The following is a 268,964-nucleotide window of genomic DNA, read 5'->3' as shown; positions in this document are numbered from 1 at the left end:
GACCAGCAGATAAGCATTCTCTGAAAATGTTGGAAACATCCCACCCTGAACCTACTGAATGAGAAACTGCATTTTGACCAAGATTTCTAGATGACTTGTATGTACACTGAGGTTTGAGAAAGCAGTGTTTTAAAGAATCTGTGTGTTCTTTCTGCCTGCTATATGCTTATGTCACTCCCAATACTTTATCCCTTGACCTGTTAATTCCTACCATCCTCCAGATCTCACTGCAGACATCACTGCTGCTGGGAAACCCTCCCAGACTTTCCCTCACAACTACAGGCTCCGCAGCACCATTTGATAATATCTCATACTTAGTGTTTACTCTGCGTTCTAGACATTATGCTAAATGTCTTACCTGTATTGTCTCTTTCGTTCTTCTATAATGCTCTGAGGTTGATATTATGGGATGAATCGTACCTCCCCAAATTCACGTTGGCATCCCAGCTCTCACAGGGTCTTTAAATTGGCAATTCAATGAGATAATTTGGGTGAACCTTAATCCAATAATGATTGTTGTCCTTATAATAGGAGGAAATTTGGACACACACACACACGCACACAGGGATGACCTTGCAAAGATAGAGCGAGAAGGCAGTCATTTGATAGCAAAGAAGAGAGACCTCAGAAGAAACCAATCCTGCCAACACCTTCATCTCAAACTTCAGGCTTCTGCAACTGTCCTGTTGTTTAAACTACACAGTCTGTGATAACTTTGTTGTAGCAGCCCTAGCAAACTACTACAGTAAGCTATTATTCTTTTACCAAGGTAACTGAAGCACAGGAAATTTAATAACTTTTCTGAGTTCGGATGGCAGTAAGTGGTCCAGATCCAGACCCAAGCAGTCGAAGGCAGACTCCATGATCTTCACCACCCCACATGACCTGAGCACACCTTGGTTACTCCCTCCAATTTTACCACTTAATAAACTCTAATAAGAGAGACTTTTCATGTGTCCATAATGTTCCTCTAGATCAGTGATTTTCAAATGGTGTGGTATGACACACTGGCGGGATGTTAGGTATGCCTTGAAAATTTTTAAAGATCATTAATTAAATTATTTTTAAAGGAGTTTAAAGCACAGTAAGCATATTCTTTTTTTAGTCTTTTTTTTTTTTGTCAACGTAATTTAGGTGTGCCATGGAAGTTTAACTACAGGTTCTAGTGTGCTGTGAGATAAAAAACATCGAAGAAACACTGCTTTAGACAGTAAGCTCCTTAAAAACAAGGGCCATTTCTTGATTGCAGTGTGACCAGCACCTCGTTCAGGGCCCTGTATGGAGTAGCCACCCAATGTGTATTTGTTACATAACTGGCCATTGTTTACTCAACACATTCCACCCAGACCTCTCCTTGTCTCTCCCCAAGCTGAGTGACATCACAGGTGTTTTGCCAGTGTTTTGATGAGAATGGGGAGAAAGTCATATTTCATTCTATTCGCCTTGCAGATAAGAAATTAAGGCAAATGAATAACTTCTCAGTGACAACGATACTGATCATTTCTTATGTTTGGTCCATGTATTACAATTTTAAAAATATTTTCAAGTACGTGATGACGTTTGACTCCATGATCTGGTGAAATGGATGGGAGAGATATCGTTCCCAGTTCAGAGACGAAGAACAGAGGCTCCAAAGAATGTCCTTTTAATGACAGCATTGAACAATGAGGCAGAAACACAAAGGCAACACATCTGTCTAAGACTGGGGCCCTTGCTATCCCACTCATTTAAATTCCACTAACTTTAATTAGGCAGAATAAGCCTGATGTCTGTTGAGATTCTGAACTGTGGGTATTGGTAAAAAACAGTCTTTCTTAATGAAATCAAAGGAGGGCTAAGGCTTCATTGCACATGACAACAAAAGGGAAGCTCTGGGGACAGTGACATGACCTATTGGGTCTGTGTTCAAACACTATACGCCATTGGCCACATTCCCTATGTCTGGGTCCCATGGCTCAGTCACCGCCACTTCATTTTTGAGACCAATAAGAATAGGAACCTAGCATCTTAAAAGAAAGTAGAAGGAAGAGGACTTGTTGTTGTTGCTACGTTAAAAAACACTCTAAACATAGTTGCTTAAAACATCGCACAACGGGGCGGCATCTGTGGCTCAGTGAGTAGGGCGCCGGCCCCATATACCGAGGGTGGCGGGTTCAAACCCAGCCCCGGCCAAACTGCAACAGAAAAATAGCTGGGTGTTGTGGCGGGTGCCTGTAGTCCCAGCTGCTCGGGAGGCTGAGGCAGGAGAATCACGGAAGCCCAAGAGTTAGAGGTTGCTGTGAGCTGCGTGAGGCCACGGCACTCTACCCGAGGGCGGTACAGTGAGACTCTGTCTCTCCAAAAAAAACAAAACATTGCACAACGGTGTTTGGATGGAGCTGGAACAGTGCAGGGGGAGGAGGGGTACAGAGTAGGAAACCCCTGGAGTCTGGCCGGACATGGTTTCCCCATAGTCTCCTTTGAAGCTGGTTTGGTGGTCCTGCTACGATGTCTCCTCGGCCAGGTAGGCTACAGAAGCACATGAAGGCGTTAAGGTTGAGCTTTCCTGAGAGCACAGTGGAAGCTGCCTTACCTTTGATGACTTCAATGTCACGTAACATTTCTACCCCATTTTGTTGATCTAAACAGTCACAAAGCCCACCCAATTTCAAGACAACAAAGACCCCATCTCTCCATAGGAGCAGTGTCCAAGAATTTGTACCACAGGGCCCATGGTAGGGTGGGAAACCTGTTTGTGTGAATTTAATTTCCCGTGTACGTGGGCAGTCGAAAGGAAGAGTGCCGAGAACGTGTGGAAAGTCGGCACACGCTGTTGGCGAAGTGCTTTTCTGCTTGTAGCCATAATGAAATGAACTAAGAATATGCAATTACATATAATTAGATATAATTAAAATACAGAGACACATCTAAAATAAAGGCCTAATTAAGAAGCAGGGAAACTCACAAGGTGGAATGTCAACAATGCCAATTCAGTGATTACTATTAGGGTTTATTTTATTGTCATTGACCCTAAATCAGGGTCAGTGTCCGATGAAATAATGAGGCAAGCTCAGTGTGCTCTCAACTCTTCATCAACCTCCTGGCTTCCCATTTCCTCTTTCCCCGCACTATTGAAGTGAAGCTTTATAGATACTTTTAAATGTGATGTATAGTGTTGTTTCCAATTCTTCCATTTTTTATTTTTTAATAGACAATGACACCCCTTCCACGTCCCCTCCCTTATTTAATTTCTGCTCCTTTGCTTTCCTTTCTTCTTCCTTTTTTCTTTTTTTTTTTTTTTTTGAGACAGAGTCTCACATATTAACCCTCGGTAGAGTGCTATGGCGTCACAGCTCACAGCAATCTCCAAATCCTTGGGCCCAGGCGATTCTCTTGCCTCAGCCTCCAGAGCAGCTAGGACTACAGGCACCAGCCAGAATGCCCAGCCATTTTTTGTTGTAGTTTGGCCGGGGCCGGGCTCGAACCCACCACCCTCAGTATGTGGGGCCGGCGCCCTACTCACTGAGCCACAGGCACCACCCACTTTTCTCTTCCCATCATGCTTTTCTTAGAGATGACCACAGGTAAGGGGATAGATGTACAAATATCACCCAATGAATGGGTAAGTAATTATAAAGAGAAAAGCGTGCCTTTTCAGTGGAGCTCTCTGTGATGGGCACCGTGGCCGAGTGGTGACATTCCGGGCTCCTGAGGTGACGTGCTAAGAGGCAGGTTTCTCCTGGGGCATGCTTTGCCTGGATAGGCATAACCTGAATCTCAACAGGAGGAAACTATTGGACGCGTTCACAACGTGGGGCATTCTATGGGCCACTGTGCTGGACTCTTCCTAAGAATTCAATGACATGAACAAAAATAAATAAACAAATAAAAACAAAAGTCAGGAGGACCACCCCAGACAAAGAGGCCTCACAGAACTGGCGTAACAACCAAATGAGAGGCAGGCATGTGGCTACATTGCCAATTTTTAAAAAATGCTACAAGACACATTGGGGGAAATGTAAACATGGATTGTACAGTAGATGACGTTATTGTGTTAAGGTCGATTTTCTTAGGTGGGATGATGATGATGTAGTTCAGTAGGAGAAGGCCCTCTTTCTTCAGCAGTGCATGCTGAGATATTTAAAGATGAACTATTACAATGTCTGCATCTTCCAGTGGTCCCAGGAATATGTATACACGTGTATTTATCATGTATAATGTGTGTTTCCATGTATTTGTGTATATACAGATAGCTACAGAGAGACAAAAATGTGGCCAACTGTTGACAATTGGTTTACTTGGGTGAAGAATTTAAAAATGTTTATCGAAGCTGGCGTAGTGGCTCACGCCTGTAATCCTCGCAACTTTGAGAGGCCTAGACATGAGGGTTGCTTGAGCTTAGGAATTTGAGACTAGCCTGAGCAAGAATGAGACCCCCATCTCCAATAAAAATGTTTAAAAAACCAGCTGGGCATTGTGGCGGGGGCCAACACGCTTCTTCGAATAGCTCTTGCACAGATGGGCCCCCGTTGTCCATTCTCACCTCCCCATCTGAAACGGGCCCTTAGCAAAAGAACAAGTTATATAAATGTTGCTCCTGAGCAGAGTTGAGAGCTATTTTTAAACTAATTAAGAGCTCGTTGATTAAAAAAAGTTTGTATTAATTTGTGAAACCTCTAACACTAGCCAATCCATGGGATGCCAGATGTGTGGACTAATTACATCGGAGCACAGCTAATAAAATGCTGCAGAAATGCAAATCGCTGGGATAGCCTGTCTCCCCAGGGAATGAACAAACACAGTTGGAAAGTCTTTCAAATTCAAGACAGCTCCTATTTTGAGGGTTTCTAGAAGTTGCAAAAAAACCCTTAATGATTAAGCTAAAGAAGCTCAGACTCATTAAAGTACAAAAAAGTTTAAGAATAATTATGCTGAAACACTTATGTTTTAAATGTGTGGCCCTTTAGGAAAAACTCTCAGCCAAGAAAAATAAAATGTGAAATTTGCCTGAATGAGGCAAGTGTAAAGGATATATTGTAATCGCACGTGTGAACATTTTAAATAGTTAAAAGAAATTGATCTTCTGGAGACCAAAATATCTAATAGTTTCCTTCTTGGAAAAGAAGATTTCGAATGAGGAGATTTTTTTTTTAGTTAATTTAGTTACTAAAACAGTCATCAAAAAGTATATATTTTTCAAAGTAATGTGAATATACTTTGTGAACATCTGTAACACATGCTTTTTTTTTTTTTTTGTAGTTTTTGGCAGGGGCTGGGTTTGAACCTGCCACCTCCAGCATATGGGGCCAGCTCCCTACTCCTTTGAGCCACAGGCGCCGCCCCTGTAACACATGTATTTAAAAAAATTTTTTAAATGATTAGATGGTTGAAAAGGTATATATTACCCTTATTAGCATAAAATCTAAAAACAAAATTTAAACCATGTAAAAGTAACTAAGCCATTAATAATGTGTAAAAGTATTTCTGTTCTCTAATATTAAATTGTATCTCTCTCCAAAAAGCTTTAGGATGAGATTTTCTACTTTAATAACAAAAGTTCCTACTGATGAATTAGAAGGAACGCAGAAATGCAAATTGCCAACAATTAGTAGTCAGGGGACGGCTTTACAAAAAAAAAAAAAACCCACCTGTGTTAAAATTTGAAGTCCAATTTAAGGAGTTTTAATATTTTAGTAAAAATAAGTACAGAAAAATACACAAATCCACATTTTAAGTTCACTTAATACTCTTAATAAATTATAAAGGTTGGTTAAAGAGATAGCTATATATATATGAAATGTGCAAGAGATGTGTGAGTTATATAGACTTTATGAGGCCCTAGGCTCAAAACTAGTGCAAGTTAAATATACCTGGAATGGTAGTTAATGTGTTAAATCCTCATTTACCTAACTGATGGTCTCCCTTGTAGCCAGCATAACCTAGAAAACCTGTAAAGGTGTGCGGAAGACATTAGCAAGGGCCACTGCCTCCATGTGGCTCAGATTTCAGCACTTACCAAATGTCTTCTCCTAAGGAAGTGTGTGTTTTCAGAGCAGGTCCTACCTTGTCACACAGCACCTCTGTCATACACAACAGAGACATTAATATAGCCTGTCCATGGTTCCAGCCTGGAGGATAACTTCAGTCTACCCAGCACCTCATTTTTGGAGCAAGTTCTTGTGGCTATAAGACAGGCTTCTGAGATCATTTACAAATTTTACTATCCCCGTCCACGTCAACATTTCCCACACATTTCCCAAAATATGTCAGGATTGTCAAAACCAAATTGGCTCACCTAGTGGGTGGAATTGGACTGTCTTAGCCTTCTCCTCCATCTTTCAGACTCGTGAACATTCATCCTCTTGAACAAGAAAAGCCCTGAATCCTTATCAAAGAGCCCCTGGGCCGCATGGCCAGGACTTCCTGGTTTATGCCTGTGGTCCCAGTCCTTATTCACCCCCGTCTCCTCCTACCCCATCTGACTCTCAAAAGTGCTCCAGTTTGGATGATAATCGCCCTGACTGTAAGTTGGTACACTCTGCTATTTCCACTTTTGTGAAAAATCACACCAAGCTGCCCAGTGTTCTCATCGGCAAGTTGTCCCTATCTGGAGAAAAACCAACATGCAAATCCCAGAGAAAGCGTATTTGTTCTGCCTGCTTCTCCTCAGACTACGGTGACCCCACGAGTAGATCTTGGGGTGCCCAAATTAATACAAAATAATTTGCAGTGAGGATCCAAGTGAACTTTGTATCCCAAAAGTAAGACGCTTGAATGGTACCATCTATAGGTTATTAGAACTCAAAGTCTGTCAATATGCATTCAGTCAGCTTGGTGCTCGTAGCACAGTGGTTATGGCACCAAGGCTGGCGGGTTCAAACCCAACCAGGACTAGCTAAACAACCATGACAACGGCAACAACAACGACAAAAGAGCTGGGCGTTATGGCAGGTGCCTGTAGTCCCAGCTACTTGGGAGGCTGATGCATGACAATCGCTTAAGCCCAAGAGTTTGAGGTTGCTGTGAGCTGTGATGCCACGGCATTCTACTGAGGGTGGCATAGTGTCTCAAAAAAAAAAAAAAATGCATTCAGTCAAGATGCAAACATAGGATCTACCGAAGGAAATCATCCAAAATGGGAATGTTTTTGGTTATGGAGAACCTAACAGAAGACACACAAGTTGTTACTCATTTAAGGCTTTGTAATCTGTCTGTGCCTACAATCCTGATACTCCATCATTTACATCTAGACTTAGTTCTCTTCACGGATGTGTTGCTTCAAATCATGATGCCTATCTAGAGATAAAAATGTATAAGAAGTGGGCATTAAATGTAAATGCTACATTTTGTACATGATTTGTGCACCCTGAGAAAGGACATTTCATTTGCAATTTTCAGCAAAGACTATGGATATATATGTGAAGTGGGTGACTCTTCAAATTGTCCACAGGATGAATACAGATGCTCGTGTATGATGACTACAAAACCAGGCAGTTGTACTTCAACATTTACAACACTGGCCTTGATAGTGATCCAACAGGGACTAATAAAGTTAAGAATTTTGCTCTTGGCCAGGTGCTGTGGCTCACATCTGTAACCCTAGCACTCTGGGAGGTCAAGGCAGAGGGATCTCTTGAATTCAGGAGTTTAAGACCAACTTGAGCAAAAGCAAGACCCCGTCTCTACTGAAAACAGAATAATTAGCCAAGGGCGTCTATAGTCCCAACTTAGGAGGCTGAGACAGTAGGATCCCTTGAGCCCAGGGGTTTGAGGTTGCAGTGAGCTGTGATGACACCACTGTAACTCTAGCCAGGGAGACAGAGTGAGACCCTGTCTCAAAAAAAAAAAGAGAGAGAGAAGATTTTGTTATATTATAGTGTTTAAGTTCTCCGTAAACAATATTTCTCTTACCCCCTGCTTCAGGCCTCCTGGCCCTCTGCAGCTCTGTCGTCTGCAGCTGAGTTGAAGTCACTGCAAAGTCACACTGTGCATGCATCTATAGGGATCGTTTTGATTTAAACTAATAGCCTTGAGGTTGAGCATTTTATTTTAGATGGAAGACTTCTCAAAGGTGATGGGACAAACAAATGGAAATTCTGCTGAGTCCTTTTTCCTAGACATCAATGCTTAGGATTTTGAGACCTTGTGTTTGTGAGGGGAAAAAAGGAGCAGCTTTTTCAAGTTTTGGGCTGGTGTTTGGCACCCTCTGGTGGACAATCTGAAAACAAAATGATCAGATACCGGAAAGATTAACAATATTACATTGTTATAACGTACCATGCCTTGAGCTAAGCCTTTTGTCCACATTACCTCATCCTTGCAACTACCTGTAAATTAGACATATGATTCCAATTTTACTTACAGAACTAGCTCGGAGAGGTCAAGTAGACTGATTGCAGCAACCCAGGTAGCAGGTGGGAAGGTGGCTGATCTGGCCTCACTCCAGAGCCCCAGCTCTGAACCTCATGGACGCACTCCCAGCTCCACCCCTCAGAGTCTGGGGGTGTCCACCCCAAACTGCATTTACAGAACTCTAGTCATTCGCACAATTGTGATAGTAAGATCTAACTGTAATTTTTTGATGTTCATTTAAATGGGATTTGCTGTCAAAAGTAAACCACTGTGGCTTGGTTTGTCACAGTCGCTGCTTAATTCATGCTTCTTCTGTGTCTTAACATGTTTTGGCCACAGTGGCAACAGCTTATGGTAGAAACTCCCACAACTTAAAGAACATTACCAATCTACTTCAGCTGTTATGCCCCAGTGAGCTTAGAATCACTAAATTCAGGTGAGCCAGTTCTGTGAGTACTGCGGGAGTTATCTAATTTAGTGGTTTATCTATGTGGACATCTCCAAAATCTTCAGAGGAATTGTCAGTTGCCACCATGACTGGAGGGACACTGGACGTCCTGCCCAGCACAGGTCACACAGGTGGAACCAACCCAGGTCTCATAAGAATGTCCAACCTCCCGGCAGTCGGTGCAAGCTTCACTCTATGACGGCATTTCAAGTTCAGTGCATTGGCTGTGATATGTCCTCACCCTCACATCTCAAGTCATAACAGGGAATCCTTTTGATGCTGCGTTCATAAATGAGGCCCGGCTGACTTGCAACAACAACCTCCTTCCTTCCTTTCCTCCATAATCTATAATATATGTTAGTATTTCATCCCTACTCAGATAAAAGTATTTCTTCTTTTTCCTATCATACGCAAATCATACAGCTCTGTTAACAAACACTGGCTGTTACTCCTCTGTCCAGCCAGAGCAAGAGCGACACCCCATCTCAACAAAAAATAGAAAAATCAGCTGGGCATGGTGGTGAACATCAGGTACTCTGGAGGCTGAGGCAGGAAAGATCAAGAGTTGGAGGTTACAATGAGCTGTGATGATACCACAGCACTCTAACCAGGGGGACGGAGTGAGACCCTATCTCAAAAAAATGAATGAATGAATGAATGAATAATACCTAGGAAGTTGCCCTACATATGAAGATCAAAAATAATTAACTGATTACAGCAACAACATGGCAATAGAATCAAGTTTGTGTTTTACCTTTTGGTATTACAGGGGAGCCAGAACCCTCTTCATATCTGCTCCCTGCATCCTTCTGTTTTTTTATTACAGCCTTTGCTTCTTGTTTTTTTTTTAGAGACAGAATCTCACTTTATCGCCCTCGGTAGAGTGCCGTGGCATCACACAGCTCACAGCAACCTCCAACTCCCGGGCTTAGGCAATTCTCCTGCCTCAGCCTCCCCAGCAGCTGGGACCACAGGCGCCCGCCACAACGCCCGGCTATTTTTTTGTTGCAGCTTGGCCAGGGCCGGGTTTGAACCTGCCACCCTCGGTAGTAGTGAGTAGGGCTGGAGACTACTCACTGAGCCACAGACATCGCCAGCCTCTGCTTCCTCATTGGCTACATACGAGCAGGGATTGCTCTCTGCCTTCTGCACCCTCTGAATGTCCTGACTTCTCCATAGAGACTTTTCTGACTAAGAGCATCCTTTTCTCCCAAGGGCTTCACCAGACCTCTGATATCCTCAACTGGTGATTTCCGGGCTTTTATGGGCATAAGCGTCCAGAGGGGAACCCACGAAGATCAGAGCTGGCATTTCTAACAAGCTCCCCACCTTGGGAAGTGCTGTGGCTGCTGGAATGGAGACCACATCCAGAACAGCAGGACTCTCAGACCACACCGATGGTTCCCAGACCAGGCTCATCACCACAGGTATCTGGGCAACTATTGAAAAATACGGCTCTCAGCCCCTGTGCCAGACCCAGGCTAGCATAGCAGCTGAAAGCAGAGCCCAGGAATTGGGATTTCCAGCATTCCAGATAACTCTGTTAATTGTCCAGGTTTGGAAACACTTTCCAGAACAACAGCATCTGACCTAATGTTTTGGCATGTCAAGGTGTTATGACTTAAGTTGGAATTTGTCTTCAGAAGCAAGCACCTTGCAGGCCCTTGCTAACCTCCGGTGATCATGTTGTTTTTTTCATGCTTACGCCAGACTCCAAGAACATTGTTTCCTCACACAATCGCAGGACCAAAGCTGATGGAGAAATGGTCTAAAAACAATCTTGTGATGTTAATATCTGATTGGTGTGTATTATACATCTCTTAAGATGATCATGGAGCTGCCAGAAACCCAGATTGAGACATTTTATTTCCACGTGATTTAACAGTGAGGGCTTTGAAGTGTATTTTATGAGACGTTTGTGTTTGCATAATTATGAGTGTCTTGCATTTTCTTGGGCCCCTCTCTGTGACTCAGTCAATGGCTGCAAGTCATCCTGGCCCAAGAGAGGGCAATGCTTGGAGCAGTCTCTGCCCCATCTCTGGAGAATGTGGTGGAGGGAGGGAGAGGAACTAACAGCAGAGGAGAATCCCCAAATCAGATGCCCTTGCAAATACAAAAATGCTTGAAAACATTTTCCAAAAGAGCACACTGGAGCACCACCATGAGGCAATGCACTCATGTCCATCACATGTCACCAAGCAGTGACATCTGGAGCCGAGAGGGGAGCACCCTGTGAGCATCCAGACTGGTCACTCAGGCTGCTGAGAAGACTCTGGCAGCGCTGCTGGTACACAGAAGATGTTCCACAGACAATCTTTCTTCCTGCCAGGATGCCATGCAGTCACAGGTCTGCGGTGTCTCCAGGCTCAGGTATGCCCCAGAGAAAGGCTCCTCTGATTTGTGAAGAGAGGTGAATGGTTCTCAGGGGGGCTTATGCTGCACAGGGGGCTGCTCTGGGCTTGGCTAGTTGGCTCCAGCAGCAGGACCCGGAGCCCCAGGAGGCAGCACAGGGGAATTTGGTTCGCCCCATCTTCCCGGCACCCAGCACAGCGCCTCACGCACAATGGTTCCTCGGTATAAACTTATCCATTGACTGACCCTCGAAATAGTGACATGCTTTTTAAATTCTAGAGATACTTTAGCTTATAGCCTCCTAACTGCCTCTGGCTTGAGCAAAGGAGAGTTGGGTGAAGTTGGACAGGGTGCCCGGTTAGTACTCCGCCGTCTCCTGGAGTCAGGTCTTCACAGGGAGGTGACAGGGTGCCCGGTTAGTACTCCGCCGTCTCCTGGAGTCAGGTCTTCACAGGGAGGTGACAGGGTGCCCGGTTAGTACTCCGCCATCTCCTGGAGTCGGGTCTTCACAGGGAGGTGACAGGGTGCCCGGTTAGTACTCCGCCGTCTCCTGGAGTCGGGTCTTCACAGGGAGGTGACAGGGTGCCCGGTTAGTACTCCGCCGTCTCCTGGAGTCAGGTCTTCACAGGGAGGTGACAGGGTGCCCGGTCAGTCCTCCGCAGTCTCTTGGAGTCGGGTCTTTACAGGGAGGTTTTGTTTTTATTTGATGTCATGTCAAGCACATGTTTTTATTCTGACGCTCTGACATCTTGTGGCTTTCCTGACAGTAGAGGGACTGCCCCTCCCAGGGTTTGACAGTTCTGATAGAAAGGAAAGAAAGAACTCCCCAGAGAGCACCCGCATTTCACATGCAAACCAGCTTTCCCAGCCGGCCACCTCCTCTACTGAGCTCCCACACTCGGGGCCACTGTCACCAGGGACAGGCTCCCCGTGACTAGGAACAGCTCCTGTGCCCCAGAGCTGCTGCAATTATTCCCACTAACCAATCTTGACCTGCTCACCCTGTGTCACTTGTTCCTTCCACAGTCAAGGTCCCTGCCCACAGTCCCCCCCCTCCCCGGGGCTCCCCATCTGCTGTGATGTGACGTGCCCTCCTTCCTTGTCTCAGAACTATAACAAACTATCTTCCCAATGGCAGTTGTTTTCTGAATAATACCTGAATAATAATGAAGCCTATATTTCACAACAAACGTACTGCACAGTGGCAGGACGTAAGACTCATTTGCATTCAAGTGTAGGTCCCGAGACAATTTCCATTAACTAGAAAAAAATATTTCGTAGGGATAATAAATAGTGTAGCTTATCAAAACTGTTTAGATGCCAGTGCCAGTCGGGATTCAATCAGATGAGCAGAGACACTCAACTGCTTATCTCAGTAGATTCACTACCCGGATAGTTGTATGGCAAACGGCCTTGGAAGGAAGTGTAAATGAAAATAATAATAATGAAAAAAATCAAAGAATTTTAAAAATTAATCATGAGGTTTATACTTTGGAGAAAGGAGAGATTTATTTCTCATAAGAGAGAACTAAACCAGCCTCCAGAATGGTGGTAAAACCCATTTCTGTGGTTCAGGCTACACAATCTATGGCAACATGCAAAGTGGCCATTCCCAACATGTTGGGTAGCAGAACCCCAGGCTGAAGCCAGGCACATGTGAGTCGGAAAAGAAACAAAGTATATTTTATTCTGATTGAGAGGGTTATAGATACATATTTAATAAGCTATAGGAGCAGTCATGAATATTGATGACTTCTGAACTCTGTTTCAATTTGTCTTTGGGGTCCCTGTGGCCAAGAGGGGTCCCTTCAGTTACCATGGAGCTTAGGACTTTATTTTTAGTTCATAAGAGCAATAGTGTTTCCCTCAGCAGCAAATAGCAAGTTTGTTTTCTGTCTAATATGAAAGTGTCCTCCTCCAGAGCAAAGTTCAGACAAACTTACTGCCCACTGTGAAAGACCTGGGCTTCCTAAGCTTGAGCTGCTTCTCTGGGAAAACCACCCGTGCCTCTGCAGGCAGCTCCTGACCCTTGCCACATTGCCCTTCAGGACCTGAGACAAGGGAGACAAACACAAACGTTGACATTTGGTTACTGCTGTTGTCATGAGTAACGAAGTCCTTTGTCTCTGACCCAGGAGTCTCTTGTCTTCTGCCAGCAGTGGTAAATGTGTGGCAGGCTGAAGTTTTAGATTACAAGTATGGGGAAATCTCAGACTCTTCCCAGCTCCTGAAAGTTCCTAAAAAACAGAAAGAGACTTGTTCCTCTCTCTGTCAGCGCTCGGTGACAAAGGCCTCCTTAAGGGATCACTATACACTCAACCTCTGGAGGGCATCAGGAGGAATTTGAGCCAGGCTGTTTGTGCAAAGAAGAGCTATGACAAAATGAGCCATGGAGGCCCCACCATCAGCGAGCCAGACCAAAGAAGGGACTCCTGGGAAAGGCCCTGTGTTCATCTGCTCAGGCTACATAACAAAATGCCATAGATTGTATAGCCTGAACCACAGAAATGTGTTTTACCACCGTTCTGGAGGCTGGAAGCCCCACGTTAAGGTGCCAGCAGATTCATGTCCTGGAGAGAGCTCTCTTCCTGGCTTACAGACAGCAGCCTTCTTGCTCTGTCCTCACATGAACGTTCCTCTGTCGGTGCGTACAGAGAGATGCTCTGATATCTCTTACTGTTCTTGCGAGTTTACACCAGCTCTATCAGATTAGAGCCCCACCCTTGTTTAATCTTCATTACTGACCTAAGGGCCTATTTCCAAGTACAGTCCCCTGGGTGGTCCAGGGCCTCAACATGAATTTTAGGGGCACACAGTTCAGCCCAAATAGCTGTGAGGTAATTAGACCACATTCGCCCTCAACTTACAAAGACAGTCAAGCATCTGCAACCATCTGCTTTGGGAAAAAGGAGCAAAAGGCAAGTCCCCAGGAAGACAAATGCAGAGGACTCAGAAAGTGCCAGCAGCCTGGGGAGGATACTGTCACCTTTCCCACCCCGTCTGACTCTCTGCACAGGGGAGCCCTCTGCCCAGCAATAACATGAGTTGAACAGGAGAAGAGCTATCAGTGTACAGACCAAGCTCTGTGTGCTACAGGGAGAGGAGGAGTTGATTCTGGTGGGGAGTCAGGGAAGGCATGAGAAAGGTGGTGGCAACTGTGCCTTCAAAAGATAAAGATGCGTGGGTGGCGCCTGTGGCTCAAAGGAGTAGGGCACCGGCCCCATATGCTGGAGGTGGCAGGTTCAAACCCAGCCCCAACCAAAAACTAAAAAAAAAAAAAAAAAAAAAAAGATAAAGATGCGGAGAGAACATTCCTGACGTAGCAAGGCAAACACAAAGCGGCAGGGAAGTCCAGGACGTCCATTCCAAGATCGGTCACTTGGCTTGGTCAGAGGGCAGAGCCAGTGGGGGTCGGAGCTCCAGAGGAAGCTGATTGGAACTGGAGGACAGACGTCCTTGGGTTCCAAGCCAGGGAGGTGGGAACATTTCCATAGAGTGCTGAGCGGGAGAGCAGTGAGCTCTGCGTTGTGTGTGAGGAAAACTGGAGGAGAAGTGGCATGGGGGTGCAGCGGGGGGTGAGGAGAGAGACAGAGACAGGAGTTGGGGGCTGCCACAGCACCTCTGTGTCATGCAGACTCACGTGTTGAAGCCCTAACCCCCATTCCTCAGGATGTGACTGTATTTGGAGATAGGGTCTTTACAGGGTAATTAAGTTAAAATTAGGGTATTGGGAATAGGTCCTAACCCAATCTGACTGGTGTCCCCATAAAAAGAGATGAGGGTACCACACAGCTGTGTGAAGACACAGGGAGGAGATGGCCATCGGCAAGCCAAGGAGAGAGGCCTTGGGACAAACCGACCTTGCCACACCTCAACCTTGGACTTGCAGTCTTTAGGACCATGAGGAGATAAATGTCTGTTGTTCAAGTCACCCAGTCAGTGATAATTTGTTATGGCAGCCCCAGCTAATATAGCCCAGGAGAGAAAATGACAAGGAGACCCACCTGAGAGACGGTGAGGACAGCTGACCACAGGATGCTGTGATGGCACAGGGGATTGGGCAGGGGGTGTACCAAGGACAATGTTGGGGCCTCAAGCTGACGGTCACCCTGAAGAATGAGCCAAGCAGGAGGTGCCTGGAGCCAGGAGAATGCTGTGTGCCTCTGACTGTGTTGAGTCAGCGTTGCCAGCAGACCACTTGGGTGATCGGGTCCTGGCGGTGGAACCCTCGTGATGGGACTAGTGCTTCGTAAGGAGCTGAAGAGACCAATGTTCTCACTTCCCACCTTGCAAGCACATGGTGAGAAGATGCCATCCATGAACCGGGAGAGACGGGCCCTCGCCAGACACTGAACTTGGCAGTGCCTTGATATTGGACTTCCCAGCCCCCAAACTGTGTGAAAGAAGTTTTCATTGTTTCTAAGCCACCCAGTTCTTGGTATTTTGTTTTGGTACAGCAGCCTGAAATGGACCAAGACGTCATCTCTCTGCCAAAAGGGGACCCAAGAGAGTCAACTTGGAGATGAACCGAATGATGGATGGGCAGCCAGAAGGGTATGCCAGGGCCTTATCAGCAGGACTGGTAGGCCAGGTAGAGATGGCACCAGAGAAACGTCAGGTAAGTGCCCCAGAACCCATGAGGGGGGACAGGTGGGCAGAGTGCCCATGATGCAGGATTAACAGCAGCAAATAGAAGCCCTGTGTGGCTGGGAGCACATCAGAAGCTGGTTAGCTGGGTCAGTCTTGGAGATGAGGTCAGTAAGAGCCTTCCAAATGCTAGTAACAGAGGCGTCCAAGTACCCACCAATGTGGGGATACTCCATGGGAGAGAAGTCAGCTAGGCAGAGCCACAAAGCCCCTTGATGCGTATCTGGAATATTTTCTCCACTACAAAAGCAAGAAAGTAGTGCTTATGTGCTTTCCAATATGCATAAAGGACTTTTGGTGCATCCGACAGATATCTGGTGGTGCTCTTAGGCACCTGCAAGCTGCAGAGTTTCAGATGCATTCCTCAGCTAAGTGGAGTTTCTTTCCCATTGGAAATCTCACAGTGGCAGAAGCACAGATCTTTACTAGGGCGGCAGGCTGCTGGCAGGGTCCCCCCGAAGGCTGCTATCCAAGGAAAATACTCTGCTGGGAAGTTTTGGGCAACATGGCTTCATGTGCTCATTTATTTCACACCCATGTTTCAGGAACATTCTTTTCTGCTAGAAATGTATTTTCACCCAAGATAATAGATGAAAGTTGTGAGCTGACTGCAGTTCCCAAGTGACACCAGCAAAGTGTGCTGGGTTTCCTTCTGAATCCTAGCGCCTCGGTTTGACTTTTCCATCTTTTCCTGTCTCCAAGGAGGTAAATTTTAAAAGAACTCATCATGTGTATAATATACCTCTTACTCGCCTTCCTTCCCCCAACCTTTGTGTGGGAGGAGGCAGAGAAACTTTAGATCCCAGTCCTTAGAGCCAACTTTATTCTCTACCTGCAGGTGGATTCTGTTCATCCCTGCGTCCTCCCCCTTCCTACCTGGACTATGACAATGCCCTCCCCTTCTCCAGGTGGCTCTGCGATCTTCCGTGACATGTTATAATCCATCGTCTGCACTGCAACCAAAGACATCTCTCTAAAACTGCAAACTGTGATGTGCTACACTCCCACTCCTTGCGGGGTACACACTACCCGCTCATGGCGGCTTTGGTCTCTCGCCCTCCCGCCCTTCTCCCTCAACACTCCATGTGGTTTCGAGTTGCTGTACTCGCGCGCATGGTTATTCTGTTTTCCTCCCAAAACTTTTCCCTCTGCATCCACCTGGCAAACTCCTGGACGCTCTTTGGGACAAGGCTCAAGCATTGCTTACTCTTGGAAATATCTCATCTCCTCCCAAGCTGAAGTGATCACTCATCTGAGGCTCCCTCGCCAACCTGGCACCATCCGGCCCCCCAAGTGTCTCTGATGTCTGATATCTTCCTGGTATGACTGAGTACTTGGTTACAAGGACTCATCCTCCTTTTCCTTGCAACTCTAAAATGAATCAAAGTTGACTTTAAAAAAAATACTGTATATTGATTTGAAAAGGATGCAGTTGGCTCGGCGCCTGTGGCTCAAGCGGCTAAGGCGCCAGCCACATACACCTGAGCTGGCAGGTTTGAATCCAGCCTGGGCCCACCAAACAACAATGACGGCTGCAACCAAAAAATAGCCAGACGTTGTGACGGACACCTGTAGTCCAGCTACTTGGGAGGTGGAGGCAAGAGAATTGCTTGAGCCCAGGAGTTGGAGGTTGCTGTGAGCTGTGATGCCACAGCACTCTACCCAGGGCAAAAGCTTAAGGCCCTGTCTCAAAATAAATAAAGAAAGAAAGAAAGAAAGAAAAGAAAAGAAAAGAAAAGAAAAGAAAAGAAAAGGATCCAGCTGTCTGGTGGCAATAGTAAGTCCTAATCTTTGTGTTTATTGGAAAGATCATTCCAAGTCAACAAATAACTCAGGGACTATTCACTCTGACAGATGCTCTTCTGGGCATCTAAGTCACCCAAATCAACTAAATGTCATTCCTTCCATGAATGCATATACAGTTGGACAGTGGAGACCTGCAAGGACTGTCACTGATACAAAACGATCTCTATTCAGGGATAGGAACCACATGCTGTGTCCAAGCCTCTCAACCATGGCCGTGTATCCAAATCTAGAAGTTGTTTTAAAGATAGGCATGTTTTGGCCTGTCTTGGTTGTGTATTACTGCTTAATAAATTACTCCAAAACTTAGCAGCTTCAAACAGTGGTTGAAATGTTTGTGATATCACACTCCTTGTTGGGAGTTGAGAGTTTGGAGCATTTGGCATCCAGCCTTGGTGCTGGCCCGGGAGCCTCTCACACAATTGGGGTCCAGCTGTCAGGAGGGGCCGAGTCATCTGAAGCCTTGACTGAGGCCAGAGGATCTTCCGAGACAGCTCACTCACATGGTCCCCATGTTTCGCTGCCTCTGGCTATTAAAGCTTCATTGGAGAGTGAGATTTGGCACCAGTGAGAGAGCTGGTTTGCAGATCAGGAGAGAATATGGGTGAGACTAGTTAGGAAGCAATGGTGGCTCCTTCTTAAAACAATGATGGGGACACAGAAGCAGGGACCAATTTGACCAACATCACTGAACTCAGGCAGCGGGAGAGATAATCTACTGAACTGGGAGTTGGAGAAGAAAAGGAGAGAATATGAATAAACCTTAAAGAAAGGTTATAACTATTTTCTTACATTTTTGCTTGGGAAAAGACACAGGTGACTTAGACTTAGCGTTGTATGTGTAGAGACTCTTGCTGTGGGTTGGGGAAGCCACGGGATTCTGCCAACCTATTTCCCCAAACTCAATGCATTGTTCCCGACCCTGGGCCTCAGCTCACTGCCCGTCTTGCTCCCGCCTTCATTCTTTCTCACATTGTTTCTGGCTGATTCGTGTTAAATGCAGCACAGTCCAGTAATTTATTTGTTAGCCTTAGTAGGGCTAAGCCTTCCAGGCCTCACTGTCCAGCACCAAGAGGCTTAACCAGGATGGTTTCCCTCCCAGGGGAGCTCCAGAGCCAAGTGTGAGACCATTTCCTTACACTGTACATTCAATGGTAGAGGGTCCACACTCTACTCTGAAGCCCCCTCTGATGTCTTCAGCTGTGGACTGTTACATTTATGTGCTGATTTTATCTTTTACTCTCTAACCTAAAACCTTAATACCATACTCTAGAATGTTAGCCTGGGGGGATAGTCACCTGGGGCACTTGTAGAAATACAAGGTCATGGGATTTCCTCCTAAAAGGTCCTTTTTAGTCTTCCTGGAGTAGAGCCAAGAGAGCTCCTTCCATGACAAATTTAACGACTCAGCCCTTGTTCCAGATGGTTCCGAGGAAGGCGCTTCTCAGAGAGAACCGCGCCGAGAGGCAGGGCTGCAGGAGGCGGTGGGGACGCTCCCTCCTCCTCTGCGCAGTTCCGGACCCGGAGGAAAGGCCCGGATAAGCATTTGGTGGGGCGGTTGGCTCTGCCAGCACCTCTGTGCAGCAGGCGCTATTATTACCCCACTTGGCAGGGAGGAGGCTGAGGCTCAGAGTGATCAGCTGCTCCAGGCAGCCCAGCTAAGGCTCAGCTCTGCATCGATCCGCTCATTCATTCCATGCTGGACACTCTTCCAGGGCCAGGAGGTGGCAGAGGAGGGATATGAACCCAGAACTTTGAGATCAGGGTCTTTACCACGATGGCACAATGTCTCCCTAAAATACTGTGACACAGTGGCCGTGTGTGACCTAGCAGAGGGTGTAGGAAGAGAGGAGGCTCCATTTGGCTGGCCCAGGCTGTACCTGGGGCCCAGGGTGGTGCTGCTGAGCCCTGTCAACCTGCATGGAGGGGCAGGGCAGGCAGGCAGAAGGTGTGGGAAAGGCCCAGAACCGAGGATGGCACCTGCCAGAGCAGGACACCCTGAGAGTGGAGGACAGAGGCGGGCAACACTCCTTCCTCCTTCCTGACACCTCCTGTGCCCTCTGTCTCTCTCTGCTTCCCTCTCCAGCCCCCCTTTCCTCTCACTTCTCTGTTGATCATCTCTCCTCTCCCTCTCTGGCTCCCTGTTCTGGGATGCTGTGGTCAGCTGTATCTCCCAGCTCCTGCAGCTGGGGCTACTGGGGACTCAGTCTCATCCCCGGGTCCCTGGACCAGTTGTAACAGTTGACAATGCAATATTGCTCACCTGAGCTCGGCCCACCCCAGAGTGTCTGGCTCAGCCAGTCTGCGATGGAGCCTGAGAACGTGCATTTCCAACGAGCTCCAGTTGCTGCTGCGCCAACCAGCCCAGCAACGGGGCCCTGTTCCAACTGGTCCCAGCCTAGCTCCCCTCAACCTCTCGGTTACAAGAGCAGGAGGCAGTTTTTTCTTTTCTTAATAGAAATCTGATCATATTTCTCTCCTGCTCAAAATCAGTTATTGTTTTCATCTTTGTTGACAGGGTCACATCAGGCCTTTGCCTCTCTCCCGCCTCGCACGCTGGCTGTGTCCCCTCGAACCCTCACTCGCTGACCCTTCTCTCCTGCCACTGAGGCTTTGCTCATGCTGTTCCCCTTGCCCCTGTCAGGTTTGACTCACCCCGGGTGTCAAGACCCTCTTGGGCACGGGCCTGCAAGTCTTCCATGTTCTTCTCCATCCCACCCTCACCCTCATTTCCCTGAGCACCCCCTGCTGCAGGCCCTTGTGGCTACCACACTGCCCTCTCGGCCTTGCCTTTCTATCTCCCCACCCCCAACGCTGCCACTCCCCAGTAGACTTTCAGTCTCTAAGGACAGGGACAAGCCTTTTAAACTCCAAGTCTTGGCCAGTTCATACGCGTGCGGGGACCACCCCATCTCTACCCCACAGTCCCAGGAGCCTCCCCGAGTGCGTGCATCCCGCGCCCACTTGTTCATTCACTCTGCTGGGTGTTGGTCACTGCCCGTCCTGTCCCGCACCCTCCTTCTGAAGCACCACCCTCGAGCTATTTTTGTTCTAGTCTCACCAAGACAAGAAGCTGTATCTGAGCCCTTTCCAGCCTCCTGTCTACTGACCTGCCAGCACCTCAGGCCCCTTCTGGGGGTGGGGATGACAACACTTGTCCTGAAATGTGTCCCTCCACTTCCAAGTTTCCAAGATTGGTGGCAACATCTCTAAAAGCAAGTGTCTCAGCAGAGTGAACCCTCCTCATCTGTCCAAGCAAACCTGCTACCCGCCTGGCGCGGAGAGCGTGGGAATTTCAGGGGAGAGGGGGCTGAGCTGTATCTGTACAAAACGCAAATGTTTTTTCCTTGGCATTTTCAGCAGTACATAGCAGCAGGCACTATCTTAAACTCTAGGATAATTTGATCTTAATTACATGGTGTGCAGAGGCACTAATAAGTTTACAAAGCTGCCAGCGACACTAAACACATATGTCTTAGAAAATGCCACCCTTTTCTCTGCTTATTGTAGGACTGGGAAGTTGGGTAATTGTGAACAATTAAGGGGGAGGGACCAAACGGTGGTTCTGGGGACGCCTCCAGGGATGGGGTGGAAGCAGCCAGTCTGGGGGTGTGGGGGTGGCGGGAGGCACCTGAAGGTGGGAAGGTGGCCTGGAGCCCAAAATGGGGGTGGCGGGGTGGAGGATCGATCCATGGCAGCTGAGTGGGATCCAGAAAAGTATGTCAGGAAAGCTAAGTAACGGCTCCTTCTTCCTTCAAATGGATAGGGAGAGGCTGGGGACAGCCCTGAGGGTTTTAGAAGGAAAATCCTGTGCAGCGAATGCAGGTTTTTGCTACCTGCACTTTATACCGTGTTGGGTAGAATGGTAAGGGCCACGGGTCTCCAGTGTGCACATATTCCGGTCCAGCTGTGCCACTGAACAGCTAAATGCCATTGCCCACATCACCATGGTTGTTCCCGGGCTTCCTCGTTGCACAATGGGAAAATCTTTGCCTCCCAGGAGTCACGTTCGCATTGACAGCCACATGCGAAGCCTCCTGCAGATGTCCTGGCATATAGTAGATGTGCAACTCACATTCATCCATTTCTGTCTCTGCCTTCTTTCATTGTGAGTAGATAAAATGCTTGTACTAAGGTCACTTATGGTTGGTATATTTCCTAGTCTGAAGGAAGTACTTGCTCAATCTTTGCTCAAAGAAGGTACAGAGAGTAAGTGCTGTTTCCTACTAACCCGAGAACCTCAGACACAGAGCCGGTAAGTGACTCGGCCAAAACACACAGCGAGTAGGTAGGAAGCTGGCTTTTAGTCATAACCTGGGGTTCAAATCCAGCACGATTCAAACTGGACACGTAATAGGACCAAAGTACAGCGCGGGGCTGGGTTCTTTTCCTAGTCTTTGTCCTGAGGCTGCAGTGTTTTACAAGTAAGTTTATTTCAAAGAGAGAGAGGAAAAAAAAGTAAGAAACAAACTCCCCCAAAGCTGAGGGCGTGTGAATACCAATTACAGGCTTCTTTGGATAAAACGCAAACTTTGCTTCTGTGATGTGTGTGTTTAGGCAGATTAAACTCATGTTTGATTACAAACCCTGGGATGAAAGAAAAATAAATATGTTCACGAAGACTAGGAACTCCCAAAGGGAGGAAGAAGAAAGAAATCTCCCGTTAATACTCTGATTTCTGCCAGCTCTAGGACCATGGCATCCGGTGCTCAGAGCCCTCCATGGGCGGCCTCCTGTCCCCAGAATATGTTCTCTCCCCGGCATGGAGCTTACAGCCCTCCCGTTCTGTCTGAGTCCCCGCATTTTCTGCCTTCCTGTCTCCCACCTCCCCCTCCTGCACCCACGCCTGAGCCGCGCACCAGCCTGCCAGCTGGCCCTGAACACCCCCTGAGCTCCCGCCTTTGCCCTTCCTTTCCTTAACCTGTAGGGAGGTACTAACCAATCTTTAAAGCCCAACTGAAATGTATAAATCTCCTCAAAGTTCTTTCCTGGCTCCTATGCAGGAAATGAATGTTTCCTCCGCAGTCCCAAAGCACTTGGTAGTTTTTCTGTGCCGTTCACTCAAATTTGCCTTTTATGCAATGGCATTTATTTGGGAATGTGTCCAATTTTCCCTCTGAACCTATGGACACCCTCTTGGCCCCACCTTCAGTGTCCTGAACAGAAAATAGGAAACGATGGAAGCTCAGTGAAACATCTAACACAAAGGCCGGGGGGGGAGTCAGGTGTGGTCGAATCACGCACTGGGCTTTTGCACGATTATTGAAAAAGCAATGTGTGTGTTTGAAGGGTGCAGACAGAGCACCAACCTCTACGGTTCTACCCTGGCCGCTTGCTGAATGTCCCATCTGCTTTATAAATTTCCTGTCCCCTTGCAGTGAATGACACGGGGCCGTGTGAATATTCTGGCCAGTGGAACTTGAGCAGAGCGGTTCTGCTAAAGCGGGGGAATGAATGTTCATGTGTGATTATCCAGACCATGGTGGCTGGGATGGCCGCAGGGTCCAGACAGGGTGGTTGCAAAATGGCAGAGGGTAATGATGGATATGTGCCCAAAGAGGGGACTAAACAGTCCTGTGTTAAGCTGCTGGGATTTTGGCAAGGGAAATGCAAAGCCTGGACATTAACACCTCCTATGTAGGCTATCGTGATCATCACACAATGTCACAGTGTGTATAGGTATGAACGGTACCCAGTGACGTGCTTGGCATAGAGTGAGTACTCTCCAAATTCCCTTCTGTTCTCCTATCTGGTGAACTTCAAAAACTGTCCCCGGGGAACTGGGGACAAAGCATTTGTGCTGGGGGGTTCAGTAAAGGTCTGCAGCCTGTGGCCTTGGTGTGAGTGTGGCCCAGACAAGATGTCACAGAGGAAACTGGAGGAGGACAGGCTGGGGTGCAGACACGCGGAGCCTGAGGGTGCCCCTAACTCCATAGCTTGACCTTTGCCTTGGTTGGCGACTTGTATGTAACTTCTTGCTGTGGTGCCAAGGATGAGGGGGATGCAGAGGACTCTCCGGACGCCCCCCAGGACAGCAGGGCAGAGATCCCCCGGGCTGTGTGTGGGATAAGAGGTTGTGAAAGGGGCGAGGAAAGAGAAGGGTCCCATTTAATCCTATTTGTCCCATGGAAGTTTTCTGAAGCCAAACAAAGGAACTCATACCCAATGTCCCGTCTCCACGCAGACCATCCAGGACAGTCTTTATATTCTTTCCATTTTTTTTTTTTTTTTGTAGAGACAGAGTCTTACTTTATTGCCCTCAGTAGAGTGCCGTGATGTCACAGCTCACAGCAACCTCCAACTCTTGGGCTTAGGCAATTCTCTTGCCTCAGCCTCCCGAGTAGCTGGGACTACAGGGACCCGCCACAACACCCAGCTATTTTTTGTTGCAGTTTAGTAGGGGCCGAGTTTGAACCTGCCACCCTTGGTATATGGAGCCAGCGCCCTACTCACTGAGCCACAGGCCCCACCCTTTATGTTCTTTTTTTAACTGGACACACATTTGGCTGCACAGATTTTAAGAAGGACGATGGTTGTTTTATAGTGTTGATGGGGTGGGGGTGATGGGCAAATCATAATCTTGTTAACTGAAATGGCTCAGTCATTCGTGTGAGCTTCTGAAGGCGGAGGCTCTTTGGTAAGTGCAGAAGAAAGGGACTCTCAATCGCTGCAGCCCACCTGCTCTGCAGGCGCGCCGGGAACATTGATGAGGAAATGCCTGGGCGCTGGGAGCTCCCAGGAGAGAAGTTGCTTTGCCAATCCCAAATATTATTCTGACTTGCTTCAGCAGAGCTGAAGGAGGCATGGGGGCGGGAGGCTGGCTGCCTCATGGGGTGTTTTTCTTTTGGGGATCCCAAGTTGCTTCAGAAGCAGAGCTGCTGCTGGGAATGACCCAAGGAGAACAAATAGAGCACAGTCTGGATTCTAATTCCTCCAAGCCCCTGGTCTGGGGACGGCGCCTTGCGGCATCGTGTGCCCCAGCTGCTGAGCTTTAAATTTATTTGAGAAAGGACGTGTAAAGAACTTGCAAATAACTTGAAGCTTGTTGGAGAAATGAAATGAAGTCAATACTGTTAGAATAATAATGGAATAAGGTAGGACAAACATTTCATCATCCTTGCAAAACGGCTAACCGTGATTCTGAGGAAGGATTTGATGGGTATGAAGCTGTAGGTAGAACTATTGAAGTGCAGTTGGGTCGCAGAAAATAATCACAATAATTATAACTGTCTCGCATTTGCGAGGCAGTGTAGAACTCACAAAGCATATTCCACGTGCTTCCTGAGTGCAGGTGGGCGCCCCAGCAGGTGAACGCCCTCAGGACAATCTCCACTTCAGACTCGGAAACAATGAGGGTCGCCCAGGTGAGGGGACCAAGCATAACAGCTGGTAAAATCTTCCTGTTTCAAATCTCGTTTTGGTTTCACTGAACAAAAAAATCAAAAGCAAAAATACGCCGAGAAAAATAACAAAGATAAATGCTCAATGATTACACAAACAGCTTGGGAACAGGTGAGAAACGGCTGTGCAGAAAGAGCCTTCCTCGGGGATTTCTAAACAAATTGTGTTTTGTTCCTTGCTTAAGGAAAGCGTGGTATGGTTTGGTGGAAGGGAGGAGAAATGGGCTTTTTTCATGTGGAAAAATGGAACATGGAAAACTGTAGAGGCAGGAGGCAAGATGGTATTTTGACCTGGTGGGTGGGAAGAGAGGGCTGTTAGGTAAATGAGTGGAAAAACCTCAGACCAAACCTCCGTGACTGGTCTTATTTAAACTCGAGAAGCAGTTAGAAGTCCAGATAGGGTTCTGATGAAGGCACATGGCTGTAGACACTTGAGAGAGGATGCTTATGGTGCCCCAAGACATGAGAGAAGGGGAATAAATTGGGAAACGTGGGGGAGACAGAAATGATAGGTGTTGGTGACAGAACCAACTCCAACGGAGACAGAGTCACACCTGCCACCAGAGCAGTAGGTTGGGGACAGGACAGGTTGGAGACTGATGATCAGAATCACCTAAGAACTCATCTGGTCCTTCCTTCCCACCTGGTTTCAAACCTGCCCGTCCCCCAGATTCCACAGACCCTCTGAAGGTTGGGTGTGCTTTGGGAAAAGCTGTCTAGGAGATTCTCACACAGGGCGCAAAGACAGGGAATAAAGTAAGCAGAAGATCTGGGATCTAATCCACCAGGGTTACCCAAACCCACAGTAAACTGGACTGTGATACACGGTGCTATGCGACAAGGTGGAAGCATCTAGAAAAAGCTCTACAAACTCAGGGAAAAGGGAGGATTCATCTTACATACAGAAGAGGAGGGTCACAACGGGCAGAGAGAGACGAGCAGTCCTCAGTCCCGGTTGCCCATTTCAAACAGCCCGTTAAATCAGACTCCGGGCATGGAGGGTGGAGGCACCTGGGTAGTGACTTTTTTTTTTTTTGAGACAGAGTCTCAAGCTGTCACCTGGGTAGAGTGCCATGTCATCATAACTCAGAGCAACCTCCAACTGAGGCTCAAGCAATCCTCTTGCCTCAATTTTTCTAATTTTTAGTAGAGATGGGGGGGGGTCTCACTTTTGCTCAGGCTGGTCTTGAACTCATGAGCTCAAGCAATCTACCCGCCTCAACCTCCCAGAGTGCTGGGATTACAGGTGTGAGCCACCTCGCCTAGCTGGTAGTGGCATATTTGAAAAGCTCCTCAGGTATTTCTGATGCAACAGGGTTGAGAACAGTTGTTAGAGACAGAAGGTGACAGTTACCCCAGCCTTTGAGGGAGGATAGGAACTGACAGAGACAGAGGCATTGGAATAAACCGCGTGTTAGAGCGCAGGGCAGAGCCCGGCCTGGCTGGGGCTTTGGGTAAGGAGGAGATACCAGGAGATGATGAAGGCCATGGGGGTGTTGATGACGATGGCAGGGAGGCAGGTCCTGAGAGTATCCTGGCACCATAAAAAGTGCTTTAGAAGGGTAACATGACACAACTATATGTTCTACCAATTCTGGAGGGGAGATGTAAGAATTCCAAACATTTGGCTAAACTTCTCTGAGCCACAACCCCCCTCCCTTTTACCTGTGCTAGTGATAAGACCATTGGAAGCTATATGCTTAGTAGCCACAACGATGATTGTCTTATTTCTCTATGACATTTTTGTTTGTTTGTCTTTTAAATAAAGTGAAGAATGCCTTCCCCAGTATCAAAGTGTGGGGTTGTCTCACCTTCCGCCATGGACAATTAGGTAACAAAGTGATTTTAAGAATGCCCATCATGGCCGGGTGCAGTGGCTCATGCCTATAATCCTAGAACTTTGGGAGGCCAGGTTGGGTGGATCATCTGAGCTCAGGAGTTTGAGACCAATCTGAGCAAGGCTAATCTCTAAAAAATAGCTGAGCATTGTGGCAGGCACCTGTTGTCCTGACTACTTGGGAGGCTGAGGCAAGAGGATTGCTTGAGCCCAAGAGACCGAGGTTGCTGTGAGCTACAATACCATGACATTCTACCAAGGGTGACAAAGTAAGACTCAGTCTCAAATAAACAAATAAATAAATAAACAAAAATAAGAAAGCAGTTCTAGTAAATGAGATCTTTGCCCCTTCCTTATGTGCTTTAGTATTAAGCTGAAGTTGGTCTTCCTTATTTATAGTTTTTACTGAATAATTTTATTTCTATTTTGAAATTAAAATGTGAATGAATAACTGGGTGCAGGACCCAACTACAAGAGGGACTCTACCTAACAAATGCAAACATTGTAACCTAGTTGTTTGTACCCTCACCTTAATCTGAAATTAAAAAATGAAGAGAAAAAAATAAATGTGAAGGCATAAACGGTCCATATTTATTAACAATCAGAAACCTTTAAATGAAGTTGATTTTTACATATGTGTTCTTGTTTTTTTTCCCCATCTTTCTTCTCCTCATACAAAGTACACACACTGTTTCCAGATGGTAGCGCTAGTCTAGGGGTGGGTGTAAAGGAAGGCTGAGGGCCTAGGTTACAGGTGCTTGGTTTATTTTTAGACTCCTTGAGTAGATTTCTTTCCTCAATGCCATCTTTAAATGTTTGTTAAATACTCTATAGACTAGGCCTGGGGAGGCCCTGAGATGAATAAGATTTGCTCTGAGCACACCCACTCTTTCTGGTAACTTTAAGATATAAGTAAAAAGCAAGATTTTTTTTTTTTCTATTTTAATATAATGAAACTGGGTGCCAGAAGGGCTAAGGGCCTGGACTGAGGCAAAACAGGAGTGGATCCGAGAGATCCTTCCACCCTTGGAGTGGTGTCAAATCAAACCATTACATTCTAGGACGTGTTTCAGTGAAACCTGAACCACCAGGGAGGAGGTGGCAACTGATAATTTACGCTGCTCTTAAGAAAAATTGACATTTCCATTATGCTATTGTTTGCAGCTTTTAAAGCAGGCACTGAAAAAAATGATAGAACGTGGAGAAGTGGTTATCAAATGTTGGGAATCAAATATCACTTCCTTAACTGTTTGCTGTTAGCAAAGACCAAAATGTTTCAATAAAACATTTTAATAAATGTTTTAAAAATGTATTGGTAAAACGTTTCCTTACAATCTTTTCATGATTACAGACCCTTAAAAAGTGTTAATTGAGCCAGGGATTATTCAATTCCCTATGATTGTACTGATATTTTTTAAATTTTAAGTCTGATGATGATTTTATATTTTCACATAAAGTACCTTGAAAATGCTGAATAATAAAATGCTAAAATCTTAGATTATAAGGAATCCTTCTGGAAAAACCCAAACCAGTAGTTTAAGACTGTTTTCAAACACTCTGACCATATTCTTTTTTTTTTTTTTTTTTTTTTTGTAGAGACAGAGTCTCACCTTATCGCCCTCGGTAAAGTGCCGTGGCGTCACACAGCTCACAGCAATCTCCAAATCCTTGGGCTTAGGCGATTCTCTTGCCTCAGCCTCCCGAGTAGCTGGGACTACAGGCGCCCGCCACAACGCCCGGCTATTTTTTTGTTGCAGTTTGGCCGGGGCTGGGTTTGAACCCGCCACCCTCGGCATATGGGGCCGGCGCCCTACCCGCTGAGCCACAGGCACCACCCACTCTGACCATATTCTTAAGAGAGCCTATAATTTTTTTTTTTTTAGAACCAGAAGGTCTCACTCTGTCACCCCATCTCTTGAGTAGCTGGGACTACAGGCATGTGCCACTGTGCCCAGATCCCATAATTCTTTTCTTTTCTTTCTTTTTTTTGCAGTTTTTGGCCGGGGCCAGGTTTGAACCAGCCACCTCTGGTATATGGGGCTGGCGCCCTACTCCTTTGAGCCACAGGCGCCGCCCTTCCATAATTCTTTATTTCTCAACTCACTCTTAAATTTCATTAAAGCAAAATTTAAAAATAAAGCAACAGCGACATTCTGAACTATTAAACACACAGTTACCCTTTCCTCTCTGTGTTCTTTTCTTCATCTCTGCAATGTTTTCTTTTTTCCATTAGATATAACTGATTCCTGAAACAGGTCTCAATTAATCCAAGTATTATTCATTAACTTAATTTTTAATTTTTATTTATTTATGTATTTTTGCAGTTTTTGACCAGGGCTGGGCTTGAACCCGCCACCCCCGGGATATGGGGCAGGTGCCCTACTCCTTGAGCCACTGGTGCCACCTCATTAACTTTATGTTTTATGTTTTTAAAGTTGAGATTATACCCACAGAGGTACTGAGGCTTCCCCCTTTTCCGACTCAGTCCTGACCAGTTCCCTCATTACTCTCTCGTGGGCCTCTGGATACTAGGAACAGTGTGAGCTTTATCTTGAGGTGGGCCCCAATTAAAATCCTAGCCTTGAGCAGGGCCTGTAGCTCAGTGAGTAGGGCGCTGGCCCCACATACCGAGGGTGGCGGGTTCAAACCTGGCCCTGGCCAAAATGCTACAAAAAACAAATAGCCAGGTGTTGTGGTGGGCGCCTGTAGTCCCAGCTACTCGGGAGGCTGAGGCAAGAGAATCGCCTAAGCCCAAGAGCTGGAGGTTGCTGGGGGCTGTGACGGCACAGCACTCTACCAAAGGTGACAAAGTGAGAGTCTGTCTCTTTAAAAAAAAAAAAAAATCCTAGCCTTATCACTTTTTGGCTGCAGGAATTGGGCAAATTACTTCTCTGCATCTCAGTTTCCTGTGGGTAAAAAGGGAATATTTTCTTACTTTAGGACAGTGGGGAAAATTAAATGATAATCAATGTTGAACTCCAAGCACGTTAAGTAGCACAGAGTAAGTTTTTCTACTGACGTGAGCTTTCCTGACTGTTTCTGGCAAGCAAACAAAAATCTTCTGACCCTGCAGGCCCGTTCCTCGTTTCCCTTTGTTCTAAGTTACAGGTCATGTTCACAGACTCTTCCTCCCAAATCGGACGTTTTCTTTTCTTTTTTTTCCTTTCGCAGTTTTTGGCCGGGTCTGGGTTTGAACCCGCCGTCTCCGGCATATGGGGCCGGCGCCCTACTCCTTTGAGCCACAGGTGTGCCCAAATCGGACGTTTTCAAACCTACATGCCACAAGAGACGCTTCTCATTTCTATTCTTCAGAAAAAGAGAAGCTATATTAAGTCTCCTCTCCCTTGGGAAATGCTCGCTCTCACTTCAGAAAGCAGAACCTTAGCAATTGGAAGTAAACATTTTAAAAGCCAGTTTGGTTGCAATCTTAAGTACATTAAATAAGTAAAAAGTAAATTTTATTAGTGCTGATTTTTTTTTTTTTACAATAGTGAATATTGACGATGGGGGCCCTTATCCGCTGGAGAAGTACCCATGGTGTAAATAAATGGTAAGACCGTTTGCTCTGGACTTTTATGGAATTTCCTGCCCAGCGGCCCCCCTCCTCTGGGAATTCAACCTGAAAGGCATCTCCACTCCCTACCCCACTACCCCCAACCACAATTGATTGGCTCAAGAGAAGTTACCTGAAGCGGAAGCCAATGAGTTCTTTCTCTACAGTTTTTGACTTCAGGGCAAAAGAGCTCAATGAGGATCCCTCTGCTGCTACAAGGTGCGAAAGTTCAGAGCAACAGAGACATATTTTCTGCCACATGGATATATGTGGTGGAGATGAAAGATGGATGGTTGAGTCCTGGGACCTTCAAGCACCAGTCACCCCACCCTCTCCCAAGTGAATTTCCATTTCCCAGCATCCGGCCAGCCTAGGTAGAGGTGGGGTTGTTTTTCTCTTTCTTTTTTCACAGTTTCTGGCCGGGGCTGGGTTTGAACCCGCCACCTCCAGCATATGGGGCCACTACTCCTTTGAGCCACAGGCGCCACCCATTGTTTTTCTTTATTTCAGAGATAGGTAAAGCAAGGTGGGACAGGGACAGACGAGGGAAACTAAGTCCTCTTTCTTTGGGAAGATCCTCTCTGGGGTCATCTACTTTTAAATCAGTCAATCTGTCTACCATAGACTCCAGTCACCACGGGGTATCATTGAAAGGTCTGGAGGTTGTAGCCTGCAATGAGCTATAATATTTACTGGGTTGTCTGCCTTGCATACCATTTGTGGCTCTTCTTTGACTAATTGACTTATGTCATTGATAATGTCAACACCTTGGGCAAGGACCAGGAGACAGAAAGCCTGTGTGTCTGTGTGTGTCTCTCAGGACCTAAGTAGCGTGATATTTCAAGATGAGTGAGATGGCAGCTAACACTTCTTGTTTGCTGACTGCGTGCCACACAGTGTTCTAAGGCTTCCCCTGTATCATCGACTCATTTAATTCTTACTACCACCTACATCGAGGGAGTCGTCGTCATTCTTATTTTATGGTTGAAGAAACTGTGGCTCCAAGGGCCTAAGTCAATTGTCCAAAGTCAAGCAAAAAGTGTGGGGGTGAAGCTAGGATCAAACCCAGGTAGCCCGGCTCCAGAATTCTTGTTCTTGCTATTCATAGGACATGGATTTTCTTTTCTTTCTTTCCTTTTTTTTTTTGAGACAGAGTCTCAAGCTGTGGCCCTCGGTAGAGTACCGTGGAGTCACAGCTCACAGCAACCTCAAACTCTTGGCTTAAGCTATTCTCTTGCCTCAGCCTCCCAAGTAGCTGGGACTACAGGTGCCTGCCACAACACTCAGCTATTTTTTTTTTGTTGTAGTTGTCATTGTTGCTTTAGCTGGCCCAGGCTGGGTTCGAACCCACCAGCCTCTATGTATATGGCCGACACCCTACCCACTGAGCTATGGGCACCAACACAGGGTTTTGTTTTATTTTATATTTTTACAACCAGATTCAGGATGTGAAACTTCACAGCCCCATTGGATGGCTGCACTCCTCATGGGGAGAGAAGGTGCTTTTAGACCTTTTGCCACTATCAGCCCACAGTGGTTCAGGAGCTCAAGTATTGGAGGAGCTCAATTCCTATTACCTGTGGGTTTTTGGAGCAACCTAAGAAAGAGTCCCAAGGGCATTAGCCAACTTGGTTGTAAGAGGTTCTGCAGACTCTGTAAGAATTTCCCTTCCACGTGATAAATATCTAATACCTAATCAATGAATAAATAAATGAGCAACAACTAGTTATAAAGATTATCTGAATGCATAAGAGAAATCTAACATAATAGGCCATGTCGGGGTATAGGGATAGTGACTTTTTCCTGTGACCCTGAACAGAGGGAGGTGGCATCAACATTGCTCACTTGCAACCTCAAACTCCTGAGCTCAAGTGGTCCTCCCATCTCAGCCTCCTGAGCAGCTGGGACTACAGGTATAAGTCAGTATCTTGGGCCAGGATACTGATGCTTTTCACTTTACATTTTTCAAGTTTTTAACCAAACATGTGTACCCCTTTTTAAAATGAGAGAAAGAAGTATTTTTTAAAAGAGGAACATTCAGATTCTCTAATTACCTTGCGCCAGCTTTTATTTTTGTATTTTAGACCCCCAAACAAAGAAATCTTTTAGTTTGTGTGCCCCAAGTGTAAAGTTTAATGTAGATATTCAGTAAATACAATTGACATTCCTATAACAGCCTGTCATCCTTGATTTTAAAAAAATCATAAAATTACAAAATACTGATTGGAACTCTTAAGAACACTGGAATTAGAAAAAATACAGGGCTGGGGTGCAGTGGCTCATCCCTATAATCCCAGCACTCAGGGAGGCTGAGATGGGTGGATTGCTGAGCTCAGGAATTCAAGACCAGCCTGAGCAAAGGCAAGACCCCCTTCTGTACTAAAAATACAAAAATTGGCCAGACACTGTGGTGGGTGCCTTTAGTCCCAACTAGGGAGATGAGGCAAGAGGATTGCTTCAACCTAAGAGTTTAAAGTTGCTGTGAGCTATGATGATGCCAGAGCCTTCTACCCAAGGCAACACAGCGAGACTCTATATCAAAACGAAAACAAAACAAAACAAAACAAAAAAATCCAAAGAACAAAAAAAGATGACAGAAGCAAAGACTTGGAATGTTGGATTAGCTAAGGCCTCTCTGTCATTCCCCGGATGGGTGCAGGGTGGTGGTGTCCCCCATGGTACATACTGTGATCAGGATATGCAACCAGGTACTAGATGGTCCCAGCCTTATGGCCTCATCCTGATACCCCAACACTGCTTGAAGGCAACAGGAAGCCGTGGGTTGAAGGACCTGGCACCACTGTGGGCAGGGGTAGTTTCTGATCTCCATGTGGACGCTGGCTGATGACTGAGAGCCACCCTGTTCCAGCCTTTTTCCATTGAGTTTTGTCCTCTGGGACCTCAGAATGTGACTGTGTTTGGACACTGGGGCTTTATAGAGGTGGTTAAAGTAACATGATTGTGAGTGGGTCCCAATCCAAAGAGATTGGTGTCCTCAGAAAAATAGATTAGGGTGAGGACACATACAGAGGGAGGCTATGTGAGGACACTGTAAGAAGACAGTGGCCTTCAAGCCAAGGAGAAAGGAACGCTGCTGACAGTAAGGCTGGGACTTCCCGGGTCTAGGACTCCGGGACAGCTCTGTTGTGTAGGTCGCACAGTCTGTGCTGATTAGTTCTGGCATCCTTAGAAAACTAATACACATGGGCACTGTCCTGTGTGACGTGCCAGGACTTGACCACATCCTGTAGTGGACAACTCCATGGTGAATGAGGATGAAAGCTTGCCAATCTCGCAACATTAGGACTTGGGATAGACATGTAATCGTTTAGTTCTATTTTAGTTGAAAATAATGAATTATTTCACCCATCGAGCTAACAATATCTTATTTCTTCTATATCTAAATTTGATTCAAACTTGTTACCCATGCACTTTTATTGCTGTGTTATAGTTTGAGGAATCTTTTTGATTTTTACTATTTGTTACTCTTTTTTTTTTTAACGTATTTCCTCTTCTTTATTCTTTCCAGGAAGCTTGGTTATACTGATTTTTTTGTCCAGTGTGTTCAAAACCATATACCGATGTATATATGTAAACACACACACATCTACCAATTTTTCTATAGGAAATTATTGTGAGGAAGTACCGTTATAGAGAAAAGACTTGGAAAAGGAATTGGGAACCAAATCCCCCCGTTTTCAACTGATTCAGCTGATAGACAGAACACACCAACAAGTAGCAGGGAAAGCGATGGAAAAGGCTTTGAGACTTCTCTGATTTGATCAGCAGATGGCAAGTGTAATTTAATGTAGACAAACCAATAATTAATTGGGGAGCAGGGAGGCCAGTCCAATGATGTGGGCAGAAAATAATCCTCTAGCACACAGATCAAGAAAAGGATTTAGGGATTATTCTTGAAAAATCATTAAAACTCTCAGTCTAGTGCCTAGTTCTGGGAACAAAGGCAAACACAGCGTTAGCACAGAAACCTGGAGGTGGCACCTGTTATTTTGAAAAGACCTTGTTTGATCTAGTCAGGAAGATCATCGTGCTGGCAATCGTTATGTAAGAAAGTGATAGAAGAAGGATGAAACCCAGGAATCACGTTTACCCACTTAGACAGGGGGTGCGAATCCCAGTGCCTTCATGGACAACGCAGGTAGGTGCATGTGTGATGCTGGCTGGTGAGACTTTGGGGAATGGTGGAAGCAGGTGGGAGTGGAAGATGCCTCAAGGTTTGCAGATATTCTCTCTCTCACACACACACTGTACCAGTCACCTGAAACACGTGCCTGCTCAGTTCAGCTCTTCGGCTACCCTTGTAAGATCCTTGACTTAGAAAGTTTCCTTTGGGGTCCCCCTCCTGCCTCCTCCCTAGTGTGAGTCCCCGGGGACGCGGCTGTGTCTTACTCATCCTGCCCCCATGGCCTCGTGCATATGACTGTACCCAATGCACACTGGTTGAAAATACTGAGCCGAGGAAGGAGTCCCCCGTGCACGCGGCAGGTGCAACTATAACCGTTAGAACTGGCTGCTGGCAGTGGCTACACCTGGTGGCCACGAGGTCTGAAGTTGCACGTCAAGAAGAGCTCATGCGTGGGCCCCAAATGCCAATTCTGGGCATGACTCAGCCTCGTGGAACCTCATTTGCATGTGGTGTGTAAATTATTTTTGTCCACGTTGTGGATAATTCTGCGTCTTCTCTCTCCCGCCCCGCTCAGCCTTTCCTCGTCCCACATCTTTTCGTCCCTTCTTTAGCATGATAAAAAGGAATGTCTCATCCTGGTTTGCTGGTGCTCTTTCCTTTCCCGCTTGTCTCTTTATATCTGTACTGCACAATATGGGAGACAAAGCAGTCTGAATGAGCGGGGTCCTCAGAGACCGCGATACTCTGCTTAGCAGAGTTTGTGTGGAACTGACATCCTACTCCTTTAAATAGCACAAACTTTTTCTGGCAGGTAATATTTCTAGAATAGATGAATAATTAAAAAGTGCTTTCGAGGGACTTTGCCTAACAATTGCAATCAGTGTAACCTGGCTTATTGTACCCTCAATGAATCCCCAACAATAAAAAAAAAAAAAGGAAAAAAAAAGTGCTTTAGGTTGCTCCTAATGTTTATGTGTTTAAATTCTGTAGTATGAGCTCTCTATAAAAGAATCTATGAAATATATATAATGTATGTAAGCATATAAATGATAAAGAATAATAAAATGAATACCTGGGAATCCAATTTCCATCTAGCACTAGAACACTAAGAATTTTGTCGAAAACTCCTGTATTTTACTCGGTGTTTCTTTCATGCCTGCCAGTCCTGCCTTGAGATTATTATTTTGAACATCAGTTATCACCATATCCTACTAGGGAGGAACCAGGTAATGCCTTTGTCAAAACATAAAATAGGCCTCTGAGTTGATTCCTGCACCAGTCACCTCTTCTCCTTCCTAGGTGGCACTGCTGTGGCATAGGCCTTGGGAGTTTTTATACCACGATGACAGCCCCCCTTCCCTTGTGCCTCTACCTCTGTTTTCACCCAAGGTTGAACCAAGAGCTGCAAGCAGGGTCAGGTCTAGGCAGTTATGGGTTGGGAGACTCAGTCTACAGAGATAAGGAAATATTCGAATCAGTTAGAAATAGGCGGTGGCTTAGTTCTATTTTCACACGCCTCCAAATAGCTGGTAAAATATGAACTGATTCTATTTACCTGCTATTAGTTTCCAACTGTTCTGGAACAAATTGCCATGAATCAAGCAGCTAAGAAAACCCTGCACATTCATTATCTCCCAGTTTCTGTGGCAAATGTCCAGGCATAGCTCAGGTTCTTGCGCAGCTATTGTAAAGATACTGGGTGAGGTTGTGTTCTCATCTGGAGGTGCGCCTGGGGAAGAATCCACTGCCAAGCTCACATAAGGGAGTTTCATTTCCTTGTTGTTCTAGCACTGAGGGCCCCCAACTTTCTGATGGTTGTTTAATGGGGTTTGCACCTGAGTGCTGGGGTTGCCTGCAGTTTTCTTTGCCATGTGAGCTTCTTGGATGTGGCTGAGAACCCATGGGGAGAGTGTCTAGTGCCACTCTGCTCAGACGAAGTCTTACGTAATGTAACACAATTCAGGAGAGTGACATTCCATCACCTTTGCCATATTCTGTGGGCCATAGGTCCTGCCTACACCCCAGGGCAGGGATTACGTAAAGGCAAAAACACCAAGAAGGAAATCACTTAGGATTCATGTATCAGCCTAACGAGGCGCTTTGGAGTAGGAAAAAGAAATCCTAGTTAGGCAGTTATATTTTGGTGGGGTTTCTTCGCAAAGATTATATGTGATTATAATTAACTGAAAGTTGGCATTCTGCTGAAATTTTAAAACCAAATGATGTATAGGGTAGTACTGACTATTTGGAAGAGGGACTTATTTTATTATCTAAATTTTAAACCCTTAAAATACGCTTCCTCAAAGCGCTTTAGTTTAGAAAATTATAGAACAGAACAGATGAGGGAAAAAGAAGTATCTAATAGAAGAAACTATTTGCCAATTTTAAAAAAGACAATTGTTTCTCTTTGGGGCTAGGAAAAATTAATCTGTTTTTGAATATGATTTTTTTTATCAAAAGAAAATTAGTTTCTTCCTGCCTTCACTAAATAAATGTTGAGCCACAAAAATACTGGTTTACAGAGACACAAGTTAATTAGCCCAGCACGCCTACTCCTTCCAACTTCTCCACTGTCATCAAAGCTATTTGTCTAAAACACAAACTTGGTTTTGCTGCTTTTCTAATAAAAGCCTCTGATGAATCCCCACTGCCTAAAGGATCAACTTTGAAGTCTGACATTTATGAAATCTGCAAAATTTGGTCACAGTCCACACTTAGCACCTTCTTTTGTGTTCCTGGCTGCATCCAATGTTGTGGACACACTATATACTGTTGTGAGCCCCAGGGCTCTTTCTCACCCCTACACTTGATACGTATCCACCTCTTTTTTTTGGAAAGCCCAGGGACTTTGCTTCTAGAGCCCAAGGAGAATGATGTATCTGAGAAAGACTTAGCAGTAGATTCCTCAAGCACAGCACCTGACATGTAGTCATTACTCAATAAATATGTGCCTTTGATTCTTGTTATTTGAAATGAGAGATTGGGCTGGGCATAGTGGCTCATGCCTGTAATCCCAGCACTTTTGGAGGCAGGGGGACTGTTTGAGTCCAGGATTTGAGACCAGCCTTTATGAAAAACATAGCGAGACTCTGTCTCTACAAAAAACAAAACAAAACAAAACAACTTAGTTGGGCATAATCGCACGCACCTGTCATTCCAGTCCTAGTTACTTGGGAGGCTGAGGTGGGAGGGTTGTTGGAGCCTAAGAATTTGAGGGTGCAATGAGCTACAACCATGCCACTATACTCCAGCCTGCGTGACAGAGTAAGTCCCTGTATAAAAAAATAATAAAATAATAAAATGAAGGAATGGATGAAGTGATGGCTCCTTATAGCTCCAAATTAAAAAAAATCATTAACATAAAGTAAGAGAATTGTAAAATTGCATATAAATAAATTCAAATACGTTATAGAGATTCTAACTGCCACAGGGTGTCAGAGGAAGAAGATGCTATTCTGTGCTGGAATAGTAAAGGATATTTTTGCTGAAGGAGGTGGGATTTGAAACAGGTATTGTTTGAAATACCTTTGAAACAAATAATTTGAAGCAATGAAAACGAGTAATCTATGCAACTTTATAAGTTACGCAAATCAACATAAAGTAGTGAAGAGTCCTGAACTTAACACCAGTGTCTTAGTACATTTTCGCTGCTATAAAGGAATGGTTGTGGCTGGGTAATTTATAAGGAAAAGAGGCTTGGTTGGCCCACAGTTCTGCAGGCTGTACAAGAAGCATGGCAGCAGCATTTGGTTCTGGTGAGGGGCTCAGGCTGCTTCCACTCATGGTAGAAGGCAGAGGGGAGACAGTGTGTGCAGATCATATGGAGGGAGAGGAGGCAAGAGGCCGGAGAGGTGCCATCTTTTTAACAATCAGTTCTTCAGGTGACTAATAGAGTGAGAAGAGATCTTTCATGAATGCAAAGCCTGACCTAAACATCTTCCATTAGGCCCCACTTCCAACACTCAGGGGCCAAATTTCAACATGAGATTTTGAGGGGACAAATATCCAAATGCTATCAATCAGGAAATTTAAATATTATTCTTTGGACTTAGGCAACTACAACTTGAACTTTACCTTGAAGAACAATGTAACCTAAAAATTTGTACCCTAATATTAGTTTAAAATAAAAAATAAAATATTAATATTGGTTTATTTTATTTATTTTTTGAGACAGAAGCTGTCACCCCAGGTAGAGTGCCATGGCGTCACAGCTCTCAGCAATCTCAAACTCTTGGGCTTAAGTGATACTCCTGCTTCAGCCTCTCAAGTAGCTGGGACTACAGGTGCCCACCACAACACCTGGGTATTTTTGTTGTTGTTATTGTTTCAGTTGTCTTTGTTATTTTGGCTGGTGTGGGCTGGGTTCAAACTTGCCAGCCTTGGTGTATGTGGCTGGCACCATAACCCTTGAGCTACAGGTGCCACCTCAATATTGGTTTATTATAAAAATGTACTGTTGCAGGAAAATGAGGCCTGATGGAGAGAAAGAACACCTGAACACCAAGATATGGAGGAAGGGCTTTATTTCAGCCGATGGAGCTATGGTGGACTAAAGTCCCAAAATGGGCACACTCCCCATCTGGCTCTGTCTTTTCTCTCTTATCTCCAGTCAAGGGCTCTTTGTCCACAGGTGCTCTTATCATTGGTCATTTTGAATCAAGCTGGAGAAGGTGGGCATGAGTTTTTACAGGAGCAGAAGCAAGCATTAGTTTCCAGCTCCCAGGAAGTTAAGGTTCTACAAATTCCTAACAGCTGAGTCATCATGGGGAGGACTTTGTAGGTGTGTCCTTGGGGCTTCCTGTGAGATGACTTTTGCTCTCTCAGACCTTACTTTTCCCAGGTATCTTCTATCAGTACCATATTCATGTAAGGTAATAGGAAAAACTGTGCAAGTTGGCACATAGGGAAGCACATGGGAATTTTCTGTACTATCTGCTCCACTTTTCTGTAAATCTAAAGCTCTTCTAAGAATTAGTCTATTATTAAAATGCAGAAAGAAAAAAAAGATTGTCATTAGCTTTGGGAGGCAAGAGCATTTATGCAATTATTTGTTCTGTAGGGTGCTTAGAACAGTCCTGTGTGTATTACAGCTGCCCAGCACCTACATGTTCAATGGAATCAGTCAGAGGGGTATCTGCATAAACTAAAAAGTTGGAGACACTTTTCCAGAAAGACAAAGGCCCAAGTTAACAAAGTTCCCTGCCCTGACTCATTCCACCTCTGACCTCCCCCTCTGCTCAGGATTTTTGCATAAAGCACTTGACCCTTGATCACATTCAGTTATGCACGTTCCTTCACCCAGCTTTTCTGATGGCAAAGGCTCTCACCAACCTCCACCACCAAGACCAACTTTCTAGGCTCCTATCCGTCTCATCTTTCCTCTCCAGCCTCACCACTTGTTCACACAAACTCTGGTCCTGTCGTAAGCCTGACTGAAGCCCCTGCAGATCCCTGTCTCACACCTACCCTCTCCTGGTCTGGATCCTTTCTGCCCACTGCCCTAACATTTTGGTGAACTCTCTTTCCCCATGATGCCTTCTTCAACTCTTCCCACTCCCCTCCCTACGTCCTCTAATTCTTTTACACTTGAAGTAAAATAAAAGATCCTCAGCATGTCTTGCATCTCACTGCCTTGGACCCCTGCCTCTGGCTGCTCATGATGCCACACGATTGCTTCCCACAGGCCCTGGTGCTGTGACTGCCATTCCCTGCTACACCCCTACATCTCCCCCAGACATTGATTATCTTTCTTTAGTTTCTGCCCTTGTTCACACCATTTCTCTCCACCACGACTGCCACCCTACAGGTAGTCATTTTATTTTGATTCTTGGTTAGTTTTCCCGTGTTGTTATATGCAAATAGATAACCTTATTTTCCCTCTTTCTTACAGAAAATGCAGCATACTCTGCATTGCATCTTGCTCTTTGGTTTAACAAATCACCCTGAAACTCTTATGTCACTAGGAGGAAAATTATCATTTATCAACGTCACTGGATCTTATTGTTGTGTGGATGTACCATCATTTATTTAACAAGTTCTCCTTTGGGTGGACACTTGAATTTTTTCCCTCCTTTTTTCCTTGGTATCATAATAACCACGGCTACCATGACCTTGCGTACTTGTCATTTCTGACAGGTGCATATTTATTTATAAGATAAAGTCCCAGGAAAGGAACTACTGTTTCAGAGGGTTAGGTACGAAATACATAAAATTACATTGGTAATTTTGATAAATAGTGCCAAACTCCCTTCCATAGAGATTGTACCTTTCTGTACCACCAGAAACAAGGTGTGAGAGTGCTTGCTAACATTTCAATTCTTAATATCAAATGTAGAAATGTAGCTTCTAGGGTAGTTCTATTGGAGAACTCTACAGTACTCAAAGAAGTCCTATTTCCATGGAAGTCAGTAAGAGACAAGGCACAGAATTGATGAAGATGACATCCAGCTACTGTGTGAAGCTTTACATGCTTTCAAAATAAGAAAATCTTGTGAAAAATGTATGAGGAAGCCCCTGTATAAAGTTTTTGCTGAGGCCCACCCCCATATTGGAATCTGAATTTTCTGTTTCTTAGATGAGTATCAGCATTATAACAGGGTCCTACCTGTAGCTAAAATGTAACTCTGGCTCGTTCAGAGGTGCAATAGCTGAGTGCCCTAAGGCAATGGTAGAGTAAACAGCACAGGCTTTGGAGTTACACTTGCCTGCATTCTAATCCATAGCTCCCTGCTTCCGAAGGCTGTGACTCTGGGCAAGTCATTTGGCAGAACTGAAGCTATTTTTTGAGACAGAGTCTCACTCTGGCACCCTGAGTAGTGTGCATCACAGCAACCTCAAAGTCTTGGGCTCAAGCGACCTACCTCTTGCCTCAGCCTCCCAAGTAGCTGGAACTACAGGCACCCACCACAACATCCAGCTACTTTTTCTAGTTTTAGCAGGGAGGGGGGTGTCTAGCTTTTGCTCAGACAATCCACCAGCCTCAGCCTCCCAGAATGCTAAGATTACAGGTGTGAGCCACCATGCCTGGCCTAAGGCTGGCTGTAAGGCCATTAAAATGGGAATATTAGAGGTGTAATACCTCTAATCCTAGCACTCTGGGAGATTGAGGCTTGAAGATCCCTTGAGCTCAGGAGTTTAAGATCAGCCTGAGCAAGAGCGAGATCCTGTCTCTACTAAAAATGGAAAAAAATTAGCCAGATGTGGTGGCCTATGCTGTAGTCCCAGCTACATGGGAGGTTGAGACACAAAGATGGCTTGAACCCAGGAGCTCGAGGTTGCAGTGAGCTAGGCTGATGCCACTGCACTGCACTAGAGGTTAGGTGAGAGAGACTCTGTCTCAAAAAAAAAAAAAAAAAGAAATAAAAAAAGAAGACAGTAATGCCCATGCCTTTTGGGACTGTTGTTAAGACTAAAAGGAAACATGATCGGGAGGCTATTTAACCCATAATAGCATTCAACATTAGCTTTCCCCTTTTGCCTTTCTGAAAATAGCAAGAAAATTGGGAAGAAAAACCCTAAGAGCTTCTCAACAGTTGAAATTTATGTCATAACTTTCTTATGTTAAAGTTTTCTTACTTCATTACTATACATGTAAACCCAACGTGGTCTGTTGTTTGGCTTCTTGACTTACATGAGAGTGGAAGTACAGGGCCAAAGTGGTTAACTGACTGAACTACAAAAAGCAGAAATTTAAATAAATTGTTATAAAAAACCCCAGCACTACCACAGCCAACACTGCCAAGTAGGCCTGGGTGAGCACACAGATAATCAGAGCCTCTTACAGATAAGCCCACCTTCATGTCAAGCAATCAGAAAAGTTTCACTGCCTGCTGCGTTGGCCAGTGGGCAATGTATTTCTATTTATTTCGCTCACTCTGTTTAAGTTTGGAGGTTATCTCTATAACACATAAATACATTTTATAAAGATTTGCATAGTAAAATGTAAAATACAATTTTTTTGGCACTTGAAAAGTTAAATTTTGGTTACATGAAGAATTAATTTCATTAAATAATTTAAATTTTCCCTTGTTAACCAATATTAACCACAGCGTCTACTATGTGCTAAGTGTTGGACTTACTTGGAACACTTAATTGGCTCAAAAATTCTATAAAAAAAGTTCCATTCTTATTAGCACAGTCCAGTCCAAGTTTGTTAACCTTTCAGTGAGTATTCAGGACAGATTTTATCATCACTCTAAATGATCTTAAGTTTAGTACCTTCTGGGTTCTATAATGTATCCCTCTTCCAAAGAAGGCAGAATAAAATTGTTGAAACAATAAATGTAAAGTTGAAATCATTTGATGAGTCTGTGAATCTTATATATCTACTTGAAACTTCAATTGTAATAACGCTTTTTTTTTTGTAGAGACAGAGTCTCACTGTACCGCCCTCGGTAGAGTGCCATGGCGTCACACAGCTCACAGCAACCTCTAACTCTTGGGCTTACATGATTCTCTTGCCTCAGCCTCCCGAGCAGCTGGGACTATAGGCACCCACCACAACGCCTGGCTATTTTTCTTTTTGTTGTTGCCGTTTGGCCCGGGCTGGGTTTGAACCCGCCACCCTTGGCATATGGGGCCGGCGCCCTACTCACTGAGCCACAGGCGCCGCCCTGTAATAACGCTTTTGACTCATAAATGCATTTGTCAAACTTACACAGTGAGTGTAATTTACTTAGCTCATTTCACTACCAGATCATGATCTTTCAGGGCACAGAGAAACAAGCATCGTGAATATGCCATTACTGCCTGCTCTCGTATCTCATTCAATAGCTTCACAGCTTAGATAGAAAAATATTTTTTAAAGCACAAATTAATTACACCTATTTCCTAGAAGTATTTAAATGCTCTTTTATATGTGTATAAGAGATACCAAATCTACTTAATGGATTTAAGTAGATATATGTTGGTACTACGCAAATATAGTAACAATAATGGTAATAAAAATAATCACAGAAGTTATCATTTATTTAGTGCTTTTAAGTAGATATATGTTGGTACTATGCAAATATAGTAACAATAATGGTAACAAAAATAATCACAGAAGTTATCGTTTATTGCTTACTACCTATCAGAAATCATGTTAAGAGGTTTGAATAGATTACCACCTTTAATCTGGCCAGAAACTTTTCAAAGGAGGCACTGGTGTTATTTCTATTACATAAAGGTAGAAACTGAAGTTTGAAGAGGTTATCTTGCTTACATTATTCATGCTATTATTTTAGTGGAACTGGGGTCCAAACCAGGCCAATCCTACTCTTACACTTCTGCCATCTATGGTGTTATCCATTTATATTCAATAAAGAAACAGAATCCCCCCCCGTCCATATGCTGAAAGACTCTTTATATACTAGTTATAAATTTTACTATCATAGGAAGAAAATTAAACCATAGTATGAAATAAATAATACAGTTATGTGACTTGTTTCTAAAAGTGGTTGGAATCACTCCCCCATCCCACATCTGAGCTAAAAATTCTCTGAGTACTTTTCCCAAAGTCTTTAGAAGTTTCACCTTGGCACATATACTTGTAAAAAGTTGTGTCTTAAAATGCAGTATACTTTCCTCAGGTGAGGTGGCTTACACCTGTAATCTTAGCATTCGGGAAGGCTGAGAAGAGAGGATCACTTGAGCTCAAGAGTTTGAGATAAGCCTGACCAAGAGTGAGATCCTGTCTCTAATAAAAATTAAAAAAAAAAAAAAAAAGCCCAACTATATGGGCATGGTGGTGGACCTGTAGTCCTAGCTACTCCTGAGGCTGAGGCAAGAGGATTATTTAATTAATTAATTAATTAATTAATTTTTTTCTTTTGGCCGGGGCTGGGTTTGAACCCGCCACCTCCGGCATATGGGACCAGCGCCCTACTCCTTGAGCCACAGGCGCCACCCGAGGCAAGAGGATTATTGAGCCCAGGAGTTTGAGGTTGCTGTGAGCTAGGATGCCATAGCCTCTAGCCTGGGGTAACAGGGTGAGACTCTGTCTGAAAAAAAAAAAAAAAAAAAAAGTAGCATCCCCCCATCTTGCCCTGACACTCCCAAAACTTAACTAGGTGCTATAGTGTTAAGTATTACATACACCAAGGTAACTACTGAAGTTGTCAGAGACATCTTCTTCCAGAGAACCTCAGTGCCATACAAATATTACCTTACTTGTCCCCTTAACATTCTAAAGACATTTATTGGCACTAGAAGAGTTTACTGAAGGGAGAAGTAGATAGAATAAGAAAAATGAGTCCAAAAAATCTAGGAAGGTCAACAAGAGAAAATCCAGGGTTTTTCTTTCTGTCTTTTTAAACTTTGAAATGTTCATTTCACCTGACCAGTAATAACTGTAACCATATACCTTGATTTGGCTTCAAACACACTTGCACTGGAAGATCATTGTAATTCAAATCCATTCAGTGCTGCTTCACTTTTGTAATTTGTCAGCTAAGTTTAAGTAGTGTATTCTGCACCTATTTTTAATGATATAGCACGTTGATAACATTTTCACTCATTTAAAGCCATGTTTACTGACAGACTTAGCACCAAAACAATTCTGAAAGGCACACTTTATACACTTACATAGCTCGAACAAGTAATTGATACAAGTTAAGCCCTGGATAGTTCTGAATTTTCCCAATTAAGGTCACAGAGTTTTTAAATTGCACACTTTTAAAAAAGTTGTTAGAAATATAATTTGATAGTGCAGAAATGAAACTCAAGGTCATAATATTCAATCCTCGCTCCAATATTTAAGCCACAGCCAGGCTGATTTTTAACTGGAGTTTTCTTAATAGAGTGATGGAAACTTTGTTGCAAAATATGTTAAAGTTGTCAGTGACAAGAAAATGAGGGAGTAAACAGAGGTAAGAGAGGAGGAGAGGTGTCTAAAGTGAAGTGAGAATCAGTAAGTTGTTTGTGGGAATCTAAACCCATATGTACTTTTTAGAGACCCTCAAAATAAGGTAGGAATATGAGAGAGATTTAAAAGAAAAAAAGAAAAGAAACAGCCAAAGAGGTGAGACACAGCCATTTAGATTGTGGGGGGGAGAGGTTGTCTAACTACACAATGAGGTCATCCTATCTCCCGGAAGTGACACGTAATCACCTGCTTTGCACTAGCTCCACCCCTTCCCTTAGAGGTCCCGCCCCTCCGCCAGCAGCCGGGAGGGTGTTAGGGGGCGTTTCTCCAGGAGGAAAGCTGTGAGCTGCGACGCTGAGGAAGGGGACCCCAAAACGTCTGGCACTGCCCCCTCCAGGGATCATTTTGGACCGCGTCACTCGGCCCAGCGGGATTCTGAAACGCTGAGGGGTCAACCTGATGGGTTTCGGGGTCAACGGAAGAGGGGAAGGGGAGCCCTGGCGGGGAGAACCCCCCGGCCCCCCGCCCAGCAGCTGAGGCACAGGAGGGCGGCCATCTTGGCCGGGAGGGTAGGGCTGGGGAGCTGCGGGCGCCGTGCGATTGGGGGGCTCGCCCGGAAGTGACGCCGACTACCCGGAAGCGGAGGGGGTTCCCTGGCCCACTCCCCCCTCGTTCGTTTGCTCCCCCGCTTCCTCCCCGCCCCCCTTCCTCTCCATTCGTTTCCCCCCCTCCCCGTTCCCTGCCTTCCTCCCCCCCCCAGCCCGGCCCTCCCCCCCCACCTCCGGAGCTGGGAAGAGAGTCAAGATGGCGGCGAAATCCGATGGCGGTGGCGTGGGGGTGGGCTTCGCCCAGCTGCACAACCTGGACGAGGCGGTGGGCAGCGGCGGCGAGGAGGACGGGGAGCCCGGGGGAGGCGGCTGCGGCGGCGGCGGCGACGGCAGCGAGCCCGGCGAGAGCAGCTCGCTGCACATCTGCCACTGCTGCAACACCTCCTCGTGCTACTGGGGCTGCCGCTCCGCCTGCCTGCGCTCCCTCCTGGGCAGGAAGCCGCGCCGCAGCGCCGCCGCCGCCGACGGGGGGGACCAGCCGCTGCAGCCTCCCGCGGCCGCCGGCGCCGACCGCCGCCCCCCGACGCCCTCGGCCGCGCGACCGCCGCTGCCGCCGCCGCAGGTGGAGCGGCCGTGGCTCGACTGCCTGTGGATCGTGCTGGCGCTGCTGGTCTTCTTCGGGGACGTGGGCACCGACCTGTGGCTGGCGCTCGACTACTACCGCAAGGGGGACTACGGCTTCTTCGGGCTGACCCTCTTCTTCGTGCTGGTGCCGTCGCTGCTGGTGCAGAGCCTGAGCTTCCGCTGGTTCGTGCAGGACTACACGGGCGGCGGGCTGGGCGCCGTGGAAGGGCTCAGCAGCCGGGGCCCCCCCATGATGGGGGCCGGCTACGGCCACGGCGCGGCCCGCGGCGGTCCGGGCGCGGGGGGCTCGGCCACGCCGGGGGCGCAGCGCCTGTGCCGCCTCTCCGTGTGGATCTGGCAGTCGGTCATCCACCTGCTGCAGATGGGGCAGGTGTGGAGGTAAGAGCGCTGCGGGGGTGGGGGCGGGGGTGGCGGGCCGGCCCTGCGCTGGGCCCCTGCGCCCTCCTGGCGCCGCGCGGTGCTACCCCTCGGACGGGCCCGGCCACGCACTTCCCCTGGCGTCTCAAAAAGACCATCGCTTGCTGTGGCTCTCTGGCCACGCCTTTTGGCCCGGGGAGGCCCGGGTCCTGCTGTTTGACTCTCTCTGTCCCTGGTTCGCACTCTGGACTGAGACCCCGCCTCATCTTTTCCCCTCCTCTCTGCAGACCTCTGTATCCCTGTCGTCCCTTTCCCCCGTTTCCCAAGGTAACCAGCCGCTAGCGCCTTTTATCTGCACCCCAGTTCGCGTCCTGGGGCGGGGGTGGTGGTGAGAACCTTCCGCCAGTCGGTTTACGCTCGGTTTTGTCCCCCGGTGAGACATCGTGCCCCCTAACCCCGTTTTCTCTCTGCAGTGGCCTGTATGGGGCCCTGTGGAGAAACCCTGGCCGCCTCTCTTGAGCCGTCCTTTATTCCACGCCCCCCACTCCCGCAACCCCAGCCCCTGCGATTGACTCCAGACTTCTACCCTCTTTGAAGGAAAAATGACTTTTTTGCTGGATTAGACGTGCCCTTTTAGTTGACAGGTGAAAATTGGATAATATGTGGTGGGTGCAAGCATTTGGTGTTGTTAACTCTTCACCACTAGAAAACCAATTAGCCACCTGGACCACTTGCAGATGCTCTTTTTTGCCAGGAGCCTTAACTGACTACCTCACTGGCTAAACTAAGGAAATGATCCCATGAAAACCTTAGTAAATCTGTGCCCACCAACTTCAATCAGTTTGAGTGTATTATGGAAGGAAGGGAGTTGTAGGTGAGAGCATTTGCAAAAGAAAAAACTGTTACCATAGATAAATTACTCAAGAACAAGCTCTTCCAGTAGGTTGCTTCTGTGAGAGGACATTTTGCCTTGACTGCCCCTGAGTCCTAGGCCCAGTGGATTTCAGGCACTCAGCATTTCAGGTAATTGAGGTATACTCAGATTACCTGAAATGAAGTTCATTATCCTTGGAATGGTTTGTCCACATTTCTTAGAATTTATTTAAATAGGAACATTTCAGAAAGTATGAGATTGAATTAAATTTTGAGAGTGAATGGGAGAACCTTGTGCTCCACAGTTTGAATGCAAATTCAGGACAGGGGAAGTGAGGGTGGTTCTTGAGTTTCCCCATCTTCCTAGAGTTGTTTACTGGTGTTTCTAGGTTGAACCAAGAACCTTTTTTTTAGCTGCATTTGTCTGCAGATTTTTTGTTTCCTGCTGATACATTTTTAAGAAAAAAGGGAAAAAATGGAAAAAGTGCTATTGATTAACTTTTAGCTGTTGTGAGCATAACTTGGAGGCAAATAAAATTTTGTAATATGATTTGAGTTTGAGACCTAAATGCATAAACATCCCTAACGTTCACATCCATACTGAATCAGGTGTAAGGGTGTTTGATATTTGGGGACACCTTTTTTTGGTTTCTGGCTGGTAAGATGCAAATAATGAAGGGGAAGAGAGAAAGTATGGGGAAGAGAGAGGTTTTGAAATACTAGTGGAATTTAAGGCCATGTATGTAACAACTAGGCTTCTGTTGAACAAGCTGAAGTCACCTATGTCCGTGTGTTAAACTTCTAAGCATGGGTACTTAGAAAACTGTTGGTGTCAGGTTAAAATTCCTGAGAGAATTGTTTCTAATGGAATCTGTCATAGGCATTTATTAGTAGTAAGCTTTCAGGACTTGAAATCGGAGGTCAGTTTCACAATCTTTTTAGGCAGAACAAATCCTCCCTTGCCCCCAAATTCACCTAAACTTTAATTCTATTTGGGCAATGTAGAAGTCCAGATTTTGGGCCAAAGTAAAAAGTACATTTTAAGTGTATCATTTATAGCTTTTGTAGTTTTTGTAAGGGAGTATATATATTTTTTCTGATCTTCATTTAACTTCTAAGATCTGCGGTGAGATATAGTATATATATATATATATTTAAAAGATGCTTGTGATTTTTGTCTAATTTTTAAAAGTCCTTTTAGAATATACTACTAGATATTTCATAAAGTTAAGGTATTAAAAGACATGATAATTCAGTTAAGTTATTTCTTCTAACATGGCTGTACATCAAAACCAGTATTTACTGAAGAAGAATTTTATTTATCTTTTTCCAGTAGGCTGGTTTCGACTCCAAAAGCTCTCTGAATACCTGCTAGGCATGTTGCTTGCATGGAAATCATTCATATGTAAAAACTTCAGAGAAAGGTTTTTATTCTTTTCTTGTTTTAATCTCTTGGCAAACAATTGCTTGTCAGTATGTATAAACATATGTCTTCTCTGCTTTTACTGCAGGTCTTTTGGGGTTGTAGTTCCCTTAATCATATTTGCTATTTAAACTTTGCTAATTTCATGTGGTCACATGACAAAGATTAAAGTAGGAATTATATCACTTGGGTCACATTTCTAAGAAAAGATTTCAGTTGAAGTTGTATGTTGTCTGCACTGATTCCATTAAAACATGAATACCTGTCTTCACATGCCTTTCTTTTTTTTTTTAAACATAAACTTATTTGACTTTTATTTGGACAAAGCACAATGCCTTTTTAAGATAATTTAGTTTCCTTGGACATTAAGGTTGTGGTGCGCTTCTGTGGATATGCAACTACTTGTATTTTTTACCAAATGACTTTACAGGATTTAAGGAAATATTTTTGGCTGGGCTGGAGTTGGAGCTGGAAGAGTGACTGTCTGTAGAGTGGTTTGGTATCCTGAGCCTGCTTTTGCAGAGCACTCTTGTGTGATTAAGGTCTGTTTAATGCGTGCTGTACCCTCACTAACTGGTAAACATGTAACTTACTAGATGGTATCCTTTGCTCTGTTGTTGGATGCTTTTTCCAGGGATAACAGGCATGAGTCACTCATGCCAGGACTATGACTCACATCAGGCTTCACTTTAGTATAATGTTAATAGAAAGTGAGATGTTTTCTTGGATGGTTTGCTGTTAGGAACAGGTGGTTCAGTTTGCCTATTGCACTGTCAGGGGTAAATTTCTCCTTCAGCTGTGGCCCTGCCTTTGCTGCCATGCCGCCTTTACAGGTGCTTGGTGTACAGTCAGTGCTCCTCAGCACAGCGTGGGTCTTTAACATTTCATCAGATGTCATGATGTCACGGCCAAGTCATTTCTCCCAATTATTATGTGTGTGCACCCTTCTCTTTTAGAGTAAAAGAAGATTTTACTTAACATTCTTTAGAGTTATTTCCCATTTTTAAGGTGAGGATCAACTGCCCATTATTTTGTGGGATGGGGTAGTGTTGTCTTCAGGTAGAAAAAATGTGCCTTCCCATTTCATAATGGGACCATCAACTTGAAACTTTGCAGACTTCGAAAGCATTGCTTTAACACCTGCTTCCCCACTCCCTGCTCCATTTTGAGACTTTGGTATAACATAGGTTCACAGCTCTCTACATATCCAGCCTCCTTCTATACCCCTATATCTGGGGTGCTTAGTATATTATGGTTTTTTGTTCCTATTGACTATTTTAGAACATTACCTGATTCTCGCTGAGAGTAAAATATAGTGCAGCTTATAAAGGAATAAGGTACCTGGGACTTGTTGGGACTCCTAGGGCAGACAGGACCTAGGCGGCCATGGTTTCAGAAGCTCCACTTAAGTAGCCAGGCTCAATGAACACGGGTTGCAAGCTTATTCCATGTGGAGATGGACATTGGATTTGGGAGAGGAATGATCTGATATTACGAAGTTTGTTCCCTGAACGGGACGGTAACAAAGTGACTTGGAAACATGAGCGTCTGAAAGCAGTTGGGGCATCTCGATGGTCCGTGTTTTCTATTTCCTTGAACCCAAGCATGAATCTCGTTCTAAAAGGATTCTCAAATTCAAAGCAGTTGTCTATAAATGTAGCCCACTTCTTTTCCTTTTATGGGATGTAAATGATACTTTCGTGATTGTGTTGTCCGTAAAATGTATAATAATTCTGTTTAATTTTGGAATTATTCTATTAAGGAGGTTTGAGGAAACATAACTGAGATTACAAATGATGTTGGATGAAGTGATGTGTAATGTTCCTCTAGTTCTAAGATTTTGTAATTTAAGAATGGAAATGTTACCTTACGAACAAGGAAACTTGTTTGTCTAGGGCCCAGGGTACCAGTCATAGACACACAAAGAGACTGGGTGCATACCTTTGTGAGTGTGGGAAGAAAACTTTCTATGATCTGCTCATCGCAGGGTTGTGATAACGTCAGATTGTATTATAACTTAATAAGTGTTGTTCATAAACTTAATGAAATTATGGTTTAAAAGCAGCTTAATGGTTTCTTTGTTTTGGGATGGGGTCTTTGCCCAGGCTGGAGTGCAGGGGCAGCATCATAGCTCATTACAACCTCCAACTCGTGGCCTGGAGGGATCCTCCTGCCTCAGTCTCCTGAGCGGCTGGGACTACAGATATGAACAACCATGCCTGGTCTCGGTGGGGTTTTTTTGAGGGGAAACTTAGAGTGGAATTGAGCCAGAAAAAGTATAGTCAAAACAACTTTGAAGAAAAAGAGAACCATTGAGACTTGCCTTGTCAGAAAGTACATGTGCTGTGATAAGTGGACCCTTGTGCTGCTGGCAGAAGAATTAAGCGAGTAGGTAGTGAAGGGGAATAAAGAATCTGGAAATAAACTGATAGATTATAGGTGGCATTTCTAGTCCACGAATGGAAAAAGATTTTTTAACAGATGATACTGGTGCAGTTGACTATCTAATTGTGCCTCTTAGAAACCTGTAAAGCACAGGTTCTACAGAATTAACGATGTAAACGTAACATATTTAGCTGTAAAAACATTAGAAGAAAATGTAGAATGATAAATTTTTTTATAACCTTGTGGTGGGCAAGAGCTTTGGTACCATTAAGGAAAAAGGGGTAGATTTAATCACATCAATTTTCTCCTCTGATTTATGCTCCTTCCTCGTCCCACCTGAAAAAATCTAGAAATAATACATGGTTAGCTGTGGGGGTTGGAAGGATAAATTGAGACTGAGATACTTTTTCAAGGAGAATGAATGGGAAGAGAACATCTCTGAAGATTATTTCTTTCTTTTTCTTCTTCTTTTTTTTTTTTTGCGAACACTAACAGTAAAAACTTGACATTTATGGTGAATTTTCAAGGGAAGGATGACAAAGTGGCTTTAGAGTAGAACTCAACTAGTGATGTGGACATAGTATTTTCAGAATGACCCAGAAACACAGCATCAAAATTATAGAAGTCGAGCATTCCTGAAATCTAGTCCAGAAATCAATCACAACTAGAGGTTCTGCTCTCCGTGGCTGACCACTCCCCTGCCCTGACTACCTGTTTTCATACACGAGACAAGCACTACACGTGTGCATCAGTACAGTGGGCCTCGTTCCCTGTGTTGACCACCTCCAGTTTCTTACCGTCCCTTGGGCAGTCAAGTTCCAGAGATTCCACTGTATCTCATTCTTAATGTTAAAACTTGTAGCAGATTAGACTTTCCAAGAAACTTGTTATGCTGATTTTATCAGCTAATTTTGTAAATTTGCATTTTCAGCTAAAAATGGAACTGTATTTTAAAGTGGTCTCTTTTTTTCAGTAATCTGATATTTTAAGCTCAAGCAATGCATGTATCTATTTAAGCCATATATTTTGGAGGTTTTTCTGAATTGTTTACCAAGATTAATTTCTTTTTGGGGGGTAAGAATCTCAAAATTGCTTAGTGCAATTTATTATTTGGTATGTGTTTTGAAAAGTTCATTTGTAATTTTTTTTTTTTTTTTTTAAGATAGCTTCATGTTTAGGAACTAATTCTGTTAAGTGCATTTTTTCTTTCTTAGCTTAAGGTATAGATTCTTTTGTGGCTCCAGTTGAATTTTTAGTAAAGTTGGGATTTGTTTAGAGGATTCATTGACTATTGTGACAATGACATTAATGTAGTTCTACATACAATTCAACATTAGATTTTATATATGTCTCTTATGGGTAGATCTTGGTGTGTTGTTTTATTTTAATATAGCTTAAAACATACCACGGTACCCTAACCTAGCAGTCCCAACCTTTTTGGCACCAGGGAGTGGTTTCGTGGAAGGAAGACAGTTTTTCCACGGCTTGGGGGGCCTGGGGAGGGAACGGGAGACAGAAGTCAGGTGTTGATGAAGGCTATGGGGTGTGGCTGCAAATACAGATGAAGCTTTGCTCACCTCATGCTGGGTGGGGATACGTTCCTAACAGGCCACAGAACAGAACCTTTCTGACACCAGGGATCAGTTTCATGGCAGATAGTTTTTCCGTGGACAGTGGGAGGGAAGGACAGGAGTGGGTGCTCAGGCTCTGATGCCGTGAGGCCCAGTTCCTGACAGGCCACAGACTGGTACCAGGGGTTGGGGACTGCACCCCTCAGGTATTTTGCCTTTTGCTAACAAAGAATTTCTTGTTTATTTCTTTTCTCTTGATACATCAAACAAGTGGTTTTTAAAATTTTCTTTTGCATACAGTCTTTCTGTCTTGTTTAAACACGAGGAAGCTATTTCTGTTTTATCTTGGTCATTAACAGAGTACGGATTGTGCTTATCATTCATTTCTAGGGAGAAATTAGAATATTCAGTTTTCAGGAAGGTAAATACAACAGTTTTGAAGAAGAATACAGTTTTCTTCATAGCACTTTGGAAAAGAGGTAGAGTTGTTAATGTTTGTTTGCAACGACCACTTGCTCTCAAAGAACCGTAGGTCCCTGAAGCAGAGGCTTTTTCTGTCTTATTATGCTCCTTTTTCATTCCATCTGCAATATACCAGGCAGGTGGAGAAAGGCAGCAAATTTTCCCTATGGCTTGGGAAGCTGCCAATCAAACAGACGGGTGGGGACATGCAGAGCCCGGCCCTCAGAGGGCAGACACGCTCTCCTCTCCCTTCAGGAGAGCCCACAGGGCAGGTAACATGCAGCCTCCAGGCCTTACTGCGGACTGAAGGAATCAGAGCCTCAGGGAGTTGGCCAGGGAATGTGTATTTTCTGTTTAATCTTTATCATGGAAGCTTTTAAGCATGCAGAGAAAATGCAGACTAGTAAAGTGAACATTTATTACCAGTCACCTGGCTTTAGTAGTTGGTAATATAGATATATTTGTGTGTGTGTTTAGCATATATCAGGACATCGCACCTCTGTAAATACTTCTCCTCAAATACAAAGTATTTAGAATAGTTCTACAAAGCTGCAATACCATTATCCCACCTTAGAAAAACTTAACAATATTTCTGTAATTATTCATCCTTAAATCTTTAAGATCATCCATTAGCTCCTTCGTATTCAAATTTGTCCAGTTGTCCCCTATAGTTTCCTTTATAGTTTTTTTTCCCTCCTGTGCAAACAGGGATTTAATAACAATTCATGCATCACATTTAAGTTCCTGTAACTCTAGCACAATCCTCCTCCCCCCTTTTTTCCTCATGCCATTGACCTTTCTGGTAGAGTCCAGGCCGGTTCTTCTGCATCTCATATTTTGGATTCCCTCATGTCATCTGTCCTCTCTATGTCTGGTAAACTTGAAGTTGCATGGAAGGGCTGGATTATATTACGGCCACAAATTTTTGTCTAAAGTACTGCTTTCTGCTTCGTGTTCACATCATATCAATAAACACTTTATACTTACTTTCTCCTGCTGTGAGTGATGCTAAGTTTTATCTCCTGGTTAAAGTGTGACTGCCAAGATTTCTTAGGAAGGAACATTTTTTCCCCTTTGTGATCAGAAATACCTCACGGGAGTCATACTTTGGCAAGGTGTCAATGTCATGGTTCCTAAAATCCTTATAGTTTTAGCATCCATTGAGAATCCTTGCCTGAATCAACTATAAAATTGTTGGTGGAGAATGGTATTTGTGTTTTAAACAAGCTCCCTAATAATTCTCACCCTCTCTAAGGTTTAATAGCCATTGCTGTGCTGGAACTGGGACCTGAAGAATTTACAAAAAAAAAATCTGTCCTAAGAAGTGAGTCTGAATCTAGGTACTGGTAGGTTTTGAATGAGTTTTGGTAAACAGTTAATGATGATAAGGTTTGTTTTGGTTTTTGAGGAGCCGTGATAAATACAGCACTCTCTCCAGGACCTGTGTTCCTAGGTTAGGGTTAGAAGAGGACAGATATGTGATAACTCGGAGGAACTAAGCTGAGCGCTACTGATCGTCAGAATGTGTGACTAAAATTTAAAAAGAGGGGACATTACTGAGGAGGAAAGGGAACTGTATTGAAAGTTCTGTTACGTATATTGTCTCATTCAGTTTTCACCAGTGTTTTGTGCCCATTTTGCAGATGAAGAAGTAAGTTTAGAGGAGTGAAGTAACCTGTGGAACTGGTCGCTGGTGGAGAGGAAGGCTGTGAATGGGACAGTGGGACCTTACTGCTGGCAGCGGAGGTCCCATTGTCTGTGTCAGGAGTGCTTCTCACTGCTGGGAGTCCTGCTGACCGAGCCGGGGGGCAAACAGAATTACTTTGCTTTATTTGGGGACTTTGCTGTTTCGGTTTATTGACGATGGAAGGAATGATATTCTTGAACCCCTGGGGTTTCCCGGCGTACTTGAGACCTCCGGTTTCTAGTTTAATGTACTAAGCTGCACAGAAATTAGAGTAGGTTTATAGCTTGTAGTGGATTGTGACTGAGCGTGGGATTGAGAGGCCGAGGGATGCCGCTGGGTCTGAGTTTAGGCCTTTCTATTCATGCTTCCCTCTGTCCTCTGTCTGGTGCTAGTGGCACCTCCCCACCCTGTGACCTTCAGAGAGGAGGTGTAGGTTCCACCGTGCCCTCCAGTTTTCGTCTAAAAGCTGCACCCGTGCGTCAGTTCTCTGTCGACCTGTTGGAAACACTGACAACAGCGGGTCTGTCCTCGAGGTGGGAGAGTAGTTGCTTCCAAGCCTTTGCTGTGCACTGGAATCACCTGGGAAGTCAAGTATTTGGGATCCACCATTGGAGATGATGTTCCAGGAGGTCTGGGATGGGCTCAGGAATGCATGGAGTTGAAAAGCCTGAGTTTTTTTTTTTTTTTTTAGACAGAGCCTTAAGCTGTCGCCCTGGGATAGTGTGCTGTGGCATCACAGCTCACAGCAACCTCCAGCTCCTAGGCTCAAGCGATTCTCCTGCCTCTGCCTCCCAAGTAGCTGGGACTACAGGCACCCGCCACAGGTCCTGGCTATTTTTGTTGCAGCCGTCATTATTGGTTGGTGGGCCCGGCTTCAAACCCACCAGCTCAGGTGTATGTGGCTGGTGCCTTAGCTGCTTGAGCCACAGGTGCCGAGCCAAAAGCCTGGGTTTTGTGAAGATCCCCAAGCAGTGCCCAGATGAATGAGCAGCACAGTCGATTCCTACCAGTGTCTACAGAAATCATTCTGCAGGAGAAGGAGCATGTGCTAGACACTCTGGAGTTTTTGGTAAACCCAAGCTCCAGGCGTCTTCCATATAGAGGGGTGGCGTGGGCAGAAGAAGCTCTGTAGGTGATTTAATGGGGCCAGGAGTATAAGCAGTGATAGGAACTTTGAACTAGAGTAGGTTGGTGAGAGTGCGTGTTCATCAATTGCTGTTGCCGTGTGCTATGCCTAAGATTTAGAGTACCGTGAAGATGTGTGGCATTAAAATTATAGGACGTAACTGAATATTCCTTTGACTCTAGAGCTTCTTTTGGAAGTTTGAATACTCCAAGGTCATGATGAACACAAATGATCACTGTTGGTGCTCAGAAGTGCCAGGTTAAAGGCCTTTTATTGCGCTTGGAAAATTGATATTCAATCCAGGGTAAATTTTCTGTCTCACATTTTCAGAAATGTTGTATTTGTTGAAATCAGTGCCAAGGATAGGATTCCTAAAAAGAAAGTGGTGAATGAAAGGGAAGAAGTAACCTAATAGATATTAAATGAGTGTCATTAGAGCCCAGAATCTCTTAAGAGAGTGGAGAATAAAAATGACTAGACTAGATTTTGCTTGATAGATTCATGGAGAGAAGGGTGAGGGCAGTGGAGGCAGTGGCCAGTGGAGAGGCGCCTGGGGAGTGTGGGCATGCCCAGGTCAGGGGGAGGCTGGATGGTCTGCTGACTCGTGATGCTGGATCAAAATGAACAAGACGCCAAATCTGTTGTTCCGTTTGGGCAGAGTGCGGCTTTTGAGTAATCGAGCAAGTATTTATAAATAGCCATCTACTGTGTATTGAAAATGCTGCCATTTTGCTCTCTATTGATAGAAGGCAAACTGATTTATGCCTTCCAATAAAAAATTACATGATTTGAGCAATCTGAAATGGTTTGGGTTGGATGTAGTAGGTGAGGGTATTGCCTTTGGGGTGGAAGAAAAGAGAAGCTACAAAAAAGGACTCATTACTCAGTTTGCAGATTAAACAAAAGTTGCCAATGAAGCTGAAGTTAAAAGCAATTACGTTATAAATTTGGAAAAAATAGAGAATTGGAATATGTTTGTTGCATTGTGGACTGTATTTGGGAGTTTCTGCTATTTGTTAGCAACTGTGTAATGCTTTTAAGGTGGCTTTTGAGATGTAGTCATCTGGGAAGGAGTCTGTGTGCCTCTTAAGGGGATGGCATTTGTCAGGCATTTTTTGTGATTGGGGCTTTAAGAGGTGCGAGAGTGGCTTGTTGCTTATTGCTTGGCATCTGCAACCCACTATTTTAATAGTGATAGACTCATATCTACTGTAATGTGAGATACACATTCCTGAAAAACCTCTCATTCTGCAAAATCACACACTAAAAATAACAGGGCTGTGGAAAAAAATAGAATTAAGGCCAGACTACTTAAAACTACGTACCTTTGTAACTAGAGCACTAGGAAAAACAATGGCAATTCAAATAAGGTTACTTGCAGAGTCAACATTCGGCTGACATTTGCACTCAGCATCATACCCAGATGGTTGTAGGTCTTGTTTTATCCTAGGATATGTAGATTCTTATAGATGTCAGCTTCTACTAGAGGTCAAGTTTACCAGAATTAAAGCTCTGCTTCAGGGGTAGCCCTGGTGGAGAGAGCATAGCAGGTACTGAAGCGATTGAACCAGCTGCCCATTACTGGACAAAAGGAAGGTACTTTGATGGGATTTTCAGCATTTTTTTTTCCTTTGCAGAGTTTCTCTCATTATTCGGGGAAAATCTTGCCCTTGATAGCTTCAGAACATTAACATGCTGGGAGGAGTTACTCACCAACCAACAGTACTTCTCCATTTTACTGTATCACCCCCATTTTGCCAGTGATGTGTGAAGGAATCCACGTTCCAGCAGCATATATTGTATCACAGACAAGTTTTTGAATCAGTGAGGGTATGGAGATGCAGCTCTTCAAAATGTCAAGGTTGCATTGCTTTGGGAAGTTCTAGTTGGGAGACCTCCTAGGGTTCCAAGGTTAAGGGAAATGTATCACTCCTGCGTTGTTGGCTTTGTGTACAGTAAAGAACTAGAGAGGGGCTTTTTAACCCACTCTTAAATTCTGCTGCTGTAACCTCGTCGTGGTGTGGAATGTGAGGATGGCTCAGTGCACATCAGCATTTGAACAACATACATGGAGCAGGAAGAGCTTTTAAATTTTGGCTCATTTGAAATGTGGTTATAGTGATGTTTTAAATTGAAATTCATCTAAGCATACAGTAAACAGAAAAGAGCAACAGGAGCCAGTTGTCAAGGAGAAGACTGATGGGTAGAATAAACAGGCGGCTTTCTGCAATATAAACAATCTGTTTTCACGGGATTTTCTCTTTTTTTTTTTTTGAAGGATGATTGGGAGAACTTCCAAATTAAGTATAAGTTGGTTTAATGTGAAAGGCAGCCAATCTACGTGTATGTTAGAGATTATTACAGTTTGTTTTCTCAATAACTAATAACAAAAATGGTTTAACACAATAGACATGTGTTGTTCAGTGTGAGTAGTCCCGGCTCATGGTTGCTTTGACATCCTTTAGGGACTCACCATCCTCCGCATTCAGCTAGAGAGGGGGGAAGAGACTGTGGAGGAAGTATGACTGCTTCTGCAAAGCCCTTGAAGTGACACACTTCACTTCCACTGACATGCCATTGTCAGGGGACTATACCTAGATCAAGGGTGGCTGGGAAATGTAGTCCCTGCCTGGGCCACTAGCTCTCACCCCATGGGAGAGTGAGCCTGCATTTTGGTGGGCAGAGACTCAGAAAGAAATAATGCTGTAGACCAGGTACCCTGCAGAATAACAGAGGCAGGTGGATGTGTGTATATATGTTACAGGTGCATACACACTTATGTAAAATGCTATTGGTTAGGCAGTACAAAAGGCAATTTCCGTTTAAAAATTTGATTGGCTTTCTCTGTAAAGGGTTTTAGGATTTGTGGCCCATGTAAGACTTCTTGCATAGTTCCCTTAAAAATGTGAAAAGCATTCTTAGTCTGAAGGTTGTATGAACACAGACTGAGCTCGGTATTCATTAGTCAGTTAAAACAGGTAACTATATTTAAATTAGCTTTTAAAAATAATAGGTAAGTGTTTAATTATTTTAAGAGTGAGCCGTAGTAAATACATTAAATTAAGATCTATTGAAACAATACAACTAGAGCTTTAAATCCATTTTCTTTAAGTGAAATTTCATTGAGGTGAAACGGCTTTCATGGATTAACTGAAAAGTACTTGAGTTCTCTGCCTAAGACTCGTCAGTGTCCCAAGTCTTGAACAATAGTTCATCTGTTCAGGAAAGGTTGAGATGTCAGTGAATGACATAGCTAGTGTAACTTTGCCAAAACCATGTCCTACAGCTGGGGACCTTATTGGGTGTTATCCCCAAGTAACATGTGACTACTTGGTCTTAGCTGTTAATTGTATAGACCATCAAATGTAATAGCAAAAATGTGCAAAATTGTACTTAAATTTGGAAATTTACTCTAAAACCCTTCACAATAAGTCTTCACTTAATATTGATAAGTTCTTGGAACTCTGGCTTTAAGCAAAACGGCATAACAGAAACCAATTTTCCCAAAGGCTAATTGATATAAATAAGAGCCAAGTTCCTGTGGTGTATTTTTAGTGACAAAAATAATAGAGATGGGGTCTCACTATGTTGCTCAAGCTGGTTTAGAACACCTGGCCTAATGTGATCCTCCCACCTCCACCTCCCAGTGTGCTAGGATTACAGGTGTAAGCCACGAGAACTAGCCCAAAACACTTCTAATACTAAACCTTGACATACACGTGAGTGATGCATACATTTAGGAAAGATGACTGTTTACCTACTGACTTTTAGTTCAGGGTCACAGGTGGCCAGAGACTAGCCCAGCAACTCTGGGCCTGAGGAGGGCACCAGGCCTGGATGGACACCCCTCCTGACAGTGTGCTCTCGCATGCACTCCACAGGCTCAGACTGGGACATCTCTAGGTGCAGGTGAGCATGTGGGAGGAAACCGGAGTCCCTGGAGAAACCCACGTGGATGTAGGGAGGACGGGGCAGAGTCTGCACAGACAGTGGCCCCCGCTGGGAGTCGATATTTTTTTCTCATTAACTTTATAGCTGATGGTGAACAGTACAGATGACGGATGAAACAGTGTTATTTGAGCTCCTACTGTATACTAAATGTGCTGGGTTCCGTCTGAGTTTGTGTGTCAGTAACCCCTTGGGATGGATTAAAATTCTCGACAAATTGCTTATAAAGGTGTTAAATATTTGAACATAGATGCAAAACTGAACCTGACACGTCTTCATCAAAACATGTCAGTGTATTTTATGTTTTTATAGAAATCCATAAAATATTTCTAAAATAGAGGCCTAACCATTCTGGTGTTGGAGTTTTTAACAGCTGCCTTAAAATACCTGTTCTGTTAATTCTGAATGTTAAGTTAGGTTACATTTCTTGGCATTCTTAATTGGCTTTTAAAATAAGTTACTAATAACAGAAATAATAAATATATGTATTTACTTAGAGGCTATTTAATTAAAGTTCCTTTATATGATATCACCACCAGTTGAGACTGTACATAAGGTCTCGATGAGGATTCATTTCTTTTTTAAAAGCCAAAATCTGTGACCTGTGTGGATAATAAGTAATTATTATCTTCAGACTATTGTGCTGGAGAGATTAAACCACACATTATAATTAGAATATGGGAACTGTACATGGAAACCTTTAATAGACTATATGGCAGTAGAGGTCAAATGTACATTATGTATGAGAATTTTTTTGTCTAGTTGATCTTAATATAGTTTTAGCATTTTTAATTATATTTGCTTATATTATCTGGTGCTGCCTTTGACTTTCTCTCACCCTGGAATCATCTGTTGTAGCCAGGGAGCATGACTGTGTGGACTGCAAACAGTCCTCGTTCGTTAGTATTGTAGAAAGCCATGTCTGAGCTTGCTCCAAATAAATGCTATCATGTACATTGTTTCTTAAATTTAATACTCCTGTTAATTTTATAATCCTTACACTGTGTTTAAAACCGTATTTGTGAGACTTTTCAATTCCTAAGCCTACTCGAGCGGACTTTCCAAAAATTAGTGGCCTTTATATAGTCACATTAATCGATGCAGGTCTTGGACGTCTATGGACCAAATAAAAACTAACGTTGTAGTGAAGTTGATTAGCACAGGTGTAACCTTGAGTAATAATTTTTAGAAAAATCCTATAAACAGCATGTCACACCCATTAGTATGGTTGCTATCAAAAAACAAGAAAATAACCAGTGCTGGTGAGTATGTAGAGAAATTGCAACTCCTTGTGCGCTATTTGTGGGAATGTAGAATGATGCAGCCATTATGGAAAGCAGTATGATGATTCCTCAGAAAATTAAATATGGAATTACTTTATGATTCAGCATCCTACTACAGAGTATATACCCCAAAGAATTGAAAGTGGAGTCTTGGTGCTGCCTGTGGCTCAGTGAGTAGGGCGCTGGCCCCCATATACCAAGGGTGGCGGGTTCAGACCCAGACCCAGCCGGCTAAACTGCAACAAAAAAAATAGCCGGGCGCTGTGGCGGGTGCCTGTAGTCCCAGCTACTCCGGAGGCTGAGGCAAGAGAATCGCCTAAGCCCAAGAGTTGGAGGTTACTGTGAGCTGTAGATGTAACAGCACTCAACCAAGGGCAATAAAGTGAGACTCTGTCTCTAAAAAAAAAAAAGAAAGTGGAGTCTCAAAGAGGTATTTGTACACCCATTTTTATAGTGGCATCATTTGCAATATCCAAAAGGTAGAAAAGCAGCCTCAGAGTTCATTGACAAATGAATGAATAAATCAGAGGTGGTCTGTGCATGCAATGGACTGTTATTCAGCCTTAAAAAGGAAGGGAATTCTGATCCAGTGCTGCCTGTACAGCCTGGGTCAACCTCGAGGACACTGCGCTAAGTGAAATAAGTTAGTCACTTACATGAGGTCCCTAGGTGAGTAAAATTCAGAGACAGAAGGTAGAATGGTGGTTGCCAGGGGCTGGGGGTGTGGAGAACAGGAAGTTTTTGTTAATACAGTATGGAGTTTCAGTTTTTTTAGAAAGAGTTATGGAAATGGGTGATGATACAACTGTGTGAATGTACGTAATGCCACTGAACTGTACACTTACATGGTGAACATGGTACATTTCGTTATGCACATTTTACCACTATTAAAAAAACTTAATAATAAAGGCTCCATTTTCATTTCTTCCCAGCTCTACTCACATCGTAAGTACACGAACAAATGAACAAACAAAACCTTTTTCTCTTCCTTGCCCAGGATTGTTGCCAATTTAAAAGAACACAAAACTACTGCTGGGCTCATCCCTCCAGCCAGCCCGTGTAGCTCATGTTCTGGCACTGGGGTCGCTCTCAATTTCGTTACCTAAAAATACTTTAAAACGCCTCTCTTCCACTTCCACTGCACAGCACGACCATTTTCAGGTAAAGAATTAATCCTAGAGTTACTGCTTCACAGTGATACCTGTAATGACGGGTTTGAAAAAGAGAAACCCAGTGTTCCTAAGTCTGAAATTACTCCAATAAAGAACGTGTGTGGTAGTAATCAAAAGTGCTCTTCCAGATTCTCCCTTCTATCCTGTGCTGTGAGTAGTAAGGCCTGCTACTACCTTCTGAGGTCCAAGAGAGCCAGAGGGGCTTCATCCTCCTTCTGGAGCCATGCCCTGCCACAGACCTTCTAACTTGGGCGAGTTATTTAACCTGTCCCTTCCTCAGTTTCTTCATATGTAAAATTGTGCTTATTTTGTGTAGAAAGATCAGAAACAGCTTTGTGAAAGAGAATGTTACTACCTTATAGGATTGTTTTGAGAATTGAGTTACAGGGGTCCTCACACTTTTTAAATAGGGGGCCAGTTCACTGTCCCTCAGACTGTTGGAGGGCTGGACTGTAGTTAAAAAAAAAAAAAAACTATGAACAAATTCCTATGCACGCTGTACATATCTTATTTTGAAGTAAAAAAACAAAACGGGAACAAATACAATCACACTGCCTCTTGTGGCCGGTGGGCTGCAGTTTGAGGACTCCTGGATTGTAAAGTTTCAGGATAGTGCTTGACGCATAAAGTGAGTGCTTCCTAACTGTGAGATACTAATCACAGCTTTTCTGCCTGGCCCACATTAAACATAAGGTTCTTCCTGGCCAAGTTTCCTCTTTTATGTAATTGTCATCCATCCCTCTTTCTATACATACAAAAGCACCTTGCTTACGTGTTCGCTGTGAATTCTCCAAAGAAAGATGTAGCAGTGCCCTTGGGTCCCAGGCAGTGAGTTTCTCTTTTGATCACAGTTATAGCTGGAACTGCTTGTTCTCCTCTTCCCCCCTTCTCACTGTTGCACTTGACTAGTCCTCAAGAAAAGATTTAACAGGCCGGGCGTGGTGGCTCACACCTGTAATCCTAGCACCCTGGGAGGCCGAGGCAGGTGGATTGCCCTGAGCTGGAGTTGAGACCCCGTCTCTACCAAAAAAAAAAAAAAAGAAAGCCGGGCATTCTGGCAGGCGCCTGTAGTCCAGCTACTTGGGAGGCTGAGGCAGGAGAACCGCTTAAGCCTAAGAGGTGGAGGTTGCTGTGAGCTGTGATGCCACAGCACTCTACTGAAGGCCACAAAGTGAGACTCTGTCTCAATAAAAAAGAAAGAAAGAAAAAAAAGATTTAACAGCATTAACACAATTATAAATATGTACCTATTAAATAATTGTTCTCATTGTAAATGGCTCGCGGAAAACTGTAGTCACTTTGTAATCTATTTACATGTTGACTATGCTTGTATAAAAAGACCGCCTATTTAAGAATAAAATTAGGAAGCCTGTCATTTGAAATAGTCTCTCTGAAAGCATTATCTAAAACCAATGAAATCTACAAATGTTTATATGAGCTTTTAAGAAAAATATTTTATTGTGAAATATTATCATTATAGAAGCTTTTGACTGAAAAGGTTCTCAGTCCTGTAGTCAGTGAAGAAAATGTTGAGTGTGAGTGGTTTCATACGCAGCAACCCTGTACCATCCCCTCCCTGAAGACGTTAACCAGCCTTTTCACATCCCCTCCAAACATTACGGACAGGTGTAGTACCATGAACTTGTTTCTGTCAGATCAGAGACCTTCGATGGTTCCTCTTTGTTCATAGAATATAGCCCAGACTCTTTGACCAAAAGTTAACTTACCATTAATGACCAATGACTTGCTTTTTCTGAAGGAGGCATCTGTTCACTTTTGTGACTGTTGTTCCCCTTGGAATGGATCTTCTGCAGCTAAAAGCTTAGTTTTTTTGTGTGTGTGCCACTTAACTCCTTTGGGCAAAGACAAACCTCTCAGGCCGGCGTGGCGGCTTACACCTGTAATCCCAGCACTCTGGGAGGCTGAGGCAGGTGGATCGCTTGCGTTCAGGAGTTTGAGACTAGCTTCAGGCTTTGGAGCAAATAATACTGAGTTCTTAGATCCTTCGTTTCCCCATCTTTAGAATGGGAAGTCCGCCTCCCTGTCAGCAGGTTGCAAGGTTGGAGGAGAGGACGTTGGTGTCACGCTGGCATGGTGTGTGGTTCCCTCTGTGGGAGATGCTCTCTCCTCTGTATCTTCTCTTAGTCTTGGCCGCGCTGAGTGGCTGTCAGCCCTGCAGCTGGACTCTGTCACTCTCCAGCAGGAAAATCTTGGTGCCAGGTGCCAGACTTTGCCCAGCATCCAACTACCTAAAAATTGTCCCCAGGAAGATGGCCAGAGCAGGCCTCTTGGTCTGACTTAGTGGCTTTGTGGGGGGATCATCCTGCTTTATGGAGATGTGCTGATTGCTGGTGGGTACAGTGCTACTGTGTGACTGGGGGTCAACCTCATCCTTCTCGCTGGCTTGAATTTGGGGTGTGGGATGTGCTGTGGGGCAGTATCTTAACATTTAGGGAACAAACCTGATGTAAAATTTGGCTTGACATAATTTTTTTGAACAGTAGCACAGCAAAGGAAACTGTCAACAAAGTGAAGAGATAACCAATAGAACGGGGAAAAATATTTGCAAAACTACCAGTCTGGCAAGGGATTAGTAGCTGGAATACATAAGGAGCTCTAACAGCTCCATAGGAAAAAAACAAATAGTTTGATAAAAAATGGGTAAAGGATCTGAATAGATATTTTTCAAAAGAAGACAGATGGCTAACAGGTATATGAAAAACTACTCAGCATCAGTAGTCATCAGAGAAATGCAGATCAAAACGACAATGAAATGCCATCTCACCCCAGTTAAAGTAGCTTTTATCAATAGCTTTTATCAGGCGACAGTGAAAGCTGGGAGGGATGCGGAGGGTGGGGAACCCTCATTCGCTATTGGTGGGAGTTGTAAATTGGTGCAACTGGTGTGGAGAACTGTGTGGAGGTTCTCAAACAACCAACAGTAGAGCTGCTGTAGGACCCAGAAATTCCACTGCTGGGGGTGTGTCCCAAGGATAGGAATTTAGGGTATCACTGCCTTGTTTACTACAGCACTATTCACAACAGCCAAGATAGGGAGTCAACCTCAGTGTCCATTAATGGATGGATGGATAATGAAATTGTGGAATGCCCAACAAATGATATCCCGCCATTGGCAGCCACATGGATGGGACTGGAGAAAATGTAAGTGCAACAAGCCAAGCACAGAAGGACAAATCTCCCATGTTCTCACTCATGTGTGGGAGCTAACTATTTAAAACAGTTACCTTGCGAAGGTAGTAGAAGGGTGGTTACCAGAGGCTGGGATGGGGAGTAGGGAGGAGGCGGGTAAAGTGAGGATGGCTAATGGGGGCAAAAAATACCCTTAGGTACAACGGACGATGTTTGATAGCACAAGAAAGTGACTGTAATCAACAGTAAGCTTAGGGTATACTTTAAAATAACAGGAGTGGAATTGTCATGTTCCTAACACAAAGAAATGTTAAATGCCAGAGAGATAAACACCCCCGATACTCTGAGTTGATTAATTCACATTCTGTACTTGTGTCAAAATAGCATGTGCAGCCAGTTGAGGCAGCTCCTGCCTGTAATCCTGACACTCTGGGAGGCCAAGGCTGGTGGATTGCTTGATCAAGCTTAGTAGTTCCAGACCAGCCTGAGCAAGGGCAAACCCTGATAGAAAAAACTAGCTGGGTGTCATGGCCGGCGCCTGCAGTCGCAGCTACTCAGGAGGCTGAAGCAAGAGGATCGCTAGCCCAAGAACTGCCGTTGCTGTGAGCTATGATGACACCAGGGCACTCTACCCAGAGAGTAGAGACTCTGTCTCACAAAACTAAAATTACATGTGCAATATAAAGACGTATAACTATTATGTACCCATAATAATGAAAACTTAAAATACAAATACTAGAAAATATTATATACATTTATTTCATAAATAAAGAGATATTTTCGTAAAACCACCACTTTTATCAGTACATTTGAAACTGCTTTTTTGCCCCTTCCACCTATCAATATCATGCTTAAGTTTTCTTTTTATGGGACTTTATTCTTTCCATAGTGAACTTAACAGATCTTTTATCATTCATTATGTGAGATACCACTTTACTCAGCTAATCCTTAGATTCTGATTTTGTAAGTTGGCAGTGATACTGCCCATTTTCCTAATCTTAAAATGCTTACAAAGATTAAAAGAAATGATTTAGACATATGTTGGTCAGTTGGATTAATTAGCCAGGTTTATTTCAATTGTGAAGTTTTTCAGTTTTCAGTTTTTTAAAATTGGATAACTTATAAAGGTTGTATTAAGATGCTAAGTGTAGGGCAGTGGTGATAATGTCCATTTGGAAACATTGAGTGCACACAAGTTGGGGACCTTGTGTAGTAAATTTTGTAAGGCCATTGATGCTTTGTTCGTGGAGGAGTGTACAGTGGAGCTGATCTCATTCTTAGGTGTCAGAAATTAATACTAATTTGTCAGGCTTTATGTGCAAATTGCTGTTCTCTCTCTTGCTCTTTTTCTTTTTTCTTGAGAAGGATCGAGTTGTAAACCTGTGTTCTTGTATTTGTGTTACGCTATTTGTACAGTAAACAAAAAGTGGATCATGAAAGTGCTCATTAACGCCACGGGTGCTGTTGATAGACTGGTGAACGGTGTATTCTTATGTTGAGCTATCATTGGTCTGGTAGGAGAAGAAAGCGTAATGTGCAACTTTTAAAAATCAAATATTGCATTCAAAGTGAAAAGGCTGTCTTCCAGTAGATAATCGGAAGTTTTTTGAGAACTCAGAGGTATCTGAGGACTGGATTTTACAAGTCTTTCTGTTTCCTTTTTTCTCCTCTGTCCTTCTGTAAACTAAATTTTCACTTACCTGTCTTAGAGGGGAGGGGAATCGAAGGATTCTTATTTTGTAACATTGATGTATTCTCTTACCTGGAGAAGGATTTGGGTATTCAAGAGGTGAAAATCTCCTTTGATTGTGCGAGTGGGGCGAGATGATGAGAACTGTGAGAGCTGGAATTGGAAGACCCAGATGGGCAAGGTCTCCACTCTCCAGATCACGTAACCTTTAGGAGCAGCAAAGGAAGCCATTTTGCGCTCTTTCTAACAGTTACAGCCACTTTGCTCCTTACATCAAAGGCAAGAACAGAATGTCTAATTATAATAATCTTCTAATAATTACAATATTTTGTATTCATTTTCTTTTAAAAATCTATTTGAATAACTACTAGCCTTCAGAAGATGTTGGAAAATAGTATTTAGGCAGCAGCTGGCAGCTCCCGGTGCTGGAGTCTGTAGTGCTGTACCCAGGCAGGATTCATTAGTCCGGACAGACACTTGGATTTCCTTGTTGCGTGAGTACGTTCTTTTGAGCAGCTGCTTTGGAAAGGGACGTCAGTAAACATCCCTACACTTGTTTTAAACGTGGGGTTTTTTGGAGTGTCGCTTGCTATCTGGAAGAGAGAAAAGTGAACGGTTTCCTCCTTGGAAGGAAGGTTTGAGATCTCCACGTGTGTTCCTCAAGCTGTCTGAGGGCCCCTCTTCATTTTCGTCCACTGTTGGGGAGATCGACTGTCGTATTCATTTCGTTCCTGCACAGAACACGAGGTTGATAAAAATTGACATGCAGTACCTGGTCAGTGGTTTCATTTTTTAAAGCAAAGGTTTTTCAGTGTTTATTGAAACTTAGCTTTTTTTTTGGTTTTGGCCAGGGCTGGGTTTGAACCCTCCACCTCCCGTATATAGGACCAGCACCCTACTCCTTGAGCCACAGATGCAGCCCGAAACTTAGCATTTTTAAATGAAAGAAATAAGTGATGTCAACAAGTCAGACAAAAATGATGATATGTGTAAAATAAAACAGGAAATTTTCTCTCCATCCCAAGGCCCTTGTGAGTAAGTGTATTAGGAGTAAGGTGCTTTGTCCTTGCCCTACTTTCTCCCTGGGTCTCATCAGGTAACTGGCTGTGAAACTTATGTTGGAGCAGACTTTATTCTGGGGGCAGCAGTGGTATCATGGGACTGGGGGTGTTGAGAAGCGACAGCTGGCCAGGAAGGCTCATTGTCCAGGAGTAACTGGAATCAAGGCGACCACCCTAAGTTGAGGGGCTCCTACACGCAGGGGGTGGAGCTTGATGTGCACATTACCTCCCGTTTCACACACGTGGAGACTGAAGCACACAGAAAGTTTAGCAATTTGCCCGGTGCCCTGCGTCTTAGGAAGAGCTTCTTACCCAGCTAATGTGGCTCTTAGCATGCTGTACCGTCTTTTAGAAAGGAAACTCCTTCCTCTGGAAGCTGTGACGTTTTAAATAACATCATAACCTTTTGTTCCGAAAGTCAGGTAAATGGAAATTACAAATATGTTAATGACTTAAGTGCCAGTTAAGAGATTTTATCTAATTGACTAAATGCATATGTGTAAGTCGGAACAGTTTCACTGCTGCCGGCCCCTTGTGGGCGTGTCCCTTTTGGATTTGCTTTGTTAAAGTAAATATTTCCTCTGTGACTTTTCTGGAGTGTTTTACTCTTGTGTCTTTCTGTAGCCGATATGCTTTCTGGCTCCTGCTAACCAGGCAAATATATTTGGAGATCGCCACCGAGTAAAGGAAAACAAAAGCTTTGCAATTTAAGATCGATTTATCTGGAGGCTTTTTGTGTGGCTCAAAAAAGAAAAGAAAAAGAAAAAATTACCCTGCTTTCGACATTACCATCGTCAGCAACAGTAAACCAAACTCATTTTATTAATATTTGGGGGCAGGCCTGGGTGTGTGGAAAGCACTCAGAGCAGGGAGATAGATGCCACCGTGATAATCAGGTGACTTCCCTGAGAAGCTGTTACTGGGAAAGGGCACCGTGTGAATCTCACATTTGAAAGAGCCCTTGACGATGGCCAAACTGACCCGCCGTGTGTGCCTTCCTGCAGTGTCTCCCTCCATTTGTGTTTTGGCCATTGAAGGACATTAGGTTGTTTCCGCTGTGTGACTGTTCAGAATGAAGTTGTTAGAAGGCGTGTACACTTCAGGGGTGTCCAACCTGTGGCCCGCGGGCTGTGTGCTGATTATTTGAGATCTGTTTTGCTTATCTGTAGTGTTGGATATTGTGAAGAGTGTGCATGGACTTTTTTTTTTTTGGCTCATCAGCTTTTGTTAATGTTTGTATATTTAATGTGTGGTTCAAGGCAGCTCTCCTTCTTCCAATTTGCAGCAGAGAGAAAAAAGATTAGACGCCCTGAACAAGGATTTGTGTGGGCGTGTATTTTAATTTTTTTTTTTTTTTTATTGTTGGGGATTCATTGAGGGTACAATAAGCCAGTTACACTGATTGCAATTGTTAGGTAAAGTCCCTCTTGCAATCATGTCTTGCCCCCATAAAGTGTGACACACTGTATTTTAATTTTTGTTGGACAAATTCTAGGAGCGGACTTGCGAGGCCCTATGATGATTCTGTGTTTAGCTTTTTTGAGGAGCTGCAAAGAGCATCAGTTTTGCACTGTAATTTATTCTTTGTTCAGTACAAGACATTAATAACCAGGAGCTTGTTCACCTTGGATCTAACATCAGCTTCATTAGAAGTCTCAGACTTCCATTTTTAAGCATCTACAAGAGAAATTTTGTTATACATATCTGGGAGATCACAAAGATTGTGTTTCATTCTCCATCCCCTTTTTATGTTAAAAAATTTGTTGCACAATACATTAATATAAAAATACTGTTTTAATCACTTTAATTTTTGTTATGTTAAAAGACACATAGCATAAAATTTGCCATTTTAGCCACGTTTAAACTTGATCTGAGCCAAAAGGCCGTGAAGTGATTTAACCTTTTGAAATAGAGTCAGCCTGGCTGACAGAACTCAAACTCCTGGGCTCAAGTGATCCTCCTGCCTCAGCCTCCCAAATAGCTGGGACTGTAGGCAGCCATAACAATGCCCAGCTATTTTTTTTCTATTTTTAGTAAAGATGGGGTCTCACTCTTGCTCAGACTAGTCTCGAACTCCTGAGCTCAATGGATCCTCCCACTTCAGCCCCCCAGCGTGCTGGGATTACAGGTGTGAGCCATTGTGCCAGGCTGTTATAACCATTTTTAAGTGTACAGTTCACCGGCATTAAGTATACATTTTTATACAGCCCTTGCCACTGTACTTTTTCATTATCCCAAACAGAAGCTCTGTACCCATTAAATACTAATTCTCCTTTCCTCCTTTCTCCAGCACCTGGTAAACTCTATTCTGCTTTGTCTTTGTGAGTTTGCCTATTTTAGCTTCCTTGTCTAAATAGGATCATATAATATTTGTTCTTTGGGGGCTATCTTTTTTTAGCTTAGCATAATGTTTTCAAGGTTCATCCATGTTGTAGCATGTATTAGAATTTTGTTCACTTTTAAAAGACTGAATAATATGGCATTGTATAGATATGTATCACAATTTGTTTATCCATTCATTTCTTGATGGACATTTGGATTGTTTCTGGCTTTTGGCTTTTATGAATAATTCTGCTATAAATTTTTGTGTTCAAGTATCAGCTTGAATTTCTATTTTTGATTCTTTTGGATATATATTTAGGTATGGGATTGCTGGATCACATGGTAATTCTATGTTTAACTTTTTGAGAAACTGCCATGCTGTTTTCTATGGTGGCTGAACCATTTTATATTCTTGCAGGTGTGTATGAGTGTTCTCTACACCCTCACGAACACTTGGTGTTTTCTGTTTTTTGATTATAGTCATTGTCCAGTATCCATGACAGGTCAGAATAGAGTTCCCCAATGATTCACAAATATGTTCTTCTCTGTTCCTTTAAGCACCAGGAACTAGAGTCCCATTCTGGGGAAAAATACAATGTTGCTAATACATTATGGTTCCTCTAAGCACCCGGTCACCCATGACTGCATGCATCTTCCCAGCTGCCTCTCTTGCCGTCTTCCTGGCCACCTCATTGATCTCACCTGGTTTGTCCATGTTTGTTTGTTTTTTTTTGTGACAGCGTCTCTCACGGTGTCACCTGGCATAGAGTGCTGTGGCTTATAGCTCCCGCAACCTCAAACTTTTGGGGGGCTCTAGAGTTCCTCTTGCCTCAGCCTCTCGAGTAGCTGGGACTGCCTACCAGTGCCCACCACAATACCTGGCTAGTTTTTCTATTTTTTTCGTTAGAGATGCGGTCTCTGTCTTGCTCAGGCTGGTCTCGAACTCCTGAGCTCAAACAATCCACTGTGTCGGCCTCTCAGAGTGCTGAAATTACAGGCATGAGCCACCATCCGGCCTGTTTGTCTGTGTTTAAACCAGAAACACAATTGATTAAAGTTCTCTCTAAAACTGTAGAAGTTAGTGGGCTTGCACTTCTCTGCTTAGAACAGTTAAAGTGGAGGGAAAGTTTGGATTCCTTACTGTTGACATGGTGCTTCAGGGCATTTTCCTCGACTCCAGGCCGATTTTAACCCTGCTGGTACCTCTGGTTATGAACTTTCATGTCCTTACACACATCATCTCCTTTGAACCTCCTCTTAGTGAGGGGAGGTGGAAAGGTTGGCTGGTGGGACCACCTTTATTTTACAGATTTGTAAATCAATCTAATGTGCCTTTGTTTCTTAAGTCAGGTGTCAGGTGTCCAAGGTGAAGCTTCTTTGTAGTATTTCACATCTGACAAATGCAGAGTGAGAAATAATTATGTGGTTAGAGAAGAGCAGGGTAGTTAGAAATAAGCAACGGAAAAGAAGCGGATTCCCTTGAGTCAGAGGCCCGCCTGTGACGGTGTGCTTGTATGCTTTGTGTGCGCATATGTATCTGTGTGTGTTTTTAAAATTTATTTTGGCCATGCACCTTATAATTTAATGCCTGGTTCTTCTGAAAATAATGAAGCCGCATATGTTTTTTTTTTTTTCATGTTTTATTTTATTTTTTTTTTATTGTTGGGGATTCATTGAGGGTACAATACCGCATATGTTTTAAAATAGTGCCTTAAAGCAAGAACCTCTTGAATTTTCACTTCATTTCATTTTTTCTCCTTTTTTCCTCGCAGGTCTTTTATTTTCCCCACAGGAATCCAAAGGGGAGAAGACTTAGAATAACATAAATGTAGGGGCAGGGAAACTGAGGGGAAAGGGCTGACGACAGCCCTGAGTGAGTGCTGGGAAAAGAGCCTGAACCCCAGGGGTGGAGAGGAGGAAAAGTGGAGCAGTACCCAAGTAATTGACCTGGTTCCTAGGTGGCTGCCATGACACACAATTGGAGAGTTTGAGACTGTAAAGGATCAGAGAACCGTGGGCTCTGCTTGAGGCACTTTCAAACCTTACTGCTCTGCCTGCTCCTGAATTGAAGTTGACGCCTGTGGGGTGATTGACTTCCTGACTTTCTGGCAGTGAATAGGCAGACCCAGGAAAGAAGCGGGCAGGAAGCAGTGCTGGCCTGGCCATGTTTACCACCCCCCATTGTAGACAGGGGGATTGCATGTATGGAACCCACAAGAGAGTGACTCCCCAAATTTCATTTCATATTACCATTGAGAAACACATGTCTAAAGCCAGGCACTGTCTGGCCTGTAATCTAAGCATTTTTGGAGACCAAGGCAGAAGGATCACTTGTGACCAGGCATTTGAGACCAGCCTGGGCAACATAGGGAGACCTCATCTCTATAAAAAATATGAAACATTACCCAGGGGTAGTAGCACACAGGCCAGGGGCAGTGGCTCATGCCTGTAATACCAGTACTTTGGGAGGCCGAGTCAGGAGGATTGCTTGTCAAGAGTTTAAGACTGTTCTGAGGAACACAGTGAGGCTGCCTCTACAAAAAACAAAAAAGTTATTAGACCCGGTGGGGGCTCATGGCTTAGTTCCAGCCACTCGGAAAACTGAGGCAGGAGGATCGCTTGAGCCCAGAAGTTTGAGCTTCAGTGAGCTGTGATGATGCCCCTGCTCTCCAGCCTGTGCAGCAGAGTGAGACCCTGTCTCCTAAAAAGAAAGAGCAGCCCAGATGTAGAACTCACCAAGATAGCCCGATTGAGGGACTCTTGTCTTCTTGGTCTCTTTCTGCTTTTTGCCCGACTCGCAGTTCTCAGTGAGGGATGGGATAGATTTAGAAGAGAAGATTTAGAACAAAGGATAATCCAGCCCTTCATTTTGCTCGGGGACCTCAGACGAGCTGCTGAACCCTTTTTGCCTCAGTTTCTCAGCTGTTAAATGAGATATCAGTAGTACACCTCCCTGCTAGGGAGAATAGACGCCTTTGTGTGCTCGGACAGTGCCTGGCACACAGAGCGAGGTAAATGTTGTTGTTAGAACTTTATAAATGAGCAGCAGATCATGCAGAGAACAAAATACGTTCTACTCCACCATTGGCAGAGAAAGTATGTCTACCAAATTCAGTATGTGTTTTGTTGATCACTATTAATTTTTAAAGTTTTGCCCTTAGATTTTGTTACAGTACTTAATTTTATCGTAGGCTTTTGTTTCCAGTAGATGCAGGGAAATAGTTACGTATGTGACCAATGAAAGGAAATGGTAAATGCAGATTTAGGTAGATTTTGTGAGCCGTTTAATACTATTTGAGGACTTAGGAAATAACGGTGGCAACAAAGGCTACCAAGCTTCTGATGTGCCAATCCCACTTTCCCCACCGCGGTAATTATTTGTTAGAATTAAGTACGTATGGAAATATACTTGATAACATGTTGTCCTGGGTGATACAAGCTGTGCAGTGTTTATGCTTTATATAAAACTGTGTTTTAAAAAACCACTCCTGTTTAAGAGAATGGTGATTCGTTAAGGCTGACCCTTACAGAATATAGTTTAATATTTTCTTACAATTTCTATTAATTTTTTTGATTTTATAATCATTGTAAGTGGCACTGGTTTTATTAGAAAATAATCATAGGTTATGACCGCTTGTTTTGGTGTGGTATTTATTAAAGATTCTAGTTTCCTTGTTTTCATGTATGGGGGAACAAATTGGGTAAGATACCCTCTTTCTCTAATAAAGAGCTGTTTTCTTTTTTCTTACATGTTATTTTTTGAGGTTCATGATCCAGAAGATTAGCTGAGAACAAGGAAGGTGATGAATGTGTGAAAACATCTACAAGGTCTCAAAATGTTCCTACTGTGTACTGCTGGGACTTGACCTTGGTGGCAACATCGTGGCTCTTCTGTGGCTCTTTTTCTGGCTCCCAAGGGTTAGCCAGACAGATTGTTTTAAAGCTTGGAGGTTCATTGCCTCACTGGGTTAACTAATAGGCCTTTTAAAACAACGTTTTACAAGTTTTAGGAAGCCAGAAGGCCGACTGTTTTAAATAAGCCAAAAAAAAAAAAAAAAAAGTGACGATCTCTTTTGTAATTTATGGAGAAGAAAGTATGTTCTGTAATTTTTCAGTCAAATCATTGGAATTCTCACATTGCAGTTTGGCTGCCTTTAGATGAAATTTCAAATAAAACCATCTAGTATCTGATTATAATTTAAAAATTGGGGTTCACCCCCCCCCACCCCCACCCCCTTTTCTACTATTGATCAAGATCTCTCTACTTTAGGTTGTGACCTTGGTAAATCCTAAATCATTATTTGCATATTAAGGCCACACAGCCTGTGTGAGTTTGGGGATATACCCAAGTGTAGCTCTTTAGGGCAGGGGGGAAGGGCGTTTTTCTGGTTTTACTCCGCAGGCATATCTGTTGTCATTTTATCCCATCCAGCCCTTGTGCACTAGCCCGTTGTCTTCCCCCTCAGCTTTCTAGTCCCTTAACTCTTCCTTGGAGTACAGTTTCTTTGCTCATTCTTATAAAATGTTCTGGAGGCTTTCATTTTTTGCTTCCTTTTACAACTGGGTGGGTCCTTGTCTCAGCAAATAAAAAGAGAATTTTTTGACAACCTTGGGCATATCACTTTATTTCTCTGTTTTTACCTATAAAAGGTGGTGGAGTTAGATTACTTTCCAGATGTGGAATTCTGTGAAGTGGGGTGTGGGGAAGACGAGTTAATTAGGCTTTCCCTCCTGAAGGCCAAGGTCCCAGACTGTTTTGAGTAACCAGGATTAAGTTATCTGAAGTAATTGTCAGTAGTGCTGGACTAGGAGCCACTGTTGTTCTGGCCACTGTATAAGGCCCTGAGACTTTCCGCCTGGGGGAAGCATCTTATTTCAGCCTGCCGTCCTCAGTAGTAAAGGTGAATGTCCCTGTGCTTATTGGCCACTCTAGATGAATACAGGGCATGTCAACAGCTACCTTCGGCTCCTCAGTTTTTCTCTGGTTTCTCTGAATCTGGTGGGAACCTCCTAGGCCTCAACCATTGGCACTACAATTGGTGCCATGAGTAGGAGTCATCAGAGATCTGTATGGAGCCTTCTGCACCCCTGGAGGATAGAGCAGTGGCCTGCCACCAGTGTGGGGTACTCCATAGCTTGGCTATTGTCTACCTCTACGCTCCCCCACCCCCGCAGGAGTGGCCTGATGGGGGTAGGACACGTGGCAGATTGAGACGATGCCCACACCATGGAAGAGGCCTTTGAGAAGAAAAGTACACACAGGGCTATGGGGGCCCAGGGCTAGGTGTTTCTTACAGCTCTGCAAGCAGAGACCGAGGAAGTGCTCTGGGAACCAGAGTGACAGTAACATAGATCCCCGGAGGAAACGAGGTGGCTCCTTGAGCAACAGCAGTGTAACTCCCAGTAAAGGGCATTGTGGGAAATGACACGGCTCCTGGAGGAGCGGCAGTGTGACTCACGAGTTGAACTCTGCCGTGGCAGTGGTGGTAGACTCCTCGGAAAGGGGGGAAGGTGAACCCTGCTTTAGAGCACGTCCAGTGGTAACAGAACAGGAAAAAATGCAACACTTCAGCCCCCCGGAGAGCGGGCAGCTGTACCCCGACAAGTGACTGAGTACTCCCCCTTTCTTCCGTATCCCCAGACGGAGTTGGTGAAACAGTTTAGGCAGAAAACTAATGAGTCCTTGGTTGCTTGGGTGTAGTGTTTGTGGGATCTACGGGTGGATGGCATTGTCCTGGATGCCCCCGATGGAGAAATTAGCCTCTGTCACGACACTGCCATCTTTGTGGCAGCGCTTGCAGAATTGCCGCTGCTACAGCCGAGGTACCCATGTGGCTGGACTGGGTCATGGCTGTGGTTCACACCGTCTGGACTAATGCTGGGACTTGCCAGGTCTGTTTGTCGCTGGCAGTCCTGTGCAGGATTACAGCAGGTTCTCCGGCACTGGGTATGTGGAATGCCATGTTTAATGTTGGAGGGTGACAGATGCCGCGCTGCAGAGCGTACCCTCTGCCCGTTTGGGTCCTTGTGGCAATAGTGGCACTCCATGTGAGGCGACCAGTCAGTGAAGTGACCAGCACCACAGCTGATTTAGGGGAGGCAGAGACCATCAGACAAAAGGGAGTTCAGGCTGCTAGTAAGAAAGCGCTCCAGGGCGGGGAAGCTGCCGGACCAGCTCTGGAGCTCGGCTGTGGGCAGACCTTTTGTCAGTAGAGGAGGACAGAGGTCAGATTGATAGGGGAGCTAATACCTACTTTTACAACTGTGGGGCGGTGGTTCCAGGCCCTGAAACGACAGAGTAGGAAGGGAGAGGCAGAATTCAGGAAGGCTAAGAGGCCAGCCGTCAAGCCCTTCACCTACAATATTTCCTGCTGGAAGAGAAAAAAGCAGAGGGATTTCCTGGTCGAGGCAAAAAGGCAGAGGGCGCAGACCAAACCAGGGCAAGATCTGGACTCTTCAGAAGCAGTGGGACAGCCACTGGGTGGTCATGCACAGGCCCTTGTGGGGCCAGGCCATTGGCAAGAGTTGTGTGAGCTGGGACACCACTGACAGGTGACGGTGTATCATGTACCTGGCATGCTTTGTTGGCCCAGCTAGGTAATGACGAAACGGACCCCTCAGCCCAACTCCGGTGGCCAGAGGCTGGCCCTCTGGGGGACATGGCCCAGTTGCTGCATGGATGTCTCCTGCCTGCTGGACAGGAAGGTGTGCAGGCCACAAGCCCTGTTAGCGCTGTGCTGATGTTTTTGCCACAGTGCGGGGCTCATTTGCTGTGGGAGCGTGTACTGTGCTGTGTGGATGCAGGCTGCACACGCCCCCCCATGGGACCTTCACAGAACACTTTGTGGTGGAGATGACGAGATGAGAAACCCCAGAGGGGTGGAGTGTGGGGAAGATGAGTCAATTAGGTTTTCTCGCCTGAAGGCCACCAGGTGCCAGCTTGTTTTGCGCAGCCGTGATTAAGCCGGTGTTGTCTTAAGTAATTGTCACTAGTGCTTGCTTTGGAGCCCCTATTCTGGCCACTGCACTATAAGGCCCCAAGGAAAGCTGCCTACGCCAGCTGCCTGCCCCTGCTAGCTGGATGCCCCACGCGTGCTCATCGGCTGCCACCAGCGAAATAAAGGGCACGTCACAGCAGCCTTTGGCTCCTTAGTTTTTTTCTTGGTCTGCCTGAATCCTGTGCAACCTCCTCGGCCTCAATCACTGGCATTGCATAGGGTGAAATAGATTTTTTTCCGGACATTCCCCTTTTCTTCATTTTACTCAGATGTGTGTATTTTCTATGACCTGGATAACTAAGAACAGTTTCTCTTTTCAAAGGCAAACTTTTTCGTTAATCTATTTTTCCTTCTTTGTTAGTGAAGCCAACCAGATTTTTGAGTGGCATACAGTTGATAATAGTTCGGTAAATATTTTATAATCATGTAAAAGTACAACGAGAAAGATTCTCTGATAGCTTCTCAAGTGATTGGCTGACGGGTAAGATTTATTAAGGGCTTAAAATACTCCCCACATTATTAAGACCTGTAGGGGCCACTGCAGGTGTTCACAGTGTATTGGAAGGCTATAAACACCTGCAGGAAAGAACAGTTGTGTGTGAGAGCTTGCACGAGAAGGTGCAGTTGCAGCACAGGGGTGATGTGTGCATGTGATAGTTGGGAGCAGGTGTTGAAGAATTTTGGTTGCAGTTTGTGAGATCCACAAACTATGAGAGAGTGAAAAAGGTGAACGGCATTCTAGGTCTGTAAGGACGTTATTAGCAGCAGCACTGGGAAAGAATCAGACTGGGGTGGGGAGAAGAGGGCAGAGGGGAGGATGTGAATGAGTAGCTTTGTGATGTGGTCCACTCTCCAAGGAGCAGGAAGGGCTGCACCTGTGGCTCAAGGAGTAGGGCGCCTGCCCCATATACCAGAGGTGGCCAAAAACTGCCAAAAAACAAAACAAAACTCAAGGAATAGGAGACCTGTTAAGGTGGGTAGTGCTGGCTGAAGGGTAACTTCAGGTACTTGTTGGAGGAGTCTAGACTGGGGGTAGGTAGCTGCTCAGAAGTCTTTGTGGTTTGTCCTTGAATTTCATCCTTGATATTTTGACCAGGTCCTGTTGGCAGTTTTGATTTGATTGGGTATTTTAATGAGCCATCTTAATTTTGTTCTGGTCATAATGTTTTAAAATTTTAAAGCTGGACTGGCCCTTGGAGTAATATCTATCTTCCCAACCAGTACAAGATTCATTGCCTAGTTTTTGAAGCAGTGGTTGTTTCTGCTTGAGCGCATGAACTGTTTTTTAAGATAACTCTTCATGTTGGTAAATTTCATTCCGAGGATAAAATCTGACCTGGACCCATCTTGCTCTTACTATACTCACTGTGCTCATTTAATTCCTTCTATTAGCGTGTTTAAGGGCTTTGCTAAGTTCTGGTCATAGAAGTACCAAAACATTCAATGCCTTTGATGGACTAGGTTGAAGTAGCTGAAGTTATACAATAAATAAAATGGATCAAAACTGTCTGTAACATGAGGCACTATAGCTCGCTGTTTGGGCTACAGGCTCTGGCCAGAACAGTCACACTATCTTCATAATTTTTTTAGGGTGCTGGGGAAAGTGAAGTTAGAGTCTGGTATTTTATCTTATTTTACATACAGTGAAACTTCTGTAGTTGACACCTCCTTAAGTTGACCTAAATTTCATGGACTGGTCCTGCCCCACATGTGCACAGTGGAGATTCCTTATGTTGACCAGTTAGAGTCCCTTGGGTGCTCAACTTACAGAAGTTCTACTGTGGTTTATTTAGAAATGAATTCAGCTAATTCTGTACTCAATCAGTCCTCATTGGACATTTTTCTTTTCCTCTTAATTTTAACTGTGTGCCATGAAGATGACTAATTTTTATGGTTCTTTTATTTCTCTTAACTTAGACCACAGTGTTAATCATTAATTTCTAATCTGATAAATACTATTAACAAAGGAATTGGACCTTTTATGAGGGAAATTGTTCCCAAATAATACTTCAAAATTTAGTACATGTTTGAACATAGGTTTGACCTCATGCTCAACAAAAAGAGGTTTTTGGTTGTTGTAAAGCCCTTTGGGCATGATGTTAATTGACTTTGGAAATTAATTTGAAAGGAAACTTCATTAGCCCGCCGTTACATTTGCATTTATATTCTTTCTGCTCCAAATTCTTAGTGAAAACATATACCCTTCACTCAATGTTCAAAATGCATAGTGAAGTTTTACTGTTGAAAGTTGCCTGGTATTGGAATTACGTGTAAATAACTCACTTTGAAGGAAGTTTTATTTTGTGATGGACGTTTGCAAAGATGTTAGTAAAGTTACACAACTGTACTGATAATACGATACCTTTAGAGTCAGTTGCCTCTTACGCTTCTGGACTCACCTGTTCAACAAATGAGTGCGAAGGACTGTGGATGTAACAGTGAGTCAGGGAGACAACGCTCCTGCGCTCAGCCTCAGTCTAGTGAGAAGGCCCTTGGGGAAGAGCCGTGGGAGCTGAGGAAGGGCAGATACTGGAGGGGTGTGGATGCCAGAGTGACTTCGTCTGTGGGAAGCATCAGTGAAGACCTCTGTTTGGTGGGGAGGATGGGACCTGATGCCTAGGGCCACGTGGTAGTGGAAGATCTTGTGAAGATTTTGACTTTATCCTGGAGATACTGGAAAGCCACTGATGGGAAAAGCTCAGATTTGCATTTTGCGGAAGGTCACTCTGGCTGTAGTGGAGTGGGGCAGAATGGAAAATAGATGGGTGGGAGATTGAGCCAAGGTGGGGCAGCCAGTTGGGCTTCTGCAGCAGAGGCGTCTCTTAGGTGGCGGGGATGCTACTGTGGGACTCCGGGTTAAACCGTTCTGAGAGACCTCTGATATTATCCAGTGATAACTGTACAAAACAGCCTGTGCCTCTTTTAAGACGCATAAAGCCTTGTGTGTGTACAGTTCTTGAATCCCATTGAAGGATCCTGAATTCCACTAAGGATCCTTTTCCCTAAAACAATGCACTATTATTAGGAAACTTTTAATCTTTTTCTCTTGAGGTGGTTCCTTGCTAATTTTATAAAATGGGAGTTTTTAATATTTAAATTATGAAGTCTTTGGTCATACTGATCTAAAAACAATTCTTGCAGTTTGAAACACATCCAACTCCACTCTGGAATACTTGACCCTTAATTAACTGGTAAGGCAGGGAATTCATTCTGCCAAAATGTTAAGTAGGGCCATTGGAAATTTGGAAGCCTGAAGCAAGACAGTAGGGCTGTGATGAATCTTTTTGAGTAATAAAATAAGCTTGTAAAGGGAGCACAGTTCTGGGGAGTGTGTAGCGTCAAGACTGGTGAAGGAGGTGCCGGAGGGGCTCAGGATGAAAGCAGGGTCCTGGCCAGGAGATGTGTTTTGCTTTGACCTCTGATGCAGCTCAGACCAGAAGGCTGTGCTGCTCGGAAACCTCTTCTGTGCCTTGATTTGTCCTTTCCAGGAGTAGAGACTTTCTGTAGCAGATTTATGAAAATATCCTGGGTTGATGGGCACTTAGGTTTCCACATCTTGGTGAAGTGCTTTGAACTTCTTTTGAAAGTAATTTAATTGAGGATGTTTAAAAATTTTTGCAGCACACCTAAAATCTTCTCACAGCCTATCAGTGTGCCATGCATGGCACATGGGTTGAAAAATCACTGCCCTGAAGGAGCGTAGACTACCTCACTTAAGATTTGAAGAGAAAGAAGGAGCCCATGGAAAGAAAAGACAATGGATGGGATACTTAAGGAAGAGGATAGTAGACCATAGATGGCAGAGAAGGAACCAAAAGAGAGATTACAGGTGCCCTGGACACTTAACTCGTTTTCCAAGAAATCTACAAAAACACACTGATACCTTCCCAGCGTTAGGCAAGCTGTGAGATTTGAGGGTGTGATCTTTCAGACTGCGCTCACTTCTGACACCATCTACAGGTTTGGGGTTTTCAAAACCCACCCTGAGGCTCGATGGTTTGTTACAAGGATTCACCGAACTCCCTGAACACTGTTAGGCTCATGGTTTGTTAAAGGGAAAAGATACAAATCCAGAGTCAGCTAAAGGACAAGGTGCATGGGGCCAAGTCTGGGGAGGCCCCTCAGGGAATCTTTCCTTCTCTCCTGTGGGGTCTCGACCACACTGTCCTCCCAGGATTGGCGTGAGAGTGCACATGGACGCTCTCCTGAGCTTCAGTGTCCAGAGTTTTCGTTAGTGCTTTATTACGTAGGCTTGATGGACTGGTTGCCTGTAGGGCTGAGCTCCGTCTTCAGATCTGGGGGTGCCGTGTGATCCAAAGCCACTACCCTAGATCTCGCCATTCATTTAGGTCTTCTCAGTTTCTCTTAGTTATATTTAGTGATTCTCAACGTAAAGTTCCTGTTTATCTTTTGTCAGACTTACCTATCTGTATTTCCTATATTTTTGTACTATCGTTAATGATGTGCTCTACATAGAAATTTCCATAGACTTTACCATTAAAAAAAAAAAGACTAGTAAGTGATTTGGTAACATTGGAGGATATGTCAATATAAAAAATTCCTGTTTCTGTAAACTTACTTTGAACAATTAGAAGTAGAAATTAATAAATTTGTAGAAATCTACACATTTTGTAACAGAGTTCCTTGATATAGATCCGTTAATCTCTTCATTTTTTTGGTTCTTGACCTTTTCAGAAAAAAAAAAAAAATTAGTTTTAAAAGACTTTTCTGATAGGGATTGAGTATTTGTGATCTTAAAATGTGTGGGACCCAGAAGCGTTCTGGACTTCAGGTGTTTTGGGATTCTTGAGTTCTTGCATTGTACTTACTAGTTGAGTATCTGTAATCCCGAATCTGATCATGTCGGTGCTCTGAAAGTTTTAGATTTTGGAGCACTTTGGATTACAGGTTTTCAGATTAGGGATACTCAGCCTGTACTTTTTTCTTCATTCCTCTGTGTCTTTCTTTTTGGGGTGCCAAACTTAGCTGTCTTTGTTTTAGGGTCTCATCCAGGTAGGACGCTGGAGATAAGGACATTTAATTCTCTTGTGAAGTCATTGTGGAAGGCAGCGTTTGAAGGTCTCAGGCAGGGCACTGAAGAAAGATGGAAGGGGCTTGGCTCCTTGCTAGTTGGCCTTCACCCCCTACCCGAGTCCGTATCTGGACAGCAGATACTGGGATGTCCTCCTGAGGGAGGCCGTTACCTGTCTGCAGTTGCTGGGGAATCCAGTTGCTCGTCAGTCACACTCGTTACCAATCCTCCTCTTAGACCCATTCTGCCCCTTGGTCATTCGTTTCCTGAACTTCTAGTGTTTTGAGTTTTGAATCTGCCTTCTTCACTTTTTTTTTCCCTAGCAGACTCCTGGGTCTGCTTTCTTCCTTCTTAAATGTACCCATCTCTCATCTGCTATCGTAGTTTCTCCTGTTAACTTTCCTTCTGGGTTTGCACCCTCTTGTTCCTTTGTTCTAGTTGGAGTTTTAGGAGGGCGCAGAGAATGCCTGTAAAGCCTGCTTTATGTATACACACATTCACACACATCTTTTTTATGGAATAATGAAAATGCATTAAAAATGTATAGCCGGCTTGACACCTGTAGCTCAGTGGCCAGGGCACCAGCCACATACACCAGAGCTGGGCAGGTTCGAATCCAGCCTGGGTCTGCCAAACAACAATGCCAACTACAACCAAAAAATAGCCAGGTGTTGTGGCAGGTGCCTGTAGTCCCAGGTACTTAGGAGGGTGAGGCAGGAGAATCGCTAAAGCCCAAGAGTTAGAGGTTACTGTGAGCTGTGACACCGTGGCACTCTACTGAGGGTGACATAGACTCTGTCAAAAAAAAAAAGAAAATGTATAGCCGTTAAGGATTGAATTGTTCCCCGACCCCCCCATTCGTATGTGCAGCCCTATCCTTCAGTGTTCTTTATTTGGAAATAGGACCTTTAAAGAGGTAATGAAGCTTAAATGAGGTCACAGGGTGGGGGTCCTAACCCACTTTCACAGTGTTTCTGTAGGAAGAGGCAGAGACAGCAGAGATGCAAAGAGAAAAGGCCCTGTGTGAGCCAAGGAAAGAGACCTCAGGAGAATCAGCCTTATACCACCTTGATCTTGAACTTTGAGCCTTCAGAACGCTGGAGAAAATCCATTTCTGTGGTTTAAGTCACCCAGTCTGTGGTATTTTGTTATGGTAGCCCTAGCAGACTGATAGAATAGCTTAGCAAATTTTTATAAAACGAATGTCCTTGTGGCCACACCACCCAGAACCATGTCAGGACATTAGAGACCCTGACACATGTCCCGTCCTCCCCCGAGAGGCCACTGTTCTGACTTTCCTGATAGTTACTTCTTTATAATCTCTGAACGGTTTCTTCACCCTAGTGTACATTCTACACACTGTGGTTTAGTTCTGCCGATGTCTCTGGACTCCTGTCTCTAAGTTGCTGTCTGTATCACTCCAGCCATTTAACTCCGTGTTTTCCCAGTCTGCACCCGGCCGGTGAAATTCAACATGTTCCTCTCTCCTCTTGTGTGAATATTTCTGCAAATTGGCAGCTGAATTCAGTAGCTCAGATTTGGGTTTAATCTTTTTGGCAAAATTATATGTTGTAGTGTTTGTTTTTTGTCAAAAGGCGTGTAATGTCTGGTTTTCATTCTTTGTGTGTGTGTAGCTGTTGATGATCAATGCCCAGATTTATTAATTCATCCAGGCTTGTAAAATGCTGATACTTGAATTCTGTCATTGTGTTTTTATTTACTAACTAGAATAATCGTATAAGAAGATGCTTTTCCTCATCTACTATTTGGTTATTGAGTTTGTTTAGGAAAGTCAGGATAAATATTTAATTCTTTCCTTTTGTTGACACCATTTTCAAGATAAGGAATTGATTGCCTGTCATCCTCAGATAGTGGCCAATTCATTTAATTTCTTTTTAAAATATCATTGTGATGTCAGGGATTTCAGCACAGCTGGCGGGTTATGGTCCACTGTGGTCTCATCCTTACTGAAGCTCAGCCTGTGCCCACATTGGCCAAGAGGAGCCTCTGTAAATGGACTCCTGAGCACTTTTGATCTGACTTGTAAGCCTTTGACAGCCTTCTTGCTGTCTAGTATGTCAAGATGTTTCAGGTTTATTGTTACATTTCTTGCTCAGGCCTAGAACCAGCCATTTATTCAAGAAGCAGCTCTGATTTTATTTAATCAGAAATGACATTTCAAGGTCTCTAGATGTTCATCATTACTGGGTTAACCATTGTTTCTGGGCCTTCCCAATACAGCTAAGAGCTAGAGTATCTGTGTATAAAAATAAAATGTCTTGGAGTTCATATTGATATTTTAAATTCACATCCAGAACTACATGTGTTGGAGACAGGTTCTTATTCTCTTGCCTGGGCTAGAGTGCAGTAGCCTCACTACAGTGCTCACTGCTGTCTCCAGCGCCAGGGTAAAGCAGTCTTTCTGCATCAGCCTCCAGAGCAGCTGGGACCACGGCCGCCCTACCATGCCTGGCTAATTTTGAAATTGTTTTATACAGACAAAATCTTACTATGCTGCTCAGGCTGTTCTCAAACTCCTGGTTTCAAGCGATCCTCCTGCCTTATCTTCCCGAAGTGCTGGGCTTACAGGTATGAGCCACAGCGCCCACCTTTCAGAACTACATGTTTCTGCATTTACTTTTTATTGAGGTTAGCAGATCAACAGAAAAGTGCAAAAATCTTGTATGTGCAGCTTGGCAAAATTTCACAAAGTGACGATCTAATTACACCCACACAGCCACCTCCCAGGCAGAACTTAACTGCCACCCAGGCTGCGTCTTTCAGGCTCTCTCCACTGCCCATCCTGCCACAGGTGACGCGTTGCCTTCCAGGAGCACCGTTCAGGTCTGCTGTTGGGACTTTTCAGGATGAGCAATCCTTTGCAGCGTGTGGTCCGGGTTCTCAGTGAGGCTGAGGAGGGGGCTGGCCATCTAAGAATGGAAGTCTCACTCCCAGTGCCGGGTCCCCGGTCCCCAGCCTTGTTCTGTGCATCATCGTGTTGTGTTGGAACTGATGTCTGAGATTTACCTGTTCTGTTTTTATATTTTACTTAGAGAAAATTATAATTTTCTGTACAGAAAAGTCAATAATTTTATCTTCACAGAAGAAAAGAATCTTTTGTAAAGTAACAGCCTTGTCATGAAGGCCAAGAGAGTAAAATTGCTTGTTAAAGCTTTGTAATTTGCATTTAATATGAAAGGTTAATGGTTTTATTTGTGAAATTACCATAGAGGGGGTTAGAAAACTAATTGCTTTTATTAATCACTAACAAGTAACTGAAAATTATCTAAAATGTGGCAACTATGTATTAGTGAGTAGGAATATTATTGAAAATTTCATCTTGAGGTCAGTTTTTATTATCAGCTAATAAAGTGGTACAGATACTTCAGGGGAGAGAAATTCTGACTTTGGAACATAAGTTACAGGTATTTATATTGTTTTGCCTATTTAGAGAATATAGGCTACTTAAAATACGATTAGTCATTTTGTGGAAATTCAGAGAACTGGGAATTTGATCGTTCTTTCTGCCATACTAGTCATAATCTCCCTTTTTTTGTCAACAGTAAAGACCTGCTGGTTGTAAGAATATTTTGATTTTGATTTTTTTTTAAACTGGCCACCTCCTTTGTTACCTAGTATAGGGGAAGACCCAGGAGGGGGCAGAAAAATTGAGACAATTTTGCTTCTTAATACCATCCCTGCTTAATTATTTTAGTAAGAATCTGAGTCCAAATACAGTATGGAGAACTCATGTGGGTAAACCATCTGAGGCCCATCCTGCACTGAAGACACGGGTCATAGCAGGTCAACGGCAGCTTGGGCGCCCACAATATGCTGTGTTGAATGAAATTGTTACCAGGTAGAAACTTGCTTATCAAGTGTAATTACATTTTTTTAATATCAGATGTTTGACCAGGGTTTTGTTCTTCAAAGGTGGTTCCTGACCTCAAGGGTCTTTGGTGTGTTATGTCTGGTTTTCAGTGTGTGTGTATGTGTGTGTGTTTGTAGCTGTTGACGTTCAGTCCCCAGATTGGCCTGACTTCAAGCCATCCTCCCACCTTGGTCTCCCAAAGTACTGGTATTACAGCCATGAGCGACTGCCCATGTCCTGGATTCTTTTTCTTTAAACTATATCAAAGTTTGTAGCTGGCTTTTAAACTTTAACAGTGTAATGACAGTATCCTTCTGTATCATTAAATCTCATTCTACAACATAATTTTTTATGGTTGCATAGCATTTTATTGTGGTCTCACTGTAGTTTAATTAGCCGATCTATTATTAGACATTCAGGCCTTTTCTAAGTCTTGCTGCCTAAATAACACCATGGCAGACATTTTTGTGATGATAGTGCTGTGTACATCCATGATTATTTCCTGAGGCTAATTTCTTTTGGGGCAGAGTAAGTGTGTGTTTTCAAATGATCTTTTTAAACAGTTGTACCAATTTACATTTCCACTCCCAGTAAAAAGGACCATGCAGTCTTTTCTCCAAGAAGTATAAAAATATTCCAGGTAGAAGTTTTCTATTTGAATTTCATGAAAATCTAACAAATGAAAATGCCGTTCTGTGCAGTGTACAGCACTCACTGATCTCGCCAGTGTGCCTGGGAGGCAGAAGCGAGTCCCACGGAGCCCGAGAGTGCATTGTTTCCGCCCCTGCTCCTGTCCCTGCCAAGTTGTCCAGCAGCATTATGAGGCTGCCCATTTCTCTACATCTTTGCTTATGTTTATTAGTTTCAGCTGTTTTAATTTTTTCTAATGTTGGCCAAAGATAACATAAGACAGAAATCCTTGTCCTCCATGCCCTTCGGAAATTGGGATAGGGTGCATTCCAGGTGGATAAACAGCACACGTTGTGATCCATGGTATGGAAAGGGGTGTGGGGGAGGTGCTTGGGGACTCAGCGGAGAGGGCAGCAAGGGCAGGTAGTGGACAGGGAAGGTGTCATAGGGAGGGGATGCTCGGGTGTTTTGAATGTATGAGTTTGAGAGTATGAGTCTTCCATATGGGCTGGGAGGCAAGGGTGCTGGGGATAAAGACATTTATATCCAGCAGCAGCTGTGCCCACGGCTGTGGGCCTGAAAGATGCTTTGAGGAAGTACAGACAGTTCGAGGATGAGGCTGTTTGACCGAAGATTAGGTCAGAAAGGTGAGAGATCAGGGCATGAGCAGCCTCATCATAGGCAAAGTCATGGAGAGTGAGTCCTGGCTGGGTTTTAAAGTAGGAGATGACATGATCCAATTAGGTCTATGATATTCTAGAAAGCCTAGAGTCAATTATGTTTTGGGTGCAGGATGGGTTGTAAGACCCAACATTTTCTAGGGAAATAACATTGGTCCTGACAGGAATCAGGCTCTTGGGGACAGAGCTGGGGACAGGGCCTTTCAGCTGCTTCCCTTTTTTCGCTCTTTTCTCAGTAAAGGCTGCTCTGAGGCACACAGTTCTTTGCTGAGTCTCAGCTTACACTGTTTTAGCGTTTATTCCTTTTTCAATTTCCCTGGAGGGTGTGTTCTCTGAGAGAAGCCCCACTCTATCTGCCTTGCATGTTCGCAGGGAGGAAGTGGGACCCTCTGTCCAGGAAGCAGTTCTGTTTACACATGTGGCCCACAGATTCTCTGACCGAAGTCACTGCTCTGTATGCTGGACCTGTCACTCCAGTCCACCTCCATCTTGCTTCTCATAGAGAGGTGCTCGGTATGAAATATTTATACATCTATCCAATTGAGATTCAGACTGGTTACAGACATATCCTTGATAACGCTTTAGGTCTGATGCCTAAAAGCAATAAAAGTTTTCATAAATTACATACATTTAAATGTCAGTGCCTGGTGCCTGTGTGTACCCTCTGCTTGTACGCAGAGCCAGTCACGTTCAGGGGTGTGTTTGGCCCGTGTGCACCCTCTCCCTCGTGTGCCTGTACGCAGAGCCAGTCACGTTCAGGGGTATGTTTCGCAGTGTGATTTGCAACTCGTGTTTCTCTCCTCCCTGTAACATCAGACGTCAAATGAATTTCTTTCCCTCAATTTTCTTATGGAGGTTTGATCTCAAACATGTAAATTTACTTCTTAACTCTTTAACTTGCATATTTTAGTGACTCTTTATTCCGAGAGCATTTATTTCTGTCATTTCCATTGGAAGATTTTTTTTCCTTTGCCCAGCATAGGAAATATTACAGGAGAAGTGTAACTAATAAAAATGTTCTTCCAAGAAAGGGAGGGGACAAAACCAGCATGAAAAAAGTAAAAATCGAACATTAGGCCATGACCAGGCGTGACAGAAAGTTTTGAGTGAGAGGCTTATTTTGGGTTTGGTTGAGAGGAAACCAACACAGATGGTGAACTGGTTGGTGTTGCTGAGCCATTGTCTCTGTACCTGCCACCTGGGGCTGTGATGTATTCGCTGTGGTTTGTGAGCGTCTCCAAGATAATTGATAACATGGTTTGGTCAACTGATGGATATGACAGATGTGAGGGAAAGACAGTTGGAAAGGACTATGCTAAGGTCTTCCGTGGGATGGAGTTACCCTTTAAAGAGTTGAGAAAGATTGTCTAAGGAGCAAGTTTGGAGGGAGGATCAGGAATTTGGTTTTGCGTATGCAGAGAGGCCTATTTGACATCTGAGAGCTATCGAGTAGGCAGTTGTGATACCGGAGACTGGAGTTAAGGGATCCGATCCAGACTGGAAGTATAAAATTTGGAGTTGTCAGCACAGATGGTAATTACAGTCCTGAGATTGAATGACTTTCCCAGAGGAGCAAGTGTAGACAGCGAGGCCTGTGCACTGAGCCCTGGAGGTGAGGGAGGGAGACGAGGAGAAGCCAGGAGACGGGGAGGGAGCGGCCTCATCCAGGGTGGTAGCCAGGAAGCCAGAATAGCACGGTTTGCACATTTCCTGACTATAATAGGAAAAGCTCAGTAAAACATTTAGATTTTCTTTTACATGTTAACTTCATTTTAATTCATTTCGTGTTTAATGTTTTTCCATATTAATTGGTACAGCCTTAAAGACTTTGATTGCTTAACTTATATTTTTAGTATGAACTATGCTAGAAATAATCATGTCCTCCTTAGTTAACAGTATTTAAGTTTTAAGATAAAATTGAATTACTTGATCAAGTTTAAACCGGTGAACATAGAACCAGTGTTAACCTATAACACAGTGGCCTATGTGAGGCAGACTGTTTCTCAGGCAGTGTCTACCTTCTAATCCTCAGACCTATAAGGTTGTCTCACGTTGCAGAGGGACTTTACAGATAGGATTAAGTTAAGAATTTTGGAATGGAGTGATTATCCTGGATTGTCTGGGTGGGTGTGCCTGTTATAATCACAAGGGACCTTCTAAGGGAAGGAGGAAGGCAGGGCAGTCAGAGTTAGAGAGCTGAAGATGTTACCCTGCTGACTTTGGAGATGGAAGGGGCCACAAGCCTATGATTCTGGTCCCCAGAAGCTGCAGAAGGCCAGGGAATGGATTCTCCTCCAGCACCTTCAGAAGGAACGCATCCCTTCTGACACCTTGATACAGTCCCATGAAATTCATTCAGGACTTTCTGACACCCAAACCTATAAAATATTAATAATTTGTGTTAAGCTATATTAAATTTGTTGTAATTTGTTAATAGGAGCAATAGTGGAATTAATACTCAAGTTCAGAAAAGATAAGGAAATTGTTTTAGATCACATGTTAAGAAAGAGTGGTAGAGCTTGGCCTCAAACTCGACCAGTGTGACTCAGAGCCAGTGGGACAAGCGCTCCCCCCGGGCCAGCTAAGCCTGGCCACAGCCTGGTGGAATGTGTGCCATCTCAGAAGTGGGACTGTCAGGAAGGGAGCTGGCTAGTGACGTACTGGAAGTGATTTTTAATGATGATAGATGGCATCTGAGTGACAGCCAGACTGCCCCGTCGAGTACTCTGTTGGATTGGAATATGACCTGGTGCAGAGAACGGTCGGCAAGCCTGGTTTACTCTGACATTGTTAAATACGGGGTCTGACTGTAATAAGTTTGTGAATTCATCCTAGAAGAAGTGCTGCGTCCTCCTGGCTGAATAGCCCCGTGGTCACCTACAGAGCACCCCCCTTGGGAAGCTGTGCATGGATGCCAGTGCCTAGGCCACCCTTCAGAGCGATTTTGGAGTGGTCACTTTTTCTGGAGTGACCGTCAGCGCTGTCCTTGCATGGCACACAGAAACATATCACAGTCGTGCCACTGAGCAAACCACCATGCCTTGACACTGAGTTACCACAGTTACGAAAACCTCCCAGGTCTGTGTCCAGTGATGCCGGTGTAAGCAGACGGTGGCAAGTGTGCGAACTGGTCAGAACTTTGTACAGTGACACTGCTGGTGCTTATTCCACAAAAAGAGTTACTAAGTTGCTTTGAATGACGGACTAGGCGCTAGTGTTGGCGCATAGCTACCAAAGGGGAGGACTTCATGGTGACTGTAGTGATACTCAGCAATGAGGAATGTAGCATTTGTTCTAGGATGAGTTCACAGATTTAAGTGTCAGACTTCATATGTTAGGTGACTGATAGCTTTGATTTCTGTGCTCACTAAAAACCGCTTGAGAATTTGGCTGCCTGTGTGGCATGCCTACATGGAAGGATGCGTGAGTAAATGATTTAGCCGTCTGGTTCCTTTGATTAGATACCACAGCGGTTCTCAACTTGGGGGTCGCGACCCCTTTGGGGGTCAAACGACCTTTCACAAGGGGTCACCTAATATCAGATTTTTACATTACGATTCATAACAGTAGCAAAGTTACAGTTATGAAGTAACAATGAAAATAATTTTATGGTTGGGGGTCACCACAACATGAGGACCTGTATTAAAGGGTCGCGGCATGAGGAAGGTTGAGAACCACTGATATTCCAGTTTCCAAGGTGGTTTGTTTGGTGGGGGGTGGGGGCCGGTGATACATTGGCCCTAGGACTCTGACATCTCTTGGTCCCCTTGGCAGTTATACTTTTCACTTAACGTTACTGAATTGGCATTCTGGTTTTAATCCAGTGGTTTAGTCCATTGACAGTGAGTCTCCAGAGATGGCTGTGTTCGTTAATAGATTATTTTGCTGACCCTGCGAGTAGTTTCTGGATCTTGGAAATGCAGCAAGTTACTACAATACTAGAAGGCTCTCGTGAGACATAAAATGTTGAGTGGCCCTGCTCTATAAGGCTGATGAGTAAACGTGTGTGAGCTTTTTGTAAGTTTGAAATTCTATAATTGAAAACTAGGCAAATGGCAAATACATTTGTTTTTAGAACTAAAAGAAAATTCAAGACCTGATTAGGATGGAAAGAAACAGTCCAAAAATAAGACGAAATATGGCATAACTAAGTGGAGAAATTTGCACCTTATTTTAAAAAATGCCAAAGCAGAGATTATAGATGATTAGACCTATGCAATACTTGTAAGAAAGACGTTTATAGTTTCTAGCAAGCGTATTGTGAGTTACTAGAAGGGTAATACCAGAGAAGCAGCGTAACTGCTGAGGTTGTGTTGACAGCAGTGTGGTGTTCAGAACACAGGAGATGCTTAGTTTTGTTGCACTCGCACTTGGCACTAAACGTTTTAAGAGGGTCCTGGACATTTGGGGCTTTGGTAAACTGAAGAGTGATCAGGATGTTAGAGCATGTAGATGTGAAACCACAGCTATAGAACCGTAGTCAGAAGTGGGAATGTTTAACCTGGAGAGGAATTGAGGGTGGAGGAAGGGGACTTGCTTTGCATGTCTGGGATAAGTACTGTGTCTCTTACAAGATGAGAGATCAGAATTAGAGCCAGTAGGCAGAAATTATTGCTAGCTGGGTTTTTACTCCATATGCCCACAGCAAATTGGGTCACCTGTACGACCCTCTGCCTTTTCCTCCTTCCTTCCTCCTGGTGGGTCCTGGATTTTGTGATGTACCCTCTCTGCACTGCTTTGTCCTATAGGAGAGGCAGACCCCAGTTTGGGGGTAGGGGGACAAACCTTGGTCTCAGCCATCGGGATGGACCCATTTTCCTTGCCAGTGACGGGTCAGATGTAGCTCAGGAAGACGTGTACTATCAGTCTTTGGACACAGGTAAAAAGATTCAAAGACAACATGAAAAGATTGAAAGGGGACATAATCTTCTGTTGGGCATCATCCCGTCTGCGGTGAAGCCTGGGCTGATGAGGACCACTTTGAAACCATGAGGGTTTCTAAGCCCAGGAGCCAATGGCAGAGCATAGAAAACAGCCTGGGCCCGTGATGATCTTGAAACAACAAGCCTTGGTGATGTCTGACCTTGGAACTTCTTACTAAACAGTAGAAATAAATGAGTTGGCGTTTGCTTGAAATAATTATTGTATATGATGTCCTTGGTTTTTTTCTAAATGACATGGTACCAGAGTTGATTTCTGATAGAGCTGCTCTGAAATAGGAATGACTGTTTTCCAAGGAAGTAGTCTTTTTGTCCTTGGAAGTGTTAAGCAAAAGTTGAATAAACATTTGATTAACTTGGGATTCTAGCATTGTGGAAAGTTTGGACTAGGTGACCTTAGATCCTTTCTCACTAGAAGATTCAGGCTTTTCACCATCCACTCTAAAAGCAAAATAATTGAGACTTAGAAGGAGCTGGGATGCAAACAGCTTCTCCTTTTTGTGTTTTCTTAGCTCTCCAAGGCTCTTAGCTTCCTTGGAGAGGTGGAAGGGAAATGCTGTTACTCATCTAAGAAGCTCATTTTTCTTTCTCTGAAGATGTTGACTATTTCTTTATTGTTTGCAGAGAGAGGAGGTGGAAGTAATTGTGTTTTAGTTGTAAAAGTGCCTTTCTATTGTAGATGTTGTGCTGATTTATGTGAGGAAAGTATCTTCGAGTTGATGTTAGAAATTTTGTCTTACTGTAGTAACTTAAATATCTTAATTTTTTTGAGGTTAGTTTTCCCTTTTGGAAAATGGATTCCTTTCCCTGTCTTATTAATAGTGGATGTTTTAGGGACACAGTGGAAATAATTGTAGTGATTATTTGATTTCTTGATTTCAGAAGTTGAGGGTACATTCTTTTGAGGTCAAAGTAAGTAGTTTATTAAGTTGATGTCTCTTACACTTTTAGAATTTCAAGATGATAGAAGCTAAATAATTTAAAAACGAAAACGAAGTACCTGTGCTGTATTCATTATGAACCTTAACTGAAACATCAGATGTAAATCATTCAATGTCTAATAAGGAGTTGTCTTATTTTATGTTATGGATAAGACAGAAATGTTTAAATTCAAGTTTCAACTAAGGATGTGCCCAGATGTGTGTGGTGTAGGAAGAGGGAAGGACTGACCTTGGAACACTGTGAAGCTCCTTAGTGAAACTGATATTGATGCTGCTTTGGCTTTTGTTTTCTTACGAAGATTACTTGGCTGAAGATATAAGGAAAATAGCTTACAGGAATAATAAATTACACGAGGTCCCTGGAGGAGTCTAATTTATAGAGACAGACAATAATAGAATGGGGGGCTGCCAGGTGATGGGGAATGGGGAGTTAGTGTTTCCTGGGGTGCAGAGCTTTGGCTTGGGGAGATGAGCAGCTGGGGATGTGGAGTGATGATGGTGTAGCAACGTGAATGGATTTCACACTGCTGGGTAGGGGGCTTAACGAAAATGCTTAGTTGGAAGTTTTACTTGAGGGCAGGTAAATGATCGTCATCTTCAGGCTGGGGTGGGTGGGGGTTTCGGTGGGTCAGACCCCGCAGCAGAACAAGGGTACGTGGAGCTTCATCACACTATTTTATTTACATCTGCCATTACCATTCAGTTGAGAAGACTAAATTTTGTTGGTAGTTGTGGGTTTATCGTGGCCACATAACCTTTTCCATATCTGATAGACACGTCCAAAGAAGAGAGACGCGTGGCCAGGGAGGATTGGAGCCAGTGCACAGCTCTGTGCTGTGGGAGGGAGGCCGCTGCTCATGGGGCAGGGACTGAAAGGAGTGTGGCCTCAGCCAGCAGGAGAATTTTCTTTAGACAGGTGATTCCATGGTGTCTGAGCATCTTAGAGTTCAAGTGTGTGAGTCTCTCTCGATAGCTTTCTTTTTGCATGATTGAGACCAGGAACATAGAAGGGTTTTTCCTGGGCCTCAGTATTCTTAGTATAGCTGGCTCTCCATGGATTTGACAAACATGGGTTCAGCCAGACAGATTGGAGATACTGAAAAAACTCACAAATAATAAAAGATAGCAATGCAGTAATAAAAAGTGATACCAAAACTATAGTATAACTCCTTTTTACATGGCAATTTTATTTGGTATTATAATCTAGAGATGATTTTAAGTGTGCAGGAGGATTGGTGTAGGTCACATGCAAGTAACCATTTTACAGAAGGGACTTGAGCATCTCCAGAATTTGGTATGGAGAGACCGGGTTCCTGGAGCCAACCCCTGGCCTTGTTACACAGTTTTTTCCGAGCACAACAAGGTTACCCATGTTGTTTGGAACTACAAAAAGTGTCACAGTTATCCAACGCTGGTATTTTTAAAAAATACCTTGGAACATACTTCATGGGAGCACGAATTTATTGTGAACATACATGACAGCTTGATTCTAGTCTATGGTCCAAGCACAGGCATTTCTTTAATTTCTTTTTTTTTTTAAGAGACAGAGTCTCACTTTATTGCCCTCAATAGAGTGCTGTGGCATCACAGCTCACAGCAACCTCCAAATCCTGGGCTTAGGCGATTCTCTTGCCTCAGCCTCCCCAGTAGCTGGGACCACAGGTCCCACCACAACGCCCCGCTATTTTTTTGTTGCAGTTTGGCTGGGGCCGAATTCGAACCCGCCACCCTCTGTATATGGGGCCGGTGCCCTACCCACTGAGCCACAGGCACCGCCCGGCATTTTTTGTTTTACCCACGTATGGGCTATTTCAATTATTAGTCTGGTCATCTTTTTTAGATAATTTAGTGCCTTTCTATTTTTTTTTTTTTTTTTTTTTTTTGGTAGAGACAGAGTCTCACTTTACCGCCCTTGGTAGAGTGCTGTGACGTCACACAGCTCACAGCAACCTCCAAGCTTTTGGGCTTACACGATTCTCTTGCCTCAGCCTCCCGAGCAGCTGGGACTACAGGCACCCGCCACAATGCCCGGCTATTTTTTGGTTGCAGTTTGGCTGAGGCCGGGTTTGAACCCGCCACCCTCGGTATATGGGGCTGGCGCCCTGCTCACTGAGCCACAAGTGCCACCCAATTTAGTACCTTTCTTTTAACTGTATTGGGGCATCCCAGGCCTGTAAAATATCCTAATCTACTACCAAGAGCACTTAGGAAGGCAAGAACATTCTGGTGTGTTACACATTAAACTTCAAAATGTATAAAATCTGATCTTCAAGGCATTTATAATACAGAGGGTGAAGCAGATAAGGATTTTTTTTTTAACCAGTAACATTTAAATATTGTAGCATTCTTACTCTTAGTTATAAAAAGCAGATAAGTAACATGAAAGATGTAGACATGAATAATAAAGTGCAGTTTTATTTGCTTTGTATTACAAACATCTCAGGTTTAATCTTAACTGTTGTGAACGGCTAATTCTGGGTACAACTCAGGTCATTCTGTGGACATCAAAAAGAAAAAAGATTTGCAGAGAACTAAAATATCTGCACCTTGTAATAGACAAGTTGTATCACTTTCTAAAATAAGTGAGCCTTATGTTTCCTTCTCAATCTGAACCCATAGTTCTAAAGAAATGTGGGCAGAGCCCATAAGGTGGAATCTAACAAATTTGACATCTTGCCCCACCCATCAGAGCAAGGTGGAAATATTTAGTGCTTATTTTCATTTAATAGAACTTAAGTGTGGTAATTTCCTGCTCAAATCTGTAAGTGGTGGTGTCATCCTCTCTTAGCATTCCCTAAAGTTAACCACAGAAAGATAAGTTCATTGTACAAGGTTTCCAAATGAACAGCTTACATGTAAACAGAAGCATATGGTGGTAACTTGCAAGATGTTAACTGGTAGTTAGTGTAGGGATGGAGTTGGCTTATATTCTTTGTAACAAAATAATTGTCCTTTATTTTGGTCTAAAACAGTGGTCTAAGTTTTATAATTATAACACAGTAGAACTACACTACTCCATACACCCAGCTACTGTGGAAGATCAAAGAACAGCCGCATAATCTGAACACCGTGTATAGACTAGTGAGTTATGATCAGCATTTGTATAAAGATGTTTCTTGTTTGAATTCATAAATATTTCATCACTGTATGTGCAAATAAGACAGTTTCAAATGTACATTGTAATAGGAAATCTTACTAGATATGGTTGTATTCTTCTTTTTATTTTTTTTAAAGAGACAGGGTTTCCCTGTCACCCAGCTGGAGTACAGAGGCCCAGTCATACCTCATTGCAGCCTTGAACTCCTGGGCTCAAGTGATCCTGCTGCCTCAGCATCCCGAGTAGCTGGGACTACAAGCTTGTGCCACCATGTCTGGTTAACGTTTCATATTTTTTGTAGAGATGGGGTCTTCCTACATTGCCCAGGAATATCCGTTCAAGTCCTTAAGCATGGACTCCACACCTGCAGCCCGCTCCTTTTTCACAGGAGTCAGGACTGAAAGTCTGCTTTGCATACTGTTGGACTTTGCAAGGTGGTGTGCGGATTTTTTAAAGTTTTGGTAAATTATGCCATTGTTCCTTCCAAAAGTTAATTGCCAGTTTCTACCTCGCCCGGTGGTTTACCCAAGTGCCTGGCTCCCACACTTTTGGTAATCATTAGCATCTCATGTGGTTTGCGTTTCTTCAGTTTGGAACGGGTTTCTATGGATTCTCATATGTTTACCAGTCACTCTGTTTTCTTGGTGAGCGGTCTGTAATTTTTTTCCCATTTTTCATTGAGTTGTTTATCTTTTTCTCAGCAATTTGTATCCATATTAATATCTGCTGCAAATATTTTTTCAGTTTATTATTTGTTTGAGATTTTGGGGGCCGCTTTTTAAAAACCATGTTATTTTTTGGCTTCTAGGTTTTATGTCATACTTAAAGTCTTTTCTGTACTTTACATGTATTTTTTAAAATTTTACCCACATTTTTCTCAATAGTTTATTGGTTTCACGTTTTTACTTTAAATGTGGTATATCTGGAATTTATTTTGGTTTCAGGAAGGAAGCTAGAGATCTTGTCTTAAGTTTTCCAAATGTCTAACCATTGTCTGAACATTTGAGGGGTGTTCTGTCTTTTGTGGCATCCTTAAGTTTGAGATTTGAGATTATCTGACTGTTAAATGTGTTTAAAGTAGCATCTAGGCTGCTGGCAAAGCTGCATGTGTGAAGTTGCAGGATTTCCATGTAAATTAACAAAGCTAGCTGGGCCCGGGGCTCACACCTATAATCCCAGCACTTGGGAAGCCTAGGTGGGTGGAGTGCCTGAGCTCACAGGTTCAAGAGCAGCCTAGCAAGAATGAGACCCCCAACTCTTAAAAAAAAAAAAAATAGCCAGGCATTGTGGCAGGTGCCTGTACTCCTAGCTGCTTGGGAGGCTAAGGCAAGAGCATTGCTTGAACCCAAAGAGTTTGAGGTTGCTGTGAGCTAAGACACCACTGTACTCTACCAAGGGTCACCATGTAAGACTCTGTCTCCAAAAAAGAAAGAAAGAATGCTGGTAGGTTTTGGCTCAAGTTAGGAGATGAGCCATATGTGTGAGATGAGAGGTCTTAGAATCTGTCCAGTACTGGGAGAGGAAAGGACATTTCTAAGATGGGATTGCAGTGCTCAGGGGGCAGGGTCACCGGCATGTGTCTGTGAAAAGATTCAGTGTGAACTAAGGAAACAGGTTTTCATGAGAATGCCTTTGACATTGGATGTTCCTAAGTAGGATTTGTCTTTATAGAAGTTTGGCTCTCTAATTTGTCAGTGTATTAGTATTTCAGTCGCATTCATCGATCCTGTTAAATGGTAGACCTCAGTGTGACATTCCTGAAGTGACAAGTGGACTTTTATAACTTAAGACTGAGCGTAAAATTAGTGAGCTAAAACATGTCCTCTGAGCATTAAAATCTCATTACTTTATCATCCAAGGCCTTGACCAAAGTGGAAGTGGTGAAGTTGTGGGACTGGAAGAGCAGTGTCACAGTATGTGTCATCGTAGACTGTAATTTGTATGACAAAATATAAAATGATGGAAGCAAAAGAAAGGGAGAGGTCTAGCCGAGGGTCCCAGATGGGAAGATGCGAGTTCTGGGGAGAACGAAGAGTCTCAGCTACTCTTGGACGGCAGCAGAGGCGAGTTGAGACGAGCTTGTGGGTCAGAGGGGGCTTCTGTGGGATTTATAGGGAGTGAATGTTTTATTAAATGTTTTCTCTGAAATTTACTACAAACTGGAAAAAAAGTAGGGTGCTCTGGCATACATGCTGTTGACTGCTTGCAAATAAGGCCAGCATTGCCCTTGGCCCTGATTAAAATTTGAATACTTGAGAGTATACAACTTACAGAATCAGTGGGAAATGAATTTTTAAAGCATATTGATTTGTTAAAACCTAGATAGGATTCTAAACAGTTCTTTTTTTCTTTACTCTAAATATTTAAGCATAAATTACAATATATTACTTTAAAGCATGTGTCTGAAACCTATGAACTCAGTCAAACTGTTTAGGTTTGTAACATTTGTTGAGATATTAAATTTAGTTGGACCATGAAACACCAACTCAGTTGTGTTTACTGCTTTTATTTTAAATGAACGTAGGGCTTAAATTGAATCGGGTGCATATGTTTTGATGTTTTTTGTTAATGTAGCATATTTTCACAAAATTAAAGTTTCATTGGTATACATGGAACCAACAGAGAAATGCAAAACATTACAAAATAATGTTAGTGTAGACTGTACTTGATAATTCACAAATTATATTTAACTTACTGGTATGAACAATTTCATAAAATATGTGTCTATCTTACACTGTAGTTAGGGTCCATTCCTTAAATATAACTGTCAGCAGAATTTCTGCGTTTTCAATTATGGCTGCCATTGAAAGGAGTGCTCTTCTGCCTAGTAAGTGATTTTTAGAGGTATTTGGCTGATTTAACCTTTCAAATCAGTCCAAGGCATTATGTCTGCATTTTCTACCAAACTACCAGCATTCTTCCAAAAAGGGAGAATTAATTTCCAGGATTAATGTAGGATTTTGAAAATAAAAGCTTCACACTGAAAAGACAGATACATGCTGATTTGGTCGCTGGCAGTGTAAAGATTCAGATGGTAGATCTGGTGGATCTTGTTTTAAATCCTACAGCCTCATTCTTTTGTCACTGAATATATATAGCCCTCCTATTTCTCGTGGAAATAGTGTCTATCACCTTAGCGTCATTGTCCAGACTTGAGGCCCCAAATTAGGAAATAGACACAAGGACTCAAGTCTCTCTGAGGTCTGGGACCCTTTCTTCAGGCTCAGCGTAGCTGCCAATGCTGAGAAACAGTATTTGCTAAATGAGTGAATGCCTTTCTTTGGAGAAACAGGCTAACTTTCATGTCCGGCTAGCATTGTTGAGGGCAGGAGTTGTGTTCCTAAGGACTAGACCACTGTTTTATGGTTTAGTGTTTTGCTTTCCTTTTTTGCCCTGTTTTTAATTTATAATGTGTATATATATATATACACACACACACACAGATATGTGTGTGTGTATATATATTTTACATATATATACATAAAATATTTTTATATATTTTATGTGTGTGTATATATTTTATATATATAAAATTTTTATATATTTTAATTTATAAGGTGTATATACACACACAGATAGACACATATTTTATGAAGGGTCCCAGATATGTGTGTGTATATATATATTTTTTTTTTATTTAAAGGGGCTTTCTTGTTTCATTAACAATATTATTATATTTAACTCATTTTATAAAAAATAAATGTTTCACCATCTCAGGAAATGAGTAAAATAGTACTTTGGTTTTGTAGAACTATCTCGGAATTAAATTGTCATTCTTGTTCCCCAGCATGTAACAGGGTTCCAAGAAGGGCCCCTTCCATTCGAAATAGGACTATGATTCTCTGTGTAGAAATGTGTACATTTTCATTTTTCTGTGATAAAAATGGCTTCTAATATTTTTATATTTTAGTGTCGTGTTAGAGATTTCATTCCATGATCATTTGTTCATTCACATGTATTTTTATTTTTAGCTCTAAGCGAAAGACATGAGGCCTCAGCCTGAATGAGGTTGTTTTGAGGTCATCTGATCTCTGACTAGAAGGTGTGCGATCGCCGTCCTGAAACCACTGCAAACCGAATGGTAATGCAAAACCTGACAGAGAGAGGGGCCTTCGTGTTTTCCCATGTCTGTTCTACCCCAATTCCTTCCTTCCTTTTTGAGATTAAAAAAAATTTTAAGTTGTGAACAAAAGGTATTAAACGAGATATCAGATGTTTAATAAGAAAGGTCAACATCATAAATCTACGTTTTTCTTAATTAAAACTTTCAGAGTTGTTTAGAGATTTTTTAAAGTAAACACTCGTGAGTTACTTAATCAGCAGCAAAATATTTATTATTTGAAAAGACCCAAGTCATTAGGAATTCGCAGATTGAAATCATTTTTTTTTAAACCAATAGGATTTGCTCTTAAATGGGAATCCAAAGTTAATAGGATTTTCACACTGGAAAGTAAGGATTCTTGCTGCAGCTTTCTTTTTCTATGGTAAAGGATTTTGATGTTTTATGTATATGCGTGTAGTTTTGCTTTTTAAAATGTAAAGTGTCATTGCCAATGTTAGTTATGCGAATTAACTTTGCTGTAACTGTTTTACATATATCAGTTAACTCTGCTTTAATTATTACATGCTCAAAATCTATTTTATAGTTGCAGGTAACAGAGTTGGGTTTTGTAATCATAGTAAAACTTTTTTGGGGGTGTCTGTCATTCCGATGGATGTGTCCCGTTGTACCTGTGGATGTGACAGGGCCTCTGCGGCCACTGCGAGGCTTCACTCCCCTGGAAACAGAATTCCAATTTGGTTCCTTGCTTGAGTTCAGATTTTATACTAAGCCATTATTTTAAATACGTAGTTCTTCAGGTTATTTCATTTCCTGTAGTGCATGGAATAGCAAAATTAGTGCCACAAATTTACTTATGTTTAACCTAAATTGTGCATTTGTTTAATCAATGAGATGCTGAGAAAACTATATTTCATGCCATGTGGAGGGCAAATTCTAAGGAACTGACATTTTTGTTTTTTTAAAAGTCATTTTTATTTTCATGTTCCTTCTAGAGAGGCTCATTCTGTTAGCTCATTTCTCTACAAACTTTATTTTCTCACCCTCATTTCAGATGTTGAGGGAATGATTTAAAATTTATAAAATGTGTTCTTTTTCTTCTTGTATGTGACTTTCTGTAGTGCATGCATGAAGAAAAAAATCACTCACAAGCCAGCTGTAGAAACCCAGGCCCCTTGTGGCCGGCTGGGGAGCAGTGATTGCACATCTGGCCGGCCAGTTCATGCTCCGCAGGCGCTGGCCGGTGTGCAGCAGTGAGTCAGAAAGGCTTTGTTTCACCTTATCTCCTGATGTGATGTTGTAGACTTCTGCAAGTATGAACTCTGAACTCTTAATTTTCTATAGCGTAAATAAAGAGGCTGGTCTAAATAGTATGTTTTTTTTTTGATTGCAGTTTGGCTGGGGCTGGGTTTTAACCTGCCACCCTGAGTTCACTTTGTGTATTCATGAGAAACAATTACTGACATTTTTAACTTTGGAAACTCTGATTTCCTGTTACCGAAACACAATTTTTTTTTTCTCTTTTACTTTTTCAAAAAGGCCTATCTAGATTGGCCCTTTTTGAGGTTAGGAGAACTTTGGAGGGCATCTTCCTTATTTTGTGTGCAAAAGTTAATTAAGAGGCACAAAGACTTCCAACTGCTACTAATTGACTCAAGTAGTTTCTAAAGGTGTGAGTTGTGCAGGAACAAAATCTATAATTTCGTTTATGCATCTCTAATGTCCGACACCAAGATCACAGCTTTTAAAAGAAAACGTAGACAAAACTAATGCTACGGTAAAGCCTCAAGTCATACATGTGGAATTATTTTGACTAAATAAATACTAGATAATTAAATAGGTGTATATGAGTATAATTTAATATTTACTTTGCTGTACAATTGCCTTGTTTTTAAGTAAATGTTAATGGGAGACTTAAGAACTTATATCTGTAAGAAGAGAAAAAGCATTAACTGTACAGTGTTTTGAAACTTATAGAAGTAAATACTGACTTTTTCTAAGAAAGTCTTTTCCTTTGACATTGTTTAATTTTTTTTCCTTTTGTTTTTTAGGTTTGCAATTTTTTTTGGTGATGGCATGTTCAGAATCTTGGATCCCTAAGTTCAATGTATTGGAAATATTTAGGACCCCTGGACATAATACTGTTTTCACATACATGACTTACTAGATGAATCAGATTTAATAAAAGTCTAAAAGAACAGATATTATAATTTTGTACTTCTGAGTTGGCATGCATGTCTCAAGAGCTGTCAGGAAAGTCATCTGGTATCTTTTGAAGGTTTGGGGTTCTCGTGTTTCTGGGGCAGTTTCTCTAATTCCTCACGCCGACTTTTCTGTCTACCTTGGGGTGTACGTTACTTAGATCAGAGACAATTATTGATCAGGAAGAAGAAGAGAGAAAAACCATCAAGTGACAATCCTAAAGGTAGTAATTACAAAATTTCAAACTGGAAATGATTTTGTTCCTATTTTATTAGAATGTGCCAATTCTACATAAATTATATACAAATACACCTGTGGCAAAATGCTGCCAGTTTTCAAAAGTAGACATTACTGTGTAGGGAAGAAGGGCCAGCAAGGAGGAGGAGAATGTGTGAGACCCTCCCCTGTGGTTGTGTGATGAACCAGGGACCCACAGTGTGGACTGGAGTATTTGCGAGCACAGGAATGAGCAGAGAATTGTGAGAGGACAGTCCTTGAGCAGTCGTCTTTCTCTCTGGCCTGTTCCTGGTCGGATTGAGAGACTTAAGAACATTCTGGTCTCCCAGCACTTTTGACCAAAACTGGGAGAGGACTGATGTTTAGGACGGCATTCGGGACAACTTGGGATGCGAGGAGCTGAAGAGCCCGAGGCCTAGCGCAGCAGAGAGCTCATGGCTCAGTTTATTACAAGTTCTATGGGTGATTATCCAGCATTCCCGAAATTGTGTGTCGCAGAAGTTTTCATAAAATTGCTCTTCGAAGGCTTTTGCAAGCTGGGCTCCAATACCTTGTCCCCCTTTTGGCTTTGCTTTAAGAGGACTTGGCTGATAAACATTTAATAGAAAACACAAATGAGAACATGGGGTGGGGTTTTTAAAAGTCAGTTTCGTTGTAATTTAGCGACTGCCTGTCTTGCTGCTTTCCCATTACAACTGGCTTTTAAAAACTCTCGTTCTGTGATACTTTTGTCGATAGAGGTGTTTCCTCTTAGCCTATTCTAGTCACAGTATTGGCAGGGCCTAGGCATCTTATATACCGAGAAGGAATTAGCCAGGCAGGAGAAAACGTGGTCCCTACCGGAATGAATATTTTAAAGGCCGCCTTAGATTCTGAAAACTGTGAGTATAAATGAAAGAGACCCGAGAGAGAGAAAAACTTAAGAGCCTAAGAATAAAAAATGGGGATGGGGGTAAACTCTTCCATAGCTAACCTAAAGGGCACCTGGGGAAGGGAGCTACTTCCCTGGAGCTGATGCTGTGGCAGGTGCAGGGCCTCGGCTGTGGGCGTCCTGGTGGTGGTATGCGGAGCACGCTGGCAGGCTGCAGTGTTCTAAGGACAGTGGCATGTAGTCTATGGAAATATCTATGCATTTTCTAACAGTGAGTTTGATTTTGTTCTGGTATGTTCTAATATGTGACTCAAAGGTTAACTTTAATTCAAAATGAGTATCTTAGATATTAGAGAAAATATTATAAATTAGAATCTTTGGTGCCTATCGTATAATTTTAGAAAATAATATACAATTCTTAGCATAGTAGAGAATTTATGGTCAATATTTGATGTTTGCTTCCTAGAAATTTCTAAATAAAACCTTAAATCTGTTTCAGATTTTATGTTGGCTTCAGTTGTACTAGAAGAGCATTGTAGTGTGTGTCTCTTGGGGAATGTGTAATTTACTGGGTCACTGAGAATTAGAAACCTGACTCTATTTACCCAGGGATGACCAGACCTTCGTGAGCGTAGGGACGCTAAGAACATGGGCACACAGAAATGAGCCTATAACAATGGTTCTTTGTATGCTGGAAGTTTTAGAAAACTCCTTTGGAAAATCCATGGATCTTTCCCCCGAGAAGACTGCGTAGACCCTCATCCTTGTGCAGTTTCTAAAGACCTCTTCATTTCCCTTCGGCCCCTGTTCTGTGTTCTTGAATCAGTGAGTGATTCTCTGTCACCTCGGAGTGGAGTGTCAGATCTTCAAAGCCGCTTGCTGCCTTTCCACATGTAGAGCAGAAGCTCCAAGTCGAGAACTTGGTAATGAAGTGGACCAAAAATCTCTGCGAAGGGCTGCCCTGAACGCCCCGTGGAGGAAACAGAGGCCAAGGCGTTCAAGTGCTGCCTCCTGCCGGCGCAGGAGGTTCTATTTCCTAAGATGAATATTAATGTCTTGTTTTGGAAATGAGAATATTTCTTTTAAAATTCCTAAGTATCATGAAGGTTTTCTCCATAACTATGACTTTTTCTCATGTCTTAGGATGTCAGATTCGTGGTGTGAAATGTATACTTCAATCACAGTACCTGAAATTGGGGATTCTTTTGTGACTCTTGAATTTGCAGCACATTTTCAGGAAAATTGTCATGATTCTGAATGTACGATTATTTCTGAATTTTATTGCTCTTATAAGTTTAGGGAAAATTATCTTCAGTTCTTATTTTGACACAAAATGGATACCCTTGATTTATCTATTAGAAATGCATTTCAACCAACAAGCCCGACTGAGCAGCCCCGTCTCTCGGAATCTCATCGTCCCCCACCTGTTCCATCGTTCCCTGGGACTTTGCTGGAGGACACAGGTTCGCTGGGAAGGACGGCCCGGGGATCAGGCAGTCCCAGGAGACTCAACAGTGAGACTGAGCGGAGAGGCGGAAGAGTATGATGTGGCACATTCCGGACACATCGTAGATGGCATTGCTCTTTGTATATGAGACTGCCTTTTATGCATTGGACCTACACATAGATAAAATAACTTTATAAAACATATTTTTAAGCAAAATACAGCTCCTTCCTCTGAACCATTTTCATCCCCACTACAGTGTACTGTTGGTGGCCCACACTGGTGGTGGGAGTCCTTCCATGAGCACAAATGGTTCTAAAATTGATCAGAATCCTGTCGTATCTACCTTTCCCCTCCCAAGTAGTTTTATTACATTTCCTTTCCAGCCCTTCAAAATGTTCAAAGTTAGCCCTTTGTCTTAGGTCAGAGTGAAGCGTCACCACCCTTCCATCTTCCCTCCTGTTGGCGTGTTTTGTCCTGAAGATGGAGGGTTCCACTTGCCTCACTCTGAAAAGTCCATTTGTTCCCCGTCCTTTCCATCTGCCATCCTGTGTGTTCCTGGGGGAAGCAGGATAGACCTAGAGCACTTAGGGGTCTCGGGTTTCCCTATACAAGGTCACGGCATTGGGTTTTAAATGTAGCTTTTTAGTTGTGCTGTTGGCAGCAGTCTGTGTTGGGCATCTGCTCCGCTGAGCACCCTTCCCTCCAACTGTCAAGTTCTCTTGAGGTCAGGAGCGGACCTCACCCTGCCCTACGCATGGGAGGTACCCAGTGCTGACATCCAGTGAGCTTGTTTGGTCCTGGTGTTGTGAGTTAATGAGATAATTAAAGAGATCCATGTCTCTCCCAGGCACTGGTGAAAACAAACCATGTGCAGAGGAAGTGGTCATGTCCAGGAGATTCTGAAAGCAAGATTTGCCCAAGAAGTAGGCCAAACTTTTGGGCCCACATGAACCCACATTGACTAAGTGTGTTTTACTTTATAAAAAGAAACTAGCATATCCCTTAAAGATACTATCCTGATGTATTAAAAACAGGATGTCCCTCTCTAAATTATTTTATATGTAGTTTTCAGAAACACTGCAAATGGGTCTTGTGTAAAGAATGTATTGTATATAATCATTTTCTGATTATGGCTTTAATAAAAGTGGTCTAATTATTTAAAACCCTATAGTTTGAAGTTATTTCTTAAGAAGAACTTTAAAGCATACCATTTTTATTTTACAGACGCTGCTTATACGTGTTTGTGTTCCACGTATAGAAACGTCGTAAACAGGGTCCCTGTGTTTTCTCCAGTTGGAGCTGCTGATCTTCAGGCCGTGATTTCCACTCGCCTGGGGTTGGGGTGGCGGGAAATGCGTGTGGAGCGTCTCTGTGCACGTTGCAAACTGTCCAAATAAAGCAGCTTTGTACTCGGAAGGATCTTTTAGTAAATAAATTTTTATTTAAAAACCATGTGGGTTAAAAAAATTAACAGAAATATCTATAGGCTCAGCACTTGTAGCTCATGTGGCTAAGGCGCTGGCCACTTACACCAGAGCTGGTGGGTTCAAGCCTGGCCCAGACCTGCCAAACAAGGACAACTACAACCAAAAATCAGCTGGGCGTTGTGGTGGGCACCTGTAGTCCCAGCTACTTGGGAGGCTGAGCCAAGAGAATCGTGTAAGTCCAGGAGCTGGAGGTTGCTGTGAGCTGTGACGCTACGGGACTCTACCCAGGGTGACAGCTTGAGGTTCAGTCTCAAAAAAAAAAAAAAAAAAAATCTGTGAATGTGATGGTCCGAGTCATTGGTTTGCAGCTTTTCTACTCACCGTGAACAGTGGTGGGAACCTGTAGGATTGGGGGGTTGGGGAGGGACAGGCCCCACAGGAATCGGGGGTGTGGGGCAGCCGTGTCCCTCAGACTTGACACCGCAGCCAGGGAGCTCAGGCACTCGGCACCTGTCCCCAAAGTTCCGGAATGACGAGGGCAGTTCCAGCCTGCCATGCAACAGCAAAGGGCTGAGTGGGGACTTCACAGTCCTTTTCAATTTAAAAGAAATTGTCCTTGAAATGTTTCCATCCTTTTTATCTTGTGTCCTTATTTGGTAAATTGTGAAGTCGGAAGCCTGGGAGCTGCTCTTTCTTGGAACTGCACAATAAATGTTACCATATTGGGGTCTCGGTGCTACCCGAGGACCTGTTTAACTTTATCTCATAATCCGTAACTCCCAGGACGCTAAACAGGGTGTCCATGGACAGGTTGGGGAACTTCAGATCACTCTGTCCTGCTGTGTGGTGCGAGGCATCGTTTTAAAAACCTAATGTAGTAGTAGTTAAAAGAACTGATTTCATGCTGTTGCACACTTGACCAAGAACTCTTTCTGCAAATCTTTTGAACAGATTGCTTTTAAGTTTTCTGTGAAAATAAGCTGAAACCTCAGATGATGCAAAGATCTCCTACAACACAATCTTTCAGGAATCATTTATACTATCTTACAGATAATTTTTCTTTTTTTTTTTTTGGAGACAAGAGTCTCACTTTGTAACCCTTGGTAGAGTGCCGTGACGTCATAATTCACAGCAACCTCTAACTAAGTGATTCTCTTGCCTCAGCCTCCTGAGTAGCTGGGACTACAGGCGCCCGCCACAACACCTGGCTATTTTTAGAGGTGGGATCTTGATCTTGCTCAGGCTGGTCTTGAACCTGTCAGCTCAGGCAATCCACCTGCCTCAGCCTCCCAGGGTGCTGGGATTACAGGTGTGAGCCACCACACCTGGCCTATCTTGCAGATAATTTTTCAACCTGCAAAGTAGTCACCAACTTGTAAAGAATTGTACACCAATAACCAAAATTGATGGATTGGTTATAACTTAAGTTACACGTATTCTTTTTGCTGCTCATCGAGGGTATCAAGTTTAAGACTATTTGTCATAGTCTTATGTGATTAGACTTTGACTTGTATGTTTAAAGAAATGGACAAAAGGACCCTGAAGGAGAAGAAGCCAAGGGGTGAATCTATGTGTATTTGAGCCATGTGGGGATCACCTTCATCTTCTCAGTGGCAGAGATTTTCCAGAAAAATTTAAGCTAAATACCAATTTTTATATCTCGTCACCTTTAAGTCCCAGGCGCTGTGCTGAGTACTTTATACATAACATATCAAGGAGCATATTTTCAAGAAAGAAACAGAGTTCTTCCGGGGCCTCTTTAAGATGAAGGTTGATAGCTTTCCTAAATGGGTGCTTACAGGCAGGAAGTTCGGAAGTCCGTGTCTCTGGTCTGGTTTACAATACGCTATAGCACCTCCCTTTGTCTCCTGGGATATTGCAGAATTTCCATGGAATTGGCTCATTAGGCATGGCTTACCGTATTCTACATGAAGTGTTTTCCCCAGAGACTTTTTCTTAGGAGACCCAAGACTGAATTATGAAACCCTGGGCTGTGATTAGTGAGGCAGACACCTGCTTTCTGCATTCCCTGGGACTTGAAAGCAAGAATGAAATTATTAAGTATAATGAAATGGCTTTGAGGGGTAGTTTGGACTTCATTTGCAGGATGGCCCTGCATCTTCTCTCGTGGGTGGCAGACTCCCAGCGAGAGCTTTAAAATCTCAGAATACCGGAAGGCATCACTTTCCTGTTGAAATTCTGAATTAAACATTTTGAACATTAACCATTTTGCAGTGGAGAAAAGATGATAAATCAATACACACTGAAGCAATTTCATTTAAAATATGACATGTCTGAGAATTATGTAGATTTGCCATTTTGTATTTCTAAGAGAAAGCACAAGTTTCGGACTGGATTCTTGATGACACAGTTGGAAGTGGAGAGTTCAGTCTTTTCTCTTTAACGATTCAGACTTGCTCCAAAGCAAACTCCGTTTTTAGTCAAATAACATCTCAGAAGGTTTTCTCCCTCAGGAATTGGGATTTTCTTTAGCTGCCAAGTGGTTCTCAGTCGCCTTTTCCGTCCCATTTTGATCTTAGACCACCTCCCAGAAAGGGTTAGCATGCAGCTTAACAGTTCCATTTGTGGAATCTTCTAGAAAACATTAAAATATTGAGAACATTTTTTTGTCCGTTTTTCCACTTTCAGAAACAAGGCATTACCCTCCAGTCCCAGGCCCAGTGTGAGCTCTGAAGGGCTAGGGACACACCTTGAGCCTCCCCCGTTCTTGGGTCTGAGTCAGCAGGTCTCTGGCTGAGCTGCGTGACTGAATTTTTGAACAGGGGGGTTGTTTGATGATTTTAGGAAGTTTAAGGCAGGTGTTGGAACATTGCTTTTCACATCCACCAGCAAAAGCAATTCCTGTGTTGTTGCTGTTGCATTTTAAGAATATTTTTCCCCTCCTCTCTCCAGGAGATTATAGTAGCAACTTGTAGTTTCTTTTTTGCTAGGTTGTTTTTTTTTTTTTTAAGTTTATCTGTTTGAATTGAGATTAAATAGAATTAATTAACTATCTGGCCTTTGCTCAGCCGTCAACAGCTGACCTAAAACTCCCATCACGTGGTCTGCATTATATATAATACATCCTAAATTTTAGCAAACATGATAATTTGGTCAGAGTGGAGCAAAAGACACATAAAAGCCCTTTCTCTGCTTTTTACATGCCCGGTCTTCCTGTCCCTCAGGTCTTTCTGGAAGTTGATGACCACCTCATGGGCTTGAAATGTAGAGCAGGACTAGGAACTAGGTGGTGGAAGGGAGGTGGCCCAGGAACGGGGGGAAATCCTTCACGTGCAGCCCAGGCTGAAAGGGGTACGCGCTGCTGGTTTCTTTGTGGGTTTCTGTGAGAGCTGAGCGCTGCAGGTTCACTCTTGCCTCTTCATCTCTGTCTGTCCCAATCTTCCTCTTGTCTTGTAGAAACTTGAATGCTTAGGTCGCCTTTCAGTGGTGCAAAAGAAATGTTCAGGCTGGTGCAGGCCCTCTCACTCGTCTGGGAGACCAAGGTGGGAGGGTCGCTTGAGCTCAGGAGTTTGAGACCGGCCTGAGCAAGAGTGGGACCCTGTCTCTACAAAAAAACAAAGAGTAGCCAGGTGTGGTGGTGGCCGCCTGTAATCCCAGTTACTTAGGAGGCTGGGGCAGGAGGATCGCTTCAGCCCAGGAGTTTGAGGTTGCTGTGAGGTATGATGATGTCTGTACTTTACTCAGGTGACAGAACAAGATTGTCTCAGAAAACAAAACAAAACAAAACAAAACCGGTCAGCACACTATTCCACTGGGGCCTCGGGGCTTCAGACCTGAGCAGGGAGGATTCCACATATCCTCGCAGGCTGCTGAGTGGGTGAGACATTCTCAGTAGTTGGAAGCTTCGGTTTCCATTCTCACCTCCTATTTCTCCTGCCTTTTTCAAATTGAGAGTCAACACTAAATCATTTTCTGAAAAAGCTATTAGGCAGGGAGCTCAAGACCCATGGTAGGGCTGGCCAGAGTCTGGAAGCACCTGTCTGCCCTTGTATTAATGGCTCCTACCAGGATCCAGGCTTTGTTCTGGGCCCTTAGGAAACAAGACGCAAAGTAAGGAGTTCACTCTGCAGGGCCGGTGGACAGGTGACAGCCAGGTTAGGATGCGGTAGAATAAACAGGAAGAGCAGGGCCAGACTGCTCAGGATGCCAGGTTGGGTGGGGGGAGAGCCAGGTGTGACGTTTGTGTAATTTACAGCCAACCAGATTTGTCTTAAGGAAGGAAAAAACCCATTGAAGTTAGTCTAGCAACTTACCACCTTTCCAGCCAGTCCTGAGGCCCTCGCTGTGTCTACCCCATGCGGGCTGTGCAGCCCCCCTCCCTGTCATTCCTCCTGCCTAGAGTTTTTCCCCAAGGCCCGGCCCAGATGGCATCCGTGTGACATTATTTATGGAGATGGGCATGGTGCTAACAAAGTTATGACACTGTAAGAGAGAGAGGAGCGGGCTTCTAGATTGGACCTTAAAGGGGAGCCACGGTTCCTGAGGGGTCAGGAGGGCAGTCCGTGCCGAGGTGACACCCCGAGCTGTAAACGTCATGTGCAGGGCTGAGCAGCGCCAGGTTTGCGGTGCTGAACCTGAGCGTGATCGCTGAGGACCCCTCATTTCAGGGTTCTCCCAGGTGGAAGTGTCCACGGAGGAGGGCAGAGGTACGTTGGCTTTTGTGAGTTCCCTGCCTCAAATCTCTGGCACGTGAGGAATGGGAGCTGGTTAGTAAAAATTTCTTTGTTCCCTCTCTTAGTACCAGTTCTTTTCAAAGTGCAGATAATATTTCCCCTCCCTTAGGAAAATGATGTGATTTGTAAACATTTCAAATAGTACAGAAAAATAAGAACGAAGTTCCCTGTGTTGCTGCTGTTAATATTCCTACCACTGTCATTCCGGACTCCATTGTCCCCAGCCACGCGCGAGGTGCGTTAGTCACCACGCCTCCAGCACGCGGTGTGCATGTAACCAACTCCCTCCTGCTGGAAGTTGAGCGGTTTGTAATTTTTGTTATTCAGGTTCCTTCCAGTTTTTCACTCATAAACTCAGTTTCAGTCACAATTTTTCAGTATAATTTCTGCACTCACCCAAATATTTCTTGGTATAAATTATGGAGATTTCAAAAATGGGGATGTCTGTAACTCAGGTGCGTTACTGTAGAGGGTTACGACCGAGCTGTGTGCACACATGAGCGCTTCTTAAAGCTCTTTATACAGCAGCTTCTCCCCAGATCTGCATGATACTATTGCAGTGGGGCTTGGGGAGATGGTGGTCTCTGCCCAGTGAGCTGTCTGGGTCTATGAACTCTGCCCAGTGCACAGCTCCAGCAACTCCTGCTCACCAAGCCCATCTGCAGCTTTCAGAGCACTTGACTCTGAGGCCAACACCAACTAAAAGCTCTTGGAGTATGAAATGCTCAGCCACAAATCATAGCCAAATTAAAAACAGAACTTTTTAGCTTCCTCCCGTGAAACTGCTTTGATTCCTAGTTCTACAAGTCTAATTAGACAGATCAAAAAGACAACACGTTTTTTCTGAGAAGTTGATAATTATGCAGCAAAACCCCTGTATATTTCTCAGAGCAGGGTAGGAAGCTTCCATGAGGGTTAAGTGTGCGTATGATTTCATTTTAGTTGTCTTAGGGGAAAGCACCTTCTGGAGGGGGTTTGATTGCACCTGCACACTTAGGTCTCAGGTCTTCTGATCATGCCGTCCTCCCAGCCACATTTTGGTCATAGGTCTCCAGGTGGTTTTTGTCCTGAATGGCAGCACAGTAAACAGCGAGTAGAACCCAGAGCCTTAAGGACTCAGGGTCCTGTTAGGTGGAAGGTTGGATTAGGTTGAAGTCATAAATTCTATTCTCTCTTCTTGAAATGAGCTGTACTTAAAAACTGTAGGCACACACCTCTTCCACGCCCCACCCACCCCCTGCTGGTCGATTCCCACCCCCTCCTGTCTTGGGGCCTTTGCTCTGGCTGTCCCCTTTGCTTGGAACACGGCTCCCTTGTGCTCACCTGGCTCACTCTCTTTCTCCTAAGGCGTCCCCTTATCAGAGAGGCCTCTCTGAGCAACTTAAGTAGCATCCCTTTCACGTCACTTCTGAGCAGTGATCACAACCTGACATAGATTTGTCTCCTACACTAACATGTAAGCTCAGAGAAGATAGGGTCTCTGCTTTGTTAACTGATGTTTAAGACCTAGAACATTTCTGACATATGTTAGAAATTCAATAAATACATTTGAATGAATGAATGAATCCTCCTCTGCCCCTGCCAAGTGAAGAGCCTTGGAGATTTTAAAGAATACGGATTTAGAAGTAAAGGGCTTAGAAAAATCACCAGCAACGAGCTTAGCAGAGCTGACCTCGGGGCCTGCTTTCCGGGCAGGGCTATCCTGTCCGGCATCACTTGTCCTACCTCCAGCTTCTCCTCCACCTCCGTGTTTGCTTGAAGCCAGAGCCTGAAATCTCCCCAATAGAAAGTTGACTTATGCATCATCTTTTGAAAATACTATAGTCAATTATCCAACAGCTATTTACTGAGCAGCAGCCATGGTGCAGGTATATGTTAGAGGCCAGGGGTGTAAAAGAGCTGGGTAGCCTCACTGAGCTTAACAGTTTTGCAGTGTGAATTCAGCTGGACACGGCTCCTCCCCCAGCCAAGAGCAGAGCTCTGAAGGAGGGGAAGCTCTGTTCAGGGGCAGCAAGTCGTGATATGTGTGGAGCCTGACTCCTTATGTGGAGGTTGCTGTCTGCTTCACTTTGGGCAGAGGAGGGCAGAGCTGGGAGCCGGACAACACGCCCACCTTAGGGGCTGCTCAGGGTCCCCCAGTCCCCTGGGAGACCCTGAGCAGGGGTCAGGGAAGGAGAAGGGGACTCTCATTACAGTTCTTTGCTCCTAGACCATATCAATAAGGAAAATTCTATGAGTAGCTATTTCTAGGTTAGACTTTTGTGAACTCAATTAAGACTCTAATAATCATTTAAAATATTTCTGTGGGGAATATTCCAGAAGGTTCCAAGACAAGGCTCAGAAAGTCTATTTAAAACCAATGTTTGAAACACACCAAAATGTGTGTTTCCCCCATCCCTACGACCCTCACTTAAGATTCAAAAGAAATTTTAAAAAAAGAAAAACTTTCTTCCTGTAAGAATATGTAGGGACTAAAATGTAAAGGAACAGGATTTCTAAGTGGTTCTTCTCACTTGAGCAAGCAATAAATATATTCTTCAAATACCCTAACAGAGGTACTTGAAGTTTTCTGTAGGGAATATTTGATTGAAAATGAGAACATAATATGAATACGTATGGACTCATTCGGACCCCAATCTATGGAGAAGGCTTTCCTGCATTGCTCAGAGGAGACAGAATTCTTACCTAGCTGTGAAATTGCCAAGGTAGTTTTCAGCCTGACTTACAATAGTCTAAGAGTGGCAAGTACACACAGCATTAGTAGCATCAAGGAAAACTAACCACTGGTAAGAATAGGCCCTCGTGTTCACACCAGCCCCTGGGTGCTCTCACTCAGCTATGAGCTCATAGAACTAAGCTTCATGGGCTGTTGGCGCCTCCAGCTCAGTCCTTCCCAAACTCTGCGTGTGTATAAATCGTCTGGGGATCTAGTTCAATTGCAGATTCCAATTCAGTATTTTGGGGTGGGGCTTGGGATTCTGCTTTTCTAACAAGCAGGAAGGCAAAGTCAGTGCTACTGGCCAGAACAGAACAGGGCCCAGCAAGGCTCTGCTTGCCCAGAACTGTCACCATGGGTGTCTTTGTTTGTTTCATGCGGATTTTCTGTGTGAAACTGCCATGTGTGTGCAGGGCCCACAGTGCTGCTGTGACCCACTTTCACACATCATAAAAGAGGTTCAAAGCAGCACGTCACCAAAGGTTGTGCTAGAATCCAAGTTTCCATCATGGGGTTTGTACTGCACAAATCCTGATCCGGTTGTTGAATCACTTATATGCAAATGGGGAGTGGGGGGCGGCGCCTGTGGCTTAGTGGGGAGGGCACCGGCCCCATATGCCGAGGGTGGTGGGTTCAAACCCAACCCCGGTCAAACTGCAACAAAAAAATAGCCGGGCATTGTGGTGGGCACCCGTTGTCCCAGCTACTTGGGAGGCTGAGGCAAGAGAATCGCCTAGGCCCAGGAGTTGGACGTTGCTGTGAGTTGTGATGACACGGCACTCTACCAAGGGCGATAAAGTGAGACTCTGTCTCTAAAAAAAAAAAAAAATTAAATAAATAAAAACAAATGAGGAGTGGGGGGCAGTTCTGTGGCTGACTCTCAGGCCTGCTGCGTTACACTACAGGAAGCAGCTTTAACAAAAAAAAATTTAGAACATACAATATATTTAATAGTACCTTAAATTTATATAATTTTTTAAAACTCTGACATACAATGGGATCTCATTAGAAATGGAAAAGTGGACCTTGGAGATTATTTGCAACTTGGGAAAAGAAAATCAAACTGAAAATGGTCACATCTATCTGTACAAACTCGAACTACATTCCTTAGTTAACGTTAAAAATACGTTCCTCTTTCTCTAGCCTGAAGTGGCAGACTTTCTCATTAAAGATTTTATAAAGAAATTTGCCGGGCGGTGCTTGTGGCTCAGTGTGTAAGGCTCCATATACCAAGGGTGGCAGGTTCAAATCCACGCCGGCCAAACTACAACAAAAAAATAGCTGGGTGTTGTGGCAGGCACCTGTAGTTCCAGCTACTCGGGAGGCTGAGGCAAGAGAATTGCATAAGCCCAGGAGTTGGAGGTTGCTGTGAGTTGTGACGCCACAGCCCTCTACCAAGGGTGATAAAGTAAGACTTTGTCTCTACATTAAAAAAAAAAAAAAAAAAGAAAGAAAGAAAAGAGAGAGACAGAGACCCCATCTACTGAAAAAAAAAGAAAGAAAGAAATTTGCCTGTGGCTCAACCTTCATTTTTCAGTGCCTATATGGTGAGTGACACTCTGTTTGTAAGGAGCAGCCAGTTGGCCTACAGGAGGTGAGAAGGAAGACTCGGGCAGGCCTGGGCCTGGTGCAGGGAACTCAGGAGGCTTGGAGTCTCCAGAATGAGGATGCTGACGATGACACTGCTGATAAGTGTTATCAGCGCCTTTTCATAGGAGGAGGTGCAGTGATTTGAGTCTAACATCTATTCCCTGAAAGTCAATCCCTCCAGCCCTTACTCTGAATGACTTGAGTGGGGTGTTTGGGGGCTGGGAGTGGAAGCAGAGGATCCCAGGAAGAGGCCCCTTTCCTTTGTTGCTTTTTCCTGATCAGTTAAGAAGATATTATATATGCCCCACACAAAAAGTAGATCATATAAAGACCCTGAATTAAAAAAGTGCTAAATTTTGTGTTACAGTTAATAAATGTATTACTTTCAAGAAATAAAAGGGAAAGAGAGTTGTGACCCTGAAGTATTAACAACACTATTTTTATATCATTTTCAAGTATTTTAAGTGTAAAATACACTAGATTTGCATGCTTCCGGGAATTTCAAGAAGAAGAAAAGGGCCATGTGGCCAGACACATCTGACTATTGTGAGGAGGAGCCTGAGTGGATGGCAGGGCACTAATGCTGGTGGTGCCAATGCAAAATCCACGTCAGAGCTTGGGGAGCAAGGGAGGCGCCAGAACTGTTTGCCGGGGAAGTCGCGGCTCAACCATCTTTCTGCTGGTGGCACTGGGCACTCATGTCACCCCCCGTAAGATGAGGGTTGGATCATTTGGTCTTTCAGCTCTGACATTCCATCATGAAAAACCCATTTATTGATTATTGCAGGCCAGAAAAATTGAACGAGGTTGAAAGGGCTTCTGAGTTCTTTTCTGGCCAAGGTTCCTCCGGAAGCAGAGCAACAAGAGCTTCTTGATCATCATCCTGGAGAAGTGTGCAGGTCAGGACCATGGCCAGCTCCTGCCAACCGGGCAAGATCAGCAGTTTCTCCTCCAGACCTTTTATCACCCAGGACCCTCCCCCATCTCGCCCCTGCAGCATCTCTCTCGTCACACCTCCCCAAGGATCAGGAGTTTCCAGCCAGAGTCCTCACCTAACCCCCCCCCCCAAACCTAGAGGGGTGTCTTAGGTCAAAGCGCTCCATGTAGGCCATGATCTCAATTTAATGGGCTACAACCAGAATTCTAAAAATAACAGAATAAAGTAAAACATATCAAAGCACTCCACACGTAGGAAGGGTAAATATTATTGAATAAATATTTGTTTAATTTTACATTTGTATGTGCACATACAATGAGTTGCAGTAGAAAATGCATTTCTTTGAGTTGTAGTTAGAAAAACTTTACAAGCAACACTGAAACTGGGTTCTCAGTCCCTCATCTGCAGTTCCATATTTCTGAACCTGAAAGTTTCTTCTTAAGTTCAGCACAAGGTCCTTCGGCAGCAAAGCATTGATGTAAAGGGATTTAAGGTGACTTACATTCTTTTGTTATTCTGTGAATATTTTTTATACTTTACTGCAGAATAGAGTGGTACGTTTTACCCCATAGGTGTGTTAACACCTGATTACTTTTATAAGGTCCAAAAAATTGTGAACCACAAAGGCTTTTTGCATGAGAGATTGTGTATTCATATAAAGAATGTAACAGTTTTCATTCATTCAGCAAGAATTTATCGAGTGCTTACTGTGAGTTTGGCGTCGTGCTGGGTGTCAGATACAGAAGGAGGAAAAGTTGGTACTCGGGAAACTCACATCATCCCATGGGCAGGATGGATCTGGGGCCACCAGAGCTGCTCTTCAGTTTTTTCAGTTTCACTTTCTTTCTGTCCTTCAGCCTGCATACCCCTGAAGGTGCGGAGGTTTCTCTGTGAATGGCTTCCAAGTTGCCCATGCCGTATTTCCAGCCCTTCTCCAAGACTTCAGCTCAACTCATTTATAAGCAAACTCCCCTGGCTTTCTCCTGTAGACCACTACCCTAGCGGTACCCCTGTCCTCCAGCCTGGACATGGTGTGAGCTTTGTCTTCCTTGATTTTTCTCTAACAAAAGTCCTCACCTCGGTTTCCTTCCCACACCACCTGTTGATACTGAAGTGCATTTCTACTCTCATCCAAAAAGACGGTCTAGAGTGTAGCCTGGGGAAGCCAGACTCTGAGATCATCATAACCTGGGCTCACGCTGGGCCTCTTTTTCATTATAGCCAAAGGACCCAGCACACAGGATCTGTTTTCTTGTCTATAAAATGGGGTGGATGATAAGTATTCCATGAGGTGTAGTTAATACAAATATGTATGGGACACACAAACAGCACAAATAATATTAAAATAATCTTATAATATTAAAAGGTAAACCACAGGCGGTGTGCAGTTTTTGTAGGACATAGAACAAATGGAAGATTAGTATTCAGAATTTATGAAGAACCTTCTTCAACACAATAAGAAAGAAAACCCGATTTTTGAAAATGGGCAAAAGCTATGAACAGGCAATTCTGAAGAAGAAATCGAAAGATGAATAAATACATAAAAAGATGTTTGATCTCATTAGCAATATAAAAAGTACAAATTAGAACAATGACACATTGTTTTGTGTCTATGTTGTGGCACAAAATATAGGCACGTATTTCACGTAATAGTAGCTCCTATATTGCAGGCTGCGTTGAGAGCTATTAGCAATATCTAATAAAATTGAAAATGTGTACACACTCACATCTATCTTGTTGCCCAGGAACATGCTTGGAAGCATTGTTTTTAGTGGCAAAAGCATTGGAAATTGCAAAAAAAAAAAAATCCATTAAAAGGAGACGGGATAAATTGTGAATATTCATTTAATGGAATATTAAATGGTTATTATATAAATTAAAGCTACATTTGTATGTATCATGGATGAATCTGGAAAAAATGTTGAATGAAAAAAGCAAACTACAGAACATCTACATACATAAAAATATCTACCATTTATATAAAGTTTTAAAATGTAACAAGCTATTATTTCATGTACGTATTTACATATATGTAGGTAACTATATATCTTATAAAAAAACATGCATAGGCATGATTAACAAAACATTCAGTACAGTAGTTACCATGAGAAGGGGACTGGAACAGACAGAGAAGTGTACAGAGAGAGCTTCAAATGTATGTTAAGTGATTTATTTCTCAAAAAGAAAATGGAACAATGGATGATAAACGCTAAATTTTGATAAAGCTAGGTGGGTGTATACATGTTCCTTATGTTACTATTACCCCTTACTTGTATCATTGAAATAATTTAATTTTTTTAAATTAAATCTTAGCTGTGTACATTAATGCCATCATGGGGCACCATGCACTGGTTTTATATACAATTTGAAATATTTTCATCACACTGGTTAACATAGCTTTCCTAGCATTTTCTTAGTTATTGTGTTAAGACATTTGTATTCTACATTTAGTAAGTTTCACATGTACCCTTGTAAGATGCACCATAGGTGTGGTCCCATAGGGTGCTGGTCCCTCCCTCCAGCCGTCCTCCAAAATAATTTAATTTTAAAAAGCACTCAACCCCGGTCTGGCACTTAGCAGTGGGTGTATGATAAATGTTCCTTTTGCTCTATTCAGAGGGCTTCTAAGATTTCCTTCTAGCTGACTGTTGAATTCCAGTTCCTCCATTGGGTAGATGGAGCTCAGACAAGGTCTGAACTCCCTCTTGAGGCACTGTGACCCTGGCCTCTCTGGCTTCAGCCTCCTGTTCTATCCTCCACTGTGATGCTCTCCTGACATCCCAGCCATATGATTCTGGGTCATGCTGCACCCTTTCCTGCCCCTTTGTATTGGCTTGCATGGTTTTGTTGGCTGGAATCTCCTATCCTTTTACTCTGACTATAGAAACACAGTGGCCTTTTCTAAACCTGTCAGAATATCACCCCATTGCCCATCTGTTCATCCATCCATTCATCTGTTGAGCATCTTCTGTATGCAAAGCACATATCGCCTACCCTGACTTGCTCTGTCACAACTACTCACAGTGTTCACAGGATCCCCCCATTGCCTTATGCCTCTAACATGGAATTTATCATATTATGGTTTATTTTATCTTGCTGGACTTGGCACTGACGTGCAGATAACATTCTCTGCCATCTGAATGCCTTGCACTTATAGCAGCTCATTAAATATCGGCTGAAGAAATAAATGAGCTTCATATTTTATGTTCAAAACATTGAAAGAAGTGTTAAGATGGTGGCTTAATCCTTGTTATTTGAGTCTAAGTGCATCGTGTCTGTAGCTGGTCAATTGTCATAGGAGTACCACACGCTCCTTCCTGTGACTGTGACCTGGAGGGAGGAAGGGCGTTAGGTCTCACTTCAGCCACTGAGCCCTCATGTTGACTGAGAATCTGGACTGCAGAGCAGCTGGTATGATCCTGCCTCTCCAGGGACTTCAGGGAAGACAGTGCCATAAAAAATTAGGAACATGACAAAGCAGTGTGAAGTGTGGGCCGAAGAAGTGGTGCAGGCATCATGATCTGAAACCATCCATGATGAAATAGCTTGTTTTATGCTTGACTTGTGTAAGACTGGTTTTGAAACATTCATTTTTTTGCACGAGGATGTGGGTCAGAATTATCATTTTATGTCAGATGGGGCTTCTGTTTTTAAAGTCCTTTTTTTTTTTTTTTTTGGCTCAAGTAGCTATTTAACAACATCTCTATTATATGTAAGCTGATACCCAGGTGTGGATGTGAAGATCTTCTGCTATCACAGTGTTACAAGGTGTGAGCCTGAAATAGCTTTCTAACTTGACACTGAATAGAATATTCTTTGCACTTTTCCAAACAGGTGTCTGTGAATTCTTAAAGGTACCGACCTTACCCACATCCCTTCCTTTCTAGTGTAGTCCTAGAAAATCGTGTCCAATATGACAGTGGCAATATTTTATGTTTGCAGGAATTAGTTGCAGGTTGCTGGTTGCAATGGCTTTTCCTCATCCAGGTAGGCTGTTTCGAAATGTTGGGTTGAAAGGGATCTTTACATGGACTTCACTCTTTCCTGGGACTCTGCCTTCTGCCTCTGCTTGAGTACTTCTAGTGACAGGGACTCACTATTTCTCATTGGTGATGATCTTTACCTCTGAGATTGGGTGCTCACAGGTTGTCTGAAGATGGGGGCTCTCCTGGGAGGGGGACACACACAGCATCGCAGGGAGACCCAGGTCTACCTTGGAAGGTTTAGGATCTGCTAGCAGATCCCAATCTTTGGGGACAGTGAGTCTATCTTTTGAGTCCTGGCACTATTGGAGTCCTGTCCTCAAGAATGCACATCCTGTTCCTTTAAAGCCCCGGTTAATGGCATCTGTTGTCAGCCTTCTGGGTGGCAAATAGCAGAACCCAACCCTGGCTGTCCATGTGTGGAGGAGGAACAGGAAGGTTGAGCATGGTGCTGCGGGGGGAATTTGGGAGCTACATACACATAGGACTGAAGGCCGAGTGACCAGGCGGGAGCCACAGAAACCCTGGCAATGTCCTCTGACCAGGACGAGCTGGTGCGAACTGCCTGTGTGACCCTGGAACCTCCAGGCTTCCTGTGTCCTGGTCAGCGCCTATGACTGCTGGAGGGGGAGTTACAGGTCCCCCACACCCCAATTGTGTTCTGGGCAAGGAACGAAGGAGAAGGGTGTGGGGCTTTCCACTTCCCAGCTGGGCTGTGGCCACTGCCTGCTACCAGGGCAGCCCTCCTGGAGGCAGGGGCCCCAGCGGATGAGAGTCGGCCACTGCACAGCCAAAAGCCAGCAGGGGGTGGCAAATGCTGAGGAAGTCCTGACGTCACCATGTCGCATGACATGACACCATCTGAAACAGAGGAAAAAATAAACTGCTTTGCCCTTCCCTGTGCTTGGTTTAGCTCTGGCATGCCTTTTGCTGGCTGGGGAGGTGAAGGTGAGTTCATAATGGAACCAGCGCCAGCTTGGCCCCCGATGAAAGGTCCAGAGGCTGCCTGTGACCTCCAGGGTACCCAGAAGCGTGTCATGTCTGTGTCGGAGGCGGGTGTGGTGTGATGGAGCCTGGGGAACCCGCCGCGCTCAGCCCGCCCCTCGGGAGCCTCAGCCGTGGCGCTCCCCTTCCTGGCCCGGCTCCTGGCCCATGCGCCCCGCTCCTGCAGCGTCTTGGCACCCCTTCTGCATGGCTCTCTTTTCTGTCCAACTTGCTCCTGTGCTCCCTGCCTACACATCCCCTTCTGCTCCGGGCCTCCCAGGTATTTGGATCCACTAGGTTGACCCAGCAGAGAGGTCTCCAGGTGGGGAGGGACAGTTCTAGAACAAGTTCGCTTCTCCTGCCTTGACTGTCTAAGGAATGTGAATGGGTACACGTCTCATGAGCAGGGTTTTAGAAAGGCCATGGCTGTAAACACACCTGGGCTTAAAAGCTGAAAGCATGTAGTGGATCCAGGCCACGTGGGCGACGGGACCAGCTGCTAGACAATCTGTGGCCACAGCGGACTGTGGGTGGAAGACTTAGTAGGCAGGAGCGACAGGCCCTGCTAATCAGGACAGGCGCTGCCTTAGGCTGGGCCCTGCCAGGCTGGGCAGCCCTGCAGTTGCTGGACGGTGGTCAGTTTGGGGGGTGCCAAGGTGGGGGCTGGGGCGAGGAGCACTTGCTCGGCTGATAGTTTCCCAAGCAGAAGAGAATCGGTTTGCTTTGAGTATCAGCCCTGCTTGTGGGGAAAAAAAAAAAAAAAAAAAACCCATAGAGATGCAGCCTGTGTTTCCAGAGCTGCTTTTTCAGGGATCTGGGGTTGTTTTATTTTGTTTCTGTTTTTTAAATTTGGTTTGCGTATTCTGTTTGGACTGATGATATTTGGATTGCATCACCAGCCTGCACCAACATTAGGAACGTTCTCTCCGATGACAGTCTCAGCCTTCTTGTGCCAGCTAAGAGGGATACAATTTGCAGAGTGAGAAAAATGCCACGTAACTGCCTCCTGTGGGGAAGGGCTGTGTTACTTCACTGAAGCACTTCCCTGTCTGTGGGAAGGGCCTGGTGACGCTTTTGGGATACTGTAAGGACTCAATAGGATGACATAGCTAAACCATCTGGCATGGTGCCAACCACTGGTGTCCTGGGACGGCATGGCCTTTCAAGAATCCTAGCTTTACTATTTATTTGTTTGTTTGTTTATTTTTCAGAGTCTCACTCTGTTGCCCTTGTAGAGTGCTGTGGCATCCTAGCTTACAGCAACCTCAAAACTCTTGGGCTCAAGTGATTCTTTTGCCTCAGCCTCCTGAATAGCTGGGACTATGGGTGCCGGCCACAACTACTGGCTGTTTGTAGAGGTGGGATCTCACTCTTCCCCGATTGGTCTCGAGCTCCTCAGCTCAAGCAATCCACCCAGCTTGGCCTCCCAGAGTGCTGGGATTACAGGCATGAGCCTAGGCCCCAGCTTTATCATTTGTTATCTGTGTAATTCTAGGCAAATTAACTTCTTTGAGTCTCAGTTTCCTCATCTGAGAAATGGAGTTCCTCCCTGGCTCAGAGTCACAGAGGATAATGGAAGTGGCCTAGGGTATAATCTAGCCCGAAGCTCAGGCCATAGGAGGAAGTTAGTACATGGCAGCAATTATGCTGGTGGCTTTCCTTCCCTGAGCTGCTCTTGTGCTGTCATCTGGCCCCTCCCTCGGGCTCCCCAGTGAGTCTGGGACCCTCCTGTGCTCGGCCCTTCTCTGTCTGGAGCTTGCTTCCCATCTTGGACTGACCATCTCACCTCTCCAGCACAGTCTGGGTTTCATGCAAAGCTCTCTTGAGCCCAAAGCAGACTGGATGTCCTGGGTACCCCTCCCATAGGCAGGCCCCAGACTTCAGCCATCCTGATTATGGGGCCAGTTACAGCTCCAGGCCCCAACATTAAGCACGTGTAACATGGAAAGCGGTGGGGGACTCTCTGTCCTTATTCTCCAGGTGGTCTGGGGTCCCAGAGGAAGGTTTATGGTGGAACTACTGGGATCGGCACCCTCTGCTCCCAGGACTGGACCTGCTGATTTTTCGGGGTCAGGGAGCTATTAAACCTCAGATCTAGAGTGCTAAGCTCTATTTACTAGATTCTGATCACTCATTAGTGCTTGCAGTATAAGCTCCTGTTACCAAAAAGACCTGTAGACTGAGTCATATAGCACGGTAGAAAGAGTGTGGCCTTTACAGCTTCTCCTGCCCTGAGGGGCCTGCTGGCTTATGCCAATGGGCATTGTGTGGCTGTCCTTCCCCAGAGTCCTTAAACATCATGACAACCCTCCTTATTCACGAGGCCATTTGTTCTGGTCTAAATGTAAAAGGCTCTACCATGGATTTGTGTCTTAAAAATCAAGGGAGTTCAATTTACATCCCAGTTACCCAAGAAGAGTTTCTAAAACCACAGAAATGTATACTAAGTAATGTGTTAATCTTACATGTAGCTTAGAAATTGATGATTATATTCTGTATCATTAATTAAGTGGTAAGACTGTATTGGTAGATACAATCTCAGATTAGCAATCTTTACAAGAGATTTGGCTACAAGTACAGAAAACACAGGTCATGGCAGCCTAGATAATGAGGATAATGTATCCTGTCACTTAACAGAAAGTTGGCTGGTTCATTCAGTTGCTCAAAGATGACATCAGAGACCCAGGTTCCTTCCATCTTTTTGCTCTGCCATCTTCAGAATGTCAGGCTGGCTCCCTTCGTGGTTGCAAAATGACTTGCGCTATTCTCAGTGTGATTTTGAGATATGACAAGGGTCCAGAAGAAGGAGAGGAAATCTCCTCTTGTGTCTCTCTAAGAAGGAGGAAGCCTTTTCGATAAGCCCCCAGGGTGCCTCCCCATAAAGGGCTGCTGAGATTGACATAAGGAAATTAGAATTGACCCTAAACTTGAGGTGGAGGAAAAGAGGAAGGATTGGGTGTGGGTGATTGACCAACAGGGGGGCCATGCTCTTCACTGACACAGTTGTTGAGTGTCGGGTAGATTCAGTAACATTTCAACACTGAAGTCCCATGCTGTGGGGTTACAGGTTTGGGTAGGAGGGAAAATGGTGAGCTATACAGAAAGACTTACAGAATGTACAAGACTTTAGACCCTGAAGCAGAGTAGGGTCAGGGTACAACAACGGAGAACAAGAGGAGAGGGGGTGTTGGGATGAGTGTGTTCTGCGTGCCCACGCACCAGCCCTAGTGGAAGGCAGCAGACATCCCTGGGACTCAATCTCAGCTTTTGAGAGACGGGCCATGAAGCCATTCTGGAGCTTGTTAAGAAGCAGGACTGATCCCTGCAGGACAGGACTAGCCAGGTGACCTCCAAGGCTTCTGTTCTGTTTTGGATGTTTCAGGCGTTAAATCTTTTCAGAGGATGCTGGCGACAGCCATGCCACTGCCTCTATTAGCAGCAGACTGAGCTGCTGTGCTTACTTTTATTTGAAGTCTCCCCTTTCACTGAAGAGGCAGTGGATCTCGAAAAGAGATGCTATCAGAGTAGGACACTGGAGCCCGGATCACATCCCTGCCTCTGCCGGGGATTTGCTTTGTAGCTGAGGTAAGTCACTTAACCTCACGGCATCTTTCTAGTGCGAGCAGCTTGACTTATTGTCATTGAAAGGTTTTTATTCTTTCTGACATTTTAAATTTGTTGGTCTAGGCTTGCCTTAACGTGGGCTGGGGAGGGTGTCGGGCACTCATCCTACAGGTATGACTTTTCGATGACTGTGAGAACAACACGACAAGAGCCATTCTGACGAGGCGTTTATGGATAACAGCATGTCATTCCTTCCTGAACACCTACTGTGTGCCAGGTCTTTCCTTCCTGAACACCTACTGTGTGCCAGGTCATTCCTTCCTGAACACCTACTGTGTGCCAGGTCTTTCCTTCCTGAACACCTACTGTGTGCCAGGCACTTCTGCAGGCAGAGCTTTGGGCTGGGTCTCATTAGTCCTTAGACTTCCAGAATACTCAGCCAAGTTCAATCTCTATGTCTGCCCATAGTGTGATTTTCTTTCTCCAATAATTAATTTAAGCAACCATTCATAAACTGACAGGTCAGTGCCTTAGCAAGAATCTGGATCAGGGACATGAATTCTACTTGTTTTCTAAAAAATATTTCTTTTTTAAAGCAAGGCAAGACTTGAGTTCTTGGATCACAAAGCTTGGATTAGGTTAGTGATTCTTAGCCTCCTAATGAGCTGATGAGAATGCAGATTCCTGGGTCCCACTTGCAGACATTCTGACTCAACTCATAGTTTTGGGGTTTTTTTTTTTGTTTTTTTTTGAGACAGAGTCTCACTTTGTCACCTTCAGTGGCGTCACAGCTCACAGCAACCTCAAACTCTTGGGCTCAAGACATCCTCTTGCCTCAGCCTCCCAAGCAGATGGGACTGCAGGTGCCCGCCACACACCTGACTATTTTTAGAGATGGGGTCTCGCTTTGGCTCAGGCTGGTCTCAAACTCTTGAGCTCAAGCAATCCACCCACCTTGTGCTAGGATTACAGGTGTGAGCCACGGCACCCAGCCACAATAATAGATTTTGGACAGGGCCTGGGATCCACATCCTTGCAGCTCTCAGGGTGATGTGAGGCAGGGCATCTGCCAGTGCTGGTCTGGGAAACACGGGTCTCTCGGTTGTGCAGATGCCTGGCCATGGAGGCAGCATGGAGACCTGTGGCAAAATAGCTGAACTGAGGCAGAGTAACCACATGCTCAGGAAAGGTGGGGTTTGACGTAAAGGACGCTCAAATAAAATGGGCCATCTTCTGGGAGTGATGGCTCTGGGCTGGGGTGTGAAGGAGGAAGGAAAAGAGATCCCTGCTGTTCTTTGCTTCATGCTGGCAGCACAAGGGCCCGGTGCCGACCAGGGCTGGGCAGAGGGAAGGGCTGCTGGGAGGCTGTCCCCTGGCAGGCGCTCCTTCCTCGGCACCGTGACAGATGATCTCCCACCCTGGCAGCCCCTTCTTCCACCATTGCCCACTCCCCACTCTTCCCACCCTGACCAGCATTGTTTAGGGCATTTTGCTGATCGGACCTAGGAAATGAGATGAAATAGCTGTCCCTGGATGCTTGGAATGGGTGTGAGGATTCGTGCAGTTAGCGCGTACCGCACACACAGACCTCCCACGTCTGAGTACGTGCCCTTGGCACGCTCTGTGGTCTGGGTCCCCTGCAGGGCACCGGTGAATAAGAGGATGAAGCCCCCAGTCTGGCCCGGGGGACCCCAGAGGTGGGCCTGTGAGGGTAAAGGGATGAGCTGACTGTGATGCTGACAGAGCTCCACGTGATCTTCTCTGGGACGACAGGAAGGGGCGATAGGCCTGGGGGTCGAGAAAGGCTGAGAAGGAGAGTCTGGAAGGTGGAGGCGGGTGCCAGGGGGACCAATGTGGAGGGATGGGCTGGGAGGTGAGGGTGACAGGCCAGCAGCTAGAAAGCAGGCAGGGGCAGGCACATCCCCCATAGACGGTGAGTGTCCGAGAGGCCGTTGTTCAGCGGAACTTCCTTTCCTAGGAGTCAGCTGTTGCTCTCATGGAAGCTGACCCACTGCGAAGGCGTGGGGAAGACCAAGGACGCTAGAGCCATCTCGTGTGAGTAACCTTTCCCTGGCCTTGAAGCTGGCAGCAGGCCCAGCCCCGACGGGGAGAAGAACGGAGAACCCTCTCTGAGTCTTGGGAAATAGCTAAAATGTTACTGGCAAGTGCTCCTTTCTAGAAGGGAGAAAATAGATCCCACACATTAATTCTGAAAGCTGGGGAAGTCTGGTAAGTGACTTCGAACAGACTGGGACTGAATAAGAAATCCGCCAGGCTGGTGGGTGAAGCTCTAAATTTACACCTGTGTCTCATCATTAAGATGGGCTATGATGTTTCATTAGCGTTAGGTGCTATGTAAATATGAAGCACTTTCTGAATAAATATTTTCTTTTTTTTCCCCTTTCCCTTCCAAAGTTAGGATAGCTCTATGGTAAATAGTGCAATTCTTAGACACAGGAGAATTTTATTTTAAAATGACTGTATAAATCATATCTAAATTCTAGAAAGTGCTAAATGATCTAGCCTTGAGGCAATAGAGTAGCTTCTGTTGGTGCCCAGGAAAGTCAGGCGTGGCTGAAATGGTATGTGGCCGACTGCTGAGAACCGCTGGGAGCAGCATACACAGATGATGCTCGGACCAGATGTCAGCTTCCTCGGTTTGGTAAATATTGACGGCTAAAGTCATGGTCTAATTAGGTCAGTAAGCGCTGTTTGTGGATGGACGAAATCGTGGGGCATTAGATCTAGAAGACACCCAGGCAGCTCTGCTATAACTTAGCGTGGAGCTGTGGCAGCTGAGGCTTTGAGGGGGGTGCCGCACCCAAGGCCACGCCGTGAGGAGGGGCAGAGACAGGGCTGGAAGCCAGGACCGAGGGACCCCCCTCAGAATCGTTTTCTCTCCAGTTCTAATTTTTTTTCTTTCAGGGTTCCTTATTATAAATATAATACAGTATTAATGCAGTTAAAAAAAAAAAACCCAACAGAGAATTTTATAATCTCCCTATTTCAAGCACTTTAAATATTTATTTATGTCTGTATTTCCTTGTGAAAATTTAAAACCATAGTTGTAATCACTGTGGGCATAAATTCCATGTTCTTATTCTTTTCTTTCATTTTTTTTTTTTTTTTTGCAGTTTTTGGCCGGGCCTGGGTTTGAACCCACCACCTCCGGCATATGGGGCCGATGTCCTACTCCTTTGAGCCACAGGCACTGCCCTTTTTCTTTTCTTTTTTTGAGACAGAGTCTGACTCTATTACTCTGGGTAGAATGCTGTGGCATCACAGCTCACAGCAACCTCAAACTCTCGGGCTCGTAGTGATCCTCTTGCCTCAGCCTCCCAAGCAGCTGGGACCACAGGTGCTCTCTATGACACTAGCTAGTTTTTGGATTTTGTTTTTTTTGTAGTAGAGATGGGCTCTTGCTCTTGCTCAGGCTGGCCTTGAACTCCAGAGCTCAAGCAATCCACCTGCCTCGACCTCCTGGAGTGCTAGGATTACAGGTGTGAGCCACCGCACCCGGCCTGTGTTCACCTTCTTAACTAAGATTTTTAAGATCTCTTTCTGTTGTGTGAGCCTGTTTTTGTGATTACCTTTGTAACAGCTTACCAGAGCGCTCACTGGTACTAAGAATTCCCTTCCTCTTGGGCACTTAGGTTGCTTTCATATTTTTTACTCTTACATAGAATGGTGAAATATACATCCTTATGCCTTTGGCTTTTGCTTAGTGAACTAGTTCCTAATTCTCTTTTGCCATTGAAACATCTTCAGACTCCCAAGGAGAGACCCATCCCAGTTGTAATAGGGTTTTGCATTCTGGCCAGTGAGTTGATAGGGAAGGTTTTGAACCAGGCTGGGGAATAGCCCAACTGTGAGGGAGGTGAGGTGTTCTAAAAATAAATAAACAGTTGATTCCAAATGAGGATACTGCAGCCTGTGTATCCTGCAGAAGACATTGACATAAAGAAGTGATGACATGTTAGGATGGGTGTCTCCTCGCTGATGTCAGGCTGTGCATCCCCAAAGCCTTCATAGGAGGCCAGTGTGAATCCCTGCTCAGGCTGCTTACCCAAGGTGGGCAGGGACATTGCTCCCTTGCTCCTGCAGAACCCTCACTGGGGGGTGGGCAGCAGTGTCCAGCCGTACGTGGACAGACAGTGGCAGAGCACAGCAGAACCCCGCGGGCTTCCACTGGCCACTGAGACTCAGACAGGGAGTGGCCTAGTTCTGCAGTGGTGGCCCCTGAGTGGCAGGGAGACTCAACAGGTGAGAAATCTCAGAGCAGGGGAAGCCTAATGCGTGTCAGGTCCTACCCAGTCCTTTCGTAGAAAAAATGAGGAGGTGGGACTCGACTCTCCTGGCCTTGCTGCTGGGTGCAGGCTGTGCCCGCTCAGGCTGTCTTTGTTGGAAAGCCATGCACACGAGGTACGCATACATGAATATAAGTATGGAAGGCGCCATCAGGACCTCCCGATTTCTAGCAACTCAGTTCTGGAACTCTCAGTTGTCAGAGTAGCAGTAAAACTCAACACCCTGCTCTGGAAAGTGTTAGAGCACAAAGGCTCTGCCCAGTGCCGGGATCTTATCAGACCCAGGCCGTGTGCCTGTCAAGAGGATTTGAAGAAAGTTGGGGTCCTAAGGTCAGAAGCCTGGCTTTGGGGACCAGTCTGGGAACAGAGGACTCTTTTTTGATCTTCTCCCAGGTTGAGGCTGAGCCCCTATTATTTCAGCTCAGAGTCTGGGATTCACAACGGACCCCTGTTGTTAGCAAGATCTTACAAAGCAGATCTGGGGTTCAGAGATACATCCTGCAAGCAGGAGGGGAACTGACTGCCTTTTCTTACGTGCAGAGCAAAAATCATCTCAAATTTCCTACTGCCAGGTCCCCGATTCTGACCAGATAGCAGCATATTCTGGCAGGGGAAGGAGCTGTCTCTGTCTGCACAGTCTACCTTGCCCCAGCCTGACCACTAGTTCCCACACCCAGGACCCTTGGCCATCTGTCCCCTTTGACATGGCAGTGAGGTAGCAGCACCAGTGACCCTGGGGGGAAGCAGTGGGGCTTTCATTGATTCCTAATCAATGGCTGCCAAGGGAACCCCCTGCTCATTAGAGCACATTAAAGCTTCTCTCTCTCCATTGAGCCGGCAGATATTATCCTTGTTTACATCTCCTTTGAGCGTAAGTTTCCCTTTCAACTTGGTGATCAGAGTGCAGAGTCCGGGAGACGTGGGGAAAGGAGAGAGAATCCGGGCTGATGAAGTTATTGCTGAGGACATGTCCGAACCTGCTGGTGTGGGAATTTCCTGAGATGGAACAGCCCCAGGGGAGGAAGCAAGGCAGATGCATTTAATTTTTTGATTAAAATGAATTAAATGTCCACGTTTTGATGTGTGATCAAATCACATTTGAAATACGCTGGGCCAAATATATTTGTGATGAACCGCTGTGCAGATAATGGAAATCATTTCAATAAAATTCTCATCCATGCTAAGACCTTAATCAAGGGATAACCTATTTGACATTGGATCACAGATAACTATGTAATTCTGCCCCTACAGGAATAGATTTATTCCATTTGAGTGATTAATGAATGAGGAAGCTAAGGTCATGCTAAAGTTAAAGCCTGTCTTCTGGGTTTCTCTGGCAGCTTTCGGTTTTCTGTGGGAGCAAGCAACAGTTTTTAGAGCATAATTTTAATACTTAAAAAAAAATCCTTACTTCTCTCAGATTCTGGACTTCTTCTCTAAACTGTGCCAGTGCGAGGTAGACGGCCTAAGGCAGTGGTCTCCAACCGTTTTGGCACCAGGGACCAGTTTCCTGAAAGATGGTTTTCCATGGACAGGGCAGGGGGGTTATGGTTTTGACATGAGTTTGCAAGCAATTGATTTATTATGGTCTCTGTGCAGTCAGACCTCTCTGCTGACGCTGTCTGTATTTGCAGCCCCTCCTCAGTGCTAGCATCACAGCCTCAGCTCCATCTCACATCATCAGGCATCAGAGTTGGAGGCAACCTAGATCTCGTGTGTGTGCAGTTTGCTGCAGGGTCCACGCTCCTGTGAGAACCGAATACCACTGCTGACGTGAGAGGAGGCCGAGCCCTGGTGGTGATGCGTGTGATGGGGAGTGGCTATAAATACATACGAAGCTTCGCGCCCTTGCCTGCTGCTCTCCTCCTGCTGTGTGGCCCAGCTCCTAACAGGTCACAGACGGATACCAGTCCACAGCCCAGGGGCTGAGGACCACAGGCCTAGGGGACTGCCTCTCCTGGTCGCCTAGAACAGTATGTTGCTATTACCTAAAGTTAATGGTTTTATGTTTACTGAGCGCTTTGCAGGGGAGGGCTTTGTCCCAAGTGACTAGACCACCAAGTTTTCTTCCTGATTACTGACTGTTGCTGTGTCCTGCGCGTTTTGTCACGTTTTCATTATGGTTTTTATTCTATGACTCTTGTTCCTCACGAGTAAAATGGGGGTGGCAATATCTCTCTTCTCCTTTCCAAAGAGGTTGGTGGCTCAGATTGGACAGATAGTGCAGGGAGGGGTTTATGTCAGCCCCAAAGAACAGCCAGACACAGATTGTCCTGGGTGTTATGACACTGTCTCTGTGACTAGGTTCTTCTCTTTCCAAGTAGGTTATATGCCTCTTCTGGGCAGGGGCTGTCTGCCTCCTCTTCAAAATTATTTACCATATAAGCCAGTGCTCAGCAGACTGTGCGGCCTCCCACCTGGATGGATTAGGCCCTGCAGGTGGCTTTGCTGACCAGTGGGCAGGGCCTGTCCTGCCTGTCACCATGACTGAACTGGGGGCCTGTGTTGGCTTTAAATCCCCAAAGTTTTGATGATCACCTTTTGCTGTTCAGAGAACAAGAATAGATAAGTAGTTAAATTGCTAAAATGAGCCCGATAATCAGGTCAGTGGAACTGCAGAGAATATCTCTTTTGATGTGTTCTGATCTCTTTTCTCTCTCTTCCTCACCCTCTTTCTAAAATCTGTCCTTTCTTTAAAGAGGCACATCCCTGATTTGGCATATGCCATAGCTCGGACAAATTGTGTGAGAAAAGGTCTCTTTTTGTCATTTGCTTGAAAGCTACGTGGGGACTAAATGACTGGGGAGCACAGGGTTTTCTAATAAGGCAAAGAACAGAAAATACATGTCACTTTTAAAATGAAAAAAAAAAAGCAACTGGAAGGAGTTGCTTATGTGTGGAAGACATTGATCTCAAACATGCAGGCTCATTGGTGTTGGGGGTGAACCTTTATGACTATTTCATTTCATTTTTTACCTTTATCTTTTTAATTACAACGTTACCTCATCCAGCTAACAAAATTTCAGGAATGCTCTCTCCTTTCTTCCTAGTCTCTCTTTCCTGTCTCCAACCCCTCCTTTCCTTTCCAGAGGAAGTTACTAATAATTGTTGTGGTATAAACTTCCAGACTATTTTATATGTCTGCTTGATCAGGTACAGGCAGACAGATCTTATTTTACAAAAATGAGGTAAGAGTAAATGCAATGCTCTGCCACTTGCTTTATTCACTGTCGACTTTTCTCAAGAAATAGAGATCTGCCTCATTGTTTTTTAAGAGCTGCATTTATTCTGTTGTTTGATACACCACCGTGCACCCAAATATGGTATTCATCTGCTCCCCTGTTGCTACACAGTCAGGTCACCTCCCCTTCCCCACTTGTGACATGTGTGCGTCCTCTTGCTGTTGTAGATGAGCCAGAAGATGAACGAAAGCTGTGCACTTCGGCATCTCCTATGCAGAGGCCACTTTTTCTTGTGGGGAGGAGGAGGCGTTTTCTCCCTGGGAGCAGGCAGCTAGAAATATGCCCCGTGTCCTCACGGCTGGCTTTAGCCTCGTGGAGGAGCAGAGTTTAGGCTGCAGAAGGGAGGGGATTCTCAAGGTCACCCATACCCTCGTTCTCTGCTCTTGCTATCTCTCTGCCTCACCAGAAGGGTCCTGGGATGGCCTAGGGGCCCTTTGCCAAAGTGGTTGGAGTAGACTGTTCATGAGGCCAAGGCCTCCATCCCAACCTGGAAGGCCTGTTTGCCTTGAAGACTAGATTCCATGGATCTGAGGCTGGAGGCCCATGGAGCTGGCGGGGCTGGTGTCCTTTTCCTCTGCGCATGCCAAGAACTTCCAGACGGGCTCTCAGGAACTTCTAGGGTCTTCTCTAGATTGCCACTGAGACAGCCCTTTCCCTGGGGGTGGTGTCTGTCGGATGCTCTGCCATCCTATGATTCACAGGGAGTCTTGACCCTCAGGCCGTCCAGGGCTGTCCCTGTCACACATAGTTACTCTTCCTTCCCTAAGTCCTCCCTTCCTTGGAACTCACAGGACGTGCCAGTGGAACAGTGGGGAACACACAGGCAGAAAGGCAGGCTGGATCTGGGGCTGGGTCCCAGCACCAGTGTTTAGAAGCTGTGTGGGTTGGACAAGCGACTGGTGCTCTCTGGGCTTCATTTCCTCACCTGTAAAATGACAATCTGTGGGCTTGTGGTGCGGGTTCAAGTTAACAATGTTGATAGAGTCTCAGGGCACAGAGTAATAAATTCAGTAAACGTCAGTTCTCCCGTCCCTCCGGAATTCCTTCCCCTACTTTATCCTTCCAAATGAAATTTTAAAAATAGGTCTTTCTTCCCAGTAGGCCAGGGACACTCAATAGATCCTAGAGTAAGGTGCCAGGAGAGGTTATGGAGTGTGTTTCCCCAGACAGCTTCACCAGCACCATATCTGAAGTGGCTTTGGGGTCAGGCTCAAGGTCAGTGCTAGACCCCCTCTGCCCACTCGAGACCTCACCTGTTCACCAGGACTGATGCTGGGGCCAGTGCAGGGCACACTGGGAGGCTGCCCCCAGGCCTGGCATTTCTCCTTGGAGTCCCCTGGGACTAAGGCACGTGTGGGGGTCCCCCTCCCATAATGGCAGCAGCCGCAGACTACATTTGGGCTGGCACAGATCGCAGTTGCCATGGGGACCAGAAGCTGTGCCCAGATGCTCTCTCTGAGCTGGGCTCCTCCCTGGAAGCCTGGGGGGTTCCTACTCTGTGAGGAGCTGGGAGGAAACAGGGCCGCAGACTCCTTCCTCAGCTGCTCCAGCTGCTTCAGCCAAAGGTGACTGATGGAGGACTGGGCCTGAAAGGCCACCTCCTCCTGGAGATTTGTGATCTGTGCCCCCAGGCCCTGCCTGGTGCAGTGTGGCCTCTGTCTCTCGCCTGCCCACCTGGAGCTGCCAACTCCCTCCTATACCCCCTTCTTGGAGTGTAGTATGCACAGAGAGGTGACCATCAGAGCCCATAGTCCCTTAACCAAAGTGCTTGGGACAACACATAATGGAAATGACCTCACTGAGACCCCTGTCTCACCCCACAGCCACCCCTAGGAGGCCCATGAGTGCCTGAGAAAATGGAGCGGCTCTCCCAAGGCCACACAGGGAGAAGAGGCCATACCGACACCAATTAGAGCCAAAGCTTCTGCACATGCAGCTTGGGCTTTTTGGCAGCTGGAGACGGACAGGAGAACCAGACTATGACATGTAAAGGGCTGCATTTCTAGTCCCTGGGATTCAGGGACACCCTTCGGTCCATCCACCAGGGGTCCAGAGGTGCTCAGGGAAGCTGCCATCAACACCTACACTGGCTGAGCCCGGGTTCTGGAGGGATGTGGCTGGATCCTTCCTTACTACCCACTGGGGCCCTCACTGGGTGCCTGCCTTGTTCTGGGGGCCCTTCACTATCGTAATTGTCTATTAACCTCAACTTATAGGTAGAAAATGAAAACTCAGAGATGCAGAAGGCTAAGGTCACACAGCTGGTGAGACTTGCCGGGTCACTGGCATCACTCCAGTCCACGGGTTCTTCTTGGTATCCCAAAGCTGTCCTCAGCTGATGGGGCGACAGATCAGTGACCTGACAGTCAGGAAACACGAGTTCAAGTCACTTAAAACATTAAAGAAATGTTAAACATGATAAAGTACACATAAGGTAGAACTTGCCGTCCTGACCATTATTGAGCAATGGCTGAGTTACTCATTCACCACTATCCATCTCCAGAACTCCGTCATCTCGCAAAACTGAAGCTGTGCACCCATAAAACTGTACCCCTCCATTCCTCCCCCTCCAGCCCTGGAACCCCCATTCTACTTTGTCTGAATCTGAAGCCGACAGATTCTCAGGACCCCACGTAGGTGGGATCGTCCGGCGTTTGTCCTTGTCTGACTCATGTCTTCTCTGAGCCACAGCACGAGCCAGAGTTCCCTTCCTTTTTAAGGCCGAGTACTGTTCCCCTGTGTTACACTCTGCATTTTGATTATCTGTTTATCTTTCCTGTTTTCCCTATTGTGAATAACTCACTGTGAATGTGGTGTACAAATCTCTCTTTGAGATCGAGTTACTTTTTTGAATCAATGAAGTGGGAACGGTCATGTGTCCTCCGTTTGCCTCGCAGGACTGCTGTGAGGACCATGCTGGGTGTGGCGGGAAGCGCTCTGTGAGCTGTCCAGCGTGGGGATCGTGATGGTCTTTCCCCATCAGCAGTCTTGCTGGGAAGGGTTGGCCGTTACCCTCAGGAACACCTGCTGATGTTACTGGGGACATTTTCCTCACCCCCAGCCCTGGGGGGAGCTGCGTTTGGCAGAAGAAGAAGCTGACCCGGATGTGGCTTGGGGGCAGAGTCAAACCCAGGTTCTGTATTTAATTCCCGAGAAGGATCAATTTATGGGCCTGGGCTCAAATTTCTACTCATGGCATGTGGGCAGACCTGCCCTTTTCTCCCTGGAGGGTCCCTATTCCCTCACCCAGATGGGCTGCCTTGCAGGTCTGGGGCAGCCTCCTCTTTCCTCCCCAGCGCCTTGTCTTCCAGGGCTGGCACCATCTGGAGCCTCTCCTGCCCCCAGGCTCTTCTCTGAGCCCAGGGCTGGCCTGCTTCTCCATGGGGGCACCACTGTGGTTTCTGTTGCCCCAGAGCAGTTTTCCCCAGGGCTCTGCCACGCTGCGCCCTCATCCTGGGTCTGAGCACTGTTTGTTCCCCTCCTCTCCTGGAAGGCGGCTGCCTGTAATGTTACAATTTCCTTCCGCAGAGGCTCATTTCCTCCTCGCGGGGGCCTGGCCTGCAGCCTCTACTTTCCAACCTCTCCTTGGGGGCCAGACCCCCGAAACACCCAGGTTCAGCCCCTTATAGCATACTCCACATTGTGGTCTCCCCGCGGGCCTCTCGCCCTGGGCAGAGTGATGTCCCAGCCGCTGGTTTTACTCCAGTGCACACCGCCTGCTTCAAGGGATGTTTGGGGGGCGGCAGGGAGGACTCCCTCCCAGACACACTCCTGAGGGCAGGGCCTATGAGTCACTAGTCACGTTCACTACCTTCTTTGTCCCCCATATCCGGCATCATATCTGGCTAATAGCCAGGGTCCAGGAAATGACTCAGTGAAGGAATCCTGAGGCCAGAGCAGCTCTAGGCAGGGCCTGCAGGACCAGGGTGGATCTTGCTGTTACATCATCTAACTCCACTCCTTACCATGGGACTTGACACTGGGCCTGGGGACCGAAGCCTGACCTGACACTCCCCTGGGATGAGGGAGCCCTGAGAGGGAAGAAGGGGCACACAGGCTCTGCATGTCCTGGCTCCTTCTCTTCTGCTCCGGTTGGAGTAGGCAAAGCAGCCCTGTTCCTGGGGCCACCAACTTGAGATGGACATTGAACAAAATGCCTGGGTTCCCTGCTGCTCTGAACAAGCCCAAAGCCACTTCTCTGAAGTCTTACCTTCCTGGTCAGAAGCATTCAACAGCTAAAAGTCTATAATTCCGGCTGGGCACCCATAGCACAGTGGTTACAGCGCCAGCCACATACACCGAGGCTGGTGGGTTTGAGCCCGGCCCAGGACAGCTAAACAACAATGACAACCATAACAAAAGAACAGCCGGGCGTTGTGGCGGGTGCCTGTAGCCCCAGCTACTCGGGAGGCTGAGGCAAGAGAATCGCTTAAGTCCAAGAATTTAAGATTGCTGTGAGCTGTGACACCATGGCACTCAACTGAGGGCAACATAGTAAGACTCTGTCTCAAAAAAAACAAACAAAAAAAGAAAATCTGCAATTCCTGGTCTTCTGTGACTCACCCAAATCTGTTTCCATGCTTCCCTCCTCCCCCACCCCACCGAACTCTCTTCTGCAAACCAGCCAAACAGACCACAGGGTGTTCTCTGTGTGTTAGGCTTGTTTCCAGTTGAGGTTCTGGAACCTTCTATCTGGCCACCCAACCCCCTGAGCAGCAGCAGAGCACAGTCTAGGAGCTGCTGGCTGGTGACCACCTGGATTGGACGGGCCACACCCAGGGCTTTCACTTTACTCTGGACTCGGTACTCCGCACCCGTCCCTCCCTGTCCTCCAAAGGCCAGCAGAACATCTTCCTGGCAAGGGTTTCTACTTCATCTATTTTCACAACCTGTGATTGAACTCTGTGCAGTAAAGGTATCAGAATTTAGTGGCATCTTTTAATTCTGTGTTATTGAAGAAAATTTTTGGTCTAGAAAGAAGAGCTGCCTTTGGGATTGATTTTCAACAGTTTAATTCATCTTCAGTATTGATTGGTGCGTATGTTACAGCAAAAGACTAAGCTGGGCTGTTTCAGATAGGAGGGGGTGTTATTACTGGAATGTCTAAGTGTGGGGCATTGTCCCAAGACTGTTGTCATCTTAGGGTACATCTCACCGTCCCTTTCATGACAGTCCTTCCTGTAACTGTCTTGCCCCCGTGTTTGACCTTTCTTGAACCCAAGGAGGGGACGTCAGGGAGAGAATGGCGTTGGCCTTAGAGGTTATTCCTTGTGACTGATCCCAGTTGCCTGGGTGTCAGAGGGGGAGCTGGAGACACAGCTGTCACAGACAGCCGGCTGCCTCTGGGAAAACATGTTCTGGGTTCAACCAGTTAACTCACAGACTGGCTTTTGGACACATGGTTGGTGTTAAAAAAAAGCTGAGCATTTTCTCTGTTTCCATTTTGACAATGTGTTTTTAATCTTGTAGATTTTAAGCTTTATGGAGGTCTCTATGTGGTTTGATTTTCTTGGAATAATGCAGATATTTGGTGGCCATAATAATAGGAAAGGAAGTTTGACTGCTCTGTGGTGTAAACAGAGAGGACATTTCTGTGGATTATCGCCCAGTGGAGGCTGCTGACCCACCTGACATTTCCTCTTGAGTCCCAGCCTAACCTTGGGCCTTGTATTTGCTAAGACAACTTGTCATGAGTGAAACTGAAACCAAGGCCACAGGCACTGCTGCCAAGCATGGCACCTCAGTGCAGAAAACAGCTCTGGGTAAAGACTAGAGGCCCCTCTTATCTGATGAGGCAGGTTTGTGGTCCTGGGTCCCTCCTTATGGTAAAGAGTAGAGGCCCCACTGTCTCTGATGAGGCTGGTGTGTGGCCCTGGGTCCCTCCCTACAGGGAAAGAGTAGAGGCTCCACTGTCTCTGATGAGGCAGGTGTGTGGCCCTGGGTCCCTCCCTACAGGTAAAGAGTAGAGGCCCCACTGTGTCTGATGAGGCAGGTGTGTGGCCCTGGGTCCCTCCCTATAGGTAAAGAGTAGAGGCCCCACTGTCTCTGATGAGGCTGGTGTGTGGCCCTGGGTCTCTCTTTATGGTAAAGAGTAGAGGCCCCACTGTCTCTGATGAGGCTGGTGTGTGGCCCTGGGTCCCTCCTTATGGTAAAGAGTAGAGGCTCCACTGTCTCTGATGAGGTAGGTTCTGCTCTCTGACCTGAAAGCAGATGCTGAAAGATCTATATCAGGGATGTACTGTACTCCTTGGCCTCACAGGTGCCCTGGGGCTCCTCCTTGGTCTGAAGCAGAAGCAGCTCCTGCCCGTGTCCCGGAGGAGGAAGCTTGCTTCCCGTCCTCCTGGCAGCGCCGGCAGTGCCTCTCCTGCACGGTCCTCTGGGACCCTGGCTGGAGCTGGGCAAACATTCTGCAGGGTCACACAGACTTCAAGGCAGGTGGCTGCACCCACAGTTTTATCCCCCTCCACTTCCTCTGATGACTGTCACATGGGGCCTCCTCCAAACCCAAGTGCTGTCTTCCCTAGCCCCAAGGTTGAATGTAATAGGAAGCACCCAGAAGGACCATCAGCTTACTATCATTTCCTCAAAATGTTCCAGACAGGATCAATAAACAAAATAAAAGGTGTGATTAGGGTTCTGAAGTTGAGGTTTCTTTCCTGTGGAGCCTCCCAGAGCCTTTAACATGCTCATGTGTGCTTGGATTTCTAAGAAGGGGGTACCCCAGCTCACCAGCATGCTAACCTCTGGGAATCGAAAGTTAATAGGAACACATTGTGGGGAAAATTCTCTGTGTCAACCCTGGGAGCTCTAATCCTTTTAGAAGGGCCTTAATATGGACCTAAGGATTGCTAAACACAGTCTAGGCTAGTTCATGACTTCTGCCTCTATTCAGATGTTTATGCTCAATGATAATAAGTATTGTTAGCTTAGGTCCCGTAGATCCCTAGATTTCATCCTTCCTAAATGGATTCATATTCTTTCATGTTGGTAAGTTATTTTATTCCTTATGTGCCTTCTGTTGAGCGCTATCACAATGTTTTGCAGAAGTGGAAGAATTATAGACACCTGGAGAAAAAAAAGAATGGAAGAGCAAAATATGTGAGTGTTTGAAATGTATAAGGCAACTTGCTAGGAGTTGATCTTTATTTTTTGAAGATGGCAGAAAATAGAACATTGAATAGGTAAAAGCTGAGAGCAAGTTAATGACAATTCTTGCAATGTACTTTTGGCTAAACAATTTGTTTTCTTTCTGTTAATTACTAGGCTTCCTTTCCTTTAAGATGTTAGTGCCCCCCCCCGTGTGACGCATTACAAGGATGTGTAATCAGAGGTGAATGGACCTTCCACTATAAGAGGCGAAAGAGTCCAGCTGAGAGCAAATAGTAGTTTGCTATCCACATGGCTCTGTCTAATGGAAACAGACAGGAGTGGAAAGCAAGCTCTGGCCTCTCTTTCCTATCTGAAAGAGAAATGGGGAGAAAGTGCATCTCAGAGAATGAGTGGGGCTGTGGTTGGAGCACTGGGAAGGGAGGAAATGTGTGAGGGATGAAGGAAAACATTCACTGGGAAAAAAAACAGGAAACCAGGCAGAGCATAGTGAGACCGGAGGCCTTGGAAGGGCAATGCAGGGAAGTTTGGCTTGAAAGAAATCCTACCCTGGTGCAGTGTGAACGGAAGGGGAATGGATATTGACAGTGAGTGAGAACTTCAGAAGGTTTCAGGAAATAGCAGGGTGCAACACCATCCCAGTAAGCTTTTTGTCAGATACAATGGCAAGTTGGCAAGATTAAGGGAAATTATTAGCTCGAGGAAAATGGAGAGAAAGAGATGCGTTCACTCAGCCTCTAATTGAAAAACAACCTGGGGCCATCAGTTAAATCCCAGTGTCTGGCAGAATAGCAGCTATAAGGGTTAGTTGGTGGGAGGTGACTTCAGAGTCTCTGTGGTTGGGCAGAGTTGCAGATAGGGATAGGAATGGGGAGAGGGGAGTATCCCCCCCATATTCTCCTGAGCCAAGTGTACCAGGAACTTTCAGAACCCCTTGCCTCTGAGGATGTTCCCAGCACAAGCCCCAGGCCCCCATATATTCCAATTTGTCACTTACCTATACACACTCCCCCCAGCCAGGCTTGCCGGGTACTATGCACTTAGCAAGCGCTTACGTCAGGCTAACACCGGAAGCTGTAATAGATAAATGCCACAGTCTCAGTGGCTTAATAGGATTTAAATTTATTTCTTGTCCATATAGGAGTCGCCCTTCCATATGAGGATTCAAGAACCCAGGCCTCTCTATCCTCCATCTCCAGGAGTGCTGGGGCCCTTCACTTCCAGCCAGTGCACAGAGAATCACCTGTGGGAGAATGTCAGGACTAGGCTTTCAAGGGACACTAACTTCCCATTGGTTAGAAATCAGCTGCGTGGCCACATGATCACTAAGGCAGCTGGGAAGCTGGCCTTGTGCCCAGGTAGGGGGTGGGAGGGAGGAAACCATTCCATAAGCACATAGCTGTTTGTGTCATGGTATTTAAAAAGGAATTTGTTCCATAAAATAAATGAAACTCTGAAAACAGATCATATCATAGAATGATTATGTTTATTATTGTGGGATTCTTTGCTTTTTTCAAGGATCCAGATAATTTGCTTTAATTAGAAACTCTCTGCCTGTAGTCAGATTAGTCCCCAGCTTGCAGAAGAGGGATGGTGTTGGTGAAATGCCTCCTGAGATATCTTGCAAACCAGGAGATGTTGTTGCCTGCATATGTGATTTATAAGGTCTTACTAGAGGGTCAGTTTGGGCTAAATGAGGGAACACACAAGGCATCACCCAAGGGGGTGATCTGATTCCATTTATAAGGATTCGGTTTATAGACCACACTTCCTTGCCGGCCCCCGCTGACGTAGTTGGCCACCAGACTTCCTGGGGTCCTGTAGCCTGTGCTGCTCCCCATACCCCACCTCACCCAGCACTGGGTCTGAGCCATCCAGAGCAGGAAGGAAGTGTGCTCACAGCTCCTCCCACCCATCACACTTTCAAATCGGATTTCATTTGCTGTCTGCTGTCAGGTTTGGTTTCTCTGAGCACCCTGGTTTTCCCCAGCCTGTCTGTCCCATGAAATTCTGTGCCTTCAGATCACTTTCTGCTGGACGTACAAGCCCGCTGCTGTCCTGGTTTCACCCATGACAATTTCTTCTGCCTGCTTTTCTGAGGGAGGAGCACAGCCAAGGGACACCGTGGGAAGCTAAGAGCAGCAACAGCTAATCCCGGTCTGTCCTTGCCTGACCATACACAGGCGCATTTTAACGGCCTCAGGTGGAAGTCCTGACACCACCTAGATAGCTGTCCTCCTACCCTCCTTGCTTCTGTCTCCCAACCCCTCCTCCACCTTTGGACAGGGTAGGTTCAATGGGCCTGTCTTGCCCTCAGCCCCTGTCCTGGAAGACAGGAAGGGATGTTTAACCTGTACTTCCTCGGCACCCTGGACAGGGTCCTCCCAGCTCTTATCTTCTATGTGAGGCATTTCCATCTGCCTGATTGGGATCTGGAGTTCTTCAGTGTGGGATCGTCTTTTAGGGTGTGTTAAATGAGCCAATGAATGGATAGATTTGCAATGAAGAAGAGTCACCCAGGCTCTGGCGTGGCCCAGACAGGTGGGTGCTTCTGCCAGATGAGATCGTCAGATGATGGCTCCTAATCAAAGTGGCTGTTCCCCGTTGAGAATTTTAAAAACAGGGCTCTTAAAGTGGACTCCTCTTCCCTCTTAACCCCAGTGAGGAATCTTCACCATCCATGGTGCTGTGGGCCAGATTGGAACCTTCTATAGCCCAGCTGTTCCAGCTGGAACTGGGAGATAGGCCATGCCCAGCCCCTGTTCTAGGCAGACATAGCTGTCAAAACGCAGATTTGCACCTGGCTCTGAACCCAGAGATCTTGAGGAAGTTGTTTCTCCTCTTCAAGCCACTGTCTGTAAAATGAGGATAATATTTGGCTTTCAGAGTTGATATGTGGATTAAAAGAGGGATTTCTCGTATGGCACATGCATTATTGCTGGAATTATTTTAATTGTCTCTCCTCATTTATAAGAACTGTTCTCTGCTCCATCCACAGGGTCCAGTGTAGCGCACAATGCGATAAGTACTTACAGAATAAGTTGCCAGAGACACACCAAACTTAGCTTTTGGCACATAGTTCCTGCCCATCCTGGTGCTTCCTCCAAGAATATGAGCTCCTCAGTGGCAAAAAGTGTGACTCGTCTTAATTCCTTGTATCCAAGAAGAGCCTCAAACAGGCCAATACTCTCCTGGGCATCAGTGAACCAAGTGAGGGTTTTCCATGACTGTCCCTTTTCAAGTGTGCAGGAGCCATGCCTAGCTCCTGGCCCCGGGCACCATCAAGGCACCTTGGGGTTGCAGGGGAAGCAGGAGCCAAGTCCAGGCGTCTAGGGAGGCCCGAAGGCAGGGAGGAGAGGAGAGCAGGGCTGTTGGCTCTGACCTGCCCCAGTGGCCTCTCCAAGTCTGGCTCTCAGCAGCACTGCGGGAGCCCAAGTATTACTTTTAACCAAGGCTGGAGCCAGACCCCCAGGACCAGAATTAGGGATTATTCTCCTTTACCCTCCCTGCCACCCTCCCCAGACTCTGCCCCTGCCCTGAGCCTGCATCTGCCCAGGGAACAGCAATGACAATGGTAACACCTGAAATGCACTTACATCAGAATGTTTTTTTCAACGCACTTTTTTTTTTCCTGAATGACTTTTCATCCAGACCCTATCACCTATATCTGGCCACTGTCAGAAAGGGGAATCCCCTGAGTTGGGAGCGACATTGCACTCCAGAGGCATTTTGTAAATGACACATACTGTCACCCACAGGGACACAGCAGCCAGCCACGTGGGCTTCCTGGGAGCCACAGTGTGCGCCCCTCAAGCCCTCCTGGAAGGTCCTCTGGTTGGGGTTGCTCCTCTGGTCAGCCCAGAGAGGCGGGCGGGAGGCCTGTGCGGGTCGCTGGCAGGGTCCCCGCGTCCCTCCTCCCGCCTTTCTGGCCGGGTTTGTAAACACACCCGAGCAGCAGATGGCTCCGCAGCTGCCGGCCGCGCCTCCCTCCCGAGCCCGCGCGGGGCTGCGGCAGGGCCGGGCGGGGCCGGGAGGCTCTGGTCGCTGGAGGCCGTGGGGAAGCGCCAGCCACCGCCTCTGGGGCTCGTTCTGTTTGTCTCCTTTATTTGTCCCTTCATTCGTTCGTTCATTTATTCAGATTTGTCGTGTGCAAGGACCAGGCTGGTCCTTCCTGGGAGGGGTTAAACAGGGAATCAAAAATCGCCGACCAGGGCAGCGCCTGTGGCTCAAAGGGGTAGGGCGCCCGCCTCATATGCCGGGGTGGCGTGTTTGAACCCAGCCCCGGCCAAAAAAAAGAAGAAGAAGAAATCGCAGACCAGTTCTGGGGGAGCACCCCCGAGCTGGATTCTGGGCTCTGAGGGTGCAGCGACTAGTGCACCATGTCTGTCTTCTTTCTCCTCCTCTGGAGGCTCGAAGTTCAGTTTATGCAGGTGCAAACTTTAATCAGAGCTGAAGTCCCCTCGAACCCTGAGCATCTTCATGCCAGTGGGAAAACCCAACCCGCCTTTTAAAAATTCTAGTATTCATCTGGATTTGGGGGTTGCCAGTGTTTTCTTACTGCATTAAGGAGAGAAAGGGTTGGGTTTTCCCACTGGCATGAAAATTGGGAAGATGATGACAACTGCATTTGTAATAATAAAATAATAATTTTCTATTAAACAACTCAAGAGTGACGTGTGGAAGAACACAGTCGGAATTAACGGGGGAATCTAGATTTTGATCCTGATCCTGTGAGTCATTTTTAGTTTTCTCATCAGAAAAACAAGGGCCATGGGCTGGATGCACTTCCGGGCCCCCCTGCTGATGGCCTGAGAGTCCATAAAGGATCCTGGACATGCTCTGTCTGGTTCTCCACATCTAGGAGCCTTGCAGCTATGTTTGAACCCAGCCCTGCCTAGGTTCACCGTGTGGTCCAGGGCAGTTCCTTTCTTTTCCTTTTATGAGCCTCTGTTTCCTCCCAGCACTGGTCTGAGGATTGTGATCAGGTGTGTGAACATGATTTGCCTTACCCCTGGCATGCAGGCCTCAGAGATATTTTCTTTGGAGGAGAGTTAGCCTCAGGCCTAAGGAGCCAGCTCCAGAGCCGGCGAGCATGTCCTTTCTCGGGCCACTTTAACTCTGCCTTGTACTTATCTGTGTCCTGGGGCCGTGACATCTGGGGCCCTACTGACCCTACAGGGACTGCTCCCCCCAGCATTAGCCACTTCCTGGAGGTGCCCACTCAGCCACCAGGGCACTTTTTAAAGACAAACCACACCCTAAGCCTCTTTATCAAGCTCTCACACTCTGAACCACTGTGCCAGGTGCTGGACAATAGGTACTGCTCCTGTGCCCCTAGAAGCACAAAGTTGTTCACACTCACTGAGCCTGGACCCGCTCACCTGCATAAGCTGTTCCTTCTCGCAGAACCCACAGTAAAGGCCCTTGCCCATGTTTCTCCCTTTTCTTCTTCCTCTGCCCTTCAGTCTTGGAATATTCTAAGATGATTCATGGGAATAAAACAAATCAGGGGTAGGAAAGTGGTGCTTTAGAGTTTAGGGGGACAGACGGAAGGATTGTAAGCCTGTTTGCTTTCTCTCCCTTTTATTGAATAAGTGCTTGTTATACATTCAGTGTTTGAAAGGTGTGGCATGAGCTCAGGGCCGGGATTCAGGTCCACACATTGTGTCCTTAAGAATTCCCTATCTAGGGCAGTGCCTGTGGCTCAAAGGGGTAGGGCGCTGGCCCCATATGCCGGAGGTGGCGGGTTCAAACCCAGCCCCAGCCAAAAACTGCAAAAAAAAAAGAACTCCCTGTCTAGAAGCAGGGAGGTAGGGGTGGATGTGATAAAATGCTTTTTAAAGGGGTAAAAATATCCAGGGTCCCACCATCAGGGTCAGGGAGAGTGTCCTGAAAAGGGGGTGTTTGACAGGTAGGCACTGAAGGGTGGGCAAGTGAGGCCTGGACGGGGAGCAGGTGGTGACCTCACACTCAGCTTGGGTGTAGTGGTTGGTGGGGCCTGGCCCTGCCCTCCACTCGCAGGGCTCAAAGGGGTAGGGTGCTGGCCCCATATGCTGGAGGTGGCGGGTTCAAACCGCCACCACAAGCAGAGATGCGTGCTAGCGAGACCATACCCAACTCCTGTGACCTCGGGAATTTATAGAACTTTCTCAAATGTGTGAAGTGAGGTTAATAATAGCGCCTACCTTGAAATGCTGCTGTGAACATGCAGTCAGATGTCACGTGTGAAGAGAGGAAAACACTGGGACAAATGTCACGTCTCTTTGTCCACTTGTTCATTCATCCAACACATAGTTTTTGAGTCCCTACTGTGTGCCAGGCCCTGTTTGTTTCAAAGCAGTGAACAAAACAAATAAAAATCCCCCCGAGGAGAGGCGACGCTGTTGCCGGGAGGGGAGGGTGGGGGGCAGAGAATAGAAGAAATAGACAAAATCTTAGGTGACAAGTTAGGGAGTGGTAATGTGATAGGAACAAGTGAGGTGATAGGTGGGGAGTGAGGGGGTCCCATGTAGAAGTATTTGATGTTAGCATTGTTTATCATTTAATGTGGGTGGAAAACAGGAGTTGTGAAGTGAGGGGGGGTAGGAAGATAGTGTTTTCGTGCATAGATCTGATCTAGGGGTGCCAAGAAAGGCTTTTAGCCGTGGCATGTCTTTGCTGCACTTGAAGACGGTGAGGGGGCTGCTGCTCCTCCTGCCTGGATTGAGGGGGAGACCTTGGCAGTGTGGAAGGAGAGAGGGGGGCGCCAGGCAGTTGAGCACCAGGCCTCAGACCTGGGCTGGGGCACCTAGTGGGGTGGAATCCTCCTTGCTTGGGGGTTTCTCAGCAGGTCGGAGCTAGCCTGGGCTGGGAGAAGTGAGAAGCAGAGGGTGTCAGCCTCCCAGCCAATCACCTGCCTGGAACCTGGGAAGGTGGGAGGGGCAGGAAGGCGGATGCTGGAAAAGGGGTCAATGCTCCATTTCCCACTGAAGAAAAGGCAGAGAGTTGCAAAGAGTATGAATGAACTTCAGGTGTCACCCAAATCAATCATGATATTAATTGTTGCATTTATGTGGCTGCCGCTACAGGCCACTCAGGTCCCAGAACTCAGTGATCCTGGCGCATGGCCTGTCCTTCCCCAGTCACTGGGAAGCTGGGGTCTGATGGCCAGAGGTGCTTTGATGAGAATGATTCTGTTTCAGGAACCAAGGGCAGCTGGACATCTGTAAACTGAGTGTCAGGAGCATGGTATTTGTACAAAAGCATCCACCTGCTACCCTGGTGCTTTCCCAGTGTACACGGGGAATCCTTACCAATCATCCTCAGAAGAGCACGCGCGCTGTTAGCGTTCCAGAGCAACGGGGGAACTCGAGTTTAGCGTGAAGAATGGCAAGGAGATGGGGAAGGAACTTGTGGGAAATGCAAATCACAGCAATGTAAATAAAGAGCTTCCCAGTAAAGGCATAAATAAAAAGCAGGCACAGTCCCTGGGGAATAGTAATCAGGCTGCCCTGGCTTCTGCCTCCCCGAATGGAGGGGAGCGGCAGGACGCCTCAAGGGCTGTCTCCAGCCAGTGTTGGCAAAGGAATCCCCTGCAGTACCGGCCTGGAGCTGGACTCCCACCCACGCCCCATGGGAAAGGAATTGTTCCAGGGAACAGTAGGGCTCTAAGCGGTGAAGGGGCGTTTCAGGGGAGCTGTTCCTCGCTGCTCTTGGCAGTTACTTTGGGTGAACACAGTGTGTGGAGGGGTGCACAAACAGAATCAGGTTTATGAAGAGTTGTGTCCCACAGCTGTGACGCAGCATCCTCAGGGCCCTCCTGCCTGTGCAGTTCACCATGTGCAGTTCACCCCCTTCCAGGGGGTCACTGTGAAGTCATGCAAGTCACTCTAGAAAGCCCTATGTGCTCTTCTCAGGCCAAGTTCTAGGTGAGTGGGCCAAGGACTGAGCCCAAGATCAGTGCAATGTAAACAGCACCCTCCCCAAGACATTGCATCCTTGGGCAGTGCACAACCTGAACACCAGGACATGGGTGGATTTCTTGTCCAGGGCACTCAGTCTGTGAGCCAGACTTTGCACTCAGGCCTTGGAGCACTTAGTGGTGCTCTGTGGAGAGTTAGTAGTTAAGACTGATTTGCCTTGCTCTGTCTCCCTCTCCCTCTGCTCCTGCCTTGGACCAGTGGCCATGTCTAGAACAGGGAGGGGGTTATGGCCTCCTTGTATTAAATTCTTCTAAGTGGCTAGCTTTATTTAATCACCCACGTTGCTGCTGCCAGCAGCTATGGCAGCCTGCACTCCTGGACCTTGCACCTTTGATTCCCCACCCAACATTCCCACCATATGTTATTTCTCATGAGGCAGCATTATCCCAACGTGAGAGGAAATTTAAAGAAGCAAAAACATCTGCGATGACTCCATCTTTTAGCATGTGTTCCCATGTTTCCTCTGGAGCTCACTTGTGTACACACACATTTGTGTGTAGTGGGAAACCTGGTGTACACGGGTTGAATTCCAGAGAGTGAGAAGGCCTAGGGAACACCCCCCGCCCACCCTCCACTGGGCAGGAGGGCGTTTGCTAGGGGCATGAAAGGGGAATAAGTAACATTTGTGGGCTGGGGGATGTTTTCATTTTTATCCACAAGGCACTGCAAGTGAATCTTGGTTACTGTGGGAATTCTCAGGAACAGAAGGCTAGAAACAGATTTGATCGATGAAAGCTGATTCCAGAGAGAATAAGCCATTGATAAATCCCAGCCCTGCCCTGTCAATCACAAGGAGTCAGGAAAGGAAGGCGGGAGGGTGGCGCCGCTGGGAGGCTCTGGCCGCCCTGCCCCAGCAGGGGCGTCATTTATCTCTCCTCTGTCTGGGGAACCAGCTTTCTCTCTAATTAGCGGGAGGAGGATCTGGGATTGATCTTGGCAAGAACCCAGGGCTGGGTTGGAGACCTCAAGGCTACTCAGTGCAGACTTTGGAAGTGAAATAAGCCCTGTGTCCCTACCCCGTGCCCCTGCCTTTGTAAATAGATAAGGAGAGTGAGGCCTGGAAGAGGAAGCAGTTCCTCCAGGAGGGGACATCCATGATGACACACGGACGTCCCAGAGAAGGGGCCCCAGACTGCAGTGCCTTTGTGGTGCTTAGAAGAAAGTGTGTGGTCCCCAGGGCAGCAGGGGTCCCACTGGGTGCACAGCATGGGTGTGAGGAGCCAGCTGGACGTGAGCTGCCCGTCGGCTGGTGCTACTGAAGCCCTCTGTCCACGCTGACAGTACAGCCCCCACGGCTGGATCTGGACCACGAAGAGCGTTCTGAAAGACCCCCTCAAGAGATTCACGATGGTCAGGGGGTGACAGTTTTATCAGGAAATGTTGAGTCTGAAGAGTGTGTGACTGAGGTGGCTGTGCTGGTGCTGGGGTGGGTGCAGGTAACAGGCAGGTTGTCCCAGGGGCTCTGGGCCAGGCTGGCAGCTCTTGGGGAGCAGGGGAGGAGCAGTGAGGAAGAGGCTGTGCAGGGAAGGCTTGCTGACCAGCGCTGCGCACACACATGCGTGTAGTCCATCCACATAGGTGTGTACATGTGCACACACATTGCATCACTATTGCTGCTAGAAGTGATGGTGACAGGGCGGTTTTTAAGGGCTTTAACTAGTCTGGAGCATTTTGTTCATTTTTTTCTCCCACAGCACTGTCATCGTTATCTGAGTGATTTGATTCTGTGCTGACCTCACCCTCTCTCTTCTGCCTCCCTCCCTCCTGGGCCTCCTCTGCTCTTATCTGGGCACTGGGTCCCTCACATGTTGATTTGGTGGCTTTGGGGGCAGTGCAGGTGTGATGGATGTCAGTGTGCCCAGGGAGGGGAAGACGAGGGGCTGTGCAGGCGTGGGACGAGGGGTCAAATGGCTGGAGGGGAGAGTGGGCAGGGTCCTGGGTGGGCCCTGGTGGCCTTCCTGCTGCAGCTGGAGCGTGGAAAGAACAAGAACTTGGACATTCCTCAACACCGAGGGCTGCCACTTCAGAGCTGTGTGTCCCTGGCAAGTCGTGTACCCTCTCTGTGTGTTTGTAAAATGGGAAGTATGGACTCCCAGGGTTGCTACTAGGAGTCAGTGGGTCAAGTTGGGTGCAGTGGGACCCTTTCCTTAAGTGTCACCTTTCCCTCCCTGATTCTGTTCCTTAAAGCTTTGTAGATTTGAATGTGCTGAGACCCACTCCATCCCCTGCACCACCACAGGCTGGACCAGGCTCTCAGAAGTGCGCCTGGTTCCCTCGTGGGCGCTGTCAGACCCGCCTGAGCAGAGACCGAGGGGCCTGCGCAGTCTGCTCCCCTCTCCCCGCACGTCCTCCCTCCCTGATCTCATCTTGGGCCACACTCAGGATGTCTTCAGAATTGTGGGGTACTGCCGTGGGTCCTTCAGACCTTAGCACCAAGGCTGTCTCCTTGGGGGTGTCTCCCTGACCTGCTGTCTAAGATCACCTCTCCTTCCCCTCTGCTATGCTGTGTCACTGCTCCCTGACTTCCCTTCTGTAGCAGTTACCCCACACTAAAATGACCTTGTGGCTTTGCTTGTCCCTCACCTGGCATCCACCTCCCCCCAGAATGCTCTGCAGAGGGTGAGGATTCAGCCTCGGGCACTGCCACGTCCCAGAACCTGCAGGGCTCACACAGAGGCTGAGTCAACCTGACCTGAGCACTCAGGAAGGGGCCGAGACGCGCCGCCCAGCATCCGCAAGGCAGGGCTCGGGACCTTGTGATTCTGGGGTCTCTTCCCCACGAGCAGGTGACGTGCTCGGCCTCCGAGTCCCTCTTGTTTCCTGTCCTTCTGCCCTTTACACCTTTCTCTTCCTTCATTAGTTCAAGAGATCCGGATGGGGAAACGATAAATGCTACAGGAACTGAGCCTGGGAGGTGAGCAGGGAGCGGGTTGGCAGGAGGTCCTGCTCTGAGAGGGCTCAGCCCTGTGTGAGGACAGAGTGGTGGCACAGGCATCGCTGGGCTCCCCAGAAGTCCCCAGATTTTCTCAGCTTTTGCTGCTCTGGGCCATCCCGGCTGGAGGTGGAGGGAGGAGAGGAAAGGAACCCGGCTTCTACTGAAAGTGGGGACAACAGGGAGAGAGGTGGGAGGGAGAGCAGAACTGGGCCCCGGGCTGGGGCTGGGCTGGACAGCTGGGGCCTCCAGTCTGGGTGGCTGGGTGGACGCTGGAGGAGATGCCCCTGCCCTGGGCACACTGTCCCTTCACCAAGTGCCATCTCTGTGCTGGGCACCTTTGCGAACACCAGTGACTCCACAGGGAACCAGACCAACAGGCCTCTTTCCTTGGTGGGGTTTTCTGTCTCATGGGGAAAGCAATGGGCAAACAAAACAAATCATTCTCATTTCAGATCATAATGAGTGCTCTGGAACAAACAAAGCTGGGGAAGGGGCAATTCCCCTGGGGGTAGGGGTGCTGTTTTAGATCTGGGGGTCAGGAGAAGGTCCCTCTGAACAGTGGTCTATGAGCAGAGGCCTTAGTGATGTGAAGGATGCATCAGATTGCAGATTTTCCAGCCAGCGAGTAGCAGGTTCCCTTAGGATGGGAGGAACAGCAGGGAGCCTGGTTTGGTTGGAGTGGAGAGGCCAGGGGCAGGAGAGAGAGGAGCAGGTGGTGGAGGGAACTTGGGGTTGATGCTAAGTAGATGACTGACTGTTCAAGGGCCATCAGTGCATGGGTCTCAGGCTCAAACCCACCATTCTGGCAGTTACATAGGGTGGTGGAGGGGCTGAACCTGATGAAGGGACAGGTTCTGGAGGTGGGGCTGGATGGAAGTGTTCACAGATTGGGCTGTGGGAGAGGGAAGTCACAGATTCACCTTGTTCTTTAGTCTCAGCAACTGAATACCATGATGGTGTCTTTTGCTCCCTTGGGGGAAATAGCAGGAAGCAAGGTTTGGAGGGGAAAATCAGGTGTTCTGTTTTACGTTTGGAAAGCCTGAGATGCTTGTGAAACATCCTGGGGGGATGTGGGCTTAGGATGATGTTAAAAGCTGTGGTCAGGATGGGACCACCCAGGGAGAGCGTGGAGATAGGGGCATGCATCCAGGCCTTGCCACACCCGGAGAACAGGCGTAGAGAGCAGGTGCTGGGGCATGGGAGGCGGGCAGGAGGGTGAGCTAGAAGCGCAGCGAAGGATGTGGAAGGAATGAGTCCACAGAGGGAGTGGTGGACTGAATTAGACACCAGTAAGGCCAAATGAGAGGGCCCTGCAAGTCATCGGAGTAAGGTCTTTGGTGAGTTTGAACAAGAATGATCGTGGTGGGAGACGGACACACAAGCTTTCTGGAGAGAACAACTGGGGATGGTGCTGATGGTTTCACACGTTCTGCTCCCAGGGGAAGCAGAACAATAAGGACAGTGACTGGAGGGGAAGGTGGATTTTTTTTTTTCTTTTTTTAATTTCAGGTTTTTGTGAGGGTACAACCAACCAGGTCACAATTTTGGAATTTGTTAGGTAGTTATGTCCCACCCCCAAAAGATGTGCCATACATTTCTGCCTGTGCTCTTTAAGTGGGAGCACACCGATCTTTCCCCTTCCTTCCTCCTCCCAACTTGAATAGAATTAAGTTTCTTTTATGTGGGCGTGTATTAGATCATCTACTGGCTTCAGAATAAAATTGAGTACATTGGCTACTTACTTTTCCATTCTTGTGATATTTTACTAAGAAGAATGTGTTTCAGCTCCACTCAGGTTAATACAAAAGATGTAAATCTTTCCTTTATGGCTGAATAATACCCCATGGTATACATATACCACAGCTTATTAATTCATTCCTGAGTTGATGGGCATTTAGGTTCTTTCCACTTTTTTTTTTTTTTTTTGCAGTTTTTGGCCGGGGCTGTGTTTGAACCCACCACCTCCGGCATATGGGGCCAGCGCCCTACTCCTTTGAGCCCCAGGCACCACCCTCCACATTTTTTGTTTTTTTGAGACAAAGTCTCATTTTGTTACCCTTGGTAGAGTGCTGTGGCATCATAGTTCACAGCAACCTCAAACTCTTGGGCTCAAGCGATTCTCTTGCCTCAACCTCCCAAGTAGCTGGGACTACAGGTGCCCACCACAACACCCAGCTATTTTTAGAGACAAGGTCTTGCTCTGGCTCAGGCTGGTCTCAAACCCGTGAGCTCAGGCAATCCACCCATCTCAGCCTCCTAAGTGCTAGGATTACAGGCGTGAGCCACCTGGCCTGGCTGTTTCCACATCTTGTTAATTGTAAATTGAGCTGCAATAAACATTCTAGTGCAAATGTCTTTATGATAAAATGAGTTTTGTTTCTTCTGGGTAGATGCCTAGTAGTGGGATTGTGGGGTCAAATGACAGGTCTAATTCGAGTTCTTTGAGGATTCTCCATACTTCTCTCTAAAGAAGCTGTATTAGATTGTGGTCCTACCAACAGTGTAAAAGTGTCCCTCTCTCTCCACACCTGCACCAGCGTCTGCAGCTCTGGGACTTTGTGACTTCTCACTGAGGTTAGGTGATATCTTGGGATGGGGTGGGTGGGGCAAGATAGCAGACCAGAAGAATCCTTCAACTGAGCTCTCTTAGAATGACTGGGGAAAAAGACAGAACCCAGCCATACCTGGTTCAGAGACCTTATTCAGAGTCGTAGCTCAGGGAGTATAGCAAGGAGGTGGTGAGCTGGATGCAGCGAATGATCCAGAGCCGTGGAAATCTGATGAATTAGGCAACTGATTATGACTGGCTGGGATCGGCTGGCCCCCGGCAGGGGTCTGGGATAGGAGGAATCCTTTCCAGAGTTTTCAGTTGTTCAGGAAAGCTGCACATTGAGTGGAAAGCTTGGAAGAGTGGGTGGACGCAAATAGTATTCAGGAACCAGATTTGAATGCAGTTGGAGTGGTTTGGCCATAGGTTTGTTGGCTGGTGAGGTAGCCATACTGGGAAGGTCTCTGCAGCCAGGGTGCTGCCATTGTGGGAAGGTCATGGGAAAGTATTAGCAGGGGCCTAAAGCATGGCCGCCTTAATTCCACCTGCCAGAATCAGAACTCTACTCTTGGGACAGGCTCAGGGACTCTGGCACCCTTTGGGAACTGGAGTCAGGGGGCACTGTGAGACCTGCTCCTGAAGGATTCTTGTGAGCTTTAAGATCCCAAACCGGAGAGGTCTGAATGCTGAGGAGACAATCAGGCAATCACTGAAGGCAACTAAGTTTGGAATAAGGAACATAGAGGTTGCTGGCTGCGCTCTTCCTCTCCTAAAAATACCACAGTGCCACCTGGTGTTCTGGAAACATATTGTGAGATACTGTCATCAAGAGCAAGGGCTTCTGTGTTCTGGCCACCAGAAGAGTTTGGCTTTTGTCAGGCTGAGGCCATTTCAAGACCTAAGCTCTGAGAGAAGGGAATTTGAAGCAAAGGAGTTAGCGAGAAGGAAAAAGGAGGACAAAAAGGTGAACAAGAAGAAAGAACACATGAGGACGAATCAACAGAAAAATTCTAGCAACATGAAAATCCAAAACAGAGCAACCTCCCCAAGGGACCATGGGCCGGCTACTGCAGAAGACTCCACCTATAAAGAATTAATGGATTGGACAGACCTAAAATGCTTCCATCGACCAACTTGTCTTTTTCTCATTGTCCTTGGTCGAGTTCTAGACTGTCAGCACTGAATGGAGTGTCTGAGACCACCGGACCAGTCCCACGCCTTCAACTTTATACTGAGGACATGAAGTGACTCTGTCCAGCCAGGACTTAACTGTGGACCCTGGGGAGCTGAGATCCACGTGATCTCCATGTTAGCCATGTTGTCGTGTCACTCCTACCTGGACCTGGCATGCCCCTCTCTATTTCTCAGCCAGCCTCATTGACTCCGTCCTGGACAAGGGCTACATTGTTCATCTCACAGGACAGATGGTGGCCATCGTGCTAACCACAGCAGCAGCAACTCCAGGGGTTGGGGCGATGGCGGGAACTGTTCCTGCTGTTCCTTTGCACACGTTTACCTTTTGCAAGTGACGATCCTGAGGGGCAAAGCTTAGAGCTCCAGGTCAGCTACTGGTGGAAATGGCATCTCTTTGTGGTAAGAGTGATGTGATTTCCTGGCAGGGGTCCCAGAGAGGCTCTCAATGCTATAGTTCCTGTTTTGCAGTGGTAGATTGAGGCACAGTAAAGGAGGCTGTCTTTCCAGCCACTCTGAAGTGGACATAGGCTTTCTGTTCTGGCCTTATGTCTGTGCTGTTTGCCTTTGGTGATTCTTGAAAGGCTTTTAAAGATAAATTTAAAAACACACAGTAGAAAACAGATTTGGTTAACATTTTTTTCCTACATTTCTCACCTGTCACTGGAAGAACGCTTTTGGTTTTTATCAACTGGGTATTTCCTTTGCTACCACTGGAGCCTCGTCCACCCCCATCAGCCTCTGGGGAGCAGAGGGGGTCTGATTGCTAACAGCACTTGGCCAACTTGCTTACTTTCCTTCTTTCTGGCTGCTCAGTGAAGAATCCCTGGTGGGGTGTTGGCAGAGCCTTGGAGGTTCTGTCCTCAGTGTAGAGACACCGCAGGAGGATGCAGACCCTGGCACACCCCCTCAGAGAGGCACAGTGAGTAGCCATGTGGGGTCTGGGGCTGGGTCACTGCACCCCAGGCATCCATCTATCTGCAAATAAGTATAGTAAAATAAAGCACCTGCCTGGAAGAGCCCTGGATCCTTCGGCCTGATCATGTTCTGAGAAAGGGAGAACAGACAGAGGTTTAGGAGATCCCCACACAAGAATAAAGAGAGACAGCTGGAGATGCCAAGAGGCTGTTGCATTTGGCCAGCCCGTGTGCTGCAGCCATGAGAACCCAGATCCTTTTTCCAGGAATAAGCTGGCCTCCCAGGGAGGCTTTGGAGCTCTCCAAAGCCCAGAGCCTTTACTTGCCCCAGAAAAGTTTCCTGCCATCAAGGCCAGCCATTTCTGTAGAGTGACCTCCAGAATGCTGGCCAGGCGGCAGTCACAGGATCTTGTTCTGACTCATCCCTGGTGGACACCCTGTTGATCTCATTGATAAGTGCCGGCAGCTACCGTGGCCACTGTGTGCCTGGGAAGCCAGCCAGGCCTGGCTTCATTCACTGGCAGGTGGGGCCAGCCAGGGGTGAGTGGGTAGGACAGTGCTGTGGGGCACAGGCCAGTGAGAGAACATAGCAGAGGTCCCTGGTGTGACCCAGGACTAACCAGAGCCAGGGGCACCTCCAAGGTCAGCTCAGGGAGGTCTGGGGCTCTATGGACAGAGTGTAGCCCAAACCCTGGAGGCTCAAGGCCTGCTGGAGTCTGCGAGTAACTTAGAGGGGCTGCTCGGTCTCAAGGCTCCCTTCCTTGGAAGAGGCCTGTGAGGACCTCCCCTGCAGGGCAGCTCTTCCCCAGCCTTGCTGTTCATTAGCACCTCCAGGGACAGGGTTTAAAAATACAGATGTCCAGTTTCCATCTAGAAACTCAGACCCTTGGGAGTTGGTCCTAGGAGTCTATATTTTAAACATGTTCTTTGGAGTCCACAGTCCTGCGCTGGCTTTTGGGAACCACTGTAGCCAGAACCAAGGTAGGACTTGAGCCAAAGCCACCTCAAAGAGCCACATGACTCCATAGCTACCCATCAGGGGAGCTCTTGGGGGACCTACAGATTGCCTGAATTTAGATCTCTCAGCCATCTCCTGGCACTTGTGGTAGGACAAGGGTACACACCCTGGCACGGGAGAGCTGGCATTCAGATGCTGTCCCCTCTCCCTGGTTTTGTTTGATGTGCAGTGTTTATCTCTGTCTGAATTAACAGCATTGCTTGTTAATGGGTTAACTGTCTCCCGCTACTGAACTTGAATTTCCTCATCCACCTGCTTGCTGCTCATACCCAGACACTCAGTGGCACGTCACCAGGCTTCGATTCATGTTTGTTGGTTGGATTTGAGTTCCAGGATACAGGTGGCTCTCGGGATAATTCCCAACGTCGTCTGGGCTGTCAGGGAAGCTCCTGAAAGCCCAGGCTCCATTTTTTCCTCTTTAACTGGAGTTTCAATCATTTCAGCTCTAGTCAGGCAGGAATTCCTTGCTTGGTTGTTTTTAAAATGTGGCTACCTGCTAAGTGTTATATACATCTTATTCAAGTTTCCATTCAGCAGCATTCTAGAGCAAAGAGACATCACTCTGGCCCTACCGCCAGTCCCCATGTCAACTCTCTGATGCTGATGAACATATAAGAGAGATCAGAGCTTGGTTAGGGCGCTGGCCACATACACGGGGGCTGGCGGGTTCGAACCCTGCTAAACAACAATGATGACCATAACAAAAAAATAGCCAAGCATTGTGGTAGGCACCTGTTGTCCTAGCTACTTGGGAGGCTAAAGTAATAGAATTGCTTAAGCCCAAGAGTTTGAGGTTGCTGTGAGCTGTGATGCCTTGGCACTCTACCCAGGGTGAAAAAGTGAAACTCTGTCTCAAAAAAAAAATCAAAAAACAAAAACATATGAAGAGAGATCAGGGTGGGTTCATGCAAGTCTGAAGACGTTTCCTCAAAGGGGCTATAGGCAGGTGGGAGGGGAGAGAGGGCAAGGGATCCTAAAAGATGGTGCTTCCCTTCCCATGAAGAACAGACCAAACTTCCTCTCCAAATGATCTGCCCTAAACAGCCTGTTTTTCTCAGAACTACAGGCAAATCAGGTTGAAAAACAAGGGCAGGATGATGCTTGCTGAAGGTATGATATGACCTCCAAGGAGGTGTTGAAGTCCCAGCCCTACAGGCCACTGGGCACTGCACTTCCACGTGGCTAAGTGTTACCCACTCAGCATGTGGTTTTCCGGCTGTGCAGTGGCTGAGCGTGGGGTGTGTGAGTGTGTGTGAGAGACAAAGAGTCACCTGTCCTTGCCCTGGCCTGCGGGAGAGGTGGCGCCTCTCCTTGAAGCAATCAGGACAACATGGGCGCTGGAGCCTGACATGCCTGCCTTTTGAGAACCTTTTTGGTGAGGCAGGTAACCCCTCCCAGCTCAGTGACCCTGTCTGTAACACTTGGACTTTCAACACCAATCGCTAGGTTGTTGTAAAGAGTAACTGAAAAAGTACCATCCACTTAGCCTGTAGATTTAGTAATGGCATGTTCACTGTTGTTAAGTTTTTTGTTTTTTTTGAGACAGAGTCTCACCATGTCACCCTTGGTAGAGTGCTGTGGCATCACAGCTCGCAGTAACCTCCAACTCTTGGCCTCAAGCAATTCTCTTGCCTCAGCCTCCCAGGTAGCTGGGACTATAGGCGCCCACCTCAACACCTCGCTATTTTTTGTTGCAGTTGTCATTGTTGTTTAGCTGGCCCGGGCTGGGTTGGAACCTGCCAGCCTCGATGTATGAGGCCAACCCCTGCCCCACTGAGCTATGGGTGCTGCCTGTTGTTAAGGTTTTTTTTTTTGGTTGTTGTTGGTAAATATATATTAGATTTACCTTTTTAACTATTTTTAAACATACAACAGTTCAGTGGTATTAAGTATATTCCTGTCGTGCAGCCATCACCACCAGGCTTCTTCACAACTTCTTCATCTTCCCAAATAAAGTTTCGTGCCCATTAGATGACAATTCATCCCCCTCCCCAGCCCAGGCCCCCCATCTACTTTCTGTCCCCATAAATCTGACTACTCTAGGGACCTTATATAAATCCAATCATATGGTATATGGTTTTTTGAGACTGGCTTTTTAAAAATAGAAGATGGGCAAATGATACATTTTAAATTTAGTTCTGTATTTCGTTTGAAGTAAAAAAATGCATAATAGTAGAATAACATCCTACTTACAGAAACCCAGGGCAGCCACCTGGAAGCCATGGTTAAAGATAATTTGAAGGTAAAAGCCACGTCCCCAAAGGTTCTTAAGGTGTCTTTGGTGTGACAACCGGCTTCATGAGCTCTGCTTTCCCCGTCCCAGCTTTATTGGGGTATAAATGACAAATAAAAATGGAAGATATGAATGGTGTACAGCGTGACATTTTGATATGTATTTGTTGTATGTACTGTGAAATGGTTACCGTACTCAGGCTAATCAACATATCCATCACCTCGTGTAGTTATAATTTTTTACTTACGGTGAGAACATTTAAGATCGCCTCTCTTCATTTCACGTATCTATGTGTTATTATTAACCGTAGTCACCATAGGAACTTTCTCATCCTGCCTTCTTGAAAGGTTGTACCCTTTGGCTGACATCTTCCCATTCCCCCTCCCCGCCATCCCCTGGCAACCACCTTCTACTCTCTGCTTCTATGCGTTTGATTTTTAAAAATCCACGTTAAGAGTGAGATGGTGCAGTATTTGTCTTTCTGTGCCCAGCTTATGCGACTGAGCATGATGCCTCCGTCAAGGGGGGGCCCAAGACCGGGTGCCTGTCCTCCAGGAGTCCCTGCAGCTGGTCAGGCAGAGAGCCTGGGCCACAGGTGAGCAGAAGCAAACTCCTCAAGGCCCGAAGTGCAGGTGGGACTTTCAGATGTTCAGTGGGTCAGGGGAGCCATCAGGGCTGGCTCTGTGGAGGATGGATGGACAGTTTCTGTGGGCTGGCAGGTGTGCAGTGGTGAGCTCCCAGCATGTGCTGCTGAGCCTCTGCTGTGCTGTCTGGGACACTCCCTCTCTGCATCCCAGGTCTCTTCCTTGTGGACACTCTGAGTCCCATATACTAAGAATGTTTGTGTTTTCTTTTTTTTTTTTTTATGCAGTTTTTGGCCAGGACTGGGTTTGAACCCTTCACTTCTGGCATATGGGGTTGGTGCCCTACTCCTTTGAGCCGCAGGTGCCGTCCAGTGTTTGTGTTTTCTTAACCTTCTCCTTTTCAGTAGAGATGTATTGGGCATATATTATTTATGATAATTAAGTTAACCTTTTTATATTACATAGTTTGGCTATTTAATCCTCCCACAATGCGCTGAGTCCCCGGGGCAGTGGGGGCTGGTGAGGGGCACCGCAGCAAGACCACCTGCAGCCTGCCCCTGGGCTGGGGCCCTGGCTCTCAGAGCCTCCCTCGCCCACTCTCTTTGAGTTCCAGAGTTCCTGGGAGGTGGGAGGTGTGTGCAGGGCCTCCTCCAGGCCCGAGTGCTTGAGAGGCTCCAGGAGCTGCTCCCCACATCTGCCAAGGCAGGGGCCACAAAAGAGCCCACTGCGGGAACCCAAGTCTTAGCTAAGTCGAGCACCCAAAATCCAAAAATCCAAAATTCAAACTGCTCCAAAATTGGAAACTTTTTGAGCACTAACACAGTTCTCAAAGGAAATGCTCATTGGAGCATCTGGGATTTGGGACATTTGCACTTAGGATGCTCCGCTGGTATAATGCAAATATTACAAAGTCCAGAGAAGATCAGAACTCTAAAACACATCTGGTCCCAAGCATTTCAGATAAAAGATACTCTACCTGTAATAAACAACCAGGTGGTGTGACGTGCTTAGAAGACTCCCTACTGGGAAAAATGGGGGGAGACCAGACAATTGTGTTCATATTTGCTTATTTATGCATAAAAGACTTCTTAAAAATTATAATATAGTGTTTATTTGGGGGGGCAGAGTTGAGTAGAAAGAGGACTTTAAGCACCCTTGGATGTGCCACACCCGAGCGTGGGTGTGAAGACAGAGAAATGCTTGAATCATTTCAGTGTAGTGAAACCAGTTTTAATGTCTTATTTCACCAGCTGGAGTCTTTTTTTTTTATTACTTTTTTTATTTTATTTTTATTTTTTATTGTTAAATCATAGCTGTGTACCTTTGTGCAATCAAGAGATACAATGTGCTGGTTTCATATACAATCAGAAATATTCTCATCAAACTGTTCAACGTAGCCTTTGTAGCATTTTCTTAGTTATTATACGTGGACATTTGTATTCTGCATTTAGTAGGTTTCTCCTGTACCCATTCTAAGATGTACCATAGGTGTGGCCCCACCCATTACCTGCCTTCCACCCTGACTTTCCCCTCCCTTGGCCCTTTCCCCATATTCTTGTGCTATAGTTGGGTTATAGCCTTTATATGAGAGCTATAAATTAGCTTCATAGTAGAGCTGAGTACATTGGATACTTTTTCTTCCATTCTTGAGATACTTTGCTAAGAAGAATATGTTCCAGCTCCATCCATGTAAGCATGAAAGAGGTAAAGTCTCCATCTTTCTTTAAGGCTGCATAATATTCCATGGTATACATGTACCAAAAAATATGGAACACTTCATGAATTCACGTGTCATCCTTGCGCAGGGGCCATGCTAATCTTCTCTGTATTGTTCCAATTTTAGTATATGTGCTGCGGAAGTGAGCACTCACCAGCTGGAGTCTTTCCTGGCCTGGCCTGGGCTGGATGGCAGTAGGGCTGCCCCCACTCCCATCTACCAGGACCCACCACTTGCTACACAGAGATCGCTGATCACCAACTATTAACTTTCCTGGTTCCTCCCCTTTGCATTGTTGACATTTGCATTGTCAACATTGTTTTCAGAAGCTAAGTTGATATCGTCTTTGTACAATTTCCTGTCCATATTATTTTTTCTTAATATTTTATCACAACCGTTCTCCAGGCTTTTATAAACTTCTCATGAATCAGTATTTCTAAAATTTACTACAGGGATGTATGGTACATGAAATGGTTCCCCGATATCCCGATAGCGTTTCTGCTCCAACCCTGGTGGGGGTGGTAGCCCCCCCCCTTAGGAGCCTGTTAAGAGGGTTGAAATGAGCAATTGTCATAGTGTCTGATGTCCAGGCAGCCTGGATGGGACCTGACATGGAGGAGGTGCTCAAAAATTGTCCCTAGCATCATTGCCCAACATACCCACCTAATCAGGGAGTTGCGTCTGTTGTGCCCAGATTTCGAAATCCCCCACAAAGACCACCAAGGAGCTGAGTCCAATGCAAAAGCAAAAGAGCCTTTTATTGCAAGCTTGAGCTTGGGCTCCCGGGGGCTCCGCTGCAATGGATCCGAGCCAGGAGCCCCGAGCTCTGGAACAGGGGATTTTTATAATGCAGCACAGCAAGCAGGGTGTATACAACTTGATCCAGGAGGCGGTACCTGATTGGGAGGGTAGCTGTCTCATGATTTCGGGGAATTGCCTGGGCTTACTGGAAAGTGAAACTTATAAAACAAAATGGTGGGGGAATGGGAACTTAATACCTAATATAGCAATATTCTGGCCTAAGATAGCGTTGGTCTGGTTTTCTCAGTGTCCAGGCCCCCCAGACCCCCCCAGACCCTGAGAGTTGGCTTTCCCCAGCTGTTCATGTGGGGGAGATGCTATGCACACCATCTCTAACCTGACAAGAGGCCATGTGCTATGGGGTGAATGTTTGTGTTCCCCCAGAATTCCTGTGCTGAAATCCTAACCCCATTGTGCTAGTATCAGGGGGTAGGGGGCCTGGGGGAGGATAAGTCATGAGGGTGGAGGCAGGAGGGGTCAGTATCCCTGTGAAAGAGACTGACCAAGTGTATTCATGGCCAGAAGGTGTTATCCATGACACCAAACCTACAGGTGCCTGACCCTGGACTCTGCAACCTGTAGAATTGTGAGCAGGGAATTTCTGTAGTTTCTAAGCCGGCTAGGCTGTGGGGGTTTTGGAGGGCCTTTGGCAAGCTTGGAGCACTGGGCAGGAAGGGGAGAGGCCCTCCAAAATCTGCACCCTGGCCCAGTTCTCAGGGCCAAGTCTCATCCTTCCTGAGCGGCTGCCTGGGCTTCCCTTCCCTTCCCTTCCCTCTTCCTCCCATTCCAGGCTGGGCCAAGGGGAAAGGGGGGAATCCCCAGCTAGGTGGCATAAATAATTCAGCATATCAGCAGTAGCGAGTTGTGCCTTTAAGGAGCGGATGGGAAGCTTGTTCTGCTAACAGCTGACAGCCTTTTGCTCTTTGGAGAGCAGCTTTATCCTGGTTCCCTGCAACTCTGGCTCAGAGTGGGCTTCCCGGGTGGGGACTGTCTGCTCAGGGAGGGCCTGGACAGTCACTCATTTCACACACACACATTCAAGCCCTCGATGTCCCAGCCACTGTACTCAGGAAGGGCAAGTGCAAGGAATAGCTGCTGGGGGTCTTTGTGGGGCGTGTGTAGCCTGAGGCTGTGGTGCCCTCCACCCCAGGTGCTGAAGGGTGTCTGAGACCCTGGTGCCTCTTACTCCCAGGCCTCAGCCCAGCCCTCTCCGTGGCTCTATGGTCTCTCCTCCTGGGTTGCCCCCTCCTGAATTTTTGATCTGCCCTTCCCTCCTTTCTATTTCAGACACCCCAGTTAAATCTGAAATGCATTTTCACAGTGTGAATCTGTTGGCTCATGGCTGCCTCTCTGCTCTGCACATGCAAGGCAACGAACCAAGCTGCATGTGTGTACTTTCTTGGCCTCAGTGACAGTGATGACATGACAGGCCTCTTCCTGCCAGGCTCCTTGAGTCTCTCTGGCTCTACCTGGCCATGAACCCTGCCTGAGATGCCCACGTGGCTAGGGCACATGAGCTGGGAGTGGGGTTGTAAACCAAGTCAAACGGGCCAGAGGAGGGGGGCTTCCCTACTGGAAAATGAGTGGACATAACCAGGTAGCTGTAGCAACAGAAACCCACTGAACCAACTCTGGCCAAAGGGAGGACAAAAATCATGTAAGCTCATTAAATGACTAAAATTACTTCTCTGAGTCCCTGAAGTATACTCTTAGCTTCTCTCCCCAATGTACTAGAGCCTGCCCGTTCCCTGAACAAGTGTTTCCCTGCTGTTTGGTGTAATTATAGTGGAACCTCTGTAAGATGACCACCCAAGGGACTATGCCAAACTGGTCAACATACAGAGGTGATTGACATGAGGAACGAGACCTACTGTTCCCACATGTACATGTGGTGCGTTTTCAGTCTATAAAAATTAGGTCAATGTAAGGAGGTGGTCACTGTAGGGAGGTGGTCAACTGTATATTTAAAATGCTCATATGGTCTTGGGTGAGCCACATGACTTCACATCCCTCAGCTATGAAATGAGCCTAAATGAGTAAATTTCTCACCTTTAAAAAGCAGGGGCATCTTTTTCTCCAATTAAATCCTAAACAAGGTTCCCCCAAACCAAAATAGATATGAATAATGTTTTTCATATGAAGGATCCCATAGTTAAAAACTTAGAACATTCACTAGTTATTAAATCAGTAAATGAGAAAAATGGGCTTTTTTTGGGGACACACAAATTTGAAATCAGAGATGATCATTAGTAGCTTGTTTTGTACATGGCTTTCCGCACCCAATCATTTCCTTTTTGAATGTGTGCTCAACACAGGATTAAGAACGTTCTGATCAAGTAAGTGGTTGTTGTAAATGGTAAAGAGTTTTCTAACAGCTCAATCTATCGCTATTGGGCCACTCCCACTTGGGTGAGACACAGCCAGACATTTGACAGAGGAGTGCTGGGTCATTTTTGTTTCACAGTAGAATAACTAAGCGAAGCCTGTTGCCCATTATAAGTACGAGGTTGGACAATTAAATTCTCAAACTCAGGAAGAGTGCCACATACGTCATGCTGAATATCACCACTGTCACCTTCAAAGTGCTCCCGTTGGGAAGCTATGCACCAATGCCAGTGCCTAGTTCACCCTTCAAAGCACTTTTTCTATTAGGGGGATCACAGGAAATACAAAAACCTGCCGATGTCACTGATGTTCCTCCCCTGGCTTTCACACCCAGTCTGTGCCAGGCCTGGATATCACTGAGCAGAGGTCACCTGTGTGTCCAGCAGGATGGGGTATTCATGGAAGGACACGACAGCCATAGGATGAATGAAATTTTCATCTAAGCTGGACCAAGATGGCTCCCATGAGTCAAAATTTGGCCCATGACTTAGGGCTGGCTTTTAATTGTGGTTTAAAACATAGTTGCATCAACCCAGTGAAACGGGCCTCAAAGTTACATTAACCCTCAAAAGAATCCCCCCAACCTTGAGAGCTATTTTTCTCCAATTTTAGTGTTTCAGATTTAGCATGCCAAATTCTCAGTATTTAGCTTGCCAAAATACAGATTCCTGGGACCCACCCCTACAGATTCTGATGTAGCAGGTCTGAGGGGATGTGCCTTCCTCAGGAGCTGCCAGGAATGCTGCTATTACTGCTAGTGAGAGTCAAGTTCAACTGTCTGAAACTTGTAGTGAGAGTCAAGTTCAACTGTCTGAAACTGGTAGTGAGAGTCAAGTTCAACTGTCTGAAACTGGTAGTGAGAGTCAAGTTCAACTGTCTGAAACTGGTAGTGAGAGTCAAGTCCGACTGTCTAAAAACTAGTTGACCCAAGAAGGTCTCTGTGGGGTCTTTCTCACTTTATTTATTTTATTTTATTTTTTGAGACAGAGTCTCACTATGTTACCCTTGGTAGAGTGTCATGGTGTCATACCTCATAGCAACCTCCAACTCTGGGGCTTAAGCAATTCTCTTGCATCAGCCTCCCAAGTAGCTGGGACTACAGGTGCTCGCCACAACACCCGGCTATTTTTAGAAATGAGGTGTCACTCTTGCTCAAGCTGGTCTCGAATCTGTGAGCTCAGGCAGTTCACTCGTCTTGGCCCCCCAAAGTGCTAGGATTACAGGCGTGAGCGACTGTGCCTGACCTGGTCTTTCTCATTTTAAACAGGGGACAGTGGCTTTCCCTAAATCAGCCTCCTGTCATTTAGGACAGGAAGAGAGGACCAGAAACTTTCTGAGAATCCTAGAAGCTCAGAAATGCTCTTCTCGCTCCCTGATAAGGAAGGACATCTCTTCTCTGCTTGCTCGAGCAGATCTAGCCTGACATGGGCAGAGGAGCACTAGACCCAGGTAGAATCAGACCTGCCTTTTTCCTTATGTGATATAGCAGTTCAGGGAAACTACTCACTTCCCTGCCTCAGTTTCCCTATCTGAAACGTAGACATGCTGATCTCCCTGCCTGCCCACAGGGAGGGCAAATCTGATAATGTTCTGGGAATGACTCTCCGCTGTCTCTACACCTGTCAGGAGTTATGAAAATCAGTTATCTGCGAAATCTTTATTTGTGCCTTTCTGGGCAGAACAGGATGTGTGAGGCTTCCAAAATTCTTCAGCAAGAACCTCTGGCTGGGTTTTGGACGTTTACCTGCAGAGCAGGACCTGCTTTCAGGCTGCTTAGTATGGGTCTGTTGAGGCCCAGTTTAACCCACTTGGATCCTTTGTCCCCAGGACATCAGATGAGCCCATTTCCGTGCAGAGACTTGGCCTTCATCCTCTATCTCCCAGCGCCTGAAGCAAAGAGCTCCAACCATATTTTGATCTCCTGAATGGCTGGTGGGAGGTGGGGAGGCTGGACTGCTACAACCTGGGAGAATGGCTTTATGGCCCTGCTGATGCTGGTGATGATGCTGATGGTTCAAGCTGGAGACGGGGTGCTATGTCACTGTTGTCACTGTCATCATCACCACTCGAGCAGCTGTCAGACAGCCTGCATGCACGCTGGGCTGGGCAGTGGACTGGCCATCTGTCATACATTACTTTTGACCTCGTGGTAGCCCATCCTCACCTTACAGATGGGGAAACTGAGGCTCAGAGGGACTCAGCAACTGGCCCAAGATCTTGTTGCCACTAAATGTGTGTGTGTCTATGAAAGTCAGAGTCTATGGGGCACCAGCTGGCGGTCCTACCTATCCCTGCTACCACCACATGGCCTCTCTAGGTTTGGCCAGCACATTACCAATGACCCCAGGAGAAGCCCATCTTAGTCGTCATTGCCAGGGAACAGGCAAGGTGCCTGGGATGGAGTTGGAGAAGGGGGTGCTGGGTGGGGACAGAGCATGGATCTGAAAGCATGGTTGTGAAAATGGCACACACACCCTTCCAGCCCATAACCATGGGAGGCAAGAGGGAGGGTGGACCTGAGGAATTTGCAGCCGTCCTGCCACACCCTGGCAGTCACATGCTGGGAACCTTAGAGGCCTGGCTCAGGGACAAATTATCTCCTATCTGTTGCAATTTGCACAGCACTCCCTTCCTGAAGGCCTGCCATGGCTCTTTGTTGCCCAGAAGGTAAAGAATGTAAAGGCCCCTGGCCCTGGCCCTGCACTTCCAGTCCCCAGTTTTATGCCTCCTGTTTCACCCCTGGCTCAGAACGAATGTAGCTTCTTCCTATTCCCCATAAACGTCCTGGGCATCTGCCTGTGATCATGCTAGTCTTCTGGCCTGGGTGCTTTTCTCTTTATTTTGTTTAGCTAAACTGTGTTCACCCTTCAAAGCTCCAGCTGAAGTGGTGGCTCCTCTAAGCTGCCTCCCTGGATCTCTGAGGTGTTCCAGCTGTCCCCATCTCACTCCCTCCGCCCTCCTCTGTCCCTTCGCCTGGCACGCCCCACTCTGCAGCCTGGCTGTATTTTGTCCGGTTTGGTCTTGGTCCTGGGCTGTGCCCACAGCTGGCACTTAGCACATAACTATTGAATGACTGACAGGCCATGCTGGAGTGGCGGGGGACTGCCTGGACTCTGAGGATCTGCTTCTAGTCCTGCCTCTGCCATCCTGCTTGGCCATTTCGCTCCTCTCTGGGCCTCAGTTTCTTCATATGTAAAGTGAAGGTGCTGCCTCTGTGAATGGTCCTCCACCTCTAGTATACATAAGACCTTCCTGGGGAGCACATTTAAATGTACATTCCTGAGCCCTCTCCCCCTTTAGTCACGATTTGAAACTCTGGGGTGGGCCTGGACATAATTCACACACACCCTGGGGGGTTTCTGATTAAGGTGGTTCTCAGATGACCGTTTGAGTGACTTCCAGTACACTTTGAGAAAGGCCCCTTCTGAGTCTAAGGGGCTGGTAGAGCTGTGAAGGGAAGAAGGGCTATGGACAGGTGTTCACAGTAAGTGAGGCAGGGGTCATTGTCACCAATTACCACCGTCATCATCACCACCAGCACCATCATCATCATCATATATCATCATAATCACCACCATCGCCAGCAGCAGCAGCATCACCACCATCACCATCATCACCACCAACACCATCGTCATCATCGTATACCATCATAATCACCACCATCACCATCATCATCACCATCACCACCAACACCATCGTCATCATCATATACCATCATAATCACCACCATCACCAGCAGCAGCAGTATCACCACCATCACCATCATCACCACCAACACCATCGTCATCATCATATACCATCATAATCACCACCATCACCATCATCATCATATACCATCATAATCACCACCATCACCAACAGCAGCAGCATCACCACCATCACCATCATCATCACCATCACCACCAACACCATCGTCATCATCACCACCAGTACCATCATCATCATCATATACCATCATAATCACCACCATCACCATCATCATCATATACCATTATAATCACCACCATCACCACCAACACCATCATCATCATATACCATCATAATCACCACCATCACCACCAACACCATCATCATATACCATCATAATCACCACCATCACCATCATCATCATATACCATTATAATCACCACCATCACCACCAACACCATCATCATCATCATCATATACCATCATAATCACCACCATCACCATCATCATCATATACCATCATAATCACCACCATCACCATCATCATCATATACCATTATAATCACCACCATCACCACCAACACCATCATCATCATCATATACCATCATAATCACCACCATCACCATCATCATCATATATCATCATAATCACCACCATCACCAACAGCAGCAGCATCACCACCATCACCATCATCACCACCATCACCACCGACACCATCGTCATCATCATATACCATCATAATCACCACCATTACCGTCAGCAGCATCAGCATCACCACCAACACCATCGTCATCATATATCATCATAATCACCACCATCATCATCATCATATACCATCATAATCACCACCATCACCAACAGCAGTAGCATCACCACCATCACCATCATCATCACCATCACCACCAACACCATCGTCATCATCACCACCAGCACCACTGTCATCACATATCATAATCACCACCAACACCATCATCACCATATATCATCATAATCACCACCATCACCAGCAGCAGCAGCATCACCACCATCGCCACCATCACCATCATCATCACATGTCCTCATAATCACCACCATTACCATCAGCAGCATCAGCATCACCACCAACACCATTGTCATCATATATCATCATAATTACCACCATTACCGTCATCATCACATATCATCATAATCACCACCATTGCCATCAGCAGCAGCAGCATCACCACCAACACCATCGTCATCATATATCATCATAATCACTATCATTACCATCATCATCACATGTCATCATAATCACCACCATTACCATCAGCAGCAGCAGCATCACCACCAACATCATCGTCATCACATATCATCATAATCACCAGCATTACCGTCAGCAGCAGCATCACCACCAACACCATCGTCATCATATATCATCATAATCACCACCATTACCATCATCATCACATGTCATCATAATCACCACCATTACCGTCAGCAGCAGCAGCATCACCACCAACACCATCGTCATCATATATCATCATAATCACCACCATTACCATCATCATCACATATCATCATAATCACCACCATTACCGTCATCAGCAGCAGCATCACCACCAACACCATCGTCATCATATATCATCATAATCACCACCATTACCGTCAGCAGCATCAGCATCACCACCAACACCATCGTCATCATATATCATCATAATCACCACCATTACCGTCATCATCACATATCATCATAATCACCACCATTACCATCAGCAGCAGCAGCATCACCACCAACACCATCGTCATCATATATCATCATAATCACTATCATTACCATCAGCATCATGTCACCATCACCAAGTGTCTTCTTGGAAGGGAAGGATGTTTCTCAACCGTCAGCATCATCCTCACCACCATCACTATCATCCCCACCAGAACCATCGTCACACCGTCATCATCACCACCACCATCATCATCATCACTGTCATTGTCATCACCCTTTCATGGTCGTCTTCACCATCCTTACCATCATTATCTGCACCTAAATATCATGATCGTCTTCTCCATCACCACCACCATCATTACTGTTACCACTGTCATCATTTTCTTCATCTTTGTGATCACCATCACTGTTGCCATCTCTATCACTAGCAAAGCCACCCTTCCCCTCAGAGCTTATGTAGGGATAGGGCCAGAGCGAACGCCCTCATGGGCCTCACCTCCTTCAATTTTCTGAAGAACCTGGTGGGGTCAGTCCCTAGAGGGCCGGGGGCAGAGAGCCTGGGTAGGGCACTTGACTGTGGTCTGTGGTGGCCCCAGCTTCTGAGCCTCTTGCTGTTGGAGTGAGCCTGCCCCTTCCCTGGCCAGCCTGGAGAGAGTGAATGGGGTGCTGGCCCCGGCCTCCCCCACCCAGGCAGAGCATCTCTTTTACAGGACTGTTTTGTACCAGACACCAGGTTTGAATTTGATCCAGGATCCAGGCCAACATTTTTTTTTTCTGTATTCACAAAACAAAGATTTTATTTTTCTTTCTCCCCAGCCCCTTCCTCCCCCATCTAAACTCTTGTGGAAATAGCACGCATAGCTGAGCCTCGGGCCAATTTGTGTCTTTGTGCTCAGCACACGCTCTATCTTTCACACCACAAACAGCTTTGCTCAGGAAAAATATGTTTTCTCTCTGCAAAACTGCCATTTTCGGGCAACACATAGAAGGCAAAAAGAGACTATTTCACTTTTTCTTCCCCTGGAAAGACCCACCAAGATGTTGTTTTCCTTTGCTTTTTCTGGAGGGGAGATATTTTTTGACAGCTTTCATCCCTAATCTGGCTCTCAGCCCTACGTCGGGTGCCAACTTGTAAAGGAATCAGAAGAAAAACTAGATGAGCAAAGGCAAGATTCTCCCAGAGGGGCACTAGCATCCTAGAGTTCAGAGTCATGGAGGACCTGCAGAGCAATCCCAGTTTCCTCTCCCCACCCCCGGGAGCCCCATCTCAGAAGCCCTGAATGGAGATGTAAACACCTGCCTGGAAACAGCTGCAGAAGGACCAGGGCTGCCTATTGTGGGGGGGGGCCCACATGTGTTCATTTGACAAATGTCCTTTGAGATTTTCTTATTACAGGCTGGAGACTGGCTGGGTGCTTTGGAGCTACAAAAATAAATCAGACATGTATTCTGCCTCAATACTTTCCAGCCTAGTACAAGAACAAAGATTTGTATGTGAAGTATTACATTGAGCAGTAAGTGAAACCTAGGCTGGGCGAAGTAGCTCACCCTATAATCCCAGCATTTGGGGAAGCCAAGGTGGGAGTCACTGCACTAAATCCCTCCAGTATTTAGTGCAGTGACAAGTTGTATGGGTTTGTAGCCTGGGAGCCTAGGCCGTACCAGCTAGCCTGGGTGTGTGGCTGCTATACACCGAGGTGTGTGTAAACACATTCTTCGATGTTCACACAAGGACAGAATCACCTGACGATGCATTTCTCGGAAGGTACCCCATCATTAAGCAATGCATGGCTGTATAAAATGTTATCGTTTAACTATGTCATCAATATAAAATATATTCACAAACTAATTTAATCTTCATACTGATTCTTTGACATCTGGTCTAACACTCATAGTACAACTCAATCTGGACTTTTCAAGTGCTCAGTAGCCGCGTGAAGCTGGCGGATGCCATATTGGGGACACAGCTGTGTATAAATAGAGGCTGTCTGTAGGCCTTCCTCTGCAGGTGTGGACAATAGTCTCTTACCCAGACCTTCACTAATGACTCACCCAGTTCACACTTTATCGGGCGTGTATTAGTAGTATTAGATCAAAAGTTTTATTTCTTGCACTACAATGTCTACTCAGAAATTCTAACTCACGAATTCACAAACTTGCAATCCCAGGCCTGTGCAAACATAGGTATTAGCCTTTTGTTCTGGAAGCAATTTCTGTTCACCTCTTTCGGTATCTTCAGCAAGCACCGCACGAGTTCTGATCAGTGTGTGAGCGTCTGTCTCCTCCCCATGCCACTTCCACTCTAAGCTTCTTGGAAGGGAAGGATGTGTCTCCGGCGTCCTTTGTCCCTTGCCATTCCCTCCCTGTGTCCCTGGTGTCTACCGCTCAGCAGGCCTGGCGGGTCTTCAGTAGGTATTTTTTGAATAGACTTTGTCAGCCAAAGGCATCGGCTCCTTTTAGAAAGGGAGCATTTATAAAGACAAGGCTCTGAAGTCAGGTTATATAAAAGTATGTTGAAAGACATCAAAGGGAACCACTGAATTGAAGTTTCTACTGGAGCAGACATGAAGCTGGTGGAGGTGAGTGCGGGTTCCTCGGGTGGGTGTGGGGAGGGGAGATGGGGCAGGGACAGAAGTGTCTGGAAATCTGTCCTAAGCACTCGAACTTGTGAAGAAATAAATTCTCACCCCTGTATGACATGCTCCAATCTGCTCCAAGGCCTCCTGGAAGGGCGAACGCCTTGTTCGTCCTCTGCTCACATCCAGGAGAGACAGGACCCCTCGGCGCTTCCCATGGATTTGGGTTACTAGGAATCACGGGGCCCCAGACGCAACCATTGTAGGGAGCAAACCTTGGCCACCTACTGGTGACTGGGCTGTCCCAGCCCAGGACATGTGGAGAGCTCTGGGAGGAGGAGGGACAGTCCAGTTCTGGAAGTTCCTGGGGTCCACGGCCTCACACACACTTGACATCTTGTGTGTAGTGTCTTGAAGAAGGGTCAAGACAGATTCTCTGCCACTCTTATCTGTGACCACAGCTGTCCTAGGCCCCAAGGGGCCCAGTAGATGAGGCACCTTCAGCTGGTGGTGGAAATGGGGGAGGGAGGGCACCTGACAGAAGTAGGGGTCAGGTGGTCTTTTGGGCAGAGGTGTGACAGTGCCAGCATGGGAGCAAATGAAGTCCTCGAAAGACCAAGGTGGGAAGCGAAGGCTGAGGCTTGCCAGATACATGGTAGCGAGTGGTACTTGCATTTATTAATAACAAATGAATGGCTAAACTTATAAAATGCTTGTTATATGCCGGACACTTTACTGGACATCTTGCCTGGATTACCTTATTTAATCCTTAGAGCATCCTTACAACATGGGCTCTGCATGACCCCTTTTCACTGATGAGGAAACTGACTCATAGAGGTTGGGAATCTTGTCCCAGGTCATGCAGCAGGGCTGGGCAGAGATGGGGTGGAAAAGAGGCACCCACAGCTGGAAGTCAGGGAGCAAGGAGTAAACACTTGGGTGGAGAATCAGGCGCACACACCCCTTCTAGTAGGTGTGTTGTCTGTAACAAGGCAAAAATAATGCATTTAGAACTATGGGGAAGGGACTCCCCTTTGCTTCTATGGCACAAAGGATGGAAACTGGGAATCGATCGTGCATGACCTTTTGTGACAACTTTAGGATGTGTGAAATGTCTTTGGCAAAGGGCAGTCTGTGTGCTACGGCATATATGAAGAAATACTTACAAATACCTTCCTAGGTTTGCCATAATGCTTCACCTTGCCCTGATCTCTTAAGGTTTTAAGTTGCCTTTCTGCAAATGTTCCTGCCCCTGGAGTCTTTGGGAACCCAACTCACCTTGCTGGAGAAAGACAAGGTGCCTGGTAATGCAGACAGGCGCGGTAAGAGAGACACACAGCTCGGGAGGGAAAGGATTGCAGGCAGCTCAGGGCAGGGGAGAGAGGATACGGAGGAAGGCGCCTCTGTGGAGAGGATGCTTTGGAGGAAACGCTAACGGAGAGAAATCTGCTGTCAAACGCACGGAAGGCACAGTCTGGGGGGGCTTCTCTGCTTGTGAGATTGCTCACCCCTGAACAGAGTGGGTGAGCCAGAGTTTTGTGGTCCCTCTCCCACCTCCCTCCTCAAGAGACCTTGGTAGATTCTAAGACAGGAAAATTTCTCTATAGGAACCAACCCCACCCATGGGGCACCTACATCTATATACCCTCCTTCCTCAGCCTAGGACCCCTACCATCCACACCTGCCGTGTTTTTCCAACTGTAGCCCATGCATGGCCAGTAACAGGTAATGGACGGGTGGAGGGGCAGTGCGGAGCCCCAGCCACCAGCCAGCGGAGCAGACATGCTGGGAGGCTGCCCGCCCGCACAGTCTCTCCTGACTCAGTGCTTGCGCCAAGTTCTCAGCTCTGGTTTTGTTCAGCACATCAGAGGCAGAGACAGAGCCTTTGGTCTGGAATTTGAGCAAATTGGAGCTGAAATTGTCTCGGCGGGTAAGGGGGAGCGGCACCATCAGCGCCAGCCCTGCTGCGGAGGGTGGGGGAGGGACACGCCTGCCCTAGTGTCTGCAGAGGCCACATCCTGTCTCCCAGCCCAAAGGCTGGCCTTGGGTTAGAGCCCCTGCTCCTGCTCTAGGACAGGGAGGACCTTACAGAGGCACCAGAGGAATTAAATATTGATTAATGAGATACTAATAACTGATAGAAAGGTAGAGGTCATCTCTCTATTTGTGCATGGTCTAGTTGAAAAGGCCCAAGCTTCAAAAATAAAAACTTGGGTCCACCACTTACTAATACAGGCTTTGGGTAAGGATCTCAAAAACATATTCTAAACCTCCAGATTAGGGGAAAAGACTTTATGGTACAAAGTTGGACCGAGAAACCAGCCCATGAAGGCTAATAATCAAGGGTTCCTCAGCTGAGAGTTCAAGGGCCAAGGAAGGAAGGGGAGGGCAGGGAGTCTCGTAGCAGGTAGAATGTCCCCTCTTCGGAAGCACTCAAAGGGCTTCGCCCCATCAAAGCCACAACTCACAGACATGTGCGCTACGCTCCACGGGCTGTGAGTGCATTGGTGTTTGTTTTCTCCTCTGAGTCTCACAAACACCCTTTGATGCCCAGATGGAATGGCACATTACGGAGGAGGTCACAAGGAGCTCAGCAGGTGGCCTGGCACACAGTTGGGACTCAGCCCTCACTTGGGGAATTCTTGAATAACTGTAAACATGTATTTAGATCACCGGTCAGATGGAGACATTTCTGGAGAGTGGACTCATGTTTCTGTGTGGGGGCTACCCGTATGACATAGGCTTCCTACACTGAAGTCATAGTAACTTGAGCCAACCCCTTGCTCCACCGACAGCCCCAACCCAATTGCTGGGACTTTCATTTGAAGTCTCCTTGTCTTGTGCCTGTCCTGTAAGGCTGCCTGCTCCTGGAAGTCCTTCTCAGACAGGGAAGGATGGGGCCCACCATCTCCGGTCTTCTGCTCAAAAGAGCCTGGCCTTTCCTTGGATACGCCAGGAAAGGGAAAAGGGGCCATTCTGGCCAGGTGTGGTGGCTTATACCTGTAATCCTAGCACTCTGGGAAGCTGAGACAGGTGGATTGCCTGAGCGCAGGAGTTCAAGACCAGCCTGAGAAAAAGCAAGACTCTGTCTCTACTAAAAATAGAAAAAAACTAGCCAGGCATTGTGGCAGGTGCCTATAGGCCCATCTGTTCTGGAGGCTGACGCTAGAAGATCACTTGAGCCCAAGAGTTTGAGATTGTTGTGAGCTATGATGCCAGGGCACTCTACTCAGGGTGACAAAGCAAGACTGTCGAGAGAGAGAGAGAGAGAGAGAGAGAGAGAGAGAGAGAGAGAGAGAGAGAGAGAGAAAGAGAAAAGAGGCCATTCTCCCTCCTCTCCACTCATTTCTCAGTGGCTACCTGTCCACTATTTATAAACTGCTCCCTTTCTGCCATGGTTTGGCCCAACTGGGAAGTGAGCACTATGACCTCTGATTGGATTTCTCTTTTCTGGGTTCAATCTTGTGCAGAAGGAAAGCACCCTTGGAAGTCATAGCTTCTGAGCCCCATGGGTGGCTGATTAATGCTCTGACTCTTAGCTGAAGGTTCGGACCAATTAACTGCGTTAGCCTCTGCCTCCAGGGCTGCATCTGCAGGCTCTGTTGGGGCCTGTCCAGTTCCGGGCCACGTCCTCAGCTGACTGTGTCCTGGAGGCCAGAGCTGCTGCCACTCTGCTTACCCCACCTGCATGTGGGAGTCGTGTCGGGGACTGGGCACAGCTGGGGCATCATCTGCCTATTCTAGCAGCCTGTTCCTGAGACCGCCTCTTTTGTTCAATGCCAGGGAGGCCCATCTGCATCCCCAGAGGAGCGAGCTGGGCAGTCCCCAGGATCTGAGATGGAGGAAGTAGTTATGGTGTATCCTTGGGATGAGAAACATGGGAGAGACTGGGGTGTCTGCTCATCTTTGGTAAAAGTCTTAGGAATCAAGGCAGAGAGAAGGGTGAGGATGCAGTTGTGCCATGAAATTCAGTTATTTGGGCCCTGTTTGAGGCCCTCTGAGGGGTGAGGGTCACCAAGATGAGCAAGACCGTGTTTTGCCTTTCAGGGCCCATTTGCCTTGGGGTGACATTCTTAAGTCCATATGATACATGGCAGACTCTGTCCCCTAATAGGGGTCTACAAATATAGCCAGGAAGGAGGAGGAAGGAATTTGATTTTAACTAGGGGGTCAGAGAGGGGGGGAGCTTTGAGGAGCAGGTACTTGAGGAAGTGTCTGTGAAGTGAGTGTGGCCAGCCAGACAAGCATGGTGGCCTGAGAAGCACCTTGCTGGGGGCAGACAGTAGCTGTTGAGGCTGTGGCATCATTGGGGGGCATTCTGTTGGGGCAGCAAGGAAGGGTACTAGTAGGTCATCCCCAAGAGATTTAAAAAGGAAGGTGAGGCCAGGGTCATCTTTCGTGTGTCCTTTCTTGGCAGTAGGGAGCTATTGATGGTTTGGGGCAGGAGATTAATGGGCCAAATTTCAGGAAGAACCATGGTGGTGTGTATGTGTGAGTGGGACAGAGTATATGTGTAACTTTGCTGAGAATAATATTTCACAAATAAGCCCCCATCCTTCCCAAGTGTACTGTCAAAGGGCATCCCTGTCATGTTCCATGGCAGTGGAAACTCCCGCCATGAACTATAGTTTCTGCCTGGACACCAAACTCCTCTGGGGAGTTCTCAGCTCCTGGCCTCATGTTCTTTGTTCCCCCACTCTGGTGGCCTGCATCTTACCAATAGAAGTGCCAGCCTAGAGTCTGGTGGTAGAGGCATCTGCCATAAGGCCTCCCTTCCCACCTCCTTCCCCTCCCAAGTTCAGGCAGGAGAGAAAGGCACCTCTGCAGGTGAGCAGCCGTGCACAGCATTCATTCCAGGAGCAATTTTAACATCCAGGTCTCATCAGGAAAGGTATGAACCCAGCTCCTTGAGGTTGCTATGGTAACCACTTACACACTTAGCTGGTGGCAGGAAGGGAGCTGGGAGCCAGGGGCTGAGTCACCCTGAGGGGGAGGCTGTCCCAGGAGAGAGGGAGGATTCCGGTCAGACAGAGGGAGGGCCTCCAACAAGCAATGTAACCCTTTGACATCCAGAGCTGTTTCTGAGGGAGGGGTAACCGACTCTCAGATTGGTGCATGTCCAGGGGTGTGAACATCTGGCCTGGAGTACTGCAGGGTTGACCCTTTGTCACCTGAGGTTCCTGGGCATAGGTATTTCAGAGGAGGGAGGAACAGAAGAAATAGACTGACTGTCAAGGCCCCTCAACTTGGTCTTAGCCAATTCTCCCCTTCTCTCTGAGCACACTGTACACCCCTGCACCCATTGTCACTGCAGGGTCCTGTGATCTAGCCCTGTCCAACCTGTTCCCTGTCCCAGGAGGGACCAGGCCCTCTGCCTGACATGCCTTTTCTTTTCCAGGGAGCCCTGTCCAGCCACAAGACCAGGTCAGATGCCAGCCCCTTCTAATAGCACCTATATTTCCTAATACTCTGTCCCTAACAACCCCCAGGGCACCTGTTACATGGAGCAGGTGAGGTGCTGGGTGGGTGTCTCTGACACCCACCAGAATATCACCCCCAGCCAGCGGGGATGTGCCCAGCTCAGTGTGCAGCAGGCCCTATGGGTGCTTGTTGAAAGAATGAATGAATGAGTTTGGTGATGCTCACAGGCAGGTGGCAGTCAGGCCCTGCAGAACTGGAGCCCTGCTCAAACCTTCTGCAGCCAGCACTTGGGTTTATGGGCTCAGCTGCTGCTGTGGTTAGTTAAAAGAGGCTCGAAGCACTTTACAGTTTGCACAGCTTAAACAGCTGGGAAGCTGCAGCCTCACTTCTATTGAGAAGGTTGTCAAGGCCAGGCTGTCCAGACGCTGGGTGCTGGGTTTTCCTCCACGCGACGGTCTGCTATCTACCGCTGTCCGTCTATCTGCGGTCTACCTTTGTGTGCGTATCATATCTGTATCACCCTCTATCCTCTAGATGCATCTGTTTATATGTAACTTTCTATCACATAGTCTATTTCTGTATCAGCTATCTTTCCAGCCATCTATCATCTGTATGATAACAATTTATCACCCAGCCGTCTCTGACTTGTCCATATATCTGTATATACACATTTCTCTAGCATCTGTCCCTCTAAAAGACGGGTGACTTGCTCGAAATTTGGGCGATGGAAGGCCACAGAGGAGATGAACGCGAAGAAGGAACTGGGAAAACAGAGGAATAGGAGGGGCCTGGTGGGCTGGCCCGGGAAGCGCCCCTGATGGGAGCACAGACGCGCTGGCTCCGGTGGCGGGTGCGGAGGAGGCGGGGCCGAGAGCTGGCGGGACCCGCGGGAGCCGCTCAGACCCGGCTGCAGAAGGCGGAGGCGCGGGGGCGGGGCTCTTCGGGTGACGTCATTCGCAGCGGTGACGAGACGGAGGGGCGGGGATACGCCCCGCCGAGGGCCTTGCATGTCCACGGCCAGCCCGCCGGTGGCGCTCTCGGGCCGCTGACGGGGACTTCCCGGTGACAGCTGGGGCGATCCCAGGTGGGAAGATGCTGGCTGAGGGGACCCGGCGCCTCCTAGCGGAGAGCCGGACTTGCGGCTTCGGCTTCGGAGCCGAGGGCTCGGGAGCGAGCGTGGCGTCGGTGCCGAGCGCCCCCCTGCGTCCTGCGGCCCCGGAGCCCCTGCGCACCGCGCTCCGCTCTCCGCCTCTCCCTGCGCAGGGCATCCTCTGCGCCTCCTCGCCGCTGCCGGCCGCAAGCCCAGGGGCCCCACCGCCCCCCGGCCGCGGCACTGGCTCGCTTCGCGGAGCCCAGAGCCTTCCCGCCCCGCGCCCGGCTAAGGGAACGCGAGGGCCTCCAGCCAATCGCGCCGAGTCCCGGGTGGGGGCGGAGGAAGGTCCCGCCCGCGCTTCGGGCTGGTCCACCAGCTCGCCTGGTTTCTGCGTCTGGGCGCGCTCCCTCCCCGGCCTGTCTGCGCCCACACCCGCCATGGGGTCCGCGGGGGCGTGGACGGCCGGGAGGGGAGACAGGAGGTCTGCGGAGACAGCCAGCTTGTCGCAGTACTTCCGCCCTTTCTCGTCCGCCACCCTGCGGCCCCGTCGGAAGGAGCCCAGGCTTGGGGAGAGAGATGCCTGTGTCTGAAGTGCTGCCCCACTGCCCACCCGGGGTGTCTTGGGCACAGCTCTTCCCGGCCCCGGGTTTTAGGGACCGCCACTCCGCGCTGGTATCTGGGGCGTTCATCAAAGGAGGGACTCTCTCTCCCTGCCAGGTACCCCCTACTCTCCATCTATTTCTTGTCCCCACTCAACCCTTTTCATCTCCCCCATCCCTGGCTCTCTCTCTGCCCCTGAGTTCAGCCAGTCTTAGGGGCCCCGGGGGCGGCTGGTGCCGACTTCAGCCAGCGGGGCCGCTTGCCTGGGCAGGAGAAGCCTGGGGCCACCTGGCCTATGCTGCAAAGACGCTTAACTGGAAGGCCTGGTCCTTGCCAGACCTGGCTGAGTTTATCTGCCCCCTACCTGCCCCATCTCACCAGATTCGCCTCTCTGAGGCGGGGGGAGGTTTCTAGCAGATGTGGGGGTTCCAGGCAAGACCAACAAAGACGCCTCAGTCCATTTAGGCATGTCCTGTTGCTGTGAATCGTCCCTCTCCCTTAACACTTTCCCTAAATCATCTCAAACGTCTGGACAAAGGAAAATTTTTCTCTCTTTCCAGGGACTTGGGCGTCCCGGAAAGGCTCTGAAGAGTAAAAATTAAAGTGCAGCAAAGCAAGGCTAAGGAAGTTGAAATCAGAACTAAGGGCTTTATTCGCCCTTCCTAGAGTGGACACGGCCCCACGTGCCACCCAGATCAAGCTATTACCAGGGCTTTAGATGTCCCCACAGCTTCCTCTCGACTCAGATCCTGACTTCTCTCGTAGGTTCATTTGTCTCTTCTAGAAAGTGTGTTAACAGAATCTATCACTGTGTGCTCTTTTATGGCTGGCTTCTTCAGCTCAACGTTCCCTTGGCGAGAACCATCCGTGTTTTGCTTGTGGTTGCAGATGGTTTGGAATGTGGGTGGCCTTCTGAGCAAGACTTAATTCTGTTCTCCAAGAGAATGGAGGGGCAGTTGTGTGGGTCCTGCGGAGGACTTTCTTCAAGGTACTCTGGGGCTTACTCTTGCCTGTAAGAATATCTGTGCCGTTGCCCACTGGGCAGAGGCCTTACCCCAGATCTCTGTTGAATGACCTGCAATCCTGGAATCTGCTCTTAGCAAATCGCCCTTCCTTTCCCCTGGGAGAGACTGAGCTGAGACTAAACCTGGACAGTGATGCTGAAAAAGATGTTCAGGTGAACTTGCCTGCATTCTTCATGACCAGCAGGAGGGACGGTGGGCAGGAGGAGGGCTCCCAACGTGTGGGCAGTGTTGGCCAGGGCCAGGTGTGTGATCAGTGTCCTCAGAGAGCTGTCCTGTCTTTAGGAAAGTCCCTCACTGGCCTCCAGAGGTTAACAGTTTTCCTTAAAATATTTTCCTTTTGTGGGTAGTTCTGTGCCCACTTTTGAAAATGTGTCATTTTTAAAAACAAGAATCAATTTTCCCAGAAGGGGAGGGAAGGGCTGCTATATTCCTTTGGAGCTTTTCTTCCTCGTGCCTAATAAAGATTGAGATTACAAGGGTAGGACAAACGCTTAGGGGCTCTGAAAATATGGATTATGCAAATGAGCTATTTAAGGACCTTTAAAAATGCTGACCCAGTCCTAGAGTATTTACTGGCTGTTAGAAAATGTGGATTGTCTAAATGGGTATTTGGGGACCCTTAAGCACTCATATTATGATGAATCTAGAGAGCCTAACAAATCCCCTCTGGCCTGTTAGGCCTCAGGCCTGTCTGCCATGTGAGTAAAGATGCATTTGGACAGAGCTGAGTTATTAGCCGTGGTGGGGATGGATATTGGAGGATGAGATTGGGGGCTTCACAGGGTCCCCCAGAGAAGTGGCTGAGGAACAGGTGCACTAGAAGATGGGGCTGCAGACAGGATGACTGGAGGTCCCAGGACTTCGGGTAGCAAGTCTCTACTACTCAAGGAATCCCTCTGAAGTAGGTTTTGATTTTTGTTTAATTAATTCTGCAAAGCATAGGTAGAGAATGAGTGTAAATATGAGGGTGCTGGTTTCTATGTCAATCAGGTAGGAGATTCTTCTGTTCCCACTGGTTCTAGGAGCACTGGATTAATTAATAGATGGTGAGGTTCCCACCAACAGCATAGATCCTGGGCAGATCTAGATGCCACAGTTCAACAAAAGGGGGCTTTGTATTACATATTTCTCTTAATGAATTTGTGGTGGCAAATTGGTGGTATGAAGAAAGCCAGTCCTCAGCATCTAGAGACTACCTCTGCCCTAGTGGCAGCTGGGGATACAGGCGTCCACATCTCACATGAGCACAGAGCACCTGCCCCCTGATGCTTCCCCTCTGTGATCTTTGAAGTCCTTGTTCCCAGACCTCCACTTCCTCTTGTCCCTCCTCTCCTTTCCTCTTTAATGGGAAGACCCCGAGAAAAGCACACGGTGGTTAAGATCAGGTGCCTCAGGCTCCTTCTAGAGACACAGACGAGTTCTTTATCCTCTCCCAGCCCTCGCGCACTTGTCTGTAGAATGGAGGTGGTGGTGGTATCTGCCTCTTAGGGTGACCCCGCAGATTAGATGCCCGGTGGGTGGTTAGCGCTTACTACTCCCATGTTCTCTCTTCCACTTGACGCCCGACCTTCTGAGTAGCCTTGGGAAATTCATTGCCTCTTTCTGGGTCTCATTTCATCTTCAGACTGAGGGGAAAGGGACATCGCCTGTTGCATCAGGGCTGCCAGGGCTCTTATGTGGCAAGATGATGCAAATCAGCGAGGGGGTCCGAGGAGGTCAGCAAGGCCTTGGCTGAACGATGTCAGAAAGTGCAGCTGATGATTTGAATGGAGCTGCATTTATTACAGGCATTGATTAGACGAGGCCTGACATGAGATAAAATGTATTAGTTTGTGGCGTTTAATGAGCTGTTAATGTACTTATGGGTGAGTTACTGGAGAAGGCTATTGAAACCATGATGAGTGCAGAGAAAAGATTAAAGCAAGATTAATTCAGAGAGAAGGGAGCTTTGAAGGAGAGGGGAGGGGACAGATGCAAGTGGGGGTGGGCGGGGACAGGTGGCAGGGACCTTTTCTGTCTACAGTTTTAGCTCTCCTCTGTGGTATGGAGACTCCTGGGAAGACTAAGATTGGAGTTTGGGGCGGCCATCAATGATGAAGTTTCTGTCCCTTCTGTGTTCTTAGCATCTGGAACAGGCCTGGTACTTTGAAGAAATTCCATCAATATTTGTTGACCAAATGAATGAATGAACGCACAAATCAGAGAGAGAGCGAAAACTTCCAGTTGTCTCCTCAATCTCCTTGTCAGGCTCACCCTCTGTGCACCTGTGCCCTTCTGGCAAAGGCCCACCCTCCTGGTGGCTACAGGACAGGATGCCACTTCCCCCTCGTGGCCAGCTTGGGCTGCCAGCCTGGGAAGCCTTGCTTGCTGCCACAGAGACTTTCCTTTCTCTTGCTTCCTGTGGCATCTTCTGCGTGCTGTGTGAACACTTAACGTTATTGTATGGTTGAAATGGCTTATGTTCATGCTTGTCTCTCCTAGGAGATGGGAACTCCCTGAAGGAAGGGGATATGGTGTACAGGAAGGATCATGACTTTGGAGCCAGAGTTCAAATGCCAGTTCTGCCGATGACTGCTGTGGGACTTGAGGCAAGTCATGTAAATGATTTGAGCCTCAGGGATAATAATCTTGACTTGATTGGGTTGCTGAAAAATGTAGACGCCACGTATACAGTGTGCTTTGCAAAATGCCTGGGATATAGAAGGCATGGTGCCGCCTAATGGGTCACATGAATGAGTGATGGGCACATCCCTGCAGCTAAGCGTCAGCCTCACTTGTATCATTTGTAAGCATCTGTTCTTGGTCCTCCTGTGGCTATCTGGTTTCTCCTTGGGTCAATGTTGTTTTAGACAAAAGGACAATAAAAAGTCTGATGATGGAATATAATGTATGAGTTTGAAATTGGGTCAAGAATTTTTTTTAAGTTGTAAAGGACATTGGGGGGACAGCTAGGGAGGGGGAATTTTGAAGATGGACTGCTTATTAATTGTTACTGAAACAGAAATATGTTTCTTAGTTGGGATTTAAAAAAGGAATGTTTAGTGAGTGTTGATGGTGTGCTAGGCATTGTGGCGGAAGGGCATTTTGCCGGTGCTGTGTCACTCAGTGTCACGTCACCCCATGAGGTAGATATTATCACCCTGCTTTATAAGTAAGCGACTGAGGCTTAGACAAGGGAAATAAGTTGCCCCAAGTTACAGCACTAAAATGCCTGAGACTAGGTTGTTATTATGATTATCATTACATTTTTAATAAACTTTTAATTTTAGAATAGTTTTAGGTTTATGGAATTAACTAAGTGGTGTTATAGAGAGTTTCTGTAGCTTCCATACCTGGTTTCCTCTGTAAGGCCTCACATTAGTAGGGAACATGTGTCACAGGTAATGAACTAATACTGACATACCTTTAATAATTAAAGTCCACACTGTATTCGCATTGCCTTAATTTTTCCTGAAGTCTTTTTTTTTCTGTCCCCAAATTGTGTCCAGGACCCCCATTCCATTTAGCCATCTTGTCTCTGTGGATACCTCTAGACTCTGACAGTTTCTCTGACTTTTCTTGTTTTTATGTGACCTTGACAGTTTTAAGGAGCACAGGTTAGGCATTTTATAAAAGATCTGAATTTTTGAATACAAAAAAAAAATTTTTTTTTGAGACAGAGTTTTACTCTGTCACCCTGGATTGAGTGCTGTGGCATCAAAGCTCACAGCAACCTCAAACTCTTGGGCTCAAGAGATCTTGCCTCCACCTCCCAAGGAAGTGGGAGTGCAGGTGCCTGCCACAGTGCCCGGCTAGTTTTTTTCTAATTTTAGCAGAGATGGGGTCTCGCTCTTGCTCAGGCTGCTCTTGAACTCCTGAGCTCAAGCAATTCACCTTGTCGGTCTCCCCGAGTGCTAGGATTACAGGTGCGAGCCAGCAGACCTGGACTTTGAATCCAAATTGGTCTTATTCCAAAGCTTGGACGATTTCGCCAAACTCTTCCTTTTTTCTTTAGAGGGAGAGGGAGGCGTGTATAGACATACATATGCATACACACACACATGAGTTTGAGATTAATTGATTAATGTGGAATGATTTGTCAAAGGCCAAGAAGCTCCAAAATAGGGCAAACCCAATTCTCCTGATTTTCCAGGAGAGGTGTAATGTGGCTGTTGTTCTTCCTGAGCTAGACACTGCTCAGGCAGGCAAAGAAGTTTCCCCTTGCTGCCATGCTGCTTGGAGTCAGATTCTGTCGGGTCTGGGACAGGATGGAGGGAGCTGGTGGGCTCACCATCAAGGAGAGCTGGTGGGCTTATGTGGTAGGGGTGCTTGCCGAGATGAGCCCAGGGGACATGGGGCCACGAGGACGATGGAAGAAGTGAGCACACCAGTTGGGCAACTTGCAGAAAGCAGATGTCCTGGAGCTCAGCGCTGAGCAACTGCCAACGTTGGCAGCCTGCTCTGCTGGGGACAGAGCCCAGGCACCTAGTCTTGTCCACACTTTGTACCACCACTCCTAATGAATCTGAATTGAATGTTTTTGACATTATACTCAAAAACATGAAGTGGAGTTTTTACCAGGCCTGCCAGGAAGATGGAGAAGGGAGCATGAGGAGTGGAGAATTCTAGGAATCTGGGCTATTTTTAAACATATCCTCGTTATTCTAGAGCTGACAGGTCACTGGTACCACAGAAGAATTCTGCAGATGTGACAGCTGGTGTTAAAACAATTATATTCAAAATGACACCCATGTTGTATGTGTGTGTGTGTGTGTGTGTGTGTGTGTGTGTGTGTGTGGACTCCTGTTCTTTCTTCTCATGTTTTGGAGAAGCTTTCCTGGGAATGTCTTGTGTGGGGCCAGCTACACAAGTCAGAGGAGAGGCGCATTGGGAGGGTGCTGGACCTGGTCTCAGGAAGGCTGGGGCTTCCCTGTCGCACACATATATGTCACCCCTGACCTGTCACCTTCCCTCCCATGGCCTCAGCCTTCTTTTCTAGAAAATAAAGCATGGCCTTAGAGCCTCTGTGGATCTTCCTTCAGCTGTGGGGATTGCCCTGTCATTTCAGCTGGCAGGGCTGGTATTTTGTGGTCATTATAAAGTCCTTCCCTATCTTCCCCATTGGCCCAGTCATGCCTGACAGTCTACTCAAGAGTTCAAGGCTGCTGTTGATATGGAGTCTGGGGGAGGAGGGAGGATACCTTCATACAGCTCTGGTCCTTTGTAATCTCAACCCCTCTTCATCATCTGGACTCAACTGTCCTTTAGTTTCACTTCCCAATGCTTCCTACCAGCTCCCTTCACTCCGTCACCCACCACGTGGCTTCTGCACACCCCAGCAGAGGTTCATGTCTCTGGGCCTTGCAAGGGATGTTCCCTCCTTCTCTGGGACCCTCTCCTAGTCTGTAAGGAGAATTTCTACATGTGGTGTCTTGATGGGGCTTTTGTCTGGCCATCTTGCCAGCTAGAAGGAGGAGGCAGGGTCTGAGAAGCACTCTGAGCAGGCAGAGAGGCCCTTCCCTCGGGGATCACACCCTGGCTCTCTGCTTGCTAGTGGCCAATCTTGGCTTCATTTGTGCTCCGTCTCTACCTCTGTGGTCTGTACAGGAAGCCAAGAGCAGCGCTCACCTCGTGGGACTTGTTGGGGGGATTAAATGACTTCAAACAGGTTCAGCTCTTGGAGCGTCGTCTAAGGCACAGAAAGAAAGCGACACTTGGGAGGTGCCGCTGTTGTTGAGCAGAGCAAGGCCATGGATGCAGGTCAGATGCTCCGTGGTCTTTGTTGATGGGAGGCATTTGTACAAAGACCAGATAAAAGATATGAAGGTGGGTGCCAATGAAGCAATTTGAGGAACGAAACACGAGGCCATCAAGTGGCCTCCTTCCTGGAAAGAAAGGTTGTGAGGGGTCCGTGTGTGTCTGTGATTGGCCGGTGGGGAAAGAGGGCAGAGTTAGGGGCAGACTTTTCTCACGAGTCACATCTTTCCCCCAAAGCCACCCGCTGTGTTACGGACCAGTGCGGTCTTACACCTGACGTTGTACGCCACACCTGTCCGTGTATACCACTTCTAGGTGCTGAGAACACAAAGCTAAGAAACAGAGTGGAAGTTGTAATGTTTTATTCTTCTTCAGTGAGGAAAATTGCAGAGGAACCCTGTTGGTGAGAACATTTTATTTCTTGCTCTTAGCGGCAGAGAGATGTGTTCTAGTCCTTCTCACTTCTGCTGCAGGCGAAGATGAAACAGGAAGAAGCAACACAAAGAAAAATAGAAATAGAAAAGAGACGCAGAGCTCCCTCCCAAATTAGCTGGGAGCGGTCGCAAAACATTATCAGTCCCGGACAGATGTCACTGAGGAGGGAGGACAGTGCCTGCCAGAGCACTTGACAGCCAGCCGAGGTTGCCTTTGGGCCGTACACCCTGGAAACACCTCTTAGTGGCCCCTACAAAGTCATAATGTGCTACTGTGGAGCATGATGCGAAGAGTATGATTGATCTGGGAAGCTGATACTTGACGATGATTTTTGAAGAAAACACGTGATTTTCTGGGCATCACTTCCTTTAAAACCTCTCTCTCCATTTATATCTCTATGAATCTGTGGTAGAGAATTCCGGAAACTTGGTCCTGGAAGGGGTTTTAGAGAGGGCCTCACCAAATGTTGTCAAAGAGATTTCCAAGCCTTGGAGCAAAACCAAGGGAAGGTGTGAGATCTGTGGGAAGTTCACAAGCTGCTGGAACAAACTGTCATGGACTGGGTGACTCATAAGCAAGACAAATTTCTTTCTCACAGTCCCAGAGGCTGGGGAGTCCAAGATCAAGGTGCTGGCAGATTCCATGTCTAGGGAGGACCCATTCTTCCACCTTCTTGCTGGTGGAAGGGGCGAGGGAGCTCTCCTGGGATTTTTATAAGGGCACTAATTCCATTCACAAAAGCTCTACTCTCGTCACTGAATCACCTCCCCAGAGTCCCACCTCCAAACACCACCACCTTGGGGGTTAGGATTTCACCCTGTATACAACAGGGTGATGTATACAGATATGTGACCTTTCTGACTGCGATGGGGCTATCCTCCATAGAGCATGTTCTAGACATGGTTCCACATGGTTCTCATGGCCACCCAGGCAGAGTGCAGGGTGAGGCTCACCCGCTCCTGCCCCAGATGCTACCCAGCCCTTGCCCTGCCACGAGTTGCCTGGCTCTGTGGTGGATGGTGAGGAGAGAGGAGTCAGGGCAAAAGCCCACGAAAGCTCCTGGCCCTGCCCTGAACAAGTCCTGGTGAGAGAATCATCACTGTTCTCATTGTGGCATGATGCTCCCATGTAGTTCCCAAAAGACCAACAGTCTCCAGAGGCAGAAGCCCACTTCAGAGGGACTGTCTCTGGAGCAGAGGCTCTCACCTGGGAATGCAGAGAGATGGTAAGTGAATGTGCCCAGAGGCATGCGTTGCCTTCTTAGGGCTCTGGAAAGGTGAGTGACTTCTCAAAGAGGCCAGAGACCAGACCTGGGTGGTTCAGGGTTTAGTGGTGATGGGGGTGGAGCAGGTAGTAGCTCTTTCCTTAGGATAAGGGACACTATGGGGCCTCAGATGTAGGGTCTATCATACGGAAACATATGAAATCCTGAAAGACTGACCGTGGGGCAGGTGGGAAAAAGCCTTGTCTTCAGAGGCAGCCTAGAGAGGAGCAGGGTCCTTTTGGGGTCACCTGGGTGCTCTCCTCCCTCATTTATGGTTGTAGCCCCGGATGAAGCCCCTCTCCCCCATTCATCTCCCTCTATGGCTTTCTGCAGCCTCCATAGTAGATAGTTTTCATGGTGTAGTTCAGCCTTGCTCGTTAACACCCACAGTTTAGCAGCTCACAAATGGGGTTTCCTCCCTCCCACCTCTTACCAGGATGCAGTGATGCTGAAGAGAAAAATGCTGTCTTGTCGGCACATCCTGCATGGCCACGAGCTGCTGAGGCTTTCTGCAGTGCTGGGGCAGCCCGAGACCCGCTTGCTCTGAGCATTTCTCAGATGATGCTGTGCATGGGAAATGGCCTCGCCATAGACCAGCGAGCTTTTCTCTTCAGATGGCCTTGGCTAAGATGTGACTTGTGACACATAAAGTGTGTTTTCTGTGTGTCCAGTCAGTATCTCTTCCCTGCTGTCCTGCTATCCTGCTCTGCTTGTCCTGGGCTGAAAGGGAGAGACATTGTGAGCCTTGGAATTCGACAGATTTTTCTTTGCGTTCTGGCTCTGCTATTAGTTCTTGGATATAAGTTACCAAAGTCTTCTGAGTTAGTTTCCTCATCTGTAAAATGAGTATTTTTTCTCCTCTGTAGCTGTGGTGTCTATTAAGTGGGCAATTCATATGCATTAGTTTCCTAAGCCTCTGAGGCACCTGCGTGTGGTGATAACACACAGGTTATTTCCAGCTCTGATCATGGAATACAGGACCCAGATTTGATTCTTAGAGCAGATGTGACCTCATGGTGACCAGGCCTGAGAACAGGCAGTTTGCGGGGCCCATCTCTGCCCTTCCTCTGGCAGGGAATCTTCCTGCCAGTCTGCCACTAACCCTGAATTTTGAGGTGGCCAGAGCCCCCACTAGACCTCAGTCCCATGTCTCCAGAGCCACCTGGGGAGCATCAGATCTGGAGAATTTAGCTGAGGGGCATGCTTGGGACAGGAGCCTGGAACCAGGCTGCCCCTGAAGACAACGCAGTGACTTAGAATGATAGGATCTGAAGGTCAACCTCACGTGTGATTCAGGTCGGTGTTGATTTCCCAGGGTTCTAGTTCTCAGGAGCCCCTGGCAGGGTAATGGTTGGTGGGTCACGGTGCACTTTGGGTGCTTTGTTGAGGAATTTCAGCTCCCAGATAGGGTTTGGAGGTCCAGGACCAGGGGCTTGAAAGGCCCAGTGAAGGGGGTTGTAATTTCCAGTGGTTCCAGCTAGAAACCGCAGATTTAAATGAAAAGCCAAACAGGATTCAGGCATTATGATAGGGCAGAAGGAGGCCTTGTGGGCATAGAGGTTTGCCCAGCTCACATTTACAGCTGCAGAATTCACTCTGGGCCCTCTCTGACTGGCACAGGGAGGGCAAGGGCTGCAGGTGTGGGGCTGTGTTTGGTGGGGAGATGGTGTGAGATGGGGAACCCTAGCCCATCCCTTTGCATAACTGGGCTACTGGGTGATTGAAACTCGCAACAGAAGCATTCCAAAATCCCACCGAGGAGGAGCTGGGTAGTTTGAATGGGTCAAAGTCAAGTCAACTGGGGGTGGGTTGCTGGATGACAAGGGACTTCTAGCATAGGGTAGGCCAGGAGCCATCCAGAGGAGAGACTCAGGAGACAGCCCCTGGCCTCTCTCCTATATGGACCCCTGTCTGTGCACCTGTATCAGTAGCTGCAGGTGTGAGGGCACCTGCTCCTGGAACAGCTGAGCTCTGCAGCCTGTTCACTCCAAAAACACAGGCCCTGGGCTGCCTGGCTGAGGGAGTCATATGGACAAAGAGGTGTCCAGAGGTATGGGACACCAGGGGCCTGCCTTCTCCCCAGCTCTGCCCAGCCCCTTTTCTTTCTTCCTTCTATGACGTCACCTCTCGCCACCGCCCTCACACCCCCACCCTGTAAGCTTCCCGACTGCAGGGCTGCGGCTGTGAGTGGTAGGTGCTGATTAAGATGGATGGATTAGTAACAGGCATTCAATGTGACTTGAATAAAAAGCATACTGCCTCGCCTGGGCAGGAGGGCATGCAGCCAGAAAGTGGCACCACTCAGGAGATTACTACTGGAGCCTGTCCTTAAAATAGCAAGTGTCCTTCCCTGTTCCATTTCGGTTGGTATTTATATAAATGTAGACACACACATATATGCATTTTTAAAAATAATCTTCCCTCTGTTTCCCACCTCCCCACTTCTCTTTCTCCTTGGTATTTGCTAGCAGAGATCAGATACCAGTTTTAAAAAGAGGTGTAAAGATCCACAGACACCAGGAAGGGTGACATTTGGTGACCTTCCGAGGAGGTCTGCTGCCTCCAGTCAGCTGGGGCGTTGGTTGGCACCATCCAGGAACTTAGTGAGATCGTGGAGATCCATTTGGTGCCATCCCCAGGGGCTGTGGACGTGCCTCAAGGACCGTATTCCCTCCCCATCTCCTGCGGTAGTCACGGCATCACGTGTTTCTTGAAGACTTTTTTCCAGATGCAGAAGTGACTTGATACACAGTTGCTGCTTTGGGTTAAAAGGAAGGAGGAGGTCAGGGAGTTTGTTCAAGGTCAGTGGCAAGAGGAGGCTTCGGGTCCTTTATTTTGATGGCCAATCTAGGTCTCCCTTCATGATAGGAACAAGAGGACTTCGAGTTCCCTATAGCACATTAGATCTGTTTCCAAGGTGTATGGGCTGCTGCTCATTCAAGGTTGAATCCTGAGCTTCTCACTATCCACAAGATTAGAGACCTTGGTTAGGGGCAGTGCCACTGAGTCTGCAGGAGAAACGCATCTGCATCTCTGCATGGAGAGGGCATTAGGGATCAGTTAGAAATGAGACCCTGGCAGAGTCAGAGGGTGGGCTTTCAGATAAATGGATTCTTCATTCTAATAAGCACCCACTAGAATCTATCAGTCTGGTGTGTGTGCATGTGTGTTTGAGAGAGAGAGGAAGTTTATGGTTAAATGGTACCATAGAATTTACCACCATTTATTAATTTTTTGCAGCCTCCTTAAAAAACATTCAACCACTGAACAGTAACAGGCTGGATGGCTGTGACATCATCACCCTGCTATTTATAGATCCCCATGCCCTAAATAGTGCAGATCTTGGTATTTAGACTGTGAAGCCGTCGGCAGGACGCGTGCCCAGTTCTGTGCCTCCTCCTGTACCTGTCACATGGTGGTCTCATGACATCTGCTGTGAACCACCTGTTCGTAGACAAGAAGCTAAAATATGGATCCAGGATCTAAGGAGGGAATAGAATTATCCAGTTCTATGTTCCTACTTTTATTTTTTCACTAGGCTTTGCCCATTTCCTATATTTGGAAACAAAAACAGTGTTTGAGCCAATTCCAAAATCTAGATGTATGGTCAGGAGTATAAAGAAAAATGCTTTCTTAGGATGAGTTGAGGGGGAATTGGAGATACATACTGAAGTAATTCTGCAACTCCACCTTTAATGAAATTTAGATTAGAAACCATGATTCTGGTCTGGTCTGGGTCCCGAGGTTAACCACTCACCGCCCTCTCAGGTCCATGGAGAACCTCGCTTGAACCTGGGTCACTATTGTACGGAAGGTTCCCTAGAGTATGCCCTTATATGGAGTTTAGCTATTGTTTTGCCTCAAATTAAGACCTCTAGCAACCCTGAAGACCCAGAAAAGATAGACTCATTTTGTTCAGGTCTTAACACCCAAATTATTGTTGAAATAGAACCTGCTGCTCTGAGTAGCCCCTGAATCATAATGATCTGCAGGCCAGGAAGCAAAGAAGAGCTAACTGGAGTTCAAGGGGAAAGAGGAAGCCAACTTCAGCTACAAAAAAGGTGAAACTTTGCGAGCAGATCTGAGCCACAGTGGGTTGTGACCACAGACAGCTGCTGTCTGGGCCGGAGCAGGCCTTTCAGCACCATGGCCAGCGTCTCCTGCCCACTACAGCTGAGAGAATAGCAGTAGACCTTCAGCAGCGGCCCCACGCTCAGCCCCTGGATGGAGACTCCTTTGTGCTGGGGCACTTCTTTACCACCACTGCCTTGAAAATCACTTGCAGGTATAACCTCACCTCATCTGAATACCTGGCTGTCCTAAAACATTTTGTGCACTTGTTTTAATATGGTGAATCTGTTGTGTCTACAACCTCTCATACGAGGTGGGGAGCATTGAAGGCTCAGTCAACGTTTTACAAGGCAGTGCTGCTATCTAAAAGGCAATGACTACCTTCTATAGATTACATGCTGGAGCTGCGTCCATGACCTGCTTCTCAGTTTGGGATCCACTCTGAATGCAGACAGGTCAAGAATGAACCATATTTCAGCTGATACTGTTCCAGGTAGCAAGTAAACCTGTCAGGAGATACCAGCAGAGTATCCAGCTGGTTCAGCTCGATTGCTTCTTTATGTGACATCTTTGAGACTACTTCTCTTTCATAAAGGGGCACTTTTTTTCTATTAGTCTGTGATCTAGACAGGATATTTGCATTTGTTCTTTGACCCTGGAATCATCACAATATTAATAATAATACTTTCAATCACATGTTATAAGATAGGCACTATAGCATATGCTTTACTTGAATGAATTTTCACAATCTCAAGTCAATGATGCTGGTACTTATAGCAGCTCAATTTTTATGGGTCAGCCAGAAATTTAGAGAGGCTAAGGAACTTGGTATGTTACATACTCATCAGGGAGTTGGTGGAGTCCAGATCTGAACCAACGCTTCCAGCCACCCTGCTATAATGACAGCTGTCATTTTAACCTTCTCTCCGTCCCTCCCTGTGACTTCTTTCAGTGACTGAGATAATTTGGATTTTGGAATTGAATCTGGTGTAGAGACATCCACTTTATGTCTCCTGTGTTCTGTGATTTGGAGCCGGCTTAGGCTTTAGTTAATGATGTGCTGTTCTACATCATTGCCTGGTGGTCCTTCTGCATAGCTTGCTTTCTCATGGACAATTCAGCCAAAGGAATTGTAAGAACGATATTAACCCATGAACAATTTCTGACAGCCTTTTGGTATCTTACTATCTGTTTCCCTTAATTCAAGCAAATGAGTTTTTTGTTCACTCCTGTTCAACCACTGGGCTGTCCAGGTAACTGAGCTCACCTGGACATCACCCCTGCTAGGCTTTACCCAGTGCCCTCTGCAGTTGCCACACAGCCCAGCCCTTACTGTCTTCTTGGTACCCAATACTGTGGTCATGGTGAGTCAACAGAAGAATGTAGCTTGCCCTGGGAGCAAGGAGTCTCCAGGGAGTGTCAGGACGGAATCTCATTACTACGGTCAAGTGCATCTTTGATGTGTCCAGGGTACTGTCCTTTACCTATGAGTCACCTAGAGTGTTGTGATTTGGGGTCTCAGGACCTCAAGCCACCAAACAAAAGGAGGAGTCTGCACCTTCAGTCTTCAGCATGCCTATGACAGATTCCAGAGGTTGAATCCATAGAACTGTTGTTTTTTTTTTTTTTTAGAGACAGAGTCTCACTTTATCGCCCTCAGTGGAGTGCTTTGGCATCACAGCTCACAGCAACCTCTTGGGCTTAGGCAATTCTCTTGCCCCAGACTCCCGAGTAGCTGGGACTACAGGTGCATGCCACAACACCCGGCTATTTTTTTGTTGCAGTTTGGCTGGGGCCGGGTTTGAACCCGCCACCCTCAGTATATGGGACTGGCGCCCTACCCACTGAGCCACAGGTGCTGCCCCGAATTCATAGAATTTTTAAGGGCTTATTCTGTGAGAAGAATTGGGTCCAGCGATTCTCTTTGACTTCTGTTCTTCCTTTGTCGTCACCCGTGGGCTCCAGTTTCTGTGGTTGTCACACGTGTTGTCTTTCTTGGCTCTGAGCTGCTGGCATGCCCCAAAGCAGGCCCAGGGTCCTGGCTTTGTCTGCAGTATGTGATGGAACCTGACAGTCCTGCTCCTCAGCAGCTGCGTCTGTGTGGACCTTGCATGGAACAGCAGAAAAGGGACAGGGGGCAATAGAACTGAGCTTAGAGTCCCCCCTCTCTGGTCTTCAGTTACATCTGCTTGACGGTGGTGGGATTCTTAGTTCTCCTGGAAGTGGGGGTAGTGTCTCTGTGTACATGGTCTCCATTCTGCTGGATATTTCCAAAGAGTGCAAATCAAAATATTGCAAAGGAGACCAGGATTTATTAAAAAAAAAAAAAAAGACAGAATATCTCAGGGAGAATGACTGAGTTCATTCACCTACTTGTTCATTCAATGAAAATTAAATGAGCACCTACTTTGTGCTGGGGAGACAGTAGCAAACAAAACAGATTAGGAATCCATACCCTCATGGAGTTGCCATTCTAGGAGGGAGTGGGATAATAGATAAACAAGTAAGGAAACTGTTAGCTAGGGATAGGAACAAAAACCAAAGCAGGTGATGGGGATATGAAGTTGGTGGGTGGTGGGGGCGTGTGTCAAATTTTAGCTGAGATGGCTAGAGGATACTCGCCTCCATGGGATGTTGATTTAAATAATGTGCTTTTTTCACCCCAATGGAAAATTTTGAACATACTTCAAAGTAGAGAGGATAGATCATTAGCCCCTGTATACCCTCAAGAAATTGGTTCTTGAGTAAAGACCTGAGAGGAATGAAGAGTGAGCCCCACAGGCGCTGGTGAGAGAGCAGCCCAAGCTCCTTAGAGGCCCCATGGCAGGAGCTCGTCTGAGATGTTGGGGGGCCAGCAAGGGAGCCAGGCAAGGGGAGAGATCAGGACAGGGAAGGTGTAAAGAGGACGTCCAAGAGGCAATCAGGCCCACATCACGTGGGTCTTGAGGCTGTAGTAAATACTTAGGGCTTGGATCTGAGTGAAGTGATGAGTCTTTGCAGGGTTTTGAGCAGAGAAGAGACAGGGTATGATTTACAGCTTAAGAGGATCCCTCTGGCTGCAGTGCACAGCCCACTGTGGGGAGACGGTAAGAGTAGAGGCCAGTTAGTGTCCACGGCATGGCAGAAATCCACTTGGGACGTAAGGGTACGGATTGTGTGTAGTCTCACAAGGGCTGAGAAGTGATTGAAATGCGAATATCTACTTGCAACCTATAGTGTATGACAATGCCCTAGATGTGGAGAGAGAGAGAGAGGGAGAGAGAGACAGAGAGAAAGTCATGGCTGACTCCACAGGGTGGCACTGAACGGCTGGAATGACGCCTTTTCTAACTTCAAATCAACGATGATGACTCTGCTCTAACCCAGCAGACTATTGAGAGGCTCTGAGTGAATTGACCAACTAATAATGCTGCTTTGGATTCCCAGGACAGTAAGTGCCTCTCAGGACACAGTTCTGTTGGCACCCCATTGTTCAACCCATATGTAGGTGCATCTCTTAAGCAAATGTTAAGTTTCTTTAAGATTTGAAGCTGTTTAGACATTCCTTTCTTAATATGCAGGTAATAGTTATGCATTACCGTACATCATTCACTCAGCTAAGCCTTTACATACTTTATTTAATCCTTAAAAGAAACCTATATGAAAAGGATCTTAATATTCTCCCTTCCTAGATAAGGAAACTGGGGGTGAGTGACACTAAGAGGAGTATTGTCCACAGTCACTAATCTGATACACGACAGAGCTGCGATTTATTTATTTATTATTATTATTATTATTATTATTATTATTATTATTATTATTTTGAGACAGAGCCTCAAGCTGTCACCCTGGGTAGAGTGCTGTGGCCTCACACAGCTCACAGCAACCTCCAACTCCTGAGCTCAAGTGATTCTCTTGCCTCCGCCTCCCAAGTAGCTGGGAGGCCGCCACAACGCCCGGCTATTTTTTGGTTGCAGCTGTTATTGTTGTTTGGCCCGGGCTGGATTCGAACCCACCAGCTCAGATGTATGTGGCTGGCACCTTAGCCGCTTGAGCCACAGGCGCGGAGCCCAGAGCTGTGATTTAAACCCAGGTGTGTCTCATTCTAAGCTTGTTCTCTACACTGCAGCACCCTACTGCCTCTCACATCCTTTTTCTCTTTTGCTCAAAAACTACCACAGTCTTCTCTTCCTGATCAGAGTTCCACCAGCTTTTTGTAGGAAAAAATTCTTGTGAACTTCTCCACAGCCGTAACATCGTGAAATATGGTGGGCCTGCTATCTTTCATATGAGTTACCAATTGTTCCCAGTTGGTTGGTTGATTTGATTTTATGGTACTTTTTCTTCCTCAAGCAGACACTATTTAAAAAAAAAAAAACAAAAAACACACATTTGTAGATCTTTTTTGTTTGTTTGTTTCCGGGCATAGTGTCATGTTTGGAAAGACTCTCTGAATGATGAGATTATAAAACCAGCTTTCTAATTCTATTATAATTTCATTATATGGTTAAATACTCAATCATCTGAAATTTATTGAGCATGGGCTATGAAGTAGATATCTGCTTTTCATTTGCCAGGTGTCTGATTGCACCATTATCATTTATTAAATAATCCATTCCCCTGAAATGCCACCTTTGTCATTTATGGTCCTTTCTGGTCCATTTCTGGTCTTTGTAATCTATTCACTAGGTCTATGGCTCATGTTTCAATACTGCACTAGTTTTCACTATTATGCTTCTTTGTAATTTTTTAAAAATCTTCCGTTAGTAGTCTTAAGGTATTTTTTTTGTTTGTTTGTTTGTTTTAGACAGTGTCTCACTTTGTCACCCTGGGTAGAGTGCCCGTGGCGTCACAGTTCACAGCAACCTCAAACTCTTGGGCTTAAGCGATTCTCTTGCCTCCGCCTCCCAAGTTGCTGGGACTACAGGCGCCCACCACAACGCCCAGCTATTTTTTGGTTGCACTTGTCATTGTTTTTAGCTGGCCCAGGCCGCGCTTGAAGCTGCCAGCCTTGGCGTATGTGGCTGGCGCCCTACCCACTGAGCTACGGGCGCTGAGCCCCGTCAGTGGTGTTCTTACGTCTACTTTTCCCCAGGAATTTCTTAAATATTCTTTCTTGTTCATTTCTCCATGTGAATTTGAGAACAGCCTAGTTAAAGAAAACCCATTGGTTGGGCAGTGCCTGTGGCTCAAAGGAGTAGGGCACTGGCCCCATATGCTGGAGGTGGTGGGTTCAAACCCAGCCCTGGCCAAAAAAAAAACAAGAAAACCCGTTGGTTTTTATTGGGATCACACAAGATTTATGGATTAACTTAAGGAGAATCAACATCTTTACAAGGCTGGAACTTCCTAGCTGAGAACATCAGACACAGGTTCCATTGTTGTAGTCTTGTCATTTTCCCACCGTCAAGTTTAAATGTTTTCTTCATACGCATTTTTTGTTACATATATATCCCTGTGCATTTTATCTTTTGTGTTCTTTTTATATTGGTATTTTCTTTCATTTCCTGGTTGTTTTCATTTGGAAAGCTGCTGATCCCTGCTTCTTAACTCTGTATTCAACAACGTAGTTGCATTCTTTTATTTTTTTAGTCATTTATCAATGGATTCTCTGGAGTTTTTGCCCGAAAACAATGATCATTTTACCTCCTCTTTTCCAATTTTTATTATTCTTTCTTTTTCCTTGAGTTGACTAGCACCTTCAGACCAATAATAACAATTTCTACTGTTTCCCCAATAAGCATGATATGGTCTTTGGAGTTGGGGGCTGTGAATATCCATGTAAGAATTTTATTGTATCTTAAGGGAAAACAAGAGTTCTATTTTGATTAAGAATAGATGTGAATTTTACAAAATGCCTTTTTGGTATCTATGGAGATGATTGTATGATTTTTCCCTTTTGATCCATTACTATGGAAAGTTATGGTAATAGATGTCCTGATACATCTGTGTTTGTAGAATACATGACTCATTTGTCTAAGACGTGTCAATTTTCTTACTGTGCTGCTGAATTCAGTTTGTTAATGTTTTATGTAAGAGTTTTGTGATAATATTTCCAAGTAAGATTAGCCTATCATTTTATTTATGTTAATCTTTTTTGGTTTTGATGTCAATGTTGTGCTAGTTTTATGAAAAAATCTGTAAGCTTTCCTTTTTCTAGGCTCTTGAACAATTTAGTGTTGCAGTTGTTTGTTTTAGGTAGAATTTTTTTATAAAACCAGTTGAGCCTAGTTCTTTTCAGGGGGCTGAGCTCTCTAATAACCATTATTTTCATAGGATAATTGCCCTTTTTACCTTTTCTATCTTTCCAGAGGTTGGTTTTGGTAATTTGTATTTTTCTATAAAATAATTCATTTCATTCAGCTTTACAGATGTATCTATATGCAATGGAACAAATAAATCTCATGTGATTCCTTTAATGTTTTCTGTATCTTTGGGGTTTCCCCCCCTCACCATTTCTTTTCTTTTCTTCCTTCCTTCTTTCTTTCTTTTTTTCTTGATTATGTTTTTTTTTTTTTTGTAGAGACGGAGTCTCACTTTATTGCCCTTGTATCGTGGCATCACAGCTCACAGCAACCTCCAGCTCCTGGGCTTAAGCGATTCTCTTGCCTCAGCCTCCCCAGTAGCTGGGACTACAGGCGCCCGCCACGACGCCCGGCTATTTTTTGTTACAGTTTGGCCAGGGCTGGGTTTGAACCCGCCACCCTCGACATATGGGGTCGGCGCCCTACTTACTGAGCCACAGGCACCGCCTTTTCTTGATTATGTTAACTGACAATTTAGTTAACTTTTCCCCAAAGAAGCAGATCTTGAATTTATCACTTCTATGTTCTAAAAGTTGATTCATTAATCTTTAAATGCATTAATGTTAAATAATTTAAATTCTGCCCTCTTACTTTCCTTAGGTTTATTTTGTTGCTCTATTTTTCAATCTATATCCGCGTCAGAGCTTACCTTTGTACAATATTATTTATAAATTACAAGGTATTGCCAATATTTGTTCACCTAATGCCCATAACCCTGTAAATTAACTGGTGTGGACCTCTATTTAACACCTAAAAAGATGGGCTTGAAGAAGTTAATACCTCAGGCCTGAGAATGCTTGGCTCAGGTTTCCTGAGGCCCCAGCCTTGCCTCCCTGGAGCCAGGTGCACCTGGTACATATCTGGTCCTGGTGCCAAACTTTGGGTCTCATGGGTACTTCATCATCTACAGCCTCAGCAGGCTATAATAACAGTGTGTAGAGTCTTTGAGACATGACAGGGCTCTAATTCCAGCCACAAATCACTTCCAAATCCTTCTCTAGACTTGCACCCAAATCATTTCCTCATAAAATGAACTGGCTCTGGATAGGTCTATCCTGGGCTGTTCACCAGTTGCCTTTTCACCAACACTAACTCACCAGTGCATAGAACATCTCCTCAAGTCACTGGAAAGCCACTAAAATCCCTCCTCAGCCTCGGGGGATGGGTTAAACATGTATCAAGGGCCCATGTATGGATCGTAGAGAAGCCCACGTGTTGGAAGGGGGGTTACAATTAGAGATCACCTTCACTTTCTCTTTTTTACAGATTTGGATCTGATGCCTCAAGAGTTGACATGCTTGTCACTCTTGAATGCACTATACTATAACATCTTAGGAAAAATGGGACACATAGGAAAACTCTTCAGACTTCTTACTTTCTTGTGAAACTAAACACTTCAGGTGCTTTGTTGGAAATGATTTTCAACTGGGAGGAATCAAAGGGAAAGTGCAGTTCTCGTTGTATCTTTTATTTCATTTTGCTTTGCTGCTCTATGTTAATTTCACCACATGCCATTTGCCTGTGGAACACAGCCAATCGGAAGGGCATCAGACAAGGGTTGCATTGACTTGTGCAGACTCCATTAATTGAATTTCCCATCCTCAAAGCTCCGAGCTTAGTAGCAGCCTTGAAGTAGGGGAGCAGCTAATGCTTCTGTAGTGACCATGGCCTTCAGTGCTTAAAAGTTTGTTTGCTTGATATGAGCCTTGTTTTATAGGTGACTACCCTTCTGAGTTCTGAATAGCCTTAATATATGTTATGAGCTTTTTCTCAACAGTTAGCCTTTAGAATAAAAGTGCATGCATGGGTTTGCCCATATTTCTATTAGCCATCATTTGGGTTTGAGATGTGACATCTCTACATATTACAAGTCCAATTATTAACCACAAAATGGAGGAGCTTTCACTGGAGAAAGAAGTGGTAATTATAAGGAAGAAATTGCTAGCAATGAGGTGGTTGGCCACTAGACCAAGTTAGGGTGGGTGGTGGGGGGACACTGGCCAATGTCAGTGCCTGGACATCTTTAAGTCATCTTTATGTCATCACCTGGAAAGTGCAGTTGATACTAAACTGGGATGTTTAGTCTAGATTTCTAGGCCTGTAAAAGTATGAATGTTTAGATTCAAGGAGATCAGAGATTAGAAAATGGTAGAATGTCTTTTTCTCTCCAACGACTTCTCTCCGATCCCTCTGTGGGTGAGGTTCAGGGAGATCTGGCAACTTCCTAGAAACCTTCTGTCTCTTTCTAGAGCCTTGTCCTACTGACCTGCACACCTGATCACCACCAAGCCCTGTTGATGCTGTACTGGAAATGTCTCCTCTGCTGGGCCCTTCCTTCTGGTTCTTTGTGGTGTCTTGCTTCAGGCCACCATGGGCCTTCCCTGGAACACAGCAGTGGATCCCAACGGCGTGGGGTATTGATACAATTAGCCTACCATGGGAGCTGTTAGTAATTTCCGTCTCAGAAAAATCCCTTCCCTCCCACGTATGCTCCACAACTGTGAGCACCCGAGTCCTTGGGGGAAGTAGTCGTTGTCATCTGTCTCTGAGTTGTGTCAGCTGCGTCTTTGCTCTTCACTCTTTTGTCTTGTCTGGGCCCAGCTGGCGGTGGGAGCAGACCACGAAGGTTTGAGGGAGAATGGGATAGAATTTAAAATTGAAGAGTGTCTGCATTTACCTTGGATTTTTTCCTTAGGAAAACTTAGGATAAAACCACATTGGGCCCTTCTTTTTTTTCCTACGACAGTTTATGGGGTCCTGCCATCCCATCAAGTGTCTCTGTCTGTGGACCTTTCAGCCTTTGGTTCACTGGTCATAACATATACAATGAAGATAGATAGAGAAATTAGATGATAAATAGACGTCACAATTAATCCATCGTAATTCAGGCAACATAGATAGATGATAGAAATCACAGTCCATCAGTCATAACCCATCCAGCATAAATAGATGATAGAAGACAGACAGATGAGAGACACCCTAATTCATCAGTTGTAAGCCCTCCATCGTGGACAGTGGCATAGATGACAGGTGATGGATAGATGTCACAATCCATCAGTCATAATCCATATAACAGATGAATAGACTGGTAATAGACAGATGATAATATAGCATCGATATCTCTGTCACCTACGGGACCTGGTGCACATCTCTATCTTGAATTCAGAGCCCTCCTTGGTCTGACCCCAGGGAGGCTTTCCAGACCATCCCTGCCACTCCCCTCAGCAAGCTGCAGCCCCTCCCCAGAAAGGGAGGACCCACCAGGTCCTGGGCCACTGCCTCTGCTTGGATGGCCCAAGTGAATAGGGACCTTACCTGTAGCCTCTGCTCCTGCTGGAGTCACTGAGAAGGATGTTTCCTCCTGGCAAAGCTCCCTGTGGCTGCTCCCTCCCTGTGCACCAGGCCTTTGTAGAGCATCTCATTCCAAGCTCCCTGCATGTCTGTGTGTTGGTCTCAGAGGGGGAGCTCCTTGGGACAGGGGCATCTGCTCAGGGTCTGGTGCAAGCCAGGCAGGGCGGCAGCAGGCTTGGATTTGAATTGGGGTGGGCACATCTATCAAAAGCTTTCCCTTCCCCTTGGCCCCTTCCTCCGGGTTGTGACAGAGGTCCTTGTCAGCCCCCAGGAAACACCACCAGCAGGAGAAGGTCCCCTGGCCCTAGAGTGCCCTCAGCCTGCTGAGTCTGCAAGAGCACAGCCCTGGGCCTCCTCCCCTTGCTGAGAGCCACACAAGGCATCTAAACAGCCAGAGGGGCCAGAGGGCAGGAGTCAATGTGGTCAGCTTCAGTCCTAAGCAGCCTGCCTTGTCCTGCAAACATAGGAAGGAGGCAGGGAGCACTCAGCCCCTTTACCAGGAAGAATCGGCTGGGACAGCAGGAGTGGCTGGCTCACCTGCTGTGGCTGCAGGTTGGGTCTTCCTGCCGGACCTGGCTTGAGGGAGAGTGCAGAGGATGGGCGCTGGTGTGAGCCTTTGCTGCTTTATGCCCTGGGGACTAGGAACATGCTGGCTGCCTGGGAGAGCCAGGACCCCACGCCTGCTGATGCAAGCAGCCTGTGCTCTTCCTGGTTCTGCTGCAAACACAAAGGAGCATCCACTGGTTTACTTCTGTATTCTTTCAACAAATACATTTTGAGACCCACTGAGTCCTGTGCGGTGGGGGCCAAGGCATGTGAGCCTGGGCCCTTCCAGGAGCCCTCATAGTGGGAGGAGTGGGAAAGGGCAGGGTAGGGGGTGTCCTGAGGCCCACAGAGCCCCAAGGGGACAATGAGCAGTTTTCCTAACTGGGGGAAGACCACAGTGGCAGGTGGTGCTGAAGATGGAGCTGGGTCTCCAAAGCCAGGTAGGCTTTGCTTGGGGGAGCTTGAGTATCAGAAGGCCATCCAGGTGTGTGGCGGGGGGTTCCCAGACAGTTCAGGCATGGCAGCAGGGTCATTTACCCAGAGAGGACCATCTCTGTGGGATGACACAGAGCTGCGGCCAGGCAGGTAGCAAGATGACATTTGAGAGGCTAAGATGTGCGGCCCTGCCCAGAGGCCAGGGGGGCCACTGAGGTTTCTTAGGCAGAAGGGTGACACGGGACAAGGCAGCACATCAGCCGCGGGGGGAGTTGTCTGGCTGACTCTGGGACCAGCAAAGGTGACTTCGGGTGTGGTGGCAGGTGCCAAGGGTGACCTCTTTGTCAAAGTATAGAACCCAGCAGGGAAGAGAAGCCGATCGGGGCAGAGCTGGGGGGGAAGGAAGGAGGAGCCACACTTCCCATGTGTCAAGGTCAGAGAGGTGTGGGCATCCTGCCAAACAACCTTGAGCCCAGGGTCTTTCTCCAAGGAAAAGGCCTGGGACCCCAGTAAAAAGCCTAAGTGATAAAACAGACCTATTTCCTGCCAAATTGGGCTTTAACAGATGGTCTTCCTCCTCCCCCATTGCATGCCATGCATTATTTAATTTCTGTGAGATGGAGAGCATTTCGCAGGGTGTATAAATCCTTGGAAATTTATTAAGTCTTGACAAGAGTTATCGAATGTTATATTAAGTTTTTCAAATTGGTCATTGTCTGATGGCTTAAAAATTACTCATTAACGCATAACATTAAATATCAATAAATTGCATGGTATATTTATGAACTATCTTCCAAAGTTATTAAATATGCATATCAGGTGATAAATCTATTCTCTCCTGGGAGTGTGTTCTGAATTAAGGCGAGTTGGGGCTTCGGTGGTGGGGGTGGGGGATGGGGTTTGCCTGTCACTGGATGTCACTGGACATCACCCCTCCTGGGGTGTGTAGAACTAGAGGCCAGTCCCTTTCCATGTCCATCATCCACCAATGGACGGGGAAGGGGCTGAACAAGGGAGACCCATTAGGTTTAGGAATTAATCAAAGGAGAGAAATCTGCAAGCTGAGAGATGTAGGTGACAGTTTCTGCTCCAAAGATCTACATTCTAGACTCATCACCTGTACTACAACCAGTTGCCAAAATAACAGCTGCCATTTACTGAGGGCCTAATAAGCATGTTGACTTTTCAAAAATTAGCCCATCTGATCCTTACACAAATCTGGGGGGTAAACCTTACCATCTCCAGTCACAGTGGTCAAGTGACTAGCCCAAGTTCCTGGGCTCCAAACTCCTCCTCTTTCCGTGAGGTGGGCCTGTTTCTATCCCAGTATAAGCCTCCACTGTAGAGCCTTTGAGGTGGAGGGACATTAGCAATCATTCCTCTCTGAGAGTGATGACAAAAGCCATATTGAGTTGGGGTACCCAGGCCCAGCCATCCTGGGTGTTGGAGACTGTCCATTTGGGTTGCCTGGGACTTGTGCAATACCCACTATTAACATATTCTGAGTCACTTCTAGGGTTGTAATTTACTCTCATCCCAAATTCCTCCAGTGATGGGGACTTGCCACCTCCTAAGACACACTCACAGACTGCTTGGGTTTATGAGAAATTTTCATTTCTTAACCTCTGCAGAAGCTTGGGGAGTTTCTTGTCATTTCTTACATGTGGCAGGGTGGTCTTGGGGGGACACCAGCCGGTCACAAGCTGTGGATGGGCTCCAGACTTTCTCTGTTACTGAACACCTTCATGGTTTCTGGCAGGTCACATCCCCTGGGTTCCATCTTAGGAAAACGAGGGTGCTGGTCTAGACAACCTCAGTGGTGCCCCCCAATTTGGGGAGGCTGTGAGGCTGCTCCTAAAGGGCACATTTGTAAGGCTTCAGGGGGGATGCAAAGTCAGAAAACCTGATGAGCTCTTCACATGGGTCAGGTTCATTCTTTCAAAGCAGGTGTTCCACTGAGTCCTATTGATTGTGACTCAGTCCTCTGATGTGTGTTCCTAAGGAGCGTCTCTGAATGGTGCATGGTAGGGTTAGGGTTAGGGGTTAGGGTTAGGGTGCATGGTAGAACCTCATTGGTCCTGAAGGCTCTAGTTCTAAACCTCATCTGTCAAGGATGTTCTTGAGAAACCAGAAAGAGCAAACTACTACTGAACGGGCAAAATAAATGTCCCAAACTCCATGCACAAAAATGTTTCCTCCAGAAGCTTGCCAAGATTTCCCCAGGGACTTATGAAACGTAGCTCTTAAAATTTTTTTTTATGGTGGTAAAATATACATAGCATAAAATTTGCCATTTTAACCATTTTAGGCAGAGTTAAATGGCAGTAAGTACACCCACATTGTTGTGTGACCATCACCATTATCCATCTCCAGAACTCTTCTTGTCTTACAAAGCTGAAACTCTGCCCCCATTTAACAGCCCTCTCCCGTTCTCACTCCCCCAGCCCCCAGCAACCTCCTTTCTACCTTCTGCTTCCTCCAGATAACTCACATGAAGGGAATCATGTGATTGGCCTATTTCACTCAGCATTATGTCCTCAAGGTCCATCCGCACTGTAGCATGAGTCAGAAATGCCTCCTTTCTGAGGAAGAACCATCTTCCGTTATATGGATAGGCACCTTTTGTTTATCTGTCCATTCTTGGTGGAAGAATATCCATAAACAAGCTTGTTCACTCCCACTGTGCTGACTCAGACCACGTGGTGACAGCCACCAGCCTCTTAGAGTTTACAGCTCAGTAAAACAGGTTCTGTAATTGCTCCAAGTTGCAAATTCGTGAAATTGGCGGAGCAGACTTGCAAACTCTGCCCCAACATTAAACCCCAAACTTTGTGTTATTTTCCCTAGAAAGCTCTGTTCTGTGTAGGCTGAGCTGGCAATCAAAATACAAGTACATCAATTAGAAAGAGGGTTCCTCCAATTAAGGACATGGTGGGGGTGGAGGAAGGGGAGAGCAGAGAGAGAAGGAGGGAGGGGTGGGGAAAAGAAGAGCAGAGAGAGGGCGGGGGGGGCCTTGGTGTGTGCCACACCTTTTGGGGGCAAGACACGATTGTAAGAGGGACTTTACCTAACAAATGCAATCAGTGTAACCTGGTTTCTTGTACCCTTAATGAATCCCCAACAATAAAAAAAAAGAGGGTTCCTTAAAGCCCTTACTGGGCCAGGGCAAACCCCAGAGCAGCTGGGGACACGAGACATTCAGGATCCTGTCCTTTTAGGATGGTAGGTGCGTTTGTGCAGTTGAGAAACTCTGTCTGTCTTCCTGCTGCCTCCAGAAAGCCGTGTGAAAAGACAGTGACATCAGGTCAGTTATAATAGACCTGAGAACCGCCAAGACCTGGGGTGTCAAGGGTCAGCCCAGAGAACTGTTTTAGATGCCAGAGTGCATGGGGCTCTGGCTTGCCTGTCCCCTAGTGTGTGGACATCAGCACGATCTGTGGGCACCTGGGCCAGCAGAGTTTTGGTGAAGGCCCTTGTGGGGACCCCGGGAAACATGGTATGGTCCCCTGCTGCAGGTGCGAGGCAGAACCACAGGGCATCCCATTAGGTGAGAGCCAGGTTGGGCAGGAAGCCTTCTTGGGGCAGCAGCCTCAGCAGTGTCCTACGGCTTCCTGGTTGGGGCAGAGGCAGCATCCTCAAGCTCAGTCTTTGGTCAAAGGGCCAGGGAGGTCCCATCCACATCCTTCATATCTAAAGAAAGCCATTTGGTTCTTATCTCTAGGCTAAGTTCTCACAGCTCCTTTGTTTTTGCAGAGTGACCCCCTTTTGGCCCATGACTTTGTTTTACAGCCTTCCTTTTGGCTTATTCCACGTACTCTTCCTTTGGCTGGAGACGCCTGTGGAGCATAGGCGCCCACATTTGCCAAATCCTGTTGACTCTTGGGAGACCTTGCATCTCAAGCGAGTCAGACTCCTCTGAGGGGCTTGGTAAAACTCAGATTCCTGGGCTCCATCCTATTCCTGAAGGTCTGAGGATAGGGCCTGAGAACTTGCATTCCAAACACATTTTTAGGTGAGCTGGGTGTCCCCAAGGAATCTTAGTGTTTTGGGGAACGGGTGGCCCACACCTGCTGGGCATGAGACAGGTATGACGCAGACTCAGCCCAGATCAGCGCGTCACGAGTGTCCCTCCATCGCGTTAACTGTCGGAAGCGAGAGCATCTGTGGCGTCGTTCTCACTTTCGTGTTTTGTGCAGAGTAAGAGTTAAATTGCCAAGTCGTGTCAAACAGCATCTGTTGCCCCGGTAACACCCTGCAGCTGCCAGAAAGAGAGAGATGGCGCTTCCGGGCACCAAGCTCTCCCTCCCTCAAGTTTCAAGTGCGTTGTTTGCTATCTTGGTTTTCCTTCTGGAATCGCTCCCATAGGGCCCCTGCGTGCCTGGGCTTCTCGTGCGAAATGACCGGGGTGTTCTCGGATGCCTCGTCCCTGCACTCATGCAGCAGATGGGTCTGTGTGTGCCCGGCACGGTGCTCAGTGCTCGCCGTCAACAGCAAACCATTCAGGAAGCTGCCACAGGTTGCTCCTGGAACCCCTGGGGACCACGGGGCTCTGGGGGACACACACAGTTGTGCCTTCTCTCTGCAGTGAGCAGATCAAGGCAGAGTGTCCTGCCGGAGCCCTGCCTGCAGGGCTAGTGCACTGGCCAGAGCTCCGCTGAGCCACCGTGGACTTCCTCAGAACTAGGAATTGGGATGGACGTGTCTACAGGAGCCAGGGACCAGAGCTCCCTGGTGTCCAGAGCCTGGAGCCTCAGGACAGGCTCCCATGTATGTGGTTTTCTACATATGAGAACACAGCTGAGGGCCCAATAAGCAGGGCTGCTGGAGACATCTATCCACTTGGCCTTGGGCCAGTCCCATGAAGAAAGAGGGAAGGGAAGGAGATGGGAAGAGTAGGGTTTGGCTCTCCCTTGAAAGAGGGTTGGAAAAAAATATGTGCTAGATGTTGTGGGCTCTCAACTGAGTCCCAATGCAGTTCACACAGACCTGGGTCATGTCAAGGGGAAAAGGCTTTAAAGGATACTGCAGACACAAGCCCACGTCTCATCTCCAGAGCATCTGTGAGTCAGTCTGGTAGCAAAAGTGAGCTCAGGCTGTAGTTGCTGGACAGACAGAGAGGCAGTGGGTCTCTGCCCTGAGCAGGGTGACTGCAAGTGGGCAGGCAGGACCTAGTGGGCCTTGTGACTCTGCCAGGAGAGGCTGAGACCGGCAGGTGGTCATTGGGAGGCTTCTGGGGGCAATTTTTAGGGTATCGTTTTTAATTTTGAGACCAATATTTTGCTCAGATGCCCTGTGAAAGTTGAGGTGCCATTTCCACTGATCAATATGACCGTGGTCTGTGTCCCCAACACCCTGCAGGTGAACTGGGCTCCACTTGTGAAGTGGGGAATGTCGAGGCTTTTCTTAGGCCTTGAATGCAGGGAATCTGGGGTTGGGCCACTGAGCATCATCACTGGGTAGCAGTTGTAAGCTTCCAGGTCTGAGCTCTAGCCCTGAGGGCGGCTCCGAGTCAGCAGGGCAGCTGCTAAGGGGTTCAATCTGCTTCCCTCTTGGAGAGCTGAGGCAACAGGTATCCTAGAAGCTTCAGGGAGGTGTTGGGTTTATAGAATTAACCATTCATTTCTCCCATAACCACTGTCTAAGCAAGGTGTTTACCGGGGATACCTGATAGGCTACAGGCAGCCACTGCCCAAGGGTGACTGGTTGGGTGGCACAAGATCCTGAGTGGTGGCCTGGGTTGGTAGCCTAGGCCTGAGGGGCTGGTTGTGGCTTCCAGTCCCCAGTGGCTAGCGATGCTCCACTGAGGTCCCCTTGGCTCATGCTGCTGTCACACCAGCACTCCTGCAGCCCCCGGACTTTGGGGGTGGGGCAGTAGCCAGAGATGGTCAAATGTTTTTATCTATTGACCCTGCAACCTGTGCCACTCACCGTGTCACCATATTGGACAGTTTACACATGGTCCTCACCACCACCCTCTGAGGTAGGGATCATGCCCATTTTAGAGACCTGGAAATGAAGGCTCAGGATGGGGAAGTAGATTATAGTGGCACATGGCTGTGAGTTGGGATTTGGATCCAGGACCAAGCCCCAAGTTCATGCTGTGTTCACTTCATTCATTCAGTGACTGCTTTGTGTCAGGCCTTGTTTTAGGCACCGTAGATTCACACTGAATAAAAACCCAGCCAGGGCAGACCATCAGAAAGTTACTAAGTAAAGCAGAGCCTCAGAGTATCGATGGTAAAAAAAAATGGCTGTGGACACAGACACAGCATTCAAGGGAGGAAGAGCTTGCAGGGAGGGCTCTGGTGGTCAGGAGAGGCCTTATGATATGGTGACATTTGAACAGAGACATGAAGGGGGGAGCTGTGTGCATCTCTGGGAAGAGCATTGCTGGCTGAGTGATAAGCTTTTGCAAAGGGCCAGAGGCTGAGCAGACCATGTACAGCTATGAGCTGTCTCTGTGCTGGGGCCATGTGAGCTGGGGGAGAGGTGAGGAAGTTTGGGGGCAGTAAGGTCCTCTGTCAGGACTGTGGCCTTTGTCAAGGACTCTGCTGAGCAGAGCAGGAGCAGGACGTGTCCGTCTCATGGCTGTGCTGGGTGTTCAGTCTATTGACTGTAGGGCCCAGGGTGGGAGCCGGTGAAGGGGATGGGCAAAGAGGATCAAAGGACAGACAGTACTTCGAAAGAAATTCATTGGTACAGAGGCCAAAACTGAGATCCTACCCAGCTTTGAAAACAGATGAACCAGAATATCATCCTAAAAATGGAACAGAGGAGGTAAGAGACCTTGAACCAAATCCCCCTTCCAAGTTTCAAAAGATGTAAGATATGATAAACAAAAGTGCACTTGTGCCTTCTAGAGAAAGTCCTCTCTGGGCCACAGCTCTGGGAAGAAAGAAGCCAAATCCCACTTCTCAGGGCACCTGGGGACTTCCCTCTTGGGGTTCCCTACAGCCTGACTCTCAGTCCTGGGGCCCAACAATGGGGCACAATTATATCAACCAAAGCTGGTTACAGACAGAGTTGTATTATGCTACTTAATAACCCCTCTATTGTATGATAATACTATGCTTGGGCAAAAAGCATTTTAGCCTACTTGTAGTTTACATTTTCTTACTTCTTAAAAAAGATTGAAAACAAGTCGCCTCTGTGCTGTCAGGAGGGGCCACCTCCTCCTACCCTCGCACCCCTACTGAAAGTCACAATTAGGCCAAGACTTTCTTCATTGTACTTCAAAGAACAGGGCACAGTCAGATCGGCATTTTAAGTGGAGAAGGAGCTTACTGCCTCCCCCTGAATAAAGGGGATAGCTTTTACTCTGAGAAAGGTGGTGTATAATTAGCCTGGTATTTGTGTTGGATGAATGCTAAATCCCCCCACTTTATTCTCAGAGAAATAATCGTTCCTGGGGCCCTCAGTGTGGTTGAAGGACCAGCCACATTCTCCAGCCTCCCTTCTGGCAACGGTCCCCCAGGAAGGCAGGATCACTCCCACCTGGCATAAGAACAGGGGAATTGTGGGCAAATGAAGAGGTCAAGGCCCCACATTAAAAAACTAGAAGGAGCAAACCTGAAATTTGTCCAACCCACCACTTGCAGCTCCCTCCCTCTCAGACCCCCACAGTTGCGCCTGACATTTCATCAGCGCCTTCCCTTTATACTTAGAAAAATCCCAACTTTGTGGCCCACCTTCACAGGACCACAAGACAGAGGCTCTGCCCAAAGGGACATTCTTGGATTCCTCTTTGGAATTTCATTCATTCATCAAACAGGCGCTGTGCTGTCTGTCTAGTCTCTGGGTTTCAGAGAGCCTACCCTGACTGATGGCCTCTTGGGAAATCATGGCTGAGTTCCGTCCACAAGGCAGTCTGCACCGGTGACGTCTCTGGACTCACAGCTCCAACTGTCACTCAAGCTGCCACCTCCTCTTGCCTGGAAGGTTGCCAATAGGCAATTGCTGCCATGCGGCCTCCAGCGTTGGGCTGGTCCACATGCCCAAGCCAGAGTGATCTTCCTAATTGGCAAATTGGATCTTGCTGCTTCCCTGTTAAAATGTTATCAGTGGTTTCCCTTTGTACTTAGAAAAATCCCAACTTCTTCTGCTGGGCTTGGTCAGCTCACAGCCCTCGCCTCTGTCTTCTGGTCAGTGCTCTCTGCACCTTCCTGTGCTCCCAGCTCCTCTGCCCCGGCCTCTTACCCAGAGCTTGGTGGCTGGTTCTTCCCATCTAGGTCTGAGGCCAGTCGGTGCAACCCAGGCTCCCCCCCTCCCACCTTGCCTTTTCTTGAAAGCTCTTACTATCTGCTTACTTGTTTCTTTGTTGACTTTTGATTTTCCGGCTCCCACTGGAACACAAAGCTCTCTCCCCGGCTGCTCAAGTCATTCTAGCCAAGTGGCAGGCCCTCAACCAGTCCATGTTGTGGGGTGAAGGGATGAGTGGGTACAGGGGAGAGGGGAGCTGGGCTCTGTCAGGCTTTGGTGTCAGACCAGAGGTTCTGGTCCTCTGTGACTTGGGCAGGTCCGTTGTCTCTGAGCCTATCCTTGTCTATGAATTGTGACACCTCTGTGGCTGAGCTGCATTTGGGATAAAATAAGGTGACATGCAGGAGTGGCAGATGGGCCGAACCAGGGAGAGAGTCGATGAGTTTTCACTTTCCTCTTCTCTCGCAGAGGTGCAGGAGTGTTCCCTGATGAAAGGAAGGGCCTCTGCTCTTGCTTTAATCATGTTCCCTCTGCCTTTGGGAGCTCATGCACCTTGCCTCCCACCCCCAACATGGGGCGGAGTCTGCCAAGGGCCTTGCCCCTGGGATGCCGGAGGTTTGTGGGTTAACAGGCCTGAAGGCCTGTTCCCTGGAACAGACTGTACCCACACCCAGCTGCTGTACCTGAACCTGGCCACTGGGGAAAAGAAATCTGCAAGCTTCCCTGATTGGAAGCGAGCTGGGCAGGGCAGACTGAAGATGGAGCCATGGGCAGGTGCCAGGTGTGAATTTCAAGGATGTTGTCACCTTCGGGCTGTGCCAGCCCGGGGTGGCCCCTAAGAGCAAGTGACATCTTAGATTCTGCACAGCTCCAGCCCTGGTTGCAGACACTCGGGTTTGGAAGAAACCATTGAGAAGCACTCCCCACCCATCCTCAGGTTCTTCCCAGAGAGCCACGGCCAAGGGAACAACGAGGAAAGAGCCCAGGGACGTGTCTGTTCCGTAGATGGTCATCCCTGCATCTCTCCTGTCGATTTTGATCCTGGATGTTGTGGACTGAATGTTTGTGGCCCCTGAAATCCATGTGTTGAAGCCCCAAGCCCAGTGGGATGGTATTAGGAGGCAGGGCTTCCGGGAAGGGATGGGTTTAAGTGAGGTCGTGAGGGTGGAGCCCTAGTGATTGTGTCCTTGTGAGAAGAGGAGGAGACACCGTGCAGTTTGTCCTCTCTCCCCCATATGAGGACACAGCAAGCACGTGGCCACCTGTGAGTAGGAAGAGGACCCTCACCAGGAACCAGATCTGTCAGTGACTTGACCTTGGACTTTCCAGACTGCAGAATTGTGGGAAATAAATGCCCATTACTTAAGCCACTGTCTGTGGGGTAAGACGCTGAGCAAAACCTATATCCCTGTAACACCCGCCGATTGCTCCTCTGCCCCCTCCAGGATCACAGAAAGCCAGTGTCCCTCTCTGGGTGGGAAGCAGAGGGGACCCAGTTCCTCCTCCATTTCTGTGGTCTCCAAGATAGGCCTCATAATAGAGTGGGTGAGGGGCCCCCGGAGAGACCTTGTGACCAGGAGGAGGCGTCTGCCATCTGAGGGGTTCAGGGAAAGCTACATGAACGACCGCTCTCTCTATCGAAATTATGTCCAGAGACCCATGAAGCTAGCCGACACCAGCGTGACCCAGGAGAGGTGGTTCAGACCCACAGTGTCTGCAGCCCTGGGCTTGGTGAAGTCTGCGCCCCAGTGAGGCAGGCTGGGCCCCGTCCTCAGGCTTACCGCTTTCCCGTGGAGATGCAGACGTAGCTTTAGCATGAAAGATGAGACCACTCCCCACAGTGGCAGTGCCTTGCTGCTGCTCCTCAGGGCTGGTGACAGTCGCGATGGTAGCGCTGGCTCCTGGCACTCCTGTCCTGCTTCCTCTCTCAGAGGCTCTTGGAATTTAAGTTGCACTTTCTCGTTGAAGGATAAGTTCATCACTCCTCTGGAGGGCTGAAAAGGAGGTGTGAGTGGCTCCATTTTAAAGATGAGAAAGGCAGGTGCAAGTAGGCCCTGCCCACCCGCACTGGTGACCCAGGCTGAGCCCAGGCTCCTGGCCTGTTTCCTCATCTGCGAAAGGAGGATGTTGGCCTAGGTGGCGTCATAAGCGTTTCCACCCCCTGCTCCTCTCTGCCTTCCACCCTGGTGGATGCTGGCACACTGTGCCCCAAGTGACAACAGCCTCCTAAACGGCTCATCTTGCCAGGAGACATCTAGCTCTGGGAACGCTCCCTGCCTGGAATAAATGGACGTGAGCTCTCCTGGGAGAATGCAGCACCCCCCCCAGGCAGTCCATTGTCACTTCTGATTTAACCAAATGAAGCACAGTAAAAACCAGGATTTGCATCCTAATCTCATAATTACATTAGTGCCAGCTCCAGAGAGGTGGCAGCCCCTCGGTCCCAGCATTCGGGCCTCACAGATGGCACACAGAACGTTCCTTTTCCAGACAACTTGGTTTGGTCATTATCCAAGTGGGAACTTGAACTTCATGGAAGGGCTTTTAGATTCCATTCAGAGACTATTTTGAGACTTCAGGGATTAGATAAAGGATGGTGAGAGCTATTTACAGTCTTTAGCCTGAGACAAATGAGGGAAGCTGCAGACCAGAGAGGGAAAGGGACTCACCCAAGGTTACACAGCACAAAACTAGGCCAACCCATACCCCAAACCACATGGTTTTCTTCTTTTCCTTTCAGTTCAGTAGATCTAGAAAATGTCGGAGTTTAATTACAAATCTAACTATAGTTCACTAGGTTGTTTTTTAAACTCTTTGGTTCAATTAAAAAAAAAAAATAACTGAATCGTCTTTGGGTTAGGTACACTTGCTGGCTCCTAATGTGGTTTAGTTCAAGTCCTTGGACCAAAACCAACCATATGTGAGTGGATTCCCTGGTTTGGCTTGTTCTGAGGAGGGAGCCAGAGGCCTGTCCCGGGGTAGGCAAATGCCATCCTCCCAGCACAGTGGCACTGGGTGGCCAGGAGGGATTAGGTCACGTCATGCTGAGTGAGACTGGGCAGCAGAGCAGCATGCTGGCAGCTCCTGAAAGGCGATGTCTCCATCTGTTCTACAGACCCCTCTCAATTTCCTTCCTGTTGGTGGCCATACCATGTCTCCTGGGAGATGGTGGCTCTTCATCTCCCAGTCAATGGGAGCTTGTCACTGCCCAGGAAATGGGGCAGAGGGGCACACCCTGGGCTTCAAGGTCAGTGGGGGCCTGAAGAAGGGAATGTGGGTCCATCTTGCCAATGTGGACGCAGAAGTCGATGAGAAAGTTCTTGCCTGAATCTGAGAAGCTGAAGGCAGGTCAGCCCCAAGTTCTAGTCCAGTCCTCTCTCCCCACCGGCCACTATGGAGGTGCCAAGGGGGCAGCCAGCTGTCTTGCTATTCGTTGGCTCTGGCTCTTTGTAGCCGCTCGCTCAATGCTTCCCTTTCTTTGGCATCTGCTGTTTCTCCTGGAAAGGCGATGGTAACGCTCATATTCTTGGAAGCTTCCACGAGTGGCGGTAGACTCAGTTTATGGAGCCAGCTGGTGGGCTCGCTCCTCGGCTGGCCTGGGCAGGAAGTGCTGTCCCTCCCTGCTGACAATTGGCTTTTGCTCTCTCCAGCCTCGGGGGAGCTTCTTGGCTTTCTTGGGGAACTTCTAGAGGCGTCTGGGGCAGGGGCAGCCCCAGCTTTGCTGGAGGCGCTGAGCTGGCATCCAAGAAGCTGGCAGAGAAGATGGGTCCCGAGGCAGGATAGTGCCCACCAGTGCCTCTCAGGTGGCAGAAAGTAGGAGGAAGGAAGGTAGGAAGCAGAGAAATAGGTGGAGTGAGGAAGTCCCCTGAGTCCCCAGGTCAGAGTAAGGGTCAGCCTAGAAAACTGTGAGAGGGACAGAGTGGCCCCTGCTACCCTTTCCGCCTCCTCCCCGCCTCCGGTACTTGGCCTGGAAGAGGGCCTGTGAGGGAAGGCTGTGAGGGAGGCCAGCACAGGGAAGGAGCAATCAGGCCACAGAGCCAGATTTCTCTGGGACATAGCCAGCCTCATTTCTCTCCGGCCTCAGTAGTCTTCATCTGTGAGGGCAGTGGGTCAGGCTCCTGCTGCGCATCCTCTCTAGCTTCCCGACATTCTGTGCAAAGTGAGATGGAGGGGGTGATCTTGTTTGGTTTATGTCTAAGAAGTAATGTTCTAACGGTAGGAAGGGGATTGGCACCCTGAATTTGGACCCCCTTAGCTGACACTGCAGTACACCTGCTCCTGGCCACACCACCACAGGCTTGGCATGTGTGCAGTGACTATCTGATGCCTGAATAATTGGAGGCTCCCTCTCTTCTTGGATGGCCCCGAGACTTGACTAGTGTGCTCTGATTGCCGTGGCAAAATACCACAGACTGGGTGACTTAAATAGAAATTTGTTTTCTCACTGTTCTGGAGGCTAGAAGTTCAAGATCATGGTGCTGGCAGGGTTGGTTTCTGGTGAGGGCTCCCCTGCTGGCTTGCAGACAGCCGCCTTCTGACTGTGTCCTCACATGGCCTTTCCTTGGTGCCTGCATATGGAGAAAGAGAGAATTCTGTCATGTGCGGACCCTCACGCTGTAACTTTATTTAACCTTCATCACCCCATTAAAGGCCTTATTTTCACATAGCCATGCTGGGGTTAGAGCATCAGCATATGGATTTTGGCAGGGTCGGGGGGACACAATTCAGCCCGTAACAGTTGCCTTCTTGTGTCCACGTGTGGTTGTACTTTGGTCTGTGTCTGTGTCCTAATCTCTTCTTTTGTTGGCTTAGAGCCCAACTGCATGACTGCATTTTACCCTAATTACCTTTTTAAAGACTCTGTCTCCAAATATAGTCACATTCTGAGGTGCTAAGGGTCAGGGTTTCAGCATACAAATGTGTTTGGGGGAAAGGTTTGGGCATACTTCCCCTGTGGCAGACTCCATTTCTGGGAGTGACTTCCCTGTAGATGGGATGAACTGTATTCTTGGGGGTTATGAAGGGAGAAGTTGTGGAGAACTGATGGGATCCCGGACCAAGTCACCCAGCTGTGGGGTGGTGTTGGATACCCCTACTTGTTTTAGAGCATAGCAGGGGGAGGGGTCTGAAATGCCATTGCCAGCCACCACCTTTGCTCTTGTTTTAGTGTTTCTCTGTCCTGTGTGGAGGGATAATACCTTAAGCCACTATCAGGGTGAATGAGCTTGATGTACTCCTCTCCTCTGTGACAGAGGGATTTGAGGAGTCTAAGTCCTGACTGCACAGGAAGCGGGAAGGACCCGGGGTGGGGAGGTGGGCTCCAGGTGGGCCATTGGGGCATCTTGGGGTGGGGACCTGGCTGAACTGTACCAGTGGGGACTCTGCACCCAGTTGAGCAGGTCTAAGCAGCGGTGATGCCTTGAAAGCTGAACTTGGTCTGTGGGCTGACTTTCTAGGACCTTCCCTGGGGACCGACTGCGGCCTCATAGTGCACTGCAATGGAGTCACCACACTCACTCATTCATTCATTCATTCATTCACTCGCTGATTCGTTCATTCATTCATTCACTCACAGAAATTAACTGGCGTCAGCTGTGAGTCAGGCCCCACGTGAGCGAGTCTCTGCTTATCAAGAGTGCGTGGTCCTGTGATGGAGACAGAAGGAAATACAGAAAAGCAAAACAAAGAACAAAAACCTCCAAGTCATAATGGGACAGGTGCCCCGTAACAGGTGTGAGTGAGGACAGGAACAGAGGGGAGTATGGACTAGGCCTAGGGGCTTGGAGGTGGCAGGAGGCCCTTGGAATGACTTCTCAGAAGTGATGCTCAGACTGGGGTGTGAGTGACATGGGGAGTTAATTAGCTGGAGGGGAAGGACATCCGAGGAGTCCCTGGGGCATGAGCAGAAGCAGCAAGGGGGAGTTTGCTTGGGAACCTTGAGACGACCAGGGAGGAGGTGCTGGAGTGGGTGGGTTAGGAGTCAGGAGCCCCACTGCTTCTCTGGGTCAGCCTGGCGTGGGAGGACCATCAGCCACCCCAGCATGGTATGCCGTGATGGACCTTACAAGGCAATATTGCATTGAAATAAACACCCAGGGCTGCCTGGAAAGAGGAAGTGTCCCATATGGGCAGAGCAGACCATTGGTCCTACCTCCATTACGATGTACCTTGGATAAGATTCTCTGCACCCCATTTCTTCTGCAAAGGAAGAGACCCAGACCAGCTTTATTCCCATGTTTCCAGCCTCTCTATAGGTGTCTGTCAGACAAAATCAGAATCACATGGCTTGGGTTCACCCCCCCCCCAGCTCTGCTGTCTGCTGCTTATGTAACTTTAGGCAAATAACTTCCTCAGGCCTCAGTTTCTCCATCTGTAAAATGGGACTGTGATAGAATATACCTCACTGGTCCTGTTAAATGAGCTAATACCCGTGGCACACTGAGACCTGTGTCTGACATAGAGTCTTCACTCGATAAATATTGCCTTACAAAGGCAGAGGGAGAATCTGAGGAAAGATTAACAAAGTTGGAGAAGTTATACTTCTCGTTTTCAAAACTATAATAAAGCTTTCAAGACGTTGTGGTAGTGACATTAGATATATAGATCGATGGAGCAGAATTGTCCAGAAAGAAATTCTGACATGTGTGGGCAATTGATATTTGACATGAGTGTCCAGACCATTCAGTGGAGATAAATAGTCTTTTCATCAAATGGTGCCAGGACGACTGGGCGTCCACACGTGAAGGGCATGTTGATCTTTCCTACTGTGCTGGTGGGAAGTGAGGCTATGTTTGGGAGCTGGGCCCTGGGAGGTCCAGTCACAGGCCAGGGCTTGGGCCACCCGTGATCTTGCTCCTACTTCTTCAAGACTATTTGGCGACCTGCCGCAGGCGCCTCCCCTGCCATTTCCTCCGGGCCCCTGGAGAGCAATGCCATTTCAGGCCTCAGATGTGCACCCTGAGCCCGCCACCCTGGCTCAGCTGATGTCAGGCAAGCTGGAGAGAAGACTAAAAATAGCCCCAACTTAGTGCGCTGTGCTCTGGGGCCGAGCAGCAGCCGGGCCTTCCACCTTTCCTCAGCGCTGAAGGCATCACAGCTGGAGGATGCGTGTGCTTCGGGGGGAGGGGAGGAGCGCAGGGGTTTTCCAGGGCCAGCCAGGCTGTGGAAGGTTCTGGAATCCATGTTCATGCTGAGAGCCTGTGAAGTAGAGGCTGTGGCCACTGCCAGGGCCACAGTGGAGCACTCTTCCCAGCTGTGCAGGCTTGGTGGCCCCTGAGCCACGCAGACGCTGCATTTTGCATTTAGGGTGGTTTTGGCAGAGTCTGAAGGTGGGACTTGTGCACTGCCCTTCAAGAGCTGAGACGCTCTTTCAAGATGGGGAGATTACCCTATCTCTCTGAGCTGTATTTGATGGCCCCAATAGTTTGTTTCTGTCTTCTTCATCCATCCAGGGAGCAGTGGGAAACCCATCTCATTGTGGCACTAGCCTGCCACACTGGCGTAAGCCCTCTTTGTGTTCAACCCCAAGCCTTCCTGCTTTCATTTAGCTCATACCCTGGCTGCCTACCTATCTCGTGTATTTGAAGTTAGAGTCATAGGAGCTCTTGGACAAACACCAGCTCTCCATCTGGGCAAGGGCCAGATTTGCTTTAGCACCCTCTGAGTGGCTGTCCCCCATGGCAGGATTAAAATCTGATCGGAGAGGCACATCTGCATTCCCCCGGCACAGAGCGGGTGTAAGGGGAACTCTGATGGCGCAGGAGAGAGGTCTCCACAGCTTGGAAACAGGGGCATGAACCACAGCCAAGCAGAGAGAGGCTTAAATCTGCATTTCTAGTGCAGGCACACCCTTTACCCCTCTAAGCCTCAGTTTCCTCATCCATAAAATGGGGCTAATAGATTAACTCCTAGGGTTGTCAGCAGGAGTAAATGAGGAGGCACTTGGCAAGGGAGGAGGGATGAGAGGAGGACAGGAGAACGTCATGTCCCCGCGTCAGAAGTTAGAAGCACCTGGGCATGAATCCCAGCAGTGACGTCCTTGAGCACCTCTTACTCCCGAGGGAGCCTTTCTCTGCAGACGACCATATGGTTTTCAGGAGGGTTAAACAAGTTCCTGTGTGCAGAGTGCTGACGTGGTGCCTGGCACATCAGAAGACCCCAATAAATGGGGACCCTTAAGAAGTGGACAAGGGAAGGAAATCCTTTAACCTGGGCAGGGAGGAGGCATGTGGAGCACAGCTTGGCCCTGCTCAGGGATGAGTTTCCAGGCAGAGGGAACAGGAGCAAAGACAGAGAGAGGCACCTGGAAGGTCTGGGGATGAAGGGCCATCACCTGTGGCCCCCGAGAGAGAGGCAGGGAAGGCAGGTCGTGTCAACCACAGGAGACTGGTCCCGTGAGTGCAGAGGCCATGGGACCCTCCCAAGTTGCTAAATCTGGGTTAGCCTTGATTTCATCATCTGTAAAATGGAACTGATAACGACAGTAACTGCCAGTCTGTCTGGGAGGCATGCGCGGGCTTCCTCTGTAGAGCTCAGCCCTGTCCTGCTGGGCACAGCTCAGGTGCCAGCACCCCGAGATCTGCAAATGGTGTGGAGGAGCCAGAAGGACCTGCGCTTTATCCTGCGGCTCGCTGCTGAGCTAGGCCCCAGGGAGCAGCCACCAGAGCGCTGACCTGGGCAGAGGGTCAGTGTCAGGCAGGTGGGAGAAGAGCTTTTCAGAACGGCAGCCTCTGAGCCTACCCACCATCGCCCAGCGTGGCGCTCCCTGGCTGAGCCCCAGAAAGGCCAGATCTGGGACGTGGTCACACATGGACAGAACACACAGGAAGGAAACGCTTAGAGAACGCATCAAATGAGGATGAAGCTCTCACGAGGTCTGGACGCCTTTGCTGCTACCATGGACGGGTCAGCCCTCCCCAGTAGGCTGAGCACAGGGTGAGGGACAGGGGAGTCGTGCAACCAGATTGGGGAAATTGGGCAATCAGTGAGCTCTTGGGTGCTTTGGTGGCAGCTGGCTCAGCTTGTCCTTGTTAACAGGCAGTGTGTCATCAAATTTGGAACCCCCCAGATCCACTCGCTTCCCGTTTGACTAGTAATTTGAGCCTCTCTGCCTTCTCTCAGAGGTGGTCCACAGCTGCTGAGAAGGGGACCCCGGGGCTGGATGAGGGGGTTGGCTGTTTTCCCTGTTTCTTTCCAACCTCCCTGCAGAGTATATGGGGACAGCAAATGTCTGGGAGCAGGCAGCACTGGGGACAGAGGGAGGCACACACAGGAAGTTCCCCCAGCAGGCTGGGCTGGCCGTAGGTGCATGGTCTGCAGGTGGGGGCTAGGATGTGTGTGGCGTGCACACATATTTGGTAGTTCGTGTGTGCATGTGCTCTGTGCGACACAGTGTGTCTACAAGGAGTGTGACCCTGTGGGTGGATGTGTGTCATGTGGAGCAGCCTGTGTGCAAAATGTGTGCATAATGTGTGTGCAGGTGCGTAGGCATCTGTGTGTGGTATGATTGTGTGGAGTGTGTTCGTGGGGGAGGCTGTGTGTGGGTGCAGGTGTGTGTGTGTGTGTGTGTGTGTGTGTGTGTCTGAGAGACAGAGTGTCTACCCCGCATCTACCCGAGATAAGGATAAAGGCACTGGTGGCCTTCAAGACATGGTTACATGTCTGCAAATGTGACAAAAGTACAGAGGCGTTTTTAAAACATCAAAGAGCCCTTCAGGTGGGTGACTGTATTATTATTAGCTTCAGAGAAAAGGTGTGCTCTGCCTTTGAGGCTTTCCAGTTCTTTCTAGAAAGAGCTTGAACAGTTGGTCATGAAGGGGTCAGAGTGGCCCCACAGACCTGGCTGCAGGTGGCAGAGGCAGCCCTGGAGGCCATCAGAGCCTTCCAGCTGCTGTGGCCTTGGGCCTTAGATCCCCCTTGAAGAGCCGGGCTGGGGGCAGGTTGCAGTCACTGCCTTCCACAGCCTGCTGGCTGGTGGTCTCAGGCCATTAGTCACTGCCTGGTGCACAGGAAGCCAGAGCAGGCCTGCCCACTCCCACTCTAGCCACCTCTGTGCTCAACCCCTTTGGAGGCAACCAGGCCACATGGTCACAGACTGGGGGCTGTGAGGCCAGGAGGCTGGGCTGAAGTGGCCTTGCCACCTGGGCCAGTGAGCAGGTATCTTTCAGGTCCTCTGTGAGTTTAATTTTGGTGTAGGCTGGGGCCTGTCCTTGGAGATTAGGGTCCCACAGGGTAACAGATCTTCACCAACAGCTGAGTACCCAGGTCAGCAAATGCCAGTTCCACATCCCCGAAGGGGTCCTGGTGCCACTCACAGAGCTGATGTGAGTGAGGCCAGAGGCCTCACATGGGCTCTTGATAAGTGCTCCTGACCTGTGACTGCTGGAAGCTTCCCTTTGAGTTGGAGTTGCCACACTATCTCCCTGTTCCTGCCCCCAACCAGGAACCTGGCAGACAGGGCTGAGGCCTGCCTGGGAGAGGTGGAGTGAGGAGGGGCTGGAGAAGGGCTGCTGAACCAGGGGGAGGCTGTGGGCCAGGAGGGAAGGCAGGAGAGGGAGAAGGAGTCTGTTGACAGGCCCTGGAGGGGCCCCCATGTCGTGAGGCAGGGATAAAGGGCCCCTCCTCAGACCGTTACCCACTGAGTCACTCCTGGGAGTAACTGTGCCCCCTCACCTCCTCCCTGCGTGTTGAGAGACCCAGTCATTGTGGCAGTGGGGACCACACCTGTGTCCTGCTTGGCCTCAGCCATGGCCTTCCATTCCTACAGAGCCAGTGGTCTAGGATCCAGACGGACAGCTGAGTGCTGACAGCATGGACTAGCCCAAGGGAAGAGGGTGCCCTTGCAATAGATTTCTAGTGGAAAGACTCAGGGAGTCTGGGCCACCAACCAGCTGAGGGGCAAATCAGTTTGCTGGCTATAGGCTAACTGGCTTATTACAAAGAGGAAGCCTGTGATATCTCAAGGTGCAGACCTCGCTTACTGTGTACAACTTCCCTGTGTCCTGGGTACACACACTGCTGCCGACCAAGACAGGCACCCTGGGGGTGGGAAGACAGTGGCTGGCAAGAGCTTGGGAGCCCTGTGAGGAGGGCAGGAGCTACATTGTGAGGTTTTTGTCAGTTCTCCTCCCAGGATAAGCATCTTCAGGTGCCCATGAAGAGCTAAAGTGAGGGATCTCTTCTATAGAACTCAGCCTCTGCAGGGGTTTGCTTTGTCTCTTAGAGGGTCATGAGATTTATATCTAAGAATTGTACTTTTTGGAATTAATTTAAATGATACACATTAAAAAATTTTAATTTACAACTCATTAAAGCTTGTAGAAATGCAATCAATTTTTATATGCTGACCCTAAATTGTGAGACTGGGCAAAATTTACTAAATAGCTCTATGAGATTTTTTGTGGATTCCTTAGGATTTTCAATCTAGGCAATCATGTCATTTGCAAATAGGGACAGGTTTACGTCTTCATTCGCAATGTAGATTTACTTTTGGTATTTATTTCTTTTTCTGGATTTATTGCATTAACTGAGATTTTTAGTATGATGATGTTGAATACAGGTGGTGAGAGGAAACATCATTGCCTTGTTCATGATCTTTAGACAAAAGCATTCAGCCTTTTATCATTAAGTATGATATTAACTGTAGGATTTCATGATTGTTCTTAATTTACATCAGGTTAGAAAGTTCTCATCAATTTCTAGTTTTCTGAGTTTTTTTTTGTCATGAATAGATGCCAAATTCATTCATTCTTTTTCCTGTATCCATCAATGTGACATCGATTATTAATGTCATAGATTACATTGATTAATTTTTCCAAGATAAACCCTAGTTAGTGCTGGCATGTCATTCTTTCTATTACTGGATTTGATTTGCTAATATTTTGTTGAGGGGTTTTACATTTATGCTTATGATGGAAATTATAGTTTTATTTTTTTCTACCATGTTTATCTGGCTTTAGTATCAGAGTAACACTGGCCTCATAAAATGAAGGGGAAAGCATCCCTTTCTTTTTATTTCATGGAAAAAGAATGTGTAGAGTTGGGGTTGTTTCTACTCTAAGAGTTTGATAGAACTATTTTTTTTAAGAGGAGTTCTATAAGTTTCAGGCCCCAGCAAACCTGGACTCATCCCTATTTGAGTGTGGGTTGTTCTCCACAGAAGAGATTTCAACATACTGTTTATGCACGTGTTATAAGCAGCAGCTGGGAAATGTAGGTCTAGACAGGCAAACCTGTTCAGCCTCCTGCCTCTTGCAGAAATCACTTATTTTCTACCCCAGCCAGTCTTGGACAGAGTCACAGTGAACTCCCAGTGGAGCAGCATAGTTTGGGCAAGACCTTCCCTGATTTGCCTGAACCAGGGCTGCCTGTGTGGCTTTGGGGAAGTCACTTAGCCTCCCTGAACCTCAGATGAGCTAACATAAAAAAGATGACTTTTTTTCTGTTTCCCTCCAAATGCTGATATAAAAATGGAAATATTCCCAAAGGACTAGGGATGACTCCCGGAGGCTGGGACAAAGTTCCATGGCTTACAAAGTAAGGGGAAGAGATAGGATGGGAGGACTTCAGCAGGATGGAGGACAGCAGGACGGGGAGCAGTGACAGATGCCGTCTGTGCAGGGACTTGTTGCCCCCTGCTTGTCCTCACAGGAATTATCTTATTGGAGCGCTCTGTGACCCTCTGCAGAAGCACAGGTGCATTCCTCCATCCAGTGTGTCCTGGGCCCTGCTCTGGACTTGGCATTTTATAGATAAGGAAGCTAAGGCCCAGAGAGGTTAGAGCATGTAACAGCCATGGGCAGAGCTGGAAGGGAGCCCAGGTATTTATTTGGAGGCAGACTGTGCTTTTCGTTGCTGCGCAAGTTAGACTAAGTTCAGAGGTAGGGGGACAAACGGCGAGGGGACAGGAGAGCTTTGGCCCTGATGCCAGGCTGCTTGGTTCCTTATGTAGCTGGGGCAAGTGAGGGACAGGCCTCCCTTGGTCCCTCTGTTTGCCGTCTGTGAAGGAAGGCTGTTCGTGCACCTGCTGCTAGGTTTGTGGTGAGGATTAAATGAGTTAATATGTGCGGAACGCTCAGAGCATGGCCTGGCACACGCGAGCGCCACACAGACATTGGCATTGTTAGCCATGATAGTGCCAGGCCCTCCTTTGTGCTCTGTGAAACCATTCATTCAAAGAAGGATGAAATTATAAGATGTTGGTGTCCTGCTCACTCCCCCCACCCCGGGACGTGTGAATAGCAAGGGCCCAGCCTTGGGAGGTGACTTGCCAAGGCCATGCAGTCAGGCAGGCCACGGACCCAGCCCAGCTTTCTTGAGTCCCTGCCCCGTGAGAACACGTGGCCTCGTGCATTTTGTGATCTTCTGCTCCCGAGGAAGAGCTGGCTCCACAGGAGGTGACACACGCTGTGGAAGCAAACCCAGGAAGAGAGGCTTAGGTGTCTCCCCTCCTGAGCCACCTTCGTAGGGGCAGTGAGCTTTTGGGAACTTGCCAGGGTGGGGAGAAGGTGGAGCTGTGGAAGAAAGGCAGCCAGGGTTGCCAGCCTGTGTCCCCTCCCTTTCCCTCGGAACTGGGCAACTCCCGGGGCATCGTGCACCGTCGCCCGGGAGGGCTTAGGCCCGCAGGCTTGAGATCACTGCGCGAGCAGCCTCCGGGGACGCTTAGGGTCTGGCGCCACCGTGTGGCCGCGGCCAGAGTCTGTCTCTACAGAGGGGCTGGAGGCCCGGCAGCAAAGGGCAGCTGGCAGGGTGCCCTCAGAGTCGCCCAGATGAACTGTGGACTTCACATGCGGAAAACAGAAACCTTAGGGGGGAAGCGGCCCCGCCCAGCTGCTTAGAGCACAGGTGCTGCTTGTTCCCTTGCAGATGCCAAGGGGAGTCGGGAGGAGGAAAGAGGAAACCCAGATCCTGAGGACGGCAGCGTCAGCGTGTTGGCCAGAGCTGCCCGATCCTCCCGCGCAGGGCAGGGCTTAGTGCAAGTGATGGCAATGAACAAGGGCGGGGCAGAGGCCCCAGTCCTAGCACCAGCTCTGTCCCACAGTCACTGAGTGGCCGAGGCAGGCGTCCGCTCATGCTCTAACACTAAGGTCCTCACCTGTAGAGTTCGGGTTGGACTGGGTCAGCATCCAGACCTGATTATATTCCAAACCAGAACCACTCAGTTGTCAGTTGGGGGCCCAAGGACTTTAGGATGGGAGGGGAAGTTGCAGGAGGCAGAAGGGGGTAGGAAGGGTGTAAGTGTTTGCTTTGAGGCCTGGAGATCAGGAGCCCTGAACTGGACTCTGACTTGGCTCCTGCAGGGTGAGGACACTGTGCGCACTGGTGACCCAAAGACATGCTATCCAGACTTGGTTCTGATGCGACCCTGACGCACTCCAGGCCCCAGTGGCTGTTTGTTAATCATCTCGGGAATGAGAGGCTGACTTTGCCCACTTCCACCTGGGCTTTTCCCACACCTGGGACATGCTCATGAAAGAGATTGTAGGCTGGCTTCCCCTGGATTCTGGGCACACTGTCTTCCTTTGCCCTGGTCTTGGTGGGCAGAGGAGCTTGGGGGTTGGGGAAAATGGAGGGTAGAGGGGTAGAACCCTGCTCCTTCCACCCTGCTAGGGCAGACCTAGGTCAACCTAAGTGCTGGCATTACCAACCTAAGACCCAGACGGATAGGCTTAGCTCTGCCCATATAATCATTCCTCTAGCAGCCAGGCCACTCGTGAGGCTAGAGGAGGCAGGGTTTGTGGTCTAAGTGTACCCCTGAGAACGTAGATTTGTGGTCTGGTCCCTGTGGTATTGTGTGCTGCAGGTGCTGTATGTGGGGAGAACCGAGTTTGGGAACACAGGTACTAGCTCTGATCCGCCAGGTGCACAGCTCTTCTGGATCCCTCAGCCAGCACACCCTTGTCCCCCGACGCTCTGCCTTCCCCAGCCGCTGTCACATCCTATCAATTGGGCCCTTCTATCCACCTTTCATTCTGGGTCTGACCACCACCCAGCCTTGCTCAAACCGCTGATGACAATGTCTGCTCACAGGGCCCCTCACCCACGGTCACTGTTGCTGTCACCTCTTCTTCCCAGAGGTCTTTCCTTTCAGGCCCCAAATTTGATACTACTTCTCTCACCTTCCTCTCCTGCAGCTCCCGCCCACTTCTCTCTCTGCGTCTCTCTCTCTCTGCCCTCTGTGTCTTCCTCTCTCCCTCTCTCCTTCCTCCTTTTCTCTTCTCCTCCGTCTTCCTCCCTCTCTTTTTCCTGTTCCCTCCCTCTCTTCCTCTCTTCCTCCCCCTTCTCTCTCCCTCTCTCCTTGCCTTGCTCTCCTGTCTCTCTTCCCTCTCTCACCCTTCCTCTCTTTCTTACTTTCCTTTCTTTTCCCCCCCTCTCTCCTTCTCTGTCTCTCCCTCTCTTTTTTCTCTCTCTTTTCCTCTCTTCCTTTCTCTCCCCTCCCCTTTTTTTGAGACAGAGTCTCACTCTGTCGCCCTCTAGAGTGCTGTGCCGTCGCAGCTCACAGCAACCTCCAACTCTTGGGCTTTGGCGATTCTCTTGCCTCAGCCTCCCGAGTAGCTGGGACTACAGGCACCTGCCACAATGCCCGGCTATTTTTTGGTTGCAGTCGTCATTGTTGTTTAGCTGGCCCCGGGCTGGGCTCAAACCCACCAGCTTCGGTGTATGTGGCTGGCGCCCTACTCACTTACCTACGGGAGCTGAGCCCCCCTCTGCCCTTCTTTATCTGCCCCTCTCTGTCTCCCCCTCTTCCCTGTATTTCCTCTCTCTCTTTCCACTCTTATCTTTACTACTCAGGCGTGATGTTTTAGGAGGAACAGTGACATGTCCTAAAACATTCATCCCACAGGACATTTGGGGACACACATGTGGCTCTTTCCGGCTGGCTGTATTATCTGGTTGGTGGTTCCTGTTCTTGAACCTGAAAGACCCACAAAGCCATCCTTTCTGACTCTTTTCTAGCTGGGCCATGCCTCAGAGCACCCAACTGAGTTTAGGTATCTTAACTCCTCTTGCCTGTGGCTTGGAGACATTGCTCCAGAAAGTTCTGGTAAAAATGAGGCTGGGAATATTATATGGACACATGGTGAGTACCCAACCTGTGGGCATGTATCATTTCAGGAATCTCCCCACCCAGCCAGGGCAGCGAGTATTCTTTTCACACACAAAGGAGAGCACAGGACATTGGGTTAGAATAAGGCATCAAGGTCCCTCACTTGGCAAGTGGTGAGTCCAGCCAGGCCTGTTCGGCTGAGAGCCCGGACTCTCCACCTGGATCCTTGCCCCTGCCCTGCTGCTCCCCGACAGGTCCTGGGCGAGATCCACAGGTTTGCACCTGTGTCCTGTGCCATGCCCGAGCAGAGGCTCTACTGCAGGCCCTGGGCCCCCTGCCCCACCTCCCACCATTAAGCCTGTGCAGCGAGGTGGCCTTCCCAAGCTCCCACTGTCCCTGTATGTCACACGTGAAGGTCATACCTATCTACTCATCACCTACATGGCCAGACAGTGAGTGGCTCTTAGTAGGAGCTTCACAAATGTCAATTCCCTTCCCTTCCTTCTCTGGAGCAGTAGAGGTGACAGCACTGCTGGACTGTTCCCCCTGGGACCCGAGAGAGCTCACTTGCCCTCTGGGCTCGCTGAAATGTTCATCTGGCTGGCTCCGGGGGACAATCCAGCCCCTCTCCTGTTACAGATGAACAGAGGCCAGAAGGCGAGGACTCGGGGACTTAGGGTCCCACGAGGTGGGGTCAGATCCCCACCCCCAGGCCTTGGCACCGTGGCCTGGGGGAGGAGGGAGGTCCCAGAGCTACCCCGCCCCCCGTCCTGTGGGAACTTCAGCATGCAGGTGGTGGCTGCTGGCCACGCAGCTCTTGGTTTTAGGGGGACAGCAGGGGACCTCCTGCAGCCCTGTCCCTCGCTCACTGAGCTCTGCCGTCTCTCTCGGCAGGTATATCCGCACTATGTATCTGGGGATTCAGAGCCAGCGTCAGAAGGAACACCAGCGGCGCTTCTACTGGGCCATGATGTACGAATACGCAGACGTCAACATGCTGCGCCTCCTCGAGACCTTCCTGGAGAGCGCGCCCCAACTGGTGCTACAGCTCTGCATCATGATCCAGAGGAACAGCGCCGAGACGCTGCCCTGTGAGTGCCCCGTCCCACCCCCGTGGGGCGCCACCGGCCGCGGGCTTCGCTGTCCTGACCCTGAGCGCGCGGGATGCCCCCACGTCTGCCCCACGTCAGTTCCACGTCAGCCCCACGGCGCCCCGCGACGCCCCCACGTCGGCCCCACGTCAGCCCCACGGCAACCCCACGTCGCCCCCATGACACTCCCACGGCGCCCCCCCCGACGCCCCCACGTCGCCCCACGTAGGTCCCACGTCAGCCCCACGGCGCCCCAGCGATGCCCCCACGTTGGCCCCGCAGCGACCCCACGATGGCCCCACGTCGCCCCTACGTCGGCCCCACGGCGCCCCCACGGTGCCTCGAGGCCCACACCACACGCGACAGCGGCGCAGACATTTCCCGAAACCCGTGCGCGACCTGCTCCGCCTCCCCGAGACCAGTTTGTTCATGTGAGCAGAGCAGAGCCGGGGCCCTGCGTCCCCCAGGCAGGCACTGACGCGGCCTGAGCCTGGGGGGCACGTCTGCGGGACGGGGACCACTGTCTAGAGAGAGCAGTCACATGGCAGCCGCAGGGGTTCACGCATTTGAAGCGGTGGCACTCTGGCTTAACACCACCCTCGTGCTGGAGCTCAGGCAGAGAGTCCTGTCTGTAAAACAGGCTGACTCTGCTGGGGCCCCGGCCGGGAAGGACCAGGGAGAGGAGGGCACGGATGGACACAGCGACAGGTGGGGAGACATTTGCAGGGGTGTCATGGGAAGACGACTTGTCACAGAGGGGAGGGAGCCACAGGGAGAGGTTGTCCATTCAACAGGTGAGAAATACTTCGCAGAGCTATGAACCTACTATCTGGGGGAGGCAGTGAGTTTCTATTACTACGGACAGTCAAGTGGAGAAGCTATTGAAGGGGCTCAGCCCAGAGGTCTCTGACTGTGGGCTTGGTAACCATGTGAAGCCTGGGTATCAAGGCAGTGAGGCTGGAGGGCTGCCATCCGTGCCCTCATCTTCCTGGCTAGGGGGCCTCTTGGTTCTCCTGGGTGGCCTCTTGGACCCTCTCTGCACCCCAGTAGCCCTCAGTGCCACACGCGTTCTCCAGTGGGCCCCCTGGCCGTCTTGGCTGGGCAAGGGCAGCTGAGCTCTGGCCTTTCTCTGAGTGATGCCATCTCCTTAGTGTTTCCAAGTCAGCTGGCTCTTTGTAACTGAGCTTAGGCAAAAAGGGAATTTAAGCTTTGAAGGCCACTGATAGAGTCGCTTAGGCTGTCAAGCTCCATGGCGGTGTCCAGAGCTGTGCTGTGGGCAGGCTCACCTGTCCAGTGGGAACTCAGCTGTCAGGTGAGGGGCACCCTCACTGGAAGCACCCAGCAGAAAAGGGGGCCAGTCCTGCTGGTCCCACAGAGGAGTGGGGAGAGGGGCAGTGGGGCACTTGAACTAAAACAGGGGAAGCTGGGCCTGTGCCTTGCTCTGTGCAGAGGCCTGGAGCCTCAGTTCCACTGCTCAGCAGGCCTTCAGGAAGCATGAGCTGCCCTGGGAAGCAGCCTCAGCCTCTATGCTGTCACAGAAGCAGGAGAGACGTGGGGACTTTCAGCAGTTGGGTGACATCCACTCTTGGGTATCTACAGTCCTCACTGCTAAGAAGAGCCCCAGGCAGCCCAGGGAGGATCCAGCCGCTTGGAGCCACAGTCCAACCAGGGCTTGAGAAAGAGCTGGAAGGAGCCAGCTCCGTATCTCACTCCAGCGGGAGCATCCGGAAGCCAAGCAGGAAACGCCCAAGAAGGGCAGGACTGGCAGCCCATCTGGCCCCTTCCTTCTTGGGTATGTGCACGTGCACACACACGTGTGCTCTGTCACTGGCAGTGGGAAGGACTTGGGAACATGAAGAGCCCTGTGTACGTCCTATCTTCAGGGCACCCCAGGAACCAGGGCATCTGCGTGGGCAGTGGAGCCATGGGAGCCCCTGCCTCACAGGACCTGGGAGGAAAGACCTGGCATTAGCCATCCATGGACAGTGTGTGGCAGTTCAGACAGCATCTCTTGTTCTCAGCACTGAGAGATTCCCTCCCTGATTGATTCTGGAGCAAGACCAGTGTCATGGGGGTGTCCATGAAATGTGCATCTACCAATCCAATCTCCAAGGAGCCCTCATAGAATTGAGACCCCCCTGGGCAATGGCCCCTGCTGCCAGGATGAGGTGCCCAGTGACAGGGCAGTGTCTGGTGCCGTGAGCTCCCTGCTGCTCAGTGAATACTTCACACCCAACCTGCCCTTGAATACCTAGGGCTGCTACTCCCCAGCCCAAGGCAATGATGCTCTTATAGGCAGATTTGCTGGATCTGCAGAGGGGCGCCTTTCTCTCCCTTCTGAGGCCTTGTCTCAAAACCAACCCTACTGTGTGTGACATGCTATCTCAGTCTGTTTGTTCTGCTATAACAAAATGTCTTAGACTGGAGGCTGGGAAGTTCAAGATCAAGGCACAAGCAGATTCAGCTGTCTGGTGAGGGCTGCATCCTCTGGAGAGGGAGAAGGCTTTGTTTTCACATGGTAGAAGGCAGAAGGGCAAGCTAGCTGCATGTGCTGTGCAAAGTCTCTTTGGGGCCTTAATTCCATCCATGAGGGAGGAGCCCTTATGGCCTGATCACCTCCTAAAGGCCCACCCCTAATGCTATCACACCTGAGTTTTGAAGGGGACACGTTTAAACCATGTCAGACTCTTCTTATCTAAACTGCCCTTTGCTGTTTCAGTTTCAAATCCTCCCCACTCTGTACCACCAAGACTGCCAAACTATTCCTCCTTCCATCTTCTTCCCAATCTTTGGCCAGATTCCAAAACCCCAAACAGATGAGGCAGGTGGCAAAGTGACATACAGGTGACTCGGGGCCTGCTCACCACTTATACCCGGCTGTGATTTTGGACCTTCACCTTGTCATGCCCCCTTTCCTCCTTGGTATATTTGGAGAGAGAATAACAATACCTCACTGTCAGGGGAAGCAATGATGTAATGTACAGGTCGAGCCCCACAAGTCTCTAGGGGGCTGTGGTCATCATTTCCAGGGCCCCGTGGGGTGACTTGCATGGGCTGGGCCCCAGGAAGATTTTGCTCCCTTTCTGGCGTTCTGGGTCATCCCTATCCCAGCCCCCTTGATGAGCCTGTACTCCACATAATAGTTTCTCAGATTGTGAATGTAGAGGTCTGGCTGTGAATGCCTTGGCAAGCAAAGTCAGTGGGTGTCCACAAGCAGCAGTGGATGGGTGTTGCTTCCTAACGTTCTTGCATGTGAGGGCCTACTGAGGCCATGGTCTGTAAGAAAGAGCTGGTGCTGATAAGGGGCCATGCTGCCCTGGGAAGCTCCTCCTGGCTTTTCTTTCCCATGTGCCCAAATTTTGGGCCAAATGCTCAAGGGTCAGGTGGGCATTTCCCCAGGTTTGTTCAAATGCAGAACAGAAGTTCTCTGAAATAGGATGTTGTGCTTCAATACATTTGGGAACTGCTGTGCTACACAGAGGTCAGTGATGACCATTGCTGCTGGGTTGTGAGTCCCTAAGCCTAGGACGGGGTCTGCAGTGCTGGGGGGTTACGAGAAGAAGGGGTACTGGTGGTCGCGGAGCACAGGCTGCCTCTGCAGAGCCTGGTGTCTTCATCGCACACAACTGCTAAGTGCCTCCTGTCTCCAGAAGAGTCTGTTATGTTCATAGATGCCTTTGCCTTCTTTCCCCATGAAAAGCTATGGGAAATGTATAAGCTTTAAGAAAATCAGCTTATGTATCAGAACTTGAAAGGGGAGAAAGAAAATCTGTGGACTTGGAGGGGACCTGTTGGTAGTGTGGCCTCTCTCGGCCAGTTGTGTGCAAGGAGGGCAGGGGTGTGGGAAGCAGGCGTGGTGCTCACCCTGCTACTCAACAGCTCTCTGACCTCTGGCAAGTCACTGAGCCTTTGTTTCTCAGTTTTCTCATTTCTAATATGGGCCTGATTTAGTGGCTTACCATAGAAGGTTGCGATGAGCATTAAACATCATGTGGCTCACTCTGTGGCTGCCTGTCATGGTGGTGGTGCATTTATTGTAAATGCATTTTCTGATTTGGACTCCGGGCTTCACTAGTGAGATCATGGCCAGCTGGCCTTGCTTTAGAGGCTTCGTGACCCCCGTCCACATTCAGTTGGTCAGAAAGAACACTAATGCTATGGCTGTTCTTTTAATGGGATTTGCTAATGCCATCCCTCTACCCTCTATTCCTCACCAGTTGCTGGGTTAACAGAATAACAAATCAGCTTGCAAGATGGACTTAAGCAAAATAATAATAATATGCCATGCAGATGCTATGGCAGAGGCGTTTGGACATTTTGACAGAGTCTCTGTTATACTTGATGTCTTAAAAGTTTGAATGAAGATTAAAAAAAGATACAAAGGGAGTATATAATTCTGACATGTCATATTTACCCTCAACTGTGTAATTCTGAGTCTGCCAAGGTGTGTCTAGTACTGTGGGTTACGACAGGGTTTAAAAAGTCATCTGGTATGGCAGGAGGGGTCAGACAGAGCTGTGTGCAAACTCTGGTTCCACCATGCACCATGGATGGATTTTATGACCCGGGGAAAGTTAATTTCCTACCTGGATTTTCTCATCTGTAAAGTGAGCACAGTATAACTATTTGGTTGTCATGAAGGGCCAGGGAAGCTACTCACCTCCCCAGCCATCTGCAGCCTCAGACATCAGAACCAACTGTGCATTTGAACAAGCACCTTTGTGAAGGCAGGGAAACCTGAGAAAATAGTAAATCCCACATTTAAACATTGGTTTTCCTTTAAACAAACATTGAGCTCTGGGATACAATTAGGGGTCTCTCTTTCTGTCTCTTTGGTGCCCGCGTCCCCCCTAGTTGTCTTCTTTCTCAGCTTCACTTTCTGGCTCTTTTACATTATAAGCCCTTCCGGGGACTTGTACTTGAGCTTCACGTTTGCTGCTTTTTCTTGCAAGAGCTCTGAGGGCATCTGGGTGTTCATTTGCTTTTCTCTGCTCCCATTAAGCTGAAATGTCTGTGCCTCTCTCTCCAGCTCCAACCCCGCAAGCAAGCGCTTCACGGGGAGCAGCCGTGGCAGCACCACCGGCTCCCACATGTGGTCTCCCTGAGCAGATTTCCTGCTGTGGGGAGTCACCCACTTCTGGTCCTCAGGTGGGGCTCTCCCCGGTTGGATAAATTGGACGGCTCCTCCTCTTTCCTCTTCCCACAATGAAAGATTTCCACCCCTGTCCTCTTGGGAGGTTTCTTTTTTCCTATGTGAGAAATGCTTTCTGATCTCTTTCCAGTCCTATTCAGATAGACATTAACTGTCACCCTTTGCATCTAGGACACAAAAGATGATGGCTTCAACCCTTGGATCTTGGTTAAAATAGGATGAAGCTGCTACCTGGGAAGCAGTGGTGACCTGGCTGTGTCAGCTGAAGGCGCTGAATCTGTGCTTGACCCCAGGGTCATGAATATCCCGCTCCGTTTTCTCATAAATGAGAAGGAAAACTTGTTATTAAAACATCAGATCCCTGCTTCAAACATGGGTAATGAATCACCTTGCCCAAAGTTGCAGGGAGTTTCCATGCTCCTGGCCCCTCACCAGTGCTCCAGCGCAGCCTTGGCAGCCCTAGTTGAGCAGAGCCCTCCTCCTGACTCAGCCCAGCCAGTGCCCATCTGGGGTTGGTCTCCTCTGAGATGTGCCCTGGGCTTTCTGACCTAGTGGCACACAGATTTGCCAGCAAGTGTGCCCTCCCCACCCCCATCCCCAATGCTTGTCACATTTCTGAGTCTTGGCCGTGATAAAAGAAGAAGCGGACAGTTCTTCTCCCTTCTCTCTCCCCGCTTTTTCTGGCCTTCTTGTATTTTCACTTACAGTAATACTGGAGAGAGACACTCAAAGACCAGCCTGCCTTCTCCAGCCAGAGCACAGCTCGGCCTCTCCCGCTGACTCCAATGGTGGCCTCTCTCCAGCTTGGTGCTGCCTTTTCTCCTCTGGAGAAACCACAGAGTTGCCGGCTCAGCCAACTCCAGTGCACAGTCCTTCTCCGAGCTCCAAATGGCGTCTTGTTAAATGTCACCGTAAAATATTTCCCTGTGAAACAGAATTCACAAAGATTTTAGACAGAGACTCTGACTCTTGCTCTGCATCAGTTTGGCTTGAATCCGCAGACTGTTCTGGGACCATGTGCTGAGGTTGTCTCTAACAACAGGCGAGGTGAGCGGTGTTCAAGCATCAGGAAAAATAGGAGAGAGGTAGACGAAGTGAGCTTCATTACAGTTAAGCCAGATGAGAAGGTTATCAGCCACCCGGAAATGTTTGACCGTGGAAGGCTGGAGCAAAGGCGGACGTTAGTGCAGGCCTCTGAGTCGGCACGGATGAGCACACTGGCTTCACCAGAGGAGGCAATGAGGGCAGCAAGCTCAAAAACCTGAGCAGTTGCTGAAATTGAGCTACTTAGTTACTTCTTTAATTATTACTTATTGATCACCTATGTGCCTCGCACAGATCTAGGAGCTAGGGACAGATACAATTTGAAACAAAAGAGAGAAAACTCTGTTCTCATGGAACTAGTGTTTCTTATAGAGACAGGCACTAAGTGGAAGCAAATTTTATTTTACTTATTAGAAAACAATGGAGGAAAAGAGTAAGCCGGAAAGAGAGGGTGGGAGGGAAGTGGAACCGTGTGCAGTTTCCAACGGGGAAAACAGGGAGGGTTTGCTGGGGCGAGCTTGGGGCTGAGATGTACGGGGGCAGAGGGCAGGCTGTCAGAGATCTGGGGGGACGTGTCCCAGGAAGGGGAACCTCCCAGAGCAAAGGCCTTGAGCAAGCGGGGAACCTCTAGTATTTGGGGGGCACCGCTGGAGGAACCCCAGTGTGCACTGGGCCTGGGGCTTCTGTGCAGACAGCCTCGCCAGCCCCAGGGGTGGTCTTGAGGTCTTTGAGGTCTTTGCCCCTTCATTCCCTCATGAGGAAGCCCTGGTTGAGGGGTGCCACCCAGGGGCCCTCTGGGCTAGGACAGTGAGAGAGAGTGGACAAATCTCCTGCCTTGTCTTCTTGGGCAGGAGGTCCTCCGGAGGCCCTTTCCAGCCCTGGTCAGCCATGACTGTCAGGAAGAGAAGTAGGGAAACCTCAGCAACCTCTGGGCAGCACAATTTCATTGTCAGGTGGGATGGTCACATCAGACACAGTCAAGAGTGTGCTGCTTCCTAGGCACTTCTAACCCAGAAAGGACTGAGTTCAATGATCTTCAAAAGATCTTCTTCAATGATCTTCAAAAGATCTTCTTCAAATGATCTTCTATCCCGTCTGATTCCCAGGGAGCAGAGCCAAGGAGTTTCACAAACAGCATCTGCCCCTCTCAGTGTGGGGGACCCACTGCTCAGGAAGAGACCTCAACTGGACACCTGGCACGTCCCTGTGAGTGGTGCCACTTCTGTAAATCATGGACAGGTCACGTGCTCTGAGCCTGGCTTGTCATATGTAAAGCTCACCCCCAGAGATCCAGTCCATTCCAGGTTCAGTTCGAGGTATAGGGCTGGTTGGGACATCGAGGAGAGTTCTAAGGATCCAGAATTCACCCCATGGCCACCAAGTCAAGGCTTGGCCCAGACCTGTGTCCCATGTGGATTCCAGGCCCTAGCGCAGACCACACGTCCTGAATCCATCCCACCCTCCTGCTGCTTCTGGGACCCCCTCTGTCCCCTCATCCTCAGCCCTCACTGGCAGTGACTGAGCTAGCATTTGGAGCCCTTCTCTGCCTGTACTGTTGACAGCCTGTGTGGAGCTCCCCACTAGAGGCCACCAGGGCTTGTCTGAGCACAGCAGCTCTGTGTGGAGCTCTCCACTAGAGGCCACCAGGGCTTGTCTGAGCACAGCAGCTCTGTGTGGAGGTGCCCACTAGAGACCACCAGCGCCTGTCTGAGCACAGCAGCTCTGTGTGGAGCTGCCCACTAGAGGCCACCAGGGCCTGTCTGAGCACAGCAGCTCTGTGTGGAGCTGCCCACTAGAGACCACCAGCGCCTGTCTGAGCACAGCAGCTCTGTGTGGATCTGCCCATTAGAGGCCACCAGGGCCTGGCTGAGCACAGCAGCTCTGTGTGGAGCTGCCCACTAGAGACCACCAGCGCCTGTCTGAGCACAGCAGCTCTGTGTGGAGCTCCCCGCTGGGGTCCACGGGGGCCTGTCTGAGCACAGCAGCTCTGTGTGGAGCTGCCCACTAGAGGCCACCAGGGCCTGTCTGAGCACAGCAGCTCTATGTGGAGCTGCCCACTAGAGGCCACCAGGGCCTGTCTGAGCACAGCAGCTCTGTGTGGAGCTGCCCACTAGAGGCCACCAGCGCCTGGCTGAGCACAGCAGCTCTGTGTGGAGCTGCCCACTAGAGGCCACCAGGGCCTGTCTGAGCATAGCAGCTCTGTGTGGAGCTGCCCACTAGAGGCCACCAGGGCCTGTCTGAGCACAGCAGCTCTCTGTGGAGCTCCCCGCTGGGGTCCACCAGGGCCTGTCTGAGCACAGCAGCTCTGTGTGGAGCTGCCCACTAGAGGCCACCAGGGCCTGTCTGAGCACAGCAGCTCTGTGTGGAGCTGCCCACTAGAGGCCACCAGTGCCTGGCTGAGCACAGCAGCTCTGTGTGGAGCTGCCCACTAGAGACCACCAGGGCCTGGCTGGGCACAGCAGCTCTGTGTGGAGCTGCCCACTAGAAGCCACCAGCGCCTGGCTGAGCACAGCAGCTCTGCACATCTGCCACATCCAATGTGCAGGTCCCTCCTCCTCTCAGGGCCTCGGGGTTGGTGCCTGGGGACCAGGGCGATAGCACCTGCCTGAGAGGGGTTAGGAGGAGGGCACAGAGGAAGCCCCTCATCAGTGGTGTCTGGTGTTGTGGCTCTCTCTGTGAAGGCACACCTGGCCTTCGTCCCCACTGAGGCTCAAGGTCATTTCCCCTGGCAGTCCAGTGTTTCCAGGGCACTCGTGGCTGAGCCACGGGCTGAAGGGCAAGAATGATGGCAAGCCTCCCTGAGCCTCATTTTCTCCTTTACAAACTGGGAGTGATCCTGACTGTCTGAGCTACTCACAGAGGATGCTGTGGGGCCCTTGCGCTAGACCCTGGGACGAGGTCTCTGCGCTCCTGGGGCTTACACTTTAGTGCAGACCAGTAAGAGCAAGTAAATATATGAATAATTTCAAATAGATATTAAATGTGTACATATATACAGAGAGAGAGGGCGTGGGTGCACGTGTATGTATAGGATGCCAAAAATATGTACGCACACTTTAAGAAAGGAAAAAAACTATATTAAAATTGTAATACTCAATATATCCTGATGTAAAAGGTTGTAATTGCAGTCAAACGTGTCTTGAGTATTACAAATGTAATACAGTTTTCCCCATCTTAAATGTGTGTACATTTTGGGGGCACTCTCTGTGTATCTATGTACACTCTCTTTGTACAGAGAGACCCATATGTGTGTATGTGTGTGTGTGTGCACGCGTGCCTGTGTGTGTACAGTACTAAAGATGTGCCTACGCGTTTTTAGTCATAACTCCTTGAATACTCAAAATCTGTATTTTAACCCATGGATCACAAACAATAAACTGCAGCTCAGAGAGTCAGTGCAGTTGCCTGAGACCAGGTAACTGGACCCGAGCAGGCCTGTGTGCACCGGGCCATGTCCCTCCTGGCGTCTCACCACCTCTGTCCAAAGGCAGTCACTGTGGGAGCTGCGGCATACAGAGCCCAGTCTGATGTTCTCTCCACAGTGAGAACAGATTCCCTGGAACTCTCCAGAGCCAGCAGACGGCCTTGCGCACAGGCCAGCCAGGATCCAGGCATCCTTGAGACTTGGGCCACGCCAGCTGAGTAGCTGACATTTGTTATAGAATCTCTAAAGTTTGCCTTTATGCAGCTGGCTGTGAAGATGGTATTTTAATATCTCTGACAGCATCGTAGAAAGAAGAGATAAGTAAAACGGAGGCTGGATTTAGCTTTCTTCCTGCGGGGCCCTTCCAGTGCTGGGCTTTGACCTTGAAGCTCCTTGAAGGGAGGTCTGGTACCTTCTGTGGCAGGACATGTTCCCATGGTGGGCTGCTCAGGACAGCCTGGTGGTCTTTCCCCTGTGTCCTGCTCTTCTGTAGCCATAGGAGAAATGCACTTGGGGAACAGTGCTGAAGGGAGAGAGGGTGGCTTTTTAGAAACTGGCCACCCATTATCAGAGCCAGAGAGACTCTGTCTGTGTGGCCTTCCTAAGGTCTCTGCCTCTGTACCCCGCGGGCCTCTTCCAGGGTATCCACCACTTCTCAGGAGGACTCTTTACAAGGTCTAAAGCTGCAGCTATTAGACACAGCCGGGTTCACAGTTTGTTTTCAATTTATAGAGAGCATTAAGGAAATAGGAAGACGCTGTTGCAGGGCGTCATGCCCTCAGTGCTCTTACATCTGGGGACGATCATTCCTTGTTGTTGGAGGGGCTGGGCTGTGCACTGCAGAATGCTCCGCAGTGTCTCTGGCCTCCACCCACCAGGTGCCAGTGGCACCTGCATCCCACGTTCTGATAACCAAAAATGTCTCCAGACATTGCCAAATGACCCCTAAGGGGCAAAACCACGTTGGCTGAGAACTTGTGTCCTGCTATTAGATGGACAGTTGTGGGTATTGAAGGTTAAATATGGTCCCCCAAAATGTCCACCTCTTAAGCCCTGAACTTATATGCCCTATTATAGGCAAAAGGGACTTTGCAGATGTGATTAAGAATTAGGAGATAGGGAGATTATTCTGGATCATCCAGTTACACTTGATATAATTACAGGGATCCTTACAAGAAGGGGGCAGAGTTCAGAGGGACAGAAGGCAAAGTGACAGGGGAAGCCAGAAGAGAGACTGGAAGATGCTGCACTGATGGTGTTGAAGCTGGATGAAGGGGCTGTGAGCCAAGGAATGCAGATGGCGCCGGAAGCCAGGAAAGTTAGGAAGCAGATTCTGCCCTGGCGTCTCCAATGGGAGCACAGCCCTGCTGACAGCTTGATTTCAGACCAGTAAAACTCTTTTCAGATTTGACCTTCAAGAGTGTATGATGAATCTGTATTGTTTTGAGAGAGGGAATGAGAGACATTGGGCCAAACTCCTCGTTTTCCTAGGAACCTACTCTTGATAACTAAACTCTTGAGTTAACTGCACTAATGCACTCAGGGGACAGAGCCGTCGTGGCCTCATCATCTCTTAATGCTGTCACCATGGTGTTCCCATGGTGAACTGTGGTGAGGCCACATGGAAATCAGAGCAGGAGGTTGCAGTTTTAAGTCTGGTACAAGGTGATGGCTGGGTGGAGAAGCTGATCTTTGCATGAAGGTGTCAGTGAGAAGGTGACATTTGTGTAAAGACATGTGGCTACTGGGAAGAGCATTTCAGGCAGAGGGAATAGTAGGTGCAAAGGCCCTGAGATGGGGGATGTCTGAGGGGCAGCGTGAGGGAACCTTGGAGAGGGTAAAGGGGAAGTGATGGTGGCCTTGATACCACAAGAGCTTATATTTGAACCCATCAGAGGCAGGGACATCTGGGAGGTGGAGTCAGACAGGTTACACAGGGAACTACAGATCACCCCTAAGTCACATAGGGCCTGCAGGCCCTGCTAAGGACCAGGGCTTTTGCCTGGGGTGACATGGCATCAGCGAGGCTGTGTTGCAGTTCAGAACACCTGCATGATCTCAGCAGCCTCACACTATTTTGATTTACTTCATGCTTGTTACTGCCCATCTCAGGTCCCTGTGGAGGAGCCTCTTCTTGGAGCATGGGCAGTGTGCCCTTCTGCCTGGCAGGACCACTTGTCCCTGTGCTCACGGGTCCACTGGCCACAGCCCTGAGTTCAGCAGGGTGGGCGTGTATGTCTTCCCTGCAAGAGGCATTGAAAATTAGTGACTGTTGACAGTCTACCAGGCATGGGAAACCACTTAGAGGGACATACTGTAGCTTAGCCACTGGGTGTGCTGGCTCATATCTGTAGTCCCAGCTGCTCAGGAGGCTGAGGTGGGAAGATTTCTTGAGGCCAAGAATTTGAGACCAGCATGAGAACCTATGTCTACAAAAATTTTTAAAAATTAATCAGGCCTAATGGTGTGCACCTATAGCCCCAGCTACCCAGGAGGCTGAGGTGGGAGGACTGCTTGAGCCCAGGAATTTGAGGTTGCAGTGAGCTATGAGCGTGCAGCATGATACCCCATCTCTTAAAAAATAATAACTAAAAAAAATGGATTCGGGGCAACAGAGAGGTATTTCATAGAAACCATGATAAGACTTGCTACTCTGTAGCAAAAATTATCCCTGTAGTGTCCAGGTTTGAATTCCATCCCCTTGGACCATCTCCCTTATGTTAAAGAGCTTTTTCTTCAGCCAGGTATGGTATAATTTCTCAGATTTGGGGTATCCTGAGATATCCCAATCCTCCTTCCTTACGTTTACACCTTGAGTTTTTTTTTAATTCGTCAGCTACATATACATGTGAGTCCTGAGGGTTCTGGCCATCGATGTGGACGGCATCTCTTCTACTTAACCCTTTCTAAGGTCAGTCTGGAAATGTCAGGGGTTCATTTAGGAGGCTGTATGTGGCAATCTGTGTGGGGATCACACCCTCTCCAAATATAGCAGTGCAAGGATGATGAGCAGGTCAGCGCTTATGGAGACTGCATTCACGCCAATCTGTAAGACCTGAGATTATTTGCTGTGAAGGTATTTCCAGTGAAATTTTACAAAGGAAACTGCTGCCTTTGTTGCCTTCTTGTCAGCACTGACTGATAGCCAAGGTGGAGGAAGCAGTGGGGACAGGCCTGGGCACGGGCAGTCCACTCTTCAAGAGGACAGTGGCTCCACTCTGAAGATGTCAACCGGTTTGCCTAGAAGTGTGGCATTGGAGTGTGGAGTAGGCCCTTTTGATTTGAATAGATACGTACCAAACTCTTAAAGGATGGGTGGTCCTAATCAGAGATGGGCTGGTAAATGTGTAACAAACAGCTTTTCGCAGGACTGGTGTAAGCTCCGGTTGGTAGCACTCACCAATTTCTGTGGTGTAAATACTCCTGCTGTGTCAATTTCAAGCCTGCAACATGACATCAGCCAGCCCACAGAGTTCCTGAAAACACAACAATTGGCTAGCTCCAGCACACACTGACCTTGGCTCTGGGAGATGAAAGCTTCCCAGGTTTCAGTCTTAGCTCTCTTGCATACTAACGGTGTGACCTTGGGCAAGTGACTTCACATCTTGGAGCCTGGCTCACAGAAGGCATCATGACTCATGTTTTCTTCCTCTTGCTGCTACTTAGGACAGCACCTTTGTGATCTCACTCCCTCACTATGTCTCGTGGGTGGAAGCGAGGACAGGAGACAGTTGGTTATGCTCAGAGAGACAGTGGACGCAGCTGCCTTTGCTTTTTCTGGGAACATCTCCAAGAAGAGACTGGACTTTTAAAAAAATGTAGGAAGATAAGGGGAAGTTTAACAGATGGAAAGAAGAATTGCCATCTAAAAGGAGCTCAATGTGGAGAAAATACAAAATAGGAGTTTGAAGAGCAGATGGTGGAGTTCCCCCAAATGTTAGCTTCCCTAAGAGTGCAAAAGGAGGCGAGGGTTGAAGGAGGCAGATGTTGTCCTTGGCACACAGGGAGACAAATCGCCAGCTAAGCAAGTGTCTTGTTTTTGTGCATCCATGGGGGCCCAGTCCACTGGGGTCAATGCCATCAAAATTAGGTGAGTATATGGCTGTTACCATGCCCAAGTCTCTGAACTAAAGGTTCAGTTTCCTCGTCTTTAAAATGGGGTGGGAAGGGGCAGGAAAAGGCTTCCATACAGAGCTCGGGAGATGGCAGCCAGTGAGCAGAAAGAGATCGGGGAGAGCGAAGAAGGGGTGTGAAGAACAGAGCAGATCCCAATCCCAGATGTTGCACAGGCCCAGTCCTCAGAATTCTGCCCTTGGGGGTAGTCTGGGGACCTAAGCGAGAGCTCTCTGCTGGAGTTGGTGTGGGAGTCACAGGTAGGGATGGTAGTGGTGAGGGAGCCAGTGGCCCACCCTCAAGGGGGTTGGAGGAGGAGAGACATAGAGGTAGAAGCTAGGGCTGGGCCCTGCTCCTGTCCTGCTCTGCCCTCGGCCGCCCTTCAGATCCCTCTGTGTTCAGTAGTGGTACTGGGCTGGCACTCTCTGGCAGAAGGTGGAGGAAGCGGGGACAGGCCTGGGCATGTACAGTCCACTCTGCAAGTCACATCCCTGCAGAGATCCCAGCCACTGTCGCTCAGAGCCAACTCAGAGCATTCCTTCCGCCCACGTGCTGCATTCTGCCCGGGAAGGGGTTCTGGCCCCTCTGCTTCCCTTTCTGGAGATGTGGCAGGGCCTGGATGCAGCTCTGCCGGGATCTCCCTGTGCAGGCTCTGCCTCCCAGCCTGGCCCTGAGGCCTGGCCTCCCCCTGCGTGATACCTCCTAACGCCCCTTCCTCACCCCTCATCTGCTCCCTCTGGATTTGAGAGTCCCATCCTTGGTGGGGCACCCACATGCACAGTTTTTGCTCTGTTCTCCAACTGACAATAGTTCTATAGCAGTGACCCTTGGATACCAAAGCCACCAAATTGGACCTTCCCTGGTGACTGCCCCTCTGACTCTGCTCCATGGGTCATAAGGTGTGTCTAAGCTGTTTCTGGAACCTGAGACCTCAGGGCCAGCAATCAGAGCCCGAAGGCCCTCTTTCCTGGCCTTTCTCAGCTCCCTGACCCCCCAAAGAAGGCTCTGGCCTAGTGACTTCCCAAGCCAGCTGCACCAGCCTAAGGTCAGCTCTGTGGCCAAGCTGCAAACCTGCCCTGGACCTGTACCAGGGTGCAGTAAGCCGTGAAGGTCACTGCCTGGAACTTGGCACAGAGAACGTGAAGTGTTCAGAAATTTCCAGCCTGGTCTCTGGAACTCAGAATGTGATGGAGCTGGAAGTGGAAGGGTATGGAGGATACTCCCAGGCCCATTCAGGAGTTTTCCCAGGGGCCTGCACAGCTTCTGTGGGCTTGGATCTTGTCTGGGAGAATGACTGACTTGTGGGCTGGCTGTAGGCAAGACAGAAATTTTCCCAGTGAGCCACTGGGAGAGGGAAGACCCACCGCGAGCCTTTGAGGACCCCCTCTTGACAGCAGGTGTGCTCCATGCTGTCCACATCGCACTCCTTTGCTCAGGCTCCTGCAACAAAGTGCCACAGACTAGGGGGCTTAAACAGTCTGGAGATGAGGCGTCTAAGAGACACCTTGATTAATCCTGAGGCCTCTCTTCTTTTCTTGTGGATGGCCATCTTCTCCCTGTGTCCCTGCATGGCTGTCCCTCTCTCTGTATCCATGTCCACATTTCTTCTTCTTTTAAGGACACTGGTCAGATGGGATTAGGGTCCACCCATGTGACCTGTTTTGCCTTGACCACCCAAATATGGTCACATTCTGAGGACCTGGGACTTCAACATATGAATTTTGGTGGACAAAATTCAGCCCATAACAAGAACTTCCAGGGGTCCTTCTAAATAAGATGATGCAGGTAACTGCTTAGTGAATCACGCTGTGTTCTCAGGAATAGCCAGTGCATTGACAGGGAGGGGTCAGAGGCAAGAGTGTCCCTGCTGTCCAGTGCCTAAGTTGAGTCCCCAAAACTTGGGGACTGCCACACAACACCCTTCTCTGGTGACCCTCTGAGGAAGAATTGCACTCACTGTGTAGTCCTGTGAGTTTGTGAGGCCACAGGCTTTGTCCAGGGAAATGATGGGGAAGTAGCCAAGCACGGACACTTAGTTGATTGACCAACAATAACTGTGGCTGATGCCAGAGATGTGTCTAGACGAGTTCCTTAGGGGTGGGTTGAAAACAAGTCCATCTGATGCCTCTGTCGTTGGTTCCCAAGTCCCTACAGGGCAAGGGTCATTCTCTGTTGAGCATCTAGTGAGAAATTCAGCTCCCCAATGGGGTCCTAACGTGGCTTTTCTGGTCTCTTCTCGAGGTGGAGAGACCACCCTTATTACAGGACCATCCCTGTCCCTGCAGCTGGCAGAGAGATGGGAGCAGGTGCAATGTGGGTGCAAGGCCCAACTCACGGCCCCAGGCCCTGTCCAGCCAAAGGTCCTCTTCCTGGTGCACAGGGCATATGGTAGGAGTTCTCCCTCTCCCCTTCTCCCTGTGCTTAGAGCACTTCCACAATGGCAAGGATATGTCTTGGCATGTAAGTCCCTGAAGGCCAGTGGCTGGGCACTAGGATAAGTACCCACTGTTGGAGAAGGCCAATGACCTTCCTTACAAATGACCTTGGGGAAGGTGCTTCCTGGGAGGCCTCTGGAAGTATGCGCTGACAGAGGGACAGACCGAGGAAGGATGAGGAGTGGGGGCAGCACAGTGTGGCAGGAAGCACACGCTGTCCTAGATCAGGTGGTTGATGGTGCTCAAGTGGTTCTCAGGGTGACTCTGGGCAAGCCACCTGCTGCTACACCTCTGAGTCCTGGGGGAGAGCAGGTTGAAGCAGATGGTCTGGGAAGCTCTCCCATGGCCGTTTATAACTCACTGAAGCCAAGAAGAGATGATCCAGAAGATGGAAGAAGCAGCCAGGCCATCAGCTTGTCAGCAGACGCCCTGGCGGAGCGCTCATCATAGTCTTCCATGGGACCGTTTCCAAGCCCTCCCGTTAGTCTAGAAATGTCTTCCAACACTGGGGAGCATTTGTGCTGTGCCCTAGAGAGAAATTCCAGGAGCCCCAACCGAGGGCCTCAGCAGTGCCCAGTCGGCTGTGATGAAAGAGGTTTGAGCCACACGGCCCAGAGTGTGAGGTGGGAGCAGGACCCCAGTCTTCCAAACCCAGTGACAGATCTAGAAGTGGCATAGGCAACCTGGAAGGTGGAAAAATGAAGAAGAATCGTATTTGAACTTGCAACTTCTGATTGATGAACGTCTGAATTCCTGTTAACTGATATGTGGTGTGGGCGGGGCTCAGGTCACAACACAGAGAATGAGGAAGTTAGGACAGTGAAGGCTGAGGGTGGTCTCACTAATGCCCCCCGTGTTGGGCCAAACACATGCTTAGAATTCAACCAGGTAGGCCACACTTCCGCCAGAGCTGAGCTGCTCTTTCTCGCTTTGTGAGAAGATAGTAGAGAGTATCTTCTGAGTGGAAGACAGTAGGGAAAGAGAGCTTGCTTTGTTAGAAGCAACCCCAAACTGAGGCTTCTTCCCCTCAGCTTCCACAAAGCTCCCCCTCTGATGACTAGGAATGGTGGTGCCCACTGGCTGCCTCACAATCAACATTAAGAAATGAGGTCAGCTGGAGAGTGGTGATGTCACAAGGATGTTAAAAGAAATTTTTGGGCGGTGTGCCACTGTTGGGAATAAACTTGCAAGATATGATCACATATTTCCTGCTTTCCAGAAACCTGCAACCTAAATCATGTTACTCCCAAGAGGACCCATTCCTCTCCCTGCTCCAATGCAGCAGACAACATGAAGATAGCTGGGCTCTCAAAGCTCAGCCGACTAACATGCATGACTTCTGCCAAGGCGGGTGAGATGCAGTGTGTGTACCATGAGCATGGCAGGACACATCAGTGTCAAGTTCAGAACTTTCCAGAGAAGCGAGAGGAAAACTGCCATCAGTAGCTCATTAGACATTTTCAGCATTGGTTTCCATGGAGAAATTAGGATCGTGTTGCCCCTGTTTGTTTTTTTTGTTTTAAATCTTGGTTGTTATTGCAAAAGTGACACATGTTCATTGTAACAATTAACCATCTGGGTGTTTTCTATGTCCGTGCTGACCGTTTGTTATTGTACATATTGTTCTGCAAGCTGGGACTCTGAATGTCCACCTGAGATGACTGGGGTGCTTTGTGTGGCAGGTGAGGCAGAGAAAATGATGGGAGGTTATCGCGTGGCAGAGAATTTTGCACCTTCACTGGGGTTTGGACAAGTGTGGGGAGGTAAACGGGGCCCAAGAGCATAGAGGTCGGGGCAGTGGGTATTTAGTCTCTTGATGAATGAGAGTTCTGGATCTGATTTTGGAGCTTAAGAGAGAAAACAACTGGATAACTTTGATTTCAGCCTGGAAGAATGTCCTAGGGGAATTGAACTCTGTGGGAAGGCAGGGCAGTTGGTGAGAAGAGTGTTGCCAGAGGGATGGCGTTCAGACCTCTAGTTGCATTTCATTGCATTCAGTTCTGAAATTTTAGGGGAAAGGACCAACAGAAGAGGCTCTACATAGATAGGTTGGAGGAACTTCAGCTTGTGAGGAGTCAAGGGCAGATTCTGGGGGAACTTTGGTTGGGAGGAGATTGTACAATGGCCAATGACTGGTCATTCATGGGCAGATTTGGAGAGACTGCTCTAACTGTTGATTATGTTTTACTTGGTTTACTTACAAATATCAAATAGAGTTAGAAATAAAATTACTTTTTAGTGATTCATGGTCATTTGGAAATGGACACTTTCAAACTCTGAAAATTTGCCTGCGGGAGGGAGGTAACCTCACCCCCCCACACACACACAGAGTCAAGTGCAGAGGCCCTGGAGGCCTCACCAAACCAGCCAGCAGAGAGGTTCCCTCAGAGCATGAGCCACTGCTGTTGAACTTGGAGGAAAGCCAGAGAAGGACAGGGCCTCTCAAGTCCAGGCCAAAGAGAATTTTGAGCAGAGGTTGGAGAAAGGAACAGATACTATAGAGAGGCCAAGTGAGACCAGAATCAATAAGAAAGGCAGCCAGCAAAAGGGGTGGAGTATCTCTGCATCCTTGGTATTGAGGGTCTCAGGTGGTAGATGTGGGAGAAGCTAAATGGAAGAAGGTTCAGAAATGGGCTCCTTAGGGACCCTGAGTGAGATGAGGAAGAGGCAAAGGAGTGAGTCCAGCATTTCTCAGAACAACAGCATGGAACTCGGGGCAGTGAGTAAGCCCCATGGAATGGAATGGGGCTGTTGGTCTTCATGATTGGCAGTCCCTTCTAGGGCTCCTCTGAGAGCAAGGCTGCTGGTGACAAGGACATCTGTTTGCCATAGGATCATGTGAGCCTATGATTCCTTAAGATTCCTCATGCTAGCCCGGTGCGGCACCACAGCCTCAGCCTGACTCTTGAGCTCTGGAAGTTCCAAATGAGGCTGCGGAATCAGAATTGGATCTCTAAACTTCGGGAAAAGCTGTGCTCTCAGAGTCCGGTTCCTGACTTTGTATGTCTTTCTCCCTGCTCTTGTAGATCACATGTGCGGTGGGCGTCTCCTCAGCCCGTAGCCCAGCTGCCCCCACGGTCCAGGCCCACGGTGTTGACTGTGTGGGTTTGTGTCTCTCACAGGTGTCTCCTCTGTGACCTCCCTCATGTCCCTGGCTTGGGTGCTAGCCTCCTATCACAAGCTGCTGCGGGACTCCCGGGACGACAAGAAGAGCATGAGCTACAGAGGGGCCCTCCTGCACCTCTTCTGGCGCCTCTTCACCATCTCATCCCGAGTGATCTCTTTTGCCCTCTTTGCTTCCATCTTCCAGCTCTACTTTGGGATCTTCGTGGTGGTCCACTGGTGCGCCATGGCCTTCTGGATCATCCATGGCGGGACCGACTTCTGCATGTCCAAGTGGGAAGAGATCCTCTTCAACATGGTGGTAGGGATTGTGTACATCTTCTGCTGGTTTAACGTCAAGGAAGGGCGGACTCGATATCGAATGTTTGCGTATTACACGATAGTCTTGACTGAGAATGCTGCCTTGACGTTCCTTTGGTATTTTTACAGAAATCCGGAGACCACTGACTCCTATGCGGTGCCAGCACTGTGTTGTGTCTTTATTAGCTTTGTGGCTGGGATCGCAGTGATGCTCTTATACTATGGTGTGCTGCATCCCATGGGGCCACGAGCTAAGATCTTTGCCAGCTCCTGTTGTGCCGAGCTGCTCTGGGGCATCCCTTTGCCCCCCGATGTTGAGCCCATGGCGCCTCAGACCCCTGGGTACCGGGGGACCCAGGTTACGCCCACCAGAGCTGTAACGGAACAACAGGAGGATCTCATGGCTGACACTTGCTTGCCCGTTTTCCAAGTGAGACCCATGGGGCCCCCTACCCCAACAGGGCGTCCTTACCCAGAAGGGCCCCTCATTAAGATTGACATGCCAAGAAAGAGATACCCAGCTTGGGATGCTCATTTTGTAGACAGGAGGCTGAGAAGGACTATTAACATCCTACAGTATGTGACCCCGACCGCAGTAGGCATTCGATATCGAGATGGACCGCTCCTCTATGAGTTGCTACAGTATGAGTCTTCACTCTAGGAGCATCTTGACCCAAGTTGAGAAGGGGACCTTAAGTTTGGTTTGCGGTAAACACCGCTTGCAAGAAATATAACCCTCCCTTCCTCTAACACACAGAACCACCACCGCCACCAACACGCCACCACCACCAACACGCCACCACTACAAAAAAAAAAAATTAGTAAGTCACAACCCCTTCAGATAAGCTTTCTTTCCAGTCGCTGTATGTGTACAAAGATATTCTCTATGTTTTGTAAGTAAAAACAAAAAGAAAACTTTTTTCTTTTGTTTTTTACACATAAACAGTATTGAAAAAAATCCCACACTATGGTTCATAGGGTGGAGAGGGAGGCGTTGTCTCCACTCCAAAAGAAAAAAAGTTTTATATCTTACACCAAGTATAGATCATTTACAGGATTGGTGCTGATTGAAAGAACAAAACAAAACAAAACAAAACACAAACAAACAAACAAAAAACCTTCAACTGCCTTATGCCCTTAGGTGCTGAGTTTCATTAAGTACTGTCATGTTTTCTCGTGCAAAACTCTCTGGTGATTTTTTTTTTCACCAGGAGAGGGGAAATTAAAGAATCAAATGAAACAAATCTAGAAATAAAACAAAAACCAACCAACAAATCCAACACAAAGCAGTTATTCTTCCGATCTGATTATTTGTATTGAAGAAAACAAATTTACCAAAAGCAAAGGCATAGAAACCCTTCCCTCTTTTCAGACCCCCTCCCTCCTCTTCTGCCCCTTTTCACAGAGCCTTCTAGGAGCTCAAGGGCTATTTGAAACTCAAATGGCTGTAAAAGCTACTTGAAGGTGACAATGTGCCATTTTAGCATTCACCTAGCAAGAATCCTGTTTAATTCCCTGTGAAAAGCAAAACAGAACAAAACAAAAAGCCACTCCAATAATTTGATAAGGACAGGACATTCTAAAGCAAATCAAAGGAGATCTCCATATATGTAATCAAAGAGAATCAGTAATAATAAAACTCAGCATAGTAGCAAAAAGAACAAAATCAATTTAAAGGCACAACACTTAAATCGGTGACTGGCAAAAATGATTTGCTCCATCATTTTAAGGCTGTGGATGGTATACATCTATCACACGTGATATTGTATAAGGCCTCTTCTGTCCATTTGGTGGAAAGCCTTAAATTGATCTGGAAAGAAGTCTTCATTTTTCATTTGTGCTTTTTTAAAAAAAAAATAACACAAAGAGGAAAACTAGAAAAAAAAATATATATATATAGACACACACATATATAAAAAAAGTCAAATTGTAATAACTGACCCATTTCAAAGACTGTTTGGTGCTTCTGTCTTTCACCATTGTGGTTGGCTGAAAATCAGCTCACTTGGTGCATCTGGGTTGAATGGGAAATTTTGTATGTGTAGTGTGTGTGTGTGTGTGTGTGTGCCCATAGCACATGTGTGTATGTGTGTGTTCCTGCTGCACGGTCTTGCCAGAAATACATAAAACCAATATAAGGACTCTGGTTCCGGCTTGATTGAGTGGAGATTGGAGGGCCGGGGAGGGCCAGGGTGGGAAGGGGCCGGCCCACAAGCCCATCTGTGTAGCAAGACTCACACCAGCAGCAGATTCCGGTCTCAGAGGCCGTGTGGTTTCGGTGAGAATTTGATTCAACCATTTATTTTCTCATTGTACCAAGTTGAATTTCTGGAGGTGTTGCAAGTATGTTTAACCATTTCAAAAAAATTTGTCTAAAAGCATTGCTCCTTTAAGGAATATTTCTGTTCTAGGGCATTGATCGTTTCAATCCCATTGTATCCCAACTTGGGCACACACACACCCCCTCCCAAAAAAAAGGAAAAGAAAAAAAATCACAAAAAGATATATATATATATATAAAATATATATATACACACACAATATTTTTAAGTAAATACTGTTAGTCTTTGTTGTGTGTAGTTGCGATTTTTTAAAAAAATTCCAAATATAACTATTTAGGGTGCAAGACCTCACATCAAACTATTCTTAAGAGAAGTTCAAAAACTGAAGAATTATTTTTTATGTTTGTGGGGTTTCTTTTTTAAAAAATTATTATACAGAGGCTTCTCCTCCCTGCCCCCTCCTCCCCCTCCTTTTTTTAAACGCGTTTCAAATTTCATTGGGTATTTTTTGGATCCCTTTGACTTCTGTGTCCTTCCTAAGCTTTGCAGTGCTGTCCTCTTCCCGTCCCTAAGTCGGGGGTCCCCTGCGGGGAAGGGAGGACGAGGAGGAGCCCCCCACTCCAAGAAGCAGGACCAACAGAGCACACCCGGGCTGCGGTGAAGGCCAGCCAGGAGGGCGGTCTCTGCCCATCAGAGGGACCAGCCCGGAGGCTACAGGGAGTGACCTGGGAGTGGAAAAGGTCGGAAGTGCTTTGCCGAAGCGCAGCTTCTTCCCAGGGCGCTGCGCACGGACGGCCTGGCCCCGAGCTCCGCTGCCTTCTGCAGAGGAGGCCGGGGAAGGTGAGGCCGTCGATGGGGGTGTCCCTCGGGCAGGCTGGGGTCCCACCTCTTGTCTGCCTCAGGTCCAGGGCTTTTGGTGCCTAGAGCTGCGCCGGTGTCCGACCCCTGCTAGTTCTGCTCCTTTGCCTATGCGTGGATTTATTTCCCTGGCGTTCAGCACGGTCGCGGGTTCGGTCGGACACCACCATGTGGCCGCCTTCCATTAGTGCGCATGCGCGTGCGACTGTTTGCGTTTCCGTGAATCAAGCGTGGATACTGACCCCTCTGCATCCAGCACCGAGCGCTGGGAAGGCAACGTCCAGCTCAGGGAGGGTCCTCTGGGGACATGGCCACTGAGAACAAGTGAGATCACAGGACACTGCAGCAGTCCTTTATTTCAGCCTCTTTGGGGCGGGGCTCACGGAGCCCCTGGCCGAGGGCACAGTTCTCCCTCGCAGGGGCCACCCACCCCGTCTCCGGAACCCCGTAGTCATGCCCATATCTTTCCTAATAAAGGAAGCAAAAATAGACATCTGTGAGATCCGCAGGGAGAGCCAGTCTTGCTGAGACAGGAGGAGAAAGACAAGTTAGGAAAGGAGCAGCGAGCCTTGTCCTCTGTCTCTGTAGGTTATGGCCTCCAGCAGTCCCCATGTGTCCTCAAGGAAATCCTCCTGCAGTCATCCCAGCATCGCCTCCTCTGGCCTTCCCTTCCCGCCCTGCCCGGGGTCATCCTCCTGTGCTGGATGGCCCTGCGGGTCAAGGCAGGCCTCCACACACACCCTCAGTACTTCAAGCCCCAAGAAAGTCTGTCTTCATACCCACATGCGCGACTTTGGTCCTGAAAACCCAGATCCTTAACGCTTTGTGCCCGGTAAGACACAGTGGCCTTGTCACACACTGGGCATCTGTATTTAGTCAGCCATTTGCCTGAGTGCCCCCAGGGACTGGCCCAGGCTGCCCCACCACTTCCCAGGAAAACCCTTGATGACTTTTTTTTTTGTAAAGAAATCTCTGGGCCTAGTTCTCTCCCAGGACCTCTGATGAAAAATAATCAGCTTGTAGTATTTAGGTCTTGCAGGAGGTAAGGAAAGCGTGCTGGTACCAGTAGCTAGAGTGAAAAAACTATCCCCCTTTTTGTTCCCTAAAGCCCCCATCAAAAGTGCCCACTGACCCCTGTATTCATTTGGCTCTTCTTTTCATTCTCACAGATACGGTAGTATCTCCAAGAGATGTCTGATCTAGTTAGCATCATTCCTCAAGCTTTGCTTCTCCTTTGCTCAAGCAGGTCGGCCTCTTCTTTGGTCCTTCTCGTGAAAGGAAGCCTTCATCCCCTCAGATAATGTCGACATGATGTCCCCTGAGTGCGTTGCCACAAACCTGTGACGTCCCAAATGGGAGCATCCTGTCTCTTAAGGCCACAATAGGGACATTATGCAGGCCTCCGTCCATCAGCTGAGCCCCTGCTGGCCTCGCCTGCCCCAAAGCACCTCACATCCTAACACACTCCTCCCCTCCTGTCTCCGGAAGGGTCAACTTGCTCTGCAGGGTCAGGCTTATTCCAACAAGTTAGGAACCAGGGAAACAGTGGGGGTGCAGGCCCCATCTCTTTGCTTGCACATATTGTCACCATGACATGGCCTCTGCTGGAGAAGATGATGTTTCCCTGTGGCCCGGGGGAATCCCCTACACCCTGCCCCCTAAACACAGAATCACCCAAGACTCCCTGTTCCCTGTGGCTCTAACCCAGCCTTTCAGTAGCCACAGTCCCTTCAAGTCCCAAGTTTGCTCAGAGAGGGCAGATCCTGTCTAGCCCAAGGTTATAAGTGTGATGCTACCGGCATCTCATGCCATGAGCATCAAACTATGTCCCAGTATAAGCCTGATTCTCAAAAAGAAAAATTAATGGGTTTTTTAAAGCACCAAATTATAACATTGTCTCCTTTCTCCAGTTTGACCCCCTCCCACTACATGGTCATACTACGCAGAAATAGAAGGAGAGGTCTTAGATGCAGCTGTTACCTGGAGCAGCTATGGGTGAGCCACATCTAAACTCCCTGTGCGGTTCTCCTCTGCCTGAGAGAGGAAGCTGCCTTCTCCTTCCCTATCAGTCCTTGGTGTAGAGCAAAGGGCATCAGACCCTAGCGGAGAAGGCGACAGGGGCCTCTTCTCATGTTCCTGGCTCCCTCAGAGTGGCCAGGCAGGGGATGGCCACCTAGCCTTCATTTGGCACAGATGGTAGTGTTTTCTTTGCCAAGGAAAGTGACTCCTTGCTCAAAGTGAGCCCTTTAGAACTGGAATGTGTGACAACAGCAGCTCTAGATGGCAGCTGAATGGTGGGGAGAGGGGTCTCCTTGTGTACTTACTTGATTTTTGTACCAAAAAGCCAAAATCCATTATTTCTTTGCCAAACTGAAAAAATATTTAAAATAACACAGATTGGGGTGGTGGTGGTGTGGGATTTAAATTTGCAGAGTACAAAAGGAAGAGAGCTTGTTGCAATGTGTTTGTCCTAGACCCACGTGAGACTCCTGGCGGGGACTAGGAAGCCAGGAAAAGCTCAAAGGAGACCTAGAAAAAGCCCCTGCAGGTGTGAAGTAGAAGGAGCTAAGCAAGAGGACGGGGTCCCTTCATTTTACTCTCAAACATTGACTGCTCACTAGAACTCCCCTAAGGGAGTTAGGTGGGAAACTGTCACTCGTCTCAGTAAGGTGCAAGTGGGAATGAGAGGCGCACTTCTTCACGTCAGCATCCCTGTCTGCTCATCCCAAACTGGCCCCTGGCCTAGAAGCCACGTTCTACTCCCACCCACAGCTCGAGCTCCGGAGCATGGCGAGGCAGGGGCTAGCCAGTCTCAGGTTACAAACCCATGAACGTGTTCAAGGACTGCCCCTGAGCATCCCAAATCAGCTTGTGCCTGTCCCAATCCCCAAATGCATAAAAACATAAAAAGGCAACTCTACCCTCTCAGAGACTTTTTTTTTCTGCACTTCTCACTGGGGAAAAAGATGATGCTTAATCTGAATTCCTGAATTCTCGCCCATCGGTAGCTATTATTTTAGAGATTTCATTTCTCACTTAAAATGCTGTATCTTGTGCTATTGGCCAAATGATGAAAGACAAGGGCACTGTGGTGATGCGGCTGGCTGTAGCTTTCTCCTCCTGCCCACCCAGTCCTGTCTGCCTTACTCACCTCTCCCTGGCACCATCTGCTTCTTGCTCCCTGTGCCTTGCCTTGCACTGGCTCTCAGGACGTGGCTGGTATGTTGTGAGTGCTATTAATGACAGCCCCTGAGGGCAGCAGACGGACCACCACAGGAGTTCCCCCTGCTGTCGGCCAACACCTGTGTCAAGGGCTAAGAATAGACCACATTGGAAATGAACAGGCGGGACCTAAAGACACCTGCCCCGGGCTGCCCCATTGCATGCAAAACAATGAGCAAGTCCCAGGAGAAGACGCTGCCCTGGCCAATCCCAACCCAGATCTCAAGACCCCACCCTGGAAGGAAGTGAAGTAAGTCAGCTCTCCTCTGCTCCTGCTTCCAAGGAGCTCCTACAAACATTCTCAAACCAAGGAGGACCAAGACCCAATTTTCCTTTGGTAGCATGCCAATTGGTAACCCAGCAAACATCCTTCATTAAGCAGCCTTTGGCTTACTGTCATGGCGGAAACAGACAATGGCCATCTCCTGGATGAGCTCCTCTGGTCTGTTTGTCCATCCTCAACGTAGCTCTGGGATTCTCAGGCTAGTGTGGGCTCAGGAGGTTTTAGCGGAAGACCTCCTTGGGGCTCTTCTTTAGACCCAGAAAGATCAGAAAATGTCACAGGCTGATTCAGGATCCCCACTGTGATCATAGATAACTCACTTCACCTCTTGGTGCCTTGGTTTTCCCATCTGTAAAGTGGAGAGAAAGGAGGCCGACCTCTCCTTGCTCTCCTGCTCAGGGACACTGCTCGGATCCAGTCGGTGTTGCCTGTAGCACAGCTGTGGAGTAAGGGAAAGTGGTCTTCATTCCTTGGGAAGTGGAATCACAGAAGGACAAGGTGTTTTCCAGGTGCAGTGGCATCCGGTAGCCTGTAAGACAAGCAGGAAGGACATCAGAACAGGAAGTCTGGCACCCCTGTAGTTCATAGGTACTTCGCAGCACTGTGAACCCAGCACAGTGTACCCCAGTCACCTAACTTGAGCCGGCCACTTGTAATTCTAAAACCAATTCTCCTGATGTTAATTTTTCCTAAACTATTAGAGAACGTCTGGAAAGATCAATTGGAAAGCTGATATTCCTTGAGCTTTGGGGCAGACAAGAGATGGGATAAGTGGGGAGTATTTGGAGATTGTTTTTAAGGTGGTTGAAAGCTCTTCAGGAAATATCTCTTGCCTTTGTTTTCCCTTATAATCTCGTTCAACCTTGAGGCTCACCTTATCAGACAGACTCACCTTCTCTTTCCTGCTCTGCAGAGTACAGAAAAAAAAAAAAAAAAAACCTTCGGTTTTTAAACGATCATCCGATCAGCAAAACTGTGGGTCCCCAGGGTGGGTTTCCATCACTCCCTGGTGTGCTTTGAGTGGAACCTGCAGGCAAAAATTCAAAGACAAGAGAGCTGGAGAATATCGCAATTTTTTTTTTTTTTCTAAATCAGGGCATTTTTCTTTCCCATAATTTGAATTGGAAAAGTGAAGTTGAATTTATTTTTCTTTCCCTTTTTTTTCCTTTGACTATGGTTTGACTGTTAATAATTCTACTACTAAAATATACTTTGGGCAAGGAAAACAGAACCATCCTAAGAACCTGCATGTTCTTCTTAGGACCTAACCCAGAGTAGAGCAGGTGGGAGCGCAGGAGACACACTCGCCGCCCAGGAGTGCCAGCGGTGACCCTGATTTCCTTATTGGCTCTGAGAACTTTCTTGGAGGGGGAGGGGAATTCTAGAAATTTCAATTGTTCTGCATCAGTCCAACCTGATGCTGGCCCTTTTCTTAGAGTTCAGGTGTATTCTGATACAGAAATTCTCACCAAAAAGAAAAGAAAAGGCACTTCCTGCATTTTCCAAAGGCGTGTGGAGCCCACAAGGGCAGGTCTCACTTGTTGCTGCCAAATTCTCCTGTTCTCTGGCTACGAGGCCCTGACCAGAGCTCCTTTCCCACCTGCTCTGACTCTGCTCTCCAAGGTAATCTAATTGTTTTGACAGCACAAGGGACTGATCATAGTTTGGAATCCAGTAATGACCTCTGTTGGATTGTGTATCTGACCGTTCTGTGGCTAGGCCAAGTCCCGCTGAGATTGTTTATTTCCACAAGGTATTTCTGATGGTAACCAAAAGGAAGCAGTAAACGGGGCCTCATGCACACTTCTCCGTTCTCATCAGCACCCCTTTCGGACTGGGCTGGATGGTGAACAAACTGTACCGCATTCGTGAATGAGAACTGTGAAGATGGGCACGTGGAGCCACAGGGAACAGTCTGACTCAGTAGCTGGGGGACCAGAATGATCAAGAAGAAACAGGAAGTCTCCAGAAGTAGGTGGAAGGAAGATGGCAGCAGCCTTCTGGTCCTTCCTTCCTGTACTCTATGGGGCAGAAATAGCAAAGCACATTCTTTTCTAACAGAGGAAATTGATTTTACGGAGTGACATATATAAGCATTGTTATTTTTTTTAAGTAAGGGCCAGAAAAAAGCATCTGAGGAAAGGAGAAGCACATTCTCAAGAACAGATCATGTCATTGGAAGTAGAAAAATCCAGGATTCTATTTTGCTACAGACCTGAGTCAAAGTCACTCTTGGGGCCAATTTCTCTTTCTGTAGAATGGGAAGAATGTTGCTCACCTACCTCACAGGGGTGTTGTGAGGATAAAGTGACTGATGTCTGGATCAAAAGCATTGTGGTGTTCAACTTTGCTGTCTATTTAGAAATCCATCTGAGTGTTAATTGAGTGCCTACTGTGTTCAAGGCATTATGTTAGTTGTGGTGGAGGAAGGGAACATGACTTAATTCCTCCACCCTCTTCTTACTAATGGATATTTTAAAAAGATTCCAAGAGGACAGAATAAGAGTTGTCTCAATATGGGGTCAAGAAAGGAGTTCTCTGTCTTTCTGCCTTGGAAAGGCTATTTTCCTTTCCCTTCTAAAATATTTGGGCAAGAAAGAAGGACTTTAAAATCCTTTGGCTTCCATCAGAGAGGGCTCTTCTGGGAAGCAAATAAATACCAGTTGCTCTGCAACCTTTGTGGGGAAATGACTTCAGATACCAGTCTGAAGTCACAGAGAGCTCCCTGTGACCAGCACATACGGTTCTGTTATTTCAATTATTCCTCCTGGGTTCAGCTTCGGTTTTGCCATAGCCTTTATATTCTCTCTTCAGACCCAGAGAATGATTTGCTTATGCTGTCCTGGAATAGTTGGGTATTTTTGATTTGTTTGTTTCCTTGGAGAGTCTGGCACACTGTTGTTTGCTGGAAAGTCTTGGCTTCCAAAGACAAAGGTCTTTATTAGAACACAAATCAAATCATGTGACTGCCTTTTTTTTTTTATGCAGAAGCTTTCAGTTTCTTAGCTGTCTCCCATAAAGCAAAGCATCTTTAAATTTCTCATTTCTTTTTCCATGTGCAAAAAGTTCTTCCCTTTTCAGATAATACCCAATGAACCAAGTCTGGATGCTAAAATATTCTACAATATAGCACACCTCAAATTACTCACAGAGTGTGGTGCTGGAGAGTCACTAGTTTCTACAAAGAGCTAAACCACCTACTGAGCTGAGTAGGTTGAAATTCCAGCCCCAAAGCTTCCTGGAAATGCTCTAAGAGCTGTTTAGCCCTTTCAGTATTGCTGGGACCGTCTGCCCGAATCCTCAGAAATCTTCCTGCCACAGAAAGAGCATCTTCAGAACCCAGCAGGGCCTTCCTCTTTGTGTTAGAACCAGAAAGAAACCACTTGTTATTTTAAAAATCATTATAAGAGGCCAGGCTTTAAAGAAAAAAAGAGAATTACTTTCCGAGGGAAGGAGGAACAAAGAGAAAGGGAAGGTTATTTGATTTGAAAATGGCTCTTTTGTTGAAGAGACTAGGACAGCAGAGGTCCTTAATGGTGGGTCCCCTGTATCTCAGATGGGGTGGGGGATGCCCAGTTCCTCAGGCACTCCAGGTAGTTCTGAGATTTCCTGTCCTTCTTGTCTCCACCCCGGCCTGAGGAAGGCGTGGCTTCAGCTTCAGGGCTGCTCCAGAGCATTCCCAGCTTCTCAGCCTCTTTCCTGCCCCTGTCCAGCCTGTGTTCCCGAGCAGCTCCCAGCCCTGGTGTTGGCTTCAATAGGCTTTCCTGCCCTGAGGCCAGTACTTACGCTCATGTGGCCTCAGGTCAGCGCTATTTGTTCAAAGGCAACCCCTCTGTGCTTTTCACTAGCCTTGCCACCACGACTGCTGCACGCTTCCACCAAATATACCCCAACCGGTGACAACAGTCATCTCACCCCCTGCCAAGACAGGGCTGCATCATTGCCATGGGTCCAGTCTGCCTGAAGCCAAGGACAGGATCTGTTGGATCTGTTGCTTCCTCCTTTAAATCCTTGTGCCTTTAAAAGGCATGGCCCTGGGGCCTGGCTGAGACTCTGTGGAAGTGGAGGGCAGGACAGAGGGGCAGATGGGGTTTCTTAAGCCGTTGGGACCCTCTCTAATAACCTGTGTTGCCAGCAGGGGCCACTGAATACAAATGCTAAATTTTCCCAGCCTCCAGGCTCTTTAGGGCGTTATATCCTCAAAATAACAGCAACAATCTGTGTAGTGCGGTTGCTCACATCTCCCCAGCCTCACTGGTGACCACTAAGCCTACAGCATCCGCTCACTCCTGATGGCTTGGCTTGTGTTTGTTTGAAATTATGTTGATTATGAAATGCCCGAGAGAGAAAGCACAAGCTCCCTGCAAACCACATAAGCTATGAAGTGACCTGAGATTATGGACTTAACCATGAATTGTGTAGCACTGAGAGGTACGTGACTCTAAATTGCATTCTGACTAATCACGCTGAGGTACACGGATACACCAGTCTTATATATGTGTATGTGTGTACACACGCTTATATGCACATGTACATATATACATTGACATGTATGTATCTTTTTTTTCTTAAAGGGCTTAAACAGTTTGATGAAACAGTATTCTGATATTTAGGGCTCTTGCCAAACTTGAAATAGACCTAGCCTAGATGGACTTTTTGGTTTCTCCCAGGCGCAGGGTAATGAGGAAACCTCTGACTGGTTTCTGCCTTCATTTCCCCGGTCTTCGACAGAAAACCAATAGTGAGAGTTTGCTGGGATTTCAGAGTCTCTTTCTAGTCACTACCAGTGCTCTCAGCAGGTTCACAGAACTACATGGGGACCCCAGGAAGCAGCTTTCTAAACAACTCCCTGTTTTCTGGAATGTAAATCACACCGGGTAGATCTTACCCATTAGCGCAGCAGTCACCAGGGTAGGTGAGAGGGAGGAAGTGTGGAGCTTTGCAGTTATGAGCCTGCCTGTGGACAATGGTCCTTGGTTGCCAGGATCTTTGTTCGATGACAGCCACACCTGAACTGTCCTGCTCCCTGCACTGTCAAGGTCTGCAGATGAGGCTGGCCCAGAAGATACACAGGACTCGGGGACAGTGACTCCCCTGCCTAGATATGACAGCCTCCTCCCAGCAGTTCTGATAGATGGGGGCGTCGTGTTGTAGGAGGCCAGATCTGTTTTCTGGCAGTGCTGAATCCTTCCCACTGCACTGGCAGTGGTGACAGGTCTGGGTCTGTCAGGCAGACTTCAGAAGAAACACAGGTGTGCCCAGCACGAAAAGCCACTAGAAGCCCCTCCTGCCCTGATGATGGAATCAGCAAGACCTGAAGCAACAGGATACTTGGTTATTTGGAAAGACTCCTTCCAGTAGGGAGATGAGCCTTCTGGGTGAGCCGGAGGGAACAGTTCCCGGCCGTACAGTGCGCTGAGCCCCAGGTCTCCTCTCTTGTTCTCTGCCTGCTCCTCTGGCTAGAGAAGCAGAGAAGCTGCCCGCGGGGTGGAGCCCACATCCTCAGGATGCTTCAGGTTGCCGCCCAGAAGCCCTGGTGCCGGAGGCATGGAGATCACAGGGTCTGTCCAAGCCCAGGTCCCCAGGAACAGCTTCCTGTGACCTGTCACCCGTGCACAGTCTGTCTTCAGACCTTCCCCATTCTGGGTGTGCCGTGGCAGTCCTCGAGTCACGTGGGCAGCAGACTGACTGCCCGCTTTCCCTGTTTGCAGCTAAATGTATTCAAACTGCCAGGCCCCCTTGTCCCTAGCATGTAAGATTTCCGTCGTCTTTCCCCCCTACATGGACTCTTTTGTGACAAGACGTATTTTCAAGAAATGTACTTTTTTTACAAATTGGTATTACTGGAAGGTGGGTCCTTGGGGTAGGAGGAAAGAGATGTGGAGAGGACATGGAGAGATTAAAATGCCTCCCGGGGGCACCGCCATGGCTTCCTAGGTGGCGTCTCTCTTTTGCTTTAAAAAATATGTATACAGACTTGTTATAGAAAAAGATCCATAAATGAAAGGAGAGAGGGAGAGAGGAGGAGGAGGAAGAGGAGGGAAATGAATCTCCTGAAGTCTCACTGTCCTCTCTAGGTGTCTTTGGGCTGTCGCTGTAATTTGCTGTTCAAGCAAACATGTCTTTTCCCTGCACCTGCGCTGAGATTTCCAGCCTTTCCAGGCTCCACATCAGTGGCCCTGCTCTGGCCTCCTTGGCTTTACCTGCAGGGACGTTCAGGGAGTCTCCTCTGCCCGGTCACTGGCTCTCTCGAACCCTCCTCCAGCTTCCAAGGCCAAGAGGCTGAGATCCAATCTCTCTCCTTACAGTGACAGTCGTTTGGGGGACATTTTCTTACATTTGTTTCATTTTTCTTGGATACTTTCCTACCAGTCATCCTTCCTACTTTAACTCAGTAAGGCCGACAGGGCCACTGACTGACTTTTCATAGAGCAAAACTAGTTGGACTTCCCAGGTAATTCAAAGTTCTGAATGCGTACAATTTGTAATTTTCCCTAAAGGGCTAACAGAATATTCTCTTTGCTCCTCCTCTCTCTGAGAAATTGGTTTCTATGTATCTCTGTGGGTTTCAAGGACACAGAGTCATGAACGACATTGATATTGAGATTTCCAAATATTTTCCCCTCTGAACAAGCCATTGAGCAAGTACACCTCCACGAAAGGAAAGTTCTAGATCTTAGCAATCCTGAGGTGCCAGTGAGCCCCCTGGTTTCGCTCAGATGGGATTGGCTGCAGATGTTTTAGTCAACACAAGAAACTCAGCCTTGTTTCTAGCTAGGATTCTTTTCTTCTCTTTTCCTTCACGCATCTAATCTTCATCATTGGTTCCTACACCGTGAGAAGAGGTGGGTGAGTAGAATGCAGCTTCCAAAGCGCATACCGTGGCTTCCTTTACTTCTGAGAGTGCTGGTAGTTAGAAATGGTTTATAAGAAACTATTGGGCAAAAACAAAGCCTATCAGTTGAGTCTCCCCACGTGCAGGTTGCGGACTGCCAGCTGTTCACTGAAGTTTCAACCTAAAGGAATATAAGGAGCCCATTTCTAGCTCCCATCTCATGGGGCAGGTCTCTGTGGAAGTGACTTAGCCACAGTTTTAGGGAAGGACTAGGCAGTATCCTTGCTATTTGTCACCTCTAAACTGAACAGGCATTACTTAGTGATGACCTGTGTACCCTGAGAACCCTCAGACCCGTGGCTTGACGAGAGGTGCTGTGCAATTAACATACCCCTCTGGGTGGAGAAAGCCTTTGTTCTTAAAACTGAATTTAGTTTAATGGAGCACTCATTATATACAAGATGTAGCCCTTGCCCATGGGTAGAGCCAGAGGGGAGAAGAGGCACTGAATGACCAGTCAGAAGGACCACAGGCTGGGAGCCATGTCTCTACCTGCTGCTCCTGGAAGCTGGAAGCTGCACTTGGCCGTCAAAGTCTGCCCGCTGCAGTTGCAGGACTGGGGCACCAGGAGACTCAGGACAGTAGAAAGGCTGGGCAGCACTATGTCCTCTCCAGAAAGGAGCTCTAGGAAACCTAGGAGGAATAAATCAGCAGAGACCATTCTCCTAAACAATCACAGGCAGAGACTTCCAAATGCTTGGGTTGGTGGTTGTAGGAAGCATGTGGTGAAAAATAGCAACAGAAGAGACCTAGGGGTTGGAGGTATTTTTTCCCTGCCCCCCCTGAAGGGGCTGGAGGAGGGAGCCCCTTGCCAATGGAGGGCTCTTCTGGCACTAGTCTTTGTCCTGCCCTATGGTCTATGCATCAAAAATCAGTTTGAGTAAATAATTGAGATTATTAGAAAGTAGTGGGAATCCTTCATTTTCTTTGTACTGAAATAGGATTATCATTTTTGTCATGGGATTTGAAAGCCAAGTTAAGCTCAAGGAAATAGCACACCACAAGGCTCTGGTGCCTGCCCCTCCTCCTCCTGTCTTTGGGAATAGTATTTGCCCAAGTTAGGGAAGCCAGGTCTCTGCACAGGGAACCATTTTGATCATGGTCCCAGGTTTCCCTATCTTGTCACCACCAGCTTAGACAGTGGAAAGCAAGCCTGCAGGTCACACCAGCATCACCAGTTACCTTCTCGTTTCCAACCAGGGGTGGATGACGGCTGGAGAGGGAACCCTGCCCCCCACCCATCCCAGCCCACCCCGCCCCAACCCACCCCACATTCAGAACTGCAACCAATTCAAAATTCCATTCGCATGTGGAGTGTGGCTTCCTGACTGGAAGGAGAATAGAGGAAAGGATACTTCAAGACTGGCAAGTGGGCTAACAAAGGTTAAGATGCCGTTTCACGCCCGCCCCTGCAGCCCGTGCCTGCCTCCTGTCCTTCTGTGGTCTGTCAGTGGCACATTTACTTCCTGGTGCTCCAGATGGCCAGTGAGTTCCATTTCCTTGGCCAGACTATGAGAACGGAGAAATGTTGACGCTAAGTCAACACTAATGGTTCTCAGCTATGTGGACAGATGTGAACATCTGTCTGTCCTCATTAATCTAGACCTGGTGCTATTTGTGGCAAACTGTGCCTATGGATGTAATTTCGTTCATTCTGTCCCTCCCTCCCTCTCTCTTTCTCTCTTTCCTTCTTTCTTTTTTCCCTAATGCGTTACAACCAAGTAATTATGCCAGAAAGACAGATTTCCGTGTAGGACATTCCTTAGCACAAGATACTTGTCCTTTTTCATACTTTGTTTTTTAGGAAGGCTTTTTTAGGGCTCAGTGTCTGAGACCCCTCATTTTTAACTGAACTGTTTTTCCTTTTCTATTAGCCAAAAAGAACAAGGCCAAGCCCTTTCTTCCCTCTCTCCCCATGAACTTGGAACGGACTGATGTAGTCCCCAGGCCAGGATCTTTTGACTCAATTGCTCGAAAGACTTTTTTGTTCCCCCACCATGGCGAGGTCAGGGCAGTGACAACCACCAACTTAACTTCTCAAAACCTTGTGGTGCCTTTTCCTGTGGTGCTTCTCTGTCATGTAACTCCACTCAAGGCGGCCACTTGCAGCAAACAGCAATGCCAGGACTTCTCCTCGGTGTTATGTGCCAGTGCAGTAAAAGACTTTGACGTATACAAATATAAATAGGTAGAGGTATAGATATCTCACTATAGTTATATAATTATATAATTGAGGTTCTGATGCAGCTTTGGTGGGAGTTGATCATTCCTGTGCAAAAATAATATACTACTCGATTGGAACTAACAGCTGTCTTGAGAGTATTGGCGGGTGGGAAGGGCACAGACAGAAGAGCTGGGTTACTCTCTTGTGATAAGTTTTCATCTTTCTTGTGAAAGTTGCTGTCTCTGTAACACAGAATGTTTGATAAGGGAGAAAAGTGCAGCTTCTTTTGAACTTCCTTTGGTGCTGATATATATATATATATATATATATATATTTAATTCTTTGTTTGTTTTACTTCCCCATTCATGGCCAATAAGCTGCTTTTCCAGAATCTCAGCTCCACTGATCAGAGGTGGCGAGGGACAGTTTGGGGATAAGGAGGTGGAAGCTGGGTATCCCTGACTTCACGTCGTAACTCAGTTTCCTCTGCCATCTCCACAAGTCCCCCAGGCTCAGTTTCCCCATCTAAAATGAATATCATCGTATTTCCTTACTTCTTGGGGAAAGGTAACTTAAAAGGATTAATTGGTAACACCAAATCACTAAGTCATTATTAATTTGGAGACAGCAACTTAGCACATTTTTAAGATTTTGTTTGTATGTTGTTAAGATTTTAATCTTGGGGTTCTGTTTTGTGCCCCTCTCACCCCTCCATCTCTACCGTGTTTTCTGTCTTGCCTTTGGCAATACCTTGACTATTGTGTAACTGACAGAGATTCACCTAGATTGTTGGGTAGTGCTAATTTCTCCCAAGGGAACACCATCTCTAATACTGTATAAGGTGCTAGAATCAAACCTCATTTTATATGCTTTGGTTCTTAAGAGAAAAACAAAACATGCAGAATTCTTTCTGTGAAGCCTTACTCTAGATTGTTATAGCCAACTGTTTATCCAAAAAGTGAGCAAGATAATAGAAGATAAAAATACGATGCAGAGATTCTGTATAAAATGTAACTAAAAGATCTTTACTTTTTCCTATACTAATGTAAACTGTGACATATATATATACACATATGTATATATATATGCTCTCGAGGCAGAGAGAAAGAATGGTAAAATATACGGTATGCTCATTTCTATTTTATTTTTAAGTTAATTCATAACTTTTAATATGTGTGCAAGAGAGGTTTACGGTGGCGTGGGAGAAGTGATACTGTTCAGTGTGAGGTGGGAAATCGTTCACGTTTCTGTTCCATTCCGTATGGTATTAGAAAGAGCAGGCTGAATGAGAGGAGAGGGGAAATAAATTAAAATGTAGATGTGCTTTTTAAATGTTCTGAGCATTGATGTTAGACTTCTGAGTTGGTTCTTCCTTATTCTAAGTTTTCTCGACAGCACCGTAAAAATGTCTGCTCTCCAGAGCGTCATTTACCTCAAGAAAGCTTCAAAAAAGAAGCAGCAGTTGTTAAAAAATAGTGACCCTCCCCCCACCCAAAATGTGAGACATTTCTACAGAAGTTCAAGAGCATAGAACCAATTTGAGTGCTGCCCTTCATGACGCCAGGTTCCCCTGTACTTCCTCCTTTAGTTACTAAGGAAAGAATCCCAGAGGTGAGCTTTGACAAGAAGTGGGGTAGGATGTAGTAAAAGTATATTTATTGGTGAATAGAAACGTTACCAGAACAAGCAGCGAGGGGTCCTTTCCAAGGCTGGCTGTGTGACCCAGGGGTTCCGCGTGTGTGTGTGTGTGTGTGTGTACTGTGTCCATGTTTCATCGTATGAAATGTCTGCTGGACCGAGAACAAAATACCACAAACAGATATGAACAGAAAAAAATATATATATCAAATGCTATTTTATCAGGTGATGCACTGCTCACCTTGATGAGAAGCCACTGTCTCACAACTATGCAATCTTCTGGTTTTTCTCCCCTCCCTCCTTCACCTCAGATTTCCAAACTCTTCTCCATATGCCTCACAGATTTTTCCTTTGTACAAGAACCACAGTATCCCATCCCTGGTTCAAGGTGAGCATGCTACAGTGATTCTTTTCCTAAATTTAAGAGCTAAGGGGAAAGAGAAGTTTCCTTTTCTTTCATTTGAGATGATTCGATGTAAGTAACCCCATCTGGTTCTGTAAGTGAACTGATGTGTATTTCGTTTTGTTTACACGTTTACAACTTGTTTTCATCCTCTCCTTGGTTCAAAATACTTATTTTCTCCAGAGATTCTACTTTTTATGGTCTATGCTTTGGGGATGTGTTGACTTTAGGCAAGAAAAAAAAAAAATTTGGCTTAAGTGGAACAATGAGCATGTGACCTCTGGGTTGGGGTGGAGGACTCGGTGTACCTGCAGCTCTAGAAGCTTCTGCCTCCAGGTCCTGGCTAGAGACTGTGGCAGGGAGCTGATAAACTCTGGGAGGGATTTGCCCGGATGATTTGTGTTCCTTATTTGTGGTCATCCACATGGAGTAACCTGTCCCCGGAAGGTGAACTAGTATTTTCTGCCTTAGCTTGAAGAAAGGGCATCCTTCCAGCTCCCCACTCCATCCTCTGTACCCAGTGCCAAAGCCCTCTTCCTTTCTGTTGCACTGCTGACTCCTAATACCTCCCCTCCCCTGTTGGCCACTTGCCTGGAGTGGGGTTGACATATCTGCTGTCATGTTGAAAGTTAGATACGAAGGGAATCTTTGAGAGGCTGATGTCAAAAGTGCTCAGCAAGTCAGCCCTCGCCGCGCCCCAGCAGCAAGTGCTAGTACATTTGCAAATTACCCGAAAGCCAATCGGCTGAGCACACCTTTGAGAGGTTTTTAGAACGCAGTTAAGGGGAAGATGAGAGGTCCCGGGATTACACAAAGCACAAACTGGGAAGCCTGCGTGCAGAGGCAGCTTTGCAACTTCTCCAGTTGTCTGCACAAGTCTGAGTTTTGCCCACGGTTTACAAATCTCGCACAAGGTGGCTGAGCCATCCAAGACAGTTTTTAAAAAAGAAATCCAGACACTGCGTAACTGCTCCAGCACAACATGCTTCCACTCTGGGTCTGGTGGGAGCTTCCATGAAATTCCTTTGGAATGAGGACGGAAGTCGGTCCTTTGATGAGATGATTTCTTCCTTCCTTGCCTCCCCCTGTTCCTACACATTCTTTTAGCTACTCAGGGGATCTAAGTGAAGTGCTGTTCATTTGTGTTTGTCCTGTTCTGGAGATCATACCTGCTCATTCTTTGGTTTTCCTCCTGAAGCGGGGGCCCTCTTACCCTTTATGGTAGTATTCTGGAGACCTTTAGGTCTGTCCTGGGCTCTGGCCCTACGTGATCAGCCCCCAGGAGTCTTTCCCAGAAGCTGACTTATCTTTAAGGCTCAGAAAACTGGTGGGAGTCAGTTTCAGGACACCATGAAATTTCCCAATTCCTGGCCTCCTTAGGAAGTGACTGAAGAATGGAGAGGCCCCTTGGAGCTTACCCAGGTTTGGCCCTGGGTTCCTGGTCTGACCTTGCTTGGTCCATCAATACTCAGGTCCCTGTCAGGAGCTGGCCTTGGAGATCCAGGGGCTCCGGATCTTCCACAAGGCTCAGAGTTTAGAGCAAAATGAAGAGGCACCTAATGTCAGAAATGGTCTAGATCCCTTCCTCCTCACCCAGGGCCAAATCACTGTCCCCGGCACCCATCTGGGGCTATGACAACCTTCCTCTCTGAAAAGGGATATGCCCTCCTCTGTGGTCTGTGGGATTGTTGAGTTTTGACTACAAATCTAGACGCAGGGGTGCTGCCTGTCCAGACACCTGACAGCTAATTGCCAGGGCAAATAGAACTGTGGCAGAGGAAAGTCTTCCCATCAGAGTGGACGGGTCCTGTGTTGGTGTTTGGGCTGACTCTTTGTTATGTGGGTCTTGCCATCGACTGGCACCAGAGCCCCTGCTGGGCCCATAGATGTACAGTTCTGAATGCCAGGAGGGCTCAGAGCCTTCCTAGGCTGGCTGCTTCCAAAGAAGGAATCTGATCAGAGATGTTGTGTTCCTTTAGAGGAAAGAAGTTTTTAGGATTACTGGAGTTTCAGGAAGAACAAGTGTCAGAGTAAACTGGGAAAGTGACAGCAGCAGTGGGACAAGAGAACTGGGATGCAGCTAGCATTTGTCAGTTGAGTGCTATGGTGCATCAGGCCCTGTGCCAGACGCCTCCACACAGATTATCCCATCTACATCCTCGAGATAATCTCATGAGGTGAGAAATCCCACCCCATTTTACAGATGAGGAAACTGAGGCTCAGGGGCTCCGTGACTTGCACAGGGGTTCAACTGGAGCTCAGATCTAGATGTTTTAGTTCTGGCCCATCCCCATGGTCCCAGTCCCCTTCAAGTGTCCCCTCCCCAATAGCTCACAAAGACCAGATTGTCATAGTGCCTGGCGTGGATTGTTTGGGACTAAAGCTGGAAAGCCTAGGCATTTATTTCCATTCACGTGTCTGGAGAAGGATGGAAAAGGTTTAGTGACAATTAATTAAATGAAGTATCACCGTGGAAAAGGATGCTCGATTTCCACAGGTCACCCGGAGCATGAACTCTTCAGCTAAGTTTTTTGGGAGCTCTGTTGAACTGGGGGCCTCTCTGTAAGCACTTGAAGATATCTGTTTTGGTTGTCCTGAGAATTCTCATGTCTCCTTTCTGTTTTCCATGATCTTGAGAGATGACTTCCAGATAAATGGGTTATTTCCCTAAGGATCCATTATAATTGCTGAGTAATCAGAGTTAGAACAAACTAGAAAATTCAAGCTTCCCAGGGTCAATTTTGAGTAGGATTTTATAGAGAGTGAGTGGTGCCTGACAGCAAAAAGGAGCAGTTTTAGGCTGGAACGCATGCTGGGCTGAGGAGGGGGCAGGCTGAAGCTGAGGGTGACCACACCCCGGCTCTGCTGCTGTTCTTACTGCTTCTGGGCTGGTCAATTGCTTCCATGAGCCTCAGTTTCCCCATTCTAAAGCACAGGGGTGAGCTTGGTGACATCTGTGATCAATCCAAACCAGAAAGGTCATAAAACAGTGGGATAGGCAACTGCATTTGATGACACATCTTGAACAATGAGCAGGGACATTTGGATTTGGGGTGATAAACCCCTATAAGATCTCAAGGCATGTAATGACCAACATCACAGCAGTAGGCTTATGAAAGTGATTTTTACTGGGAGCCAGGGAAAATGGAAGGGAACAGAGAAGGGGAGATGAG

The 268,964-nt window shown here is 47.2% G+C and overlaps 1 protein-coding gene and 1 non-coding gene across 2 annotated transcripts; one reads left to right on the top strand and one right to left on the bottom strand.

Moving 5' to 3' along the window:
• The first annotated feature begins 45,086 nt into the window (after window positions 1–45,086).
• XKR6 (XK related 6) lies at window positions 45,087–250,500 on the top strand. Its single transcript, XM_053578447.1, has 3 exons — window positions 45,087–46,932; window positions 228,259–228,455; window positions 247,746–250,500. Exons 1-3 carry the CDS (start codon window positions 46,166–46,168, stop codon window positions 248,705–248,707), a joined length of 1,926 nt encoding a protein of 641 aa, XP_053434422.1. The 5' UTR covers window positions 45,087–46,165; the 3' UTR covers window positions 248,708–250,500.
• LOC128576625 (U6 spliceosomal RNA) lies at window positions 161,769–161,875 on the bottom strand. Its single transcript, XR_008377456.1, has one exon. It is a non-coding gene; the product is annotated as a U6 spliceosomal RNA (small nuclear RNA).
• Window positions 250,501–268,964: the final 18,464 nt, after the last annotated feature.

The sequence above is a fragment of the Nycticebus coucang genome, chromosome 24 (genome assembly GCF_027406575.1).
Source record: "Nycticebus coucang isolate mNycCou1 chromosome 24, mNycCou1.pri, whole genome shotgun sequence".
NCBI classification, from domain to species: Eukaryota; Metazoa; Chordata; class Mammalia; order Primates; family Lorisidae; genus Nycticebus; species Nycticebus coucang.
This window is presented reverse-complemented; position numbering and strand designations above follow the sequence as displayed.

Excerpts from the sequence above, each read along its gene's own strand:
- XKR6 (XM_053578447.1), top strand. The coding sequence starts at position 46,166 with ATGGCGGCGAAATCCGATGGCGGTGGCGTGGGGGTGGGCTTCGCCCAG. Across the intron at positions 46,933-228,258 it reads CAGATGGGGCAGGTGTGGAG|GTATATCCGCACTATGTATC; the intron begins GTAAGAGCGCTG and ends CTCTCTCGGCAG. Across the intron at positions 228,456-247,745 it reads CAGCGCCGAGACGCTGCCCT|GTGTCTCCTCTGTGACCTCC; the intron begins GTGAGTGCCCCG and ends TGTCTCTCACAG.